The 288358-nt window shown below is 39.2% G+C and overlaps 1 protein-coding gene, 1 long non-coding RNA gene and 3 pseudogenes across 3 annotated transcripts; 2 read left to right on the top strand and 3 right to left on the bottom strand.

The window, feature by feature from the left end:
- The first annotated feature begins 44257 nt into the window (after positions 1-44257).
- Positions 44258-133496, top strand: LOC125405986 (uncharacterized). The gene is made up of 5 exons (XR_007233756.3): positions 44258-44353; positions 62840-62910; positions 116504-116595; positions 116870-116912; positions 133290-133496. It is a non-coding gene; the product is annotated as an uncharacterized LOC125405986 (long non-coding RNA).
- A 36090-nt stretch (positions 133497-169586) lies between these two features.
- Positions 169587-170509, bottom strand: LOC125405994 (olfactory receptor 4X1-like; annotated as a pseudogene).
- A 9208-nt stretch (positions 170510-179717) lies between these two features.
- On the bottom strand, positions 179718-180646 carry LOC125406008 (olfactory receptor 4X2-like; annotated as a pseudogene).
- A 14324-nt stretch (positions 180647-194970) lies between these two features.
- On the top strand, positions 194971-246274 carry LOC146895028 (uncharacterized). 2 transcript variants are annotated; one of them, XM_087900695.1, is made up of 8 exons: positions 194971-195065; positions 202441-202668; positions 221584-221648; positions 231034-231128; positions 234301-240224; positions 241756-241842; positions 243291-243482; positions 244561-246274. In XM_087900695.1, the coding sequence occupies exons 5-7, from the start codon at positions 240046-240048 to the stop codon at positions 243412-243414; spliced, it is 390 nt and encodes a 129-aa protein (XP_087756821.1). In that variant the 5' UTR covers positions 194971-195065; positions 202441-202668; positions 221584-221648; positions 231034-231128; positions 234301-240045; the 3' UTR covers positions 243415-243482; positions 244561-246274. The 2 variants fall into 2 exon arrangements, 1 of the variants encoding a protein (XP_087756821.1); XR_015736059.1 differs by lacking the exon at positions 202441-202668 and having other exon boundaries at positions 194973-195065.
- Positions 246275-257273: 10999 nt separating this feature from the next.
- Positions 257274-261663, bottom strand: LOC125405980 (uncharacterized; annotated as a pseudogene).
- Between the last annotated feature and the right edge of the window lie 26695 nt (positions 261664-288358).

The following is a 288358-nucleotide window of genomic DNA, read 5'->3' as shown; positions in this document are numbered from 1 at the left end:
ATAAATTCAACAGTGAAATATAAATTCATAGTGAAGGCAAATGTATGCTTCAGACTATATGAGATGCAGATGAGAATTAGAGAAAGGAAAAGTGGTGGGCAAATCAGAAGGATATGTGGGAGACAAAAAAGACCTGATGGACTGACTATAGCAACTACAAAAAGAAGGTGTTCCATCATCTTGGTTTGTGCTTTACATGACTGGTTAGGCAATATTGATATTGCCAGTCAGAGTGGAAGAGCTCTTTGATTTTCTGAATTGTTCACACTTGGGGAATATGCTTCTCATGTCCTTCTGTTTTATCTCAGACAGTTAGAAAAACTACATTTCCCTTCACATTATAATTCGGCAGCTGTTGGCAGACTGACCATCCCAGCTACCACTTAAGTTTAGAACCAGGGCTATGAGGTAGCCCACCTCAACATCCACCTCATCTATGAACTGTTGGATCATGTGAAGTGGATGAACTTACAAATCCAAAACTGCAGGCTCTCCACGACACAGGAAACAACAGGATATCCAGGAGGAGGCACACTGAGAACATATTATCCCATTATTGACAATGTAGCAGAAATCAAAGGCCTCCAACCAGATCACTGATCCATAGCAATGAGCACTTACAAGTAAAGGTGAACGGACTGAAGGGAAAACTGTGTGACTCAACGGGCTGCATTGCAAGTTCCACAACAAGATTCTTCCCCTTAGTTTTCTTTATTGTCTTGTTTTGGTTTTTCTTTTAAATTTTCTTTTGCTTGGGGAAGAAGACAGACTAAAACAATGGAGAGATAAGTGGGATTGGGATGCATGATGTGAAATACAGGAACAATCAATAAAAGTTAAAAGAATTTTAGAAAAATTGAATACCTGCTCTTCTTGGAAGCAAATTGTGAACAGATGAGAATGAATGCCATTTCTTTTTCCATAGCTTCAGGCTGTGGAGCAAAGGGGGCCATTTGCAAAAAAAAAAGAAAAAAAACCCACCAAATTCTGAAGACACTACCTGTCTTCGTTAAGGTTTCTATGGCTGTGAAGAAACACACAAAACCTCTTATAGTGTAAAATATTAATTGGGTATGCTTTACAATTCAGAATTTGTGGTTATCATGCCAGTGCTTTGGCAGACATGGTGCTGGAGAGGTAACTGAGATTTCTATATCTGGATCTAAACACAGCAGAAGTAGAGAGTCAGCCACTGGGCCTGGCTTGAGATTCTAAAACTTCAAAGATCCCCAGTCATATACTTTGTCCAACAAGGTCTTATATACTCCTAAAAGGCCACATATTCTAATCCTTTCAAAAAGGCCAATTTCTATAGGCCTATGGCAGCCATTTTCATTCAAATCACCAACTACTACTTAATTCTTACCAAGTTTCACTGAAGTACTTAAAGATATTTATATTATTAAGTGGTAGTAGCTGAATGAAGATACTTGTCATCACCTCATGAACATGGATGATCTCTAAGAGTTTCATTTCTTTTATGCACAGAATGTGCCTCTAAACAGGACAGCCAAATTGAACAAACTGAAATATTTTGAAAGTGTCAATATTCTGACATTAATTAAAAAATATGAATGCTTTGTAGACAGAAATATGATGTGTATTTAACACTGGATGCTGTGTTGAGTACTCTTTTTCTTGTTTTGTTTTGCATTTTGGAAGCATATGTTTATTTTTTTAATATTTTACTGTTTTGACATTCTATTTACTCCCTTTCATCCCAAACCTTTTAAATAAACAAGCCCCATTCCCAATGTTCATTTTCAAATTTGTAGCCTCATTTTTCTTTATTTGTTGTTAAATATATAAAATGTATGTACATGAAACCTGTTTAATCTATAATGTTATTTGTATATATATATTCAGGGCTGATCATTAGGTATTGGTTAACCAACTTGTGTTCTTCCCTGTGGAAGACTATGCTTCTGCTCTCAGTATTCACTAGTTGCCCTCAGTTCTCTATGTAGGCTTGAGGCCCCCTGAACTCTGTTCACACTAGCATGTCTGGTTATATTGTCCTTGCTCTGGTTAAATATGGGCTGCCATTTGGTGTGACTTCATGAATGTAGTAGCTTCTGACATTCATAAAAAACACAATCTCATAGCAAACTTTCTGTGGCTCATGTGGCATAACTGGGCCCTTTTCTATAATAATCCCTGGGCCTTAGGTACAGAGATTGTGTTGTAGATATATTAGTTAGGACTGAACTCCACAGCTCTGAAAACTGATTGGTTATGACTTTATGAAATGTTCTCTGTTGTAGCCAGAAGTTTTCTTGATGAGAGGTGAAATTTGTGTTATTTATTTTTAAAAGACAATTGCTAGAAATGTCTCATTTGTGTTCAAGTACCCAAATCTTTCTGCGTTTTTGAGACAGATTCTCTCTATTATGTAGCTCTGTCTCTTCTAGCACTGTCTGCATAGTCCAGACTGGCCTTGAACTCAAAGAGATTCACCTGCCTTTGGGATTAAAGGTGTGCATCACCACACCTAGCCTGAATTCCATTTTTTATGGTCTCTTTCCCAAAATTCCCAGATACAAATGCAATGTTTGAAGCCAAAGTAATAATAATGCCAATGACCACTTCTATACATTCCATATTACAGCAAAACAGGCTAACTCCAATTTCTATTTGATGACTTAGTATTCAAATGAAATGTATTTTAAGTCAATCTATACTTTTGTGATACTTGTATATCACCTGTAATTTGAAGTTTCTCTTCTCCCCATCAATTCATAAATAACCACCATGAAACTTAATATTAATTATAAGCTGTTTAACTTCTTAGCTCAGGCTAACATTTTTTTGCTTTTACAATTTAAATTTGAAAGACCCCTGCCTGGCTGCTTAGCTGTTGTAATGCCATTTTATAAACAAGGCTTGAACCAAGGACTGGGGGCTCAATACAAGGTTTTGGGGCTCATAACAAGGGCGCAGATATTATTGTCAGTCTGCATAACAGGATGCCTGCAGTTAGACACCAAGAGTCATGCCAACCGCGTGAGCAAAAATTAAGGGGGAGGAATGGAAAAATCTCCAAACTGTTGGAAAGTCCCCAAATGGTCATGCACCCTGCAGAAGGCTGACACCTATCTCAGACATGATCTCATGGCCTCATTAAAGTTGACCAATGGAACCCCTTTAACCATGCATCTGTTTCTGTATGCCTGTTTCTGCCTACCCCCACCCTATATAATCTGCCCCAAAACCCAGCCTGGGGTGCTCAGTCCTCCACATGACTGCAGCACCCACAGGCCCTGTGTGAACAATAAAAATTTCCTCTTGCTCTTGCATCCAGTGGCTCGGACTTGGTTCTTGGGCGAGGGTCTCCAAGTGTTTAAGACACCCTCTGGGGGGTTTTTCATTTGGGGGCTCATCCGGGATTTGGAGACCCCTTCCCAACCCACCCGACAACCCACCGAGAGGTAAGCTGGCCAGCCATTGCTTGTCCCTGCCTGTCTGCTGTTTTGTCCTTTGCGCCGAAAACATGCAGCGCATCTGTTAGCCGGCTGTCTGATATTTTTGTCTGTGTTATTTTTTGTATTGTCCTTTACCGTGAAATAACCATGGATCAGTCCATGACTACCCCCCTAAGTTTGACTCTAGATCACTGGGTTGAAGTCTGTGACCGTGCCTCCAACCAGTCGGTTGAAGTGAAAAAGAAGAAATGGCAGATGATATGCACCTCTGAATGGCCCTCCTTTGGCATAGGATGGCCAAGGGATGGGACTTTTAACATTACTACTATTTTACAGATCAAGGAAAGAGTCTATGCCAAGAAACCTCATGGGCACCCGGACCAGGTTGCCTACATCATTACTTGGGAAAGCTTAGCTTGCAAACCTCCTCCCTGGGTGGCCCCCTTCGTCCTACCCAAACAACCGTCTTTGACCTCTTCCACTGCTCCCCCACCCCCTGCTCCCCCTTCTCACCCAAAACCCTCTCTCTCCTCTCTCTACCCTACCCTAATTAAGAAGGATCCCCTCAAACCTGTTTTGCCACCTGACTCAGACCCCCCCCCCCTTTTAGACCTCCTGTCCAAGAACCCCCCTCCTTACCACCCACCACCACAGGTGCCTCCGCCTGCCGCTCAGCTGGCAGGATTGAGGACTGACCCAAGTCGGTCTCCACAGCCTCAGGAGAAACCTGACACCACCACAGCGGAGGCTCCCTCGCCTCCCAATTCCCCCGTTGCTGGGCAACTGCAGAGGTATAGGGAACCGACCTCTTCAGAAGGCACCTCACACTCACAAGTTTTCCCCTCGTAATCATAAGTTAACTCTTTCTCAAGTTAGCGGAAAGGGACTATGCCTAGGGATGGTCCCCCATCCAAGCAGATATTATGTAAGAAGACAATCTCTGTCCTTATAGGGAGCTATTACCTGGCTGCCCCTACTGGAACTTATTGGGCTTGTAACACAGGACTGACGCCATGTGTACATGCAATGATTCTCAACATGACTGCTGATTACTGTGTCCTAGTCCAGCTCTGGCCCCGCATCACATACCATAACTCAGAAACGGTCCTAGAATTTTATGAGGGACATCACAGATTCAAAAGAGAACCCATTTCTATGACCATAGCCATTCTGCTGGATGTTGGGGGGGGTCGCCGCTGGTATAGGAACAGGGACTACAGCCCTACTCCAAAATGAGCAGTACATGCAATTGCAAGCCGCTATGAATGCTGACCTGCAAGCTCTAGAACAATCGGTTAGAGCACTTAAAGACTCTTTGACTTCCCTGTCCGAGGTAGTCCTACAAAATAGAAGGGGGCTTGACTTACTTTTCCTTCAAGAAGGAGGACTATGAGCCGCACTTAAGGAAGAATGCTGCTTTTATGCTGATCAGACAGGAGTAGTAACTGAAACCCTGGATAAGCTCAAAGATAGGTTAGCTTAAACGTCAGAGGGAATTTGAATCACAGCAAACGTGGTTTGAAAGCTGGTTAAATCGATCACCCTGGTCCACAACCCTGATTTCCTCAATTATGGGTCCTATAATTCTTCTAATGCTCATCCTAACCATTGGACCCTGCATTATAAATCGTTTAATGCAGTTCATAAGGGATTGGGTATCGGTTATACAGACGATGATCATGACCCATCAATACCAGGCCTTGAGACAACTGGAGACGGAGTTCCCTCCAGAAGCTCCATACCAAGCCTTGAGACAACTGGAGACAGAGTCCCCTCCAGAGTCTCCATACCAGGCCTGGAGACAGCAGGAGATAGAATTCTCCTGAACCCACAAATAAAAGATTTTATTTCACCATAAAGAGAAATGGGGGAAATGAAAGACCCCCGCCTGGCTGCTTAGCTGTTGTAATGTCATTTTATAAGCAAGGTTTGAATCAAGAACTGGGGGCTCATAACAAGGTTTTGGGGCTCATAACAAGGGCACAGATATTATTGTCAGTCTGCATAACAAGATGCCTGCGGTTAGACACCAAGAGTCATGCCAACCGCGTGAGCAAAAATTAAGGGGGAGGAATGGAAAAATCTCCAAACTGTTGGAAAGTCCCCAAATGGTCATGCACCCTGCAGAAGGCTGACACCTATCTCAGACATGATCTCATGGCCTCATTAAAGTTGACCAATGAGACCCCTGTAACCATGCATCTGCTTCTGTATGCCTGCTTCTGCCTACCCTATATAATCTGCCCCAAAACCCAGCCTGGGGTGCTCAGTCCTCCACATGACTGCAGCACCCACAGGCCCTGTGTAAACAATAAAAATTTCCTCTTGCTCTTGCATCCAGTGGCTCGGACTTAGTTCTTGGGCGAGGGTCTCCAAGTGTTTAAGACACCCTCTGGGGGTCTTTCAAATTAATTCTTTTTTATTAGTTATATTTTACCATGAGGCTTGTGGATTGTTGCCTCACACCTTGCTTTTCCAGTTACTGCTGGCATCTCCCAAACTCCACCTTCTTTTTCTCTTTATCTTTGCTTGGATTTCCTGTCTGACTCTATTCTGCCTGGCTGTTGGCCAAATCAGCTTCTTTACTAACCCATGATAATAAAACATATTCATAGCATCGAGAAGGATATCCCAAATCTTCTCCCTTTTTCTGTCTAATTAGAAAAAAAGCTTTTAACTTTAACACTGTAAAATTACATAAAACAAAACAGGTATCAAGCATGAATTACAGCTATAATATTTAGTTTATTTGTATTTGTCAAAATTTAAGAAAATAATCATCTATACTATCTTTAAGAGTCTAAATGCCTTAACTAATTTATCTTTTTATCATAACTCAAGAAAATTATAACTATAACTATATAGTATCCAACTCCATCAAAGACCCAAGAAGAATATAATATTGATTAAGTAAGCAGGAAGTACATTGTAAGCAACTTCCAAAATTCTAGAAATGACAGAGATATCTGGCTGCTTGGAGAGTAACCCAAAGTTCTTCTGTAATGTTGGAGCATCCATCTTCAGCCTATAGTCCTAGAGTATCTGGCAGACTTCTGAGGGAAACAGGACATTTGAAACTGCCCCACTTATATTGGAAGTTTGTCAGTCATTTTCCTCTGTGTCCTACAGAATGTCTGACAGACTCTTCCATAAAGCAACAACCCTGAAGAACTGTCCTATCTTGTTTGGGCAAGTACAGCACTCATTTTTGTGGGTTCTGATCATCTGCAAATAGTGTGTTTGTGTATCACACCTATTTATTTGCCTTCACATTGACAGGCACAAACCTTGTCTATGGGGCCTTCACAGGGATATAGGCACCTTTGGGAACCTGAGCTAAAGCTGAAGCCTGGGCATGACCTGGAATTGAGATATTTCCCGTGTTTCAGTGGCGTACAGTGAGAAAAAGAAGAAAAAGAAGAAAAAAAAACCCTTGGGTTTTGGTTGGTAGAATCTTTGATCCTTGGCCATGTAGCTTCTAATCTCCTTCCCAAGCTTGGGGTGAGAAATGAAGGCAAGATGGCTGAGTTTGCAGCTGGAGCCCTTTGACATCTTGGACATAATTATCTTGGGCTTCACAAGGACCTTGAGGGCCTCTGCACATATACTCATTGCCTTAACATTATTTGTCTGCATCTTCTTCAGGCCTTTCTTGTTGTGTTTCTTGGCAAAGTGTGAAAGGGGAAGTGTAGGGACTGATCTCTCTGTCCATGATGTTTGGCTATTTAGTAGATAAAGGTGGTGTATCTAGTCTGCCTCCTTGACCTTTTATATAAGGAATGAGGAAGTGTGATTATACTCTCTTGGGTGGTGAAGACTGAGTCAGGCAGTGCGAAGCAGTGTGTGATTTGTCCCCAGGTTTTCAATGACTCTGCAACTGGATTTACCACATGCTATATCTGTAAGTATATTTAACCTCTTTTATATCTTAATAAATTCTTGATACCTCTGAAACAGTCATACGTGGATTTCTCTTAACAGCCTGGAGATATTTTCTTCACTTCCTTTGTAAGGTGACTAAAACAAGGAAGTATTTACATTGATATGGAGGGTTTCCTCTTCATTTTTCTCATGTCTTCTCACAATCACCCATGTTTACTTCTCTTGCAATGATTGCACAGGTAATCCAGTTTTCTATACCTTTCTCAACAGTGATGCCCTTATGAACAGAATTCCTTTCTGTCTTTCATGATGTCTAATATTACTAGGCTCATAATGGATACTCATGAGTTAGGGAAAGATGATTCTAGTACAGTGAATGATTTTGATTGATTTCATGTTAGGGGTATGGCCAGGGCATGAAAGGCAAGTTCAGAGAAAAGCACAGACTATGGAGAGCAACTGTGATGTGGGTCAGTTGGTAGACTATTTCCTATGCAAAGCCCTGGGCTGATCATCAGCATTATGTAATGTGCATGAGCATGTGATGGTATAAGTCTGCAATTCTAGCATTTGAGAGGTAAAGAAAGAATGATCAGAAATTTAAAACAGTACTTAGCTGCATAGAGAGTTAGAACAAGCCTGGGTTATATGAGATTATCTAAAAAGAAAAACAGTGTTGATGGGTGTTTATATCATAGTGGATGGAAGAAGAATTAAATCATGGCAGACAAATATTTAAATGCCAATTTTATCATTTTCTGGATCAGGAGTCTTTGGTTACTCTCCTAAAGAATGTATTAGAAGGGGATGGCACATGTCTTTTCAGTTCATTTACATTGTCATTGCCAAACATGGTAAGAGGTAGCATGTGAAAATTAAATATGCAAAGCAAACTATTTCACCTCAATGATTGATTTCTAATGAATATTGGCCATTTGGATAATTGAATTAGCTACAAAATACATGCTAAATTAATTCAATTTTAAAAAGAGCAATAGAGGTTTGATAAATAGGAACCCCTAAAGGTGTTAAAGATCTTATTCATAATGTCATTGTCTTCATCACTCCATCTAATAAAATAATAGTGATATGAAGTGGTAATGACCTATGATGAATATAGAAGATGGAAGTGAGGACTCAGAATAATGTTTTGAGGACAGGAAATTTTAGTCCTGAACTTAAACAAACAGAAGTTCTAATACACATCATAGAATCTCTCCATTTTGTCTTTAGACACATCAGGCAAGTGAATTATGAACCATCTTTCACAGATGCACAGATCCTAGATTAGTGTTTGCTTAGGGCTGAGATTGCTTCACGTACAAAGTAATGGGCTCAATTCTGAGAATCACAGAAACTGTGTATGGTAATACAAGCTTATGATCCTATCACTCAGGACATGGGGGCAGGGACATCAAAACTTCAAAGTGTGATAGAGAAGATGTCTTGGTCAGTAAAGTACTCAGCACACAAGCACAAGGTTCTCAGTTAAGATCCCAAGCCCCACACAAAAATCCAGTAATATTGATACTTACCTATAATCTAAACACTATAAAGGTAGGGATAGGATGATTCTTGGCCATGGTGGCTAGCTAACTTCACTAAATCAGTGAGCTCTTAGTTCAATCTTCTAAGTTTAGTTCAATCACTAAACATGGTGGCATCTACATACCCACATATATACACATGAATCAATATCCATATATTACACACACACATATACATACACATATATATATGTATATATATATATATATATATATATATATATATATATATATATATATATATATATATATACATGGCTTCTACAAACACAAGCAACCGAAAAGTTCAAGGTCATCAGTAGCTATATATCAAATTCAAGGCCATTGTTGGCTACATAAGACCCTGCTTTAAAAGTCAAAACAAACAAGCAAAATTCAGTTTGAACAGTGTGGTCACATTTTAGATGTCAAAATGGTACATAAATTCATAGAATTGGGCTCAGATCCATGCTAGACACAGGCTGTTCTTCCAGCAGACTGCTGTTTAGTGACAGCATATCAGAAACAATTTGGAATCATAGTTAACACAATATCCCTTACATTTAATTCTTTTAATGGTTAGTATGTTAGTTGTATGCATGTGTGTATGTTCATGCATATGTAGATAGTCTTGGAGATCAAACGTTGAAAATATTACATGTCTTCCTCCAAATCCTCTTATATCTGTCTACCATCTCTGAGATTACAAATCCGTGCTTCCAGGTTCAACTGGAGCTCTAATGGCAGGTGCTCTTGCTTGTGTAACAACCACATTAAAGAATGAGCTATCTCCTAGCCTCCAGTTGTTCTTTTAATAAAATTTTATATGCATCTGAGAAATCAAAATTACCTACCATGAAATGAAGTGCATTGCAAATGTACCCACACAGCACATAGCTTTGTAATATGTATGTGTATTCATGCAGTATACACACTGGGGTAGTACAGAGGACGATCAGAACAGGTGTGGTGCACTCTCAGTCCTCCACGTCCAGCACTTTACTTGTTTCATGCTGTTAGAAGTTAGAGAAGTGAGGATTAAAAAGGAAACTTTATTTTTAAATTTTTCTCAAAGCCACACACACATAATTACTAAGTAATTGAATTTATAAAAATATATAATCTGCCTCATTCAACACAATTTTGCCTTTCCTTTATGTTTGATCACCTTGGTCCTTGTTTTCAGTTCAAGATGTGTATCTTCCAATTCCTCCTGCAGCTGCAGCTTGTTGCCATGCCTCTGCTTTATCATCATACACTCTGACCCTCTGGAACAGTAAGCACAGATACACTCCTGCTGCCATCAGTCACTTTGGTCATGGTGTTTCCATACAATATAAAATAAGTAACACAATGTTCAGCTGTAATTTCTGAGTTTTGGATGAGCAGGAAAAGTAGTGAAGATGATGTGGGATCAAATTCTGAGGCCTACATCATCTGCTAGGACCTTTGGTTTCATCTAACAATTGGTGATAAGTAATAAAATCAATAGATTGTAGTGGGTACTTTAAGATGCCTACCAGTGAAGCTTGAAAATATGAGGGCCTGAGTTCAGTCCTCAAAAAGCATGTGAAATTCATGCATAATCCCAGCACTCTCAAGACAGAGTCAAAAGAAATTTGGGGCTTGTTATCCAGAATACCTAACGTGCCTATCCTACTTTATCAGTTTTTCAGGCCAGTGACAGACCCTGTCTCAGAAACAGCAGGGTACATAGTACCTGAAGAATTATATGCAAACTTGTCATCTGGCCTTGACAAACAAGTACATATATATGCAAACTCTTCACATGCATACACACACACACACACACACACACACACACACACAGAAACCTCTCACATGCATTTGTGCACACACACATTCAAAACCCTCACATGCATCTGTGTACACACACACACACACACACACACACACACACATCACACATGCATATACCCCAAAGACCAAGGGTCTCATTTAAAGGCCAGGAAGAAAATCATCTTAAATTTATTAAACAGTAATCTATTTTGCTTTTAATAATGTGTATATATGTGTGTCTGTGCGATTATTTGGCAGATGTAGTGGTATGCACACCAAGGCTATATGGGTCAGATCTCTTGGAACTTAAGTTACAGGCTTGTGTGAGATGCCTGAGTGAGTGCTGGGAATAGAACTTGACTCCTCTGAAAGTATAATGCAACATCTTAAGCACTGTGCCATCTCTCCAGTTTCCTCTTTTGAACCATCTTTTAGTGTTATAAATGAACAGTGTCTGGTGCTTGAAATGCCACCCAAGTGCAGAAATAATGTAATTTAGTTTGCAACTAGATTAGAAAGCATTTAATTCTGCATTTGATTACAAAACTACAGTTACCATTCCCAAGACAAATACAACCTGCAGTTTTTAAATTGTCTCTGATAAACCTGGGTATACAGTGAGCAGAGGGCATGAAACCAATTGAGCTGAATGCATTGTTTATTGTCTACATGCTATCCTAAGAGAAATTCCGGAAATTCACTTTTCATTAGCATTCATGAAAGTACTCCCCCTTAGCAAGGTGCTCTCAGTACATAATATAAAATCAGATGATTTCCTCCATTTTAAGTGCCTTCCAGCTGTCCATCTGAAGAGTTACTATGGAGCTACAGTTAAAGCTAAATCCCAACAGATTCTCTGGTGACTGTCATCTTGCCAGGTAAGAGAGAGTTAATAGAAAATTAAATTCACCAACACCCAGAGAATATAAAAAATGTTTTCTGGTTCAGTACACAGCACTATTATTTTACTCTGATTAACAGTAAAGGTACAGGAAAATACACTGGCGTTCATTTTGGATCAGGAAAGGCATGCATCATCATAATACAGAAAGGAGGGATAAATGAAACACAAATGCTTTTTATTAAATTTTTGTGCTATTCTCTGAATAAGATATGACATTTTCTGAATATTAATACAGAATTCAGTTAAATGCATATCTATTGACACTGCCATACACCGGGCAGAGGGGCAACCTTGCCTTGAAGGACAGAATTCAGTTAAATGCATATCTATTGACACTGCCATACACCAGGCAGAGGGGCAACCTTGCCTTGCAGGTAGCTAAAGAACTAATGAGTACAATGAAGTATTTCAGCAAGGTAACAACACCAAGAAGAAATGCTGCTGCTGAATGGGTGAAAGACACAGATTGGATTGTATTTTTTTGTGCAGGTGTGTGTGTGTGTGTGTGTGTGTGTGTGCTTGTGTGTGTGTGTGTGTGTGTCCATGTATGAACAGGTATACATGTGGGGCAGACAGCATGCACCTAAGTGTATGTGGAAGTCAGAAGACAACCTTGGGTGTCAATCCTTGGGCATTGTTCACCTTGCTTTTTGACACAGGGTATCTCACTGAAGCTGGAGATTGCCACATGGGCTGGACTGGCTGGTAGAGCAAGAATGCCAGGACATCCTATGGTCTCCATCTCACCAGCACTGGATTATGGGCACTTTGCCATGCCTGGATTGCTTATGCTGGTTCTGTGCTTCAGACACAGGTCCATGTGCTTGTGTGGTAAACACTTTGCCAGTTGAGTTCTCTCCTCCACCAAAGATATATATATATACATATATATATATATATATATATATATATATATATATATATATATATATATACTTCAATATTTTGGTCTAGTCAGCTAATACAGGATATCACAACTCCTCAAAGTACAGACAATAAAATGTCATGACTAATCAGCCACTTCCACCAATATTCAGGGACAGTTATATAGGGAGAGGGGAGTAGAAACGCTGTAGGATCAAGAGAGTGGGGAGGACCATAAAGAAAGAGTGTCATCTCTACAAGTTGAGATTTTTGCTCCCATAAATGAACAGCAGCTGTGGTTGCCTGTGCAGGCCTGTATGGATCGCATCAGTCAACACTTTCACAAGGACTGGGGAGGCGCTCATGTGCACTCACCCCTAACTGAGAAGCTACTGATAGTTAATGACTGCTAACAAGGGGAAAATCAGTTTTCCTTAGGGCTGTGGTTCCTGGTATGTTGTCTAAGGTCCAGTGAATGTTTCTACACCTGTGAGTAAATAAACAGCACAAACTGGACCCAGAGGGTGATAAACAAATAAAAAATGAAGACATAACATTGTGAAAAGAGCCATAGACAAATGAGGCTGGACTTGGAAGGAGTTAGGGGGAAGAATGAGAGGTAAATATGATCAATGTGTATGGTGTGTATGTATGTATACTTGTTTGAAATTCTCAGTACCAATCACAATGGCACCCCTTTCTCAGTACCAATCACAGTGACACCCCTTCTCAGTATCAATCACAGTGACACACCCTTCTCAGTACCAATCACAATGACACCCCTTCTCAGTACCAATCACAGCGACACCCCCTTCTCAGTACCAATCACATCCCATTTCTCAGTACCAATCATCAGAGTGACACCCCACGATTCAGTACCAATCACAATTATACCCCTATACTCAGTACCAATCATGACAACATCCCACGGCTCAGTACTAATCACAGAGCTGGTAGCAGTCTGTGTTCATTACTTTTCTCATTGCTGTGACAAAGTACGTTGGTGTGGAAGGTCCTTCTATCTATATGTTGCTTTTATTGGTTAAAGAGTAAAGAAACTGGTTTGGCCTTAACTGAATGCTGGGAGAAAGCGAGCAGAGTTATAAGAGAAGCCATGTAGCCTCGCTGGAGTCAGATGCTGGATAGGTAAGTCACAGTCATGTGGTGATACACAGATTAATGGAGAAAGCTGTTAAAGGAATTCCAGACACTGAAAAACAAAGTTTAAATGTATTTTTTTTCAGCTGGCAGCTTGCCACAGCTCTCTTAAGAGAGGTCTTCCTGATTCGGCAGTAGCAGAAAAAAAGTTGTGTGGTTTTGAAGCAGTGGCTTTCTGGGTTGTGCTGCCAGTGTGAACTCTGGCTCTTTCAGGAGGCAAAGCATTTAAATGGGGTTTATGGGCAGCATGCTGCAAATTACTTGGTGGCAGCATTGGTCAACTGGTTATCAGAGTTGAGGTGGTGAGGACAGCTCCTACCCAGCAGTCCTGGAGACTATGAACAGAATTCTGCCATATTGGACTCGGTAGAGCAAGCAGGGAAGGCCATATTTGCCCTAGTAATGTCACCACTTAGGTTTTTAAGAAGGACTTAGCATTTTAAGAAGTGATCATGTTCAGAAAAAGATTACAGATACACAATAAAGACAAATTCATACAAAAAAAGACCTCTAAATAGGTCATAGTATTGGATGAATGTATGCAGGGTGGGAAGGAAGACAAAGAGTGTAGAAAGTTATAAAAACTTAAATTGTTAAAAAATAAGTCATTAGGGACAGAGTACAGAAAGTCATAGTTTAAAAGGAGAAAAGGAAAATAAGCCACTTAAAGATGGAAATACACAGAGAGCCTGGATTATGTATATTATTCTGTTTTCTTTGAATTTTTTGACTGCAGAGAGGCATTTGCTTCCAGGGGATCCTAAGATAAATTCACATATATGTTTTAATAGTTTCTTGACTTCAAAGTTTGAGTCTAAGGATATGTTGCTTTGGAAAAGAGGTTTTCTTTTGTCTCCACAGAGGATGAGAACCTATGGAATCTTTCCAGGTTAATGTGGTTTGATGGACCAAGACACCCCAAAAGGTCATCATGAATACCCCCCTCCCAAATTACTTCTCCCAGTAAACAGCAGGAAGTAGTTAGGAGAGAATTATGCCTATATTCCCAAATATTGTTTGTAAATGTTTCTTTACATTTAAAGAAAGATATGCTATAGAGATTTGAATTGATATGAATCTTTGTTTATTGATACCAATTTAAGGCCAATTTTGTTATATATGTATATTTCTGCTCTTGATTAAGATATTGTGTTTGTGCAGCTCACTTAAAAATGCAATGTGTAATTAAGATATAAGTAGCCATGTAAGTTAGGTTTTCTAGTTATACAGAGATGTATTTCAGATGGTTAGGCATTCTTTAAACCTTTCATAGACTACATGCATTTAAAATGTTTAAGAACTTAGGACTTTTCATGACAGCGAGACACATCTGCTCCTGTCAGCACCAGTTACTTCAAGAGAATGATGGGCATCAAAGAGGCTCCTTATGGAGTTTGTTAGCCATTTGGGCAAGAAACTGTTCTTGTCTAGACTGCTTGACACTATTCTGCAAGAACTAGACATGTAGGACCCACAGAGAAATGACTACTAAACTTGCTGAAAGGTGAAATGATCCTTTAAGTTTCCTGCTTCATGAAAGAGTCTGTCACACTTTCTGCAGGACACAGAAAAATGTGAAACGACAAACTGCCAATATAGGCAGAACTTTCTTTGAAATTTCTTGCTTCATGGAAAAGTCTACTTGATACTATGGGTTTATTGGCTGAAGATGGATGCTCCAAGGGCACAGAATAAATTTGGGTGAACTGTCTAGGCAGTGAGATATCTCTGTCAATTCTAGAATTTTGAGAGATGCTTACAATGCACTCCCTGTTAACTTAAATAATATTAATATCATATATTTCTGGAGTCTTTAATGGAGTTGAAGAATAGATGGTTATAGTTATAGTTTTTCTTTGTTATGATAAAAGCTAAAGTAGATATAAGTATTATAACAGTAATTCTTACTTGGCACGTGTTTGTTATATGCAATTTTACTATGTTAAAGTTCAAACCTTTCTTTTTTATTTAAACAGAAAAGGGAAAATGGTGTGAGAGGTCCTTCTGTTTATGTGTTGCTTTTATTGGTTAATGAATAAAGAAGCTATCTTGGCTTAATAGGCAGCATCGAGCTAGGTGGGGAAAACAAATCTGAATGTTGGGAGAAAGAAGGTAGATTCAGAAGGGAAGCCATGTAGCCCCTCTGGAGACAGACACTGAGTAGGAAAGTCCCAGTCTCATGGCAATACACAAACTAATGGAGATGGGTTAATTCTTGATATGAGTTAGCCAGAAATATGCTTATGCTCTTGGTCAGACAGTATTGCAAATAATATGGTTTCTGTGTAATTATTTCAGAGCTGAGTATTCAGGAAATGAACAAGTGGTCTCATGCAACAATACTTGGCTGAAGGAAAGAAGATTTATGGTGCTCAGAGTTGGAACTTATTGTCTATAATAATGTTGATGTCACAGCATCAGGGGCATTGCATTCATAGAGAAGAAGTATAGAGATGAGAACTGATGCTCATCTTTCTTTCCCTTTTTTATTTACCCCAGGTCCCTGGTCCATTTGATGAATTGGGTGCATTTCAGGTGGGTTTTCCAATCTCAGCTAAGTGAATCTAACCCTGCCCCCTTATAGACATATTCAGAGATTTGTCAACAAAGTGATTCTAGATCCTGTCAAACTGACAATGCTGTATATCACATAAAAGTTTTCGCGGGGCAGTGGTGGCACAGGCCTTTAATCCCAGCACTCAGGAGTCAGAGGCAGGTGGATCTCTGTGAGTTCAAGACCAGCCTGGTCTACTCGAACTAGTTTGAAGATAGACTCCAAAGCTACAAAGAAACCCTGTCTCAAATAAACAAACAAACAAACAAATAAATAAATAAATAAATAGAAGTTCTCTTTTAAACTTAATGGGGGACTCTGGAAATACCTCCTAATTTTATTACTGTTAGTTTTAGTGTTGAGAAAACTAATTCTGTACTAAATGTCTCTATGTTGAGACAGGAGATCTAACTGTATGCATTTTCACAATTTTTAGGTTTTGTCAGTTTGGGGGCAGTATGGAATACATAACTGTTTATAGTATCATTTGTTTAGCCTTTAGCATTTGGGTCCGTCTGAGAACCCCAGTTTCTGTCTGGGTTCATATTTACCTTATCAGTGACATGTACTTGCTCCTTGTGTTGCCCATGTTTATGTCAAGTTGACACAAGCCAGAGACATTGTATAAGATAAAACCTCCACTGAGAAAATGCCCCCATCAGATTAGCCTGTGGGCAATCCTATGGCGTATTTCCTTGATTTATGGTGGATGTGAGAGGGCCCCACTCATTAATGGTATTGTCACTCTCGGGTAATAGTTCTGGGTACTATGAGAAAGCTGCAGAACAAGACATGATGAACAAGCCAATACAAAGCTTTCCTCCATGACCTCTGCATCATCTTCTGCCTCCAGGTTCCTGTCCTTAGGTTCTTTCCCTGACTTTTCTTGATGATGGACTATGATGTTTAGGTGTAAAGGAAATAGACCCTTTCATCTCCAAGTTAATTTTGGTCATCATATTTTTTTCTGCATAGTAATAGAAAAGCTAACCCACTTTGTTAAATGTTGGAATTTGAAAATATGAAGTTGCTTGGTTGAGAAATGACTTCCTCTCAAGTCTCCAACCTATTGCTTTTCTCAGTTCTTACTAACTGGAGGACAGCAAGGCAGAGCTCCAGATTCTCTGGGCACAAGAGGAAATTCCACTTGTGGCAGCTTTGTTCCATGCTCTTGGGCTTTCAAGGTTCCTTTCATATTACACTGGACATGCCTGTCTCCTATCTCTCTGTCTTTATCTTTCTGCATCTCATTTTGCTCCCATCTCTCTTCTGTTGTATTTCTGTTGGTCTGTCTGTTTTTCTGGCTGTCTTTCATGTTTGTGTGTGGGTGTAGTATATTGTGTGTATTTTATGCTCTGTGTGTATGTGCAGTGCATGTGTGGTGTATGTGTTGTGCCTGTATATTTTGTGTGTGTGAATGTGTATGTGTAGTATGGGTGTGGTACGTGTGTGGTATGTGTATTTTGTGTATGTGTAGTTTGTGTGTGTTTGTATGTGTTTTTGTGTGTGTGGTATGTGTGCATGGTTTGTGTTTGTTGTGTGTGTTGTTTGTATGTGTATGTGTGGTATGTGTGAGTGTGTGGTATGTGTATTTCTGGTGTGTGTGCTGTTTTTGTGCGTGTTCCAGTAGACACTGAGTGTCTTCCTCAGTCATAATCCACCTTCCTTTCTGAGCAAAGGCCTTCCATTAAATTTAAATTTCTGATTCAGCTGGACAGCTTGGTAAGAGAGCTCCAAGCATCTCTCTTCCTGTCTCTCAGCCCTAGGGTTCTGTGAACATACTGACATGCCTGGAGTTTTACTTAGGTTTTGGAGAACAGAACTCACTCTCTTATATCCACATACTTTGAAACAAGTACTTTACTAAGTTAGCTCTCTCTGAAGCCCCGATGACTGACTCTTATTTTGTTCTTAAAGGCAAGACTAAGCCCACAATTTCTGCTTCTGTTTTATCTTATCTATAAATCCATTCACTTGGTGAATGGGTAAATGACCTACTCTGAATATGTTTTTCAGTAGCTCTTTCCTAGAAAGTGAAAGGAACAACAAAATAAATTTTCTTATTACTTCATAGACAACTCTTTCTAAACAGAGAACGATAGAATTAGAAAGGTGCAGAAATGATTTTATTTATTATTTATAAATATGTACTATTTGCTCCAAAACACAAATATCACTGTACATACTTAAGTAGAATAAGAAATCTAGAAACAAGGTTCCATAATATTTAATCAGTGTTAATTGCTATTTTGAGCATTGTAGCAATTTACTGGATTGGTTATTCATTCAACAACTTTCTGTGACTCTCAGATTAACATTTTGTTAGACCGTGCTCCTGAGAACTGTGCAGTATAAAATAAAAGAATCAATTATGTTTTTTAAATAAGATTTGTTTGTGTGAGTGTATGTATGTGTGTGTGTGTGTGTGTGTGTGTGTGCGAGCCCGCACGCGTGTGTGAGTGTTTAACTGACAGAATGTGTATGTGACTCAGTGTGGTTGTGCACATGAGTGTGGGTGCCCACATAAATTAGAAGGCAGTCCTAGACCTTTAGAGCTTAAGTCACAGGTACTGTGACAAGCCCAGTATGGATTCTGGGACCAGGAATCAGGTGATTATGTAAAAGCTGTCAGGAGGATACAACAGCTAATCCACTTTAAGAAGCACTTTTTAATTTTCAATAGTACTAGAATTTTGATTTTATTTTTTTTAATGTGTGTGTTCATGTGTACATGGCAAGCATAAAATGAGAGTCTAACTGAAGTCTCTCTGTGTTGGTAATGTATTCAGCAAATAATAAAGAATGGAGGTGTGCCTTGCAGAGGGAGTGCCGGGAAATCTACACAGAAGAGCTTTTCATCATCTGGCTTTAATAATGAACAGGACTGTGGTTGGACAACTGTTCAGGCAGAGGAAATAGCAGAAGGAAACTCGCAGAGGTGGTGTGAGGTCCACGCCAGGAAACAAGAAGGGTCATGGGAGCTTGAGAGGTGGATGAGAACCTGAGAAGTCAAAGATTCTATAAGGCATATTTTATTCATTCCAGCCACCAGCAGATACACAGACACTGGCACAGGATGGCACATGTGGGCCAAACAGGTAGGTAGCACACTGACCAAATGATTGTAGTCACCTAGGCCTACAGACATACACAGAGAGGCTGGTGGAAGGAAAGATTCAGACCACTGACCTCCAAACCCCATTTCCACAAAAATCACACCAACTTGCCTCTCTTCTAAAGATATTAATCTAACAGTTTCAATCAATGTTTACTTTCAGGTTCCTGGAGAGCCAGTGGCAGTCATCTCAAATGATTCATACCCAATATCCACATCCATGCCATGCTAACTAAACGTGAGTTGATGGTTCTGGTCAATGATTTTGGTGATGATTTTATAGGTAAATAACAGAGTAATCTCCTTTCTTTAAAATATAACAGTCTTTTAAAGAGTTTATTGACCCCTTCTATGGTTAATGCCATGTAGCACAATATTCCTTAAGCCACAGTACTTGTATGTTATTGGCAAGTTTAATACTTTGTTAAATATACTTATCAGTGTTTAATGCTGTTTATGAACACTCATCTTCCAGACCAATATATGTAAATATAATAACTAGACTATAAAATTTTTGTTAGGAGGGCCAGTCTCCTTCTTTCAAGGCCAGCCTTGAATGTAATATGCATCCAAAGATGACTTTGAAGTTCTGATCTTCGTGTTTTCATGACTCAGTTTCTAAAAGTGTGGGCATGTGCCACTATGCATGACTTATGTGTTGCCGGGCTTCATGTATGCTAAGAAGCATTTTACTGCCCATGCTCCATCTCTGTTTGCAGTCAAGAACATTTATATCTACATTTACTCTTCCCACTTGAAGGGAAGAGACAAGTGTCTAAAGAATTGATAACATAATATGACTAACTACTATGAGCTGAAAGCATATAATGATGATTGGTCTATAAACAAAATAGGCATGTTTTCAAGAAAAGGGTGTTGGAAATATAACTCAAAAATGATAAATAATTTGGAATACATAATACAGTTTAAAGTGCTATTGACTTAGAATAATAAAATAGTGACCTCATTTCAATGATAAAGAGCTATTGATTTGAGAGAAATAAACATACTAGGTCCTTGCTCATGTGCTGCACTTATAAAAAACAGATTGATAAACTGTTCTAGGAAGACAATTTATGGGGCTACTAAGATGACTTCAGCAATAAAAGGCACAGCCACAAGGCTGTCAATCTGAGATGGGTCTCCCAGACCCACGTGGTGTAAGAAGAAATCTGGCTCTAAGGAATTGTCCTATGACCATTACACGTGCCCCAATCCACCCCGCCTCCTTCTCTCTCTCTCTCTCTCTCTCTCATACACACACACACACACACACACACACACACACACACACATACACATCACATCAAATACACACACATACAAACACACACACACACACACACACGCATGCATGCGCGCGCGCACACACACACACACACACCAGTTAATTAGATCATAATTGCTAGCTCTGTATTCTAACCTTTGGGAAATTATCATAATGAAAAATACAAGTCAAGTGAAAGTTAATGTCTATATGGTATTAGAAGTGGAGACATTTTGACTCTAAGGATAATATGTACTTAAATATCTTTCCTCGTAGGATGGAATAAATTAAAGCAGAAGCATTATGTTACATTTTCTATGATTAATAGAATATAGTAGGGATTATGATGAATATTCTAGGTATTTTTATCACTTGTTTGTTTCACTAATTCTGTGAAATTTGTTATTCAGGCTATTGTTGTCAAATAAGAAATCTTAAATTTCATCTAATTTCAGTTAGTCTAAGATCAGGCACACAGTGCATGTAAAAGACTCAGACTCCAATGTTCTGTTCCAAAAATGTCTGATGTGAAGTGGTCCCTGAGAGCACACAGAAAGTGCTTTGACTTCCTAAGACCTGCTTATGAACTTGGGCATGCAGGATGATGGAAAATCTGCCAAGAAGTCCACAGACACACTGAATGGGAAGGGTGCTGAATGCTTGCATACTGGCTTGGGGTGGGGATTTTGGGTAACTATACCATTTTCTACCTTTTAATTTCTTAACAATAAGGTCTACTTTTAAAGCAGTTTGAATGTGTTTGTGTTAAACTTCAAATTTTGTTATCTCTTTACTCAGTTCAGCCAAATACTCTGCTTCATGCTAAGCCATTAGAACTGAAGACACTCTTTCCTCTTGCCCTTTCTGAGATTTTGGATGACTTTCTGTGCAGTTAGCCACAGATTCTTTCTTTTCTTATTACCCTTCCCCACCATAACAGCCTAGACTCTGCTCATATCAGAAAAAAATGAAAAAATAAAAACCCATCACCCCCAACAACAAAAACAAATCCAAGCCTCATTTCTGAGTGTTTCCTGCAGAAAAGGTGTTTTTTGTTTCTTTTGAGTATAAAAGATTGATTCATTTTCAGAACTTTTAGCTCAAAATAGGAGAAGCTTTAGATTCTCCAGATCCCAGGCCCCAAGTCCCGCCTCCTCTTTCTCTATTATGGCTGAAGCCCTTCAAGGTCATGGGATTAAATACGACTGGAGAAAAGTTGACAGTGCCAGAGGATGGGAAATGTATTATGTTTTTAATTATGTGTGGAACAGAAAAGGATTGCCCTTTACAAGTTCTGTGTATATTTGTATTTTCCCCCTCTACAAACAAGGTCATCTCTGGAAAGTAGTGAAAGTAAATGGAATGAATTTTCCTGGGGAAGAGTGTAGTAGAAATAAACAAATTTTTGACCATAGAAAGGATTATTTGCCTTCAGAATCTGAAATGTTCTGAGAAGATAAAAGAGAACAAGGGTTTTGTGTATGTTAGGGGGTGCTATAGACTTACTCACAATAGTTTTGTGTCTGCTAGGGTAGTGTATACATAGACAAAAGCACAATGCTTTGTGTGTGTTAGGGTAATGTACACATAGACACAAACACAATGGTTTTGTGTGTATTAGGGGAATGCAAACATAGACGCAAGCACAATGGTTTTTTTGTGTTAGGAGAGTACACACATAAACATAAACACAATGGTTTTTTATGTGTTAGGGGAGTGCACACAGACAGAAGCACAAGGCTCTGTCTTAGTTACTTCTCTCATTGAAGTGACAAAAACCTCAGCAAAAGCAAATTAATGAAGGAAGGATTTGTTTTAGTTCGTAGTAAGGAAGGCATGTTAGTTTCTGTTAGTGTGAGGTAACTGGTCACATGGTATCCACAGTCAGGAAGCAGAGAGAGGAGAATGCTGGTTTAGGCCTTTTTCTCCTTGTTATTTACTCTTAGAACCCTAGTCCACAGAATAGTATTGTTCATCTTTACAGTGTGTCTTCATGCCTTGGTTAATTTAGCTAAGAAACTGCCAAAGAGACTGCCTAGAGATTTATGTCTAAGACGATCCTAGGTACTGTCAGGTTGATAATCAATGTAAATCACTGTAAATGGGCTTTAAAATCATTTTAAAACTGAGTAAATATTATGTGATTCTGAAAGTCTCTAAAATTTAGAGACTTGAAGCTGTACTAGAAAGCAGACTGCCATGAATCTGAAAGAAAACCTGTGGTAGTTTGAATGTAATTGCCCATACCCCAAACTCATAGCAAGTGTCCTACTAAGAAGAATGGCAATATTGGAATACTGTGGCTTTGTTAGAGGAAGTGTGCCATTGAAGGAGTGGACTTTGAAGTCTCATACATGCTCAAACCATGCCCAGTGTCTCATTTCACTTTCTGTTACCTTCATAAGATGTAGACCTCTCAGCTATCTCTTAAGCCCCATTTCTGCTGCATGCTACCATGCCCCGTCATCAAAATAAGGGACAGATCCTCTAAAACTGTAAGCCACCACTTTAATTAAATTTCTTCTTTTTATAAGAGTTGACATGGTCATGGGTTCTCTCTACAGCTCTATAGCTAAACCCTAAAACAGAAATTGGTACCAGGGACTGGAGTATTGCTGTTAAAGGCATGCAGAAGAATGAAAATGGATCCATATCTATTACTATACACAAAACTCAAGTCCAAATGGATCAAAGACTTCAACATCAAGCCAACCACACGGAGCCTCATGGAAGGGAAATAGGGAATTACACTTGAACGCACTGGCACAGGAAACCATTTTCTAAATATAACCGCAGTACATACAAACTGAGAGAAACAATTAATAAATGTGACCTCCTGAAACTGTGATGCTTCTGTAAAGCAAAGAGCACAATCAAAAAGACAAAATGGCAGCCTATAGAATGGAAAAAGATCTTTATCAACCCCAAAACAAAATATACAAAGATCTCAAGAAATTAGTCATCAAAAGGAAAAATAACCCAATTTAAACAAATGGGGTACAGACCTAAACAGAAAACTCTCAAGAGAGGAATTTAAAATAGCGGAAAGATACTTAAGGAAATGGTCAACATCCTTAGCCATCAGAGAAATGCAAATAAAAATAACAGTGAAATTCCTTCTTACACCTCTAAAAATGGTCAATAACAAAAACACTGATAACAACTTATGTTGGAGAGGATGTGGGGTAAATGGAACACTTCTGAATTGCTGGTAGGAGTGTAAGCTGGTACAACCCCCTTTGAATATCAGTATGGCTATTTCTCAGAAAATTAGAAAACAACTTTCCTCAAGATCCACCAATAATACTTTTGGGTATATATCCAAAGAATGTTCAATCATACCACAAAAACATGTGCTCATCTATGTTCATAGCAGCATTATTTGTCATAGACAGAACCTGGAAACAACCTAAATGTCCTTTTACCAAAGAATGGTTAAGAAAAATGTGATACATTTATACAATAGAGTACTACACACTGGAAAGATCAATAATATCTTGAAATTTGTGGGCAAATAAATGCATCTAGAAATCATCATATTGAGAGAGGTAACTCAGATCCAGAAAGATGAATATCATATGTACTCAGTCATAATTGGCCTTTAGACAGAAAGCAAAAAGCAGCCTATAATTCACAATCCTAGAGCAACATACATGTATCTAATGTATGTGGGAAGTAGAAAAAGACAAGCTCTTCTGAATAAATTGAGAGCATGGGTGCCATGGAGAGGGTTGACAGGAAGGGGAGAGGAAGGAAGGGGAGTGAACAAAAGCATGTAGTTCAATAAAAACAATTGAAAAAAGAAAAGAAAAACAGTTAAATGCTTTAAGTCCTGCCTAATGGGCCAAACTAGTAGAAGAATGGAACACAGTAGGTTGAGTGTGATACAAACTGTGAGTAGCTGAATCAAGAGTTAGTATGTGGCTTTACAGATTGATCTTGTGATATTTTGGTGAAGAATATGAGTGCTTTTTGTTCTTGTTTGACAAGTCGGTCTGATGCTGAAGTGAAGAGTTTTGTATTATTCCAATGGCAGAGAAAATCTCAAAACAGCCTAGTATAGACTGTCATGTAGTTGTTACTGGAACTCTAATAAATAAAAAGGGCAAGTTAAAATACAAAATGTAAAATATGTGGAGAAATGGAGCACCAGGAAGTAGAATGGTGCTAAGTCTTGTGTTCACAGAGATAAACAAATTAAGAAATGGAAAAAAGGGAGTGGTGACCTCAGGGCAATACCCCACCCAGCTAAGTTTCTAACTCATGAAGAAGAATTAAAAAAAACCTTAGAAAAAGAAAATTAAAGAAAAGTCAGTTGTGGTAGTGCATGCCTGAAACCCAGCACTTAGAAGACAGAGGCTGACAGATCTTTGACTTTGATGCAAGCCTTATATACAGGACAGGACAGTTTCAGGACAGCTAAGATTAAGCAGTGAAGGAAACCATGGGAAACAGAAAGATGGTGAAGGTATAACTGAATGAGAAGGTCATGGTCCAGTTGCAGCATGCAACACAACTTGCCAATTCTGACCACGTCTCTGCGGTTTTAGAATCAAGAATAGAAGAAAGGTATTATGGAACCTTTCTCTATGACTAAGAAAAGCTGCTGAGACCAGGCATGTGTCATGAATGTCCTTGAATTCAGGTCTAGAGAGACCATTGTGTGAAGATTTTAAGAAGAAGTTTGGATGCCTTGGAAACCGTAAAGTGTTAGAGATGCAAGGACCATGGGATACCTGCCGAGGAGAGCTGCTTCCAGGGCACTGAAGTGTGTTGCAGTCAACATACTGAAAGGAGTTAGAGATCTGAAGAGCATTTTGACATTGGACTTGAAGATGAAGGCTTTGACTTTGCCCAGCTGGTTTTCAGTCTTGATTTGATCCAGCATTTTCCCACTATGCTTGCTTCCTAATGTTTTGGAATAGTAATGTATATCCTGTGCCACTATATATTGAAGTATGTAATCTATGTTTTTGATTTTGGTTTTATTGTTATGAGATTTTATGCATTTCAGAAAAGACTTCAGACTTTGGACTTTAAAATATTGTTGAGACTGTGAAAGACTGTGAGAACTTTGAAGTTGTACTAAACTAAGGTCTCATTATGATATGGTTAAAAACTTATAGAAGTCAAGGAATGGGATGTGGTAGTTTGAATGCAGTTAGTCCCCATAAGCTTATAGGGAGTTGTAGTATTAGTAGATTTGGCCTTGTTGAAATATGAAGTACACGTGGCTTTGTTTAAGGAAGTGTGTCACTGGAGGTGTGGGCTTTGAGTGGTCTTCTATGCTTAAGATACTTCCCAGTGTCTCGGTGCACTTACTTTTGCATGTGAATCAGGATGTTAGAACTCTTAACTAACTCTCCAGCACCAAGTCTGCCTGCACACTCCCATGTCTCACCCTCATGATAATGGACTGAAACTCTGAACTGTAAGTCACCCAATTAAGTGATTTTTTTAAAGCAATCGTCTGTGGTTGTGGCATCTCTTCACAACAACAGAAACCATAACTAAGACAGAACCATAAACTGAAATGTTTCTATCTTGTTATACCTTTAACCTGGTGTGCTACAGTTTCAGAAATGTTGGTGGCTAGGTGATTACTAAGAGTGTCCTTAAAGAAACCCTGGGCCACCCCACCCTAGTGACTGTATCATTTGTAAATTTTAAGGAATCATTTGACTGAGTAGAATGAGTATGCTAAAGATAGGTAATTGAGCAAAGCCTGACCCCTAAAGCTGTGAGCAGTCCAAGACCAGGGTGGTTTCCATGAGTCTGAGAATCACATCTGTAAGTATGGAACCCTACATTCAGTATAAACACAATGGCTTTCAAACTACAAGTCCCAGAATCCCAGAGCTTCTATCAGCTAATCAGAAACTGAATTAATTGTTCAGGAATTTGAAGAGCAATGATATGTGGATATCTTTGTTAAAGGATCTTCTGTCTTCCATATACCTATAAAAAAGAATCTAATAAATTTTCATAGTCTTACCTGCTATCTAAATATCCTTCTTAGCAGTATTCATGTAATTTAAATGCTATTATTATTATTATTATTATATTAATATTATTATTATTTGGAAGCTCTGTCTGTCTTGGAAATCACTCTTTAGACCAGAATGGCCTTAAACTTTCCATGGCTATAAACTGTCTCCTAAGTGCTTGGATTGTAGGTGCAGATCACCATGCTTGGCTTCTAATTAATTTCTTAAATATTGATTTTGAGAATCCTTTATAAGTTTCAGAAAGTTTTTTGTCTGAAGGTGATTGAAAAATGATAGTATAGTGCAGGAGTCATTTTCTCATTCTCTCTTTGTGTGTGTGTATGTGTGTGTGTGTGTGTGTGTGTGTGTGTGTGTGTGTGTGTGTGCATGTTCATATTTGCACAGGTCTTCATGCGTCTGCATATTTGTGCAAGACAGAAGTCAAGCTTGGTTGTCATTCCTTATGTGCCAATCACTTTGAATTTTTTGAGACAGCATCTCTCACTGGCCTGGTATTTATATAATAGGCTAGGCCAGGTAATTATCAAGCCTCAGAGTTGTCCAAATTCTGCCTCACTAGCACTGGGATTAGAAGCTTCTTTGTGTGTGTGTGTATGTGTGTGTGTGTGTGTGTGTGTGTGTTTTATTAATTTATAAAAGTTTCCACTTCCACCCCTCCTCCCACTACCCTCCTACTCCCCCACACTCCCTCTCCTCCTCTGTCTCCAGTCCTAAGAGCAGTCAGGGTTTCTTGCCCTGTGGGAAGTTCAAGTTCCTTCCCCCTCCCTCCAGGTCTAGGAAGGTGAGCATCCAAACAGACTAGGATCCCAAAAAGCTAGTACATGCAGAGGAAACAAGACCCAGTGCCATTGTCAATGGCTTCTCAGACAGTCCCCCGTGTCAGCTTTACTTGGATACTGGACATTGAAGTCAGACCTTCATGATTCCTAAGAGACTGATCTTGAACTCATAGAGATCCACCTACTTCTGTGTGTATGTGTGTGGGGTGTGTGTGTGGGGGGTGGGTGTGTGTGTGTGTGTGTGTGTGTGTGTGTATCTTTTTCTTCCTTCTTTATTTTTTATTGGTCACATTTTTGGTTTCCAGTTAACTAACAATCTACCTAGCCCCAGGTGCTGAGACATCTTATCTATGTCTTTTATACCCATAGTATACTTCTAGATTTGGAATTCATTTGACCACAATTTTATCCATTTTAACTTAAACTGAATTTAATTGTTGCTGCTAACATTCAATTCCTGTGCTATAATTTGTTAATAATGTTGGTTGTCTGCCAGTGGATTTTTCTGTACTTCTATCAATAATCAGTTGTGTGTATTTGTTTTTGTCCTTTCTTGATCCCTGTTCTTCTAACGATCTATATGTCAATTGATAAAATAATGCCACATTATCATTGGTATAATAGTTACACAAGTTTTGAAACTGAATATATGAGAAATTCTTTCCTGATACTAATTCTTTCTTTACTGATTTTGCCTTGCGTGTGATGTGTCTGTGTAGGGATGAATCGTGTGTGAAAACACAAATGTCTGCTTTGAGGTCACAGAGTGATCTCAGATTTAAGCAATAAAGCCCAGACCAGGCCAAGGTGGATAGTCTCACCAACCTCATTGGCCATCTTACTCTGAAGATCCTCTAAGACTGGCAATACAGTTTGCTTATCCTGGCCTCTAGAACGCATTTACATGGGCTCCTGGGGATCTCAACTCCTATCCTTAAATTTGCAAGACAAATACTTTGACTTCTTATCCAGTTCCCAAATATCACTATGCTTTTTAAAAGTTCTTTTAAATATTGTCACCCCTCTATATTTCCATATAAAATTTCCCAAAATTTTGACTAGAACTTAAAAATTCTTTCTGGCATTTTAGTTACAATTGTATTGATATTTAGGTGAAAAAAAGAGAAAACTGACACTGTTCATATGTTGAATTTCCAAAGCATAGTACCATATATGGTCCCATTTTCTTATATTTTTTATCTTTTAATAGCATTATGCTGTTTTCATCACAAGAATCTTATACACACACACACACACACTTTTTTCAGTAATTATAATTGGTTCCATTTATTCTTGCTATATTTGTTTTGTGTTTTGAGATGGCCTAATGTCCTGGCTGTCATTAAACTCACTATATAGCTAAAGATGACACTGTATTCTTGATCCTCTGCCCCAGTTTCTCCAGTATTGAGGTTATACCATACCTACCAAATAACTTGAATTGTAAAAATTGGTTCCTAAGACTGTCCATCCTCATGGACCAATGCACAGAACTGATTACTGGAGACAGCACTACTCTAGATAAGTTTTCCAAATTAAGGTTGAAAAATTATTCAGAAATTGGGAAAGCACTGTGTTGCTTCCTTTGGTCACCTTGGCTTCTGATGCACACCCTAGTACCACATAACCAAGTATCCCAAACTTAAGTTTCTATGTGGAATTATGTGTACATAGGATGATTCCAGAGGACATACTCAGGCCAGTCTCTAGGGTGTCTACTTCTATGTGTGTAGTGTGGACATGTAGATGACAGAGGACAATCCCAAATATAGGTTCTTGTTTGTCTTTCTTGTCATTTAAAGTTTTAAAAATGTTTTCTATGTATGTATATGATTTTGAGTGTGTTCACGGCACACATGCAGATTGCCTTTGGAGGTCAGAAGAAGGGTGTTGGGCTCTATGGAGTTGTAGGTACAAACAATACTTGAAATAGATACTGGGAGTCAAATTCATGTCATGTCTTCACTGGTGGACAAGACACCTAAGAGTAACAAGTACTCTTAATCAGTGATTCATCTGTCTATCTCCCACCATGCTTATTGAGACTGGTTGTGATAGCTTTAATTATGTTTCAAAGGTGAGTGATTTCTCAATGAAGTACTTATATACATAACACATAGTCTTACAGCTTTCATCAGAAAACTGTTGCATTTTTATTTTACACTTTAAATTGACCCTATTCTTTTTAGTTCTAAATAAGATATTTTCACAGCCTCTATGATGTCCTTCAAGTGCAGAGGTGCATTTCTGACTTTATAGAGACCTCCATGTGCTGATATGCTGTTTTGGCCTCTAAGATGATCTCCGTGAGCAGAAATGAGTCCAATTTCTACAGTGGTCTCCTTGGACAACAATAAAATCTCATGCCCATCATGTTCTTTGTGAACAGGGTGGAATATTAGTGCCCTGATGGCCTCCACAGGCATTGCTGGAATTCTGACTTGGTGATATTTCAGGGAATCATTGTACTGTGTGTCTTCTGCATCTTGAAACATTAGGAAAGACCTCTTACTGTTGCTCAGAAAGTCTCTTCAGACTTTTCAGTAGATCTGCACTGCTACAGGGGAAAAGGGGTCTTCGTCCATCCTGATGAGTCCTGACAATTCAGACTGTTAGGAAATAGGAATGCATTGAAAGCAGTTCTGCAGACATTTGATTGACTGCTTCTTAAAATTTCCATCTTTTGAAAGCCCATCTTCTGTTAGTGGCTAAAGAATACAACTTTAAAAAGAATATTCATCCTTTGGACCTTGGGGGGCTCAGTCCGGTGCTCCAATGTGGGTCTCCGTCTGCATCGCCATCCATCGCCGGATGAAGGTTCCCTCTGATCTTGCCCTCCTTGCTCACGTTCTTCTTCCTGCTGCTTCTCGGTTGGACCTAGGGAGTTAAGTCCAGTGTTCCAACGTGGGACCCCATTTCTATCTCCATCTATTGCCAGATGAAGGATCTATGGTGATAAGCAAAGTATTCATCAGTATGGTTATGGGCCAAGGCCAGTTCAGGCACCCTCTCCTCTGTCCAGAGAACAATCTGGGGATCTCTCCTTGGACCTGTGATCCCATTTACAGTCAAGTCTCTAGAGCAGAAGGAGGAAGAACATGAAAAAGCAAATCAGAACCGCAAGGGGAGCGATCACCCACTGATACAAGGCGACTGATCTAATGAGAGTTCACCAAGGCCAGTTGACTGGGACTGAAGAAGCGCTTGATCCAACCAGATTCTCTGGAGGAGGCTGGATTCTCTGAATGTGGCTGGCCCGAAGTCTTTCTGAAAAGCTATTGACAATGACTCTGGGACTTGTTTCCTCTGCATATTCTGGATCTTTGGGGATCCAGTCTGATTAGATACTTACCTTCCTGGTCCTGGAGGGAGCGGGGAGGAACTTGAACTACCCACAGGGCAGGAAACCCTGACTGCTCTTAGGGATGGAGAAGGAAGAGGAGAGGGAGTGGGGGGAGTGGGAGGGTGTTTGGAGGAGGGGCGAAAATGGAAACTTTTATATTTTAATAAACTTAGAAGAAAAAAAAGAATATTCATGCGCTAATGACAACATTATCATTTCCGCAAACTGATTCAGTAAACTGAATCAGCTTTAAACTGTGTTTTTCTTTGGACTCTAATTCCTTTTGCTATCTTGAAGTCCTACTCTTCCGGCATCTACCTTCTGAATGCAAGGATTGCATGCATGCACCACACATCGAGAATGTGAAATGATGGCCTTTTTACCATCACTGAACCCCAGGGCTTTGTGTATGCCAGGTAAACACCCTACCATCTAGGCCACACTGGCTATAGTTCTGTTTCTTTATTCTTCAACCACGTGGCTGAAAGGCTATCATACGATTAGTTTCTCATAAAAAAAAAGATGAAAGGAAAGAAAAAGAAAGGAAAGGAAAGGAAAAGAAAGGAAAGGAAAGGAAAAGAAAGAAAAAGGAAAGGAAAGGAAAGGAAAGGAAAGGAAAGGAAAGGAAAGGAAAGGAAAGGAAAGGAAAGGAAAGGAAAGGAAAGGAAAGAGGCTCTACTGTTCATTCTCACAGGTTTGGCTTTTCTGTTTTAACAAGTTCTCAAATCATTGTAATGTGCTACTCTTGTTCATCTTCACACTTGCAATTTTATTGCCTCAGCAGCATCTCAGGCCCATATATCTCCATGTCACCCTTTCCTAAAATAGGGTCCAGTGAGGCTTCTGAGCTCTCATGGTATCATTTCCATGCTTTTCTGGAATTACTTTTCTTCATTCCAGGCTTTTCTCTTAGTTCTTTTCTTACATCCAGATTGTAATAACTAATGCTTAAAACCCTTAGTCCTCCTTGCTCTTCAACTATTTATTCTTTATCAAAGACAGGGTCCAATAAATAACTTCTCTTCAATGGTTGTTGGCTTATATCATCAGAAGGATGTTGAAAAAGAAAGGGAGGACAGGGTTTTGGTAATAGCTCAGTTGGTAAAGAGTTTGCCTTACAAACATGAAAGTCTCAATTTAAACATCAGAATTTACATAAAAGCTAAGCGTGGTGACATGCACTTGTAATCCCTGCACTGGAAAGGCAAGAGCATCTAGATTTTTGAAAGTTTAATGCTATCTTTGTTTCTTAGAATTGTAGGACAGCCAAAGTTACAAAGTGAGAATCTGTGTCCAAAAAAAAAAATCCAATAAAAACATAAAAATACCAACAAAACTAAACAAAACTAAAAAATATCAAAAGATGGTTCTCTGTTCGTTCCCTCAACACTGAAATTAAATTATTCATGATAAGATGATTGAGTGTTGAAATAAGCAAGCTGATCACATGCTCTTTGGTGATGGCAGGGACCTTGAAACTCCAGCTGTTGCCTCTACCTTGAGGTTCGACTCTCATAAAGCTAAGGACTTGGCTGGATCCAGCCATCAATAACACAGCTTTAGTCCTAGCCACATCACTTAACAAATTAAAGACTCATGTCATCAGAAAAAAAAGAGTTATATAGCAAAGATAGATTCAAAGATAAATAAAAACCTCTAAATGGTTTACACTGTTTAAAAATATATACAGCCTGAGGAAAGAAAAAAACAAATAAAGTCCTTAAAATAATTTTAAAAAGAGAGGGTAGTTGGGTATGGTGGCATACACGTTTAATCCCATCACTTGGGATGTAGAGGCAGACAGATGTCTATGAGTTCAAGGTGTAGTAACACACACCTTTAACCCCAGATTTTAGGAGGTAGAGGCAGGCAGATCTCTGTGAATCCAAGGACAGCCTGGTTTACAGAGTGATTTCCAGGATGAAGATACACAGAGAAACCCTCAAAAAGTCAAAAATTAGAAATAAAAATAAAATAGTGATTAAAATAAAGTCACATAAAGATGGAAAACACACAGAGAATCTGGATACTGTACCTTATTATGTTCTTTTTGAGTTGCTTAAATGCTGAGAAAGAAGCTACAGCTTCTAAAAGATATTTGTTCATAAATGATGTTGAATTAATCCAAGATGGGTATTTTGAAAATATTTTGACTTTAAAATTGAAGTCAAAAGGTATATTGCCTTTGAGAAGAGGTTTTTCTTTTGTTTCCACAGAAAATGAGAGGCTGTGGATTCATGCTCGGTTAAGAAAAATCAGGTTTGATCAAGAAAGACCCCTAAGAAATACCCTATAGGAGCAGATAGCCCAGATATCTGAATTCTACATCCAGAACAGATTCAATACTGCTGCCTGAGATGATCAAGCCCCACAGGACACTCTAGTCAGGACTTGATCATAATTCTAATTTTTTTGGTTCCCATAAGATTATCAGAACCCCCAGTCAATAAGTAGCTTGGAAAACTATACCCACATTCCACCAAAATGGACTATAGATATTTTCCTTTGTTTAAAATATTGATTACAAGTTGTTATGGATAATGGTCAGGAGAAAAGCTAAACAAAGGATATTGAATACAGAGTTCTTGTTTTTCTTTCTTTTATTTTTTTATTTATTTTTATTTATAAAAGTTTATTAATTTATAAAAGTTTCCATTTCCACCCCTCCTCCCAACACCCTCCCAATCCCCCCACTCCCTCTCCTCCTCCCTCTCCATCCCCAATAGCAGTCAGGGTTTCCTGCCCTGTGGGAAGTTCAAGTTCCTCCCCCCTCCCTCCAGGTCCAGGAAGATGAGCATCCAAACAGACTGGATCCCAAAAATCCAGTATATGCAGAGGAAACAAGTCCCAATGTCATTGTCAATGGCTTTTCAGAAAGGCTCCATGCCAGCCACCTTCAGAGAATCCGGCCACATTCAGAGAATCTGGTTGGATCACGTGCTCGTTCAGTCCCAGTCCAACTGGCCTTGGTGAACTCTCATTAGATCAGTCCCCTTGTATCAGTGGGTGAACGCACTCCTCACGGTCCTGCCTTTCTTGTTCATGTTCTCCCTCCTTCTGCTCCTCATTTAGACCTTGGGGGCTCAGTCCAGTGCTCCAATGTGGGTCTCTGTCTCAATCTCCATCCATCAACGGGTGAAGGTTCCCTCTGATCTTGCCTTCTTTGCTCACGTTCTCTTTCCTTCTGCTTCTCGTTTGGACCTAGGGAGTTGAGCCCAGTGTTCCAATGTGGGTCTCTGTCTCAATCTCCATCCATCGCCAAATGAAGGTTCTATGGTGATATGCAAAATATTCATCAGTATGGTTATGGGTCAAGACCGGTTCAGGCACCCTCTCCTCTATCCAGAGAACAATCTGAGTATCTCTCCTTGGACCTGGGATCCCCTTTATAATCAAGTCTCTTGTAAACCCTAAAATGACTCCCTTAGTTGAGATATATACTTCCCTGATCCCATATCCATCCTTCCTCCCTTCCCCCCATCCCAATCCCCCGAGCTTTCCCCATTCCTCCCCTACTCCCTTCTCTCTAACCCTCTCCCCTTCCAACAACCCCCCCACCCCCCCATGCACCCGAGGTTGCCTGGCACTCTTGTCTACTTCCAATCTTAGGAGGATAACTACATGATTTTCTTCAAATTTCTAAAAAAAAAGAGGGGGGGAGTCCTGTGGGACAATGGTCTTTTATCCTGTCACTTGTATAATTTTTAATAAAGTGCTGATTGGCCAGTAGCCAGGCAGGAACCTGTGTTTACTTGGGACTAAATCGTTGTGGGTGGTGTGGCTAACATAGAGAGACTGGGTAAGGCAGAAACCTCAGTCACCAAATGAGAAGCACATAAAGCAAGCATCGGAGGCTATTTGTGGAGCCTGGAGCAGATAGTAATGGCTGACGACATAGGCACCTGCCCTGTCGCCTGGCACGAGCAGTTACATTTTCTCTTCTGTGGTCTTGAGTTCTGTGTAAGTTGTGGCTTAATGTGGGAACATTATTCATTAAACAGGTTATTAAATTGTTATTGCTCAACAATTTAGTACTACTTAAAGTCATTTGTCTTTCTCAGACATCAGGCAATACATTAATATAGTTCAAGAACAGGAGTGAAGGTCTTCAGAGTCCCCCAAAGCCTTTAATTATAAAAATGTTGTCCGACTTAATTTTCAGTTCACTTGGAAAATTTGAGACATTTCCCCCATTTGTATGCATTAAGCTAAATCTCATGAAATACTTCATTGATTTTATAATCCCTGCCATTAGTATTTAAGTGTTTATATGATTCCATTCCTTAATAGTTAGAAAAACTTGTTAGAACATTGTTGTCTGTGGTTTTTCTCTTCTCCAGAATTTACTGTCTCTCAACAACTGCTTGTTTTGGAGTATGTATGCATTGTGTAAACAGTTTTCTCTTTAGAATCTCTCTCTCTCTCTCTCTCTCTCTCTCTCTCTCTCTCTCTCTCGTGTGTTTGTGTGTGTGTGTGTGTGTGTATGTGTGTGTGTATACAGTACACATGTGGATAGGGTTTTAACCAGCAAAAATCTGCATGTGTGTAGTCATTCCGGTGAGCTTAGATACAGTTGTGATGATGCAGAACTGTTTTAGAATGTAGATGAGTAGGGTTTAAAATCCAAAATTAATACCTCATTAGAAGAGGTGTGACATAAAAAAAGGGGCTTCAACTCTCTGATTCTTTTTTTTTTTAATTTATAAAAGTTTCCACTTCTGCCCCTTCTCCCAATACCCTCCCACTCCCCCCACTCCCTCTCCTCCTCCCTCTCCAGCCCTAAGAGCAGTCAGGGTTTCCTGCCTGAGGGAAGATCAAGTTCATCCCCCCTCATTCCAGGTCTAGGAAGGTGAGCATCCAAACAGACTAGGATCCCAAAAAGTCAGAACATGCAGAGGAAACAAATCCCAGTGCCATTATCAATGGCTTCTCAGACAGTCCCCGTGACAGCCACATTCAGAGAATCCGGTTGGATCACGTGCTCGTTCAGCCCCAGTCCAGCTGGCCTTGGTGAACTCTCATTAGATCAGTCCCCTTGTTTCAGTGGGTGAACGCACTCCTCACGGTTCTGTCTTCCTTGCTCACGTTCTCCCTCCTTCTGCTCCTCATTTGGACCTTGGGGGCTCAGTCCAGTGCTCCAATGTGGGTCTCTGTCTCAATCTCCATCCATTGTCAGGTGAAGGTTCCCTCTGATCCTGCCTTCCTTGCTCATGTTCTCTTTCCTTCTGCTTCTCATTTGGACCTAGGGAGTTGAGTCCAGTGTTCCAATGTGGGTCTCTGTTTCTATCTCCATCCATCGTCAGATGAAGGTTCTAAGGTGATATGCAAAATATTCATCAGTATGGTTATGGGCCAAGGTGGTTCAGGCACCCTCTCCTCTGCTGTCCAGGGAGCAATCTGGGGATCTCTCCTTGGACCTGGGAACCCTTTGGAATCAAGTCTCTTATAGACCCTAAAATGGCTCCCTTAGTTGAGATATATACTTCCCTGCTCCCATATCCATCCTTCCTCCCTCCCCCCATCCCATGCCCCCAAGCTTTCCCCAATACTCCCCTACTCCCTTCTCTCTAACTCTCTCCCCTTCCGTTCACCCCACCCCCACCCCCATGCACCCAAGATTGCCTGGCACTCTTGTCTACTTCCAATGTCCAGGAGGATTACTACATAATTTTCTTCAGGTTCACCTTCTTATTTAGCTTCTCTAGGATCACGAATAATAGGCTCAAAGACCTTTAATTATGACTAGAATCCACTTATGAGTGAGTACATACCATATTCCTCTTGGCATCTCTTGGGTATATTCCCAAGAGTGGAATTGCTGGGTCCTGAGGGAGGGTGACTCTCAGTTTCCTGAGAAACCGCCACACTCATTTCCACAGTGGCAGAACAAGTTTGCATTCCCACCAACAATGGATGAGTGTTCCCCTCACTCCACATCCTCTCCAGTATAGGCTATCATTGGTGTTTTTAAGTTTAGCTAATCTGACCAGTGTATAATGGTATCTCATAGTTGTTTTGATTTGCATCTCCCTGATCGCTAAGGATGTTGAGCATGACCTTAAATGTCTTTTGGCCATTCGAAGTTCTTCTGTTGAGAGTTCTCTTAAAGTTTTTTGTTAGAATGTCTGACTTCTGAGAGTGTTTCGAAAACCAAACAGAAAGTACATCTAGTGAATCTGACTTTTTAAGGATTCATATTTTCTCTCTCTCTTGGGTCTGGCTTACCTCACTCAGTAAAGCATTTTCTATTTCCATCCATTTGCATGCAAAATTCAAGATGTCATTGTTTTTTACCGCTGAGTAAAACTCTAATGTATATATGTTCCACACCTTCTTTAACCATTCTTCTATTGAGGGGCACCTAGGTTGTTTCAAGGTTCTGGCTATTACAAATAGTGCTGCTATGAACATAGTTGAACAGATGCTTTTGTGGTATGATAGGGCATCTCTTGGGTATATTCCCAAGAGTGGAATTGCTGGGTCCTGAGGGAGGGTGACTCTCAGTTTCCTGAGAAACCGCCACACTCATTTCCACAGTGGCAGAACAAGTTTGCATTCCCACCAACAATGGATGAGTGTTCCCCTCACTCCACATCCTCTCCAGTATAGGCTATCATTGGTGTTTTTGAGTTTAGCTAATCTGACCAGTGTATAATGGTATCTCATAGTTGTTTTGATTTGCATCTCCCTGATCGCTAAGGATGTTGAGCATGACCTTAAATGTCTTTTGGCCATTCGAAGTTCTTCTGTTGAGAGTTCTCTTAAAGTTTTTTGTTAGAATGTCTGACTTCTGAGAGTGTTTTGAAAACCAAACAGAAAGTACATCTAGTGAATTTTACTTTTTAAGGATTCATATTTTCTCTCTCTCTTGGGTGGGGGAGTGGAAGGAAGATGTGAGTGTACTGTTATTTTAAAGTATGTATGTGTCTGGAGTATACATGTTGTGATATGAAAGTAAAATATCTCCTATAAGTCCATGTATTTGAATACTTGGCCACCAGCTATTTGTAATGTTTGAGAAGGTTTTGAAACTTTCAGGAATTGGAGTCACACTGGAGAAAGAGGGCTACTGGAGAAAGGCCATGAATCTTCCTGGTAGGGCCCCACATCATATCTGTTGTTTGCTTCCTGATTCATAATGCACTTCTGCGAGTCACCTCCCTTTTCTGCCACCATGATTTCCACTGTCATGATAGACTTTATTTATCTTCTTGGTTGTATTTCAGAGGAGTTTTAGTTGGTGTGATGAAATAGTATATCCAAAAGCTGCTTGAGGAAGAAAGGGTTTGTTTTGCTTATACTTCCATACCTTCCACAGTTCATCAGGAGCATAGTCAGAGCAGGAACTCATGCAGGACCAAACTCTGGAGGCAGGAGCTGATGAAGAAGCCATGGAGAGGTGTTGCATACTGTTTTCCCCCATAACATGCTCAAATTGCTTTCTTATAGTGCTGAGATCCACCCCCAATACCCTTCCCATCAACCAATAATTAAAAAAATACCTTACAGCTGAATCTTGTTTATTTGTTTGTTTTTGAGACAGATTCGGAGCCTGTCCTGGATCTAGCTCTTGTAGACCAGGCTGTTTTTGCCTGAACAAAACAGATATCAAGCAAGAATTATAGTTATAATATTTATATCTAATTTATCTTTTATCATAACTAAGGAAAACTATAACTATCAATACTTGAACTCCATCAAGGACTCCAGAAGTATATGATATTATCTAAATAAACAGAAAGTCCATTGTAAGCATATTCCAAAAATATAGAATTGAGAGACATCTCATTGCCTGGACAGTCATCCAAAGTTCTTTGTACCATTGGGGCATCCATTTTCAGACTACAGGCCCATAATATATGCAGACTTTTCTATAAAGCAGGAAATTTCAAAGACAGTTCCACATATATTGGCAGTTTGTCTGTCACATTTTTCTGTGTTCTGAAGAATATATGGCAGCAAGTAATCCAGGCAAGAGTAGTTTCTTGTCCAAATGGCTAACCAACACCTCTTTGATGCCCATCATCCTTGTTAAGTAGATTGGTGCTGCCAGGAGCAAATGTGTCTCACTGTCATGAAAAGTCCTAACTTTTTAAAACATTTTAAATGCCATATTCTGAAGGTGTTTGAAAGATTTGAGGACTACCTAACTATCTGAAATACAACTCTTTATATCTAGAAAATCTAACTAACATGACTACAGGTTTGATTATTATAGATGAATATCTATTAACCACTAGTTCTTAATTATATATTACAATTTTAAATGAACTGGACAAACATAATACATTAATCAAGAGCAGAAATATACATATAACAAAATTGGCCTTAAATTTGTATCAATAAGCCTAGATCCATATCAATGAAAATCTCTGTAGCATTTCCCCTTTAAATGTAAACAAACATTTATAAACAATATTTTTGGAATGTGGGTATAGTTCTCTCAATACTGATTATGGCTTTTGTTGGGTGAAGGAGTTTCTTTTGGGGAGGTGTTCACAGCAACCTTTCAAGGGGCCTTGGTCCATTAAGCCACATTAGTCTGAAATGATTCCACAGGTTCTCATCCTTTGTGGAAACAAAATAACCTCTTTCCCAAAGCAACACATCCTCAGACCCTAATTTTGAAATCAAGATATCTTTAAAGTATATGTTTTAAATACTTACCTCCTTCAAGGTCGAAAAATTTCAAGAAAGCAAATAATATACATAATCCAGACTCTCTGTGAATTTTCCTTCTTTATGTGTCTTATTTTTCTTTACTTCTTTTAATCTATGACTGTCTGTACTCTGTCTATTTAAAGACTTTGCTTTTATTTAAACCATTTTTTACTTCTTTTTATATTTTTATATTTTTTTACTTTTTATAACTGTCTATATTCTCTTTCCCAAGCCTACATACATTTATTCAACACTGTGATCCATTTAGAGGTCTTTTCCATCTGAATTTGTATTTATAATTATTTTCTGATCAGGATTGCTTCTTTAAATGCTAAGCACTTCTTAAAAACTTTAGTTGCAGCATTGTTACAGCAAATACAGCCCAGCTTGCTTGTTCTTCCCAGTCCAGAAAGGTAGAGATGTTCTCTGCCTCTCAGAGTCATGTACATTTCCCCATTTTTAGGCACACAGAGGTTGCCTTTAAGCAAGTTGTAGCACTCTACTCACAAAACCCATTTAAATGCTTTATAGCTGGGTCTTGTCAGAGTGCATACTGGAAGCACATCCCAGAGAGCTGCATTTCAAATCTATGTGGCATTTTTTTCTGCTATTGCTGAATCAGTAAGACCTCTTTTAAAAGAGCCACAGCATGCCACAGTGAGCAATGCCCATTCAGGAAAGAAATGCAGCTAAACTTTGTTTTTTAGTGTCTAGAATTCCTTTCCAACCCCCCTCAGGTTTTCCGTGGATATAGTTTACCATGTAGGTGCTCCAATTTGTTGTAGGGTGGACCATTAGTTTCTTTTTCTGCCGCCCGGCAGCTCAGACCTGAAATAATTATACTGAAACCATATTATTTAAACCACTACTTGGCCTATTTGCTCTAGCTTCTTATTGGCTAACTCTTTCATATTAATTTAACTCATCTCCATTAATCTGTGCATTACCATGCAGTCATGATCTACCAGCAAAGTTTCAGCTCATCTGTCTCTGGTAGTGGCTCCATGGCTTTTCCCTTATTCTGCCTTCTTTCTCTCAGCATTCAGTCTCACTTTCCCTGCCTAACTAAGTTCTACCTTGCTGTAAGCCAAGCCAGTTTCTTTATTCATTAATCAATGAAAGCAACACATAGATAGAAGGGCCTCCCATACCACCTTAGAGCTGGGGAGAAGAAGAAACATGGGTCCCTGGGACATGCTGAGCAGCCAACCAGTAGCTGGTAATGACAAGATCCATGTTAAGGAGAGATGTTGTCTCACAAAAACAAGAAAACAAAAATGGAGGTTGTTCTCTGACCTCATATGTATATCCGTGCACACACGTGTACATGTATACATACATACTTACATACTCATACTCAATTTCATAACAATTTCTGGAATCTAAAAATGATTTAATTCACAAGTCACCACCAACAATCCTTTTAGGTAGGCCTTATTAAGACTTAATTTATATATGAAAATGTTGGTCTATGAATTGCAAAATATGATTGCAGTATTACAGTAAACAATGACAAAACATAGATTTTATTTGAAATTAGTATATTTCTTGTTCTAACTAACAATGCATTGAAGTTATTCATTCATACCTCCTTATACTTTTTGCTGTGAGTTTTCAGAGTAAAATAGCAGAACAAACAAAATAAGATTTTGGTTGCAAAGATATCTGTGATGGAATAGAGAACTGTTAGACTGATGAAAGATTGTCCTCATTTCTCAGGGCCACAGCATCTTCAGTTTATAGCAGAGAATGTAAAGAAATACATACAGCACTATAGAGCCCCTGCAAAGCAGGTCTGTAGGTGGTGGTTTGAGTTTTTAATCAGAGGATATATTGATTTAAGTTCTACACACTTCATCACTAGGAACTGGAGTCTCAGAACCAATGTCTACAGAAACAAAGGAGGAACCCACAGCACATGGTATACAAAAGGAAAGCAATTATTTTTTTCTACTCCAGAGATGCAGGGAAGAAATATCTTGAGAAGGGAAACATAAGAGAGAATACATAGTATTACAATAATGAGATTCACCCATGTGTTACAAAATGGGAAGGAAAGTCATAGTCCTTCCTTGGGGACCCATGCTACCCAATAAAGATGCTCAATAAACATTAAGTATTTCAGGCACCAGGGCTACAAAGGTATGCTGTGCCCAGTCATCAGCAAATGGGTAATGCGGGAGTAGATGCAGATGTGGTTAATCATGAAAAGCCTGATGAAAACTGTTTATGCTTACATGACTGCTATATTAGTCATGGTTCACTAGAGGAACAGAATTAATAGAAAGAGTATGCATGTATATATGTATGTATGCATGCACATATGTATTTTGACATCCTGTCTAACTTGGCACACACACACACACACACACACACACACACACACACACACACACCCCAAACACATGGATTCTATTAAAATGCCATAGAGGTTGTGGTCTGACCATACCAATAATGACTTTTCCTATGGAAAGGCTAAGAATGGAAGCTACTCATTTCATAACCAGGAAATTGCTTGTTCAGTTTCTGTTAAAATATTGAAGAAGCACGTTCTAATACCAGCAAAGGAATGTTTCTGCCAGAGAAAGAGAGAGCAAGCAGGCAGAAAGCCAAAATTTCTTTCTTTCATGCTTTTCTTTATGGGTTGCAATGAGACAGTGCAATTTAAATTTATGGTGGGTATTCCCACTTCAAATGATCTAGTCAAAATAATGGATCATATGTGTGCCCAGATACTTGGATTTTAGTTGGTTACAAATTTAGTCAAGTTGGCAAACAAGATTAATCATCACAAGGCAACTCTCTGTCAACTTGACACACAATTATATCTCCTCTATAGAGTTCAATTTCTAAAATGAAAGGAATAACTAACAGGGTTAAAATCAACCTGACATAATATAACGGTTATAACTACAAATGTATTTTTTATTTTTAAAAAGATATTCTTTGAGATACACTTAACTATTTATTGTCTCATAACTTAAATGTGTTAAACACTGATATTATCTCAATTTATGTCACATTACATAACAAAGAGATAGAAGATAACAAATATTACTTAACATATGTGTATAGATGCAGAAACACATTTTTAGTTAAATAGGACAAAAATATTCATGCTGACTACCATCCTTATTTCTACAACTGGTCGCATGGTATTAGCTTGCATTTATAACTACCTTTTCCTACTATCCTGTGTTTCCTCTAATCTCAGCAAGCAATTTAGCTGGTTTTCGTTCTATTCTTGGAGGAGTGGCCCATTCTTTATTTCTGAATTATCTGGACCTTTGTCACTCTGCTGGGTTTAGTTGTGTTGGGGATTCCCACTGACTTTAATCCTAGGACATGGTAATGCCATGAGACTTCTAAAAGACTGTACTGCACACCAGTCATAATCGTTGTTATCTACATTGAAAAGAAGCATTTTGATTTCTCTTGGTGGTCAGAATTTATCATCCTGTCTAACAGTTTTTTTTAAAGTTTATTAAAATATAAAAGTTTCCATTTTCGCCCCTCCTCCCAACACCCTCCCACTCCCCCCACTCCCTCTCCTCTTCCCTCTCCATCCCTAAGAGCAGTCCGGGTTTCCTGCCCTGTGGGTGGTTCAAGTTCCTCCCCGCTCCCTCCAGGTCCAGGAAGGTGAGTATCCAAACAGACTGGATCCCCAAAAATCCAGAATGTGCAGAGGAAACAAGTCCCAGAGTCATTGTCAATGGCTTTTTAGAAAGACTTCGGGTCAGCCACATTCAGGGAATCCAGCCTCCTCCAGAGAATCTGGTTGGATCAAGGGCTCCTTCAGTCTCAGTCAATTGGCCTTGGTGAACTTTCATTAGATCAGTCCCATTGTATCAGTGGGTGATCGCTCCTCTTGCGGTTCTAATTTCCTTTTTCATGTTCTTCCTCCTTCTGCTCCTCCTTTGGACCTTGGAGGGGCTCAGTCCGGTGCTCCAATGTGGGTCTCCGTCTGCATCGCCATCCATCGTCGGTTGAAGGTTCACTCTGATCTTGCCCTCCCTGCTCACGTTCTTCTTCCTTCTGCTTCTCGCTTGGACCTAGGGAGTTAAGTCCAGTGTTCCAACGTGGGTCCCCGTCTCTATCTCCATCCATTGCCAGATGAAGGATCTGGAACTCTTGTCTATTTCCAATCTCCAGGAGGAAAACTACCTGCATTTTCTTCAGGTTCACCTTCTTATTTAGCTTCTCTAGGATCACGAATAATAGGCCCAAAGACCTTTAATTATGGCTAGAATCCACTTATGAGTGAATACATACCTTATTCCTCTTTTTGGGTCTGGCTTACTGCCTAACAGTTTTATTTTTTTCTTAGACTATTGGTTTCCATGGAGAACCATGACCCTGCTCACCAGTCTATTGCATCATAATTGGTTCTACAAATGTGTCTTCAATAGGCCATTTCATCTTTCTACCAATCCAGCTGCTCCAGGATGATGGGAACAAGGTAAGAACAGTCAGTGAACGACATGAGTGTGGGTCTACTCTCATACTTCTCTGGCTATAGAGTTAGTTTCTTAATCAGAAGTAGTACTGTGTATAATACCATCATGGTGGATAAGGGCAGTCTGTAATTTTGGTAGAAACATTACATCAGACGAAGCAAATTTATAACCAGAAAGTATCTACTGCAGTAAGGACAAAGTGCTGTCCTTTTCATGAATGAAATGTTCCTATGTAGCTAAATGGCCATAAGGTCACTGGTTGGTTACCCTATAGAATGGTGACATATTTGCGGTTAAGTGTTGGTCTCTGTTGTTAGTAGATCTGGCATTCAACAGGGTCATCCTTGGTGAGTGGAAGTCCATGTTGTTGAGCTCATGAATAATCGCCATCTCTGTCATCATGGTTGCTATGATGACATTCTTGGGTCCATTGGACATTGAGAGAAATGGCTGGGGAAAGAGGTTGACTGTACACAGAACAGATCATTCTGTCAACTTGATTATTGAACTTCTCCTCAGATGAAGTTACCTTTTGATGAACATTTACATGGAATACAGGTATCTTCAGATCCTGTGCCCTCTTGGGGAGATTGATCCACAGACTCTTCTCCAGGTATTTTTTGAGCATTTTTTCATTCATGTTCTTTCCAAGACCTTGACCATGTAGCAAACCAATTGACTACAGCCCTCGTTGGTGAACAATTGAATATCTGGCTATTTCTCCTTCCAAGCAAAATATGTGACCATGTGTAATGTCCAAGTTTCTGCCAACTGCGAAGACTTCCCTTTGACAGTATCTTTCAGGGAAGTCCCAGAAAGGGGTTATTATGCTGAAGCTTTCCACTCCCATATGGTTTCTACATAGCATGAAAAACCATAAATTAACTAGAACCTAGTCTTCTTTTCTGCAGTCAACCTATCATAGAGGACACCCTATGAGAATATGGATGTATTCTTGGGAGCAGATAACATTGAAGAGGGTGTAAAATTCATAGGTATTTGGGCAACAACTTCATGTAACATGCTCATGGACCTAGGACCTGCTCAGGCTTAATTATATATATATATATACATATAATATATATACATACATGCCACTTGCATTTTATATTGAGTTGCTGCTATGTATGCCCTATTTTATGGATTGATGGGTCAGTTAATACCAGCTCATAGTGGTCACCTCAGATCACATGTTACTTTGTTGGCCCACTGTCAAATATTGGATTTCCTTTAAGTGCCAATAGCAGGTCACGAGCTGTCTATCAAAGAAAAAATAGTTAATAGATGCTGGTAGAGCCTTGCTCCAAAATGTCAAAGAACTCCTCGGTGATTCACCTATAGAGCCCTGCCCAAGGTTCTAAACAGCATTTCTATGTGCCACTGACACCTCAGATACCCTCAGGTCTACTCCATATTATGGACTAAGTGGTAGAGCAACCTGCACAGCAGCTTGATCCTGTTGAAGAGCCTCCTTTTGTTCCAGGCTCCACTCAAAGATAGCAGCATTCTGATTCAGTAGGTATATGGACTGGAGTAACACACCCAAGTTAGAAATATGTTGTCTGGAGAATCCAAAAAGGCACACTAAATATTGTGCTTCTTTCGTTGTGGTAAGAAAGGCCAGATTCAATAACTTATGTTTCAACTCAGGAGTATCTCGGCATGCCCCACATCACTAGATTTCAGAAATTTCAAAGGTTGGGTGCCCATGAAATTTAGTGAGTTTTATTTCCTGTTATCTGATGCATATATACATTACCAACAAGTTCAAAGTGGTTACTACCTACTGTTCCTTGGTACAATCTTCATAATATCATCAATGTACTGGACTAGTGTAGGATTTTGTGGAAGAGGCAGGAAATCAAAATCTCTTCTAACTAAGTTATGACACAGGCCTGGGAGAATTAATATAATCTTGAGGTAAAAACTATTAAAGTATACTGCTGACCTTGCCAACTGAAAACAAATTGCTTTTTATTCTTATGAACAGGTATCTAGAAAAAGGGCATTTGCTAGGTCAAGAGCTGTACACAATGTAGCAAATGATGTGTTAATCTGCCCAAGTAAGAATACCACATCTGATAGAGTAGCTGCAACTGGAATCACTATTTGATTAATTTTTCAGTTGTCAATTTTCATTATATATATATATCCATCTTCTGCAATGGCCAGATAAGAGAGAGAGAAATCTTGTAGGAACAACCACCTCTGAATCTTTCAAATCTGAATTATGACTTTAATTTCTGCAATTTTTCCCGGAATATAATATTGTAGCTTTTTCTCCCAATATTCCCTCCTATACCCAAGTCCAAAGGCTTCCATTTTGCCTTTCCAACTATATTAGTTCTCAATTCATAGGCCAGGTAACCACGGTTATAATTCTGACAGTATCTAATATATCTAGATTATATATTATTATAATCTATATTGTATATTATTGAAATGGGGAAGTATTGGGATGAGTTCTCAGATTCAATGAACTCATTGTCAGACTTTAGCTAAAACCTCATTATTTACCTTACCTCCATAAGCCTCTACTTAACTAAAGGACCACAATGCTTCTTGGGGTCTCCTGGAATCAGTGTCACATCTGAACCACTATCTAATATACCCTGAGATGTATGATTATTTCCTATTTTCCAGTGTGCAGTTGCCCTTATCAAAGGCCATATGTCCTTTATGGGGAGGGTAGGAGAAATACTGAGAGTAAAACTCGATTTTTGTCACAAGCCCATAAGAGTGCACAGCTGTCAGACCAATAGGCAGATCCACGGGAAGTGCATACCTACACGTCCATAAGGATTAATCCATTTTGCAAAGCTGTGGGACATTCGTCTTTTGGAAAAGATGCTATCATATCTGTAAAAACCTTGTGAAGCCATGATTCTTCCCTTCAAAATGGGATTCATTCCAGAAAATCTTCAGTCGTGTAACTTCTCCTGCAAAGGCTACAGAATGACCTTGCTCCATTACTCCCACACCATGAGGCCTCAGAGTGACAACATTTAGTCTTTTTTCTAACAGTCAAGTTTATGTAGAGTCAATCCCACAAAATTACCTGCTAATAGATCACAGAGAAATTTCTATAGAAGACAGGCACTGAGCAGGGAGGCACCATGACCCACTGTTTTTAGACAAACAAATGTGGGTGTCCCCAAAGCTGGTCATCGCAAAAGAAAGTAGATGAAAATAGAGAGTGAATTCAGGATTTAGCGACATTTAATAACTTTATCTCATGGTCCGGAATGTCAGGGATTTCCCCTTGAATGGTGACTCTTTCCTTGGTCAGGCCACCTCTTCTGGAGTACTGCTTTGTCAGGTTCTACCTGTTCTTCTTGTAGTTTTGATATGCATATTTTCATTGTCCTTGACAATGGAATTTTTCAACTATGTCTGTAAAAACTAGAAACTTCATAGATATCATCCATTCTTCTTCATCTTCTCCATGCCCCTTCATGTAATTTTTTCTCTTGACCCCCAAAATAAAGAATATACAGAGGTAATATTTTTGAGCTATTCTTTTTTAACCCTCAGATCCTTGCTTGCCATAGACATTCAATTCTTAGCCCTGAGAGGATACTGAGGCTGGTACTCAAGGTTCTCAACATATTTCAGCATAGTCCTTTCTCAGGGACATCTGTCTCCCTTTCACTCATGGGGTTCTGAGTCTGCAAACTGGCTCAAATCTAGAAATTAGTTCAAGGGTCAAGATTCCCTCTTGCTAAGATCCAATATAGGCTTTTACAGACTTGTTTAAGATTTTTTTATATTTATACAGATGGAACAAACACCTATTATAGTTTTTATCTATTTTGTCTCTAGAAATACCAGGATTGGTTAGCCATTACTAAGTATCCATGTGAGTCATGCCACCCTAAAAATTATCTTGCCTATCCTACCCATTGTGTATCAGGCCTTAAGAGACATTGTTATGCCTCTGATGTTCATTTTAAAAACTAGGCTCACCTTGCCTTCATTGGCTCAATGCTTCCACTTGGTCCTTGCTACTTCAGGACCCAATTAAACGCATACATTTAATTATCCAATTGAACAATAGCATCTCCAACCCTAGGGTCTGGCACAAGGAAAGATCAATAATAAAACTCTTCAGTATACAGCTGTCCCTCTTCCCTGTTGTGTGTCCTTACAGGAGTAGTGAGGGCATGCCTTCTGGTCCTTCCCACTGTGGAGGTATAGGTTTGACACACGTACATACTCTAGCATGGCAAGTTCCCTGAACATTCATCAACACTAAGCCAAGGATTAGCACACGTCCCCAGCTCCCTTTCATTAGACCATATTTTGACAAATGCTTCAGCCTATCAAACAAAATTTTGATACTTCTTTTAATGGTGTATCTTCTTTATTAAGTCTAGAATGACTTCTTTGTGACACTAAATGAATAAACTCAGTCTGATCTAGTTTTCTTCCTTCCCTTTTCTCTATAAAATATATCCCCTAAAAAATTCTTAAAATCTATCCCCACATGGATCCCCTGGACTTCTGCAGGAATGAACTAAACTCCCAAGTGTTTACTTTCTCATGGACTAAATTTCTTTCTGCCCTCTAGGAACTTGCTTAGCCTTGAGTCTAGTTACTGTTCTAGAGACCTCTATTGCTGGGCCCAGAGAGATATCAGTATTATCTTACCTGGCATTGTGTTCACAGTAAGTTATGACAAGTTATGAAAAGATCAAGAATTATTTCCCTCAGGCAAAGAGAGGGCAATATTGCAGGATATTGGGTGGGAGTGCATCTTTTGCTTAGGGTGGAAAGATTACCTCCTTTGCTAAGAAAAACCCTTTGTAACATAAGGGGTTCAGTGTCATAAGCCTCAGTAGGGTCTCCTTGCAAATCTCTAACTCAAATCACTAGATTCTATTTCTTAATGGTCAATGCCATTGTTTTAGCTGTCAGCATCCTCTGAAGCTGGAACTTGATTTTTCATTGCATTCTAGCCAATTTTTTAATTATTATTAATTTTTTTTAATTAAAAATTTCCACTTCTCATTTTCCTCCCCTCCTCCCTTCTCCTCCATTCCCTTCCCTTCTCTCTCCAGTCCAAAGAGCAGTCAGGGTTCCCTGCCCTGTGGGAAGTCCAAGGTCCTCTCCCCTCCATCCAGGTCTATAAAGGTGAGCATTCAAACAGACTAGGCTCCCACAAAGTCAGTACATGCAGTAGTATCAAAACCTAGTACCATTGTCCTTGGCTCCTCAATCAGCCCCCATTGTCAGCCACATTCAGAGAGTCTGGTTTGATTATATGCTCCATCAGTCCCAGTACAGCTGGCCTTCGTGAGCTCCCATTAGACCAGCCCTGCCATCTCAGTGAGTGGGCACACCCCTTGCAGTCCTGACTTCCTTGCTAATGTTCTACCTCCTTCTGCTCCTCATTTGGACCTTGGGAACTCAGTCCAGCGCTCCAATGTGGGTCTCTGTCTCTATCTCCATCCATTGCCAGACTAAGGTTCTATAGTGATATGCAAGATATTCATCAGTGTGGCTAAATGAGAGAGCCAGTTCAGGTGCGCTCTCCTCAGCTGTCCTACCATCTTACACCTGTCAGAATGGCTAAAATCAAAAACACCAATGATAGCCTTTGCTGGAGAGGATGTAGAGTAAAGGGAATACTCATCCATGGCTGATGGGAATGCAAATTTGTGCAACCACTTTGGAAGTCAGTGTGGTGATTTCTCAGGAAATTTGGGATCAACCTACCCCGGGATCCAGCAATACCACTCTTGGGAATATACCCAAGAGATGCCCTATCATACTACAAAAGCATTTGTTCAACTATGTTCATAGCAGCATTATTTGTAATAGCCAGAACCTGGAAACAACATAGATGCCCCTCAATAGAAGAATGGATAAAGAAAGTGTGGAATATATATGCATTAGAGTACTATTCAACTGTAAAAAAAAATGACATCTTGAATTTTGCATGGAAATGGATGGAAATAGAAAGCACTATCCTGAGTGAGGTAACCCAGACCCAAAAAGATGAATATGCTATATACACACTCATAAGTAGATTCTAGCCATAATTAAAGGACATTGAGCCTATAATTTGTGATCCCAGAGAAGCTAAATAAGAAGGTGAACTCAAAGAAAAACATATAGTTATCCTCCTGGATATTGAAAGTAGATAAGATTGCCATGCAAAAATTGGGATATTGGGGGTGGGGGTGGGGTGGAGGTAAGGGAAGATGGGGAGAGAGACAGGAAAAGGGGAGGATGGGGAGAGCTTGGGGGAATGGGATGTTTGGGATGGAGGAAGGGTAGATATTGGAGCAGGGAAGTATATATCTTAATTAAGGGAGCCATTTTAGGGTTGGCAAGAGACTTGACTCTAGAGGGGTTCCCAGGTGTCCAAGGGGATAATCCAGCCAATTTTATAATGAGTGCTTATGTTTGATTTTTCCATAATTTGAGCTTTATGTTTGTTGGAGAGAAGCTTCTCTTACAGGGCTCACTTAGGAACTTTGAGGTTATTTGTACTAAACTGGAGCTGGTCATTCATTCTTTCCTTTGTCACCAGATCTTGAAGTTGCTTAATATTACCGTGAAGCTTATTATTTTTCCTTTGTCACTTTATCCAGAGATTTTTTCAGATAATCAAGTCTTGAGTAAAAAAAAGTCTAGTTTCTTTTTCCTCACAATAAATAAATCAGAATAATAAAATATATTCTATCACTACATAAAATTACCTGGTGCGGCATGAGTGAGAAAGAAACATGTAACATGCAACAAACCCACTTAGAAATTTTTAGAGGGGGCGTGGACAGTCCTTGGAAAGTCATTTTGCAGAGAGACAGAAAAATGGTGCGTCCTTCTTTTAAATGCTGCCTAGCACATGTGCACAGGGATTGACATGGCTACATCATATGCAGATGACAGGGCTCACGCATGAGCGCAAAGACTTAGCTGAGTCATACCTTTTGTTTATTATAAAAATTTGGAGAGTTTGGGGTCTTTAATGGGTGGGAATGGGGCATCGTAAGGTCTCTTGCGACTGCTTCCTGCTGATTTTGTGGGTTTCAGAGAGTTGAGATGCTTGACCACGTCCTGGGGTGGCTGATTACTTTTGTGTTTTTTCTGAGCTCTGTAGAGCAGGCTGGCTGGCAACTTCAACTCGCAAGATGCTGGAAATGCAGAAAATTATGTCTGAAAAAAAATTTTGATCCCAGTGATCAAGGTAGAAGAGTCCCAAGATAGAAGATAGAGGGTTATTTTTGGGGGGGTTGTGGAGGAGGAAATTTCCCAGGGGTTCCTGAGACCAGGAATGATAAGTGAAAATTAAATGATGCTTATTCTGGGCAAGTCTGATTCATTTAAATTGGCTTCCTAGAGCTTATGAAAAAAAATGATTGAAAAGAAATAAATTTTAGACATATTTTAGCTTATGACTATGATGATATAGTGTTGGAAATGGAAGACAGTGGAGAGGAGGAAAGAAAAGAAGGGGAAATCTTTAGAAAGGGGAATTATTAGACCCCTTAATGTTTTACCTGAAATAAATCTTAAGGCACTTGTTCTCTTTAGCATCATGGCATTACCTTAAAATCTAGGAGACACTGCTGCAGTCAGGGAAAAAGCTCTTATGTTAAAGTCTGTTTTGTGAGTGTTTGGAGACTGGGGCTGTGAATGTCCCCAAACTCATTATTGTTTCTTTCCACCTGGGCTTTTGGCAATCATTGTACCTCCAGCTCTGTTTAATGATGGTCCTTGTAATAATAGTTGATTGGTTGACTGGAAATTTAAGCATGACATTGGAGATATAGAGAACTTGGTAAAACAGATAGGAGAAAGAGGAAGAGGGAGAGTATATGAAGTTTTTTGCACAAGAGAGTTGAGTAGAGTGATGAGACTTTTATTTTTTTGGAACTTGAGAAAGTAGCTGGTCTTGGTGCCCTCTGAAACTTAAGAGAGCAGGGCTCTGTTTGAGTTACTGTACATGAGGGAGTTATTGAGCTGGAAGAGTAAAAGGTTTAAGGTGGGACCGGTGGATCCAATGAGGAAATCCCTCAAGCTTGGGAGCTGTGGCAGTTACAAGAATTACTTTATAGGGGCCCTGCCATTTAGGGGAAAGGGTGAGGAGCATTGGTCGTGAGGAGAGAATTGTAATTTCACTAAGTTTTCTAGATAGTTCTCACCATGGATTTTAGTACATTCTTCGCTTCTATGACAGGCTTCAGTAGCTACACTTGTTAGTGAAGTGGAAATTCTATTTCACATACTTAAATAATTTGTAATTATATCACTGTTTTTCTAGAATCTTGTCTGGTATCTGTATTAGTCAGAGTTCTCTGGAGGAGCAAAACTAATATGTTGGATATATCATGGAATTTATTAGGGTGACTAATCCAACAGTGACTACCGTACAATGTCCAGGCCAAGAAACCAGTAGTTATTCAGTCTCTCTGGTTGTCTTATCTGATGTTTAGATGACCTTGTAATCCCAAAGAAGTAGGTTGCAATACCAGTGAAATAATATCTCTGCAGCTACAGAGATAAACTTCTCAGTGAGAGGGATAACACCAGATAAAGAACACAATGTTTTCTTTTTCTATGTTATTTTATACAGGCTGTCATCCCAGAGGTATGGCCTGGTTTTTGAGTGAGTCTTTCCATTCAAATGTTCCAATTGAGAAAAATCTCCCACAGCTGTAGCCAGCTGAATAGGTGTTAATTGATTTCAACTGTAGCAAACTTGACAACCAATATTAGCCATCATACCTATATTTCAGAAATAGATAAGCAATATTGAGCAGTATATGAGAATTTGTAAACTTATCATCTTCTCAAATAAAAGTACAATCTCTAAACCAAAAAAGGGTCTAGGGAAGAAGATGGCTGTGATGGTTAATTTTAACTGTCCATTGGATAAAATCTAGAATCACCTAGAAAGAGTCTCAATAAGAAATTTTCTATACTACTTTGACTTGTAGGCATGCCTTTGTCAAGTTTTTAAAGTAAGGCCAATTGAAGTGTGCAGACCCATCTTGGGTGTTGACAGCACAATTTCAATGGCTGGACCCTGGAATGAGTGAGAAGTCATTAAAAGCTAAACCATAGCACACACCAATTTATTGCTCTTTGTTCTTGATTGTGGGCACAATGTGAGTAAGCACTTAAAGTTCCTTCTGCTTTGACTCCACTGAAAAGACCCTGACTGTAAACTGAGAGCCAGACAAATCCTTTCTCCCTTAAGTTGCCATTTTTCCAGAAAACTCTGTCATAGAAACAGGAAGGAAACTAAAACAGGTGCTAAAATGTCAACAGTAGGAAATTGATTGAGGTGAAGTCACAGTGAGGTCATTTTCTCCTTTTATAAAGGCCTGAGCATTTGTTTAAAGCCATAATTGTCTCTGCCAACATCAGAAATTAAAGTCATATTTTTGAAATTTTATATAAAAACTTACATAAAAACAAAGTAACATATCCTCTCATCTTTTAAATTTTTACTTAAGATTTAATTACATTTTGAGACAGCTCAGGTTGCTCTCCAACTCACTTTGTAACTGAGGATAAAAGCATACCTCTTATCCTGCTTCTACCTCACAGATGCAAGGATTACAGGGTGCGCCAGCATGCCTGCTTTATGCAACACTGGGGATCAAGGCATGGCCATATGCATGTTAGGCAAACATCCTAACACTGAACTGCATTCCCAGCTCCTGTTTTTATATTTTCAAATTAGTAAAACACTTCATTAAATAGCTGTAGACCAGAAGATAAGCAACAGCAGCAGTTTTCCAGAGCTTAGATAGTCGTTGACTACCAGGACTGCAAATGTGCTCTAATCATGATCTCAATTGTTGCAGAGAGTGAAGGAAATACAAGAGCTCATAAAGAGCCACCTATGAGTAAATTATATGTGTGTATGCTTTTCTTTACCTTCTTGACAGGACGATATTATAAATGTTATATACTCTATTTGATTCTGACAGTTTTAAAAAAACTAGGTAGTCTCATGAATAATAAAGAAAACCAAGTCTAGAGCTGGGAGGCCAAATTTCAATCCTGGTACACAAAATACTGTGTAAGTATTTATGGTAAAAGAGCCTCATTAATAATGTTGATTATAAACCCTAATATAATGGAGTTATTCAAAGAATCAAGTTATATTCAAATACAGCTGCACAATAATAAAGACAATAATAATAATGATAATAACAGCACCTGACATTAGATTTAATTATATTTGCAATAAGTTCTCAATGAACATGTGCACAGATTTGTCATGATACAATATCCCATTTAGGAAATGATAGAAATGAAACCATTTCAATAAATCATTGCACCAATGGGAGACAAAATCAGCAACTCTTCAAAACAGCTGAATAATAAACATGGCAATTTGAATTTGTATTCAAAATTGGAATAACAGGTATCATTTTCTTTTGGATATGAAAGGAATGTGGTGAATATCAACTACCTTATTAGCATACTTTTAGAGGTAATTACTCATATCTTCAATATATAACTGATATAATTATTTTATTATAACTGACAATGCAAAGACAGATAACCAACAAGACTAAGTTGGACATAATATAAGTTTCATTCATATTTAAACATTTAGTCCTGGGTATAAATGTCATTGATGTAAAGGTAGAAAAGTGTATTGATCAGTACATTTCATGATATTGTGTGTGTGTATATATATATGTATATGTGGTGTATGTGTGTGTATGCCTACGTACTTGCCTGTGCATAAATATATGGAGTTCGGAGGCTACTGCCAATGTTTTCCTCTGACAAATTCCAAATAAATATTTTTAAGTGTTATCATTTAAAATGAATACTTCAAAATGTGATATAAACCCATTGAGACTTTTATATATTATATTTTGATCATATTAATGTTTCTCTTCCAATTCCTGTCAGAGCCACCCCCTTCCATACCCACACAATTTGTGTTAATTTTTCAAAATTAGTCCAATTGTTCTTGTTCATAAATTCTTGGGTGTGTGGCCATCTCCTGGACAATGCTGACCTTCTAGAACCACACCCTAAAAAAAAACTAACTTCCATCTCGCTTAGCAGTAATCAGTTACAAAAGGTTCCTCCAGTGAGGATAAGACTTCATGACCATCTTTCTCATTCATGCTTTGATTTTATCTTCTTTGAGATAACACAGGTCTTGTGTATGTTGCCACACTGGATATTGAGTTCATATGTACATCTGCCTTATTGTGTTTCAAAAACATTGTCTCATTGTGATTATATACTATCTTGGACTCTTATCATATTTCCAACTTTATCTTATTGGGAAATGGGGATTATGAAGGTGCCCCATTAATGTATGAACACTCCATACTCTTTGTGCTTTGTAGAAGGAGGGCCCACTTCTTCATCCTGGCTGCACAGCAAGCTTAGCCCCAAAGTAACCATACAGAAACTGTATTAATTAAATCACTGCTTGTCCCATTAGTTCTAGTTTCTTATTGGCTAGCTCTTACATCTTAATTCAATCCATTTTTATTAATCTGTGTATCACCATGTGGCAGTGGCTCACCAAGTAAAATTCCCAGCATTTGTCTCTGGTGGCTCCATGGTGATTCTCACTGACTTTGCCTTCTTTATCCCAGCATGCCATTTAGGATTCCCTACCTACCTAACTTCTGCCCTATCAAGAGGCCCAAAGCACTTTCTTTATTAACCAATTAAAGCAACACAAAGGCAGAAGAACCTCCTACACCATTTCCTCTTTTCTTTTTAAACAAAAAGAAAGGCTTTAAATTTAACATAATACAATTACATATAACAAAATAGGTACCAAGCAAGAATTGCAGTTACAATATTTATATCTACCTATCTTTTATCATAACTAAGGAAAACTATAACTATCAATTCTTCAACTCTATCAAAGACTCAAGAAGGATATAATATTACCTATGTAAACTGGAAGTGCATTGTAAGCAATTTCCAAAATTCTAAAAATTTCCAAGACATCACACTGCTTAGACAGTCACCCAAAGTTCTTCTGTATCATTGCGGTATTCATTTTCAGCCTACAGGGCCATAGTATTCAGCAGGCTTTTTTATGAAGCAGGAAATTTAAAAGACTGTTCTGCCTATATTGGAAGTTTTCAGTCACTTTTTTCTGTGTTCTGCAGAATATCTTGCAGACTCTTTCATGAAGCAGAAACCCTGAAGGATCATCTTACCTTAGGGAAGTTCAGCAGTCATTGCTCAGTGGGTCCTGAATGTCTAGTTTATGCAACAGCCCAGGAAAGAGCAGTTCCTTGCCCAAAAGGCTAACCAACCATAAGGAGCCTCGTCAATGCCAATCAACCCCTTTAAGTAGCTTGGTGCTGCCAGGATCAAATATGTCTCACTGTCATGAAAAGCCTTAGGTTCTTAAACATTTTAAATGACATGACATATTCTGAAGGTCTCTGAAAGATTTGAAGAATCCCTGTCCATCTGAAATACTTCTCTGTGCATCTTGAAAATATAACATGACTATAAACTTGACTATTATAAATTATTATCTATTAACCTATATTTCTTATTTATATATTAAAATTTGAATGAACTACACAATCACAATACCTTAGTCAAGATCAGAAATACATATACATATAACAAAATTGACCTCAAATTTGTATCAATAAACCAAGATCCATATCAATGCAAATTATTCATATCTATATCATATCCCCCTTTAAATGTAAAAGAATATTTATAAATTATATTTGTGAATATGGGCATAGTTTTGTCCATACTTTTTCCTGCTGTTTGGAGGCACTGTTAATCAAGTCTTTCATGGTGTATCCTGTGTGCTAGATTCATCTCAGTCAGCAGTTGTGCAAAATAGTTTTTCGAGGGTGTTCACAGCAACCTTTCACGGGGATATGGTTCATCATACCATATTGATATCGAAGCAATCCACAGGCTCTCATCTGTGAAAACAAAAGAAAAACCTCTTTTCCAAAGTAACATATTCTTAGACCGAAATTTGGAAGTCATGATATCTTCATAGTATACATGCTGATTTAGCTTAGTAGCCCCTACAATGAAATGTCTCTCTGTACTTATCTCATTCACAGTCAAAAAATTCCAAGAAAACACAATAATATACATAATTCAGACTCTCTGTGAATTTTCCATCTTTATATAGCTTATTTTTTTTTTTACTTCTTTTAATCTATGACTGTCTGTACTCTGTTCATTTAAAGATTTCTTTTTAAAACAATTTACTTCCTTTTTTTGGTTTTTCAAGAAATGCTTTCTCTGTAGCTTTGAAAACTGTCCTGGAACTAGCTCTTGTAAATCAGGCTGGCCTCGAACTCACAGAGATCCACCTGCCTCTGCCTCCCAAGTGCTGGGATTAAAGGCATGTGCTTAACTGACTGTACTTTTTTCTCTCTCAAAGCCTACATACATTTATCCAACGCTGTGACCCATTTAGAGTTCTTTTCAATCTGAATTTGTCCTTATTGTACATCTGTAATTATTTTTTAATCAGAAATGTTTCTTTAAATGTTAAGCAGTTTTGTCTTAGTTGTTCTGGGTGTTGGCTCCACCTCTCACAGATCCCAGGCTGTAAATATGATGGAGATATTTCACCTCAGTTCTAGGACTGCCAGGTGGAAGCCATTCTCACCCCTAAACACTTAGTAGCACCATGCAACATATAAACCCTTTCTTTCTGACTAAAAGTTAAGTCCACCATGCAGCACACAGTGTGGCCTGGAAATATCTCTGTGTATGGTGGCAGGAATCCATCATGCTCTCCTGATTGTGAACACCTAGCAGTCCTGATCCTGCTGCCTGCCCAAGCAGGGAACACTGAACAATGGACATAGACACAGCGACTTTCCTCCTGACCTTGTGTTGGCACTCAAACACCCAGGCCCACAAATGCCATTGAAATGCTCCATAACTGATGTTCACACTGACAGAATGATCCAGGAAGCCGCATTTTAAAACCACATGCCTTTTTTCCAGCTATGGCTGAATCAGGAAATTCTCTCTTAAAGAAGCCATAACTCTGCTTGCTTCTAGCAAACAGAGCTCATCCAAGAAAATGCAGCTAACAGACTATGCTTAACTCTGTTCTTTTGTGTGTAGAATTAATTTTTAAGCTTTATCAGGTTTTTATGAATTTTAGCTGGCCACATTGGCGCTAATCTGTAGGAAGAGGGCCCACTTGTTTATCCTGGCTGCCTGCCTAGTTTAGCCCCAAAATAATCACACAGAAACTGTATTAATTAAATCACTGTTTGGCCCATTAGTTCTAGTTTCTTATTGGCGAATTCTTACATCTTAATTTAACCCAATTCTATTAATCTATGTATCACCATGTGGTAGTGGCTTATTGGGTTAAATTCTCAGTATCTGTCTTTGGTGGCTTCATGGTGTCTCTCTTTGACTTTGCCTCCTTTCTTCCAGCATGGCATTTAATTTTCCCTGCCTACCTAAGTTCTGTCCTGTCAAGAGGTCCAAAGCAGTTTCTTTATTAACAAATGAAAGCAACATAAATTCAGAAGGACCTCCTACACCAGTGTTTCAACCACTTCTGAGTCTCTGTCTCAATTGCTACCTACTGCAATGGTATATACCCAAAGGATATCCAATCGTATCACAAGGACATATGCTCAACTATATTCATAGAAGCATTGTTTGTCACAGACAGAACCTGGAAACAACCTAAATGCCCCTCAGCCAAAAAAAATAGATTAGAAAAATGTGATACATTTACACAATAGAGTACTACACAGCAATAACAAATAATGACACAAGGCAAGTTGGTGAATCTAGAAAATATCATATTGAGTGAGAAAACTGAGACCCAGAAAGACAAATATCATATGTACTCACTAATAAGTGACTTTTAGACACAAAACAAAGAAAACCAGCCTACAATTATTCACAATCCCGGAGAACCTAGACAGCAATGAGGACCCTAAGAGAGACATACATGGGCCTAATGTATATGAGAAGTAGAAAAAGACAAGATCTCCTGAATAAATTGAGAGCATGGGGACCATGAGAGAAGGTAGAAGGGGAGGGTAGAGGAAGGAATGGAAGCACAGAAAAGTGTATAGCTCAAAAAATTACTAAAAAAGAGTTCTCTGTTGCGGCTGTAGGTATACTAATCTACAGATAAAGATAAGACATTAAGAGTCTGCTGAATACCATGTCCATTTATCAGAATAGTAGTAGAAAATTCTCTCCTAGGGCCCAATCATCTTGAATGGGGTATCACAGACAAAAAGACTAACATCTCATCTGTGAATATTAGCTTTGAATAATGGAATATGTGTGTTTCATATTCATAGAGATCAGGAACTCTTGTGGGATAATAGTCAGTACCTTATCACTTGTGTTTTAACAAAATGCTGATTGGCCAGTAGCCAGTCAGGAAGCATAGGTAGGGTGACCAGGCAGGAAGTAGAGGTGGGCTGATAAGAACAGGAGAATTCTAGAAAGAGGAAAGGTACAGTCTGTGGCTGTCACACAGACACAGAGGAAGCAAGATGAGAATGCCTCACTGATAAAGGTACCAAGACATGTGGCTAAAACAGAGAATTATGGATTAAGATGTATAAATTAGTTAATTAGAAGACTGAGATATTAGATCAACCAGTTTATAGTTATTGTACACCCCTGTGTGTTTCTTTGGGACTATAAGGCTGCAAGAGTCGGTGAGACAAAAACTTCAGTCAACAAATGGTGCCAATATGGACAGCTGCATCCACATAAAACCTAAGAGAGTTTAGGAAGTAATTCTAAACATGAAATAACAGAGTAAAGCATGGTTCCTTTTTAACATCATTTTCTCAGGTGGACTTTGTTCACTAGAGGCAAGTCTGTCTCATTTAATAGAGGCTTCCTGCCTCAGCTTTAGCTACAATAGCCTTGCAGTTCTTTAAAGAGGCTGTGTCATGAAACACTTAATTGGTGTTAATAAATAGCCACTTGTATGCTTTTTGGTGGTGGCAGGGACCTTGAAACTCCATAGAATTCTGCCAATAAACATGGCTCTGGCTGGTACCTCTGCCATCAGGCTAGGCTCTCAGAAAGCTAAGAAATGGGCTGGATTCAGCTGGAAAAGCCATGGCTTTAATCCTAACCATATCACTTAGCAAATTAAAGACCCATTTGTTGAGAAAAAGAGATATACATGAAAGATAGATTAAGATGAATAAAACCTCTAAATGGTTTATATTGTTCTTTAAAAATATTATGATGGGATGCTGGGAGCAGCTTCTAGTCCGACAAGGATGGCTGTGGGTCCCTGTAAGATCTCCAGGATGGCAGCGCCATGCGGCCGAGGGAGTCAGGCGGGCGGTTATGGCAGATAAAAGGCTCACAGTACATAGTATTATTTAAAGAAGAGGGAGACATTTATTGCTTAAAGAAGAGAAAAACAGAGAGACATAAGAGAAACATAGAGAGAACAAAGACACACGTACATATGACACGAGACAAACACACAAGAGAGAGAGAAGATGGCGGCGGGGGAAGGTCAGAAGTGGCTGGGGTGGGCGTGGTTAATTCTTAAAGTGACAGCAAAAGAATAACAGTCTACAATGTGCTTAAAAATATATGTAGGCTTAGGAGAGAAAAACAAGGATAAAATCCTTAAAATGAAAAAGAAAGAAAAAGAGTAGTTGGGTATGGTGGTACACATAGGGATTAAAAGTACACACTCCTAATCTACTTGGAAGGTAGAGGCATGTGGATCTCTGTGAGTTCAAGGTGTGGTGGTACACACCTTTAATCCCAGTACTTGGTAGGCACATGCAGGCAGATCTCTATGAGTTCAAGGATAGCCTGGTCTAGAGAGTAAGTCCCAAGAAATACAAAGATACACAGAGAAACCCTGTCTCAAAAAGCAAACATATAAATAAAAATAAAAGAAATAAAGTTTAAAATAAAACAACATAAAGATGAAAAATACAGAGTGTCTGGCTACTATATGTTATTGAATTGCCTTTAAATTGTTAAATGGCTGAGAAAAGAGAAATAATTGATAAAGGATCTTTGATTATAAAAGCTGCTGGACTAATCCTACATATATATTTTGAAAATTCCTTGACTTCAAAATATAAGTCAAAAGATATGTTACATTAGAGAAGAGGGTTTTTTATTTCCATAGGAAGTCAGAGACTATGGATTTATTTTGAGCTAAGAAAAATCAGGTTTGATCAAGGAAGATCCCCTGAAGAATCTCCAATAGGAACAGATGGTCCAGATGATCGAACATTTCAGAGGACCTCTCTTGGAGTTTCCTCTGAGTTCTGCATCCAGAACAGTTTCACGGCTGCTGGCTGAGATGATGAAGCCACACAGAATATTCCATTCAGGACTTGACCATAATTCAAAATTTTCTTTAGGTGCCCATAAGATTATCAGTGCCCCAATCAGCAGAACGTTGCCTGGAAAACTATGCCCATATTCCCAAAAAATGAATTATGGATGTTTGCCTTCTATTAGAATGTCATTTATAAGTTGTTATGGATAATGGTCAGGAGAAAAGCTAAACAAAGGAGATTCAATTCAGAGTATTAGTTTTGAAAATCAAAGGAGGGAAGTATTGTGGGACAATGGTCTGTACCCTGTCACTTTTATTTTAATAAAATACTGATTGGCCAGTAGCCAGGCAGGAATTATAGATGGAGCAACCAGGCAGTAAGTAGATCTGCAGCATAAAGAACAGAAGAATTCTGGATAGAGGAAAGGCAGAGTATGTAGTTTTCACCAAGATGCAGAGGAAGTAAGATGTTAATGCCTCACTGATAAAGTTATCAAGCCACATGGCTAACTCAGACAATAATATGGGTTAAGATATAGAAATTAGTTAATAAGAAGGCTGAGCTAATAGGCTTACCAGTTTATAATTAATATAGACCTCTGTGTGTTTCTTTGAGACTGTATGACTGTGGGACTGAGAAGGACAGAAACCTCAGTCAACAAGGAACTTGGTAAAGGGACATGGCCTAAGGCTGACAAGAAAGATCAAAGTAAACACAGTGACTGAAAGAAGGGAAGAAGAGCAACAGAATAGAAACAAAAAGGGAGATTGGAGTGAAGGATGTATTGTTTTGTGTTTTAAAACAAATTTTTATCCTAAACATGGAATTAGCCATTTTGTATAGGCATGCTGGTCAAGGAGAACCCAGAAGCCAGCCTACCCAAGTTTTTCAGCCTGGAGTTACAGCAGATACAAGTTTTATGTGGGCACTTGTTATCGGAACTCAGGTTCTCATACTTGTGTAGCCTGTACTTTATCCACTAGACCATCTTAGGAATACACCCATCTCATAATGGTTTTAAGATATAGCATTCATGTCTTGAAATAAATATTTAAAGTTCAGTACATCACCCACATGCACATAGGAAGAAACATAGGAAAATTAATAGAATGGGGTCAATCAGATAGCTGGAGCTCAAGGTGTAGATCAGAGAATTAGATGATACTGGTAGGCAAGCCAGGGAGAAAGATAACAGAGGAAGTGTCTTTTGCCCTGTGCTGAGGATTTTATCTCACTCCTAGGCTTGTAATTTCTGTTACCAGTGTCCCAAAAATGCCAAATTTTTCTTAGTACTGTATTCCAAGAATTGAAGACCAGACTCATGAAAGGAGAAGAAAAACTGGGTAATGAGTGAGAAGCAAGTGTACAAACAACTTTGTTTTGGGGACTGTCCTCTGCTATTTATTTCTATGGGTTTGTTAATCCATTTATCTTACCTGGTTATTTGCTTCATCAGTTCTGAAATAACAAGGCCAGAAAGATGTGTATGTTAGCAAATGAGCACAGAGAGTAAGAACTATGTTGTGTAGTGCATGGAACACCAGGACTCTTCCTATGGAGTGGTGATGATGAGTGTGATCAGTTCCACACAATGTAGAATCAACTGAGAAAACAGTCTCTGCACCGGTCTATAGGGATTAAGTTCATTACCATAACTGATGCAAGAAGGTCCAGATTAGTCATGTTCAGAACCATTGTTCAGGGGATCTTCTACTATAAAACATAGAGAGAGAGAGAGAGAGAGAGAGAGAGAGAGAGAGAGAGAGAGAGAGAGACCTGAATACCAGCATGCATGCATCAGTTTACTACTGTGTTCTTGATTGTAGATGCAAGGATTAGCTGCTTCAAGAGTCTGTAGCCTTGACTTCCCCTCAAGAACAGCATGAAATCTGGAATTGTAAGTCAATTAAACCCTTTCTCTCCAAAGCTGATTTTGTCAGAGCATTTGATCATAACACCAGGAAGCGAGACCAAGAAAACACATGTGGACCAAATTTCAGTGTGTGTGTGTGTGTGTGTGTGTGTGTGTGTGTGTGTGTGTGTGTGGTGAGTATTTGTATGTGTAAGATAAGGTTTTTCACCAAGGCTGGTATAGTGGCTGATTTTCTGTGTCAAATTGACATCAATATGGTTCATCAGTGGAAGGAGCATCAGTCAGAGAAATTCCTCTATGAGATTCAGCTGTAAGGCATTTTCTTATTTAGTGACAAATATGGAGGGCCCCATCCATGGTGGGTGGTGCCTTCTCTGGACTGCTGGTCTTGTAGAAGGTGGGTTGAGCAAGTCATAGGGAACAAGCCAGTAAGCAGTTCCCCTACATGGCCTCTATATCAGCTTCTGTCTCTGAATTCTTGCGCTGTATGAGTTTCTGTCCTGGATTCCTTTAGTGATGAAGACCAATGCTGATGTGTGAGCAAAATAAACCCCTTTATTCCCAAATTACTTTTTGGTCATGGTGATTCATAACAGCAATAGAAACACTGCCTAAGACATCTGGCCTGGAACATACCACAAAGCTAAATATTACATTGATTTTCTCATCCTCCACCTCTTGAATGCTGGGATTACAGGCTTGGACCACCATATGTTTATCTGTACTGGGAAACAAATTGAGGTTTTTGTATATACAAGGCAAGAATTCTATCAACTAGCTGTATTTGTAGCCCCATGGTTTCAGGTTTTTTTTTTGATTAATAACTGCAACAAGGATTAGAATGTAGGAGGGAAATATAAACAAACTCTGATTTTAGGACAGAAAATAAAAAGAAAGGAAAAAATGTATTTGCATGGTTATCTGTATTATTGCCAGACAACTGATCAGAGATTCTTCACTCAGAATCTCATTTCATCCTTGAAGTTATAATTATCTATGAACATTTAATCCCATTTTGACAATGAGAACATGTAAATATGTAAAGTGTCTTGTTTCACAATTAAGAAATACTAAGGTTAGAGAGATGGCATTTGCTCCTTTCCCAGATGTCTTCAGTCAAGTTTCCAGCACTCATGGCTGTTGATTCACAACTGCAGTGAAATATTCCTTTTTGTACATTGTGAGTGTTTGTTATTCTAATTGGCTTAAACAGAGCTGACAGTCCCATAACCAGGCAGGAAGAAGTTATATGGAAAAAGCAGACTAAAAGAATGCTGGAAAGAACAAGGTCAGACTTAGAGCAGTCAACAAAAAACACAGAGAGAAATAAGATGTACATGTTGTGCTGAAAAAAAAGATACTGCCATTTGGCAGAGAATAGATAAGAAATATGTGTTAGTTTAAGTTATAGAAGCTAGTTAATGACAAGTCTAAGCTCTGGCTAAGGTTTTATAATTAATAAGAAGTCTCTGTGTGGTTATGTGGGATATGACTGGTGATAGGAAAAACTTTGCCTACACATGGGATCAACTATCAGGCAATATAAATGCATATAAAACCTGAAAAAGCTTAAGAAAAGGTTCAAAACACACAACAAAAATGCAGTCAAACTGGACTTCCAAGTCTCACAGTCTATATCAGCCATGGTGCAGAGACACATCTCTTGGTAACTGCCTGCAGGCTGGAGCCAGCCACCAACCACCACATATAAACACTATGTACTTAGCTCAGCAATTCCAGCAGCTGAAATAGCAATTTAAGATTCTTCTCATCCAATCAAAAAACAATTAATATGCTCAGCAAAGACAGATCTAGAAGAAAAACCTTCTAAATGTGTTATGGTGTGTTTAAAAATATGCATAGAACTGAAAGACAAGAGAGAAAGGATATATACAGTCATAGATTAAAACATTTAAAAATAATAAAGTTCTTCAAAGAAGGAATGAAATAATAAAAATCATATAATCCTTGTATAGAAGGAAAATACATGGGTGTCTGGATTCTATACATTATTGTGTTCTCTTTGAACTTTTGACTACTCATGAATGAGTACTAGCTGCAAGGAGACATTGGATTATGGAACCTGCTAAATTAAACCAATGTATATATTTTAAAAGTGTCTTGATTTCAAAATGGAAGTCAAAAAACGTATTGGCTTTGGGGAAAAGGCTATGCTTTTATTTCCATAGGAAACAAGAGGCTTTGGATTCATTACAAGTTTTTTAAAAAATCAGGTTTGTTTGAGGAAGAATCCCTAAAAATCCGGGCTACATGCATAACGAAATAAATCTAGAAAAACTACAAAACACAATATATAGTTTATTTGCTTAAACATATAAAACCACTAAATTTGGCTAACTTGTATACAACAAACAGTCTAAACATTTACTAATACAGATACATATGTTAACTTTAATAATGTATGTATTTTCAGAACAACAACATCAGACAATAAAAACAGATGCCCATATGATCCAACATCTCAATGCACCTCTGTTCAGTTTCCTCAGATTTCTGCATCAAAAACAGCTTCAAGATTGCTGATAGAGATGATCCAGCCTCACAGACTACTCCAGACATGACTTGACAATTATTCTGATTTTCTCAAGGTTCCCTCAAAGATGCAAGAGCTCCAAGACAACAAGAAGCAATCTAGAAAAAGCAATGACTACATTTCCAAGAGATGGATTATGGAGGCTTGTTATCACTTAAGTTGGGTTGATTACAAATTGTTATTGGTCACAGTCAGTAAAAAGAGTTAAAGAAAAGAGTTAAATTCAAGAATCTCTTTCTAAAAGAAGAAAGTAAATATAATATGTAAATTATGATATAAAATGGTGGATTATTGAATCTAAGTTAATCCAAAACACAATTATTAATTTCAAAATATTTTACATTGATAAGCGTTTTGTCTTATTGATACAAATTTAAAATTAATTTTGTTATACTATATGTTCATTTCTACTCTTATTTGGGCTGTCATACTTATTCAGCTCATTTAAAATATAATGAAAAATTAAGAAATACAGGCCAAACAAACATCTATCATAATCAAACTTGTAGTCATATTAGGTATGTATTTAAGGTTATACATATATTTAGATAGATGTTCTTCAAACATTTTAAAGACCTACAGAATATGTAATTTCAGATACTTAATAACCTAAAACTTTTCTTGAAAGTGAGACATATCTAATTCTGATTAGACCAATCTACTACCGATGAGATGATGGCCATCAAAGAACTTCCATATGGAGTTTGCTTTCTTTATGGCAAAAGATATCCATTTTGGGGCAAAACTACCTTTGTCACAATTGTTGACACTGTACTGTCCAAACTGGATCAGTAGGATGCAAAAGAAAGCAACTACCAAACTTTGCCAAGACAAGGTAGAACAGTCCTGCAACATTCCCTAATTCTCCAAAATGTCTGTCAGATATACTAGGCCTATTGGCCAAACAAAGATGCCCTAATGTTGCTGAAGAAATTTGAGTGATTCTCCAGCTAGCCAGATATCCCTGCTTTTACACCTTTCTGGGGTCCTTTATTGAATTAAAGACTCAATACTTAAACTTAAATACTTTCTTAGTTATGATAAAAGGTTAATTAGGGATAACCCATTATGATCAGAAAGATCAGATAGGTAATAGAATACTATCTCTAAATTTGCTAAATACAAATGGACCAGATTTTATAACTTTAATTCTTACTTGATATCTGTTTTTGTTGTATATGGTTTTACTATGTTAAAGTTGAAAACTTCCTTTTTAATTAGACAACAAAGGGGAAAGGGCTGTGAATATATGTTACTATTGATTTAATAACAAGTTGGACAGTTCTGGGATTCCAGAAGTATGCCACCAAATCTAGCTTTTTATGTGTATTTGGGACATCGAACCTGGGTTTTCAGGCTTTCGTAGTTAGAACTTCTATCTGCTGAGCCATCTCCTCAACCCTTCCTTCATTGTATAGTGCATCTACTCATTTTTTGAAATGAAAAATTTCAAGAGAAGTACTCAACAAAAATCAGATCATACTTTGAAGATTTCATGTATCTTGCTGTCCTATTTGATTTTAGTTCTTTTGATAAACACCATAACCAAAATCAATTAAAGGAGGAAAGGACTTATTTTAGCTTTCAGCTAATAATCAGTATTCCAGAGAAATCAGTACAAGAAGTCTAGATAGGAACCTGAAGGTAGTACTTGAAGCAGAAATGGAGAAAGAGTTATTTTGCTTTCTGTGAATAACTCAATGCTTTCTTATATAACCCAAGACCAACTTCTCAGGGGTGGCTCTCCTCACAGTGACCCGGGCCTTCCCACATGAATTACTCATTAAGAAAATGTCCCAGAAGTATGCCCACAGCCAGTCTGATGAAGGAAAATCTTCTATTGAACTTTTGTCTTTACAGATGATTCTAGTTTGTGTCAAGTTGACAAAAATGAATTATCACACTCTCTAAGTATAAAATAACTGATTGTTGTCACCCATTAATAAACAGTATTTAACTCATCTATGAAGGTACTAAAGAGAATTTGTTTTTCAGACAGGTTGCTTTGTTACTTAGCTATAAGGTAGAATTTTGTACTTTGTGCAGAAGAAAATGGGAAATCATTTGAAATAAGGAAATTTGAAGCTTTTGGAGTAGCAGATGTGATAGGTTGCTAAGAATGGCTGCCGTGGCTCATGTATTTGAATGTTTGATCACTCAGGTGTATTTTACAGGCAGCAGGAAGTATGGCCTTGATGGAGAAACTGTGTTGCCAGAGGTGAACTTTGTCAAGCTATGCCAGCAGTCTACTGTCTCTTCTTGCTGTCTCTGGATACCACTGTAGAACTCTCAGCTCCTTCTTCACTATCATGTCTGCCTATGTACTGCTAGGCTCCCTGCTACGATAATGAAGGAAATGTCTAAGTCTGTAAGCAATACCAAATTAAATCCTTTCTTTCTTAAGGGTTTCCATGGCCATTGTGTCTTTTCACAACATTTTTTTAGCGAAAACAGTTTACTGCTTTTTGTGAGTCAGGAATGAAGAACTTTCATTGCCCCAATCCTGTTAGCACACTAGGAATTCTGTGCTTCCTAAGACTTGCTTCACAAGATGATCCAAACTTTCTGCTAAAAGCTATTGCAAAGCAATACTAAAACCTGGAAAGTGAAAAAATAAAAGAATTGTAAGGAAAAAACTCAGAAGGAAATAAAAGGAAACTTGAAAAGAGAGATAAACTATCATACCAAATCTCTTTAAGCAGCATCAAAGAAGGTGCTGAGTTTGGTTTGGAATTACATGCAGAGATTTTTGTTTTGTTTTGTTTTTGAGACAGGTACACACAGAGATTTTAAGGCGGTCTTTTTTCTTTTTTCTTTTCTTTTTTTCTTTTTTTGAGACAGGGTTTCTCTGTAGCTTTGGAGAGCCTTTCCTGGAACTAGCTCTTGTATACCAAGCTGGTTTTGAATTCACAAATATCTGCCTGCCTCTGCCTCCCAAGTGCTGGGATTAAAGGTGTGTGCCCCACTGCCCGGCTTTTTAAGGCAGTCTTAAAACAAGTAGAAAAGTTGGAAGGCTTGGGAAGAAAACTGAGTTAGGAAAATTGTCGTGCAAGAAGGAAGAACTGAATTTGATCACCAGAATCCAGCTAGGTGTGGTGCAAGCAACACTAGTAGCTTCTCTGGGGAGGCAGAAGCAAGAAGCCCCTTGGGGCTCAAGGGGACAGCCAGTCTAGTCTAACTGCTTAAACTCCAGAATGCAATGAAAGACACTGCTTGAAAAAACTAAAGCTGAGAGTTACTGAGGAAAATGTCTAATGCCACAAACAAGAAAAACACCGAGGAGCTATCATTACTGGAAGACAGCTTAAGATAGAGTTTGTAGGCTAGCTAACTTGGACTCCATTTATAAATTATGAGGAGAAACATAACTTTTTAAAACATTTAAAAAGCCTAATTTATTCAACTTAATGAATGAAAATTAGAGTTATGATTTTCATATATAATGTGAAAGCATGTCTCTATACTCCAAGCTGAAGTAATAGTGGTACACCACCATGTATCTGAAATAATCATATCTAACATGATTTTACCCATCAAAAATCAATAAATAAAGGAAACAAGAATAGGTGACTAAAAAATAACAGAATACAAAGCAAAAATCTCACACAGACTATCCAATGGACATGTTTATTGGAACATTTGAAATGACTGGGCTTGGCAATTTAGATTCATTCTCTTGCTTTGATAAAACATGACAAAAAGCAAAATCAACTAGAAATTTAAGGTTTTATTTGATTTAAACTTCTAGATCACTAACATCTTTGAGGAAAGTCAGGGTAGAAACTGAAGACAGTAGCCTGCAGGGAGAAACCATAGAGGAGCAATATTTTCTGACTCACTATGAGGGTCATTCACAGGATCATGCCTTTGCAGCTTTCATGTACATCTCAGCTTCATCTACCTAGGGAGAGCATCATCCACAGTGGGCAGAGCCTGGGGACATCACTTAATAATGAAGCTTCCTCCATAGATACACCACAGGCTTTTCTGATCAAGACAATTCCTCTGTTGAGGCTCTCCTCTCAGATGACTCTAGGCTCTTACAACTAATGCTAATTAAGACAATGTGCTAGGGAAATTAAAGACTGAGAATTTCAATAGAGCACTTCAAACAATCCATCCCATTTTCTAAAACACAATAAAGTAAAATTAATAGCTCAGACCATCTATATACATGGCAAATATAGTTGTGTAGGTGTGTGCAGAATCCAGTAAGCTAGAGAGGACATGTGAAAGCATGTGAGAAGGAAACATAAGATTCCCTGTGGAAGGAAGAGCTAGGAATGTGGCAAGAAATTGGAAGGAAGGACACAGAGGAAGGAAAGGTTTAAGTGGCAGCAAGTTCAGAGAATTAAAAGAAGGCAGTGATATCGATCAAACAAATTTTAAAATGTATGGAAAATGTCTTTAAAAAGTTTATATTCGGTAGACTAAGAAACCAAAAGTAAACAATTATATTCAGCTGCATGCATGATGAAGGTGACGTGACATCGTAAATAGGATAAACCGTAAAGAATGAAAAGTATAGAAGATATCATGAGGAAGCAGAGAGACAGTTTGAAAATGAGAGTCAAGAAATTGAAGTGGAAAGAGCAATAAAGAAACTCCCTGTATTTGAAGAAACAGTGGATGGGAACTTTTCAAACTTAATGAAGGGCACCAAATCCCCAGTAAACATTTTCAAACTCTGCTTGGATATTCAAATGCTAAGGATAAAAATGATATCATTCTTCCACATGCAAACATTCAACTTTTCCCAGCATTGCTGGTCATACTATGTTTCCTTCAATGTGTGATTTTGGTATCTCTGTCAAATATGAGGGGGTTGTGACCATGTGTACTCATGTCTGAATCTTCTACTCTGTCTGGTTTTGTGTCAGAACCATTCTGTTTTTATTACTGTATCTCTGTATTATACCATGAAGTTTGGGCTGTAAATCCCTCCAGGGCTGTCCATCACATGATTGTTTCAGTTTTCTAGGATCGTCTGTGCTTCAGCATAAATTTCAAGATTTTTTTCTATTTCTGTGAAGAATGTCATCTAACTTTTATTAAGATTTCATGGAATCTTTTGGTAGCATTCAGTAGGATGTCTGTTTTCACAACATTAATCCTACCAATGCATCAGCATAGGAGACTTTTCCATCTCATAAATGTCTTTCTCGACTAGAGATTCCACTACAAAGTTCTTTCACTTCCTTTGTTAGGTTTATATTCAGGGTATTGTGGATTGGAGTGTTTGCATAATCTTATTCTCAGCATAAGACCCATATCTATCACCCTACGCAAAAATCAGTTCCAAATTGGTCAAATACCTCAGTGTGAAACCCAAAACCCTGAAACTGATGGAAGAAAACCTAAGCAGTAACCTACAATACCAAGTCGTGGGGAAAGAGTTTTTGAGTAGGACTGCATTTACTCAGAAATTCAGACTAACAGTAGACAATTCGGACTCCATTAAACTAAATTAGTCTTATGAGCCAAAGAAACAATCAGTTTAGTTTATGGGAAGTCCACAGAGTGGGAGAGGAAACTTGCCAGCTAAACATTTGACAAAGGATTGATATCCAAAAATACTAAGGACAATAACAGCAAAAATAAATAAATAAAAATCAAGAAAACAAATGAACCAATTAAAAATACACTATATATCTAATCAGAAACTTTTTAAATAAAGAAATAAAAATAGCAGAGGGAGATCTAGAATACTGTTTGACATCATTAACTGTCAGAGAAATGCAAATAAGATAACTCTTGAGATAACATCTTACTTCAGGTAGAATGGCCAGGATGGAAAAAAAGACCTGACAACAAATGCTGGTAAGGGTACAGGGAAAGAGCCCTCATTCACAATGGGAATGATTACAGACTGGGTTCAGCTGCTGTGGAAATCAATGTGAATTCTCTAAACCTAAAAATAGATTTTCTCCATGACCCAGCTCTATTGCTTCTTGTCCTATGCACCAAGCTTGATATCGAGCTTCAGAGATACGTGCTCCACAATGCTCATCTTCATTATATTCATAGAAGATAGAAAATGGAAAAAACTTAGATGTCCTTGAACCAATAAAGAGATATTGAAATGTAGTATATATACACAATGGAATTCAATTTATCTATAAAGAAAAATAAAATCATGAGAATTTGCATATAACCAGGTAGAATTGGAAATATTAAGCTGAATGAGGCAACACAGGAAGAGAAAGGCAAACAATTTTTACCCTCTCTTATCTAGGGATTCAAGCTCTGAATTTTCATATATATGCACATAATCTGAACAAACTGTAAAACCAAAGAACTAGAAAGAGACTATATGGGAGAGGTGCAGGTGGGAGGAGAAAGAAATCACACTACCAGATGTTGGAGAAAGCCAAAGGGAAACATTATTTCATAAACTTGCCTATAAATATATATTTTTAAGTATATGAATGCAAATATATGTATCTTAAATATAAGTATATGGCTTAAATATATTTTGTACAACTAAATGATTGCATTATTATATCTGACATATATAGCAGGTATAATATATGGTATATATGTAATATATTTATTTATTTATTTGTTTGTTTGTTTATTTAGAGTTATGCCACTTTGAATGGTATTGTTTTCCCCAAGAGCCATAGCCTAACTAAAACCTCAGTGGGAAACATTCCTTCCTGTTGGTTGGGAGTCCAAAGGAGAACAATGTAATTGATTGCCACAGTCTTTGTTTGCATGCCAGAATTGGGAGGCAAGCCCTACTGCTCAAAGCATCTCAGACTGGGGCTGGAGATGTGTCTCAGTGGTTAAAGGCACTTATTTCTCTTGCAGAAAAAGCATGAGTTAGGTTTCTGACACCCATATCTGGTAACTTACAATAACATCACTTCTGAAGTGTATAAACACCGGTGCATCCATACCCCAACAATAAACATATCACGATATTTAAAATTAAAAAACACTGTTTACAGGATTTAGAGAAACTACGATGGAACTTAGCATGCACCCTCCTCATTGGAAACTGATAAGGATCAGAAGCAGCTATGAAAGCTACCAACAAAGCAAAACACAGCAGTAGTTCTACCCAGCTATGAAGCAGATGAACAATAGTGCCAACCCCAGCAAGATAACCAATGATGTAATAGTGACACTTGTATCTTGGGGTAGCTCTTAGCTTTCTAGTTGGACAAAAGGCCTGCTCAAAGGAAGGGAGCATGCTTGGCACTGTAAACCTAGAAAACTACCCTTGGCTAGAGAGATCATATTGGCAACTTTCTAAACAAACATAATTTATAGCTACATTCTAAATATTTATCGCTATTCCTACATAAAAAGCCAGTGCTCATACCTCATCAAAAAATTTTCTGAAGCAAAGGTCACTACAGACACCTATAATTAGTCAAAATGTAGAGAATAGGTGACTACGGGTACACAGCGTCAGCTGGTTCCTCTGTAATGTAATTATACCCAAGCATCAAGGAATTGTATGAGGGAAGGGATGGTGCAGGAAACAGAAGACCTGAACGTACACCTGATAAAAGATAGCATCTTGTATATAGGTCAGAAAGGCTATGCTCATGTAATATTAACAAGATCTGTATAATGACTCTCTGGTTTGCCAGCAGACCCAATCCCTCCAGCTTGTGTCTGGCCATGCAATAAAATAACAGCTGCAGCTTCCCCCTCCATGTCTCCTGTGGATCCCACAGATCATTCTCTCCTGGTTTTATTTTCCTCACTTGTCACTGTGTTCCAGCTCCCAACTGAGGTGGACACCCTTTGATCAAACACAAGACTCACCTGCCAGAAGACCTGCTAGTCTGACTTTGTACCTTTTCCACATTCATTGTTCACCAAGCAGACCCCATGTATCTCAGACTTATCCCTGCCACTGCAATAGGCTTTCACCCTCACCCTCACCCACATATCCTGTGGTTCCCAGGGATCACCCTTATTGACCTCTTTTCCCACTCATAGCTGCATCCCTACCTCCCATACCAACGAGCACTTCTGTGAACCTAAGAACCAAGCAGGCCAGTAAAACAGTGAAAACAAAGCGATCACACTCCCTGAAAATCCAAAGAAACAGAAGCCAAGTAAAAAAACATACACCCAACAAGGACAAAGCCAGAAATCTGAACCTATAGTCAGAATGCCTAGACTAGAATGCCTAAATCCAAATGCCTAGAGGCCAGCTTAAGAGCATGATAAGTAACAGCCAGGACAATTATGTCTCGGCAAGAACCCAGCTACCAAACTGCAGTAGGCCCTGAGTATTCTAGCATAGCCAAAGCAAAGCAAAAGACTTTACAACAAATTACATAAAAGATGGCAAACATTCTTTAAAGAAATCCAGTACATCATAAATAGGCAATTGGAGGAAATGAAGAAATACTTTTTAAAAAGTCAGGAAAATATAATCTCTTAATTATAAGAAATAAATAAAATATTTATTTTATTTAAAATAAAATATAAGAAATTTTTAAAAGCCAAGAAAGTTGAAGCAAATAAACAGAGCAGCTCAATCTTAAAAATGAAAATAGAAGCAATAAAGAAAATGTAAAACAAGGGAATTCTGAAAATGAAAAAGTTAGAAATTCAAACTACAGAAGCAAGTTTCACTGATGTGGGAGGTAAAGTATGCTGTGAATAGGTTTTATTGCCATTGGTTAATAAAGAAGCTTCTTTAAGCCAATAGCTTAACAGTAAAACCATGATAGAAGAGATATATAGAGAGAGTAGGCTGAATCAATGAGAAGCCATGTAGCTGACCCTAGAGACAAGACGCCTCTGCTGGAGCCTGCTGAAACTTTGCCAGTAGGCCACAACCTTGTGGTGATGCACAGATTAGTGGAAATGGGTTAGGTTAGGATTTAAGAGGTAGCTAGCAATACACTTAAACTATTGGCCAAACAGTGTTGCAAATAATATAGTTTCTGAGTGATTATTTCCAGTGACAATGGTTGGGAAATGAGCTAATGGCCTCCCCCAGCAAGTCCTACTACAGATCGGCACCCAACAAATGGGTACCAACATGGCCAACTAATTCCACTTAAAATCTGAGAGAGTTTGGAAAGAAATTCTAGACACACACACACAAAAATGTTTAACATAGCTTCTTGCTCTGTTTGCTGGCACTGTGCTGCAGTTTCCTTAAGAGAGGTCTTCCTGATTCAGTGGTAGCAAAAAAATTATGCTGTTTCAAAACAGCAGCTTCCTGGACTGTGCTTCCAGCATGAACTCTGGGTCTTTTTGGAGGTCAAACATTTAAATGGAGTTTGTGATCAAAAACACTAATGATAGCTTATGCTGGAGAGGTTGGGGAGCAAAGAGAACACTCATCCATTGCTGGTGGGAATGCAAACTTGTACAACCACTTTGGAACTCAGTGTATTGGTTTTTTAGAAAATTGGGAATCAACCTACTTCAGGATTCAGCAATTCCTCTCCTGGAAATATATCCAAAAGATGCTCAATCATACTACAAGAGCATTTGTTCACCTATGTACATAGCAGCATTATTTGTAAATAGCCAGAACCTGAAAACAACCTAGATGCCCCTTAACTGAAGAATGGATGAAGAAAGTGTGACACATCCACATATTAGAGTACTACTCAGCAGTAAAAAAAAAATGACAACTTGAAATTTGCATGCAAATGGATGGAATTAGAAAACATTATTCTGAGTGACATAACCCAGACCCCCAAAAACGAATATGGTATGTACTCACTCATAAGTGGATACTAGTCATAAACAAAGGACAACAAGCCTATACCTCAGAATCCTAGAGAAACTAAGTAATGAGGTGAACCCAAAAAAAAAACATAGATAGACCAACCTGAAAATTGGGATCAGACAACAATTTGGGAGCAGGGGAGTTGGAGGGTAGAAAGATGGGGAGAAGAGGGTGTTGAGGTGAACTTGAGGGAATGGATAGTCGAGATGGAAGAAGGACAGAGATGAGAGCAAGGAAAGAGATATCTTGATTGAGGGAGCCATGATTGAGTTAGGAAGAAACCTGGCTCTAGAAAAATGCCCAATAACCCACAGGGATGGCCCCAGTTAAGACCCTTAACAATAGAGAAGAGGGTGTCTGAACTGACCTTACCTTGTAGTCAGACTAATGATTATCTTAAATATCACCATAGAACCTTTATCCAACAACAGATGGGAACAGAGGCAATGACCCACATCAGAGCACTGGACTGGGTTCCAAGATCCAGTTGAAGAGTGGAATGACTGAGAGTATGAGCAAGAAATTCAAGACCATGAGGTGGTCATCCACTGAAACAGTTTGCTTGAGCTAATGGGAGCTCACCAACTCCAACTGGATTGGTAGTGAATGAGCATGGGAGCAACCAAACCCCTATGAGAGGGGTTGATAACTGGGACAGACTGAGTTGTCACTGATAGTGACACGGCTGTGTCTCTACTTGCATATACTGGCTTCATGGGATCCTATTCTCTTTGGATGTAAACCTTGCTCCCTCCTGTAGTAGGGAGGTCCTTGTACTTTCCACAGGGCAGGGTACATGGCACTCCCTTAGGGTTGGAGAGGGTGGGGGGAGGGTCTGTGGAGGGAGAGGGAGGGGACTGAAAGGAGGGGACGGAGTGGGTGTTTGGATTGGTATTTTTTAAGTAATAAATAACCTACCAATACAACCCCTAAAACGACAAAAAATAAATAAATAAAATAATATAAACCACGGGGTTTGTGAGCAGAGTGCTACAGCTTTCTTAATGCCAACATAGACCTACTGTGTGCCTGAAAATGGGGCATTGTGCATAGCTTTCAGAGGCATTGAATAAGCCTCTGCCATGTTGGACTGGGCAGAGAAAGCAGGCAGGACCACAGAATTGGTTCTTGTCATGCCTGTTTGGAATTTAAAAAAAATAAAAAGAGTCTCCCTGAACAAAATCTTCTATACTCCACCAATAAAATTCAAAAGATGGAAGAGAGAATCTCAAAAATTGAAGATTCAATAAAAGAAATGGATGCATTAGTCAAAGAAAATGTTAAACCTAAAATATCCCTTATATAAAACATTCACTAAATATGGGGACACTATAAAGACCTAATTTAAGAATAATAAAAAAGAAAAAAGGGAAAAATCCTTGCTCAAAGATCCAGAAAATATTCTTAAGTAAATAATTTCCTTACCTAAAAAAGGAGATACCTATAACAGTACAAGAAACACAAAATAGCAAATAGATTTTACCAGAAAAGAAAGCCCCCTCAATACATAATAATGAAAACACTAAACATACAGAACAACAAAAATAGTAAAAGTTTCAGGGTAAAAAGACCAAGTAATGTATAAGTCCTATCCTATTTGATATATATCTAACTTCTCAGTGGATACTCTACAATCCAGAAGGGCATAAATAGATTTGTTGCAGATTCTAAGAGATCACAGATGTCAGTCCAGATTACTAAACCCGGAAAACTTTCTGTACCATAGATAGATAAAGTAAGATATTTTAAAAATATCTTTATCAAGATAAAATCAATCTTAAGTAGTATCTATCTAGAACTCCAGTCCTACAGAAGTTTCTAGAAGGATTACTGCTCCCATGAAGATATAGCAGATAAACAGTCTCACATGAACAAAACCAAAGAAGAGAACACACACACACACACACACACACACACACACACACACACACACACCATCACTACAACCATCAAAACCACCACCAGCAAAATAACAGCAATCAACAGTCATTTGTTCTTTATATTTCTTAGTATCAATTATCTCAATTTCCCCAAAAGAGATACAAACAAAATGAATGAAAAAGTAGTATTCATTTTTCTGATGCATTCAAAATACACCTCAACATTAAAAGTAGACTTTAGCCTAGGCTAGATGTGGGAAAATAAAAATACAAGCAAATGAACCTAAGAAGTAAGTTAGTGTAGAGATTTTAATATTTAACAAGGTAGACTTCAAACCAAAATTAAACAAAAGTGAAAGGAAAAGGCACTTGATACTTATCAATGGAAAAATTCACCAACACATATTTCAATTCTTAACATCTATGTGCCAAGCACAAAGGCACTCCCTTTTAAAGAAATACCACTACAGCTCAAATTTGCATATTGATCCCCACACACTGATAGTGGGAAATTTCAATATGCCACTCTTAATAATGGAAAGATCATCCAGACAAAAACTAAGCAGAGAAATACGTGTATGAAGTTATGCCATCACAGTTCTACATGTCGGCTTTTGTTTTAATACCAAGCTCTTTTACGATTATAGCTCTGTGTAACAATTTGAGATCAGAGATGGTAATAGCTCCATCAGTTCTTTTTCTATTATAGATTGTTTTAGCTATCCTAGCCACTTTTTGTGTGTGTTTCTATATGGAACTGTAAATTGTACCTTCAAGCTCTGTGAAGAATTGTGTTGGAATTTCAATGGGGACTGTACTACATCTGCGGATTGCTTTTGATGAGATGGCCATTTTCACTATATTAATCCATGAGCATGAAGGATTTTTTCATCTTATTTCTTCTTCAATTTCTTCTTTAAATGATTTGAAGTTTTTGTCATACAATTTTTTACCTTACCTGACTAGAGTGGACCTAAAATATTTTATATTTTTTAAGGCTCCAGTGAAAGTTGCTATTTGCCTGATTTTTTTTCTCAGTGTGCTTGCTGTGTGTATGTAGGAGAGTCACTGATTTTATTATTTACTTTTGTATCCAGATACTTTGCAGAAAGTGTTTATATAATAGTTGGGAGTTTTTCGTGAATTTTTTTTCTCCTTGAAATGGATGGGTTGGCTGGTGTGGTAGCCTGACAGAGAAATGTCACTGATAGAATCCACCACTTAAACACTTTGTCCCTGTCTCTATCTCCCTCTATAGCCAGATGAAAGTTCTATGGTGATATTCAAGATATTCATCAGTGTGGCTATGGGGTAAGGCCAGTTCAGACACCCTTTCCTCTGCTGCCCAAGGACCTAGCTGGGGACATCTCCTTGCACACCTGGGATCCCCTCTACAGCCAAGTCTCTTGTCAACCCTAAAATGGCTCCCTTAATTAAGACATCTTCTTCCCTGCTCCCATATCTACCCTTCCTCCATCTCAACTATCCCATTCCCCCAATCCTCCCCTTCTCTCTTCTCTCCCACCTCCACCACCTCTCACCCCACCCCCATGCTCCCAACTTTTACCCGGCTATCTTGTCTACTTCCAGTATCCAGGAAGATCCATATATGATTTTCTCTGGGTTCACCTTCTTCTTTAACTTCTCTAGGATCATGTCCTTTGTTTATGGCTAGAATCCACTTATGAGTGAGTACATACCATAGTCATCTGGAGCACTGGACTGAGCTCCCAAGGTCCAGATGAAGAGCAGAAGGAGGGAGATCATGAATAAGGAAGTCAGGACTGCGAGGGATGCGACCAACCACTGAGACAGTGGAACTGATCTAATGGGAGCTCACCAAGGCCAGCTGGACTGGAACTGATGGAACTTGTGATTAGACTGGACTCTGAATGTGGCTGACAATGAGAACTGCCTGGGAAGCCAGGAACAATGGCACTGGGTTTTGATTCTACTGCATGGACTGGCTTTTTGGGAGCCTAGTCTGTTTGAATGCACACCTTACTAGACCTGGATGGAGCAGGGAGGACCTTGGACTTCCCACAGGGTAGGGCACCCTGACTTCTCTTATGACTGGAGAGGGAGGGAGAGGGGGAGTGAGGAGAATGGGAGGGAAATGGGTGGAGGGGAGAAGGGGGAAATTTTTCATGAATAGATTAAAACAAAAACAAAAACACTGTGTCTCCAGTTGGTAGTGCATTGCCTGGGGTGGTTAAGGGGAGGTGTAACTTTGCTGGAGGAAGTGTGTCCCTGGCAGTGAGCCATGAGAGTTTATCATACCGAAGCAGGAAGAAAGCTCCATGAAGTTTTAAGAATCTTCTCTTCCTCTTGCAAAGAATTTGAAGTATGGTAAGTACAACAACTGCAGGGGTCCATAATAATCTCAGTTTTCATCTCTTTCAGAGCACCTTGGGGGCATGACTTTAACTATACAATTCCTAGGAGTCAAACAGAAATGACCTGAGTGCTTGATCTTTTTCCTGTAGGTGAACAGGGAGACTGGCAGCAGGCATTTCTGAATGATGTGCTAAAGCTTCCAGTGCAGACCAGGGTAGCAATGGACCTCGAATCCTAGGACAGTTTGAATGGTTCAGGAATTCTGGCCATAAGGATTTTGAACAGCCTTTTTCAATGATGGCTCTATGGGTGTCTAGACAGTTTCTATGCTTGAAGAATGGTGTTTCTAAGGAAAGCCTCATGTGAGTCCCTGCAGGCAGAGTTCGAACTTAGGGGACTCACTAGGTGGATGTTTTATGGTCACTTATACACACTATCAAATCATCTGCAAATAAAGATTCTTTAACTTCTTCCTTTTCTATTTCCATCCCCTGGATCTCCTTCAGTTGTCATATTACTCTATGACATTAAGTACTATATTGAATATTTATGGAGAGAGTGGACAGCTTTTTTTCTTAAATGTAGTGGAAATTTTTTGACATTTTCTCCACTTAAATTTATGTTGGCTATGGGCTTACTATAAACTGACTTTATTTATGTGGAAGTATCTGTAATCTCTCCAGGACTTTTGTCACTAAGGTGTGTTGGATTTTGTCAAAGGCCTTTACTTCATTTAAAGACATAAGCATTTGTTCTTTTGATGAACAATGTCTTGAATTCTTTGCATATTTTAGAGATTAACCCTCTATCTGATGTGCAGTTGGTAAAGGTCTTTCCCATGTAGACTACCATTTTGCTTTGTTGACCATGTCTTTTGCTTTAGAGTAACTTTTCAGTTTCAGGAGGTCCCATTTATTAATGACTTCCTTCTGTGTCTTGTTGACTGAGGCTTCTATCCTTCCCAGTCCTGCAGTTTTTCAGTCCCAAAGAAACACACAGAGGTCTACATTAATCAAAAACTGGTTGATCTTTAGCTTTGGCTTCTTATTAACTCTTATATCCCACATTAACTCACAATAATTGTTTGTGTTAGCCACATGGCTTGGTAACTTTTATCAGCAAGGCATTCTCATCCTGCTTCCTCTGTACCTGACTCCCTCTGTGACAACTTGCAGACTCAACCTTTCCTCTTCCCAGAATTGTCCTGTTCTGGTTGCCCCACCTATGCTTCCTGCCTGGCTACTGACCAATCAACATTTTATTAAACCAATATAAGACCATTGTCCCACAGCAAACATCTGTGCTACTGGGGTTATATTGAGAAAGTGATCTCCTGTGCCAATGCATTCAAATTTACGTCTTATTTTCTCTTCAGTGAAGTTCAGTGTAGATGGTTTTATGTTGCGGTCTTTGATACATTTGGACTTAAGTTTTGTGCATGGTGACAGATATGGATCAATTTTCAACTTCTACATGTTGAGATTCAGTTATGCCAACAACATTTGTTGAATATGCTGTCTTTTTGCCATCTTATATTTTTTGCTTCTCTGTCTAAAATCAGGTTATTGTAGGTGTATGGATTGATATCCAGGTCTTCAATTAAGTTGGTTATTCTTACTGCTTTTATGCCAATACCATTAAAAAAGTAGGGTACTGACAGAGAATTCTCAACAGAGGAATCTAAAATGGCTGAAAGACACTTAAGAAAATGCTTGACAGCCTTAGCCATCAGAGAAATGTAAAAAAAAAAAACCTCTTGAGATTCCATTTTAAACCTGTAAAAATGGCAAAAATCAAAAATACTTATGACAGCTTATTCTGGACAGGATGTGGGGTAAAGGAAACACCCCTCCATTACTGGTAGGACTGTAAACTGGTACATCTGCTTTAGATACTAGTATGGTGATTTCATTGAAAATTAGGAAACAATCTACCTCAAGACCCACTTTTAGATATATACCCGAAAGATGCTCAATCATACTATAAAGACATGTCCTCAACTATGTTCATAATACCATTATTTGTCATGTCCAGAACCTGGAAACAACCTAAATGCCCCTCAGCTGAAGAATGGATATGGAAAATGTGGTACATTTATACCATGGAATACTACACAGTAGAAAAAAATATGTAGGCAAATGGATGGATCAAGAAAATATTATATTAAGTGAGGTAACCCAGAAAGACAAATATAATTTATACTCACTCATATGTGACTTTAAGACATAAAGCAAAGAAAGACTAGCCTACAATTCACAATCCCAGTGAACCTAGACAACAAAGAAGAGCCTAAGAGAGACATACATGGATCTATTCTACATGGGAAGTAGAAAAAGACAAGATCTCCTGAGTAAATTTGGAGCATGGGGACCATGGGAGGGGGTAGAAGAGGAGGGGAGAGGAAGGGAGGGGAGCAGAGGAAATTATGTACCTCAATATAAACAATTAAAAAATAAAGCCATAGGCATGTGGATTTTGTCTTTAAGTTTGCTTATATGGTGGGTTACATTAGAGTACCTTTCTCTATCCTTTTACTTCGAGGTCTATTCTTGATATTAAGGTGTATTTTTTCAGTTTGTCAGAATGATAAATCCTGTTTTCATGTCCATTCTGTTAGTTTATTTTTATTTAGGAACTGATAATATTAATATTGAGTCATCAATGAGCAGTGTTTGTTTATTCCTGTAAAACAACAGGAATTATTTTGTGTGGTGTGTGTGTGTGTGTGTGTGTGTGTGTGTGTGTATGTGAGAGAGAGGGAGACAGAGAGAGAGAGAGAGAGAGAGAGAGAGAGAGAGAGAGAGAGAGGGTATGAGGGTATGTGTTATTGTGTATGTGTTTCTTTTCTTTTGATTTGCTGGTCCGGGAGTATTTTATACTTGTGTTTTCTTGGGTGTGGTTAACTTTTTTTAGGTGGAAGTTTTTCTTCTAGTGAACTCTATATTTGTAGATAGATATTGCTTAAATTTTGTTTTATCCTGGGATGTCGTATTTTCTCCATCTATTGTGATTTAATCTGTAGCTGGGTATTGGTGTTTAAATTCACATCTCTGATCTCTTAGAGTTTGTAGGAAATACATACAAGCTTTCAGGCTTTTAGAATCTCAGTTGAAAAGTCCAGTGTAATTGTCATAGGAGGTCTGTCTTTATATGCTTCTTGGTCTTTCATCTTGCAGCTTTTAATATACTTTCTTTATACTCTATATTTAGTGTTTTGATTATTATTGTGCAAGGGAATTTTATTCCTGATATAATGTGCTTGGTGTTTTCTATGCTTTTTGTAACTTGATAGGCCTCTTTAAGTGAAGAAAATGTTCTTCTTTGATTTTATTGACAATATTTTCTTTGTTTTTTACTTAGGTTTCTTCTCCTTCCTCTGTTCCTCTAATCTTAGATTTGGTCTTGTTGTTGTGTCCCACATTTCTTGAAAGGATTGAGTCTAGATTATTTTACAATTACAATTTCCTTTGATTGGAGTATCTATTTCCCCTAAATTGCCCTCAATGCCTCAGATTGATTCTCTCTTCTATTTTTTGTATTTTGTTGGTAAGGCTTGTCTCTGAGATTCCTTTTTTGACTTCCTAAAAGTTTCATTTGTAATTTTCCCTTAGTTTGGGTATTCTTTATTGGTTATATTTCTGCTTTTAGGCCTTGAACATTTTTATTTATTTTCTTTCACTCTTTGTGTTTTCATTGATTTCTTACAGAGTTTTACTGATTTCCTTTTTAAGAATCTGTATCATTTTCATCGAGGCTATCACGAGGTATTTCTATTGTGATTCAGCTATGTTGCATTACTCAGAGCTTAGTTTGGAAAGGGTTCCTATACTGTAGTAGAGAAATGTGTCCTTACTGTTGCTGTTTTTTTTTCCCCTTAGCATCTAGGCATCTGAAATTGGGATGTTTCTAATTCTATAGGCTGATATCTGATCTTATCTTTTTAGGCAGGTGTTTTGTTCCATAATTCCTGTTGCCTTTTCTGGTTCTTAGGACTATGTGGTGGATAGTTCTTGACTGGTAGGGAATTCATAGTTCTTTCTGCCAGATGTGGCCATTTGGGCTTCCTGGTAGAATGTGTTCTTGAGAATTGAAAACTGAGACTTAGGAATAAGCATGGGCTTGAGAAGCTAATGGAGTACAAAGAATAGAAGAAAGCATAGTGTTCTACCAGGATCTGATTAGTCCTCAGGGAATGAAGGCAGAGAGTGAGAAGGGACTTCAACAGGTATTCCTCTACAGAGCAGTGGGTGAGACTGAGGAATTAAATTTGGAAGAAAGGAAGGAAATGAGAAGACATGTAGTCAGTCAATCTTCTTTCTTCGAGGCTCAAATTCTAATCATAATTCCTTTGGATATTATAAGTGCCTGCACTTACTTACTGGGCTAATATCACCTGATATAATCAAAAGAAATTGAATCAGGTTAATTGGAGGAGACAGAGCAAAATTGAGACTATGAAAATTTACTGAGATCAATTAGACTTTGCATATGCTTATCAGAACAGAATAAATTAGAAATTGCCAGGATCAATACAGTTGTAGTTGCCATGATACAATGAAATTTACAAGCCATACATGGTACACAAGATTAATGTCTAAGACCAATTGTCTTCACAGGCTTCCATGCTTCCTTAACTAATAGCTGAACATATAAAGAAACATACAGTGGCCTGAACATTTCATTGACTAATAGACTGCATTGGTTTCTTAAGAATTGGAAGGCACATTGTGCCCCAGGAGTCATGGACCCTTACCTGAAAAAACCTATAAAACATATGAAACATGCCTCTCAAGACAGCTAGGCTAGGAGAACATATTTGTTACCTTTGTTATCTATAGGGTGTGTGTGTGTGTGTGTGTGTGTGTGTGTGTGTGTGTGTGTGTCAGGAGGATGAAGCTTATACTTTAAATCAATCATTCCAACATCAGAGACTTCACATACAGATTATGTGTCTTAAGTATGTGACTATAAAATGTGTTAAATTAATTTTACAATGCAACACTCCTAGAAATCACAAGTTTGCTGGAAGAATCTGTCACTACTTGTTAAATAAAGCATTGGTATATATCTTTTCCCACAAAATAAATAAACAGCATTATGGGAAACAAGAAAGAGAGCTTTAAAAATAAATTAACATTAACATATGCAAATATGTAAGTATGGAGCACTGGAGAGATAGATCAGCAGCCAGCTTCTTCTTATGAAAGCATAAGGATCCGACTTCAGACTCCCAGAAGCTGTGTGAATGCCAGGTGAGTGAGGCAGCAAGTCATGCAATTTCCACCACGGAAAGCAGAGACAGAATCCAAGAACAAGCTAGTAGTCAGACTAGTCTTGTCTGTGAAGTTCAGGTTTGGCTAGAAACACCACCTCAATGAATAAGGTAGGACAGATTTCAGGCCTCCATAAGCACATTGTTCCTAGCATACAAACATGCATACACACACAGAAGCACAACACACACACACACACACACACACCCGTGCACATGAAAATGATAAAAAGGAAATATTCACGTGTAGACACAGCAAAACACATAGAGATAGTTCATCTTCTTTGAGTAATTAATAATCAGAAACAAATTCAATCACAAAATTTCTTACTTCTACAAATGTGCAAAGTCAGATATTTGAAAGATTTAGCACAAAGAGGAATTTTAAAATATAGATTTATATTTTACACAGTTTGCCTCACAATTTTCATATATGCCTATGCCCACTAGCATTTAGTGAGTTTTTTATGGATAAGCAAAACTGACTCCTTCCCAGAGGTTTATGACATTTTCCCTCCATACATACCCAATTTATTCCAATCCCACCTTGCATATTAATAAGCTATATTATTCTCTATGATCCTTTTATACATTTATTGATATCTGCAAGAAAACACATTTAAAGGTTACCGCAATTTGGATTCAGGTTTGTTTAGTAAAATAAAATTTTATTATAATTTTTTCTGTCTAAATATTATACTTATCATACTTATCATAACTTTAATTTAAAGTTAAATTGGGTTTGTTGGTATAGACAACCACTGTGGAGTTTACAGTCTGAATTTGATTTTGCTTTTCTAATAAGACAGTATCAGAAAGAATGCTTCAGTAAATGCAGCTGTCTACATCAATACATCACAGTATAATGATGCTTATTTACATGACAAAATACTGAGTGTTCCTTTCTCAATAACTCCCCATGTAAGTTTTACAAGTATTATGTGTATGTGTAGATCACAGTTTCCAAAATGGTCTACACAAGCAGACACACACACACACACACACACACACACACACACACACCAGATTTTCTTATCCAATCATGTCTTGAAAGCAGCTTGGAGGCAGGACCATGTCATCCAGGCAGCTAGGATAATCTACGCCTCTTCTACATCCCCCAGCTTGTCTGTGTCTCCTCAGCAGTTCTTACTGCTTATTAAGCCTTCTACTCTGACCAGCTTTAGGAATTTCCTGAGACTTCTCAGGCATTCACTTCTGAATCTTAATGAGCTTCCCTACAAGATTTCCTAAGTCTTGAGGAGCAAGCCAGCCTTCAGCATTATCAGAGTCTTAAGAAGTTTCTTTTTTAACTTCTTGTGTCTTAACTAGCTTTGGAGGAAACTGCTAGACAGCAATTCGTTTCTGAAATAGTCTGAGGACATATAGATCTTTCAGAAGTAAAAATCTCATCCATGAGAAGAGACTTGGATTGACAGCACCCTCTGGTGTGGTTTGACTTTCTCTATCTTGTACTGAACCTGGGCCTCTGACTTCATATCAGTGCACTTGATTCTACTCTCCACTATTCACTTTTTGCACTTTATTAATTTTCTATTGGGTTGATTTTTTTATCACTTGTGTATATGTTTGTATATTTGAGAGGTCAACCCTCCGGTTCTTTCTTTGTCAAATACCTCTTCATTCAGCCTGGAACTTTGCAAGGAGTTGAGACTTGCTGGCCAGGAAGCCACATGGGTCTGTTTGTCATTGTCTTCCTGAACTGTGATTAGAAACATGTACCACCATCCATAGCTTGTTCATGCATTTATTTATGTTCAGTGTGTGCTCTGGTAGCCAAACCTAGGCACTAGTAATTCATGCTAAACTTTTTACCATCTGTGTCATCTGTTATTTATCACTCTCCAAACATTTGCTGAACTTACTCATGACTAATATTTTGAGAAGTTTGTAATAAACATTGTACAGCAGTGTCTTTTCCTAGGTAACATATTACCCACAACCAAACTAGCTCCTGGTTCTGAAATTTGGGTTTGTAGGAAGAACCCCCCAAAATCACTCCAGTGCGTCTTCTCAACAAGAGACCTGTGACCTACTTGGGTAATTTATCTTATTCTCACATATACAATAATAAGGTAGTTATGATGTGCCCAAGCATGCTACCATATTGTTGCTTTATAGTCCTTGGAGATTGGATACAAAGAATGTGCCCAAAAGCTGAATTCATCCTCAAATGTGACTTCTTAGTCCATCATTATCTGCATATCTTAAGTCCATCTTCTGATAAGTAGTTCTTCTTAAATATGAAATAGACCCACTTGCAGCTGTGAAAAGGCTTCCTCTTTAGAAAAATCAGGGGCCAAAGCATTTTTACCTACTCCAGTCTCTGCTACTTTTACTTCAACCTTCAAAAACCGTGTCAGAAACCTGGAGGACTGCAATCCTGATGCCCCGCTCATGAGACAAAAATCCAGACTTTTGGTTTATGTCCAAAATACTCATTGTGCTCTAGGCATTTCAGGATGTTAGGACAGTACCAGCATTAAAATAAAGGAAAAAGACAGGACTGTACTAGGGAGTGCTCAGAGCTCCAGAACCCTCAAAAAAGGCAAGCACAGCAGACTGCAGCTAATTCTAGTCCTGAGGAGGCATACACCAAAGGCTGCCTCGAGCCTGAGACTAGGCGGTGTAGGCCTATAGGCCCATTTCTGTTCAATCAGAGACCCAATCTCAAACAAGCAAACAAGCAAACAAACAAAGAAAAGTCCACAGAAAAGGTTTGAGAGGAAGACACCCGTGGCGAATTCTGGCCTCTACATGCATACACAAACATATGCATCCACGTACATGAGCAGATGGATCTATTCCCCTCCCACACACACTTAGAGATGCATTCATACAGAGGAAACCATGAGTCAGAAAGAACTTCTTGTGACATGTCTACACCTACCACATTTTCCTGAGAGAGTTTCATTTCTGATTTTGGTTTTACCTTGAGGTTGTTTTTTTATGGAGAGTATCTTTTGTTAGGAGGATTTAATGAAAATAATGATTTTATATTTTCAACTAAGAAACATTTGATAATTTTTATTCTAATTGTAAATACTTAACAGCTATGATATGATCATTTCATGTCAGTATACAATGTGTAATGACCAAATCCCTAAACTTTTAAAATTTCAGTGAATGTGTATATAATTAGGAGAGGCACTATGGTATTTATACTCATATATTTAATGCTGAAACCACTGGGGGAAGATTGGCATTCTTCTCTTTCGGTAGCACTTTGCTTGGGTCTTTTGAGGGTCTCTCCTAGTTGTTCTCTGTGATCAGTACTAGGACTCAATCCTGCTCTCTGACGTAGCTTTGTACTTATTTCTTACTTAGTTGCTTTCTATACATGTCCCGTACTTCTAAGACTAACAATCACTATTTCAGTACAGATCTGTGGTTTAATGTCCTAGGTGAGAGGGAATAGTGTTGTTAAAGTCTGCCTAGAAACAAGCAATGATTCCTTAACTCATCTTTCTTTAACGATCTTACCATAACCAACAGAAACCATTGCAAGTGTTCCACTCTGAAAGTGAATAGTTCAGCAACTGTACCAGGACATCATGAAGATGCATTGTTTTCTAAGTACCAAGTAATGTTTCTAAACAGTTTTGCCACTCTGAAGCATTAGTAACCCATTCTTGACTGGTGGCCCACCCGCCCATATCAGGAAAGTCAACATTTTCCAACAGACTGTTCTTAACACTGATTCTATTTGCTATAGGCTTTTGCTCAAAACATACCTGTCTATGCATTTCCACAGCAGTTACTACATTGCTTCATGTCTGTCATGTCAGCTTAGGTCAGCAATTTAGATGGGAATCAAGTGATATCTCTATATCTGCTGGCTTATCTGGAGTTAATCCGTGCCTGCCTTCTTCTAAGGATGCTGTTGGCCTCATCGCTGATTTTCACCAGCATATCTAAATTCCTGTCTTGGAAGAACCATCAAGTAGTTTAGAGTCCACCAGGTGGTTTTATTTTAATTTAGCTTGATAAAGGCCCTACCACCAAATAGTTTAATTCTGAAGTTCTGGATCATGGAGCTTCAGGAGGAAAGAATGGAGTATTAATGTTAAAATTAGTTCAATAATATCTTTATGAATTTTAATATAAATATCATTTTACTTGTTGTTTCACTTACTGACATTATGTACAAGTAACCCATAGTAGATTTTCAGATTTTCTTTTCTTTACAATCAACCGCATGAAATCCTGTACCGCAAGAAATTCTCTCCTCTTCTCCACCCTCCTCTACCACTTTTTCTCTTTTGTTTTTTATTTCTTTTATGTAGTATAAGAGATTGAACACAAGGTTTCACACATGCTAGGCAAGCTCTCTAACTCTGAACTATACTAATATGGGATTCTCCTCTGTCGTCTGTGAATATGTTTTATTCCCATTGTTTAATAAAGAAGCTGTTTTGGCCTATGACAGAGCAGAATATAACAAGGCAGGAATCCCAAGAAAGAAGATGGACTCAGGCAGATGCTATGTAGCTGCCCAAGAAGGAAGAGGTAACAAACTATGAACATCGTGGTAGAATATGAAATAATAAAAATAGTTTAAGATGCAAGAGAAGTTGATAAGAAGCCTGAACTAATAGGGCAAAGAGTATGTAATTAATATTAAGCCTCAGAATGGTTATTTCATATGTGGGTTTGGGAACAGGTAGAAAACAATCAACGGAACCAGTGGGACCTAGAAAACTTCCAGCCACACTAAATACTCAGACTTGGATTTCTCTCTATGGACTTTATCTTTATTTTAATTTACTTTATTTATTTATTAAGAATTTCCACCTCCTCACTACCTCCCTTTTCCCTCCCTCTCCCTACCTCCCCCTTCCTCGTTTGTCCTAAGAGCAGTCAGGGTTCCCTGCCCCGTGGGAAGTCCAAGGTCCTCCTGCTTCCATCCAGGTCTGTAAAGGTGAGCATCCAAACAAATCAGGCTCCCACAAAGTCAGTCCATGCAGTAGAATCAAAACCCAGTGCCATTGTCCTTGGCATCTCAGTCAGCCTTCATTACCAGCCAAATTCAGAGGGTCCAGTTTGATCACATGCTTCATCACTCCCAGTCCAGCTGGCCTTGGTGAGCTCCCATTAGATTAGTCCCACCGTCTCAGTGGGTGGACGTACCCCTCATGGTCCTGACTTCCTTGCTCATGTTCTCCCTCCTTCTGCTCCTCATTTGGACCTTGGGAGCTCAGTCCAGTGCTCCAGTGTTGGTCTCTGTCTTTATCTCCATCTATCGCCAGATGAAGGTTCTATGGTGATATGCAAGATATTCATCAGTGTGGCTATGGGACAAGGCCAGTTCAGGCATCCTCTCCTCTGCTGCCCAAGGAACAATCTAGGTCTCTATGGACTTTAAAACACTTTCATTCAATTAATCACTACTAAACTGTACAATTACAAATTGTAATTGAATTGTTTTTAATACACATGCACACACACACACACACACACACACACACACAACCCCTCCACATGACAGGTTCATGTTTCTTATCTAATAACATAACCATTATTTAGTTAAATTTGTTTATTCTCTTCAATATTGTTTCATATAATGAGTGTTAGATTTGTTAGACAAATATGTGGACAGTAATAACATATTATAAAGTAAGTCTTAGAAATTGATCACTCCTCGATAAATGAAAAATAAAAAACAACAGTAGAGAACAAACATTGTTCTTATCTGAGGAATGGTTTGATTTCTCCCAAAAAATAGGAACAAGTAGATGTTTCATCTTGCTATTTCAAATTTACACTGAGTGGAAACCTCTGTCAGTGCAATTTGACAAGAAAAACAAAGGCAGATGTACTAGAAGGGAATTACAGAACTATCCCCATTCACAGAGAATATGACTACATAAACATTCCATAAACTACTACATTTCTTGTGATGCTTCATCAAAAGAAACTTCCTGAAATAAATGAATTTCAGTGAGTTTAGCAAGGCTTCATGATGTCACTGGTGCTGTGATTCACAGAACCACAAATGGTATATTACACAATAAACCAATGCAATAAAAAATCACAACATAAAGCAATGTCATTAAAAACACTTAAAAATTAAATAGTTTTCCTTAAATACAGAAGCCTGATTTTTCCACATATTGTGAGTTGAGTATATTCATCCCTTGTCTCATATAACTACTGCTCACTTCCTCCCCTGTTGTCTACCTAGACAATTTTCTTCTAGTTTCATAACACATGTGTGTATGTATATATGTGTGTATTTTGTATCTATATAGAACTACAAATATAATGTTATTATCTTAAAAGATTTATTTAAAGATATAGAAAGCACAAATGAGAGAAATAGTATGTTCATCTTTCTGCAATTGTCTTAATTTGCTTAATATGATTGTTTCCAATTATATCAATTTTCTTATAAAAAGTATAATTGTATTTCATTGTGTGTATAAGCCTCTTTCCCCCATTCCTCTTTGATGAACATGACATTTCTTTCTATAGTTCAGCTGCTGTGGTCAGTGCTTCAGACAATTAGGATCAGGGTCCTCTGTGAAGTGTCAGCTGTTTATGACGAACCTGTCACTACGTCCATGTAGCTTTGATGCCTTTTCCTTGGTTTTAAGGGTTTTTCCATAAAATTTCTATTTCATGCCATTCATTAATCTATAGTTTTGATCCTCCATTACCACCACATAGTGTGTATACTGTTGTTTTAAATCCAACCCTAAAATGGAAACATCTGGATCTAATTCCATCATTCTTGTTCGAAATCATTGTAGCTACTCTAGTTACTTTGGTTTCACTCACGGATGTTAGAATCCATTTGCATCTGTATACACTTTCCCATGTTTGTGCCATATTTCTGTGAATCCCTTACTTGGATTTTGACAGAAATTCTATTAAGTCTATAAATCAATTTAGAAAATTTCCTATCTTTACTATATTGGATTTTAAATCAGGGAGCCACTTGTGTCCTCATTAATTTATGCTTTCCTTGGCTCCTTTTATTAATGTATTATATAAAAGCAAGGCAGTTATTCTTTGTGCCTACAACATTTTGAGCTATCATGAATAATGCATGGAAGAAGAACATCCAGCATCATTATTATTTAATAGATACAATCATTCTTCTATCTAGTTTAGTCTAATAAGAGTTTAACATTATTCTATGACTTTGACAGTTTTTTAAAAGCAAATAAACATTTATAATGTGATCCATAAATGCAAACATTTATGATAAGGCCAGATGTATACTTCCAGAGGGTGGAGGGCACAGCATGTCTTGGAGAGTCAATCAACTCTTTATCTGTGTATGTACTACTACAGCGATCATGGCTGTGTTCTAATACGCCATATTTTCCTTGATTTGGAGAAATGAAAATATAAACTAGTTTATGAAAACTATACACTAGTTTGCACAAATGTTGAAATTACTAAAAACAGAGATCAAACCAATTATATTTTGTCACCTGAAGAATTGAAGTAATAAAACTATATCTATATATTGTAATACTAGTAAACAAGAAAAAATACTCCACATAGCAAAATTTAATAATGAGTCAAAGGAAGCTGGTCTCACAGACTACATACTGTGTAAGTCATATGACATTGAGAATACAAGCTCTACTAACAGAGACCACTATATTGCAGGTATTAGGGGTGGGCAGGGAACAGAAAGATCTTTAATGATGAATATGACTTTTTTCATTAATAATTCTGTATGACTAAAGATACAGAGAGTTGAATATAAAAGCAATTTAAATTAACTTAAGATCAAAGAAATATTGTCATGACATTAAGCTCAAATTCAACTGACAATGGATAGACCCTCCTTTAAGAAAAACCAGTAATAAGAAACTTGCATGGATTTTCAATCTAAATATAATCATGCAATATACCTGTAAACACACATCTTCTTTGCCTCCTGGGACAAGACTCAAGTTTTTTTTTATATATAGTTTGTGATCTTTTGTTTCTATTTCAAAACATGACAACCTAATTTGAATCAATGAAAAAGAACACTGAGTGGATGTTGTAGGGCAAGAAGTTCTCTATTTTCCTATCTTCACCTTGAGTCAATAGTAAAGACTTTCATTATAGAACTGGCAAATTAGTTTGTGTATCAAACTAGGCATCAAGAATGGGCATCTTGAAATAAATCAAAAACATAACCAAGAAAGATGGTTATGAAAATGAATGATTTGGCAATAATCATATAGTCAGAAAATATAATGCCTTTGTTTTGAAACATACCTTTGAGAGTAAATTATAATTGCATAGCATTGAAAGTGTAATAGCTTTAGAAAGAGATTTAATTTTAGTTTGTGAAAATTACTGCAATAGAGTACCTGTACAGGATGAAGTAGTAACATGAATTAAGCACCATAACTTTTAATACAGGCTGACAAAGGCAGCAGAATGAACTAACAACCTGTGTCTATAGGAACACTGAAGCTAAGAAGATAGCTTATCCATAAATTTCTTGTCATACAAGTACAAGAACCTCATTTCAGTCCTGAGCACCCATGTATGAAGCTAGAAATGGTAGTGCATGTTTGTAAACCTAGGGCTTGGGATTCATAGACAGGAAGTTCACTGGAGGTCTCCAGTCAGGCAGGCTCACCAAATCACCTAATCTGTAAGCCCCAAATAGATAGTTTCTGAAGAACAACACTTGAGGTTGGCCTCTGAATACATATATGCATGTGTACATGCATACATGCACTGGCACATATACAAACATCCACATCTACATACATATGCACACACACTCCACACTTACATAATACAAAAGTAATTTGATAAAGAGCTAACATATCCTTAACGTGGCTTCCAACTCACATGTGCATGAATCATAGTCTTGGCATTATGACATATTATTAAATGTTTGGATGGATAAAGTAAAATCTGAAATTTGTGTATGGTGACAAACAGGTGTGATCCCATCACTTGCGAGCCTGAACAGAAGAACTTCACTCCAAATTACATGCCAGCCTAGGCTATGTCACAAGGACTAATGACATAACAAACAAAACAACAGAAACTGACTGAAGAAACTTAGTTTAACTTTCAGATATTTAATACTCAGTGCCCCGATGTATTCTGTTTGGACTAGGCAAGTTGTGTAAAGATAGTGATAAGAGCAGCTAAACTTTCATGCAGTTAAGCTCTTCTGCCGAGCTGGATGATGAAATTTACAGTGGAAGCAAAGAAATCATGGTTGTTTGAATGATCAGACAATGAGTGCCTCACTTTCAACTTAGTGATTGCCTTCTCCATTCACTCAGTTACTGATGTCAGATAATTTCTTGAATGTACATTTTAATGGGGAGATGAATGATGAGAAAGGTGCTATTTCAAGTAAAGAGAGCCATGAGGGAAAATGGCACAGAAGCCCGGATACTGACTGGCCTTGGACAGAACATCTATTCAGACCACCTTTCCTACATATCTTACTGACCACTAATCTTACCCTCTGGTAGTGACTGACAGGAGTGACATGTGACTGAACAGCTAAGTATAGATGTGAAATTGTATGTCCACTGTGCTCACAATGGTGCATCACAGCACCACTTAATTGCCAGGAGAAATTCAAGCAAGTCATGGAAACATGCAGGACTTAGGGTAGATTCTGCCCCAGATTTCTCCTCTAAGGAGAGGAATCTGCCTGGACATGCAGATGCTGTGTGTTTGGAAACTTGGATCATGTTTGTGTGGTCTTAGAAGTTTGCTTTAATTATATCTTCATAAAACTTATAATTGTTATAATAAAAGTTTATTTGCAGAAATACTCTATAGTTATTAAAGCTTGTGTTTTAACTTTTGAGTTGATTTTCTAATATAACAGCATGTGAACTTTTCCCAGCAGATAAGTAGAGTATGGAGTCTACAGGGGAATCAACAGGCCGCTCTTTCTGGGACTTAATCACGCCTTCTGACTGAAAGCCTCAATAAACAGGTTGCCCATAGTAATTGCTTTGGGCACACTAGATCTTAAATACCCTTTTTAGAAGATCTCTCTCCTATAACAAAATTACTCTGACCACAATTCCCCCCAATAATGACAAAGAGGTTTACTATTAATTATGAATGCTTGACCTTAACTTAGTCTTGTTTTTATCTAGCATTTTCCTTTTTACTTAAATTGATCCATCTCTATTCATATATGTGTTAATCCATTCTCTTTCTCCTCATGTACATAGTTTGTCATGCTTTTTTGCTTTCTCCATATATGGCTGACAGGTCTCCTGCTGGCTTACTCCCTTTTTCTCTCTACTCCCAAGTCGTGCCTGCCACTCTGTCCTCAGACTAGATATTGGCCATTCACATTTTTGGACCAATCAGATGAATTAGGCAGGCAAGTTAAACAGCAACATAGATTTACACAGTTAAACACAGAATAAACAAATTTATCACATCTTTATATTGTTAAACAAATACTCTATTTCACAACTCTTTATTGAGTGCAGGTGTGTATGTGTGTGTGTGTGTGTGTGTGTGTGTGTGTGTGTGTGTGTGTGTAAGGGGACCAAACTCCAGTCCTCTACAAGAGTAGCAACTTCACGTTTTTTTTAAGTAATTTTATTAAATTATAACAGTTTCCATTTATGCCCTTCTTCCCAACACCCTCCCACTCCCCTCCCTCTCCTCCTCCCTCTTTGTCCCTAAGGGCAGTCAGGGTTTCCTGCACCTTCCAGGTCCAGGAAGGTGAGTATCCAAGCAGACTGGATCCCCAAAATCCAGTATATGCAGAGGAAACTAGTCCCAGTGTCATTGTCAATGGCTTTTCAGAAAGACTCCGGGCCAGCCACATTCAGAGAATCCGGCCACACTCAGAGAATCTGGTTGGATCACATCCTCGTTCAGTCCCAGTCCAACTGGCCTTGGGAAACTCTCATTAGATCCGTTCCCTTGTATCAGTGGGTGATAGCATCCCACGCAGTCCTCATTTCCTTCTTCACTTTCTTCGTCCTTCTGCTCCTCATTTGGACCTTGGGGGGCTCAGTCCGGTGCTCCAATGTGGGTCTCCGTCCATATCACCATCCATCGCCAGATGAAGGATCTATGGTGATAAGTAAAATATCCATTAGTATGGTTATGGGCCAAGGCCGGTTCAGGCACCCTCTCCTCTGTCCAGAGAACAATCTGGGGATCTCTCCTTGGACCTGGGATCCCATATATAATCAAGTCTCCTGTAAACCCTAAAATGACTCCCTTAGTTGAAATATATTCTTCCCTGATCCCACATTCATCCTTCCTCCCTCCCCCCCATCCCGGTCAACCGAGCTTTCTACATTCCTCTCCTACTCCCTTCTCTCTAACCCTCTCCCCTTCCAATAACCCTCCCACCCCCCCCATGCACCCGAGGTTACCTGGGACTCTTGACTATTTCCTACCTCCTGGCGGATAGCTAAATATTCTTCATCAGGTTCGTCTTCTTATTTAGCTTCTCTAGGATCACGAATAATAGGCTCAAAAACCTTTAATTATGGTTAGAATCCACTTATGAGTGAATACATACCGTGTTCCTCTTTTTGGGTCTAGCTTACCTCACTCAGTAAAGCGTTTTCTATGTCCATCCATTTGCATGCAAAATTCAAGATGTCATTGTTTTTTACCGCTGAGTAAAATTCTAATGTGTATATCTTCCACACCTTTTTTAACCATTCTTCTATTGAGGGGCACCTAGGCTGTTTCCAGGTTCTGGCTATTACAAATAGTGCTGCTATGAACATAGTAGAACAAATGCTTTTGTAGTATGTTAGGGAATCTCTAGGGTATATTCCCAAGAGTGGAATTGCTGGGTCCTGAGGGAGATTGACTCCCAGTTTCCTGAGAAATCGCCACACTGATTTTCACAGTGGCTGCACAAGTTTGCATTCCCACCAACAATGGATGAGTGTTCCCCTCACCCCACATCCTCTCCAGCATAGGCTATCATTGGTGTTTTTGACTTTAGCTATTCTGACAGGTGTAAGATGGTATCTCAAAGTGGTTTTGATCTGCATTTCCCTGATCGCTAAAAAGGTTGAGCATGACGTTAAGTGTCTTCTGGCCATTCGAAGTTCATCTGTTGTGAATTCTCTGTTAAGTTCAGTACCCCATTTTTTAATTGGGTTAATTAGGGTTTTAGTGTCTAGTTTCTTGAGTTCTTTGTATATTTTGGAGATCAGACCTTTGTCTGATGAGGGGTTGGTGAAGATCTTCTCCCAGTCAGAAGGCAGCCTTTTTGTCCTACTGACAGTGTCCTTTGCTTTACAGAAGCTTCTCAGTTTCAGTAGATCCCATTTATTCATTGTTTCTCTTATTGTCTGTGCTACTGGGGTCCTACTTAGGAAGAAGCCTCCTGTGCCTATATCTTGTAGACTACTTCCCACTTTCTCTTCTATCAGGTTCAAAGTGGACGGATTAATGTTGATGTCTTTAATCCATTTGGACTTGATTTTTGTGCATGGTGATAGATATGGATCTACTTTCATTTTTTTACAGGTGGACATCCAGTTATGCCAGCACCATTTGTTAAAGATGCTTTCCTTCTTCCATTGTATACCTTTAGCTTCCTTGTCGAAAATTAGGTGTTCATAAGTTTGTGGGTTAATATCTGGGTCTTCTATTCGATTCCATAGGTCGACTTCTCTGTTCTTATGCCAATACCAAGTTGTTTTCAATACTGTAGCTCTATAATAGAGTTTGAAGTCAGGGATTGTAATGCCTCCAGAAATTCTTTTATTGTATAAGATTTTTTGGCTATCCTGGGTTTTTTGTTTTGCCATATAAACTTGATTATTGTTCTCTCAAGGTCTGTAAAGAAGTTTGATGGGATTTTGATGGGGATTGCATTGAATCTATAGATTGCTTTTGGTAGAATTGCCATTTTTACTATGTTGATTCTCCCAATCCAAGAGCAGGGGAGGTCTTTCCATTTTCTGGTATCCTCCTCAATTTCTTTCTTCAAAGACTTAAAGTTTTTGTCAAATAGGTCTTTCACTTCCTTGGTTAGAGTAACCCCAAGATATTTTATGCTATCTGTGGATATCATGAAAGGTGATGTTTCTCTGATTTCCCTCTCTGCTTCTTTATCCTTTGTGTATAGGAGGGCCACTGATTTTTTGGAATTGATCTTGTATCCTGCCACGTTACTAAAGGTGTTTATCAGCTGTAGGAGTTCTTTGGTAGAGTTTTTGGGGTCACTTATGTAAACTATCATATCATCAGCAAATAACGAAAGTTTAACTTCATCCTTTCCAATTCGAATCCCCTTGATCTCCTTATGTTGTCTTATTGCTATTGCTAGAACTTCAAGCACTATATTGAAGAGGTATGGAGAGAGTGGACAGCCTTGTAGCGTTCCTGATTTTGGTTGGAAAGGCTTTGAGTTTCTCTCCATTCAGTCTGATGTTAGCTGTTGGCTTGCTGTATATTGCTTTTATTATATTTAGGTATGATCCTTGTATCCTCAGTCTCTCCAACACCTTTATCATAAATGGGTGTTGAATTTTGTCAAATGCTTTTTCAGCATCTAGTAAGATAATCATATTTTTTTTTTCTTTCAGTTTATTTATATGATGGATTACATTGATAGATTTGCATATGTTGAACCAGCCCTGCATCTCTGGAATGAAGCCGACTTGATCATAATGCATAATTTTTCTAATGTGTTCTTGGATTCGATTTGCCAGTATTTTATTGAGAATTTTCGCGTCGATGTTCATGAGTGAGATTGGCCTGTAATTCTCTTTCTTGGTTGTGTCTTTATGTGGTTTTGGTATTAGGGTAACTGTAGCTTCATAAAAGGAGTTAGGCAATGACTCTTCTGTTTCTATATTGTGGAATACGTTAGGAGCATAGGTATTAGCTCTTCCTGGAAGTTCTGGTAGAATTCTGCATTGAAACCATCTGGTCCTGGGCTTTTTTTGGTAGGGAGATTTTTTATAACAGCTTCTAATTCTTCACGACTAACAGGTCTATTTAGATTGTTCACCTGTTCTTGGTTCAACTTTGGTATATGGTACTTATCTAAAAAATGTCCATTTCTTTTACATTTTCCAACTTTGTTGCATATAAACTTTTATAGTAAGATCTAATGATTCTCTGAATTTCCTCTGTGTCTGTGGTTATGTCCCCCTTTTCATTTCTGATCTTATTAATTTGCATGTTCTCTCTCTGCCGTTTGATTAATTTGGATAGGGGCTTGTCAATCTTGTTGATTTTCTCCAAGAACCAACTTTTTGATTCATTGATTCTTTGGATTGTTTTCTCTGTTTCTATTTTGTTGATTTCAGCCCTCAGTTTGATTATTTCCAGTCTTCTAGACCACCTGGGTGAATCAGCTTCTTTTTTTTCTAGATCTTTCAATTGTGCTGTTAAGTCTCCAATGTGTGCTTTCTCTGCTTTCTTTAATTGGGCACTTAGTGCTATGAACTTTCCTCTTAGCACTGCTTTCATAGTGTCCCATAGGTTTGAGTATGTTGTGTCTTTGTTTTCATTAAATTCAAGGAAGAGTTTAATTTCTTTCTTTATTTCTTCCTTGACCCAGGGGTGATTTAGTAGTTGACTGTTCAGCTTCCATGAGTTTGTTGGCTTCCTGGGGGAAGCATTGTTGTTGAAGTCTAATTTTAGTCCATGGTGATCTGACAAGACACAGGTAGTTACTAATATTTTTTTGTATCTGTGGACGTTTGCTTTGTTACCGAGTATGTGGTCAATTTTCGAGAAGATTCCATGAGCTGAAGAGAAAAAGGTATATTCTTTCCTATTTGGGTGGAGTGTTCTATAGATGTCTGTTAAGTCCATTTGATTCAATACCTCCAAAAAATCTCTCAATTCTCTGTTTGGTTTCTGTCTGATTGACCTGTCCATTGGTGAGAGAGGAGTGTTGAAGTCTCCTACTACTAGTGTGTGTGGTTTGATGACTGCCTTGAGTTCTAGGAGAGTTTCTTTTACATATGTGTGTGCCTTTATATTAGGAGCATAGATATTCAGGATTGAGACTTCCTCCTGATGAATTGTTCCTGTTATGAGTATGAAATGTCCATCTCTATTTCTTCTGATTGATTTTAGTTTGAAGTGGATTTTGTTAGATATTAGAATGGCCATACCCGCTTGTTTCTTAGGTCCATTTGCTTGGAAAACCTTTTCCCAACCCTTTACTCTGAGTAAGTGTCTGTCTTTGTGGTTGAGGTGTGTTTCTTGTAAACAGCAGAATGTTGGATCCTGTTTTTGTATCCAATCTCTAAGTCTGTGCCTCTTTATAGGTGAATTGAGTCCATTGATATTAAGTGATATTAATGACCAGTGGTTGTTGACTCCGGTCATTTTTTTTTTAAGTAGTAGAGTGTGTGTGTTTTTCTTCTTTGATTTGTGCTTGTGAATGGTCGCTAGATGTTCGAGTTATTGTAGGCCGTGTTGGGAATGTTGGATTCCTTCGGTAGTGATTTTCCTTCTAAAATTCTCTGTAAGGCTGGATTAGTAGCTACGTATTGTTTAAATTTGTTTTTATCCTGGAATATTTTGTTTTCTCCGTTGATAGTGAACAATAGCTTGGCTGGGTATAGTATTCTGGGTTTGCATCCATGGTCTCTTAGTTTCTGCAGTACCTCTATCCAGGATCTTCTGGCTTTCATGGTTTCCATAGAGAAATTCGGTGTAAGCCTGATAGGTTTACCTTTATAAGTTACTTGACATTTTTCCTTTGCAGCTCTTAAAATTTTTTCTTTAATCTGTATGTTTTGTGTTTTGATTATTATATAGCGAGGGGATTTTTTTTCTGATCCAGTCTATTCGGTGTTCTGTATGCTTCTTGAACCTTCCTAGGAATACCGTTCTTTAGGTTGGAAAAGTTTTCTTCTATTATTTTGTTGAATATATTTTCTGGGCCTTTGATCTGCCATTCTTCTCCTTCTTCAATCCCTATTATTCTTAGATTTGGTTTTTTTTATTGTGTCCCAGATTTCCTGAATGTTTTGTGAAGAGAATTTGTTGGATTTGCCGTTTTCTTTGACCAGAGCATTTATTTTCTCTATGGTATCTTCTGAATCTGAGATTCGTTCTTCTATCTCTTGTATTCTATTGGTTATGCTTGATTCTGTAGTCTCCGTTCGTTTACCTAGGTTTTCCATATCCAGCCGGTTCTCGGTTTGTGTTTTCTTCATTGCCTCCATTTCAGTTTTCAATTCTTGGACTGTTTCCTTTACTTGTTTGATTGTTTTTTCTTGGTTTCTCAGGGTCTCATTCACGGATTTACTTATTTCTTCAAACTTTGTGTTATATTTCTCATCTAATTCTATACTCATTTCTTCAAAATTTTTGTTATATTTCTCATCCAATTCTTTAAGGGAGTTATTCATATCCTGTTTAAGGGACTCTATTGCTTTCATAATGGCACTTTTTCCCACTTATTCTGGGATAAGGTGTTCAAGTCCTTCTATTGTAGGGTCCTTGGGATCTGGTGTTTTCATGTTGTTTTTCAGATTGTTGGATGAGGTCCTGCTTTGGCATCTGCCCATCTCTTACTTCAAATGTTCTCTATTGGAACGTCTGTTACCGGGTCAGGTTCCCTTCTTGGGCAGGGACTTCACTGACAGAATGCCCACCTTTCCTCAGGCAGGCTATTGAAGCATAGGCACTCCCTCTTTCTGGGATGTGCTTACAATGCAGGCCCAGCGTGCAAGGCAGCTGAGCTGGGGAAATTTTATGGCCCCAGGGAGAAGGGAGAAATATAGGAATTCATACCTGGATGGGAGCTAGGATGGCAGGTGGGAGGGGTTATCCAGCACTGCAGGGCTACCTGGGCGTCTATGGGGTCAGGGAACGCCCAAGCTCCTCCTCACCGGGACCCTGCCCCGGTCCGAAGGAAACTCACCCCTCCGATGGCCCTCTGCTAGAAGTCAGGGCCCCTGCTGGTCAGGAATGTGGCTGAGCTGGCCCCTGGTCCACCTGTCCTCAGGGAGGCCTTTAAGACACAGCAACTGCCTCCAGCCGAGATGCACCTACAGCCCAGGCCCAGCTCACAAGGCAGCTGAGCTGGGGAAATTTTATGGCCCCAGGGGGAAGGGAAAAATATAGGAATTCGTACCTGGATGGGTGCTGGGATGGCAGGCGGGAGGGGGTAGCCAGCACTGCAGGGCGACCTGGGCATCTATGGGATCGGGAAATGCCCAAGCTCCTCCTCACTGGGGCCCTGCCCCGGCCTGAAGGAAACTCACCCCTCCGATGGCCCTCTGCTAGACCTGTGCCTATATCTTGTAGACTACTTCCCACTTTCTCTTCTATCAGGTTCAAAGTGGACGGATTAATGTTGATGTCTTTAATCCATTTAGACCTGAGTTTTGTGCATGGTGATAGGTATGGATCTACTTTCATCCTTCTACAGGTTGACATCAAGTTATGCCAGCACCATTTGTTAAAGATGCTTTCCTTCTTCCATTGTATACCTTTAGCTCCCTTGTCAAAAATTAGGTGCTCATAGGTTTGTGGGTTAATATCCGGGTCTTCTATTCGATTCCATAGGTCGACTTCTCTGTTCTTATGCCAATACCAAGTTGTTTTCAATACTGTAGCTCTGTAATAGAGTTTGAAGTCAGGGATGGTAATGCCTCCTGAAGTTCCTTTATTGTATAAGATTGTTTTGGCTATCCTGGGTTTTTTGTTTTGCCATATACACTTGATTATTGTTCTCTCAAGGTCTGTGAAGACGTTTGATGGGATTTTGATGGGGATTGCATTGAATCTATAGATTGCTTTTGGTAGAATTGTCATTTTTACTATGTTGATTCGCCCAATCCAAGAGCAGGGGAGGTCTTTCCATTTTCTGGTATCCTCCTCAGTTTCTTTCTTCAAAGACTTAACGTTCTTGTCAAATATTTCTTTCACATCCTTGGATAGTGTATCCCCAAGATATTTTATGCTATCTGTGGCTATCATGAAAGGTGATGTTTCTCTGATTTCCCTCTCTGCTTCTTTATCCTTTGTGTATAGGAGGGCCACTGATTTTTTGGAGTTGATCTTGTATCCTGCCACGTTACTAAAGGAGTTTATCAGCTGTAGGAGTTCTTTGGTAGAGTTTTTGGGGTCACTTATGTAAACTATCATATCGTCAGCAAATAACGAAAGTTTAACTTCATCCTTTCCAATTCGAATCCCCTTGATCTCCTTATGTTGTCTTATTGCTATTGCTAGAACTTCAAGCACTATATTGAAGAGGTATGGAGAGAGTGGACAGCCTTGTAGCGTTCCTGATTTTGGTTGGAAAGGGTTTGATTTCTCTCCATTCTATTTGATGTTAGCTGTCGGCTTGCTGTATATTGCTTTTATTATATTTAGGTATGATCCTTGTATCCCCAGTCTCTCCAACACCTTTATCATAAATGGGTGTTGAATTTTGTCAAATGCTTTTTCAACATCTAGTGAGATGATCATATGGTTTTTTTCAGTTTATTTATATGATGGATTACATTGATAGATTTGCATATGTTGAACCAGCCCTGCATCTCTGGGATGAAGCCTACTTGATCATAATGGATAATTTTTCTAATGTGTTCCTGGATTCCGTTTGCCAGTATTTTATTGAGAATTTTCGCGTCGATGTTCATGAGTGAGATTGGCCTGTAATTCTCTTTCTTGGTTGTGTCTTTATGTGGTTTTGGTATTAGGGTAACTATAGCTTCATAAAAGGAGTTTGGCAATGACTCTTCTGTTTCTATATTATGGAATACATTAAGGAGTATAGGTATTAGCTCTTCCTGGAAGTTCTGGTAGAATTCTGCATTGAAACCATCTGGTCCTGGGCTTTTTTTGGTAGGGAGATTTCTGATAACAGCTTCTAATTCTTCACGACTAACAGGTCTATTTAGATTGTTCACCTGTTCTTGGTTCAACTTTGGTATATGGTACTTATCTAAAAAAATGTCCATTTCTTTTACATTTTCCAACTTTGTGGCACATAAACTTTCGTAGTAAGATCTAATGATTCTCTGAATTTCCTCTGTGTCTGTGGTTACGTCCCCCTTTTCATTTCTGATCTTATTAATTTGCATGTTCTCTCTCTGCCGTTTGATTAATTTGGATAGGGGTTTGTCAATCTTGTTGATTTTCTCCAAGAACCAACTTTTTGATTCATTGATTCTTTGGATTGTTTTCTCTGTTTCTATTTTGTTGATTTCAGCCCTCAGTTTGATTATTTCCAGTCTTCTAGACCTCCTGGGTGAATCAGCTTCTTTTTTTTCTAGATCTTTCAATTGTACTGTTAAGTCTCCAATGTGTGCTTTCTCTGTTTTCTTTATTTGGGCACCTATTGCTATGAACTTTCCTCTTAACACTGCTTTCATAGTGTCCCATAGGTTTGAGTATGTTGTGTCTTTGTTTTCATTAAATTCAAGGAAGAGATTAATTTCTTTCTTAATTTCTTCCTTAACCCAGGGGTGATTTAGTAGTTGACTGTTCAACTTCCATGAGTTTGTTGACTTCCTGGGGGTAGCATTGTTGTTGAATTCTAATTTTAGTCCATGGTGATCTGACAAGACACAGGTGGTTACTAATATTTTTTTTATCTGTGGAAGTTTGCTTTGTTACCGAGTATGTGGTCAATCTTCGAGAAGGTTCCATCAACTGCAGAGAAGAAGGTATATTCTTTCCTATTTTGGTGGAGTGTTCTATAGATGTCTGTTAAGTCCATTTGATTCAATACCTCCAATAAATCTCTTAATTCTCTGTTTGGTTTCTGTCTGATTGACCTGTCCATTGGTGAACGAGGAGTGTTGAAGTCTCCTACTATTAGCGTGTGTGGTTTGATGACTGCCTTGAGTTCTAGAAGAGTTTCTTTTACATATGTATGTGCCTTTATATTAGGAGCATAGATATTCAGGGTTGAGAGTTCTTCCTGATGAGTTGTTCCTGTTATGAGTATGAAATGTCCATCTCCATCTCTTCTGATTGATTTTAGTTTGAAGTCGATTTTGTTAGATATTAGAATGGCCATGCCCGCTTGTTTCTTAGGTCCATTTGCTTGGAAAACCTTTTCCCAACCCTTTACTCTGAGTAGGTGTCTGTCTTTGTGGTTGAGGTGTGTTTCTTGTAAACAGCAGAATGTTGGATCCTGTTTTTGTATCCAATCTTTAAGTCTATGCCTCTTTATAGGTGAATTGAGTCCATTGATATTAAGTGATATTAATGGCCAGTGGTTGTTGACTCTGGTCATTTTTTGGGGGGGGAAGTAGAGTGTATGTGTTTTCCTTCTTTGAGTTGTGCTAGTGAAGGGTCGCTAGATGTCTGAGTTATTGTAGGCAGTGTTGGCAATGTTGGATTCCTTGGGATGTAATTTTCCTTCTAATATTCTCTGTAAGGCTGGATTAGTAGTTATGTATTGTTTAAATTTGTTTTTATCCTGGAATATTTTGTTTTCTCCGTTGATAGTGAAGGAAAGCTTAGCTGGGTATAGTAGTCTGGGCTTGCATCCATGGTCCCTTAGTTTCTGCAGTACCTCTATCCAGGACCTTCTGGCTTTCATGGTTTCCATAGAGAAGTCTGGTGTAAGTCTGATAGGTTTACCTTTATAGGTTACTTGTCCTTTTTCCTTTGCAGCTCTTAATATCCTTTCTTTAATGTGAATGCTTTGTGTTTTGATTATTATATGGCGAGGGGATGTTTTTTCTGATCCAGTCTATTCGGTGTTCTGTATGCTTCTTGAACCTTCATAGGAATATCACTCTTTAGGATGGGAAAGTTTTCTTCTATAATTTTGTTGAATATATCTTCTGGACCTTTGATCTGCAATTCTTCTCCTTCTTCTACTCCTATTATTCTTAGATTTGTTTTTTTTTTTTATTATGTCCCATATTTCCTTAATGTTTTGTGATGAGAATTTGTTGGATTTGCTGTTTTCTTTGGTCAGGGCGTTTATTTTCTCTATGGTGTCTTCATAATCTGAGATTCGTTCTTCTATCTCTTGTAGTCTATTGGTTATGCTTGTTCCTGAAGTCTCTGTTTGTTTAACTAGATTTTCCATATCCAGCCATCCCTTGGTTTGCGTTTTCTTCACTGCCTCCATTTCAGTTTTCAATTCTTGAACTGATTCAATTAATTGTTTGATTGTTTTTTCTTGGTTTCCCAGGGTATCATTTACGAATTTACTCGTTTCTTCGAACTTTTTGTTTTATTTGTCTTCCATTTCTTTACTCATTTCTTCCATCTTTTTGTTCTATTTCTCTTCTATTTCTTTAAGTGAGTTATTCATACCCTGTTTAAGAGACTCTATTGCTTTCATAATGACAGTGTTTTCCACTTCTTCCGGAATAGGGTGTTCAAGTCCTTCTGTCTTAAGATCGCTGGGATCTGGTGTTTTCATGTTTTTCAGATTGTTGGAGGAATTCTTGCCTTGGCGCCTGCCCATTTCTTCCTTCAGATGCTCTCCAATGGCTCTTCCCTCCGCTGGGTCTTCTTCTACTGGATTAGTGCCCCTTGATATCCAGGAATCACTTTGCCTGCAGCAAGCTAAGGCACCCTGCCCACCCTGGCTGAGATGGAGGAATTTAAGCCCCAAAAAAGGGAGAGGGGAAGGGTAGAGGTTCCAGGCAGAAAGCTGGGATGGTGTAGCAGGAGAGAGGGTTTAGCTGGGGGAAGCTGCCCCTTTGGAGTAGCCAGGGAGATAAGGATGGCGGGAATATTGTGTGTTCTCTAACCGGACTTGTGTGGTGGTCAGGAACAACACACTTACCCCTCCACAGGATCAGAGCCACTCGCTGGTCAGAAGTCTCCCTGACTGCAGTCTTAGCTTGCTGCAGGCTGGCTATCAGAACAAAGGGACTCCTGTCCCTTTGCACTCACCGCCTGTCCTGGCCCGCGGCACCCACCCTGGCTGAGATGGAGGAATTTAAGCCCCGAAAAAGGGAGAGGGGAAGGGTAGAGGTTCCAGGCAGAAAGCTGGGATGGCGTAGCAGGAGAGAGGGTTTAGCTGGGGGAAGCTGCCCCTTTGGAGTAGCCAGGGAGATAAGGGTGGCAGGAATATTGTGTGTTCCCTAACCGGACTTGTGTGGCGGTCAGGAACAACACACTTATCCCTCCATTGTCATAGCAACTTCTCTTAAAGTAAGAGCCATCTATCCAGTTCCATAATAGGCTCTATGACAGTGCTTCTTAACTGGTGGGTTGTTACCTCTTTGTGGACCAAATGACCCTTTGACAGAGGTCACATATGAGATATTTACATTGTGATTCATAACATTAACGAAAGTACAGTTATGAAATATCAATAAGTATAACTTTATGGTTGGAGTTCACTGCAGCATGAGGAACTGTATAAAAGGGATACAGCATTAGCATGGTTGAGAACCACTGCTCTAATTAGTTCTTTGTTCCAGAAGAAGACTAGAAGGAGATGGAAGGAATGTTCTTTCAATGATAAAGAGAAGAAGCACTTTCCTAGAATGTTTTGATTTACCTACTTTCTAGAATATAAAAGAACATCACTACATATCTGTGCTTGTGGCATGGCAAGAATGTGCAGCGCACATGCAGCATGCCTGCTCAGGCTCACTGAAACTGGATTTCTGTAGCTGTTCATTTTTTTTGTGCAGACATATCAGTTCTCATGATAGGTACAGATATTTTGTGCTTGGAAAATTACTAAAAATGCATTTATGGGAATGAACAGAAATGAATGTGCTCAGAGGCCCATAGGCACACAAGGACACCCCAGGCTACATGAGGTCATAACACAGTCATTAAGAACTGACAAAGGAGAAGGAAGGTGAAGTGGGAATTAGGAAATTGTCATATATATATAAAAATCAGGAAAGAGCAAGAACCCAAGCCTGGGGCCCCAAATAAATTAGAGTGGGCTTCATGAAAGGCAGGCAGTTGAACACAAGGGAAATTGAATCTCGCTTCCCTGGCTGCTCCTGCTTGTGAGCTTCTCTGGTAATTGACCATTTAGGAGCTGATTTGAGTTTAACAGCAGTGATAATGGCCAAGTGTAAGGCAATCCATCACCCTTTTTCCTTCCAACTTGGTCAGAGTCACTTTGGATGTTTGGAACTTGGCCCGTTCTGAACCTCCTATATAGTTCTTCCTGATGGCATTGCTTTCTTTGCAAGGTGCTCTTTCTTATCAAGAACACTAGTGTCAGAAAAGCAGAGGCAAAGGAGTCCAGAAAAGTTTGGGAACAGCTGCGTGGGTCTGGGAGATGAATCAGTAGTTAGTCTCTAGAAGACAAGAGTCCAGTTCCAAATACCCATGTGATGTATTCAAATCCCCTTGTAATTCCAGTTCCAGAATACCTGGTGACTTCTCTTACCCTCTGTGGAAACCATTACTCATTGGCACATACCTCGGTTTACACACAATAATGATTCAGTAAGATACAGTTCATTCTTGCTACTGGAGGTTTCACTTTGTATCATATGATGTCCAGTTGAAGTATTTTCTCTCCCATTATAGGAAAACTGAATTTTAATTCCTTACTTATGTTTTGGAAAGCTGCTAGAGCAGTAGCATTTCACAAGGATTTTCAATTGGACTTTCATATTTTCTTTTAAATTCTGCCTCCTAATCACCTTGTTCATATTCTATTCTATTTTCCTATTTCCTATTCTATTTCCCTTTTATTTCTTGATATAATTAAATTATATTTACCTTTCTTTTAATGACCTGCTCATGGTCCCTTATGAGCTATCAAAACTTTGTAGATATTTTAAATTTAACACAAATAACTAAAATTCAAAAGCTACTGCCCAGAAATAAGAGAAAATACACAATGCTTATATTTTGACATTCTTTATCAAGGAGAATAAGTTTTTGTTATAAATGGCTATACTTATGTCAAACAATTCTTTCTCCATGTATTGACTTGATTGTATTACTTCTTTCCTGAGTTCATCAACTCCTTTATTTTCTATTGTTTAAAAATCATTGTTTAGTAAGGGTAAATCTTTCAGTGTCATGGTATATAATTCTTTGATATACCAAGCATTTAGTTTGTGGATATTTTGTTGAGCATTTCTGCACCTGTTTTCATGAACATTATTGGTCTGCTATTTCATTGCATGCTTTCATCATATTTTGTATAAGGGTAATGTCCATTTCAGAGGATGAGTTAGAAAGTATTGTCTGTGTTTTTCCAGACATCCTAGAGAATAGTTAACATCATTTTCTTTTAGTGTTTATCAACATACACCATCAAGCTGATCATGTTGAAATTATCCAATTTAAAATGTTTATTACAGGTTCAACTTCTTTTGTAAATATACTATTCATTTCTTTGTTTGTATGAATTTTCACTGATTGTCTTTTAAGGAGTTGACTTGTTTCAGAATACTTACCAAAAGTGTGATGATACTATTTCCATGGTTCTACTGTTATCCTCTCAATGTATATAGAATGTGTGATGACATTGTATCTTTTATTTCCTGATATTTCTTATTGTTTTGGCTTCTGACCCATCTTTTGAAGTTGGCCTATAGAAGGAATCCATTATAGTGATCTTTATTATCCTCAACTATTGGTTTTACTGGTGAATTTAATGATTGGTTTCCTCTTTATGATTTTATTTTCTTATGTTATATGTTTTAGTTTATTGTATTTGATTTAAAATGGATATAGTCTCTTTTTTAGATTCATAAAGAGAAAGCCTTTGTTCTAAAGTTTTGAATGCTGTCATATGGATTCAGTGTTGTAACTTAGCAAATTAGTCCTGGTTTCCTGAATGAACTGTACAAGTTTTGATAATTTATCTCATCATTTTTTTTAGTCTCAAATACATTTTTCACTTAGTTTGAGAGGATTTTTGGTTCAATGTTTTTAACAGTGATAATTCAGGGCATTTAAGGGATATTTAAGTATTTGAGAATTTTTTTATTAGATTACTGTTGGAGGTTACTTATATTAGCACCTTCATTGATTATGAACATTAAATGTTCTATTTTTTGAAATTTCCAAGACGCATTTTATTGGATACCCTACCAAAGCAAAGAACTACTCTCTACCATGGACCCCACAATCATCTTACTGGACTAGGACCCAAAATGGGGCAAGAAGAAGCAAAGAATGCAGCACTCACCTATCAAAAGTAAGACCAGTTCCTACAAAAAGAAGCATCTCAATCATAACAACTAGAAGTGCTCAAATCCCAACACAAAGGTACAAATATGAATAATCAAGGCAATGTACCTCCTCTAGAACCCAGAATATTACAGAAATAGGCCATGAGAAAAACAATTTAGCTGGAGCATAAGAAAAGGATGTCAAAATAGCAATTATGAATGTGTTCCTGGACACAAAAATGTCATAATGAAGACAATAAAAACACAGTTGAATGAAATAGTAAAGAAGTTACGAAATAAAACTAGTGAAGAATTTACAAACAAATGCCATAATAAAGATAATAAAAACACAAACAGTTAAATGAAATAGTAAAAATAATATAAAACACAAAAGTGGAATTTAAAAAGGAAATAGTATCGCTGAAGTAAAAAATAATACAAATAAAAGTAAAAGAGAAAAACTCAGAGTATGAAACAAAAATGTTAGAGGTACAAGTTAAAAGACATGGAAGAGAAAGTGGTAGGACTTGTAGATGAGATAGAGGAAATTGACACTAAAGTAGAAAAAATAAAAGTCAAATCTGAAAAAATAAAGACACAAAATATCCCTAAATCTAAGACACTAATAAGAAAAGCAAATATAGGAATAATAGGAATATTAGGAGAAGAAACACAGATAAAAGACAGAGAAGTATTTCTAACAAAATTACTGAAGGAAACTTTCCAAATCTTAATAAGGAGGTGCCTATCAAGATGAAAAAGTGTACAGAATACCAAAGGCTGGAACAGAAAAGAATTTCCCCACAGCACATAATAACCAAAATGCTAAATATACAGAACAAAGAAAATACTAGACGATTTAATGGAAAAAGAGTGGAACACATTCAAATAATGATTGATTTTTCACTGGATATTTTGAAAAACAGAATGGGCTATACAAATATTTTATAAGCTCTGACAACTACATATGTCAACTTAGACTACTATACCCAGCAAAACTATTATAATCAACAGAGAAGAAATACATTTCACAATTAAAACAAATTTTAGCAATTTTGGTCCACTATTTTAACTCTTTAGAAGGTACTAAAAGGATTTTTTTCTGAGAAGGTTAACACAAGTTGTTTCCTAGCTGCCCAGACTCCCAAAATAACCATATAGAAAGTGTATGAATTAAATCACTGTTTTGTCTATTAGCTATAGTTTCTTGTAGGCTAGTTCCTACATCTTAATTTAACCCATGTCTATCAATCTGTGTATTGCCACGTGACTGTGACATACTAGGTAAATTTTTGCCTGGCATCTGTCTCTGGCGGGGCTACATGGCTTCTCCCCATCTCCACTTTCTTTCTACCAGCATTCAGTTTAGTTCCTTACCTCCCTGTCTCACTCTACTCTGTGCTATCATAAACCAATGCAGTTTCTTTATTCATTAACAAATAAAAGCAACACATATACAGAAAAACTTCCCAATTCATATCCCCATTTCTGTTTAAATAAAAGGAAGGCTTTAACTTTAACATATAACAAAACAAATATCAAGCAAAATTACAATTACAATATTTATATCTACTTTATCTTGTATCATAACTAAGGAAAATTACAACTATTCTTCAACTCCATCAAAGACAAAAGAACGATAAAATATTACCTTAAAAAAACCCAAAAAAACAAAAACAGGAATTACATTATAAGCAACTTCCAAAACTCTAGAATTGACAGATACATCTCGCTGCCTGGACAGTCAGCCAAAGTTCTTCTGTACCATTGGGGCATTCATCTTCAGCCTACAGGCCCATACTATCCAGCAGACTTTTAAGACATATTCTGCCTTGTAATGACAAATTCTTTTAGTTGCTTTCTTACATGTCCTGTGAAATGACTGGCAGACTCTTCCATGAAGCAGGAACCCTGAAGGACTGTCTCACATTCTTTAGGCAATTTCAGCAGTCATTTCTCTGTGGATACTACATGTCCAGCTCATACAGCATAACATCAAGCCATTCAAGCAAGAACAGTTTCTTGTACAAATCTCTAATAAACTCCATAAGGAGATTCTTCAATGCCCATTTTCCTCTTGAAGTAATTGGTTCTGCCAGGAGCAGACATGTCTCATGTGATGAAAAATCCTAAGTTATTAAAACATTTCAAATGTCATATTCTCAAGGTCTCTGAAAGATTTGAAGAATATCTATCTAGCTGAAATGCATCTCTATATAGCTAGAAAACCTAACTAATATGAGTAGAAATTTGACTATTATAGATGATTATCTATTGACCTATATTTCTTAATTATACATTACATTTTAAATGTGCTGCACAAACGCAATACCTTAATCAAAAGAACAGAAATATACATATAATAAAATTGACCTAAAATTTCTTTCAATAAACCTAGATCTGTACTAATGCAAATCTCTATAGAATATCTCTTTTTAAATGTAAACAAACATTTATAAACAATATTTGGGAATTGGGGCATAGTTCTCTCTTTTGGTGGGTGAAGTAATTTTCTGGGTTTGTTCATGACAACCATAGACAAAAATTCTGAAACCAAGATATCTTTAAAATATATATTCTGGTTTAGCTTAGCAGCCAATATAATGAATGTCTCTCTGTACATAGCTCATTCACAGTCCAAAAATTCAAAGAAAACATAACAATATACAAAATCCAGATTCTGTGTGTATATTCCATCTTTATCTGGATTTTCTTTACTCCTTGAAAGCTATGTCTGCCAGTACTCTGTCCCTTTAAAGACTTGGCTTTATTTTTTAAATGCATTTACTTCTTTTGGTAACTATTTATACACTTTTTCTTCTCTAGTCCATGCCTATGTTTATTTTTTAAATACAATGTATCTTGTTTAAAGGTCTTTTATGTCTGAATCTGTCCTATTGTGTATCTGAAATCCTTTTCTGTACAGAAGTGCTTCTTGAAATATTAAGTGACATTACCAGGGCTAAAGTTGCTTTGCCTTTGGCTCCACCCAGTCCAACATCGCAAAGGTTCATTTATTGCCTGTGAGAGACATTCTCTCTGCCCCAGATTCAGGGTCGGGTTGCAGAAGGTCTGTGTTTCTATTAAGCAAGTTGTAGCATTCTGTTCACAAACCCCGTTTAAATGCTCCATAGCTGTACCTCCTGAAAGATCCAGAGTTCATGCTAGCAGCATGGTCCAGGGAGCTACCTTTTCAAAACTGTGCATTTTTCTCCCTGCTACCAATAAAATCAGGAAAACCTCTCTTAAAGGAACCATGGTGTTAAGACATGCTTAACTCTGTTCTTTTTTGTCTAAAACTCCTTTCCAAGCTTTCTCAGGTTTTATGCGGATTTAGCTGGCACATGTTGGCATGCCTATCTGTATTAGGAGGCCACTGGTTACTCTCCTGACCACATAGACTCCCAAAATTACCACATGTAAACCATATTAATTAAATCACTGCTTGGAATATCAACTTTAGTTTCTTATTGGCTAGCTCTTACATCTTAATTTAACCCATTTTTATTAATCTATCCACTGTCATGTGACTCTAATTTACTGGGTAAAGTTCTGTCTGGTCTTTGTCTCTGGTGGGGCTACATGACTTCTCTTTGACTTTGTCCTCTTTCTCCCAACATTCAGTCTAGCTTTCCCTGCCTAGCTCTACTCTGCCCTATCACAGGCCAAGGCAGTTTATTTATTTATTAACCAATGACAGCAACACATATACAGAAGGATTCCCCCACATCATACAATCACTATGACAAAAGAAATACATGATTCCAGAAGAGTTCATCAAAATAAGAGAAGGAGCACTACATAACAATACATTGTGCTCAATAATAGTGCTCAATATTAATGAACTTAATTCTGAAATAGAAGTACATAAAGTAACAGAATGGATAAGAAAGTATAATCTTTATGTTGCATTCAAGAAACACATCTCTTTATCAAAGGTATGTGTTGTCTTTAAGTAAAAATGGAAAAGGGTATTCAGAGTAACTGAAACAATAAAGCAAGCAGACATGACTATTTTAATATATGAACAAAACAGACTCAAAATAAAAACTAAATGAATAAATTACAGAGTAGGTTTACCCTTGAGAGCTAGAAAAAGAGACAAAATTCACTTCAAATTAAACATAATAAAGTAAAATTTAGAACAAAAATAAATGAAATTCTATGCAGGGAAGCAATAAATAAATCAGTAAAACTGAAAGGGTATTTTCCAAGTAAAAGTATGGAAAATATCCCCAAAAATTGCCACAAGAAGCAAACAGTCATGACTATTTTCATATCTGACTTAATACATTTCAAACAAAAACTAATGAGAAGAGACATGTAAGGATACCACATACTTATTAAAGAAACACAGCAATCAAGACTGTTATTACCTTAACATTCAAACATCAAATAAAAGGGTACCTAATTTCATAAAGAAAACACCACTATGGCTGATATATCATATTGACTTTAATGCAGAGAAAGTGAATGACTTCAATACCACACTCTAATCAATAGACAGATCATCCAGACAAAACCAAAACACAGAAATACTGGAGCTAAATATTATCATAAACAAAATGAACTTAACAGACATATTTAGAACATTCTGCACAAATGCTAAAAACTATAAAGACTATACTTCTTTTTTATCAGCCATCGAATTTCTATTCAACATTTTCCACATATTAAGATCAGAATAAGTCTCAACAGTCAGAATAAATCTTTATATCCTTTCTGACTACCAAGTATTAAAGCTGGATATCAGCAATCATAGAAACATCAGAAAGTGTACAAGCTCATGGAAACTCAGCAACTCAATGCTGAACATAAATTGAGTCGATTGTAGCTAGAGACTGCTCATTTCCTGGCTGCCCAGACCTGAAATAATCACACAGAAACTATATTATTAGAGCACTGCTTGACTAATATCTTAGGCTTCTTATTAAGTAACTCTTACATTTTAAATTAACACATTTCTATAAATCTGTGTATTGCCATGTAGCTGTGGTCTACCAGTAAGGTTTCATCCAGCATCTGTCTCCTTTGGAGACTACATGGTACTGTGAAAAAAGGTCTTCTATTCTGTAGAGATTTGTCACTTGTAACTGCCTTAGTAAAATGCTGATTGGCCAGTAGCCAGGCAGGAAGGTGTAACACCCAGAACAGGAGAATTCTGAGAAAAAGAAAGGGTCAGTCTGCAATCATCATTCAGACACAGAGAAGGCAAGATCAGAATGTCTCACAGATAAAAGATACCAAGACACGTGGCTAACACAGACAAGAATAATGGATTAATGTAGCATGCAAGAATTAATATGAAGCCTGAGATAATAGGTCAAAGAGTTTATAATTAATTTAATCTTCTGTGTGCAGGATCTGGCAGGACATAAACTTGTGTCAACAAATGGCACCAACATGGACAACTTAATCCACTTAAAAACTGAGAGAGTTTGGGAAGGAATTCTAGACACAAAAAGAACAGTGTTAAACATGGCTTCTTGGTAGCAACATTTTCTCAGGTGGGTTCTGTTTTCAAGAGGCAAGTATGTCTCATTTAAGAGAGGCTTCCTGACTCAGTTTTAGCTGTAATAACCTTGCAGTTCTTTATAAGAGGTGCCATCACAAAGCAGTTAAATGATGTTTATGAATGACAGCATGCTTCTTGGTCGTGGCAGGGACCTTGAAACTCCATAGAGTTGTGGAAATAAACATGCTTCCTGTCAGTACCTCATCAATGAATTTAGACTCTCTGAAAGCTAAGGAATGTGGTGGATCCAGCCATCAAAGTTATTGCTTTAATTTTAGCCATATTGCTTAGTAAATAAAAAGCTCATGTGGTCAGAGAAATAAAGATATACAGTAAGGATAGATTCAGATGGGCATAAAAACCTCTAAACAGTTTACATTGAATTTAAAAATAAATGTAGGCTTGGGAAAGAAAAGAAAAAAAAGGATAAAGTCCATAAAGAGAGAGAGAGAGAGAGAGTAATTGGATGTGGTGATACACACCTTTAATCCCAGCACTTGAGAGGCAGAGGCAAACAGATCTGTCTCAGCTCACAGACTGCCTGGTCTACACAGTGAATTCCATGACAGCCAAAGATACACAGAAAAAAATCTATCCCAAGCAATCAAAAATTAAAAATAAAAGAAATATAGTTTAAAATAAAGCCAAATAAAGATGGAAATATACATAGTGTTGTGTCTCCTATGAGCACTTCTGTGTTTTGACACATATTACTAGTTTATTATATTTGACTTAAAATTGCCAGCAATTTTTTTCATACAATGTGACTATAACATTCTTGTTATGTAAACATGCTATAGCCTGATTGGAATTAAACTCTTAACAACATGAAGCTGAGTCTCTGTCACCCATAGCAGCTGAGCCTGCAGCCAATCAGGGTGGAAACTGCCAAAATCTCATTCACTGTATTAAAAAAACTAACTTCAGGTCATTTCTGTGTTTCAGTTACTGCCTTTGATTTTCAATACAAGAAACACATTTGATGAGGTTTAACATTTTGAACCATTTTTAGTCTGGAGGTAATAATTAGTAGATAAAATAGAACTGCCAGTAACCTCAACAAAACCAAGTAACCAAATGGAATTCTTACAGTAGAGTGGACAGAGTAATGTTCTGGATATTTTTTTTATGTTTAATTTACCGTTATCAATATCTCTTTCTCTGGTGTGTGTGTGTGTGTGTGTGTGTGTGTGTGTGTGTGTGTGTGTGCGTGTGTGTGTGTGTGTGATATGTTTGTGCAGGGGCAAACACATGCCATGGCATTCATAGGTAGTCAGTGAATAACTGTGTAATCTGTTCTTCCCTTCTATATTTAAAAGAGTCATGAAGATTGAACTAAGGTCACCAAGCTTGCATGGAAATCACCTTGGCCAACTGAGCCATCTATCCTTTTCATCAGGCAGTGAGGCTTGTGAGTATCCCTTGTTCTGTCTCTGCTCTTCCTCCATTGAGTTTTCAGTCCTTAGGAGGATCAATTACTTACATTTTCTCATTACTGTGACAAAGTCCCTGAAAATAGAAACTTAAGGAAAGAAGATTAAACTTTGTCTCACAGTTTGATGGTAAAGTCCACGGTGTCAAAAGGGTGATGGTGACAAGAGCGAGAGACATCTGATCATATTAAATCTATCGTTAGAAAGCAGAAAGACATGCTGGTTCTCACCTCATTTTCTATTTTTATTCAGGTCCATGACCCTAGCCCATGGCATTGTGTGACTCACATTTTAGGTATGTTTTCATTCCTCAGTTTATCTGATCTAGAAACTCCCTCAGAATTGTGCACTGGGTTCTGTCTCCTAGGCAATTCTTGATCCTACTACATTTCAGAGTATTAGCCTTTATAGGAGGCATTTGAATCTTGAGTTTCTGCTTCATAAGTATGCATAAAATTGACCCCTAAAGCTAATCCATGGTGTGAGAGACCATAAAACCTTTGGAAGTCTTGTAAACACCAAGACTGGGTCCTGGATGGAAGCTTCAGTAACCAGAGATACACAAAAATGGTTTCCATTCAAAATACAAGTTACTAAGCTAGAAATCAGAGAGTCGTGGGACCAAGTGGGGCCTAGAATTTCTGTGCTAGTCAGAATCAGACAAACTGTTTCAAATTTCCTTAGATTATCAATTTATATAGAGATTATTTTGCTAAAAATTTATAATTTTTGTATCTTTCTTCTGTGCTCTGTGGGCTCCATAGCTTTAGGCCTGTGACAAAGCTGGAACATGCTGATTTGAGTGTGATGTGGGATTTCCCTCTGTATGCTTTGATTACCATGAATAAAGAATTTTTTTGAACCTATAGAAGAGCAGGGTGGGACAGAGCAGTTGAAGAGGGGAAGACTAGACTGAATGATGAGAGAAAAAAGGACAGTGTCAGAGAGCAGCCATGGAACTACTAAAGATAAATGCTGGAAATTTTACTCAGTAAGCAACAGCCACATGGCAATGCACAGATTAATAAAATTGGGATAAATTAATATAAGATTTAGCCAATAAGATTCTAAAACTAATGGCCCAAGCAGTGATTTAGTTAATATGGTTTCTTTGTGATTATTTTGGGACTAAGTGGCTGGGAACAAACAATCACCCTCCCCTCCTGCAACAAATTGGCTTCCATGTGACCAACTAAATTCATTTAAAACCTGAGAAGGCTTAAAAGGGAATCCTAGACACAAAAGAACAGAGTTAAGCATGATTTGGTAGAAGCATTTTCTTGGGTGGACTCTGTTAGAAGCAAGCAGAGGGACAGCTCATTTAAGAGAGGTTTTCCTGACGCGGTTGTAGCAGAAAAAAAGTCAAGCCATCTTAAAATGCTGGCTTTCTGAGTCATGCTGCCATCATGACCTCTGGCTCTTTAGGGAGACAGAGCATTTGAATGGGGTTTGTGAGCAACATGCTAAGGCTTGTTTGGTGGTAATATGGACTAGCTGTGTACCTAGAAATGGGTCACTGTGAATTGTTCTCAGAGGCAGCAAGCACTCCACCATGCTGGACTAGGCAAGACAAGCAGAAAGTACCATATATAGCCTAGAAATGATGCAGCTTAAGATTTTAGAAAGTAATTAGCATTTTAAGAAGTGCTCCTGATCAATAAAGAATTACAGATATGCAATAAAGAGAAATTAAGATGGAAAAGATCTCTAAATGGGTCACAGTTTTGGGCAAATATATGTAGGCTTGGGAGAGATAAGAAAAAGAATATAGACAGCTATAAAAGGAAGTAAATGGTTTAAAAATGGTAAAATGTTTAAAGAGACAGAGTACAGTCATAGATTAAAAGGAGTAAGAAAAATAAGACGCTTAAAATGGAAAATTCACAAAGAACCTAGATTATGTATATTATTGTGATTACTTTGAATTTTTTGACTGTGAAGGAACTAAATACAGGGAGACATTTCATTGAATGGAATGCTAAGCTAAACCAGCATGTATATTATAAAGGTATCTGTACTTTAGAATTTGGGTCTAAGAATAAGGTGCTTTGGAAAAGAGGTTCTTCTTTTGTTTTCACAGCGATGAGAACCTATGGATTGCTTCCAGACTATTATTGTTTGATAGACAAAGACTCCCAAAAAGGTCACATTGAATAGCCCTCAACAATTACTTTGCCCAATAAACAGCAAGAAGCAATATGGAAAAAATGATGCCCATATTCTCAAATATTGTCTATAAATAGTTTGTTTGCATTTGAAGGGAATATGATATAGATATGAATAATTTGCATTGGTATGGATCTTGGTTTATTGATATGTATATTTCTGTACTTGATTGAGGTATTGTGTTTGTGTAGCTCATTTAAAATGTAATGAAGAATAGTCAAGCTTATGCTCATGCTAGGTTTTCTAGATAAATAGAGATATATTTCAGGTAGATAGATAATCCTCAAATCTTTCACTAACCCTCAGAATATGGCATTTAAAATGTTTTAAAAGTTAGGACTAGTCATGACAATAAAACACATCTGCTCCTGGCAGCACCAACTACTTCAAGAGAAAGATGGGTATCGAAGAGGCTCTTTATGAAGTTTGTTATCCATTTGGGTAAGAAATTGCTCTTACCTGAACTGCTTTACTGGACTTGCAGGACCCATAGAAAAATGATTGCTGAAGTTGCCTAAAGGTGAAATGGTCTTTCGAAGTTCCTACTTTATGAAAGAGTCTGCCAAATATTCTGCAGGACACAGAAGAAATTAACTGACAAACTGCCAATATAAGCAGAACTGTCTTTTAAATTATCTGCTCCATCAAAAAGTCTGCTGGATACTATGGGCCTATGGGCTGAAGATTGGATGCCCCAATGATACAGAGGAACTATGGGTGACTGTTCAGGCAGTGAGATGCTCTGTTATTTCTAGAGTTTTGGAAATTGCAAACAATGCACCTCCTGTTTACTTAGGGAATATTATATCCTTCTGGAGTCTTTGATGAAGTTGAAGAGTAGATAGTAACAATATAGTTTTACTTAGTTATGACAAGAATTAAAGTAGATTGAACCTGATAGGAGAGAAAGTGGGAAGTAGTCTACAAGACATGGGCACAGGAGACCACTTCCTAGGTAGAACCCCAGTAACACAGATAATAAGAGCAACAATCAATAAATGGGACCTTCTGAAACTGAGAAGCTTCTGTAAAGCAAAGGACACTGTCATTAAAACAAAAAGGCAACATATTGATTGGGAGAAGATCTTCACCAACCCCTCATCAGACAAAGGTCTTATCTCCAAAGTATACAAAGAACTCAAGAAACTAGAAACTAAGACTCTAATTAACCAAATTAAAAGATGTGGTAGTGAACTGAACAGAGAATTCTCAACAGAAGAAGTTCAAATGGCCAAAAGACACTTAAGGTCATGCTCAACCTCCTTAGTGATCAGGGAAATGCAAATCAAAACAACTTTGAGATACCATCTTACACCTGTCAGAATAGCTAAAATCAAAAACACCAATAATAGCCTATACTAGAAAGGATGTGGAGTAAGAGGAACACTCATCCATTGTTGGTGGAATGCAAACTTGTGCAGCCACTATAGAAATCAATGTGACGGTTTCTCAGGAAACTGGGAGTCAACCTCCCTCAGGACCCAGCAATTCCATTCTTGGAAATATACCCAAGAGATGCCCTATCATACTACAAAAGCATTTGTTCAACTATGTTCATAGCAGCACTATTTGTAATAGCCAGAACCTGGAAACAACCTAGGTGACCCTCAATAGAAGAATGGTTAAAGAAGGTGTGGAACATATACACATTGGAGTTTTACTCAGCAGTAAAAAACATCATCTTGAATTTTGCATGCAAATGGTTGGAAATAGAAAATGTTTTACTGAGGGAGCTAACCCAGACCCAAAAAGAGGAATATGGTATGTAGTCACTCATAAGTGGATTCTAGTCATAATTAAAGGACATTGAGCCTATAATTAGTAATCCTAGAGAAGTTAAATAAGAAGGTGAACCCAAAGAAAATCATATAGTTATCCTCCTGGATATTGGAAGTAGACAAGATTGCCAGGTAAAACTTTGGTGCCCGGGGGTGTGGGAAGTGGATGTAAGGGAAGATGGGTAGAGAGAAGGGAGAAGGGGAGGATTCAGGAGAGCTTGGGGTATGGGATGGTTGGGATGGAGGAAGGGTGGATATGGGAGCAGGGAAGTAAATATCTTAATTAAGGAAGCCATTTTAGGGTTTGCAAGAGACTTGACTCTAGAGGGGTTCCCAGGTCCAAGGAGAGGTCCCCAGATTGTTCCTTGGGCAGCAGAGGAGAGGGTGCCTGAACCAGCCTTGTCCCATAGCCACACTGATGAATATCTTGCATATCACCATAAAACCTTCATCAGGCGATAGATGGAGATAGAGACAGAGACCCACATTGGAGCACTGGACTGAACTCCCAAGGTCCAAATGAGGAGCAGAAGGAGGGAGAACATGAGCAAGAAAGTCAGGACCATGAAGGGTGCGTCCACCCACTGAGATGGTGGGACTGATCTAATGGGAACTTACCAAGGCCAGCTGGACTGGGAGTGATGGAGCATGTGATCAAACTGGACCCTCTGAATGTGGCTGGCAATGAAAGCTGACAGAGAAGCCAAGGACAATGGGACTGAGTTTTGATTCTACTGCATTGATTGTCTTTGTGGGAGCCTAGTTTGTTTGGATGCTCACCTTTATAGACCTGGATGGAGGGGGAGGACCTTGAACTTCCCACAGGGCAGGGAACCCTGACTGCTCTTAGGACAAGAGAGGGAGTGGGAGGGGGGAGGGGGAGGGAAAAGAGAGGCAGGGAGGAGGTAGAAATTTTTAATAAATAAATAAATAAATAAAGGGAAGTAAGTGATGCCTTCCTGAGACATCACTGCATCAAGCTGTGTTCCTTGCATCCCTTTCTCTTCCCCTTAAAAAGCTAAAGCTGTAAACACTACATAGAAACCCCCAAGCTATGATCTGTAGTTGAAATCTGATCCATGGTTCTATGCTTGAAAATAAAGTTTTATCGGAACACCCACAAAAAAGTAGATATAAATATTGTAACTGTACTTCTTGCTTGATATATGTTTTGTTATATATAATTTTTCCAAGTTAAAGTTCAAAACTTTCTTTTCCTTTAAACAGAAAAGATAAGTGATGTGGGATTTCCTTCTGTATGCCATGATTACCATGAATAAAGAATTGCTTTGCACCTATAGCAGAGCAGGGTGGGGCAGAGCAGAGCTAGATGGGGAGGACTGGGCTGAATGATGGGAGAAAGAAGGGCAGAGTCAGAGAAGCTATGGAGCTCGGAACTTTAACTGGTAAGCCACAACCACATGGTGATACACCAGATTAATAGAAATGGGTTAAAGCCAATAAGAAGCGAGAGCTAATGAGCCAAGCAATGATTTAGTTAGTTTGGTTTCTGTGTGATTATTTCAGGTTTAAGTGGCTTGGAACAAACAAGTGGCCTCCTCACTACATGAGTATATAGCAGAGACCATAAATGAAAGAAAAGGTGTTTGCTTCCTTATGATTACATCAAAAAGAAATGAACAAAATATCTTTTAAGAACAATAAGATGCAAAGCCTACACTAGCTGTTTAGTCAATACAAACACGCTGTGAAGGTACAAGAACCTGAATTAAATCCCAAGTGCCCATAAACATACTTCAGAGTGGAGGTGTGTGAATGTAACATCAATTGAGGAAAATAAAGACAAGGGGGTTGTAACTGGCTACGAGGCTAAGTAAATCAGTGAATCCTGGGTTTAGAGAGAGACTACATTTCAACAAGACAGAAGGTCCTGAGGACACGAACATGCATTTGTGCATGTGCCTATATGGATAAACATGGAGAAAAACATATACATGACACACACACACACACACACAGAGAGAGAGAGAGAGAGAGAGAGAGAGAGGGAGATCACAGAATGCATTTTATTTAACATGTGAAGATATTTAAAAGATTAAATGGTTCCAAAATATGCCTTCTTATAAAAAGTAAATAAGTCCATTTCTTTAGGGCTATAACTTCCGGGATGAAGCGGTAAACGATGTATACATATGTACTGAAAATGTGGGATCACAGACCACAGAGAAACACTTGCTTACCAGTGATTTAATGAGTCCACTCCTCTGGCCTGGAACAAAGTGTCTTTGTTCTCAGGGTAATAGTCATTAAATTAATTCTCCCTAGTTGTCTGTCACTGTTTCATCAGCCTGTCAGTGGACTGAAACACCAAGCTTGTTGGGCTTGTCAGTTTACCTGTTAACTTGATACAATCTAGAATTACCTGGGAAGATAACATCGACTGAGGAATTTACGTAAGTCAGGTTGACTTATGGCACATCTGGGAAGGATTATGTCATAATTAAATATTGAAAAAATGGACAACCATCATGGGCGACATCATTCCCTAGGAAGGAGTCCTAAACAATTTAAGACTGGAGAAAAGTAGATGGGAGCAAGCATCAAGCAGCATGCTTTTGACTCCGGATATGATGTGAAGAGCAGCTTGAGTCTTGCCTTGATGCGTCCTTAAGGCTGGACTGTCACCTGGACTTGTAAGATTAAAAACACTTTCTCCACAAGCTGCTTTGGTCCATATTTAATCATGGCAACAGAACAACAACTCTTCCCTAACCTTCACTGCTACCTCGTTCTGCTTTTGAGTTTTGCTTTATCACAAAACATTTTCATCATCAAAATTGGATTTTTAGCACTGTTAGAGTTATGGAATAAAATCCAGAGGGCACACGTTGAAATCTTCATGTTCTCATGGCTCAGAGCAAAGCACTGAATAATGGACAGATGGACAGTAATAAAGACAATCTATCATGAGACAAAGGAACTTCTGAGAATGGCAGTGGATCAATCAGCTGGGAAGAGCAGAGTCTCTTATGTTTTCCAAGCTACGAACATTTTGGGTCATTTGCGTCATAGCCTTCAACCTCTCTATCATTTGGAGATCTCCTGGCATTTTTCTCATGCTTGCTGGTTTTGGACATACATTTCCACTCTTCCCCTGACTTTCCTTTCTTTCATGGATTTATTTTGATATCTCTGGGCTATTTTATCTATGTCTTGTTTTTCTACTGTATCTCACATCTCTGTTTGCAGTTACTTTGAATCTTCTTTGAAATCTTTACAAATACAAATAAAAAAATCTTATCAGTCAATGGTATAATGAAAGAAGACTGTACTTTGATTGAATTATTCTCGATTGCTGTTTCTTTACCTCAATTCCAGGGTCTGCTAAACTTTCTCTTCTATCAGCTTCTTGCCAAAAGGATGATTGCTGAAAACCTCTGAAATGAATACCAAAGTCTTCCTCTGAAGAAAATTGACTGGCCCACTATTTGATCTTGTAGGCAAAGGCATAAGGCAGTTTCTAGTTAAAGAACTCATTTTGAAATAAAAATAATTCAGGTTCAAAACATAAGAAAATGAATTTATACAAGTTCTGCTGTGATATCATCATACTCTTTACCAATGAGCTTCATATTAAACTTGACAGTCTAACTAAGAAACAGGAAATAGAGTAAGATATTAAGGATGCACTCATTTAAGACTTCTATAATATGGCACTAAGCAAGTTCTTAGCTAAGAAACAATAAAAAAAAATCTAATGCATATTAGACTTGTGATCAGAGCTGACTGCTAAGACAGACACGAACTGCTTAAAAGCACGAGCAGCAGCAAGCACTAGCAGGGCTCCACTGGGATTTCTTTACAGGCTTCCCATGCTGTGAAAATTACATCAAAGTCCATGTCTTTCAGGAATGACAAGAACAGCCTAAGAAGCTTCCTGTTGTTGTTGTTTCTTTTTGAGTCCCAAATTCCTCCCAGAGGAGACTTGAATATTATGACTCGTTACACAAGTGTAACAACGGACACCATTGTGTTGTCTCATAAGACTTTTCATGCCATGTTGTGTTGACACTTTCTGCCAGCATTTCTTTGCTTGAAGGCACAGAAAGAAACTTAGGAAAGCCAGTTCGACTCCATCCACTGTGATAACTAACTCTATCTAAACAACATTACCAGCCATCATCTCCGGTCTGTTTATGACAAGCCCTTTTTCTGGGTGTCGGCAGAAGCTGGCATGTGAGTTTGAAGTCTGAGATGTGTCCCTCCTTCATTAGTACTTCATAACTATCCATTTTAATACAGATTTAGAGGAATTAACAAATCAGAAAATGAAAGGAAAAGCGGACATGAAATTTGAACCAAGTCTCAAAACTCTTTTCTGTACATACAAACAAGATTTATAGTTTTAAAATGTAATCTTGCTCCATGGTTCTGAAAACAATTTTAGGGCCAATATGTTTTTAAAATAATAAGAAGAAAAACAATAGAAAGTTTGTGAGAAGGGCTACAGTTTTAAAGTGGCAAATGTGTGAGATCAAACTATGTATTCACACGTCTGTTTAAATTATACATGTGCATGAAACTTTGCTATACACATAATGTTTTCACAGTAGGTTGCCTGAAAAGGTAGATTTATTTAGACTTCAAAAAAATATGTGACCTCCTATGATGGCTAATATTGTTTGTCAAATTCACAGATCCTAGAGTCCCCTGGAAAACTGTTATCCGGACATGTCTGTGAGAGAACATCTAGACTCAACTGAAGTGGTCAGACCCAGCCTAAACCTTGCTTGCTCCATTTCATGGGTTGGAGTCTGACTGAATAAAAATCTAAAGGCAGCCAAGCACTAGAATTTATGGCTCTTAGTATTATGACTGTGGATACAGTGGGATCAACTGCCTCATGTCCCTGCTGACACAGCCTAGACCCTCAAACTCCAAGCCAAAAGAAACCCCCACTTCATTGAGTTGCTTTTATCAGGCATTTGTGAAAGCAACAGGTGCTATCTTAGAAGGTTCAGAACTAACTGGAAGTTAGTTCAGTTCATGCCAATTAGTTAAGTTCTGGTTAAATGATGGTTTTGGCTTTGTTGACGTGAGCATGCCTTCTGAGTTTGGGGCATTATACATTATAGTGCATGTGTACAATCTTTCTTGCCTAGATTTATTCACAACATAAATTAATTTCATTTCCATATTATATAAAGATAAGAAGAATGTTTCAGATGAAAACTTGCTGTATAGTGTCTCATTTTATCAGCAATTCAGGTATAATTACAAAGTGAGGAAAATAGACGAAAATAGAAAACTTTCTATGGAAAATATGCCATTTCTATACCCGTGGATTGACATATCGTTACCGGAGATATAAAATTAAACACAAGAGAAATCTGTACTTTACTTGTTAGGCCAAATAAAAATTTAAGAGACAAAAATATCTTATTTTTTTCTTTTGTACAGTATCTGACATTAGACAGATTTAAAATATTTGTGATGATTAATAAACATGTTTTATAGCACACTAACAAGCAATACTACAAGAAACTGTATACTTCTTCTAGAAATTGCCATTCATATACCTGGCATTCATAATTGTTGGCTGTTTAAAATTCACTGATAAAGAATTAATGTGAATAAAGAAATATATTTAATAAATGTAACTAAATTTACTAGGCATTGTACGCACAAGTATGCAAATAACATGCATCATTGGTATGAAAAAGCTAAAAATCTATCTGGAAAGTTGTTCGTTACTCCTACAACACCCATGGTGTTATTCTTACAATGACATATTTAGTCAGTATGGTCATTGCTGTAATTTGGAAGTTCACTTTTACATAAGACCAACTGTGGTGTCTCTCCTCCAACAGACAACAAAGTAGTTTTTGGTACCCAGAAAGTCATAAGTCATGGAAAAAGCTTCAGGATCAATTTCTGGTTAATTTCTCCACAAACTTTATGGAGGTTAGGGTGTAAGTTTGAAGGGAGATAGAACATAGGGTATGTGTTTAAATACATTGCATTGATGTATAAAATTACAAAAGAATAAAAATACAAAAAAGAAAAGTTGCTATAAGTACAAAGGTATTTGTTTTGTTCATGAAAATAAAGTCAAATACTATATTAATGTCGAATTTATAGAAAAATTCTATAGAAAATGAGAATAATAAGACAAAACTGAAAGGTTAGAAAAGGTTATAGAGAGTTCTAAAATGTTTGTGAAATAATTTTCCAGATGCGTATTTGTGAAGACTGCAAGAAAGGTTCTATGTGCTTATGAGAACCTGGACATTAGTATCAAAAGCACATTTACTTAAAAAGTATAAGAAGTGCATGGGCTGGTGAAATTGCTCAGCAGGTAAAAGCACTTAGTGTACATGCTGACAACCTGAGGATGATCTCCGGAATGCATGGTTGGAGGAGAGAACCAACTCTGAAAAGTTATTCTAACTCCAGCACACACTGTGGCATATACATGCCTGCATACACACACATACACTTACACAACACACACACACACACACACACACAAACACACATAAATATCATCATAATAATTAACAATAATAATAAATAAATAAATAATAAAACTTTGGTGCTCATTAAAACATCTCTTCCAGCATTGCTATACTATGCACATGAAAGTGAAGTAGTGTGTGTAGTATATGGGGTATAGATGTGGTGTGTGTTCCTGTGAATGCACAGATTACTTCTAGTGTCTGTTCTCGCATTTCACCTTAAAATAGGGTCTCTAAATTTTCATCTCTGGCTCTGTAAGGAAAGGTGGACTTGTCAGGAACCCCCATCTCTGTCTCCCATCTTCCTATAGAAGTGAGGAACACTGTGCCAGTGTCTGCTTTTCAGGATCCAGAAATAGGCAACAGGCTTGTACAGTAAGCCTTCTACTCACTGAGCCATCTATAAGCTCAGGGATTTGAAAATCTTAACCTTTTGTAAAATTAACCAAAAATTAAAGATTTGTGGGATTTTGTTTAGAATAATTTCCTGTGATTCATATTATTTTATAAAAGTTTGAACACTTATATGACTTAATCTTTATTTAAAATTAAGTTATTTTGCAGCTATCTACTGTCCTGTATGTGCTTGCTTTTGAAGTCTGCAGATGGTAACTCTGGCTAAGTTAGCCGGTATGCACACTGCAAATGTTCATAATTGGAAGGCAATCCAGCAGATTGGTTCATATAAACTTTTCTATGATTATCTATTTAGCAAACTTCTATAATTTTATTAGAAAAAGAGAATGAAAATTTGAAAGCAAGCAGAAATAATTTTATGAATAGATTTACAGAATGTCCAACTGGTTGTTTGAAATCTTCTGTAATCTTTGTAGCTTCCACTATTCAAAGAGTTCCATCCATGACGCATGAGAGAAACAGGAAACACACTCATATTAGTGAACTTATTTTTAATTTTTTAGAGTTATCATCAGGCCATGTTTCCCAAATGGGTTATAGAGAATATAAGAATTGTTTCGGAAAATGTAGTTTAGTGACCTGACAAACCCCTTAAACATTCAGAGACAGAGCTCACTCTGCTGCTGTCCTCAGAGGAGTATCAGTCTGAATGTTCTGATGGTTTAAAGCTTGGAGAAGAATGCTTATGTAACATGTATGATTCCCTGAGTTTGGTACCCAGCAGCACATTAACCATATGTGATGATATACGCCTGTAAATCCAGTACTGAGGTAGTGGAGATAGGAGAATTGAAAGCTCATTATTGCTTTCAGCTTCATCGTGTCCAAGACTGGCCTGGGTTATGTGAGACATTATCTCATGAATAGCAAAGAAAAGAATAAAAGGGATTCCAAACCAGAAATTAGGATGAAACTAGTTTCTTTTGTAGTATCACAGAATCAGAAGACTTTTCCGGGACAAAGTTTCGAAGCTTTAGGTCTGACACTGTGACTACCATGGTGTGGCCATTTTGTTCATCATTTTGTCTCCTTTCAGATTGTTAGGCACAATGCTGCCAACACCATGGCCATTGTAGTCCTGTCTTCTAAGAAAGAAAAAAGGTCATGGGGTACTTTAAAACTTAAATATAAAAAGAGGTTGCTTTGGCCAAATGCATTTACATTTGTTGGTATGACAGTAAGGTCCTTTGTACTGGAATAAGATTATTATGTAATAGTTATTGGGACATTTAACACTGTAATAATAGAGCTTCATGTGTCTTGGATGTTCCTGAAGCATTTCAAGAATCTAAAGCATTATACTAGGATATATTTCCATGAAATTGGTGGTGAATTCCAAAGACAATCAAGGCAGTTGGAGTTGTCCCTCAGGCCAAGACACTTGTTGGAGGCCATGAGAGTTAACAACAGTTGGAAACTAATGTTCAAATGCCACCCTGCCAAAGGAACAATTTCTGAGTGGAAGGCAATTCTGTTCAGGCAAGGTCTGTAGAACCATTGACACTGGAAACTGTTGTTCACATTTGCTAGGCATCTTGGGGTATCCCCAACACCTGCATTGTAGTGCATAATCTCATTTGATGTTTTCATATAATCTCATGATTGCTTCTTAATCTTATGGGCACATATATCTGTGGATGATCAGGAAGATGACTTTTCATTTATCTGCATAATTTTGATATATAAAAAACTATACTAGGACTAGGTTATTCAATTCTGAATAACCTAATTAAAAATGGGGTACTGAACTGAACAGAGAATTTTCAACAGAAGTTCAAATGGCCAAAAGATATTTAAGGTCATGTTCAACTTCCTTAGCCATCAGGGAAATGCAAATAATAGGCTTTTTTAAAAAAAACATTTGTGTGTGTGTGTGTGTGTATGCATTCCTAAATACATAAATACAACCATTTTAGTCTATATGTTACATTAATGTTTATGTTATCCAGGCTGTCCATTTGGTATCAGATATCCAATTGGGGAAGACTATATCTCTAGTCCTCAGCAATCCTTAGTTGATTGCAGTTCATTGTCTAATGTTGAGACGTCTTGAGTTTTTCTGCTTCAATGTTAGCTTGTCTATTCAACATTGCTCAGGTCATATAAAGTCAATAATGTTGGTGAGATTTTATGGGTGTACCTTCTGACATTGCTAGCAGACATAATCTCATGGTAAACTCCTTGATACCCTGACTCTTACAATCTTTCTGCCCACTATTCAGCAATGTTCCCTGAGTCTTACATGATAGAGTAATGCTGTAGATGTATCCTTTAGAAATACTCCCCTAAGATTTGGAATTTTATTTTTTTGAAATTAATTTAATTATCTCTGTTACAAAGATAAGTTTCCTTGATGAGGTGTGAGGACTACACTTAACCATGGACATAAAAACAAATATTAAAAGTGAAGTTATTAGAGATTATGCTAGCATTGTAAAGTGATGATTGTACGTTATCCTCCAAGATAAATGAGTTCTCTAGCACTGGGTTTTTATCTAGGTTTCCAGTACTGGACATGTTTTCCCTATGGTTGAGCAGGTCTCAAGTCCAGTTAGGGAGGTGTTGGCTACCACCAAGGTATTTGTCATTACTACACTGTTTAGGTTTTTATGCTATGCTTGTTAACGTGATTCATAGATGAAATAGCTGGACAGAACAACTGGCTGCTTTCCTCCTTTGAAAATTTGTTTAGTTCCTTTAGGTACCATAAAGGCCAGGTTTCAGGGAGGAGGTTTTCAGGAAAGCTCCAGCTCAGGTCCTCAGGCTCTGAAGTGTTTGTAATCTTCAAGAATGGAGGAGAAGGACGGGCAACCAAAAGAAATGGCAACATAAAAGCCTCACCTTGTAAAGGGTTCCACAATCTTCCAACAAAATGTCACCACTGTCAAGGGAACAAGTGCACCCTGACAGAGTCTGAGGAGACACTTTTCATATTCCAACCATAGCAAGAGCCTAATCAGTGAAGGCTCAAAAATCAATGCCTCAAACTTACAAAATTATTCTGCAAATACTTGTAATCCCAATGATATCCAAGCACAAAGAGGAGAATGGAAAGTGTATCTTGAAGTGTTAAACTACTAACTACTGCTTCTCTGAAATTAGTAGGATATTCTGACCTTTCAGGTGGCTAGCTTTATGTTACAAGATAAGAAAAAAAACTATCTGTGTAATGACTGCAGAAGTATGTTGTCCTTCCAGCTAAAACATATTTGGGACTAAAAAACTGCAAAACTCTCTGTAAGCTACTGAATTAGGGTCTCTAGCTGTGGTTGTGACATTTTTCAACATGCATTAAAGGGACCATGACCCATGAAAAGTAAAATCTATATGCAACTTTGTCAAAAGCTATGATTGAAGGCCCACAGCTTCTACTGATATTTAATAAACACTGATACATGGTGGTTTTTCCAGCTCTCCAATACCTGTACTCATTATCAGTGAAAAGAATCCTACATGTTTGTTCCTTTGTTTTGTTTTAGGTATTATTCTTTAATCTGTTTTTCCATTTCAAAAATATCTTTTCCTGAGATTTCTTGTTTGTCTTATAATCAGCAACCATAGTTGTCAAAACTGAAAGTACTACCCACCGGTAAGTGGATGAGAGTGGGTTTATATTCACCAAGAAAATTTTCAATAGAACACATGGGCAGATTCTTGGCAGTAGTGGCATACAAACCATATGGGATTTAAAACTCTTTTGAAACTGTGGAAAGTTCTGCACTGTAATAAGTCAGATCTCACATAGTTAAAATAATAAAGAAATCAGCATCCAGTAAATGGATGGTGAAACTTACATTCGACAAAACACATGACTCAGGGGAGATGGTTTCATTGATGAAAAACCAAACCAAACCAAAGCAAGCAAAGAAAAACTTGCTTTGTAATTAAAAGGATTTGAATTCAAACACTAGTACACACACACACACACACACACACACACACACTGTCTGTGGTCGCACCAGGGAGGTGGGGATGCAGATGCCTGAGCCTCAGCCTAACTCAATCAGTTTTCTCAGAACAGGAAAAGTCCACATTTCAAAAATTAGATGGGAAAACATTGAGGAAGACACCTGAGGCCTGTTTTTAACCTTCACAGACAGATGTGGAACATACATCTGCATACAATTACATTCATATTTGAACATATGCCCACACATTTGAAGGAATATAGTGCAAATTTTGATCTCTTTAGTCTAAGCTGGGAGCTATGGACTTTACTAGTGGCTCTCCTGATTCTAGTATTACAAAGAGCGCAATAAGAAACGTGGCAGCTCACACTGGTTCTCCAGACTCAGTCAGAGGATAATCTAGATAATAAGAGTCTCAGGGGAGAGCGTAGAGTGGCTCGTGGAAACTGCTACCAGCTGGCTTGAGCATTGTGAATGGTGTCAAGGTCAGAGCTAGATTGTTGGAGACATGTTCATTTCTATGTTTCTGTGAAGAGATCTAAAGATCACCATTGTTACCTGAATTATGTTAGGTACACAGTTAGATGTTGCTTCAAAGCTGGCCACTTTGCAACAAGTTATTTTATTCATCCGCATCTTGTCTTAAACTAGGGGTCTTAATACACTTTCAGTTTCATTCACTGAAATTCCTTTACTATGGGACCATTCTTTATCCCAGATAATTTTATTTGACCTGATACTTGGTCTGTGATAAAGCCACCATTACTGCTTCATTTTAATTAGTGAACAATGGCACATTTTACTTCTTCATTTCTTTACTCATAGAGACACACATAAAGAGACACATACAGACACACACATATAACTTTTCTATTTGAAAAAAGGTCTGTATGTATGTATATAGCCTGACAGGCTCAGGCCCCTATTCCTGCCTTAGCCTCTCCAGTGCTAGGATAGCAAGCCTCTGATATGGTGCCTCACCTGCTGTTATATCCAACATGGCTTTGCTGAGACTATATAGGCAGTGTGTAATGATTAGCTCTCCATTTTTAATGAGCTTTTCCCTGTACTGTTGTAATGGTAATTTAGCTATAAATTAAACAGGGTCTAAAATCACCTATAAGTCAAACCTCTAGGCATGCCTCTGTCCATTATGCCTCACTTCGGTTTAACAAGGATGATTTCCCTGAATAATGGACTAGAAGCTGTAAGGTGAAATAAACGCTTTTCTCCACAAGTTATTGTTGGTCATGGTGTCTTATCACAGCCATAGAATCCTTAAGTAAAAACAAAGGACCAAGAAATGATACTGCATATTTTGATGTAATTCTTTGTATTCATATTTGAGTTAGACATTTACCATGGTTTTGAGTTCCTAGTCTAGGGGTTTTGAGGTACTTCACTACTTTACTTATAAGTTGCACTATCTCCAGCCTTAAGATAGTTTTCAGTTCTAGTTTTCACATCTTATGGTGTGGTTTGAATTTTAAATGTCCCCCATAGACTTATGTGTTTGTACACTTAGTCCTAGCTCTTACTGTTCTAAAAGGTTTTGACATTTTCTGTAGATAGAGCGTGTATGGAGAAGGTATGTTATTAGGGGGTAGATTTAGGGTTTTGTAGTCTATACTCTAATTCCAGACAGTAGATTCAATGTGACCCGCTTCCTCATGCCCATACCCTCTCACTGTAAGGGTATATTCTTTCCCATGCAGTAGGCAAGACAAACCTTTTCTTGTTTATTTGATTTCCGTCATGGATAGGATCCTATACAGTATAACTTAGTAAAAGGTTTTCATTTTATTTTTTGAGTCCCCAAATAAATAAAGGAGCAAATTTTCTTCCAACACTGTAAGTTTATTTTTTTTAAAAAAAAAGCAATACTTGCATTTTAAGTAAAATTAAAACTCTGTTGTTCTGACAGATACAGGTAGGAGAGCCAGAGGTTGGCCCTGATTTGGTGTCTCTTACATTGACTGGTCCTGATGACCAACAGTCGAATCAGATGAAACAGTCAACTGGAAGACAAAACTTTGGGAAGTAGAAAGTGTGTCCGTCCCAAGGAAGGAACAAGTGATGGGGATCCCTCTGCGTACGGATGTACAAAGGCAAAGGTTGGGAACGGAATCCAGCCAGATAAGGCTCAGACAAAGGGAAGAAGACAACACCAAGGGTTTGCAGGACTGCTCCCCAGATGAACACAGAGATTTGGTGTGAGAGGGAGCCTTGTCCAGGGAGAGCATGCCATAAACATAGACACCACCTGCTGCCTTACCCACATCCTCAGGCTTCCACATTTCAGGCTTGACTTTGTTCCTTCAGCTCTAGCATTCATCACTCTGGAAACTTCAATAACCAACACACATTGAAGCTCTACACTAAAAAAAGAAAAACAACATTTTAGTCAAAATATAAGTGGAAGAAGCACCGTGAATGTGCAAGATTCAAACCAGGTATTTTCTGAGTCAGTCAGACCAGACAGACTGTACTCCTGGGGCTGGACAGAATTCTGCTTCACTAAACATCAGAACAAATGGCTGGATTTAGCAGGGCACACACTAGCATTTTGTCTCATACTGATTTGTTGCTTTTATTCCTGGCTCTTATTTGCACTAAGAAATTTTAAACAAAGTTCTTCTGAGACATATATTAAAATATGTACAAAACTTACTCTTAGGCTGTTAATAACTCAGATACTCAAAATTGAAAATCAAACAGCCCAGGACTGAGGAACTTGTCCAGTTCGAGTGTCTGCTGCATGAGTGTAAGGACCCAAATTCTGATTTCCAACACCCATATAGCTGAGCATGGCTATATGTGCCTGCTGGGAGAACAAGGGCAGCAAAACCCCAGAGCTTGACTTCCAGTCTTGCTCCGGGTTCAGTGAGACAGCCTGTCTCAAGGGAGTAGATGAGGGATAGAGCAAGACACCTTAAGACTTTCTATATACAAATCACACACAGAGAGAGGGACACCACACACACACACAGAGACACAAACACACACACAGCCCTTATTTAGAGCACTACTTGGGCCCTCTGCCTTATTTAATTATGTGAATATACATGCGGTTTTAGGGTGTTACTAAGATAATTTCTCAATTTCTGATAAATGTTGAAATTCAAGCTATTATCATAGAAAGAGAAAAGTACAAAGAAAATGAGAAATGTTCCAAGGGAGAAGATGTTTCATGTTTTGTATGTGTGCATGTGTGTTGTGTGTGTGTGTGTATGTCGTGTGTGTGTGTGTGTGTGTGTGTGTGTGTGTGTGTGGTATGTGTGTGGTGTACGGCATGTGTGTTTGTGTGTGTGTGTGTGTGTGTGTGTGTGTATGATTTTACAGCACAAGACATGCGGACTATGCTGATTTCCAGCAGGGGCTTTCAAGGCAGCAGAACTACATCCTCAGCCAGGAATTTTTGTTGAAATTAGGTATAATAGGTGACCATAATAGCTATTACAAAGACAAAGACCCTCAGAAGTTTCCATGGTGACATCACTGAAAGTTACAGCTTAGTAAAACGGAAAGGAAGACCTCTGAAGCTGGCTCAGCCAGGAAAATCTTGCTGCACAAGCATATGGACCAGAGTTTAGACCCTCAGCATCCACTAAAAGCTAGGTGAGTGAGCATAGCAATCCCAGCAAGGTGGAGGAGGACATGAGAAATACCTGAAGTAATATAGCTTGCCAGACTAGCTCTGGGTATATTGAGAGTGCCTGATTCCATATATATAGCGGAAATAAATTAATAAAATTCTGGATTTCAACTTCAGGATCAATATACATGTGAGAACATGAAGACCTGTACTCATCCACACTGCACAAGTCCATATACAAAACTGTAAATAAATATACGGGAAAGAAAATGTGTGCAGTATGGGTATGGGTGTGCAATGTGGTCTAATGTATGGAAACTTGAAGGTAACTCACAAAAACTAAAATAACCCAGCAGTCTGAGGAGAGCTGGAAAGTGGATGAATTGAATGTCCCCCCAGTGCAGGCTGGAGTGAGTTGCAGAGTGCTAACAAATGTGAGTTCTGATGATGTTTGCCTCAGCTTCTCGCTTTGTCTATGTTCAGCACAAGGTTGGAAGTATCTACCAGGTATGGGCTGTGGATGCTCATTACCTGTTGCTCAACCATGCTTGAAGCTTCCATACTTTAAGGCCAACTAATTACCATGATCATTGATTTCCCATTTGAAGATTAAAAGCAATGTTTTTGTTACCAAAGCATCCTGGTTCAGAGCCAGGTGGTAGTAGCCATGCAGACAGCTTGGAACTTGGCTCATGATGGTGGTAACTGGCAGTGAGTGGAAATCTTTGGTTCTTCTCTGAGGATTTGATAACATAGTGTTTACTAAGGATTCTGGAGCAGTCATTCTTCTGTGAGAGAATCACCTTCCTCTGGAAATGAAAAGAGCATTGACTTCTTTCCCCCAAAGGTTAGAATGACAAATTAAAGTGTAATTCTACCAATGTTTGTTTTGGGGGAACCAATGACTATTGGGCTTATGTATAGAACATGGGTGAGGGATTATTTGCAAGAACATGGATGACTCCAAAGCAGCTACACTGGAAAGTCTTTTCCAGCCATGGAAGCTGTCTTCTTCATAACCACCTAGATGGAATCCTTCTCATTTATCCTCCCCTAGCACACATCACTGTAGCACCCCTTGAAGTCACTGAAAATTATGGCAGAACAGTGCACAAATATCTTGGAGGTGCTTCTGAAACCTCAGATGAAAGGCCAATGACCCTCTTTCTCTATTTGGGTATGACAGTGGTCTTGGTGTCCTCTTGAAAGCTGATACACTGCTCTGTTGAAGTGGGTGTGGTTTTGCTCAGAGGACTGCTTCTTATACCTTCAACTGTGCCATTTAGAGGAAGCCATTTATTCATCTGATCCCTAGATTTCTCATCCATACAGTATTATTAGTACTTTCTCTGTCTAAATCTTCTCCAGAAAATATTTCTCAAAGAATGTATATATAACAAAGTGTCACTGTACTTAGAAACTATCAGTTGAATTAACTCAAAGTGCTTTTCTAATAACTAACATAGAACATTAGTATCAAGAGGTGGAATCATTTTGGAAGTGATTTTTGGGAGGAATATGGAAGATTTGGGGGAAATAGTGTAGAGAAGCACTATAATTCTGTAAGCAAAATTCACTGGGCCTTTCTGATGGGAGTGAATCAAACCAGAAATCTCAGAGTAATGTGGACAGGAAATCCTGGGCTCATGAGGTGTCAGATGTAGATAAATACTCTATAAGGAATTAGACAATCAGCCCAAAAACTAAATGAAGTCAAGACTCCTCTTGAACTGGTAGAGACAATGAGTGGAAACAAGTCAGTCAGTGTTCTTTTTTTAAGATGCCATAGAGTGAGTTGCTGAGATGTCTTGGCAGATAAAATTGTGTACTATTCTTCCAGAAGACTGGAGTTTAGTTCTCAGCACCAACATCAGGTGACTTACAACCACCTGTAACTCCAGTTCCAGGAAATCAGATGCCTTTTTTTGGCATTCATTGCTGAAAGCACACACATGCTCACAGACATGCACATAAACATTTTGCAGGGAGGTCGCTTGCTGTTTCCCGGCCACCCAGCTAGCTTAGACCCAAAATAATCACACAGAAACTATATTAATTAAAACACTGTTTAATCTATTAGCTCTAGCTTCTTACTGACTAACTCTTACATCTGAATTTAACCCATCAGCATTGATCTGTATGTCACTACGAGATCGTGGCCTACCAGCAAAGTTTCAGCACATCTGTCTCCTGTGGCTCCATGGTGTCCTGCTCTGACTCTGCCCTTCTTCCTCCCATCATTCAGACGATCTTTCCCTGTCTACCTATGTTCTGCCCTATCAAGAGGCCAGGGCAGTTTCTTTATGCATTAATGATAATCACAGTACACAGAGAAGACTTCCACATCATATACACATTTACTCACACACAAAAATAAAAAATATACAAATTTTAAGTTGTAGAGGAAATAAATCACAGAGCTCTAAAAAGTAAACAGATATTCTTTCTCAAATTTAACTTTTAAAAAGTATTTATAACCAGATATCAAGCTTGTTTTAAAGGTAGATTTATATAATAACCAAATATCTGAGTTTTAAAAAAAATCTCGTTTTGTAGTAAGAATGACAGAGTGATATGAATTCATCCTCTGGTGTGTTATTGCCGAGACTCTGTCTCAGAACAAACACATCTCACATGGATGGTGGCAGATGTGAAAGAGCCTCATTCTCTACTACTCATGAAATACTCAGTGTGACTCCTCTGTGGAAAGCAAACCATAACATAAAAACCCTAAAATTATATTTCAATTCGGAACATTACTGAAATATTAATATTGGACTTTTCATCCTGCTGAGCCAAATGAAAATGCTGGTAAGTAAGACAAAACAGCCCATGCTTCCTAGTCGGCAGCATCTTCTTATACACTGTGTATTGGAGGCAATAAGTCACATCTATCTATTTGTCTCATAACTTTTAAGACACTCTGCTTTTTGTTAAGTAATTTAAGCAGGGCTCAATTATAACATGATCATTTCTTGAACTACAGTCTCAATCTGAAAATCTAGAAGAATGCTGTGCCAGCACCTACACTGAGTTTAGAGCAGATTGAAACAATTGGTTACTTACCAGGAGCCAAGGTGGACCATTGATCCCAGAAAAGAAAGGACTTTGCCGTGGGAGTGCAGAAACATGGGAGCATCACTGGAGGAGCTTCTGTGGGATTATGAGCTGGTGGCCATTGTACCTGTCTTAAAATCCTACTGTTTCTTCATCTGATGCCTGTGTTGACAAACAGTTACACTACTGTAAAATGACTCCACAGCAGACACACAAACCACATTCATTTATACAGGTAGTGACGTTAGAAGATTCTCTGCTGCATCATAAACACTTGATAGAAATTTTTAAGTTAATATTGCCTCCTGCTGCTGTCATCATGACAATCAATACTAATACGTAACAAATCTTGTAACTGAAAATTTTATATATTATGCCAGGTTCATTAGTTCCTAAATATGAAATATATACATTTTAATACTGGAGATATATTTGCTGCATATGTGTGTGTGTGTCTGTCTGTCTGTCTGTTTGACTGTTTTAAAGAGAAGTTCTTTATTTGTTTCTTTATGCAACCACGTCTGTTCAAGTGTATCCTTCATTTTCTGCTATTGGCATGTCCACTTGCTCTTTTAACAAGTGGTGATAGGGTGACTGGCTGCTGGTAATGGGCTGTCTGAATAGGCATGAGGATCCGAGTTCAAGCTGCATGCATGAACAGATTTGGCACCCCAATGCAGGAAAGGGGGTCGAGACAGGAGGAGACAAGCACTTGCTGTCCTCAACTTAGTGAACTGACAAACTCCCATTTCAGTGAAAGACCTGTAACAGAAAACAAGGTGAAGAGCTGACGAGGAGGCAATTGCTGACCTCTGGCCTTTACATGTACACACAAATGTCTGTTTGTCAGGATACTCATATACACACCCAAAAGTGGAAAAGTAAACAACCAAAGGTGAAAAGACAGGGTCCTCTGACAGGAGAAGGGAGGTGGCAGGTCAGAATCCTTCAGGACCAGCATTGTGGATCACTGAAGAAAGTATAGTGTGAAGACTTACCAGAGCCCCTCTTCCCAGCATCCTTCAAATGTCTTCACACCATGGTAGGAGAAATTCTAATAATTTCTCTTAAGTATATTGTACACTTAAAAGTCTGATATTGCATAGTGTTGGCATGTGGAAGATGCTGAGCTGTTTGTTCTATTGTATTAAGAAAGGCTTTCAATCACCAAAGTTCTCTAGGTTTTTATAACTTGCCATGAGGACTAAAGAGGACCAGCTGGGAGTGAGCAGGACTTTTTTTTATAAGAGGAATACTTGTCTCCGGAGCATGGCTTGTGGGACCATACACCGGGTAGCAAGCATGCTACAGACTCATCACAGTCACCCTGAGCCTCTCACTGTATTCAGTCCAAGTCTGAAAATAACCTTTAGGAAGTGAGAAAGATGACTTCACTGGAATTCTGACCGTACACACGTGTGGACCTGATTGCTGATCCCTACAACACACATGAGGAGCTTACTGTGGCATCACAAGTCTGCAGTTCCAGTGGTTGTGACACTGGAGGCAGAAAGAACTGGGTCCCAGGAGCTGACAAAATAAAATTCCAGGCCATCAGGTGACCCTGTCTCAAGCACAAGTTGTGCTATGCCTGAGGAATGACAGCAGTGGCTGTGCTCTGACCTCCACATGTATGTAGGCACTTGTGAATCTACAATCATGTCCACACACATGAATCAAATACTAGCTTCTAAGCATGTGGACTCCATATACAACTTCTCATAGGGTTTGGAGATGGAGTGCCAACGCTTCAGATGTAAGAGATGAATGGGTGGACCCGGATTTCATGGCAAACATCTTTTTCTCTTATGATTTGGGATAACACAGAAGAGCTTTACTAAGTCTATTTTAACCAAGAACACTAAGATTAAGATTATAAACAAACAACCAAAACTGGGAGGACCAGATGCTGAGGAGTCAGCTCAGTTGGTTTGGTTCTTGCTGGGAGACTTGAATTTGAGCCTCAGAATCCACTTTGAAAAAGGCCAGAGTGGTGTTGCGTACTTGTTATATCAGAACCGGGAATGCAGGGGCAAGAGGGGCACTGGGGTCTATTCCAGGCGTGAAACAGTCCGTGAGACTGACAGTAGGGCTTGATCTCCAAGAGTTGTAAAGTCTGAGGACCAGCACTAGATTTGCTTTCTCTCTGGGAGCTGCTGTGTCACTAGCCTTGACTGAGCACCTGAACAAGCACAGTGTGAGGGCCTTCTTTACTGAAGACGGAGCTCTATAACACTTGCCTGCTCACTTCCCTGGTGGGCAGTGGGTACCTTAATGGTATCCCACATCATCTAAACCTCCCAGGTACCTTTGGCTCTGGGAGAGTCCTAAGATTGGCATTTGGATTCCCTCTAGTTCTACTTAGACTCTTATAACAATTCAAATCTCCCTGGAATTATCTACAGAACAGTCTTGTCTAGGGCTCAGTGGCTGGCACTCCAGCTTTTGAGGTGAATGAAGCCCAGCTGCCAGCAGAGGGATTGTTTTTGTCTTGTCTTCCATCCCTTAGGTGTAAGGGGAGGAATAGGGAACTGTCTACTCAGGAGTGGATGAGATCTGTCGATTTACTGACTAATCTACTGCTGTACTAGATGGTAGTCAGTTAGCCACTCACAGCAGATGGGTTAGAGTTATTTGGAGTACCTTGCTGTGGCAGTTTGCACTGCGGGATAACACAAGGTCCAGTTCCTGACTCTCCTGCCCACTACGTCTTAAATTCTCTTTCCGAGTTCCATCCTGGACCCTAGCCATCCTGATGAGATGACATATGCAGTCAGCTTTGGCACTATCCACCACTGCGCTGGAAAAGTTCAGGCTGCACATTACACTACTACATCAGTGGTTACAGCCACTGTGTTTCCTAGGCCAGATCTATTTACATTGTTTGTAGAACACAGAAACCAGAGTCACCACTGTAGAAGCATTTAAGAATCTTCAGTCTCAATTCTTATTCTACATCATTCTTAATTCCTCAATATATAGAAGAAAAAGATTAAAGCTGCCCCTTTTTTCTTGTGTGCGTGTTAACACAAAAGCACCAGTGTATTTGCAGAGGTCATAGGTCAGCTGTATGTGCTATTTCTTTTGAACATCACTCACCTTTACTAAGAAAGTGCTTCTTCTTGTGTTGAAACTCTAAGCAGTCTGCAGTATAAGGACAGTGAGCCCCAAGGATCTACCCATCTCCACCTTTTTTTAATTTTGTTTCTAAATAATCTTTATTCTTTTTTATTTTCCCATTCAAAAATTTACACTTCCTCCCCTCCTCCCATTCCCCTCCTGTTCCCCCACTCACCCTCTTCCCTCCTCCTCCCTCCTTAAGAGAGGGTGGGAAGTCCAAGGCCTTCACCCCTACATCCAGACCTAGGAAGCTTTGCATCCAAATAGAGAAATAGACTAGGGTCGCAAAAAGCCAGTTCATGCAGTAGAAACAAGTCCCAGTACCTTTATCAGTGGCTTCTCTGTAAGCCACAATCAGAGAGTCCCGTTTGATCACAAGCTCATTCAGTCCTGGTCCAGCTGGATTTGGTGAGCTCCCATTAAAACAGGCACACTGTCTCAGTGGGTGGACCAATCCCTCGTGGTCCAGACTTCCTTGCTCATCTTCTCCCTCCTTCTGCTCTTCAACTGGACCTTGGGAGCTCAGTCCGTTGCTCTGATGAGGGATTTTATCTCTATCTCCAAGGTGAACCCAAAGAAAAACATACATAGATCCTCTCAGAAATTGGAAGCAAACAAGATTGCTGGGTAAAAGTTGGGAGCATGGGGTGGGGTAGGAGTATGGAGGGGAGACAGGGAGAGAGAAGGGAGAAGGGAAAGACTGGAGAGAATTGAGAGAATGGGAGGGTGGATCTGGAGGAAGGGTGGATATAGGAGCAGGGAAAACGATATCTACATTAAGGAAGCCATTTTAGGGTTGGCAAGAGACTTGGCTGTAGAGGGGGTCACAGGTGTTCACGGAGATGTCCCCAGCTAGGTCCTTGGGCAGCAAAGGAGAGGGTGCCTGAACTGACCTTGCCCCACTTTCACACTGATGATTATCTCGAATATCACCATAGAACCTTTGTCCATCTCCACCTCTGTACATCTGGAATTAGAAGCCTGTAGCAACACACCTGGCTTTTTACATAACCTGGGTATTAAAATCAAGTTCTCAGCTTCCAAGGCTAGTACTGAGCTCTCCACCATGCTGAAAGACATCTATTGTGAGCACGGAAGACATCCATGCTTTCTCCCTTCTCTTCCATGAGTCTAAAGCAAACTGTATGCTCTAGAATGCTCAATGCCTCTCATCTTCTCATCTAATACTGTGGTACTATGAAAGAGAAATGGCCCTCACAGGCTCATGTATTTGAACACATAGCGATAAGAAATGTCCTTCACAGATTTTTATATTTGAACACTTTGTCCTGAATTGATGGTCTGTCTGGGGGTGTTGTAGAACTTTCCAGTGGAGGATTCTTGCTAGAGGAAATACCTCACAGAGCCAATGCCTCCCGTGTTCACAAGAAAGTCTCACATGCTGAAATCACCAAGGAAAATTATTTTTCTGTTGATATGTTACTTGGAGCCTTATTCACCCATGTCATGGCTGATAGCTCAGTCTTTTGCCAGACATCGATGTGCCTTAGGAATTTACTAAGTCCTCTTTATGAGGAAATGATGAACCATCTAGAAAAATGTGTCTGACATATTGTACCTCATTCTTATTCTTGGAAAATGCATCTCGGCACACCCTTTTACACATGTCTGAATCTTACATTTCTATGGAAGGGCTACCAGGCTGCAATCAGCAGAGCTGAAAGCATGAAGAGGGCACTATATAATTGGAGAGACAGACTATTCTTATGTTCTGAGAACACAAGAAAGCTAGGCTCATTACCCATATCAGATACTTAGGCTGGAATTTGATTTCCAGTGGTACAAAATCATACCTAACTTGACAGAGAGAGAAAGAGAGAGAGAGAGAGAGAGAGAGAGAGAGAGAGAGAGAGAGAGAAGGAGGAGGAGGAGGAGGAGGAGGAGGAGGAGGAGGAGGAGGAGGAGGAGCTGAATGACAAAAAACTGGCATCTCCACAGTCCTTTAGAGACTCAAAACAGTAAGTAAAGACAGGCGGTTGTGACATTACTTGCTTTGTTAAGTGGAGACAATCATCAGACACTGTTGGACATGGTATGTCATGCCATTAGTCCTGGCATTCAGGAGACAGAATCAAGTGATATTCTGTGAGTTCCAGTCTGATCCATATAGAATGTTGCAGGACAGTCCAAAGTCTCAGGCCAGTCAGAGCTATAAAATGAGATTCTCTAGGGGTAGGTGACAAAAAATAAGAAAAAGGAATAATTGGACACAAATTTCATAATTGTTTTTTCTTTAAGAATAAAGCAGATTCATACCCTTAGTAATTCACACCACCATGGCATTGACAGTGCTGCACCTGAGCTGGCTAATCCCAAGGGTTTGGGGTTGTGTGTAGCATGGAAGTAGAGAGACATTTCAACAGTCAAGAGAGCTTGGTGCTTTTGCAGAGGAGTGAAGTTCAGTTCCCAGGTCTCATGTTGGATGACTTACGACCTCCTATAGCATCAATTCAAGAAGATCCACCACCTCCTCTTTCACAAGCATTCACACTTACATCTAGACACACACACACACCTTTTGCAACTTTTAAATGTTTAAAAGTTTTTAAAAGGACTGAAGCGATGGCTCAGTGTTTAAGAGTACGTTGTGCTCTTGCAGAGGGTGTGACTCAGTTCCTAGATCCTACATGATGGTTCAAAATCATCTATAAGTTCAGATCCAGGGAACCCAGTTTCCTCTTCTGGTCTTGCTAGGAACCAGGCAGACATACACGTGATCCATATGTGGTCAAAAACTCATATACATCAAAAACAAATAAATATTTATGAATTAAAATAAAATAATAATTAACTGAATGAATTAACAGAGGCTGAAAGGTCAATATTATTAGTTGAAAAATAATGTAGCTTTTAGGCAGAGTAAAGTCAGGAATTAAGAAAGACAACAGAAACATCTGTCTACATATTTATTGTCTATTTATTTGCAAGGCACATAACTACTCTATCTCCCCTGGCTCAGGAGTTTCAGTTAAAGAAGAGGAGAGAGGTAAGCACTCACCGAGGCATTGAGTAGAAGGCAGGGATAATGACAGGGTAAAATTTCTCTCCTTGTAAACTGCCTTTACGGTGCCTTCAGTAGGTAGCACTGAGCAGACAGCTCATAGAAGCAAACCAGAGCAATTCCCAGGTCCAAGATGACCCTGCTCCTAGAGTCAGTGAGGAACAAAATGAGAATGCAATGGATGGGTGTGTGCTGTTGTTTGGAGGACAAGCAACAGAAGATAAGACAAATCTGTAATTACTGCTTGACCCATTCTGCTACTTTTCCATTTTCATGATATGCCACAATTTATTATTTGCATTGGTATGTACAGAAGGATGGTAACGCCTTGTTGGTATTCATTTATTCAGTCCTCTGTAATCAATATTTAATGGAGCACCAGACTGTGGCATAATAAACTGTTTAGAAAGAGTGTGGCTGCATACACAGGGATTATGGCTTGCATAACCCGTACTTATTTTTCATTTCAAACCTAAAAGAGCCAAGCATAATTCAAATAAGCAAATGAAGTTAGCATTTAACAGCTTGAAAAAATGATAGTGTGAGTTTGTGCTGTGCTAGGTTCTGAGTGTAAAGCAAAAAAAAAAAAAAGGAGTCCACCGAACACTTCTCAAATTGCTCAATAAAGTTCTTTTAAGTGTACTGTGAAATATGGATGATAAAGCAATATATGATCTGCTTTGTTGAGCACTAACTAGTCCTTTAATTACATTGACTTACCTTGAGACGAACTGCTGCCCTAAGTCAGCCTCTGTGCTCAGAAGTCTAGAAAGATCTCTCCAGTGCAGGAAAGCTGCTGAATGTGTATCAGTGTGCTGTGAATAAGAAGGTAGGCACCCTACAGCATCATGTTACATATGGTCCTACATTAGGCCCCTGAACAGCAATACAGTGCTTCCAAGACTTATGCTTATACAGGGAAATCCAAGATGAGGACAGCACCGGGAGGTTTTCAAATAAATATCTATACCTTTATTGAATTAAAAACACTCTCCCTTTTTCTTAAACTATTTTACTAAATTCATTGTGTCTTCCATTTACTCTTAGAGACTGGTGATATTACCTGATAGACTTGGAGCTGGGGAAATGGCTAGGCAGAGAGGAGCACTTGGTGCATAAGAATAAGGACTTTAGTTTTGATCTTTAGAATCAAACAAAAGTCATGTTGCAGTAGCACACCATACCTGTAATCTCAGCCGTTTGGAAACAAGATTACTATGTCAAAGTAAAAAGGCAGATGTGGATACAGCAGGATGTTGAATACCCTTCTCCATGGAGCCTCTGTCTCCATGCACAGGTACATGCACACACTTCACACCCACATGTACATAGTCTCTATCACCCCCAACACAACTCAAATAGAAGTGACAGAAAATAGATTATAGAGCTGAGGTTTTTTCTGTTTTACAGAACTGACGCAGTGCTGTGTTAATCTCAGTACTCCAGTGGCAGAAGCAGGATCAGGAGTTCTAGGTCACACCTGGCTACAAAGTGAGGTAGCAGCCACTCTGAAACCTGTCTCAGAAAAGTAACCACAAGAAAGTGCTTATTATTTATTCAAAAATTAATATTCATGTCAATTGTCAAGGAATTCAAAATTCTTTGAAAAGCTTGTCTTGGAATTTCTTATTCCCAAATGATTTGAAATAAAATCTTCCAACAAAAGTTATTTAGTGTTGTAGCATTAATGACATTTGTACTTTTTGTCCAAGTTTGTCTATAAGATTCTTATCATTTTTAAGTCACCACTACCATTGATCAGTTCTACTTTTGCAATAATTTAGTAGGTAGTGGAACATTTTCCTGGCCTCCGATTTCCTTTATGCTACACTTGTGTTTTTTGACATGACATGTCAATATTACCCATTATTATATAATATACCATAGCCTTTATTTATGTAAGAAGAATACCAGCAGAAATCATTGATTTGATTTTTATGATAGTGATGTTTTGTATATTATAATCTGAAGACTAAGATGCAAAAGTTTAATTAGCCAAGCTATTAGCAGATTCTAGGAATTTGCACTTAGATATTGACAATGAATGAGCTCTCCACAGTTATATATGACTGAAGACTATTCAGAAAAACCAAAATGAAGTCTACAGATGCCTCTAATTAATTCAGTGATAATTTTCAATCAATATTATTAATTCCTTTCAAATGTAACTTACATATAACTTAGTTTTATTACATATTATTTGTAAAATATCATTTATTTCTATATTACATTCATAGTCAAACTTGTACAATATTTAACAATATTATAAGCATAAAAATATATATTTATATTGCTTAATATTTGCATATTACTTTTGCATATAATTTCAATATGCTATACACTCTTTGAAAATAGGAAAGTAATACTTTAGAGTGACCCCAAAGCTAAGTCACAGAGATAAGATAGGCAAAGACTAACTTTTCAATAGCAGATGTCAAATATTTCAGTATGAAGGCACTTATCTGCAGAAAGAATCATGACAATATCTAGTTGGGACCAGACTGGGCCAAAGAATGAACAAATGCCCACTAGTTAAACACAGGGTATGAAAGGACAAGTGGTTATGCAGTCAAAACAGGTATGTGTGTACGTTACCAGGACATTTGAGGTTCTCCTTTGTCTGTACTTAGTTTCAACAAAGGAAACTAAAAATGGATGCTGAAGGAAGCTCAGGAACCAACTTATTGGAGTTTGGGTGACAAGCAACAAAGCAGGAAAGCTGTAATCTTGACAGTTGCTAGGAAGAGAAAGGTAGACAAGGCAAGAAAATTATGCATTCTGTTAGGATTCTAGAACAGGTGGGTTTAGCAGTGGTGGTTAAAAAGCAGCCACAAGGCAGGGGGAGATTAAAAAAGATTAAAATCGACTAGGAAGTCAGGGAAATGGAGTTTATTAAGACAGGGAAAAGCCCCCCTCAATGATCAGAGAGATCCAGTGAGCTGAGGGGAAAAACTCAGAAAGCACTGGACCTTGAAAGGAGTGATCAATTACAAGTCATTTAAATAGACACATTATCCACCTCCCTTGTTGCTGTTTCTTAGGTGAAGCCAAAGTGAGGAGGAGCTGGCCATCTTTCTCTGCAAACTGCCTTCTCTTGTGGTAATCTTGTTGTACTTTCTTCTTCACAAGAGTGTCTCAGTCAGTATCAATGATAGATAATAACATAAGAGCCTATATTGATCCTAAAATAAAGATCTTAGAAAGAAATTTTTTTATCTTCTGTCTCCTTCTGCTTCTTTCTCTCCTCCTCTTCTTCCACTTTCCTCCTTGGTGTGGAAGAATTGTCGATATTCTGTCAATCATGTTTCAAATAAAGGCTGATTGGCCAGGAGCCAGGCAGGAAGTATAGATGGGACAACCAGACAGGAAGTAGAGGCGGGACAATGAGAACAGAAGTATTCTTGAAAGAAGGAAGCTCTTCCTGAAGTCCTGTCCAGACACCAAAGCAGGATGTGACCTGCCCCGTCAAAAAGGATACTGAGCCATGTGGCTAACATAGGTAAGCATAATGTGTTAATATAAGTTACAAGAGCTAATACAAAGCCTGAGCTAATGGGTTAATTTGTTTATAACTTATGGAGACCTCTGGGTGGTTTTCTTGGAGGCATACTGACTGTGGAGACTGGGCAGGACAGAAACCCCAACAAGCAGGCCCTCATGTTACACCTTCTCCTTTCATCATTCGTGTTAAAGAAATGAGTGTAGTGTGCATGTGTGGTGAACAGGACAGAAGGTGACATTAAGATGTCTTCCTCATTGGTTCTCTATCTCCCTACTGCTAGACTGGTTTTCTTGTTTAGCCCAGAACTCATCATTTTCTTGGAACTGACTGTCCAGTGATCGCTTGAGATCCACCTCTCTCCATCCCTCATTCAAGATTTATGTGGGTTCTCGGGATCTGAACTCTGGTCCGTAAGTTTGAACAGCAAAAACTTTATTCATTGAGCCATTTTCATTCTCCAGTGAAATGTTTATTTGTATTGCAAACAGAGAAGTGGCTGTCCATTTAATCCTTGTGAAAACTGCGTGAACCATTTTCTGTTATTTTATTCCTATTTTGCAGAGAATAAGGCCAAGATAGTGGGAGACTATGTGACTTGCACAAGTCATAGAGTTTGCATTGTGATCCAGATGTACTTGACATTTGAAGGCAAGCATATTACTATCTAATCTACTCCTGTGTGTACTGAAATTCTCTGGATTTTGGAGAAATGGCCTTGGTGTGGGTAGTCCTTCTGTATATGTGTTGCTTTATTGGTTAATGAAGCTGCCTTGGCCTGTGTAACGAGAATAGATTTAGGGAGAAAAACTGAACTGAATGTTGGGAGGAAGTAAGTGGAATCAGTTAGATGCCATGTAGCCGCCAGAGGAGAAAGACACAAGCCGGAAACTTGAAGGTGGCCACATGCCTCATAGTAAAATATAAAATAATAGAAATGGGTTAATTTAAGATATAAGAGCTACCTATCAATAAGCTTAAGTGATTGGTCAAGCACAGTTTTAATTAATATAGTTTCTGATTGGTTATTTCAGGTTTGAGGAGCTGGAACAAATGAGCAATCTCTGTCTACAGAATGGCATGCCAATGTGGTCTAAAAAGTTTGGGATTGATGCCCACCACCCACTTCAGGTCCAGATGCTTTTGTGCTTACTTGGGGTTTGGAGGAAAGTAGCTGAGACAATGCCCACCATTCATTGTTCCCCACTAAGGCTGGTCACAGTACCAGGTCTGCTAGGAGTGCACAAGCAGGAGAGCATGGCAGATTCCCACTACTGTACACAGAGATATTTCCAGTCCAGAGTATACTGCATGGAAGATTTAACTTTTACTCAGATAAAGAGGGTTTATTGCTATATGTTCCTTCTCAGAGTTAAAGTGGTGAGTGTAGCTCTTACCTGGCAGTCACAGAGCTGGCAGTAATGTAACCTCCACCATACTGAAAGACAGAGAGAAATGGAGCCAACATCCAGGGTTGCTGCAACCACACTCCTTATCACTTTAAAGTGCCACTGGTCAGAAAATAATTATAGATATGCATAAAGACAGATTCAGACAAAAAAAGACATCTGAATGGGTCACACTGTTGGATAAATGTATGTAGGCTTGAGAGATAGAAGAAAATGAATATAGACAGTTATAAAATAAAAGAGTACAGGCAATCATAGATTAAAGGAGCAAGATGATAAAATAAATACTAAACTTGTAGAAAAATAATAGAGTAAAGAAAATAGGCCACGTAAAGATGGAAAATACACAGAGAGTCTAGATTATGTATATTACTGTGTTTTCTTTGAACTTTTTGACTGCAGAGAGATATTGATTCTGACAACTGCTAAGCTAAACCTATTTATGTATTTTAAAGGTAGCTTGTCTTCAAAATTTGAGACTAAGGATATGTTGCTTTGGAAAAGCTAAACACATGGTAATATCCGAGACATCTGACCCTCTGTCTTTGGGGCCACCAGCAAAGGAAAATGTATTTTCCACTTGTGGTCTTTAGCATAATGTTCTACAGAAGGAAGATTGGTTTTGGTTGTCTCTGATATCAAGTAAATCAAGCCACTGACACATCATACAAGGTAGAAAGAGAATCAAAAATAACCTTCCTCAAAGACTTAATTAATGTTTTACTACAAACATGCCAGGCAAAAATGGGCCTCTAACACACTAGTGTCATGACTGTTCTATGGGTAACCGACTATTTTCTAATTGTCTTGGAGGTTCCCTGTTTCACAGAAAAAGAATTCTCATCTGGTAAGTAAGCCTGGTCAAAGGACTATGTCTACATGGGGAAGGGTAGTTAATCAACACAAAACAGAAAATGATATTGTGAGTTAGACTTTTCCACAGCAAGCCAGCAGAAACCATCTACCTGCCTGAGTTCCCAGGATGATCCTTAATGGTATTACAAATTTATCTTCCATTATCTCTAAACACAGACAGTTAACAATCTTTTCCTGGTATCATTAACACTGTAACAATTTCTTGTTAGGAAGATGAAGAGGGCAGAATGTATAGCACATTCTCCACCTAGACTGTTAGCAAATCGTTGGTCAAATGTCAGACACAAACTGGACAGCTAATGATTTTCTTTGTGTTGAAACAGAATCTAATACTTGAAAAATAGAAACAATATTCTCTTTTCTATTCCCTGTCTGGGAAAGAGTACATACAGGGTTGACTGAGGACACTGTTTAAAATTCAACAACACAATTATCACAAATGCTGGGCAAAGCAAATCTTCAAAACCAGAAAATGAGAAATCCAGAGAGTAATGGCTAAATCAATAGTACCTATAACCTGGGATGGGGTAACGCCTTACTCATAGTGTTGATATCTCATTGTGACACACAGGATCTTACTCAATGCTTAGGCACAGACAGACACACACATATGTTAGCCAGCTAAATTGGTTTAGAAATACAAAGTAACAGAAGAGAAAGCATGCTTAATCCAGTAGTTGGGTGAAAGCAGGTAATAAGCCCTGTGGTTGTAGGCATTTTTTATTTGACTAGGCTATACAGACAAGAGTTGTACAGTCATAGCTGACTTTCATTGAGAACACTGGGTGTGGGAGAATTGTCTGTATTCTGTCAATCATGTTTTAAATAAACTCTGATTGGCCAGGCAGGAGGTTTAGGCGGGAAAACCAGACAGGAAGTGGAAATGATGCAAGGAGAGCAGGAAAATTCATGGGAGGAGGAAGTTGATTCCTCCCACTCCTGTCCAGATCACCGAAGCAGCAGGATGTGAGCTGCCCCACTGAAAAAGGTACTGAGCCACATGGCTAACATAGATCAGAAAAATGGGTTAATCAAGATATGAGAGTTAGCCAGTAAGAAGCCTGACCTAATGGGCCAATCAGCATTATAACTTATAGAGATCTGTGTGGTTGATTTTCTCTGGGGCCTGCCGGTTGTGGGGTACCAGGCGGGGACAGAAAACACAAACTTGCAAGGCCCCTCATTGTTACAAACACTGGACTGATGCTGGTGAGAACATGTTACTCTTCATTAGCCCAGGGACCAGATAGGCTGAGTGAGGCTGCAGATGGAATTTTGCATTGCTGTAAGTGTGACAGGAAGATAAGAACTAGATGGTAGCTGAAAAATATACTTTAGGTAGTAGTTCAGTCAGTAATTAAAGTATTTGATGCAAGTATGAGGACCTGAGTTTGATTCTGACGGCTAATGTAAAGTTCCAGAGTGACTCATGCTAAATAATTCCAGTGCTGGAGAGTTCTAGGCTGGTGAGATAGAGTATCCGCAAAACAAGGTAGACAACACCCTGAGAGAAGAAACATCAAATTATCATCTGGCCTCTACACGTATGCACGTGCATGTGACTTGCATACATAGGAAAATATACACACAATACTGTATGCTGAATATAGGTATGGTAACTTAAAAGCTCTCTACATGGTAACAAGACAAAAAATGGGATCCTTTGCCAAACTGCTGACACTTAATTTTGTTTTGTTAACATATATTAAATTGTAATATGATGCCTTATTACAAAAAATTGTTAAGACTTGCTTTTCTTAATTTATGGGGAGGAGGAAGTTATAGAAGTATGCATGTGGGGATGTATATAGAGACCAGAAAAGGTCCAGGTTCCTAGGCTGGAGTTCTACATGGTGTGGACTGAACTTCTATCTTCTGCAGTAGCAGTGAATGATTTTAACTGCTGAGCTATCTCTCCAGTCCTTTTCCTAATATTTTGTAGGAAAAAAGAGAAAAAACCAATCATATTGTATAAATAAATTATACACTATGTTTTATTACTAAAATGTGAAAATCATCTGTATCAAACTTGATGAACCTAGACAGGTATAGAGTTTTTTTATCCTGCCCACTTGGTCTGGCATTTTAGTTTACTGAGGCAGAGGGCACCTGGGTGAAGGAAACAGAAGCAAATACAGGAAGGGATAAAACTCTCTCAGCTCCAGGCTCTACTGCAAGGTGTTTTGACAAGTTCGCAGAACTCTGTGACATCTTTCTGGGAAACATGTTGTCCCTCTGGTTGGCTCCAAGCCACCAGCCTTTTCATCATCTCTGCCTGAAACTCCTAGGACAATTCCATTTCTTGAGCTCCAGTCTTCAATAGAATGATTGAGTAAACACTCTTGATCGTTTGGACCAGGGCGTTCTCCTGGCCAAGGAGTCAACCTTAAGAAGGCTGGATATGGGTGGAATAATCAGTTGTTTGATGGTTGTTGATGAGTACTTTGATTATTATGCTTTTTTGCCTCCTGAATTCTGATTTTAATGTGAAGTTTAGTACCACAATGAGGTAGTTTGTAAATCTGCCTACTTCTCTGAATCATTGAGAACATTTCAATTCCCCTTTTCTTCTGCCTTTCCTAAAGATGCCTTCCTTAAAATTGGGTTGTCCTGATTTTCAAACTTCCTTACTCTCTCTCTAAGTCCTCCCTTTCCACCATATGGATACTTGTCCAACACATGTCTGACCTACATGGCAGTTTAAGCGACATGTACATTTCTCCTTTTCTCCCCTACTCTGTCCCATCTTTTCAACAGTTGATGAGATTTATGGCTTTCGTTACCTGGATTTTTTCTTTTCTAAACTCTAATAGAATTGTCCTTGAACTTTGTCTTGAATTCATTTTTAATTTATTACAGTGACTAAGAAACCTGAGAAGGGACCCCAGTTAATCCTGTATCATGATTACCAAAAGAGGACACAAATATCTCTTTAAAATATCCCCATTTCTTTCAAGATTGTTATAAAATTGATTGTAGAGGAATGCAGTGAGCTGGGGGTGAGTAGCTACTGTATGGGTTATGTTCTTGGTCAAATAAATGTCCTTTGTTCTATCATGTATGTGTTTTGCAGCAGTAGGCTCTATCTAGGACACCCATGTGCCTGGATAAGCAACTATATTTTCTTTTAAAAAAAAGCTCTTAATACCAAAAAGAGCTATTTCTCAGGTTTAGAGAGGGTGTTTGCCTGGTAACAAATCCATCTGCAAAGCTGTGGGTTCTGCCTGCAAAGCCTTCTGGGAAATGACACTCATCCCTCAATTTCATCTCTTATCACAAAAAAGGATGGTTTAGCTGTGTCTGAAACATTAACAGGCATATCTACATCATTCACAATGTCAAGATTTATTGAATATCAATACATTCATAAGCTAAGTTAATATTTTGGTTTTGATGCACCCATACCTCCTGATTACAGATTCTTAGCCAATGGAGGGCACACGTTATTCTATTTCAACCTTAATCACTAATATGGATTCTCAGAAGTTTCTGATACAGGGTGAAAACAGGACACTGACATGAACTGTTGGGAATAAGGAGCTAATTTAGAAGAGTGGTTAATGTGGTGTGCATGCAGATAGACAGCATGTTAAGCCCTTGGAGGAGAATCAGCCCTCACAGATTTCATTCTGGAGGCTCTGAAAAAAAGCAGCAGAGTCAGGATCCCTTCTTTTAGCTTTCTGAAGAAGGGGTAACATTTTAACAGAAGCCTGAAGCCAAGCTGTCAGATTCCCCAACAGTCAGCAGGAAAGGGGACCGATGGCCACCAGTAGTCAAGGGTGACCCTATGGTCCATCTGGGTTGTTAACTCACTTCCCCAAGTGAGAAATTGAGGCACCTGGAAGTTTGTTAGCTAGATATTCTCTGAAAGTACTCTCCATAGGTTACTAATCAGATTGTTGTGTGGCATATAACAGCTGTCAGCCCAGTTATTGAGCTTTAGGCAGTGAGGTAGGTAAGCTACAAATAGTTAGCCAAGTGTTTAAGGTGCCAAACCGAGGGCCAGAGCAGAGAGATAATCGAGTTGCAAGAGAGTTTCTGAAGATGGCTAAGTAAGGCATTAGCATGAGCAACCATTCAAAGCACTGACAAAAAATTTGGAAATATTTATTTCATGGTTGCTAAATAATAGAGGTTAAACTGGTTCCCCTTTTGGCATTCTGAGACTCTTGACAAAAGAATTTCAGAATGGATTCAAATAGCAGTTCAAGGACATTATTACTAGTTTAAAAGAAATTTCCAAGGTAGGCAAACTGTAAATTTTAGCAACTTCATGGAGTATAATGGAGTAGTGAAGGGGGAAGAAAGTCACATCATTTAATGTAAGAAGGCATGGGGGTCAGCAACTTGGTGCCACATAGCCACATGGTAGGTTGAAGACCTTTGACACAGGGTAAAGTATTAGGAAAAGCAGACATAGGACAGAGATGGAAAGAAGAAAAGGGAAAGATATGCTCAATAATTCACATGAAGAAGATGTACAGAGCTGCATTATTGTGTCCCTGTAACTGATTCTAGGTAGCAGAAACTATGGGAAGAAAATTGCATTATTTTTCTTTAAAGGGATAATTAGTCTATTCACCTCTTTGGCATGTCTTGAGACGAGCTCACTATTGTAGGAGTGGCCCTTGTCTAGATGATTGATTAGACAGCTAGCATGTTAAGTTTCTAACTAGTTCAGAGAAAACATCCCATTGACTAGAAGGGAATCAGGGAATCATTTACACTAATAATCTCTAATGCTGCTGCTGATCAGAATTCTCTAGGTTCATGGCTGCCAATGCAATGGCTGGTGAAAGATGCAGAGTTGGTTCAGGTTAACTGTACCAACTCAAACAAGAATGGTGTTTAGATAAATTCTGGGGGTACAGGAATATGTCACTTTTCTCTTGTTTGACTTTCTAGAATTTTTTTGTCAACTTGGCAGAAACTCAAGTCATTTGGGAAGATGAAACCTTAATTGAGAAGATGCTTCTTCCATCAAAGTGACCTGTAGTCAACTCCATAGGGCATTTTCTTGATTAATGGTTGGCTTGGATGAGTCCAACCCTCTGTTGGCAGCACTAGGCATGAGGTCCTAAGTTTTATAAAAAGTAAGTACAGTGGGCATCATTCCTCTAGGGTCTCTGTTTTAGTTCCTGCCTCCAGGTTTTTATCCTGACATACCTCAGTGATAGACTGTGACTAGGATGTATGTGCCAAATAAACTTTTTTATAAGTTTCTTACAGGTGTTTATCACAGCGACAGAAATGAAACTAGGACATCTATTAATGCTATGACACATGAATAGGGGATGTGATGATGGCTGGTAGATACCACTGTTTACCAGTGTGAAGAGTTCTTGCCTTTCTTATTTTACATTTCTGAGATTTTTGAGACATGGTCTCACCTAGCTTAGAGTGTTCTGCATCTCCCTATGAGACAAAGAATTACTGGAAACTTCTGATTGTTCAGCATTTACTTTAAGTGCTGAAATTGGATACTTCTGTGGTATTTGAGTTCAAACCCATGACCTATTACACACTAGGCAGACAAACCACCAACTGAGTTCCATTCTCAGGCTTGAATAGGTGTGCCTCTTTTCACTATTTGCTGTTCTGATGTATTTGATGAACTCATAGGCCTTGTTTTGGTGCACCTATGTGTCCACCTGTTCCTGACTTAGTCTGATGAGTCCACAGGTGATAATGAGCAAGCCATGGATTAGCCTGTCCCTCAGGGTTAATGCTAGACAGAGAATAGTTGTTTACTTGCTCAGATACATTATGACTTAGCATTTGCAATGAAAAGAATAGCAGCCTTATCAAATAGCGTTAAGTAGGCAAGGCCCACCATTAAAGTTGCTGTTCTGTACAACGGGAGGTAACTAGGAGCATGGTTCAGACTGGTTCCTACAGAGTGCATAGTTGCTACCTCATCCCCATGCTTCCCTTTCTGTAGTACTTGATTCTTCCATCGTACCAGCATAGGAAGCTCACAGTCAGTTGTGTCAGTAATTAAACCAGGGATTAACATTTCAAACAGAGCCATATTATGAATGAGTGCTAAAACTGAGGATGAAAATGAACCATAATTTCACATTTGCAAGAATTGGAAATTGGATCTGGCTTTATCCCTTTTGACTCTGTGATGTGGGACTGGTCACTAGACATTGAGGGCTCCCTGGATTTCCCCATCATCTGTATGATAGTAGCCACATTTTCTCCTAAGTGACTAAAATGTCTCTCAGCTGGAAGGTACCTGTACTATCTGCTTCTGATTTTGCTTTCTCTAGCCAAGTGATATAGAATGCACCATTCAAGTGCTGTGGAGATTGTTGGTCAGTCAATTGCTTGTCTTGGGATCACAAGGACTTGGGTCTCCAGAACTCATGTGAAAACAAGCAAGTCTGGTGGTATGTACTGGCAAGCTTAGGACTGAGGGCATAAAGGTAGGTGCAGCACTTATGTCCCTTCCCAGCCAGTCTAACATACATGGTAAGTTCCAGTTCTATAGGCCCTTGCAAATATCACCTGAGTAAGGGCAGTGGATATTGGCTTCTAGGCTTGACCTGCACATCCATTCAGATGCAAGAACATGTACACACAGATATGTATGCACAAGTATACATGTTCATTAATTTTAAAAATGTGCTACTCAAACCTTCACGTCAGTAACTTCATAGCCATAGTCATAAATGGAGCCATCACTGGAAATCAGGAAAGATGGACACCTTGTTAAAGAAGACCGCATCACTCTCCTGATTGAGTCATCTGTATTAGAATCTCAATGCATCTCAGATCTTCAAGTCTCTTTGCAAGTCCTGTTCCTACTGTGCACTTAAAGCCCTACACAAACTGCCACCTGCCTGCAGGACCCATTCCCTCCTTCTCTGCACAGATGTCATGACAATATTCATATTCCTGTTTGAGCATGACAAATTTCCTCTAAGAAGCCTACCTTGGACTTGGCTCAGTTGTCAAAGCAGTTTCCTCGCATGAAATGACTCAGTTGGTAAAGTATTGTCATGCAAGCAGGTCGGCACCCACAGATGTGGATTCATTCCACATTGACCAAAGGTCAGAGAGTTCAGGCCTATTCCTGCTCCTTCAAAGTTATTGACAGGAAGTTTGACTGAAGGTGTGGCTACTAACAGAATGTTTTGACCTAGGATGTGTTTACTTGATCTTTGGGTATTTGAGAAGATGAGCACTTAGTATCTTCCTTGCATTTTGGTAAAAAGATCTTTTGTCATTCCCCTCTCTTTGGATTTGGGTATATAAATCCTGTGAAAATAAGCATGAGCAGATTCGATATTCACTGGATTGCCCTCTTGATTCTATCCTGTGTCTGTCTCTATCTCTTTTGTATATCTGGTTTTTTTTTTTCTGTCTAACATTTGTAATCCATACACCCCTACACTGGAATGTATGAACCTGTTGAGGCTGGACCCTGACACAAGCATGAATACCTGGGTTTAATCCCCTAGGGCCTACATTCAAAACAAAACCAAGGTTCAGTGACATACATTTAAAATATCAACCCTGCTCTCTAACCCTCTCTCCTTCCAACAACCCTCCTACCCCCCCCCCCCCATGCACCCGAGGTTACCTGGGACTCTTGTCTATTTCCAATCTCCAGGAGAAAAACTACGTGAATTTTCTTCAGGTTCACCCTCCTATCCAGCAGGGGAGGAAGAGGGAATGCTCGGGGGACTGGGAGGGGGGAGGGAGGAAGGATAGATATGGGATCAGGGAAGAATATATCTCAACTAAGGGAGTCAGTTTAGGGTTTACTAGAGACTTGATTATAAATGGGATCCCAGGTCCAAGGAGAGATCCCCAGATTGTTCTCTGGACAGAGGAGAGGGTACCTGAACTGGCCTTGGCCCATTACCATACTGATGAATATTTTGCTTATCACCATAGATCCTTCATCTGGCAATGGATGGAGATGGAGACGGAGACCCACATTGGAACACTGGACTTAACTCCCTAGGTCCAAACGAGAAGCAGAAGGAAAGAGAACATGAGCAAGGAAGGCAAGATCAGAGGGAACCTTCATCCGACGATGGATGGCGATACAGACGGAGACCCACATTGGAGCACCGGCTGGAGTCCCCCAAGGTCCAAAGGAGGAGCAGAAGGAGGAAGAACATGAAAAAGGAAATCAGGACCGCGAGGGGTGCGATCACCCACTGATACAAGGGGACTGATCTGAGAGTTCACCAAGGCCAGCTGACTGGGACTGAGCGAGCACGTGATCCAGCCAGATTCTCTGAATGAGGTCGGATTCTCTGAATGTGGCTGGCCCGGAGTCTTTCTGAAAAACCATTGACAATGACACTGGGACTTGTTTCCTCTGCATATACTAGATTTCTGGGATCCAGTCTGTTTGGATGCTCACCTTCCTGGACCTGGAGGGAGGGGGGAGGAGCTTGAACTACCCACAGGGTGGGAGACCCTGACTGCTCTTGGCGATGGAGAGGGAGGAGGGGAGGGAGTTGGGGGAGTGGGAGGGAGTTGGGAGGAGGGGCGGAAATGGAGACTTTTGTATTTTAATAATCTTTGAGAAAAAATAAATAAATAAATAAATAAATAAATGAAAAAAAAATTATCAACCCTGGAGACATAGACAGGCAGATCTCTGAGACTCATTAGGCAGCTAGTCCAGCCTGCAGAGTGAGTTACAAGCCAATGAAAGAACTTGTCCCATAAAGCAAGATAGACAGCACCCAAAGAAGGAGAGCTGAAGTTGTCTTCTGACCTTCTCATGAATCTCACACACTTATATGCATATGAACATGCAAATCCTGCTCTCATGTAACATCATGTTACCCTAGTACCAAGCTGTATTCCTAACTAGTCCTTCCCTTATTGCCTCTTCTCTTGTCTACAAAATAAACCCTAAGGTGCCTTCTTTTGTCCTCAGAATTTGAGTTAATATTGGCATAGACAATGCGTTTTACCCAAGATTGGAAAAAGAATAATTTAAACCATGAGCAATGACACAATCTGTATAATGAACAATTATTATAAGATGTTATAACCTTCCTCTAGAAACAATTATTTCTCTCTATTCATGTGGATGGATGGAGGAATGGATGGATGAATGGATGGATGGATGGATGTAAATGGATAGATAGATAGATGTAGAGAAATTGATATATGAGAGATAAAAAGATAGACAGATGATAGATATATTGGAGAGAGATAAAGTCTTTTCAAAGGAGACCTACATTTAATATCAGCATGTTACTTTTTGATAGTGATTATCTGATTAATAAAGCATAGAAGTAGAAAAATTGAATCTTCTAAGTTCATTAGAAAATTAGAAAGTTGCCGGGGAGACAGTTTAGATAGCAAAGTACTAGTTTCACCATCATTAGGACCTGAGATCAATTGTTCAGAATCCACAAAAACATCTGGATACTGTTGCACATTCTTATAATTTTCCCATTTTGGAGGCAACATCAGTGGGATCCCTGTAGCATGCTGTCCAGCTGAGTCTGATCAGTGAGCTCCAGGACTGTGAGAATCCTGTGTCAAACAGTGAAGCAGATGGAATCTCAGTAATAACCGCTGAGCTTGTCCTATGACCTCTGTATGCACTTGTACATGCCTACATGTACACCAACATGTATACACCATATATGTACACTACCACAAAAACACATAGACATGCATAAAAAACTGTAGGCACATAAACACACACACACACATGAACCACCACAAGAAGACCCAGGCACGGATATACACCTATATTCACAGCAGCACACACACACGCCCACAAGAACAGACACGAAAGCTAGAAAGTAACAGTATTATTTATAAAAGCCGTCACCTGATCTCTGGTGGGACAGCCTGTGGGTCCTCTAAGATGAGTGACAAGATACATAGAACTATATTTTTCATGTCACTACACCTAGAGTCAGCATCATTTTCTTTCCAAAACTCATAGGCAGCATAGCCCAAAGACATTGAGTAAGGCTGAGTGGGAAAAGCAGAAGTGAATTACACAAGTTTGACACTGCAGTTCTGCTGTGACCGCAAGATCAAAATATAGTCTTCAGGCCTCCTTTTCATGAGAGTGGAACTGCCTGGTTTTAAAATAGTTTATCCATTGAATTAATCTCCTGCCTGTCTTTCACACAGAGTAGACATGGCTCTCTGCATCCAGCTTCTCATTCTGAAGCAATCTGATTTTTATTTGTATGCATTCTGAGTAATGAATAATGATCTTCTCTGCTTCCATCATGCTATTCTCCCAAGCAGCTCCTAGCATTTTGTAAATGTTAACTCATTAGACCGTACAGCATCCAGGGTCATCTATCACCCTGAGTTAGGTCAAAAGCATCATATTTCACATTTCACACATGGAGAAATTTTAGGGACTTCAACCCAAGGTCACTCACAGTCAGCATCCAAACAAGAGAAGACAAGGAGTAGAAATATTAGCCCAGAGGCAGGCAACCCTGACTCTGCCCTCTGACTGCACTGTGCTGGGCCTGGGGACAAGGGAAGCAGTGATGCCCACGAAAGGCTCTCCATTAAGATCCAACCGGAGCTGGAGAATTCGAGGGAAGTCAATTGTTTTCTCCCAGAAAATGTGGTTAAAACGAATGAAACAGAATTTCTTAGTTCCATTCATTTATCAAAAGCAGCTCAACAATTCAGCTCCATTTAACCTGAAGCTCTAGGCACGTTGTGAGGCTCCCGCTGACCAGGACATCCACGTTTCTCATGTTTTCCTCACCTGGGCTTGCCTCAGATGCAGGTGACCTGATCTATCCACCCAGAAAGCAGACTTCTCATTGTGAACCCTAGTTCTCTTATGACTTTCTAATGACATCAGGGGAGCATGATGCATTTGTTATCTCTCCAGTTTTCCTGTCCCCATGACCCCTCTTGATATACTGTTCTGGTTGGAATATTAAATTCCCCTTAGGCTTATGTGCCTGAACATGTGGGCCCCAGGTAATGGTAATGTAAGGAAGGCTATGGAACTTTTAGGAGGAAGTGTCTTAGTGGAGGAGGTACTTCACTGGAGACTGGCTTCTGTTTTTATGACCTGGTCCCTTCACTCTCAGCCTCCAAACTGCAGATGCAATGGGATGAGCTGCATCATGCTCCTGCTGTCATGCCCTTCCCACCATAATAGAGAGTATCAATTTTGAACCACGAACCAAACATATTCCTTGCCCCTTAAGTTCCTTTGCTAAAGATGCCATTTCCCAGCAAAAGTTCCACAATCCCAGTAGTGTACCTTGCGAAGTCCACACATTAACCTCTCCTTTCAGAGGACCCAAATGAACTGATGAAAATATCTAAGACCTAGGAAAGGCATTTCAGTACCTTCTCCTAGCCAAATATCTTCTGTTGGGTGTCCAGATGTATGCAGCAGGACTTAGAATTCAAATCTGATGATGTGCATGTTCCATAATGTCATAGTATTTGCATATAACCAGGAACTTCCCTCTGTATACTCTAAGTCATTAGACTGATTAAAATACTAATTGATGTGGGATTTCCCTCTGTATGCTGTGAATATCCTTGATTAATAAAGGAACTGCTTTGGGTCTATAGCAAAGCTGTAGGAGAACAGAGCTAGTTGGGGAAAACTAAATGGAATGCTGAAAGAAATGAGGCAGAATAAGAGAGAAGCCATGTAGCTCCGTCAGATGGAACTTTAGCCTGTAAGCCACAGCCATGTGGTGATACACAAATTAATAGAAATGGGTTAAATTAAGATGTAAAAGTTAGCCAAAAAGAAACTAGAGCTAATGGGCCAAGGAGTGGTTTAAATAATACAGTTTCTGTGTGATTATTTCTGGTGTCTGGGTGGCCAGGAAACAAACAAGTGGCTTCTCCTCCAACAACTAATACATGCAAATATTAAGCAAACAGCTGTTATATCCCAGTGTGTAGGGTATGATGGAAAGAAAATGTGTGTACCTGTTCAGCACAGACTTTTTGAAATATTTTCCTTTAATAGTTGAATACATAGATAAGGATTCTGTGATTATGGGGAACTGAGTGCTGGTTTTCCAGAGGATCCAACTTTACTTTCCAGCTTCTAGGCAGGAACCTCACAACTGCCTGTAACTCTAGTTCTAGATTGATACCCAGTCTGACGCCGGTAACTCCTGCATACATGGAATGGCACACACACACACACACACACACACACACACACAAAGACCCACTATAAGTACAACAAAACTAATCTTTCTAAAGGCAATGGAAGAACAGGGATCTACCAGATGAGTTTAAAGAGTACATTATGAAGAGTGTTAGTTGACACCCAATATACAAAACTTTGTGGTAATGGCTAAGGAGCAAAGTGATCAATGTGAGCTGTTAATTATACTGGGCCCTTACTCCATGCTACTACATTTACATGTATGTGTTTCTCATCCAACATTTATTTCATTAATCATATTTAAAAGTAAAAGTTATAATTAGGATGAAATTCAGTGATGCACAAGAAATCATAAATGTGAATGCTTGGAATTCATACTCTCTTGTTGCAGGCAATAAGTGAATGATGGCCTTTTCCTATTCCATATTGTCTTTCACAGAGCCTTTGGATTGAGGGGATTTACATACCATTTGTGTAAGTAAGGCTTACAGACAAAAAAAAACAGCACCTAATAAAATAAGTAAACCAATCAAATTTAAGAATGCAGACCATCTGTTTTATGGTCTTCAAGGTACATGGAGGTGACAGGATTGAAATGGAAAGTCCAGGTGGAAGGTAGCCTTTGTTTACAGATCCCAGCTCTCCTTGTGCAATGTAAACATTCTCTCTTCCATGTCTTTGGAGGGGGAAGGTATTAGCCAATTTTTAAGACTCTTGAGTACATTTACAAAAACGAGAATCTACCAAGCACTATACCTTAACACCTATAACACCAGCCTACCAAGGGTCTCTTTGCTCAGACTTGATGCGGGGGTGGGGCGGGTCAGTCCCGCCTCAACGGAATATGCCAGGTCTTGTTTACTCCCCACTGGAGAGGCCATACCTTTCCTGAGGAGTGGATGATAGTGAGTGGGTTGGGGGTAGTTGGGAGAAGTGGGAGGAGAGAAGGAAGAGGGAACTGTAACTGGTAAGTAAAAGGCATAAAAATAAATAAATAAACCAAAAAATCCATACAAACAAAAAAACATAAAGAAAAACAGGCTTTGAGGAAAGTTATGGGACAGATGAAAAAAATGCCCTGAGTTCATGGTGATCTTGGAGACACACTGAAGAGATTTTGGTTCTCAAACGATGATTTGAGAAAGATAACTTATGGCTTAACTAAGCTTATCTCTGAAGATTTCCATCCTTCTTTTTCCTGAAAGGCTTAGTTGAGGTATAATTTTAATATTGTGTAATTTTTTTCTTTTAATGTCAACAATTAAGTACTTTCAGGAATTTCACAAAGTTCTACAACTATCACCTTCCCCACCGCCTTGTTGCAGGTGAAAAATACAATGAGAAAGGACTTGAATAAGATCTTAGAATGCATGCCAACCATCCGCTAGATTAGTTAAACTGTGATTAAGTGGTCTTTGAGGATAGTCTGCCCCAAACTATATAAACAGAGACATAGTAAAATACCAGAAGATATAGGTTCACCTAATTCATGTTGCTTTTAAATCCTTATCACTTCTTACATTATTGTTGAGAAACAATGGTGCCTTTTGTATTATTTAGACACAATAAGTAATTTTTAGGTAAATAAATGAATAGTTCATTTTCACCTATCCAAAAAAAAACCATCAATCACTAGTATAGACTTGTTATTGTTTATTTGGGGGGGTAATATGCCTTTTTATGCTTGTCGTGATCTGAAAACAACATCTGATCTTCAGGATTCAGGGCATGAACTCAGGTCATAAACCTTGCACAGAAGCATGTTTGGGGCCTGAAGAGATGACTTAGTGTTTCACATCACTGATTGCTCTTTCAGAGGATTTAGGAACAATTCCCAGTACCCTTTTGGTGGCTTTCAACTGTCTGTAACTCATGTATGTGGTACACAGATGTATATGCAGTCAAAAATAACAAGGAAGGGAAGCAGCTTTACCCACTGACCTTTCTCCCTGTCTCTGTACATTCATGAGAGATTTCAATATAGATTAGTTAGAAACATATGGGAACTGTCATCTCTTCCCATGTTCCAGGAATCTTGAGCTGTTATTTATTTATTTAATTTATAAATTGACTCTTCACCTTACGCTCATATTCATTTTGTGAAAATCTTTCACATTTTAATTATTTAATACATCCTACACTTAATATTTCTTCTGAGATTGTTTAAAGATATTGTGATATTTCTTCAACATTTTTAGATGTAACATTTCTTTACCATCAGACCTAAGCCTTCAAATATGGACATCATACATGATAGGGCAAAGTTTAAAGTTTGTTTTCAATGTCCCCTTACTCTTTTAATTTGTTAAGATTTAATGTATAATTTTTCATTATTTTTGTGACTATATGGAGTTTGTACATGTGAATGCAGTGTGCATGAAGGCCAGAAAAAGGTGTCATATCCCTGGACCTAGCATTAAAAGTGGTCACCCACATGACATGCATGCTGGGAACACAATTCATGTTCTTTGAAAGAGGAGATTAACTGTGGAGCGTTATCTCAAACAGTGAATTTCTCTAGCATTCAGTTAATATGGCTGTATTCACAGACACAGAATTTCTTTAGCATGTTCATGTGTTTGATTGGCTGTTTTTTAATATATTTTGTTTTTGCTTAGTTGTTCACAGACATGGGAATTAGCTTTTGACTTTAAATATAGAAAGAAAAAATTCTTACCCCTACTCCTGCCAGTTCTTGTTCTAGTGCAGAGGGAAGTAAGGCTTGCCATTGACTGAGGGATTGAGTTTTTTATCTTCTCTCCTATGGAAAAGTGATGTGTGGCTCTCCTGCTGCCAAAGGTAGGTGTGTGGTCCCTCGGGAGAATACGGGCTTCAGGTTGAAAATTATTTCAGTCACAGCCATGGAAAGCATCTCCTGGGTTGTCTGATGTTTGAAAATGTCTGACTCTGTCTGAACCTGTTCTAACCCTCTAATCTTTTATTTCACATAGCAAACCAGTGCTTACTAAGTCAGAAAGGAAAGAAATGCTTGAACAGCAAGGCCAGAGGGCACAGGGACTAGAAAGATCTCACCAAAGTAGAAGCTATTGATTAATAAAATGAAGTATTGCATTATAACACAGCATACAACATAAAATGTATGCATCTATATAGGTATACACAAATAAATACAGTGGATGAGATGATGTTCTAAATATTTAAACCAAATGAAGCAAAATAATGTATTCATACACTGTTCTTCTCAATGATGTCAGAACTGACCTCTACCCCAAGGTGCAGGCTTTACCATGTAACTTTCCTTTTAAACAATAGGACATCCTTCACTGTGGGAAGCATAGCAAACAGATATTAGTTTCAGTAGTGCTCTCAATATTAGTACTTGCTGTGGATAGTAGGGACTGGATAGTAGGGACCTCTCAGAGGATGTGATTGGAGTATCAGATAAGAGTAATTTGTCTCAGTGACTTTCATTCTTTATTATATTAAAGTTCTTATTATACAAGTCTTTTACTTGCTTAGTTAGAATTATCTGGAGGTATTTTATTTTTTTGAGGTTACTATAAAAGATATTTCCCTGATTAGTTTTTTAGTATGTTCTTTGTATATAAGGAGGGCAGTGAATTCTGTGTAATAATTTTGTATCTTGCTAACACTATAACACTTTAAAAGGTATATGAATCCTACTTCTGTACATATATGAAAGAAACTTAAATGGTACTATTATAAAATGGGAGCTAAATGTTCCAACTAGACATCTTATGACACCAAGTTGTTACATGGTGGGGGCCTGCTAGTTGGGGTTTCTGTCCCACCTGGTCCCCCAGCCATTTAGTCCCAATAAAAAACACAAAGGAATCTCTATAAGTTATAAAGCTGATTGGCCCATTAGGTCAGGCTACTTAGTAGTTCTTATGACTTATCTTAACCCATTATTCTTATCTATGTTAGCCATATGGCTTGGCACCTTATTTTGATGTCAGCTCACATGATGCTTCTTCGGTGGCCTGGGCAGAAATGGTGGAGGGAACTTCCTGCTTCCCAGAATTCTCCTGTTCTCATTGCATCACCTCTACTTCCTGTCTGGTTTTCCCGCATATACTTCCAGCCTGACCAATCAGCATTTATTTAAAATATGATTGACAGATTACAGTCAATTCTCCCGCACCATTTCCCCCTCTTCAGTTTATAATCTTATGGAGTCCTGTGTGTAATTTTCTTTGGGACTTGCCGGTTGTGGGGTACTGGGTGGGACAGATACCCCAACAAACTGGCCCTGCATGTAACAGATGGTGTTCATGTGGATAACTGTATCCACATAAAGCCTGAGACAGCTTGGGAAGTAATTCTAGACAAAAAAAAAAGAATAGAATAAAGCATGGCTTCTTGGTATCAGCAATTTCTCAGGTCTGCTCTGCTTCCTAGGGGCAAGCAAGTACACTCATCTAAGAGAGGCTTCCTGACTCAACTTTATCTGCAAAACCCTTCAGCTCATTAAAAGGTCCTGCCATGAAACACTTTAATGGGGTTCATGAAAAGCTGACCACATGCTTTTCAGTTTTCAACCGTAGCAGGAAAAAAGTTGCACTGTTTTAAAATGCTGGCTTTCTAGGCTGTCCTGCCAGGACAGAGTTTGACTCTTGCAGGCATGCAGTCCAACTGAGTGTGGTCTGTGAGCAGAATGCTACAGTTTGCTTGTTGGCAGGGACCTTGAAACACTGTAGAGTTGTGATGATAAAAATGGCTCCAGAGGTACTGAAGTCAAAAGGTATGTTACTTTGGAGAAGAGATTTTGTTTTCACAGAAAATGAGAGGCTGTGGATTCATTCTGAGTTAAGAAAAATCCAGTTTGATCAAGGAAGACCACCTGAGAAATCTCGGTAGGAACAGATGGCCCAGATGTCTGAGTTCTTCATCCAGAACAGGTTCAAGACTGCTGCCTGAAATTATCAATTCTCACAGGATACTCCAGTCAGGACTTGATTATAACTCTAAATTTTCTTTAGGTCCCCATAAGATTATGAGCATCCCCAACCAGCCAGAAGTAACCTGTAATACTACGCCCACATTCCCAAAAATGGACTATAGATATTTTCCTTTGTTTTCTTTTTTTTTTTAAAAAAAAAGAGGGGGAAGTAGTGTGGGAGAATTATCTGTATTCTGTCAATCACGTATTTTAATAAAACGCTGATTGGCCAGGAAGGAAGTATAGGCAGGTCAACCAGACAGGAAGTAGAGGCAGGACAGTGAGAACAGGAGAAGGCTAGGGAGGAGGAAGCTCACTCCGCCATTCCTGCCCAGATCACCGAAGAAGCACCATGTGAGCTGACAGCTGGGAAATGTACTGAGCCACATGGCTAACACAGACAAGAATTATGGGTTACCATAAGATGTAAGAATTAGTTAATAAGAAGACTGAGCTAATGGGCCAATCAGTTTATAATCTTATGGAGTCCTGTATGTGATTTTCTTTGGGGCTTGCCGGCTGTGGGGTATTGGGTGGGACAGATACCCCAACAAGCCGGCCCCTCATGTTACATCAAGTTAAGCATTCAATGCCAGGAATGGGTTACAAGTTGTTGAGTCATTGTTCAAAGTGTACCATAGACCTACCGCACCGTATCATTGCAGTCCATTAGCAAGAATTTTGGCTCGTCTCCAACATCTGATGCTAAGATCCTATTGATAATGACAGAACTTACTTTTCTCATTGAACATTGGAAACAATGCAGTACCCAACTAGAAATTTTGCCCTTACTGACTAGCATTCATGATGCAGGAAGGTACTCTGAATCCTACTGGAGGAAAAAAATGTCATAATTAATAACACCCAAGTACTAACTCTGTGACCTACAACAGTGGTCTGCCTTTTAAATAGAATTGTATAATTGGGCCACAAATGTTATGGATACAAATAACCACATTTTATTATATTTAAGTAGTATCCCCTGAGTTGGAACCCACCCTTGGCACTGCTATAGTGGTCAAGAACTGGAGACCAGATAGGTCATGGGCTCTAGGGAAAACCTGCTAAAGGTTTTCTCTAAAGGAAAACAGTGACAAATAACTTACAATGGCATACTGAATAACCATAGATCAGGCATCACTCAACTCTCATCTGAGATGTAGTAAATGGTAATTAAAAGAGAAACCCACAACTGGACAAAGTACAGTGAGTGATATCAATGGAACTGATCAATTTTTTTCTATCAAAGCTCAGAGGAAACAGAAAAGACTGTAAGAGCTAAAGACAGTGGATTACTTTTAGGAAACTCTGTCTTCTGGGAAAGGGAAAGCTCACTAGGCTGCAACCCTAGACAAAGAACTGCAGACAACTAAGGAATGCTGAGAGTGGGAGAAATAGTCTTTGCTCGGGAAGAGCACACCAACTGGTTATCCAAAATCAAATGGTCAGCCCTGAAAACATAAATACAACTAACATTTATACAGGCTGAATGGGCTATATTTATTTATTTTAAAATACACACACACATACATATATATTAAAGAAAAAGAGGGCATAAATTTTACAGTCAGTGGGGTAGGATGCTACATGGGATGGTTGGAAGGGAGGAGATGAAAGGGGAAATTATTTTCAAAAGCATTACTTAGGTACTGTTAATGTAGGATTTCAGTTGCTTTTTCTCAACTTTCTACCAATCTGCCCTTGACATTGGACCTACAATAATTCTGCTACTCCAGGTACTGGTGTACTTTTAAAAAAAATTCTGATTTTCAGTTATTGATTCATACACCTGGAAGAAACTCAGCCTTTGGGTCAAGGATTCATGTTCTCTGTCTCTGTCTCTCTCTCAGTCTCTCTTTATCTCTGTCTCTGTCTCTCTTTCTCTCTCTCTCACACACACACAGATACACATATACATACATTTTACCACTACAATATTTAAGGTGCAGGGAAGAATTTGATATGATTCTGAATAGTTTTGGTGAATTTAATATAATTTAATTATATTTGTTTATTTACAGTTACTTTCAATCTATGACTTTTGTTTGGTCTTTCATATATTCATTCATTTACAATAGCTTTGTTATTTTCTCAGAGTTTTGAATTCTGTTTGTATTGTGTTACTACACAACTTCTAAGTTCCAAGATAAAAAAATATATTTCTGTAACATCTTTTAGTTGCTTTCATTGTTTTCATTTTCCATAACTAGTATGGAAATTAATTATTCATTCACTCATTTGATCAGTTAATATTAATGGAATACCAACAAAGTGCCAAGAAATGTTCTAGATACTTGAGATACATCATGAACACTGGCTATTTATTTTCCTCTTTCTTTGTCTCCTTCCTCAATCTTCCCAGACTGGCTTGGGGTGCTGAAGAAGTTCACTTTTCCAGACTTGCCAATCTACCTCAATGCCATTCTGGCACTAGAATATCCCTCTTACTCCAGTCTAGATATCTTCACTGTTTTCTATTGACATAAATATGAGGGAATGTAAATTTCAATAAGACCATTGTCAAACAAGGCAGAGATCTAGGGAGACCTGAGCTACCCCCCAACTTCCCATCTACTGTCCCTGTTTTGCCCAAATTTTCTACTTTTCTTCCCAAGTCGTCTTCTTCCATGCAAGTCTCTTCATGGCATTTTTTACCTCAGAGTTCCTGTAAGAGTAAATAATGGGGTTCAAGACAGGTGTGACAACTGTATAAAACACAACCACGGTCTTGTCCACAGGGAAGGTGATGCAGGTTCTCATATAGACAAAAGAACAGGGTATGAAGAACAGACCCACCACAGCAAGGTGAGAGGCACAGGTAGAGAGTGCTCTACGCCATCCTTCTGCCGTGTGGCTCCTCAGGGAATGCAGGATGACCACATAAGAAGCCAGAAGCACTTTAAAGCTGATCACTGAGATGGAGCCACCATTGATGATGATTAGCAGGCTAATGAGGAAGGTGTCTGAGCAAGCCAACTTCAACATTGGGTGGACGTCACAGAAGTAGTGGTCAATGATGTTGGGACCACAAAAGGGCAGTTGGAAAATGAGGAATGCTTGTCCAGCAGAATGCAACAAGCCCCCACTCCATGCTGCCCCTTCCAGGAGGTCACATACTCTTCGATTCATGATGGTGACATAGTGCAAAGACTTGCAGATGGCCACGTAGTGGTCATAGGCCATCACGGCCAAAAGAAAGATTTCAGTGCCACCAAAGAAATGGAGGCAAAATATCTGTGTGATGCAACCCTGAAGGGAAATGACTTTCCTCTTGAGCAAAGAGTCAAGAATGAGTTTGGGGACTGTGACAGAACAGTAACAGAGCTCTACCAATGACAAATAGCTGAGGAAGAAATACATATGGGAAGAGAGTCCTTTGCTGATCATAACAGTCACCACAATGAGGCCATTGCCTCATTACATATACATCAGGAGAAACATCACAAAATAACCTTCTGTACATGCTGACTCTGAGGAAATCCCCCAAAAATTATTTCTGTTATATTGCTTGTAACTGCCATGTTTTAAAGCACGGTTTCTGATAACCTAGAATCACAGAAATCAGCATCAGAATCCATCAGAAATGAGAGGCATTCTCTTGGTTTTATGGTCTGGTCTTCTCTCTCTTTCTCCCTCCCTTCTTTCTTACCTCCCTCCCTCTCTCTCTCCCTCTTTCCCTCCAACTGTCTCTTCTTCCCTCCCTTGTTTCTTTTCTCTGTCTCTTCCTCCTTCCCTGTTTCATTTGGGTTTCTCCAAAGCAAAGATTCCATGACACAGTGATTAAATAGCAATTACCTGCTGCTGAATATTAGTCTCAGGCTGAAATTTGACTTTGTAATACTCTACATGCATAGGAATTATCTGACTATCCTCAAAAATGGAGGGAATGCATGATACAGCTCAAATCTTCAATCTCTGACTCATAGTGACTTAACTGATGACTTAGTCCTGCTCTACAACAGAACAGAATCAACATTTTACAAGGAGTGATTTCTCAACTCTAATTTTTCTGCCATTGGTAAAACTTGCCAAGCTCCAGAGTTTATACTTGATAAAATCAAATTATATTGTATCAGAGCATAATTGAGTATACTTCAATCTACATTATCTTAAAGTACTCTTGCAGTGTAGGCATGCATAACATACATTTAGAAATGTTCAGGGTTCCAGGATTCTGATACAAGAATCTTCCACCCAACACATGCACAGAAATGACGTGTATAGAGGACAGAGGTAACTCTCAGGTAAAATTCCTCAGAAGTGCCATTCACATTATTTTTTGAGACAGTGTTTCTCACTGGATCATGGGGCTTGTGCATTCTGCTAGATTAGCTGGCCAGTAAACCTGAAATATCCACCTGTCTCTGCCTCCTCAGCACCGAGATTATAAATAAGTACCATCACATCTCATTTTTCACCTGGTTGTTGGGGATCAAATTCAGGTCCTCATTCTTTCATGGAGAGCACTTTTCCAATTGACCTATCTCCCATCCCTGGTTTGATTTGGGTTGGGCTGGACTGGGCTGGTTTGGCTTAGTTTGGGTTTAATTTAAGATTATTGATATGTAATATATCTTTATAATACAAAGATCTTAAAAAGCTATAAATTAAATGTATTTGGGTGAAACAACAATAAAGGAGCCAACACCTAAGAGGAAATAAAAGTGTTTGAGGGAATTTTATAAAGGGTCATCAGACAAGGTAAACATGGACAAAAATGATGACATTTCACCTGTGAGGTATAAATAACTTTAATTATAATTTCTTATTTATTGGAGACAAAGTAAAAGACTGAAAGATAAGTGAACATTCTTATCATGCAGAAAGCTAACTGAATATTTCAAGGATTTGTAGTTAATGAAACTTTAAACAGAATTGAACATAGAAGGTTAAATTAAATTCACTCAATAAACAATTTCCTTGAGAACCTTTTAGATCATTCTAATGAATCCAACACCTACTTTGTGACTTCCTGTCTGACACTTCTTATCTTAGAATCTCATGTTCTGTGCTGTTCTGAAAGATGAAATTGACCCAGCTGCCCTTGTCCAGTATTCCCTCTCTCCAACTTTTTCTCCAAAGACATATCAATGGGTGTAGATAAATAAAACACAGGGACCTCTTCCTCCATTTTATTTTGCTCAATAATCATAAGCTGTGCTATATGAACACTCAATCGCTGAATCCCATCTCCAGACCCAAAATTCAGGTTTCTGCACAGACTGAGCTCCATTCAGGTTCAGATGATGTTAATACCTTTGTGTCCCAGAAAATGTCAGTCTTAGCCAAGGCGCTTAAATTTCTCAAAAGAATATTTTTTAAAAAAATGTAGCAGCAATTATTTATAAAACTATCATTGCAAATTATTCAGCCAGAAGCTTGTTAAAAAAAAAACTAACTCTATCATCTGCTCTAAATCAAGCTGCAAGCTTTTTAGTCAGACGACAAGACTCTGACAAAATGATACATAAGGCGATCTCAGCTGCTAATAGAGAGCAATTCTGAGACAGGCTTTCCGTTTATGAAAGCTTGTGAAGCAGGGATATCAACAATGAAATAAGCCAATGAAGGGATTAGGTGTGCTGTGCAGCTGGTAGAGTGCTTGCCTAGCATGTAGAAAGCTCCAGCATCACATAAAACTGGATGTGATGGTTCATTCCCATAATCCCAGCACTTGGAGGTGAAGTCAAGATCAGAAGTTCAAGATGATCCTCAGCTACCTAGAAAGGACAAGGCCAACCTAGGATATGTGAGACCTTGTTAAAGAATGAAGGAGATAGGGAAATAAGAAGGAAAGGGTAGAAGAAATGTGCCAGTGTTTGAAAGGCCCCACCCTAGTGTCTATTCATCCATGGAAGAGTTCATTGAATGCAAGACTTGGAATCTGCTCCACCCAAAGGGACTCACCAGTTGTCATTCATGCTGATACCCCTATGTGTCAACTCTAGCACTTAATGACCTCATTTGGAAAGTGACAGGGAAATATAGAGGGATAATTCTACCCTAAAGCCTGTGAAAAGGAAGTTAGAAATGTTTGCTGGACCAAAAGTCCTGAACCATTTAAGGTGTGAGGGATGAAGAATTTAAATCAGAGAGCTGAATTCTCTGAGCATAGCATGCCCAGGGAGTTCTTAACAACAGCGAAAGTCAAACTCACATTTACTTCATTCAGAGTTAAAAGAGCTCTCTCTAATTAATCCAATTAGAAAGCCAAGATTTCTACTTGCCCCTCATGATTGGCCCTGACTGATCTGGCCCCAAAGGTCCTCCATTCTCTATTCTGAGGTGAGTGACAGAGAAGGATCCACCATCTCAGCCCACTAGGACATCCTTACGGGGGCTCCAGGTGGCCTCTGCTACTCTCTCACACCTCATTGTACCCATGATGTCAACAATTGTCAGGAAAACTTCAGTCAAGGAAATCCAGGTTACCTCACACACATACTTTAAACACCACTGAGACATAGAATGATCTCTGAGATCATCTACTCAATCATTGTAAAGATGAGAGAGTAACCAATGTAGAAATAGTAGCACAGCTACCCCAACTGTCTCTTAATAACTGTTGTAAGAGTCTTCCAATGATACATTCTTACAATTATAAGCATTTTCCAACAAATTCCCAGAACATGGTGAAGGGGCATCAGAAAGAGTAGAGTTCCTTTACTACAAGGTGTAATTTCCAAAGCAACAGCACACTGAATTTGCATTTCTGTATCTTTCTACTTTTCTAATGTCTCATATAGGGAAAGTGACAACAGCTGGCATTCCCAATTGATAGATTGAGCAAAGAGAGCTCAGAAAGGTAAGGAAAATTGTTCAAACCTATAAAACTCATAAATTATTCTATTGAATCAGAAGGAGGAGGAGGGGGAGGAGGAGGACAAGAAGGAGGATGAGGAGGAGGAGGAGGACAAGGAGGAGGAGGACAAGAAGGAGGATGAGGAGGAGGAGGAGGACAAGGAGGAGGAGGAGGAGAAGGAGAAGAAGAAGAAGAAGAAGAAGAAGAAGAAGAAGAAGAAGAAGAAGAAGAAGAAGAAGAAGAAGAAGAAGAAGAAGAAAGGAGTGTAGAAATGTAGAATAATTAGAACAAGAATGAACTGGAACAGAAACTGGTAACAGAGAATTGGAATTGAGACAATTAGAACAAGAAAATGATAATTAAAACAAAACAGTGAACAAACATGACAAACATGACTGGAAGTACAAGCATGTGAGTCCATTCCATTTCCTCTTCGGCTAGAAATTTTCTAAGTTCCTTTCCCTACACTGAGGCAACCTAACCAATTCCCGGGAGAAAGTCAGCAGAGCTGGACTCTGTTGGCTTTTGATAAATAAAAATATTCACAGCAACGAAAAAATAAAGGTTAGAGATAACCTTAATTTTCTTCATTGTACTAAAACTTTCATTGGGTATAAATACATTAAAAGAGCGTGTTGTATACCTTAAGCAAATATAATTGAAGTGATGCTTCATTGTTATTTAATAGTTATTTATATTTTCTGGGAATTTTATAAATGAGCACATTGCATCTTTATCACCCCTTCTCCTTCTTTTAGACCAAGTCCTCCACACCCCTTCCCAAATCACAATCTCTTTTTAAATTGTTTCAGTTATATACATATGCATAAGTGTACACACACACACACACACACACACACACATATATGCACACCTGTATATATAACCTACTGAGTTCATTTAGCTTTGCTCATATGTTATGTGCCCAACCATGACCACATTAAATTGGACAACCTATGTGGAAATTTGTGCCTGAAGACAATTGACCCTTAGCAAATAATAACTTCATGTAGCTCTTCATCTAAGAGTGGAACCATGTGGAATTTTCCCCATCTTCATTGGCACATCGACAAAAAAATAATTCAAAATAAATAAAATCTGTCCCTACTATATACAAGGCTCTGAGTTAAAATTCAGGATCCTATCTCTAACTCACCAATAATAAAATAATAAAGCACATGACATACATAAACCTATAGTTATACCCAAAATACCTTGAATATTTTATATGTTCAATTAGAGAGTTCCATATTTTGGACTTTATAGTCTACATATGGTTTTAAAGAGTTTAGTAATTGTGCTTGCAAAAGGGCAAGTGTGATAAACAGAAGCACCACAAAAGTATTTATTATTCAATATTGAAAGTAGATTACTTAAAATACTGATAGTATAGGTTTCAGATATTGATTTTCAAATCTTCAAGCAAATACAACAAACGTATACAATCAGAAGAGTTCATCTGTTTTAATTTTGCTTAATCATCCAGTTATGCTTACTCACAAGATTATAATTTGTGTTCAGTTCTAAAGATTTAATGGTTTTGTCATGAATAAGATTTCACATATACAACATGCATATTATATTATTAAAGTATTTAATATCATTGTCAATTATGCCCAATATAAAGAAAAGTAGTTCATTAAATCATGCTATTATTTAATGTATATCTTATAGTTTCATAGCTCTTAAAATAAAGAATCCAATTGTCACAGCACATCTCCAAACATTTTATTGGATTTACTTTATTTTTTTCTGTTTTTTTTTAATTAAAAATTTCCACCTCCTCCCCTCCTCCCAATTCCCCCTCCCTCTCCTTCTCCCCCTCCCCCTTTCTCTCCAGACCAAAAAGCAGTCAGAGTTCCCTGCCCTGTGGGAAGTCCAAGGTCCTCCCCTCTCCAGCCAGGTCTAGGAAGGCAAGCATCCAGACAGACTAGGCTCCCACAAAGTCAGTCCATGCAGTAGAATCAGAACCCAGTGCCATTGTCCTTGGCTTCTCAGTCAGCCTACATTGTCAGCCATATTCAGAGTGTCCAGTTTGATCACATGCCAGATCACTCCCAGTCCAGCTGGCCTTGGTGAGCTCCCATTAGATCAGCCCCATCGTCTCAGTGGGTGAATGAACCCCTCGTGATCCTGACTTCCTTGCTCATGTTCTCCCTCCTTCTGCTCTTCATTTGGACCTTGGGAGCTCAGTCCAGTGCTCCAATGTGGGTCTCTGTCTCTATCTCCATCCATCGCCAGATGAAGTTTCTATGGTGATATGCAAGATATTTATCAGTGTGGCTATGGGACAAGGCCAGTTCAGGTACCTTCTCCTCTGCTGCCCAAGAAACAAGCTGGGGACCTCTCCTTGGACACCTGGGAACCCCTCTAGAGTCAAGTCTCTCCAAATATTTTATTGGATTTATTTTAAATCTAATTTTTACATTTCAATATTTCTGTAATGGTTTATTGTTATCAATATATACTACATAAACCACAACTTTAATTTTTATTAATATCCATCCAGATAGTTATGCAAACCAATCACAGTTACTCTCCCTGCCTGCTCAACTTTATGTGACAAATGTATATATTTTAAAATCTTTGAAAACTTCCACACATTGTCTTTCTATCCCTAGCACTTCAGTGAGCAATTCCTAATCCAAAGATGCTCTATAAGATAGATGGTGTCATTTTCAAAGTTAGCAAACTAATATTTACACAATCCCACTGCTTTGTCTAGAAAGATCTAATCCAGAGCATGTATCACATTCAGTTGTCATCAGTTCATAAAGGGAAAAAAGCTCTTTTGTGTGATAGCACGCCATTTCTTAACCACTTGTTTTTCTTTTTTTCTTTTTTCTCTTTAATTAAAAATAGATGGGAGAGACTCACAAGGTTCAACCCAGGAATCATCATTAGGAATTCTTTTTTTTTTTTTTTTTTTTAGTAAATTTTATTAAATTATAAAAGTTTCCAATTCCGCCCCCCCTCCCAACACCCTCCCACTCCCCCCACTGCCCCCCTCCTTCCCCTCCATCCCCCAGGGCAGTCAGGGTTTCCTGCCCTGTGGGAAGCTCCAGCTCCCTCCCCCTCCCTCCAGGTCCAGGAAGGCGAGCGTCCAAACAGACTGGATCCCCAAAATCCAACATATGCAAAGGAAACAGGTCCCAGTGTCATAGTCAATGGCTTTTCAGAAAGACCCCGGGCCAGCCACAGTCAGAGAATCCGGCCAAATTCCGAGAATCTGGCTAGATCACGTCCTCGTTCAGTCCCAGTCCGACTGGCCCTGGTAAATTCTCATCAGATCCGTTCCCTTTTATCAGTGGGTGATAGCATCCCTCGCAGTACTGATTTCGTCTTTCATGTTCCTCCTCCTTCCGCTCCCCCTCCGGACCTCGGGGGGCTCAATCCGTTGCTCCAATGTGGGCCTCCGACTGCATAGCCGTCCTTCGCCAGACAAAGGATCTATGGTGATAAGCAAAATATACATCAGTATGGTCATGGGCCACGGCCGATTCAGGCACCCTCTCCTCTGTCCAGAGAGCAATCTGGGGGATTTCTCCTTGGACCTGGGATCCCATATATAATCAAGTCTCCTGTAAACCCTAAAATGGCTCCCTTAGTTGAAATATATTGTTGCCTGATCCCATATTCATCCTACCTCCCTCCCCCCCCCATCCCCGGCCACCAAGCTTTCCCCGTTCCTCCCCTACTCCCTTCTCTCTAGCCCTCTCCCCCTCCATCGACCCTCCCACCCCCCCATGCACCCGAGGTTACCTGGGACTCTTGTCTATTTCCTACCTCCTGGTGGATAGCTAAATAATCTTCATCAGGTTCATCTTCTTATTTAGCTTCTCTAGGATCACGAATAATAGGCTCAAAGACCTTTAATTATGGTTAGAATCCACTTATGAGTGAATACATACCGTGTTCCTCTTTTTGGGTCTGGCTTACCTCACTCAGTAAAGCGTTTTCTATTTCCATCCATTTGCATGCAAAATTCAAGATGTCATTGTTTTTAACCGCCGAGTAAAACTCTAATGTATATATGTTCCACACCTTTTTTAACCATTCTTCTATTGAGGGGCACCTAGGTTGTTTCCATGTTCTGGCTATTACAAATAATGCAGCTATGAACATAGTTGAACAAACGCTTTTGTAGTATGTTAGGGAATCTTTAGGGTATATTCCCAAGAGTGGTATTGCTGGGTCCTGAGGGAGGTTGACTCCCAGTTTCCTGAGAAACCGCCACACTGATTTCCACAGTGGCTGCACGAGTTTGCATTCCCACCAACAATGGATGAGTGTTCCCCTCTCCCCACATCCTCTCCAGCATAGGCTATCATTGGTGTTTTTGACTTTAGCTATTCTGACAGGTGTAAGATGGTATCTCAAAGTGGTTTTGATTTGCATTTCCCTGATCGCTAAGGAGGTTGAGCATGACCTTAAGTGTCTTCTGGCCATTCGAAGTTCATCTGTTGTGAATTCTCTGTTAAGTTCAGTACCCCATTTTTTAATTGGGTTCATTAGAGTTTTAGTGCCTAGTTTCTTGAGTTCTTTGTATATTTTGGAGATCAGACCTTTGTCTGATGAGGGGTTGGTGAAGATCTTCTCCCAGTCAGAAGGCAGCCTTTTTGTCCTACTGACAGTGTCCTTTGCTTTACAGAAGCTTCCCAGTTTCAGTAGATCCCATTTATTCATTGTTTCTCTTATTGTCTGTGCTGCTGGGGTCCTACTTAGGAAGAGGCCTCCTGTGCCTAAATCTTGTAGACTACTTCCCACTTTCTCTTCTATCAGGTTCAAAGTGGACGGATTAATGTTGATGTCTTTAATCCATTTGGACTTGATTTTTGTGCATGGTGATAGATATGGATCTACTTTCATTTTTTTACAGGTTGTATATATATTAAAAAGTGTGTGTGTGTGTGTGTGTGTGTGTGTGTGTGTGTGTGTGTGTGTAGACAGGGCTTTTCTATGTAATAGTCCTGGCTGTTCTAAAACTCACTTTGTAGACCAGGCTAGCCTCAAACTCACTGAAATCTACCTGCCTGTCTCCCAAGTACTGGGATTAAAGGCTTGAGCCACCATCACCCAGAGATAAAATTTTTAAAAAGAAAAAAGAAAGCTCTGGCTTTCTTATGAGACAAGAAACATCCAAAGATCTCACTGAGTTTGCTTTCTGCTGGCCATTTATTTCTGGGCACACAGCCTACCCTTAATAGTAGTTTGAAGGGGAAACAATTTTTCAATCTTTTTTTCTCTCCATTTTTTGAAAAGTAAATGCCCCCATGCTGCAAAACACCATTGAGTTTGATTTTCTCTTAACCTATTACAAAATTATACTTAGGTTGCATATTTTGGAAATAATAGCGCAGGAATAATGTTGTGTGTCTCTAGAGCACACCATATAATGAGCTGTGCTCCATCAGTTTATCTTGTTACTGGAGTGATGTTCACTTTGGGAAATTGTGTAAGAGATAGTTAAGAAGTTACATGCTTCCTTTTGCAATTAACAAGCATCTGTCAGGATACAGGGAGGTAGCTCATCCATCCATTCATTTCTTACTCAAAAAAGATACTATTCTATTAAGCGAAGTGGTTTTTTTTTCTATCACGCTTGCATTCGTAAGACAATTTGCTCAAAGTAACCGACCTTGTGAAGCAGATATTTCTGTCCTGTGTCACAGTAAAATTACCATAGGAAGTGAATCTAAACTAAAATAAGCAAAATCTAGTATTCTGCTGCAAATATTTGCTACAGTATTATGGAGAGTGGTAGGAATGTAACAATCTAAAATAGTTATGTAAAGGTCCATAAAAGGAACTGATGTACAAGTATTTTATAAGATGCTCTTCAGTTACAATAATGCTATTCCTTCCACTCACAGGGCCCCATCAATTTGGACTCAGCACCATTCCAATACTGATAGCCAATATCCAGACTACTTCTCATCTACTTTGATTGTCCTGATCTATAGAGTCTTCATGGCTTTCTTCACTTCCGCATTTCTCAGGGAGTAGATGACAGGGTTGAGGAGGGGAGTTATCACTGTGTAGAACACAGCTACCATCTTGTCTATTGGCAGTGTAGCAGAAGGTCTCATGTAGATGAAAACACAGGGACCAAAGAATAATATAACTACAGTGACATGGGACCCACAGGTGGAAAGGGCTTTGCACCAACCCTCAGAGCTTTGAGTCCTCAGATGAAACAAGATAACCACATAAGATGCTAAAAGGACCACAAAACTGATCACAGACAGTGTTTCCCCCATTGGCAACAATTAGCAAACCAGTGAGTAAAGTGTCTGAGCAGGCAAGTTTGAGCAGAGGAAGCAAGTCACAGAAATAATGGTCAATGACATTGGGGCCACAGAAAGGTAAGTGGAAGATAAGAAGGATCTGGGCAAAGCAATGCACAAAGCCTCCCATCTATACAGTTCCCACAAGGACAGCAAAACCTGTCTGTTCATGATGCTGGTGTAGTGCAGGGCCTTGCAGATGGCCACATAGTGGTCATAGGCCATCACCGTGAGCAGGAAAATCTCAGCGCCACCAAAAAATGCATGAAGAAAAGCTGTGTCATGCAGCCCCATACAGATATGGATTTCTTCTGAGCTAGGAGATCACAGATGAGTTTGGGCACTGTTGTAGAGGAGTAGCAGATCTCCACAAAGGAGAGGCAGCCAAGGAAGAAGTACATGAGGGATTCAAGACTTCTGCTGGCTGCAACAGTGACCACCATGAGGAGATTCCCAAGAACAATGGCTGTGTACAAGAGCAGAAATATCACAAAGCAAACTCTCTGCACCTCTTGATTGGAAGAGAGTCCCAGAAAAATGAACTCAGTTACATTGTGTATGTTAGCCATGAGGGAGCAATAAAAGAATTAGGAGTTAGTAATGTGGGGAAGGAAGAACATGCCATGAGGACTGAGAGAAATAAAAATGTGTTGTGTATATCAGGAATAGTGGGGGAAATAGCAATGCATGATGGTATAGGAGAGATGCCATCAGTATACAAAGGACTGCTAGGGACTTTGGACTTTACCCTGAAGCCAAGGGCCATCAGCAAGAATGTCTTATCCAATGAGTAGTAAGTCACTTTGTATGCAGACTGTAGAGTTGTGGAAACACCAAAAAGAAAAGGCATTAAAAAGTTGTACTTCCTCACCAAGAAGAGGCCACCTGGACACTGTTTTCATCTGTGTTGCATGTCTTTCTACTGCTGTTAAATGGTTTTTAGTATTTTTTCTCCTGAAGTCTTCCTTTGTTACTTCTTTTCCTGATTTGCAGAATCAAGTTCTCAACCATTTACTGTTTCACTTGCCTCAGCCATTTGGAGTTCCAGTGGTGCTATCTGAAGTGGACATTAATTCTATCATTAATACAGAAGGTAATGTCACTTGATAACTGCTAACAAAGGAAAAAACAATGTCCTCTAATGCAGTCTCACTGGGTATATAAAGAGCACTTAAATCGGTCCCTACATAGCAGAAGATGGCCCAAAGAAAGCCAATTCACTGCTATTTTGGGTTTTGTCTTAAAATGTTTGGCTGTGTGTTTTTCTTAACTTTCATATATTTTTTAATATTCATCATGATTTACAGTTTTGTGTTTTTATGATTTTTGTGTGAGAGAACTTGTGTGTCTCTGTATCTATGTGAGTTTCTACTGATTTTTCCTCGCCTACTTTCCCCATTTGTTTCTTATTCTATTTGTAGGCTTTTATATCTTATTTTCTTTTACTATTATTATTATTATCATCATCATTATTATTTAATTTTTGGATGCCTGTTTGCTTTCTAATAATAGAAATAAAGTCAGAATTTGGATTTCTGTTGTTGAAGAAATTGGCAGGCTTTCAGAGTATGTGGGTGGGGGAACTCTAATCAGAATATATTGTATGAATATATATTATGTTGGGTGAATATATACATATACATATACATATATATATATATATGATATACATGTGAGTGATGGACTTGGTGTCCATGATCCAGGTAATCTGGGATAGTGCATTTGATGAAAAGGAAATTGTAAAAAGAGTATTGAGAGAATCCTCTGCAAAAATTGAATACCTGAGTCAATGGTAGGATGACAACTCATGTTCTACCTACATGGCTGTTTCAGAGAAATTTAATTAGATTTCAGAATTTATCATTTTAAATCATATATATTTTCCACCAATGTTAGAAATTTAATAGTCCCCATTCAGGGATATGGGGTAGACAGTGTTAGTTATTTGGGGAAAATCTGGTTTAAATCTATTTTGTGGCAATGGCCATAGTGATGGACATTTTGCTGTAAATAGAGGACATGACCTGAGGTTTGCCATGATCTAGGAACTAAGCATCAGTAACTATCCGTAAGCAATTATGTTTAATGGTATACAAAAGTAATGTTTAGTATTAAATTTTTGTATTTGTGGGTAAACACCTCAGGTGAAACACAAAAGGTTTGTTGACCCAATGGTATGTTTTAAATATTAGGAGTTAGTCTGAGGTAACTTCATCAATAAGTACCCAGACATTGTAGAAATATTTTTGAGTGTTACCTCAATTAATTTACTTCTCCCTTACCTTTAGCTGCATTCTTATTTTCCACATGGGGAAGCACCATGTTTTGGAAATCTTCTAGAAGAAGCAATCCAGCTGAAGTAACTAAAGGGAGAGATTATGGTTGAAGCCATCTGCTTGTTGCTGATCCTGAATTGTATGAGAAACCTGACCGAGCAAAGCCATAGGAACAAGCAGGAAAACTTCTGCAAGAGGTCCGGCTGTCAGTGTGCTGTCTGGATTGACTCTTTGCCTTGACTTTCCACAAGTGCTGTCATGACTGTTACGTAAACCAAATAAACCCTTCCCCGAGCTGCATTTGGTCATGGTGTTTAATCACAGTAACAGTAACCACAATTAACACAAGATCCATCTTTATAGGTAGATATTAGTACAAGTATCTGGTTACTCATTGAAATGTAACATGAATGGGATACAGCATTAATTAGCTCAAAACTGATCATCAATGAATGTACCTGTTTGTGTTTGTCCATGTGCGTATGTGTGTGTTTGTGCGTGTGCGCACGTGTGTGCATGTGTGTGTGTTATCTTTAGTTCAGGAAGAACAATGCTATCTTTATTACTCATCTTTGGTTATAAAATTTATATCAACACTTAATGTAATTAATAAAATTGAATTCCTCACTATTGGTTGTGATTTTAATTGATTGTCATTGCTGCGGTTATTGAAGGACAGTGAATTTTTGAGTTTTATGTTTAGAAAGGAAAGAACTGGTGAAAATGATAAAGACGTACTATATACATGTGTGAAAGTTCTGATTATATATGTATATATTTACATATACATATAAATGTATGTGTATATGTATATTTACATATATATGTATATGTTTACATTTATCTATAAAGATATTTCCATTATTTAAATGTGTCTATTAATAGATAGAAATTAATACATAGGTGAGACAATGTACTTTATAGGTCTATTGTACAGGGTTACAGGTTAATATAAAAAGTATAGATCAAAATTGCCAAAGAAATCCTCACTAGCCAGAAAGAGTGACCCATCAGCAGTGGAATGGCACACCTCCCGGGATTCTATCCCTTTCCTCGGGCCTACACTACCCAGGCCATATCAGGCCCCGTTTCTGGGTCCTGCCTCCAACCCAGGTGGACTTCCTCCACTGAGGTTTAGGTCACATCATTCAGGATGGGTGACTTATGTGCTTGCCAGTGGAATTGCACCCAGAAGACTTCCAACAAGCAGGCAGTCCACACAAGCCAGAGTTGGTGAGTGATCCACCTGCTAGTAGAACTGTAGCCTCCCTGTTTTCTGTCCCCTGTGACGCACAACCAGATTCAAAGCCCCCTAGCTAGTGCCTAGACAACTTGTGTCCTGCCCCAACCACAGAAGACTTCCATCACTAAGGCCCAGGCAACACCAGATAGAACTGATGAGTGACCCTTCTGTCCTGTGACCTGCCCTCTATTGTCTCAGCAACAGCAGGACTGGTGGGCCCTTCTCTTAACTCTGGTGGAATCCCACTGCTCTGCAGCAGTCCTCACCATTTGACAAATAAGTAACATGCTCTGACTGGCATCCTTTTTTCCCCTTGGTTTTTCGAGATGGGTTTCTCGGTGTAAGAACAGTCCTAGCTGTAGCTGTCCTGGAATTAGCTCTTGTAGAACAGGCTGACCTCTAACTCATAAAGACCTACCTGCCTCTGCCTCCCAATTGCTGGAATTAAAGGCTACGGCACCATCACCTGGCTGATTGTGTTCAGTTTGGTTTTGAGTTTGACTTAGAAAATCCACAGGTTACCTGCATTGCAACAAGAACAGACAAGCTCCAGCATCTCTGTACTGCTTTAGTGGTACAACATCAGCACCTGCTGGCCCACATTGTTATTACAACTTAAAATTCTCACCTGAACTATGATTTTAACAGAAGTAAGCTGATAATGGCAAAAAAGTATCACCATCTGGGAATTTAAAAACCTTTTCATTTCTGCTAAAGAAGGAATTTTAGGAGAGGTATATGACCTACCTGGGACATATACATTCTTATTTATAGTTGGTATTAGCTTGATAGTTCATATAATTTATTTAAGAAATGATTTGATAACAGAATCAAGAATGAGAAACTTTTATAAATAATACAGGTTTTACAGACTAGTAATGAGTAGTTGGTTGAAAGGATTCACACCATTGAAAATAACCATAATTTGACAGGCAAAATTCACTCTATGTCAATGGGTTATAAAACTTTGCAGAACAGTACTGATAGATTTTCTGAAAAGATTCAAACTCTTGAAATTGACTATCAAAATCTGTTAAAACGTTTTGAAAAGCTAGCAGATAGAACATCCTTCCTGGAAGACAATCTACATGCCACCCAAACAATCACTAAGGATGAGAATTTATCATTAATGGAAAAAATTAAAGACTTGGAATCATATGTACAAGATGAGAACTAGAGATTAATTGATTTGATGAAATCGTTAGAAATACAGACAAATAAATAAATTCAGATTTTACAAAGAAGGAATATAACTGAGAGTCCTGTACAGCACTGATGCCTATTAACCACACAAACAACTAACATTATACAATATCCCTAAAAGTGTAATAGTGTAACACACATGACGACATTAATCAACAGCTGTTGGAACACATTTCTGTCTGATTAGATGTCACAATCTACCATGGTCTGGGACCTTTTCTCAACAGCGCTCAGCAAGATGGAGCCCTCCCCCTCCAGCAAACCTTCCTGCTTTCTATCTGCACTTATCTTCAGAATGTCTCTAGGCCTGGGGGGTTGACATTATCTAAAAGCTATTTTGAAATCAGATGCATGTCTTTAAATTAGATGCCTGATTCATGTTTAGCTCTGTCCTTGGCACAGATCCCTGCTAAGACTTGTGCTAGGAGCTCTGCTATTGGACCCTACTGCCATACACTAAGCCTTTTGGTAGGAGGATGCCCCTTAATGCAAATTAGGGTGTGTCCCCAGGCTTCTCAATCCTATATAGTCCTTATACTATGGGGTAAACTTGAGCTGATGCACCCAAGACTGTCTCCCAGAAGCCTCCCTCTATGGGCCATTTACAGAGCTTTCTGTTGCTCCATCTGCCTCTTTCCCTTCTTGGCCTAGTAGTCAACAGGCTGAGAAGGAAGAGGACTCCCACTCTATCAACTATAAAATGAGACAGAAGGCCTCCTCCACAAGAGAGAACTTGTACCTGGTACTGAAAACATAACCAACTATCAAAACCTGGTAATGTCTTGGATAAAGTTACTTACTAAACCATATTATCCCTAATTGAATTCTAAGTATTTGCTTTATACCCAAGCATAAAGGTAGTCCTCACCTTACATTAAGGAAACTTGTCTTCATTATAGACAGAGACCATTACTAAAAACCACAGCCAACAAACATATAGACTCTTGGATCACACTCCCAAAGATTACATCTACTATATGACTCCAGCAAATAAGAAGTCATTGACGAAAAGAAGGCATTAAGATTACAAGGGACAGGGAGGTTTGCTGTGATGTCTTCCAGGAATATCAGAACCTACATCCATGAAGTCCATTAATGCATAAGCATGAAATAAACAAGGAAGACACAATGTAAATAAGCATAAACTCACAATGACTCAAAATATTTTATATTATGATTATTTAATTATATTGGGGGAGTGTACAGTTCATATTTAGGAATATATGTAATTTTGTATCCATAAATACATTCAATAGCAGTGGAAAGAAAGGCCATTAATAGGAAAGAGAGTGAGGAATGCTTCATGAAAAATTTTGGAGAGAGGAAAAGCAAGTGAGAAATCTAATTATATTATAGTCTCAAAATTAAAGGTTCAAAAAGGGAAATATGCAATATAATATCATTTTATATTCTAACTAATAAAAGTGAAATTATTTAAATATACTATAATAATCTCTGGAGGAAATAAGCACCTACATGCTAATCAACTTTACAAATAAACACTGAATGTTTGAGATAGTGAAACAAAGCATCAGGATGTAAGATAATGGCAGTATGATAAATTCTTTCATACTTTTAAAAAAGGAATAATTGCACAAATATTGGTCACAGAGGTCTTTTAGTTGGTGCTGCTTAGTCTTGTTTGGTTGACAATGGTCACACTCAAAATCATATTTATGTTAGACTCTTGATCTGCCTCCGTAGTACTTAATTTAGGAAGTTGGTAAAAAAAGTTAAATTATTAATATTATTCAATATTATCAATAAATTTATTAAATATTCGATTATTTAATATTATTATAGAAATTATTAATCTTATTAATATCGTTAATATTAATTATTAATATGTTTAATAAATCAAATTATTGATATGTATAAATTATTAATATGTTAGCGAACCTACACAATAGAATTGTTGGAAAAAAGAATTTCTCAATTGTTTTCACTGAATTGAAAGTTAGATGGACAGTCTGGAGGACAGATATATGTAGAAGTAGATAGAGGCAAACTTAAAACAATATTTTCTATCAAAATACATACAAAAAATAAAAATTGTAGTGATTTCCACCTTTCCATTAATTCACAAAGTGATAGGGGAGTTCAGCCAATCACATTCTATTTTGGGGGCATGTCACCCTTAGGCTAACGCTTGCCTATAAATCTGGCAAGCACGCTCCCGCTAGCTCTCTATCGCCTGGCTCCTGCGTCCAGACGGATCGTTTGGATTCTGGTGTAAGCTGGTGTAAGTCTTACTTCTGTTTATTAAAGTTGTATATTTTGTATTAAGATAGTCTGGGGACTTTTCATTACCGATCACCCTGTGGCTTCAACAAAGTGTAACTAATATATACATAAAGATAGAAGATTAAAAATTTAATATTTACAGCTTGAATTGTTTACCTTTCAACTTGCATCTAAACAAACGAAGATTTGTAACATCATTTGACCATGGCATGTAGAATCAAAATGAAAAAGAAATATTCATTATATGCATCATTTAGAAAGGAAATTAGTCTAAAAAACAAACAAAAACTACTGTCCAAAGAAGAAATTTAAAAAATATTTAATATTTATCTAATATTTACCTTTATCCTATTTCAAAAGGTACCACCTATATCCACTCCCCTATCCAAATCCACAGCCTTTCTTTCTCTCCATTTAGAAAACAGAGCTCAAAAAATAATAAAATAAGTTAAAGAAACAAAAAGTGGAATAGGAGAGAAATAGTATTTTGTATAAATAGAAACTATTATTTTATAATGTTTTCAATGTCTACAATCTCTCTTAAATCTGTTACAACATGAAATATGTAAAAATGTGTCATCTAAAGCATTTCAATATTTCAAGAGTTCTATCCAATGAAGTCATATGTACCATTATCAGTGTCAAGGAAAGGAGTCTAGTTGTCTCTAAGATAGAGTAGCACGGATTTATCAAGTCATGAACTATTTTATTCAAATTATTTGCATGATGGTAAGTTCATTTCAAATTTAGATCATTTATTTTACTGTTGTATAAATAATGTGAGTATCTGATTTCAGTTTCAATTATTTGAGCAAGAGTAAAGTTTCTCATAAGCAGATGATCATGGTTGATTTGAATGAGAATTTCTTTAGAGTTGTGTCAGATAATTGAAGAGCAAGTGCCTATAATAATTGTATTTGTTTTAGAATAAGGATTGTTGAGATACAAAAGCACTCTGTCCTATCAGAAAGGAGGCTGATTTCCTATATTGGAAAGTATATGCAGAAACAGAAATTTCAACATCTTTCACTAACATTACATGAAAATGGATCATCACCTAAAGCTGACATTGAAAATTGAAGTAGAGGCAATAAGGAAAACACAGAGGAAATTCTGGAAATTTGCTGGTGTGAGATTACCTAGTACCTGTGATTTTGTTGGCTTTAATGTTTTTCTGAGTGAAAAATCTATTTCCTCTATTGTATCTTCAATGCCTGAAATTCTCTCTTCCATCTCTTGCCTTCTGCTGTTTGTGCTTGCATCTGTTGTACCTGTTTTTTTTCCCCAGATTTTTCATTTCCAAAATTTCCTCTGTGTTTTCCTTATTGCCTCTACTTCAATTTTCAAGTCTTGAACTGTTTCCTTCACCTGTTTTATTGCTTTTTATTGGATTACTTTAAGAGATTTATTGATTTCTTTCAATTATTTGTTTGTCTTTTCCTCCATTTCTTTAAGGAAATTTTTTATTTTCTCTTTAAGGTTTTATATCATTGTCATAAAGTTATTTTTAAGGTCATTTTCTTCTGTTTCTTCAGGGTTGGGATACTCAGGTCTTCCTGGTGTAGGACCACTAGACTCTAGTGGTGGCATGATGCTCTTTAAATGTATTCCTTTAAGTGTAATGCTGTTAAATTTTAAATGTAAAGTTGAATGTATTCTTGCATTGATGTCTACCCATCTCTTCCTCCAATTGGTACAGGCAGTGTTGTTGCCTCTTGGTGTGATCATTGCAGTGGGTATCTGTGCCTCAGGGAGCCTCTCTTGGACCAGTCAGTGAAGTTGTCTCATCTCAGGGAAGCCACTCTTGGTCCACTCTGTGCGGTTGCTGTCTGTGTTTCAGGGAGGTCCTGAGGTCTCAGGGGATGGGTGGGTTTGGGGCAGAGACTTGTAGATTACAGAGTCAGATGAAGAGTGGTGAAGCAATCTGCCTGAAGAAGATTTGCCTGCTGGATAGTGTGGCTAGGATGGGTGGAAGAGGGGCCCAGGGTTTTGCCCTGGGCCTAGAGACTGGGTTGTCCGGATGGGAGGCTGGTCATTCACCTCTTGGTCCATTCTGTGAAATGGTTGTCTGTTGTACATCTTTTTCTTAAAGTTTGCTGCATGCTATTGCATTGGTTACTTCTTATAAGATTTATAATTATTTTATATTGCATGTGAACACATATTAATTGAAAGGAAAATTTGACTCATGTCATAAATTGTAAGATGCATCCTAATTGTAGGTATGTTATAGTTTTGGAAAGCACTCATATAGGATGCAGAATATAATACAGAATGCACCAAGCATCATCTTTCCTGCTAAGATGAAACTCTGCCATGCTGACAGGAAATAAGATATCATATAGTTAAAATATATCTCTTTGACAGACAATTCTGATATATTTAGATTCTGAAATGTATTCTGAATGACTTTAGGTTTGTGAGGGGAACAATATTTTTGAACATTTGGACATTTTCTTGTGTGTGGCTGACATCTTGTGGACAACAAGCATAGGAGCTGTTTATTTTGGATCAGATAACAAGTATAGAGACCAATGTATGCAGACTTATATGTCCACGTGGGGTTTAGGATGGAAGGCAGAGGACATGTGGACAAGATAGCCTCATTGCAGGGTCCTCATGCCAAAGTACCTGGAGGAATCATCTGTAAATGGAAAGTAGGGCAGAGTTCAATGCAACAGCAAGCACATCTGGAGTTCAGACTCCTACGGACCTGGTTCTGCCAGGCACTTCATATTCAAGAGTCACAATTCTGGAGAGAGTTGTATGATTATCCTAGTGTCCTTTCTGTGACTATGGTAAAATACCTTAACAAAAAGCAACTTGGGGAGAGAAAGGGTTTATTTTATCTCACAACTCTAGGTTATAGTCATAGCAGCAAGAGCTCGAGACAGCTGTCGTGTCTCATCCACAATCGAGAGCAGGGGAAGGAATAAGTGTGTGCTCCCTCGCTTGTCTGTTTGCTCGTGCTCAGCTCAAACTCTCCACTCATGGTTCAGCGTGCCTTGTCTAGAGTGGTGCTACCCTCAGTGTGATGGATCTTCCTACATCAATTAATTTACTCAAAACAATCCCCCACAGACACGCTCACAGGCAAAGGCGACGTAGTCAATCCCTCATTGAGACTGTCTGCTCAGGTGATCCTAGGTTGTGTCAAGTTGACAAAGCTAATTACACACCCTACTGACTTTATTTCACAGGTGAAGAACTGAAAGCCTGGAGAAATGATAACGGCTGTCCCAGGACCACACAGTGAGACTTGACACTATGGATCAGGACTCTTTCAACATTGCTTACATAATATTGGTTGTGGTGGTTTGAATGAGAATGGCTCCTATAGGTTCATACGTTTGAATACTTGGCTCCCTAATGGTGGAACTATTTGGGAAAGATTAGAAGGTGCAGCCTTGTTTGAGGCAATATGTTCCTGTGGGTGAGATTTTAGGTTTCAAAAGTCCACACCACTCACAGTTAGCTGGTATGGGAAGTCCTTCTGTCTAAGTGTTGCTTTTATTTGTTAATGAGTAAAGAAACTGCCTTGGCCTGTTGATAGGGCAGAATTTAGGTAAGTGGAGTCAGGGGGAACTGGACTGAGTGGTGGGAGAAGGAAGACAGAGTTAGGAAGAAGCCATGGAGCTGCAGGAGACAGATGCTGGGAATTTTACCCAGTAAGCCACTGCCACATGGTGATACACAGATTAATGGAGATGGGCTAAATTAATATAAGTGTTAGCCAACAAGAAGCTAGAGCTAATAGGCCAAACAGTGATTTAATTAATATAGTTTCTGGGTGATTATTTCAGGTCTAAGCTAGTTGGGTAGCTGGGACAAACAAGCGACCCTTGCCTTAACAGTTATGTCTCTTTACTTACCACTTTGCATACCATCTAAGGACTCAGCTCCCACCCCTGCCTGCCTTCCTGCTGCCATGCTCCCCAACATGATGGCCTATGGAATTGTAACCCCCAATAAACTCTTTCTCTATAAGTTGCCTTGGTTATGGTGTCTTTTCACAGCAACAAAAAAGTGACTGATACAATGTGTACCCGCTGATATACTGCCCCCCTCTTCTAGCTGATTGGCTTGGATGGAAGCTGTCAAATCCATCTTGCTTTTTAACCTGATAGGTTTTTGGAATGTGCAGCCAAGCATGGAAATGAATAATTGTAAAGGTATTTCCATCCCCTGTCCCACAGGACTGGGCCACTTTCTGCCTCACTGGAGCTGCTTCTGAGGGAGACTTGAAGGCAAATTTATTGGACGTTGAGAGTGACATGATCAGCTGAAACTTCTGTACATCCTTAATGACAGAGGAACACCCACTGGCATCTGCCTCCTTTGAGGGAAATGGCAAGAACTGGGAAACTTATTTTACTGGTTGCCATGGCAATTCTTTGCAATGTCAGCAGAAATACTCCACAATACACAAAAGTTAGCAGAAAGCCTCCCAAAGTCTTCAGCTCAGAATCTGCCTCATCCCTAGACTCGGGCATCACTGAGACTTGACTCTGAAATTCAAGAAAAGAAACATTCACTCCATGCAATTCTTTTCTTTCTCCTCCTCTTACCAGGGCTCAGAGGTGAAAATGAAGTCCAACCACCTCTCCAGGTAAAGATGCGTGGGAGTAGATGGGATTGAAAAGTTCTTGCACCACTGATCCTCTTTGAATAGACTCCAGAGCCCCTTAGATTCTAACTCTAAAACAACATTTACCACTCCGGATCCTGACCATGATTGTTCCCAAACTCACTGTTTTCCAAGCCTAGCAATTTGTCTCTTTTTAATCATATGTGGCTGTGTGGGGCCACACACTTCCATGTGTGTATTGTGGGGTACATCTGGAGTTTAGTGGATAACCTGGTCCATCTTTGCTTCCACCTTGTTTGAACATGGTCCCTTTGTTGTTTGCTGGTGCTTACCTCAGGCTAGCTTCTGGGAATCCTGTTTTTACCCCTCACCTTCCCTTAGCAGCACTGGGATTACAGGTGTCCTGCCAAACCTGACGTTTTATATGAGTTCTGAGGATGCAAATTTGGGTACTCATGCTGACACAGCAAATGCTCTACCCACTGAGTAATCTCCCCATCCCATAATTCATCTTTAATCATTTGTATCTTAAGCATCATTTCAAGTGGTTAGAAAATTGAATTAGGAAATATTGAAAAATAAAACTTACACCTTAAAAATATGTCCATGCATAGACAACAGAACAATTCTACCCTTGCTGACAAGCAGAGCCAAGCTACAGCTCAGTAAATCCAGAACTGTTCTGAGTAAGGACCCAGAATCCAACCACAACTCTGTCAATTACAATCTGTGCATATGAAATGTGAAATACTTGCAAGCTATAAACTTTACAAGAGGGAGTTTATTTCTAGGATAGCTTGGTATTATAAGAATTTGCTCACTTCTTTTTTAGACCTGCTAAGAATAGTGTATCTGGGATCTTTGCAAATGTAAATATCATTTTCAAATGCTTGTACTATCACCACCATGTGGGGTGTGATTTCTTGTGGAGTAATGACGGAATGTGTACACCTGTCACTATGTAGACATTTGCTTGTATGCAGATGCCTATGCTAAACTGTTCCTTTGCTGTTGTGTGAGGCAATTTCTCCTTCCTGAATCCATCAGGGTCTTGGTTTAAAGCAACAGAAATGACTGGGTAGCAGAGATGGAGAGTTACAAAGGAAAAATGGTAAGGTGAGATACAGGGGTAGCCACATGGATGAAACTTGAGAAATAGGCAGAAATCCAGGGAGCACTGAGGCTGCTCACTATGACTCATAGCAATATGGTCCAGTTTCTTTAGGATGTTGTTGAAGTCACCATCACCCTGAGCAGTGTCCTGTCCAGTCTCAGGCCTTTATGCCACTTTTTCTGGGGAGACAAAGTGTCTGGGATGAGCTTCTGATAGGTTGAACTAACATTCTGCTCCAAGGACTTGGGGTGAACTGTAGGTGAAACAATCTGAGAAGGGTTCTGGCCTGAGGAATTGCTAACTTTCACAGAGTGAAAATTAATCCTCCCCTCAAGATGTGGGGGTAGAGGGGCTGGAGATATGGCTCAGTGGTTAAGAGCAGATTCTGCTCTTGCAGAGGACCTGAGTTCAGCACCCAAGTGAGGTGACTTACTCCAGCCTGTAACTCCAGCTCCAGGGAACTCCCTGCCTCTGGCTTCTCTCTGCAGGCACATATACTCATGTGCAGAAACCCACACACAGATACACATATTTGAAAATAAGAAAATAATTTTTAAATATGTGGAAGTAAAAATAACAGGCATTTTTCTAGAAAGCAATCTTTTAATTACTGTTCATTTTGCTGCTGACAAAGGTTTGGAAGTATTATTTAACGACTTAGCATCTTCTACCTTTCCAGTCCTTGTACACCCTCCAGTGACTTACTAGATCATATGCTGTTTCTTCAAATTTAAACACCATCTCAGGTGAGGGATTGCCCCTTCTGAGGGAGTCTACCATTTCCAGGCCTTTTTCATTATTCGAGTTCAGTATATAAAAATAAATAATTCTAGGTGTCACTGACTTCCAATGCATGATGGGAGAACATCATTAATATAAAATCCTTGTTGATATATACCAAATACCGGCTACCATTCATTGAATTTTTAGTGAAAATCATCATGTTCTCCTGCATCTAATTTTTACCTTTTTATTTATATTGCAATAAAATGTGAATATTTGTAATCTAATTTTGTAAGCTAGGCTAGTAATCTGCCTAGCTTCTCATCTAAACCTCTACCCTATTCCTTGTTTCCTTAGAAATGTAATGTTCTTTAAATTTACCTATCCAGACAAGAATTCTCCTTATAATTTTCCCAAGCATTTTTCCGATGCATTTTGAGCACCAGTAATCTTTTAAAAAATAACTAAGTTATAAATCTAGAAATTACAGTTAGAGCTGGGTGTGAAGACACACACCGTTAAACTGCACTCAAGAGACAGAGGCAGGTAGATCTCTGTGAGTTGGAGGCCAGCCTGGTCTACACATAAAGTTCCAGGCCTGCCAGAGCCATGTTGTGAGACCCTGTCACTAAAAGGAAACAAAATATTGCAGGTGAGTCTTGGGGGTGTTCTGCTTTGGCCTTATAAAGGAAACTGAGGCATAGAAACGATACAGGAGATTTTTTAGTGAAAACCATCATGTTCTCCTGCATGATTTGCATGATTTGGCCTTACAAAGGAAACTGAGGCATGATTTAGCCTTATAAAGGAAACTGAGGCATAGAAATGATACAGGAGACATGAACCTGCCAAATGACCTCCTAGTCTGTGCCAAATTGGAGGATTGAGATTCCCTGGTTGCCTTCTTTTTCTATCTGGGATTACTTTTAACCCTATAGTCTTAATTCACACCTATGCCTCCATAGACCATCCTGGCATACAGTGGCATCCCTTTTGTGTTATGACTATACACCCCTCTCAGCTTACAGCAAGCTGACATTGTCTTTTGTTTGTGTACTTGTATATGACCAACTCCCCGTTCCAGATCCACGCCAGAGTAAGAGCCTAGCACCCTGCTGCTTCTTGTACTTGTGATTCCGTAACATTTGCTGACAAATGGCTACTTGGCCTCTCAGCAGCTCCTCCTAAGGCCCAGGGAGGCCAGGTGACTTTCTCAAAGCTGGCTCCCTAGGTTACTGAACTGCACTCTTCGCACTCCCTGAGGGGCATCTCTCTGCTCCTGGGATGAAGAAAGATCACTTCATTGCGCCACTTGAGGCTAGCGAGAGTACGGCTTGCTTGTGGCAGCAACTTTCCGTACCTGGCTGTGGAGCGAAAGCCTGTGGGGATGGGAAGGAGTAGCGGGAGGGGCGGGACTGGGTGCGGAGTCTTGCTGCCCCAGCCAATGGGCTCCGCGACGCGGGGAAGCCAGGCCGCCCCAGGAGGCGCTCGCGCACTGTGAGGAGCTGAGGTGGAGCGTCCCAGCCGCAGCGCGTCCGCGGATCCTGTAACGGGAGGCACGGGTCCGAGGTACCCACGGGCCACCATAGCTGGCAAGGTAAGTAACGGCAAAGTCGACTTTGTAAGATAGGGAGCACCCACCCCAAGTCCGAACTGGTGGCGCGTCCTCCTCGCGCGGTGCTGGGTCCCCATGAGCTCCCTCCTCGTGCTGGTGGGTTGTGGGTGAGCCGTGGGCCCGGAGCGCCACCCTGTCTTCCCAGGCTGCTGCTGCCGGGTCCTGGCTCCAGTACCCGCCTTCTCCACCCCCAACCTTCGCCGGGAGCTCGTAAGGCTTTGACTTCTGAGGTTTCCACCCAACATCCAAACGTCTCCCCGGAAGAGCTCGCACCGGGAAGCTGAGAACCGCTACAGGTTGCCTTGGGTCTGGGGCTCAGCTCTGTCCCGCAATCTCCTGTTTCCATCTATCTTGGGGCACAGCAAGAAAGCTAGGAGGGTTTCCCTTGGCCAGGCTAGGAACAGAGACGAAAACTGATAGAGCGTCCCGGTTATTTAGTCACGACTTACTTGGCTGAGTGCCAAACATTGTGCTCAGCTGTAGCTGCCTGAAAGGGAGTCTCCGGGGTTCATGGGGGGGGGGCTTACAGGGACGAGAGGAGGGAAGTTCGTGGGGGGGGGGCTTACAGGGACAAGAGGAGGGGTTACAATGTAATGTCGTGCAAGATGCACGAGATGGGTGGATTGTGATGCGCCCAAGAAGGTTGGGAGGTTGCTATTCAGTGCAGACTTGCAGCGATTGGAATTTGCCAGCCTGAAAATTGTATAAGCGGAGGGGGGGGGGCAGGGACCGCACAAATTTCAGGTGGATTTTCTTATGTGCAGATGAAAGAAGCGAAGGAGCCAGAGCATAAGTTTATCAAACAGCAGATTACTCAATAGGACCAGGACTTGTGGGTGGAATAAGTTCGTCCCCTGATGAAGGAGGCTGGGTGGGCAGTGGTGGAGGCTAGGGTTCACAAGCTGGTAAGTTGTAAAGCTGGTTTTTGGGCAACTTGGCTACAAAGACTCTAGCCCCTTAAGGCTGACTGACCAAGAGCCCTGCACCCCTGGCTTCTGGGCATGGATTCAGGCAGGGAGATGCTGCCATGTGATGCTTGCTTCTGAACTCGCTTGTCATTGTAGATCATTTTAGGAGGCTAAGACCTATGTCTTGTCATTAGAGATTGCCCTTGGGGGCTTACATAAAGTACCTGTGCCCTCTGATCTCTGGGTCATATGTGCAGACTTCTGCCTCACTTGAGTTTGTCTTTTTATCTCCCAAGTCCCAGAAGTTGCTGTGGAGGCAAAGCCATATAGAGACTGATATAGCAGCAACAACAAAGGCTCATGGGATGTGAGACCAGAAGGCCACTTCATCTATTTGCCTTGAAGACATTATCGGCCTTGTGCTCTCTCTCTCTCTCTCTCTCTCTCTCTCTCTCTCTCTCTCTGTATGTGTGTTTGTGTGTGTGTGTGTGTGTGTGTGTGTGTCCCTCCGTCCCTCTCTCTCTCTCCTGTCTTCTCTCTCTCTCTCTCTCTTTCTCCACGCACACACAAAATATAGTCTTTCCAAGGAGAGAGAGAACATCATTGTGCCTAGTTGTCGCAGGCCAGATTCCTTGGTTGAAAACTCAAAGGTGCCATGCTACTTTTAATTGTTAATTTGTCGCAGCCTAGGATTACCTGGAAGGAAAGTCTCAGTGAGGGATTGTCTGAATCTGATTGGCCTGTGAGCATGTCTGTTGGTTGATGGGAAGACTGAGTCCAGGGTGGGCATTGCTCTTCCCTGGGATCCAGTCCTGGACTGTGTACGTGTGGAGGAAGTGAGCTGAACAGTAGACATGCATTTATTCTTTCTCTGACTTGCCTGTGGCTTGATTAGCTCCCTCGAGCTCCTGCCGCCTTGATGTACCCCCCAAATGGGCTGGAGCCTGGACTCATGAACTAAAACAAACTCTTTCTTCCCTAACTTGCTTTGTGATTTTGTCACAGAAACAGGACTGGACATGGAACAGATATTAAGATTTCTGTGTAGCAGGGTCCTTGGGTCCTTGAGAAGTTGCTGGGGTGATAGGGCCAGGCACTGGAGGAAGGAGAAAAGGGGGCTCAAGCCATCCATCAACTGAGGCTTTTGACTAGCCAGCCAGTGCGTGCAGAATGCTCCAGAGAAGGGGCACAACTAAAGTTGTTCCTTTAGCCAAACAGTTTCTAAATAGGGGCTTAAATGTGATCTATGAGCAATTAACACCCATGCCTTCTGGAAATTAGGTGGTCTTGGGACAGCCTGAGACTTTCCCTGCAACATTGGTTCTATGTGTCACCAGGTGGATTTGGAGGAAAGATGAGGATGGTTTGGACCAGCCTTACACATAGAGGTCACTTAGTGCTTGTTTGTATGACCTTTAATTCTTTACAGCTTCTGAAAATAAATGTTGGGCTTGAGTTTTTATTACCATGAGACACCTTCACTAGTGTCTCCAGTGACTGTAGGCTCCTGCTGAGTGCTTGCTATGTGTGTAAACTCTCCTAGCTGCCCCGCAATACACACAGTTATGCACTTTTCTTCTCAATTTACAGTCATCTTGGTGTTTCTCAAGCCTATTAGAGTCCCCATTAAGATAACAGTGACAGCATCCGTCACAGCATGTCACTTGTTAAACTTCGGGAAATGCTCTCATTGATGAGTCACTCATTGATTCAACCACTTACTAATCCAATCAGCCAGTTTGGAGAGCCTTCCACACTGTAGGGGCGGTCTGTTAAGGGAGAGAGGACCATGGGCATTGCATACTAATTCAAAACAAAATGTTGAAAGCTGGACCATTGCTTTGTAGAGTCAGGATATGAGAGAGGAAAAACGGATGCTTTGCCTGAGTGATTCTTTGTGCCTTGCAGTTCAGTGTAGCCTCCTTGAAAAGACTATGCTATGTGAAGCAGATACCTGCCCTTTCCTCTCCCTTAATAGGACCTTTTAATTTCATTCTCTTCCCTATGTCGGTCTTCCTCACTACACCACAGCTCCATGGAATAGAAAGATATTTTATCCCAGGGCTCAGCAGTGTTAAGCAAAGATTGGTGCGAAAGAATTGTCTGTATTCTGTCAATCATATTTTAATAAAACGCTGATTGGCCAGGTAGGCAGTATAGGCGGGAAAGCCAGACAGGAAGTAGAGGTGATGCAACGAGAACAGGAGAATTCTGGGAAGCAGGAAGGTTCCTCTGCCACTCCTGCGCAGACCACCAGAGAAGCAACATGTAACCTGCCCAGCTGAAAAAGGTACCAAGCCATATGGCTAACATAGATAATGATAATGGATTACTATAAGTTACAAGGACTAACAAGAAACCTGAGCTAATGGGCCAATCAGCTTTATAATCTTATGGAGTCCTGTGTGTGATTTTCCTTGGGAGTTGCCGGTTGTGGGGTACCGGGAGGGACAGAAACCCCAACAGGCTGGCCCTCATGTTACATATGGCACCCAATGTGGATAACTGAATCCACAGGAAGCTTGAGAAAGCTTGGGAAAGAATAAGACATGTTTTCTTGGTAGCAGCAATTTCTCAGGTCTGCTCTGCTTGCTAGATGCTCTTAGATGCTCTTAGATGCTTCCTTACTCAACTTTAGCTGCAAAACCTTGCAGCTCTTTTAAGAGGTCCTGCCGTGAAACACTTAAACGGTGTTGATGAAAAGCTGAACTCATGCTTTTTGATTTTCAGCCGGAGCAGGAAAAAAGCTGTGCTGTTTTAAAATGCCAGCTTTCTGGGCTGTCCTGCCAGGGCGATCTCTGACTCTTTCAGGCAGGCAGTCCGACTGAGTGTGGTCTGTGAGCAGAATGCTGCAGCTTGCTTGCTAGCAAGGACCTTGAAACGCCATAGAGTTGTAGCAGTGAACACAGCTCTGGCTGGTATCTCAGCCATGAGCCTGGAAAGCTAAGGAATGGGCTGGGTCTAACTGTCAAAGCCATGGCTTTAGTCCTACCCATTAAAGACTCATATGGTCAGAAAAAGTGAGATATACAGTAAAGAGAGATTCAAAGACAAACAAAAAACCTCTAAATATTGCAGGCTAAAAGTTAAAGTTCTTAAAGTAAAAAAGGAAGAAAGAAAGTAGTTGAGTGTGGTGGTACACACCTTTAATCCCAACACTTGGGAGGTGGAGGTATATTGACCTCTGTGACTTCAGGGTGTGGTAACACACACCTTTAATCCCAATGCCTGGGAAGCAGAGACAGACAGATCTCTGTGAGTTCAAGGTGTGGTAGCAAACACATTTAATCCCAGCACTGGGGAGGCAGAGACAGAGGGATCTCTGGGAGTTCAAGGACAGCCTGGTCTACAGTGTTATTCCAGGACAAAGATATACAGAGAACCTGTCTCAAAAAGTAAAAGTAAAAATAAAAGAAATAGAGGTTAAAGTAGAGCCACACAAAGATGGAAAATACACAGAGAATCTTGATACTGTATGCTATTATGCTCTCTTTGAATTGTTTGATTGTTGAGGAAGGAGCAACAGCTGCTAAAAGACTCTTGTTTATAAATGCTGCTGAACTAACCCAAGATCGGTATTTTGAAAATACTTTGGCTTCAAAACTGAAGTCAAAAGGTATGTTACTTTGGAGAAGAGATTTTGCTTTTGTTTCCACAGAAAATGAGAGGCTCTGGATTTATTCAGATTTAAGAAAAATCATCTTTGGCCAAGGGAGACCACCTGAGCAATCTCTGGTAGGAACAGATGGCCCAAATGTCTGAGTTCTACATCCAGAATGGATTCAAGACGCTGCCTGAGATGATCAAGACTCACAGGATACTCCAGTCAGGACTTGATTATAACTCTAAATTTTCTTTGGGTCTCCATAAGATCATCAGCACCCCCAACCAGCAGGAAGTAGCCTGAAATACTACACCCACATTCCCAACAAATGGATTATGGGTATTTTCCTTTGTTTAAAAAAAAAAAAGAGGGAAATAGTGCGGGAGAATTGTCTGTATTCTGTCAATCATATTTTAATAAAATGCTGATTGGCCAGGCAGGCAGTATAGGGGGGAAAGCCAGATAGGAAGTAGGGGTGGAGCAAAGAGACTGGGAGTATTCTGGGAAGCAGGAAACTCCCTCCACATTCCTGCGCAGACCACTGAAGAGGCAGCATGTAACTTGCCCAGCTGAGAAAGGTACGGAGCCATGTGGTTAATGTAGATAAGGATACTGGGGTAACATAAGTTATAAGAACTAATAAGAAGCCTGACCTAATGGGCCAATCAGTTTATAATCTTATGGAGTCCTGTGTGTGATTTTTGTTGGGAGTTGCTGGCTTTGGGGTACCAGGTGGGATAGATACCCCAACAAGCCGGCCCTCATGTTACAAAAGATGTCTTCATTATATGTATGTGTGGATAGTTGGGGTATGGAGACTAAACCCAGGGATTTATCCATGCTAGCCCCTCCCCCACCACTGAGCTATGCCCACAATCCCAGCTCATATTTCCTGAAGAATAAAATGAATGATGGATTTGCTTAACAGAATCATTAAGGAAGGTCTCTCTCTCTCTCTCTCTCTCTCTCTCTCTCTCTCTCTCTCTGTGTGTGTGTGTGTGTGTGTGTGTGTGTGTGTGTGATGTTTATGGTGATACCTGGTACTCAGAAGTGCTAAGATCAGGAAGCAAAAGGAATAGCTTGCCTATGGACCATGAAGTGGAGGAATGCAGCACACTGTATCAGAAGCTTAAACTCAAGGGTTACTTCAAGCCACTTGGAATGCATTTGAAGTCGCTAAGCCTTAGAGGCAGGCTGAGCTCAGAGTTTACCCGACGTGCAGTGAAGTCAGTGAGTGATTTTAACCTAAGGAATGGCCCGAAATAATTCTATGTGTTTGTTTTTGTTTGGGGGTTTGGTTTTGATGATGTTGTTGTTGTTTGAGGTTTTTTGTTTTGTTTTGTTTTTGTTTTTTGCCTTGCCTGCAGGAGGCAAACTAATTAAATCATACTAATTAAATCACACTAATTAAATCTGAGGTGGAAAGGAAGCCATTATGATTGATGCTAATAAAATTCAGACAATTATTAGAACCTACCTTGAAATTTTATATTCTATTGAATTGCAGAATATAAAATACAGGAATGAAGTTTAGATGCATATCACTTAACAAAATTAAATTAATAAGATCATTAAAACAGTTCCATCTATAACAAGCAAGGAGAATGCGGCAGTAGTAGGAAATCTCCACAATAAAATATACTATAAGTGCAGCTGGATTCACTCCTGAATTCTTTCAAATTTCAAGGCAGAAGAAACACAAATTCTTATTAACACAAAGAGCATGGGACTGATACATGTGACCAGAGAATTCTAAAAAGAAATGACATTAAAATGACATTTTTGACGTTAGTATAAAAACAGATCCAAGTTTAAACTTTGATAATGCCAGTGAAATCCAGGTTCTTAGAGCTCATGCTCTAATAGTAAAGGATCTCAAAGGAAAACTTTCTACTGTTTTCCAGTAACTTTCTGAATGTGAATGACATCTACCCAAATTGAATTTTAAATAACAGTACATACAGACATGCACATACAGACATTTTCTTGGGCTGCCGGATATGCCTCCTTTTCTCTCTAGTTTCAGGATTTGAGGTCAGACCAAGGACAAGTCGCCTCTGTCCATTACTCTCCCATCCATCTTTATTGGGTGTCAAAATACAGTTTTCCACATACAGATACTTCTTAATTAAGTGGGGTTCCCACAACTTAGAGAGACTCTGGAAAACAAGACAAACAATCCATTAAGGACTAATTCTTTCTAAAGAAGCCTGATTAAAAATTAGACAAGAATAAACATTTGACAGGACTTCTACACCTGCCCCTTCATTTTTGTATTGTTCACAATATGCATGGAAAATTGATAATTTTAATATATAAAAAATTCCAATTTTAAGTAACTTAGAACATTTTTTTGAAGATTTGTTTGTATATATAGTTAAGTCCTGTTTGCTGAAAAAGATTGCCTAGCTGTCCATGGTAGGTTCAGGTGGTGTTAAATTCAGAACACTATAGACCATAGCTGCTAGCTAGTTATATTTCACTGTTTTTTGTAAAAACTTTCAAAATTTGTAGATTATGGACTACGTTGAGAAATCTAGATTTGAAATATTTGAAATACCATAAAAATAATACGTGTTATGATTTTTAATTAAAGTTCCCAGAATTCTTCAAATATTTTGCATATTTATTGATCTTTCTGTTGTTCAGAACGCACTGCATTGAGATTTTTACAAGTTACCCTCTATATAAATCCTTTGCCTCTTTCCACTGTCTCTGAACTCCTTCTGGCAGAGTTTTAGGAACTGGAAGCTTTTGTTATTAGACAAACCCTTAGAAACTGGAAAGAAGAATCCTCCATTATTTCAGTCCTTCCCACTCTAGCTTTATGTTTCTTCCTCTGCAGAAATCCACGATCCAGAAACCTCCAAGTTTGCGGTGTCCCTGGTACTCTGTAATCATTCGCTGTCCCAGATGCTGTTCTGATACTTTCCTGCAGATGGTGCTCACTTGTGCCCTCAGACATTGTTGTGCCATATACGCTGTTCTGATACTTTCCTGCAGATGGTGCTCACTTGGGCCCTCAGACATTGTTGTGCCGTATTAGCTTCCTGTTTGGACTGAAGATGATAAGGTCATGATTCTATCTTCAATTTTTTATTTACTAACAAGATAATGCAAACCGTGATTTGTGCTATTTTTTCCATGCATAGTAAGAACTTGATCAACAGGGATCTTTTTGTTGTATTTTACTGATTTTTCAAGTTAGTTGCTGTGCTAAAGCTATGGGATGCTCCCCTGAGCCTGCTCTAGGTTCTTCTCCTGTTTTCATTATTTGTTTTCTGTGTGCACATCAACTCCTGTGTGCACATCGGTTTTCTCACTCTAGTTTTGCCTGCTATATGGCTAGCATAATTCACAATTATATATAAAATGAGTCACTCAGGAGGTTTAGGAAATAGTTTTATTTTTTCTTCCAAGACAGGTTTCTCTGTGTAACAGCCATAGCTGTCCTGGAACTCACTCTGTAGACCAGGCTGGCCTCAGACTCATGGAGATCTGCTTGCCTCTGCCTCCAACGTGCTGGACTAAAGGTGTGTGCTATCTCCATCTGGCAGGTCATAGTTTCTGAAAAGCTACAGAAACTATGTAGCTTGTCACCTTAGCTGTTAGGCTGTTCCTGACCTTCTGTATGTGAAAACAGGACATGTGCTTCATGGTGCATGGTGCCTGAACATAGTGTCATCTTCTTCCCTAACAGGTTCTTCTCTCTGCTTCATGTGTTCGTTCTAATCCTACCAAGTCCAACCAAAGATATTTTTCTCATTAAACTTGTAATTATTTTAACTTTAAGACTGTTTATTTTTTAAAAAGAACTTAGAGGAATTTAAACAGCATAACAGCAAAGCATCTAATGGAAAGTTATACTAACAATGATGTTTTCTTTTTACATACTTGTTTTCTAATGGAGAGTTGCTTGAGGCTAGGTGCACTCTCAGAAAATACCTTTTGTAGTTAGACATCCTATTTCACAAATTAAAACATTTTTGATTGCTGGTCTTAGAATACCTTATCACTCTCCCTACAAATTAATGACCACCCATATTTCCTGTTGATTCCCGTTAGTGCCACTGTTTTCTTTTGCTGACAAGGAATTAATTAAAACATTATTTATCTAGATCACTGAATCAACATCCTAAAATTCCTTTGAGATAGGATTTGCTGTTCTCTCTGAAAGCTGGTCAGTGCATTTGTCTGGGCCGTCCACTAGATTTGAGGCTTCTCTAGGAAGTAGGACTTACCTGTTTCATTTTTGCCTTGGCACATTATTTAGTAGTATTGTTTTAGATATTATAAAAACCACCAGATGTCTTTAGTTCTTGAAAACCACAGATCCTGGTATGTATACTTCATGTACATAGGGTTTCAAAAAAGAACTATCTCTTGTTCTAAGATGCATTAGAATGAATAGAAAGTACTGTTTACTTTTAGTTGATATGTTCTAATATTTTATGCCATGTCCACATGGATACTTGTATATAAAATTCTATGAATGGTTATTGGGCTGCTGGTTTAAAATTTAAATTGACTCTAAAATCTTACTCTGACATATAACTAGATTTGAATTGGACATAGGGCATTTTGGTTAGACGGGGTAGTTTTTACACTTTTACTCGTTGCCATTGTGTGTATATAATGATGTGTGGGTATGTGCTCACCATGGAGCATATGTGGAAGATAGGATGATATCTTTATGGATCTGGTTCTTCTCTTATACTTTTATTTGAGATCCAAGGATGAAGCTCAGTTCATCAGGTTTATGCCTTTTCCTGCTGATCCATCTCACAGACCACAATTATACAAAATAATTTAATTCATAATTAAATTAATAACAATATGATTTATATTTTGTTTATACTGTATGGCATATCATGTCAATAAGATGTTTCTTTAAATAGAATATGAACTTATAATTTCTGGGACTTTTAAGACTATTTATAATGTTATATAACTTAATCTGCAAGACAACATTTTGTTGCTAATATTGAATAAAAGCAGACTTATTGCTCACCTTTAGTGTTTTTGCTTTAATGTTACATTTACCAAAGAAGCTCAGTCTGGGTAAAGCCTGAGAACCCACTGCTCTGAGCACCCAGTTTATGAAAGTCTAGTTTATTTTCTCAGATTGCGTCCACAATTCAAGTCTGTACTAGTTGGATAAAGCGAAGAGACTCTTGAAAGTAAACAAGTTCACTTGACTAGCCTCTTCTACTTGAGCCGCCTTACATTGAAAGCATTTTCCTTTTATGCTTTCATCACAATGATTAGCGAGTAGTTTCCTTTTAGTAATTCTTAGCCTTTTATCTTTAACTTTATGAAAGTTTTATGAAGAAAAGAAAGTGATACCCGACATTCACTTTCATCATGGTTTATTAATGTATTTGAAAAAAACATATTTGTTATATAAACATAAAGACCCTAAGGGTTCATAATGACTGTTAGAGAAACTTTGAACTATTTATATTTCAGAAATTAAATATATTTTAGCTTTAAAACTAGTGAGATTGACCTGTACTTCTGCCCCACACCTTCCAAACGGGGACTCACCATGTAACCTTGGCTGACCTGGAACTTGATAGAAATCACAGAGAACTTCCTGCCTCTGCCTCACATGTATGACTCCAATGAAGGCTATGTTTTAGTTAACAAGGCACATGTCGTTATACAATGGGAATGTCATTAATAGACTTTGGAACCTTTTCCCTCACTTAATAGCATTCTCATAGCTTTTCATCTTAACTCCCCAAACCATTTGTAATATCCCAAACCATTTGTAATTTGTAATAACCTAGATTCCCAGTTCTGCTTTCCAGCATCCTCATCCATCTCCAAGATGGAAACCTCTATTGAGATATTTTCCTTGTTCCTTGATCATGCTCTCCTTGTTGCATAATATATTGCTTCCCATCTGCACATCAGACCAAAACAGCTTACCTTCACCATGGAAGCTGACCAAGTCACTCTACTCACACAACCACCAGGGCTTTCATCGTGTTATATTGCCATCATATCGATGCTTGATTGTTATGTAGAAAACATATAGTGATTATTCTAATTAAGTCCTGTAATTTCAGACCCCAGTTCTACCACTTCCTAGGTGAAACACATTGGTATCATCAACAAATATTTTCATTTTATTAGTCTATCAAACACTATAATGATAACTGGTTCAAAAAGTTAATAGTATAAGGTATTTGAATTACAGCCTGGAATGCATGCTGAGCTGTCATTAGTAAAATCTTACTTATCGCTGTCAAGTGCTCACTCTGTACTCTTAGAGATGGTATCAAATGCATTGGCTCAGTTACAGATTTCTTGTCAGATACAGATAGGATGGATTCAGTGCACAAAGGCCTGTATGAGTACACCCTCTGCTGTTGTCTAAACAGTTAACAGTAGTTTACAGCATCACCAGGTAAATTTTACTTACTTGAGCTTATGATTAAATTTCCACAGACTGAATTTTATTGCTTCTTAAATTTGCAAATATGGTGATGTTTATAAGAATAAAATATTATTTTATTCTATGCATGCATCTCATTATCACAGGCATCACACTGCATGTCTCATTCGTACTCCTTCTAACCCTTAGAAGTAACTCACAGCAAGCTATAATTCTAATTAGTTTCCTGGATTTCCATAGCATATGCTCTCATCATCAGTGTCAGGTTTCTTTTTACTTCCTGGCTTATCTTTTGAGAAAAGGTTGTTCTGACCAGAACTTACTAGACAACACACACTGGTAAAGAGTGAGGTTCTCTGAACCTGAGTTCATCATTTTATACAGACATGAGAAGGGATGTGTTTGGAAGCACCATCTTGCTATCCTGTCTATTTGTTCATATTCCTTTCGGAAAAAAATACATTAATGATGTAAGCTTTTATTTTCTTATGATGCATCGATAATGTTTCTAGGAGTTATGAATGTGACTATTATATAAGAGTTTGTTTTAAATTAGTAATAATTCCATTGTTTCTAAGTGTTTACTTAGTGTTGTGTATTCAAAATTAATACAGAATAAAGATGGACAATTCTTATAGCAGAGTAGTATTGTCTGTGTTAATATGCCCACAACTTAATTATGATCCTATCTATGACCATTTCCATAAGGTTTTCTTTGTCAGAATCCAAATGCTGTTCAGCCAACAAATAGCAAATGTTTTATTAATCTTTCTGACTCTAGTTCCTGAGTGTGAGAATTTCTGACCAGTCACACCACACTTCTCTTCAACAGACTTTTCATGGCAGTCTCTCATCTCATTAGCTGTCTGCTCAGGATCTGATGGTACGGAGTACCAGTGACTTCTTTGCAGCTTGCTTTGTCTGTCTGTATGACATGGATAGTCTTTAGCAAAACAGCCACCAAAGGATGTTTATCCACCCCCTGCAATAAGTGGACATGCTCGTGTCTACAAGGCACTTGAGACTGCTGGCTGAAAACAAGAAAATAAAACCGTTGCTTCAGCTTTGCATTTGTTAACATTTTAACGGAAGACCAAAGTATCTTTTTCTGTAAGATTATTTACTGGACCAACGGGTGAGCTCAGGAGGTAAGGACCTCTGCCCCACAGGCCTGGAGACCTGAGTTCCAACCTCAAAATCCACACAGCTGTCCTTTTGACTCCCATACATGTGATGTCCAAGCACCACCCCCCACACACACATCACTTACATATTAATAGTAATTTTTTTAAAAGATCCTTTTTTGATTGCATTTGTAATTAACAAAAAATTTTCAAAATTTCTTCATTAAACTTTTTCTGTAGAAAAAAAATAGGCCCATGACTTGGACATTTATTTTAAAGTAGCAGTCATTGTACCAAATATGCTCATCAGAGATTATTATTTTAATAAGGTAGCAACCACTATAATTTATATGCTCATACAGAGATTATTGTTAAATCAAATTTACATATCCATATTATTGTACTTTTTAGAAATTAGCAATTATGATCTACTTTCTTATTACATATAACATTTTACAAATCATCTTTTATTTAGGAGAGTTGAATAATTAATAACCCAGCTGTTTGCAGAATGTTTTTACGTGTACACTAGGGATGGCATTAGAGTATAATGTGACTTGCATGATTTGGTGATGTAAGGTACTTAACACAGGCACCATCAGACACTGAGTCAGTGATCCTTGGAATCACATACTCATTGCGTTCATTTTTTCATTCTTTGTGGTATTTGTTCTATGAGTTTGGATCATTTAATAAGTTTTGGTGAATGAGCTACGTGTGCCTTGTTTAATTTTGGTCTTCCAAGTAGAAAATGCCAGCTGCTCTTCCATCTTTGCTCTCTGCTCTAGGAAACAGTGGCAATGCCTTTGGGTGAAGCAACTCTAACCTTAACCTAAGCTCTTACCTTCACCTAAACATTTTAAACTATCATGACCGTAAAGAACTGAAACATGCAGTCAATATTTTGTCAACTTTTATATCATTTGGAACATTTGAATATTTTAAATTAATGTAGAAGAGTATATTGATGAATATTTTCATTCACTTTAATTTCTGAAGTCTTGTTTCAGACAAGTTTTTAATACTTTAAAATCAGGTAGTTGTGTGCCTGTCATGTGGTTTGACCTTTGCTGACCTCTCCCTATGCAGGCCTTGTGTGTGTGAAGTCCACACGTCTGTGGTGGAGCTGGTCATGCTGCTTTGCTCTCAAGTAAGAGTTTTAGTCACTGGGTAAAATTAACCTGCACGAGAATTTCTTATGCATGTATAGTATTAATCATATTTTAAATTTTATCTCTCGCTGCAGAGAATGCAGAAGATAGCTTGCCTTGAGGTGCTTTAGAGCCTAGTGATCATCCTATGTGAGAACTTCTCTACTCTCACCTCTTTCTCCGTTCTCTCCTCCCTTACCTCCCGTTGTTCTCTTCTGTCTGTGCCTGGCTTTGTTCTATGTTCTTAATGTCTTTTGCTATTGTATGCACCATGTTTTAAAAATACTGCAGCCCATATTGCAATTTGAAAACATAACTGGTAGTTACTATTTTTTTCTCCTCTGTCAGATTAGAAGTGGTAGAAACTCAAGAAACTCAAGGTCCTTTTTTATCAGTACTAAACTCATACAGTGCATTGTTGAGTCATCTTTGGCAGGCTGCTTTTTCAATTTTGTGTAGAATTGGTATGTATTGTTAAATCTGAAAGTTTACTGAATGGTGATTGTCTTTATTAACAAGAATTAAAGGTAAATGATTGGATATTGTTTATTTTTAAAACTATACAAAAACAAACAAGAAAGCTTGATCTATCTATATCTTGAGATAAACCATATATTAGTCTTTTGGATAACTAAAACAGAAATTTATTGGCATTTCATTTCCCTGTCACTTGAAGCCTCGCTGTTACCATATAAATATGAAATGTTCTATAATATTAGAATGAAAAGGAAGTAGATACATGTTTGTAATACATAGCTGTTATATTTCTCCCTGGTCTTCTCAGTAGAAGGGTGAACACACCTCACCATAACCGACCTGAGGTCTGCCTACACCACTACCAAGCCAGATAAGCCGAGTGTGACTTCAGTGGTCTTTATATATCCCAGAGCAAACAGCAAAAGCTTACCTACAGTTTCCAGGTTCACATTTACTTTCTTCAGGAGTGTGTTCATGGGAAGCCAGGAATACAGTTGAGAGGAAACCATAGAGCCAACCCTGGGAGGAGCTCATCTGCAGAGTGTGTGAAAAGTGTACTCTGTGTCGAGGTCCTGAGTTCAGGGGAAATGGAAGCTCCGTGGACATTTTAGGTTGATAAGAATCCAAACATTTAGCAGCTTTTGTGGCAAGGCATAGTTTAGAATGCCTTCTCTCTTAGCTCTGGCTATCACTGCAGTTCAGAGAAATAAAGAGGAATGTTGCATTAGGAACTGGTGTCTTTAATGGCCTCATCATCTAATCATGGGTCTCACATCACCATTTGCTGGCTGCAGGAATTCCTGCCATTAGGGGTCCTAGAGATGAAACTTTGCCTCACATATCGATTGGAAGGAAGAGTGGGAAATGTAAGCTCTGTCTGAGGTGCACTTTCCTTCGTGTGTCAGCAGGACAGCATGATAAACAGGCCTCTTAGTTGGATTTTCAAATTGAATTTTAAAAATAATTCAGTGTTTGAGCACTGAAAAATTTAAGTGTTTCAGGTGGTCCATTTGTTTGTTAAATATCCCTCACCTAAGTAACTTGAAAGGTGCACACATTAAAAATAACTCGCATTGTTTTGTTGTTTTGTGTTAATCTGTAATGCTACTTTCTACAATGCATTTTTAAGAAAGCAAATGAGTGATGCTCATACCGTCAAATGCAGTTGTGTAAGTTAACAATTTTAGTGTGAAATTAATTTATTATTAATAAATTATTAATTTATCCATCCATCATTGAAGATGATTAGTTGGTCCACAGATGTTTTCAAACTTTGGTTTTGAGGGTACTGAGGAAGGTAGACACATTTCAAAGGGTTCTTAAAATAATATATTTTTCTCCAATACTAAAATTCATCATTTTTACCAATTAGCAGATGACTGCAGCAGTGGCAGACCTGGGATGGAGAAAGTTAACCATGCTGCAGAGATATCTTGGCCCTGCTCTCTGCAAACTGTGATCTTTCTGCAGATCTTAATGCATTTTTTCCATTGGAGCTGATCCCTGTAGAATTAGCACCAGTCTGTGGGCTGTCTTCCTGCCAAGGCAGGCAGTCATGATGAGTCTTTAAAACCTCAGACCTCAGAGCTCCTTTTGCTTTGTTTGACTGTCAGTCACCACAGGATGAGCATCAGGAGTGAGAGAGACTAAAAGAAAGAAGTAGTTCAAAGTATGGGTCCTTACTGTCTGGATACATTATATGCCCCCCTGCCAGGGAGAAATACCTTAAAATATGAGCCATGCTGTCATTTAATTCTTTTTTTTTGAAAGTAATTTTATTAAATTATAAAAGTTTCCATTTATGCCCCTCTTCCCAACACCTTCCCACTCCCCCCCTCCCTCTCCTCCTCCCTCTTTGTCCCTAAGGGCAGTAAGGGTTTCCTGCCCTGTGGGAAGTTCAAGTTCCTCCCTCCTCCCTCCAGGTCCAGGAAGGTGAGTATCCAAACAGACTGGATCCCAAAAATCCAGTATATGCAGAGGAAACTAGTCCCAGTGTCATTGTCAATGGCTTCTCAGAAAGACTCCAGGCCAGCCACATTCAGAGAATCCGGCCACATTCAGAGAATCTGGTTGGATCACGTGCTCGTTCAGTCGCAGTCCAACTGGCCTTGGTAAACTCTCATTAGATCCGACCCCTGTCATTTAATTCTTGACAAAATAAGTTTTAAATGCAAATAACATTTTGTAGTTTGTTTGCATAAAATTTATCCTAAAATTTACTCAAGTCATGGGAAACTCAAATTGTGTTAGAGAGAGTAAGCAGTGGGCATTGAAAAGAAAAGAAAGGGAGCTTTTCTTTGGCTGCCCTTAACATCTCTTCGCTACAGCTCATTGGATGCTTTTGCTGCTTTTACCTTTCTTTCCATGTTGCAAATTTTTGTTAAATACTACATACTATTAAGGATATTTGATTTTCTTTCTTTTTTGAGTGTCTAAAAAAATTACTCTTGCCAATAGTTTGTGTCCAAAATGTGGTCTAAATTCACATGAGATCACATTACAAATGTCTGAAGGTACTTGTCAAGGATAATTCAGTTCATATGGCACCCTCTAACTCCAAGGGGCATGACATTCAGTTTACCCCTAGTGGAATTTTGCATTTCTTCAAAAACATGGTTTAAGTTTCAAGGAGATATTATCATTCTCCATTATAATTTGGTTATTGGTCCAAAAGACACAGAACAATTTTTACAATTTTTAGATACTTTTTCCCATGTACATCTTAAATTTTAAGAATTAATTATTTACTCTTCACTTATGGTTTGTGAAAATAGTTACTATCATCTTCTTAAAAAATGTTTTTTTTGGGGGGGGGCTGGAGAGATGGCTCAGTGGTTAAGAGCACTGCCTGCTCTTCCAAAGGTCTTGAGTTCAATTCCCAGCCACCATATGGTGGCTCACAACCATCTGTAATGAGATCTGGTGCCCTCTCTGGCCTGCAGGCACACATGTAGGCAGATATTGTATGCATAATAAATGAATAAATATTTTTTAAAAATTTTTTTTTTCATTTCGGAGTATAAGGAACTGTATCAGGTGGTTGGTTAGTCTGTGTTCTACTTGGTAAAAGAGCCCAGGGTCAGTGTACAGGCTCTTCAGTTGTTGTAGGTAGCATGGCATCAGACTGTCTACTTCTGCACACTGTGGCTGAGGTGCTCCCACCCCTCACACAGCACTTACTTCCTCCTTAAGTTCTCCTTGGTTACTACATTCTTAGATGAATAGCAGGTCGAGTTTCTCAAGTAAACCTTTTTAGGTACTATAATAGTTTCGAATTATTTCCAGATTTTCTTTTTCAGGAAGTCTCCATGAGAAGAATTCTAAAAAAAATTGAATGTTGTTACCCACAGGATTTCTTTAAGTTTCCATCAGTAAAGCTTAGCAGATGCCACTTGCATTTCTCTTTGCCTTATGTGTCAAGATAGAAATTGAGAGACCTCATATTAAAAAGAAATCATACTGTCAGTATTTAAGTGCTTTCTGACTTAAAGCAAATGTCTGCTTAATAAATCATTCCTATTCTCATTAAAAACTTTAAAATACATAAGTTAAAATAAACACTCAATGTATGACATGCCCAGCATGAATTATTTTGTGGTTTATGTGACTTTGTTCTTGTCTAAATACTTCATATACTTAACTGAAAGGATTTGGTGCCTTCACTGGTGTGGTTAGGGTGTGACCCAGGACTTTACAGACTGCATTCACAAAGGAGCCACAACTGAGGAAACCCTTCTCCTTTCAAGTGATTTGGCCTTTGAACATTTAATGTTTTAAAACCTTTTCTCCAATTTGGTACAGTTTAGTCAGATGGTACAAAAGAAAATGATTTTTTTTTCTGGATTTAATAAAGCCAAGATGAGGTTCTAAGGCAAGGCTGAGGCTAATGCAGAGGCCTGATAAATGCCTTCTTTCGTATGTACTCAGTACTGTAAGGACTTGAGGTTGTGTAATAAGATGATAAATTTGAGAAAACCAGAGATGGCACCTTTTTTTTTTTCTCCAGGTCTTTGGAAATATTATTAAATCCAAATTTTCATGGTGGAATTCTGTCACATGTGAATCAGTGCTTACACACTCTGTGACCAGCTTTTGTTAGTATTTTGGTGGTTACTAAAACCCTAGTAACACACTTCCATTCCTCAGGGAGGCTAGGCTTATCTATGGCATTGCAAATTACATATATGAATGAGGCAGAACTTAATAAACAAAATAAAAAACCAACAACAAGAACACATGACTGAGATTTTTAATTGATATAATCAAGCAGCATGCATGTGTGACTCTGAAGACTATGGAAGTGGACCCTGAAGCGGGGAAGCTTTCCCTGCTATGTTATCAGGGAAGGAGACACAGCTCTTGAAGACAGTTCAAGCAGGTCTGCAGATCTGTTTGTCTGTCCTCGGGCCTGGCACCCACCTTGTTTATTACACATTACAAATTAAATAATTAGGATTAGCAAGATAATTCCACAAGGAAAAGTGCTTGTCCCACAAGCTGGATGACCAGAGATAGATCCGCATAACCCATGATGAAACCAAATCCCGAAAACTGTCACTCACATCTAAATTAAAACAAGAAATAAAAAGGGAAGATATGACTGCTCCTAGGTATGTTGGAAGAGAACATTTATTGTAGATAAAAGGAAGAGCGTGGTAAATTTGAGGGAGAACATAGCCAGAAGCATCTGGAAGGGTCCAGAGTGAATATACCTGCAAAGTGAGTCTGACCGTGTGAGGAGAGGGAGAGAGGGCAACCAGGAGCAGTGGCCAAGAGGATAAGAGGCCCAAAAGGCCAAAAAAGGACCAGCATCGTCAAAATGGCTGGATTATATAGGAAGGAGAAGCTGGGGGAAGGGCAGCCCCAACCCCTGGGCTGGCGAGTTCAGGGTAGGGGCTGGTTATGCCAGCCAGGATGACCCTATAAAGGTTGGCACTGAGGGATACTGGGAGAACGTGGCAGCCACCACCTGCTTTGATGTGTTAATAGGCACCAAAGTTAGTCATTTGTGGGGGTTTGAGACCTAACAAGTTCCACATGCACTCCATGGCACAAGCATACCGATGCCCTCCCCAGTATCATACACGCATTAATAATAATAGTTATAACTTACTAATAAAATGAATCAGTTTATTTGCTGGATTATGTAGAGTATTTCACATCTTCCTGAGTGTCTTTTAACAATTCATCCTTTTGTTTGATGCTTTCTGTTAGCTTTCTCCCTTCATGTTCACATGAATTGGTTCATCTAAAAAGATGTAGATGCTCACCCTAAAAGAAAAGTAAGCTTCAATGGGATAGTCAAGGAAAGAAGGTCTCTGAAATTTCTGTCCCATCTCATGTAACTTCTTGTGTAAAAGGCCATTATGTTCTCATGCTAAATCAGAAATTAGGAGAGATATGTTTTACATGTAGTTTTTGAATATTGTTTTAGAAATTCTTATTGTATCAAACTTTAATTTCAAGACTTGAAGGATTTCAAAACCATGTCTATAAATAAATCTTAGTTATATATTTGAATGTGGCAAACACTAATTTTTTTAAATGTTACATATTTTCTCTTAGAATTGCTTTGTGTCCATAGATTTTGATGTGTTGTTTTCATTTTTATTCAGTTTTTAAAAGGTTTTATGTTCCTTTTTGATTTCTGTCTTGGCCTAATTTTCATGTGATAGTATGTTTGTTGTTCAGAGTCAGTTTTGCGTGCCTCTTTTTGCAGAAAATTCCATGGGTTTCTGAAAAAAAAATAAAAACATAGCAGAGAAAGCATTCTTTAACATTTGCGTGGAATGTGCTGTAGTTGTCTCTTAGATCAATTTGATGTATGGTATTTGTTTAGATGTTCTGTCTTTTGGTGAGAGTGGAGTATTGAAGTCACCTATTATTTGTTAGGGTATTTTTAGGGTATTTGTTAGGGTATTTTATTTGTTAGTGATTTTTAGAGAGAGTGTTTCTTTTATAAAATCGGGTGTCCTTTTGTGGGTAACGGCCTAGAACTGTAATATTCTCTTGATAGATTTTTCCTTTAATAAGTATGTGCAGCTATGTTGAACATGTTCAAACCTTGTGCTGCCATTCTTTAAGAAATATAGTAGGAATAGTTTTCTATGTAACATTTATGTCACCATAAGTACTAAGTACTACAAACCTAATTATTATTTATATTGTACCAGGGTTGTGCTTATATTATATAGAAATATTATACCATTTTATATGAGGAATTTGAGTACCCCTGAATATTGATATCCTTATGTTGCCTACTTGTTTTTACATGATTATCCTTTATATTAGTAATCTCTCTAAATTAACCAGTTAATCATTAATATTTTTATTATTTATTAAATTATTTTATTATAAGCTTTGAGTACAATATTAAAAAATGTAAGCAATGAAAGGCCAAAAGTAAAGAATACTTAAAATGTTTTACATATACACTCAGATATGAATTAGCTTATCTTTCTACCCTAGGTATCTGTCTTCCTTCTTTCCTCCCTCCCTCCTTCCCTCCCTCCCTCCCTCCCTTCCTTCCTTTCTCTTTCTTTTTCATTCTGTTTCTTTTTGCTATAATAAACACCATGACCAAAAGCAGGTTGAAGGTGGAAAGGATTTATTTCAACTTACTCTTCCATGTAATAGCCCATCATGAAGGAAGTCAGGACAGGAACTCAAGGCAGGAAAGGTGAAGGCATGAACCATGGAAGAACACTGTTTATTGGCTTGTCTCAGGGTCACTTGCCTAGTGTAGTATTTCCCACAGCAGGCTGGGTTCTTCTGCATCTACCAGCATTCAAGACAGTACACAGAGACATGCCCATAGGCCAGTCTGACCTGACAGTTTCTCAATTTAGGTTCCCCCTTCACTGGATACTTTCATTTGTCTCGAGCTGGCAATAAGAAACCAATCAGCAGTTTCCCTTTCATAGGAAATGTATGGGACACTACTTCCTTATTTTATACACAGTCTTCACTCAAGTTTTTGTTCTTATTAGTTTTACTAGTTTATTCCTTGGATTTTTCAACATGTCATCACCTTATCAGTTACAGCAAACATTTACTTTGAAGATTTTAAGGACTACCACCACTTTTTGGTGATAGTTAATATTACGTAGACTTTGAGATACCATCTTACACATGTCAGAATGGCTAAAATCAAAAACACCAATGATAGCCTATGCTGGAGAGGATGTGGAGCAATGGGAACACTCATCCTTTGCTGGTGGGAATGCAATCTTGTGCAACCACTTTGGAAATCATTGTGGCCATTTCTCAGGAAATTGGGAATCAATCTACCTTAGGATTCAGCAATACCACTCTTGGGAATATACCCAAGAGATGCCCAATCATACTACAAAAGCATTTGTTCAACTATGTTCATAGCAGCATTATTTGTAATTGCCAGATCCTGGAAACAACCTATATACCCCTCAATGGAAGAATGGGTACAGAAAGTGTGGAACATATACACATTAGAATACTACTCAGCAGTAAAAAATAATGACATTTTGAATTTTGCATGCAAATGGATGAAAATGGAAAACACTATCCTGAGTGAGATAACCCAGACCCAAAAAGACAAATATGGAATGTACTCACTCATTAGTGGACTCTAGCCATAAACAAAGGACATTAAGGCTATAGTTGATAAGCCTAAGGAAGCCAAATAACATGGTCAACCCAAAGAAATACATATATAGATCCTCTTGGAAATTGGAAGCAAACAAGATTTCCAGGCAAAAGTTGGGGATGGGGGTGAGGTTAGGGGAAGGGGAGTGGGGAGAGAGAAGGGAAAATGGAAAGACTGGCAAGAGCTTAGGGGAGTGGGAGGGTGGAGATGGAGGAAGGAGAGGTATAGGAGCAGGGAAGAAGATATCTACATTAAGGGAGCCATTTTAGGGTTGGCAAGAGACTTGGCTCTAGAGGGGATTCCAGGAGTTCACGGAGATGTCCCCAGCTAGGTCCTTGGGCAGCAGAGCAGAGGGTGCCTGAACTGACCTTGCCCCACTATCACACTGATGATTATCTCGAATATCACCATAGAGTCTTCGTCCGGTGATGGATGGAGATAGAGACAAAGTCCCTCATCAGAGCAACGGACTGAGCCCCAAGGTCCAGGTGAAGAGCAGAAGGAGGGAGAAGATGAGCAAGGAAGTCTGGATTGCGAGGGGTTGGTTCCTCCCACTGAAACAGTGTGCCTGTTCTAATGGGAGCTCACCAAATCCAGCGGGACCGGGACTGAATGAGCATGCGATCAAACCGGACTCTCTGAATGTGACTGAAAATGGGGGCTGACTGAGAAGCCATTGATAAATGTACTGGGACTTGTTTCTACTGCATATACTGGCCTTTTGGGACCCTAGTCTATCTGTCAATTTGGATGCAAAGCTTCCTAGGACTGGATGGGGGGCAGCTTGAACTTCCCACAGGACAGGGTTCCCTGCCCTCTCTTAAGGGGGGAGGAGGTGGGAGGATGTGGAGTTGGGGAACAGGAGGGGAATGGGAAGAGGGGAAAAAGTGTAAATTTTTTTAATGGAAAAATTAAAAAAAGAACACAGGAAATTGAAAATCAATTTTCAATTTACAGAAGACTTTAAATCCATTCTTACCCTCTTGTTTTCCTTCTAATATTTACCATATTTTCAAAATGTTTACGATAGATTAACTATCTAAGGATATTAAGTTGCCATGTTTAATCTTATACAAAGAAGGAGGAATGAATAATGTGCACTGTACTGGCATAGATGAGGAGAAACTGATGGAAAGAGTGATGTTTGGGGCCTGAGCTGTCTACTGGTCATCATACTGACATAAGAGAACATAGGGATTTCATTGTCACCCTTCTGGAACTTATTTGTCTTCAAAGTGTTCCATTTCAAAGGGTCTTCACACAAGATCCAGTTCCCTGAGAAAGCCCCTCATCTTAAGGAAGTTTTTTGCATCCTCAAAGAAGAGTTTAAAATGGTGGCCAAGCTGGTTTACAGACTTGGTGGTCCTCTGCAAGCATTTCAAATTGAAATTAAATGTTTCCCACAAGATAAAAATGTGATGTGGAGTGTTTATATGCCCAGCAGGATGCATTCATGCTGCTCCTTTACTCATAATGAGTTTATGCTGTGCAGGGCTCTCTTGGGGCAAGATATAGCCCGAGAAAGCATATATTTCACAAAAATTCAAAAAAAAACTAGTACACTGGTCTAAGATACAAATTTCTTAAATGAAGTCTCATGCCTCTATTATCCATTGGCTTGTTTATATTTAAACACCAACATCTTTACCTTAGGTCTCACTTTTTACTACTCTTTCTTTATCAAAGGTTATATCAAAATTGTCATCTGACCTAAAGGCAGACTACCGATACTTTTAGTTTGATCTAAATAGTTTTCAAAACATTTTCTCAGCTCATCTTGTACATTGGAGACTTGGATGTGTTCTAGAAAATTTCTGTGGTTCTTTCTATGTTTCAGGAGTTTACCGTTACTTGTCTCCAAGACTCTTCATAGTGGACTGAGTTGTTATCAAAGTAAATGTCAAGTAGTTCTGAAAAGCTAATACCTTTTGTGGAATCTTGATTTGCAATAAACTTAGTATTTAAGATCAATGTCTTAAAGGATGGTAGTGTGATACCTATTTAAAATGTAAGAAAAGAAGACCTTTGTGATTTTCAATAAAGATGAAATTTAAAGAAGTGTTGAGAAATGGAGTGGCCTTCCCAAGGTGCTTAGTGGCCGCATCCCAGTGACTTTGTTTTGTCTCCAAATCTTTTCCCAGTTACTGATTCTCTTTGTGCATAAAATATAGATTCATGTTTTTCCTTGAAATATTTATCTATCAGTTTGGGTAGGAGGAGCAGGCGGCAAATTCTTCCCAGCCACCCAGCTAGCTTACACCCAAAATAATTACTCAGAAACTGTATTAATTAAATCAATGCTTGGCCCATTAGCTCTAGCTTCTTATTGGCTAATCTCTTACCTGTTAATTTAGCCCATTTCTATTACTCTGTATATCTCCACGAAGGTCATGGCCTACCACCAAAATTTCAGCATGTCTATGTCTGGCGGTGGCTCCATAGTGTTCCTGACTCTGCCCTTGTTTCTTCCAGCATTCAGTTTAGTCCTCCCCACCTACCTAAGTTCTGCCCTATCAACAGGCCAAGGCAGTTTCTTTATTCATTAATGGTAATCACAGTACACAGAGGAGACTCCCACATCACCTTCCCTTTTCTGTTTAGATTAAAAAGGTTTTAAATTTAACATAGTAAAACAGTTATCAATCAAGAATTAGTTACAAATTTATATCAACTTTATCATTTATCATAACTAAGGAAAACTATAACCATAAATTCTTCAACTCCATCAAAGACTCCAGAAGGATATAATACGACCTAAGAAAACAGGACATACATTGTAAGCAACTTCCAAAACTCTAGAATTGACAGAGACCTCTCGCTGCCTGGACAGTCACACAAAGTTCTTCTGTACCATTGCAGCATCCAATCTTCAGCCTACAGGCCCATAGTATCCAGCAGACTTTTCCATGAAGCATGAAATTTCAAAGACAGGTCTGCCTGTACTGGCAGTTTGCCAGTCACTTTCTTCTGTATCCTGCAGAATGTCTTGCAGACTCTTCCATGAAGCAGGAACCCCGAAGGACCCCCTCATCCCCAGGCAAGTTCAGCAGTCACCTCTCTGTGGATCCCGCATGTCCAGTTTATCTAACAAACTCCATAAGGAGCCTCTTTGATGCCCATTCTCCTCTTGAAGTAGACTGGTGCTGCCAGGAGCAGATGTGTCTTACTGTCATGAAAAGTCCTAAATTTTTAAAATATTTAAATGCCATATTCTGAAGGTTATGAAAGATTTGAAGAATACCTAATAACTAAAATACGTCTCTGTATATCTAGAAAAGCTAACTAATATGACTACTTGTCATTTTATATACTGAGTTAATTATATACCGGTATCAATTTGAGTCAAACTTGGATTTGAGATGCTAAGAAATGTCATTTTGTTATAATAAATATTCATTCCACCATATCAGTTAAGCTGTCAAAATTTTATAAAAAATTGTGATTTTCCATGTGCAAAAAAAAAGAAACATAAGTCATGAAATGAAATTTGCAGATGAGTGGCATGGGTGATTAGTAGAAATTGTATATGTGTGTATACTAATGGAGCTAGAAAAATGCTCATAGAACTACTGAAAGGAATAGAATTGTCAGTATAAAACCTGCATGCCCAGCATTTATTTTTAAGAAAGCTGAAGTAACTTGAATTAACCACAGGCTGAAGTAACTTGAATTAACCCAGCACCAAAATGGATATTTAAATTATATTCCAAATTTTCCATGGAAAGTGTACAAAATAAGCAGCATTCTTTCCTAAAAAAAAAAGCACTGTATCATAGTTGTTGATGTTCATAGTTGTAGCCCTTTCTCTGTGGGGCCACCAGATTCAAGCATTCTGAAAATTTGGCTAATGTCCAGTTAGCAAAGAGATAATACTTTAGAGTAATATTTTTACCATTAAGTACTGTATTACACATTTGAGCATAATAAAATTATAGCTTTGTGCTGTTTCACGCTTTTTAAATGTGAGTCTGACTAGAGAAATTTATTCCCAAGGCAGTATAAAGATATGAATATGTAAAGGTACAAATGCATAATGTATAGCAGCATAAAGGTATAGATACATAAAGGCATAGATTGCATAAAGTAACATACATAAAGGCATAGGTGCATAAAGACAAAGATGTTTACAGCTACAAATGCATAAAGACATATAAATGTATAATGACACAGAAGCATGGAGGTATATTGTATAAATGTATATACACATAAAGACATAAATGCATATATGTATAACTGTATGGCTATGGATGCAGAAATATATAGGTGCAGAAAGGCACAGGTGCATAAAGGTATATGTGCATCAAGGTGTGTGTGTGTATATATATATATATGCACAGATAAATAAGCATATAGATGCATAAATACACAGATGCATAAAAGTATAAATGCATAAAGGTGTATTGCATAAATATATAGCATGATTAATAAAAACCCAGAGACAGATATTGAGGTTCAATCTGAGGTCAGAAAAGCAAAACAGCCAGCCACTTGTTCTTACCTCTACTTCATTCCAAAATGGCGATCTTGCCTCAGGGAACCTCAGAATGAGACTGTGTCTGAGAGCTGTTTCTTCCCATCTTATATTCCATTCTAGTGCTGGCTTTAAAGGCATACACCTCTACCACACTCGTTTCTGTGGCAAACTAGTGTGGCTACTGGGATTAATGATGTGTGTCACCACTGCCTGGTCTGTAAGGCTGACCAGTGAGGCTATTTTACTCTCTGATCTTCAGGCAAACATTATTAAAATGCAAATGAAGTATCACTACAAAAATGTATAGATGCATACATGCATATATAAAGGTTTTCTTGCATAAACATAGATACATAAAGCCATTTCTAATTTTCTTCCAGTTATAATGAAGACTATGTATTAATGACTAAAGTTTTCAGTCATATAAAATATCTCTTCCTTGTGTATAGCTTTAGGCCTGTATAGCTTTGGCCATTTGTTCTTTCCTGGAAGGAAGCTTGGTGCTGAACTAAACTACTATCTTAATTTCCAGCAAACTTCAGTTTTTGGGGAACCAAAAGCCACCTTCTAAACTGTGTGAATCAGGGTCATTAAAATTTCTTTCTTCTGAAATGACACGTGTTATAAAACCTTGCAAAGTATTATGGAGGTTACAGTGTCAGCATGGGCCTTAGTTAGTTATTGTTTCATTTGCATGTTCATCTTTCTTACATTTGCTTTGGTTTATCCCTTTAGGAATGGCAGAATTCTATCCAGAAGAATGCAGACCTTGCATTAATTGAACTCATCAATGAAGGAAGGTAAATAATTTTGCTCTTTTTGGACATCTAGACCGTGTGCATTTGATTTCACTGGGAAACTGCATTTTCACACCATCTGTTCTAAAGATTGTTAGAAAAATAGCTTTGAATTAAATAATTTAATATGTAGGCACTTAAATTTTAAAATAATAAATTTTAGGTATTAAGTATTTAGTTTTTGGAGACAAGGTATATATAAATGATAATATTAGATTTATGATGTTTTGTGAGATTTGAGTCACATCTTACTGAATAGTAAAGTTGTTTCAGACAGATCATGTGAACCCAGTCTGCAGTCCCATCTGCTACCCCATCTGTTTTCAGGCTAAGCTCAGTGTTCATGCTTGAGCCCTCATCAATTCACATGAACCAGTGTCCTCTGATCCTGTCATGCAGCTGGTACCTGACTGGAAGTATAAGGAATGTTCAATACAGAAGGTGTAACAGCCTTTGTTCGGGGTGTCTGTTACCATTGTTAATGATGCCATAGGTGATATTTTGTTTGAAACCATTGCTGTATTTATCACTGTCGTGTGTGGTTGTTTACTATGAGATTTTTCAGTGCTTTATTAGTGATAGACACATCAAGGTTGCTAGATCTGTCAACCCATGACAGGTGCAATTTCTATCAACCCAAGGCATGCAACCATTACAAGTTGAATTTCCTGTATGTTATAATGCATTCTAAGGAAAAGTAGTTTATATGTGGAATGGCTTTGCTTTCTTCTATCACTGCACTGTATCCTGGGAAACTACCTCTGTTTGTATAGTATCTTATTGCACATTTCTTTTGTTATCAATGAACAATGTTTTCATCATAATATACTTCTGAAACTTAAAATAAGTTTTATGCTTACTGCAGTGTAAAAAATGAAGGAAATTATGAAAACTGGTAATAGGGAAAGAGAAATGGCTTAGGGCTTAAAAGGACTGACTGGCTGATCTTCCAGAGAACCCAGGTTAAATTCCCAGCACCCATATGATGGTTCACAATCATCTGTAACTCCAGTTATAGGAATGATGTCCTGTTCTCGACTCTGTGGGCATCAGAAATGAGAAAAAATGATTTTACTGTCAATAATACTTGTAAGAGCTAAGGAGGCTGAATTTCTAATGCTCTAATTAAATTGTAATTATTGTCAAAAAAGAATGGCACTAGAACATTTGCTAATAACAAAGATATAAAGCTTCTATGAGTTTCCTTTTCCAGTAGTAGTTTAGAGTTTGCTGTATATTGAGAGTAAATGAAAATAAAATATTGATCACTTTTTTAAACAATTAAATCTGAAACTCTCATCAAGAACTCATTGGTCCATACAAGCTTTACTACAAAGAGGAAGCAATATTATGATCCTAGTTGAAGGTGATGTTAGTATTGGCAACTATAAAGATAGTTTTCAGGATGAAAGTTTTGATAATTTAAAAGCATAGAACATGAATGAGGAGAATAACTGCTATTGTACAGTAAGTTACAGTGCTTCAAGATGGCCTTTATTTTAAAATGACTTTTATCTTGACAACATGTTTAAGGCTGGAGGAATCATGCCAGTGAGAAGAGAATGCCATCGTAAATTTGACCAGAGACACAATTAAAAGACATCCAGACTAGGGGAGAATAAAGATCTAGAGATCAGGACTAGAGATGGAGGTCAGTAGATACTTCTTGCCTAGTATTCCAGAAACCTAATGTTTTAACCCTAATAGCACATAAACTGGGTATGGTGAAACATGCTTGTGATACCACATCTTGAGAGGTACACAGAGGACAATTAGAAACTCAAAGTGATGCTCAGCTATTCAGTGAGGCTAGTATAGAAGACACAAGACTATGTCTTTATAATCAAACAATAACTTGTAGACAGTTATATAGTGCAAAGGCTTGGAGGCTTGCGGTAACAAGGTATGCTGCAGAGGAGGTATTTCCAGTCATCCCACAGCTACTGGCTCTAGTAGCACAAACTCCAACAACACAGGATCCTGTCATGAGAGAACTTGTGGTGCTCTGGGTGCTGGGAAGTCATTGCTGAGGATTAGGCATTGTGTGCAGTGTGATACACAGATTCAAGGGCTCAGCATGGAACCAGACTGCCCTGTGAGGTTTCAGGCCTCTTTTTAGGGGTGATTTAGCTGTGAGGATGGAAGACATGAGCATATTAGAAAGTATCATTTAGAAATTAGGTGAAAAAGGCAATGAGAGAAGACAAAGAGAAAAAACAAGGACAGCCTGGTTTATGGCTTTTAGAAATGGATGTCATGTAATAGAGGTTCAGCTCACACAAGGGGAGCAGAACAGGAGGAGCATAGTTTGATGAGAAGAGCTTTTGCTTTGGGTTACACTGAACTTGTGAAATGCCCAAGGCATCAAAGTACTTGGATTCTGGACTCTTTAGTGTCATAAACCACACCTTGCGGTGGCTTCTTTCACGCGCTTGCCATGATGGGTTTGTACATTCCAGGGTAGGAACACATGGATTAGAAATGTTAGTAAGAACAGAGATATGAAAGAAATAAAGAGACATAGGATAGTACTGGGAGGGCAACTCAGTGAATACTGAATTCATCCACATTTATTTTTCATTTAGTTTTATAACCCAATACAAAATGGGGGGGGGGAAGAAGACACAAGACTGCTTTAACATGACATAAAGGACAACCAGAACAGTTACTTGTTTCAATTCTTGATACATTAAGCCATGATTTCTTGAGTAAAGCATTTTGAATGCTTTGGGCAGGATATGCAGCAAATATACCTTAGACCAAGTATCCTATTGGCAGCCACTCCCAATGTCAAATCTCCTATTTTTAAGTGAAGGAGCAGGAATAACCTTGAGTTCCCTGACCTTTGGTCAGGGTGTTGTGGATCTACCTCTGTGGGCCATATTAATGTCAAAGACACCAAGTAAACACAGCCTAGGTTAGCATTTCTTGTTTGTAGCCGCACCTGTTGTCAACAACTTTTAAAGAGTTAAAAATAAGCTCAAACTTTTTGAACTTTAGTCAAGGTGAAAAACGCTCACATCTGTGGGCCCCTGCACTTCAGAAAGCAATCTGGAAGGGTTTTAGGTAAGTGGAAACCTTCCAGTACATGGTGTCCATCTTTTGCCCCACATCTCCATGTGTTTGCCTCTCTCTCTGTCTTCTGGAGTTAGATTAGATACTATGCTATCCCAGACATTTCCATAAGCAGCCAGCCACCTTCATGATGCCATCTCCAGTTACCTTCTTTGTCACCAGTTTATCGATCTCCACCCTAAAATTCTTTCCTTAAAAATTAGACTTTATTTGCTGCTTTAGATATGTGTAGGCCACCACATCTGTGCATCCTGAAATAGTGCCTTAGTGTGAATTAGAAATTAGAAATATTTATGAGAGTAGTGAGAATATTGTTAAAATGACCAGTGTTGAAAAAACTGGACAGAAGTGACCGAGGAGACCTCAGAGCTTGTGGGATGACATGGAAAAGCCTATAGTGGGGTCTGTATTTACAATCTAGTGTTTTCCCCTACAGTCCAAGGTAGGTGGCTAGAAGGCTTTGCACACTCCCTTCTCTCTTCACTGAGCCTGTAAATTAAACTCTTATCCCCTGTTTCTCAGTCCTTCCCCTTCCCCTTGGGCCTTACTCACCTTGGCTTCATGCTAGAAATTGCTGACTGGTCATGTGTTTCTTATGGGTGCTTTCACAGTGCCTAGTCAGACATGGCACACACATGTTATGTGTGTTATGCCAAGTTCACATATTAGCCCTTCCACTGGAAAGTGCTTTTACTCTAAGTATTTAACATAATTGTACCCTGGCATTATTGTAGAGAATGGTCTGAAATGTAGTAGCACCTATTTCTCTGAAAATAATGTATGTGACATTTATAAGAGCTGCTAGTAACAGAGACACTTAGGATGAAAGGTTCCATTCGCGTTGTTAAACGTTATACATACTAAGAATTCTCTGGTTTCTATCCTATCTATAGTTTAGATCACTTTTCAATTTAAATATTTTTCTTGTGCAAATTCAAAATGTTAATTTTAACTGGAGCCTTTTTTTCCACCACCACCCCCCGTTCCCAAATAACCACTCTGAGGCTTAATATTAATCACAAACTGTTTGGCCTATTAGCTCAGGCTTATTATAAACTAGTTCTTACAACTTAAACTAACCCATTTTGATTATTTTATATTTTACTTTGAGACTCGTGGCTCTTTCTTCTCTGGTGACTACTAGCAATGTTCTGATTCTACTCTTTCTCCTTGTATCTCTGCTTGGATCTCCTGCCTGACTCTAATCTGCCTAGCTATTGACCAAATCAGCTCCTTTATTAATCAATGGTAATAAAACACATTCACAACATACAAAAGGGCATCTTTCATCAGTTAATACTGGTTTCCAAAAGCCAGCATGAACATGACCATTTGATTCTTAGGGTAAAAGCACATCCCTCTGTTTGTCTGCTGTTGTGAAACTTACTCACTGTCTGTGTGCTACATACAAACTCAGTACTTCACATGTGATTCCTCATTTGTCTGAACACGGAACATTGCTCCTAACTCTTAGCTTGATTGCTGGGCTTTCCATTTATTTGACTAGTAGGAATAGAAATAAAAACCTCCGAGTGGAAATTGTTATAAATGTTTATCCTTCTTAACAGCTACACCCATGAATACAGTCCATGAATCAGAGTCTGAGAAAGCATGTTTGAGTCATCTATAATTAACAGGAGAAACTAGCTGATGAATGTGCAGCTGAGCTAAAGCACACCCAGGGCAACCAGGAATTATACTCTGGGTCATCTAAAAGAATCTAGCCAAGAATCTTTATTATTAAAACAAAGCAAGGTTAATGTAATGTAAAATTGCCTGTAATATCTTGGCAATAATAATTAGAATTTAAATTATTAAACTATGAATTGAAAGGGAGGTATATAAGAAAGACATTTTTAAAATATGTGAGAAATCCTTTGAAATGAATTAATCTTTTCCCTAAATAAAGTTCCATCACTCTTTTGAATGGGATATCAGATATAATTAATGAATGTCATATACAATTAATGAATTTGCTGTAAAATGTAGAATGTTTATGTCCCATGCTGATATAACCTGGGCTCACAATATTCCAGTTTTCATTTTATCTTCATAAAAGTTAAAGATAGTGTAACTCTTTAGGATCTGAAGAAGAGGAACTTGATCCAAGTGTAATTCATAATTATGTGGCTACTATTTTTAAGCCATTTAACATTAAAACTGCCAAAGTTTTGTTTGAATTTATTTCTCCAACAAACACATTAGTCACTCATACTCAGTCACACACACACACACACACACACACACACACACACACACACACACATACACAAACACCAGCAATTTCCAAAGCTATAATCTCTGAACCATTTCCTTGGAACTAATGTTTTAGTTTTTAACCATGAATGTCTGGAAATTTGAAAATAGAAGTTTTTCTCTGTATTGTTTCATCTGGAGACTAAATCAGACATTTTTCTTCTTATTCTTTGTGTGTGTGTATGCGTGTAATATTAAGTGCTGAGTTTTATAAATAAATAAGTAAAAACAGTCTTCTGCTTTATAAAATTAGTGTGTAGTTCTGTTTTTGACTTGAACATTTTAGAGAATGTTTACAAAGTATGTTTATTCAAAGCTAAATTAAGTCCCATTTAATAAAGATTAGATTTCACATATTATGGAAATGCAATTCACATTTCCTTGTGCTAATTTGCTTTATGTTATAACAGAACACTGGAAGCTGGCTTGTTTATAAGCAAAAAATGTATTGTTCCATGGTTCATAATGCTGGGAAATCCAAGATCAAGGCTCCAGCATCTGGCTAGGGTCTTTTCACCACATGCTCCCAACAATAAAACATAAAGACAGGATGAGAGAAAGCAAAGGAAGGGATGTTCTTTGTTTTGTAACAGACTTACTCTTCCAATAACATTAATCCATCCTGATGCCACAGTCCTGAAAACCTATAAACCTCTTAAAGCCCCCACTTTTAACACTGTTACACTGGGGTTAAGATTCAAGCTCATGAACTTCAGGAAACATATTCAAGTCACAGTGAGCGTCAATCTTATTTGAATTATATTTTAACAATATTTAAAATATTTCTCCAGATATACTTGTATTTAGATATTTTTAACTTTCGAGAGAAAAAATTTTAAATGTAATTCTGTCTTAACTATCCTCATTGTATGCCAGGATTCTGAGCTTTCCTCCATGTACCAGGGAAATAGAATAACCACGTTGTAAATTGAGCAGTTCATGTGTTGATACGCAGAGAGCACAAAGGTGATTTTCCTCAATTGTACACGCTATTTAAAAGCCATCATTAACTCTTTATAACAATCCTTTACCCCATCTGGAAAAAGACTAAGAAAAAGGTCTTATTGTTTACGAACTATTAATATAATGTAACATACACATGGGCAGTCCTGAAAGTCTCAGCACCTGTTACGCACACAGCATTAAAGACACAGCCTCAATGAAAATTTAGAAAGCAAATCTTACTTGTTTATTTTTGGCGTGGAAAGAAATGCTTTTGCATGTATTTCTTCTGTTCAACTAACTTAGAATTGAGAAATTTGGATTTAATCTGAAGAAAAATTAACTCATTCAAGGATATCCTACTCAGGATATTGCTAAGTGCAAAGTCATCATGTTATAACTCCAGTGCTGTCATGAGTTGTGACTGCAGACCACTTCCTTTAGGAAAGGACTCAGAACCATACAGACACAGGTGACGATTACAGAAAGATAAGTGGCTCTGATGTTTACTTCCTCTTCATAAGTGGTAAGTGCAGACAAGATCAAGACTGGATCGTTATCTCTGTGGTTTATATTAGTTATCCATGCCTGTTTTCATGAGTTGAGTGCTGACTAGTAATTTACTTACTGCTAGTGATAATAGGGGTTTATTAAATTTATCTATGTTTTTTAAGCATGTGTAACTTTTACAATTTTTTCTTTCTTAAAAGCATTATTTATAAAGAAGACATCAATACAATAAATTATACCATTATCTATACTTCTCTATTTGTAGCAAAATGAAAGCAAAGCAGTGAACTTCTCTTACTAAAGAGCAAAATGGATGTTAATAAAGTATCTAAATATTTAATGAATAAAAATAACATTTTTATGCTTCAAACATTCCAGAAATACAAAATGCTTCCCAGCTCATTTTATGAATCGCCTATTCTTTACACCAGCATCAAAATGCATTTCAAAAAATGAAACTTCCTGTCAGTGCCAATCATAAACATGTGTATCATCGATACATGGACTTGTATAGCATATCCAGAAACCTGTGAAAATAATCCTACAAGAAAGTTTTTAGTCAAAAATGTAGAGTTGGTGTGACATTCAAAACCTTTATGTGAGGCTCCACGTGCACAGACTAAAAGATAACACCTGTGTGTGAGAATGCTCACAGATGCAGTTCAGTTTGGAGTCGTGATGCTCATTCTTGAATTAGGACTGCAACTGAACTTCCTGAATGTAGTGATGGATACAGAAGCACAGCCAACATCTTGACTAGTGGAGACAGACTACATATTTCTCCTGCAGAGCCCAAACAAGGCAAAGATTTTTTTCTCTCTTCAGCACTTACATTGGGCATTTAACCAGAGGTCTTAGCTAGTTCATTTAAAGGTACTCAAACAACTAAATGAATCAGGAAAATAGATAGGGTACAGATCAGCACTCAAATACTATTATGATAGCATGCTTATAAAAGGATTAAATTAAAAGTAAAGTGAAGTGCTTAGAAATATCCTCTTAATGTACACAAAAAATACACAATAAAAAACTACAATATATTTTATAAAAATTAAAAATTCAATAAATGCACAACTCTGCTCTGCCCACAGATTTTTCTAAACTGATAACTCAGGCCTAAAGTCCTTGGAAGCTATTTTGTATTGTTGATAATGATGTTGCTTTATATTGTTTTTTGTAGATATTGACAAGATGACTTAAAAATTTTCTTGGAAGAGCAAAAGAACTATGATAGACTATAACTAGGTTGAATGTTTTACCCTACTTGATTTTAAGAATTCTGGCAGGCAAAGCCTGGAAAGACTGCTACAACTGCACCCCAAGACATAATCATAAATGTGCTTTAAATATTCTAAGTTGTTCCCTAATTCAATTGAGAGGTTCCTGAGTGAAGTTTGTAGATGGCAGTGTTATATTGCAATGGTAAAGGCCACATGCCAGATTTCTGTAGTATGATGTAAAGTACTAGGAAGATCAGTGAGAGAGTGGGAGACTTTGTATCTTACAAGGCAGTGAGGCAGTCAGGCTCCGGGTCTGCAGCTGCACCACTGTCCTCTGCAGGTCACTGATGGGTATGCTCATCTTCAGTCTGCTCAGGCATTTCTTTGATGTGAGTCACAGCATTTTACTAGCAGAGGTGTCAGATGGGCACAAGGCTTGTAGGGACAATGTAGAACTAGTAAAGTATACCACACCTCATTTTGCATAGGCCATTGGGCTGCTCACATTCATTTCTATAGTTAATTCTCACACAGAGAATTTTCCACATTTTACAGATGACTACATAAGCTGAAAGGGCAATAATTTGTTGAATAGTGCCTTTTATGAAGAAAGTTGGGATGTATGGTCCTTCATGAAAAGGGGAGACAAGGAAGATGATGTGGGTATGTGTATATGTATGTATGTGCATACATAAATATAAATGTGTGTGAAATAAAATAGTGACAGAATAAAAAAGAAATGGTCATAAGATGCCACAGTTTATAAAATTTGGAATTTTGCTATATACAAATTAATGAGCATTATAAAGTTGATAATTCATTAACTCAAATATGATTTTAAGTTATATAGAAAAATAATACTGTGTATACATCTTTGAGTTTATTGTTCATAATGTATTTGGTTGATTTTGCTCTTTTGGCTCTTTTGAGTGGCCCACCACTCACCTCCCATATAAATCACACACAGAGGGTTATTCTTAGCTACAAATGCCCAGCTTTTACTTGGCTTGTTTCTTTTCAGCTTTTCTTAAATTATCCTTACTACCTTTTGCCTCTGGGCTCTCATGTTTTTCTATTTCTGTATATATTTCTGTAGTGAGCTGCTTTGTGCTGCACCTTAAAGATGGTGCTGACCTCTGCTCTCCACCCCCCGGGTGGAATGTACTTTCAATTGTAAATAACTCCATACATGGCTAAAGCTAAGGATCTGGCTTGTTTCTGTGTACCTGGGCCTATCTGTATTTCCCACGTGGCTTGCTGGAGTTGGCTACCCAGAGGCTATTTTAGGTGTGGGCTGGCTTTCCCCAGGGTCAGAAGATTATTCAAGGTTTCCTGATTAAACTGCATTGAGAAGAATCCGGTGTTGTGTTTTCTTTGCTGGCCAGAGCGACGCAACAGGTAGTGCTGAAACCCGGGATCTCTGCTTGTTAAGGACCCAGAACTCATTGCAGTCAGGGCAGTGCACTGGAATAGTTCCCAGGTAAGTGGGAATCCTGCGACCAAAGCAGGGGTATAGTTCCCAGGTAAGCGGGAATCCTGCGACCAAAGCAGGGATATAGGTCCCAGGTAAATGGGAATCCTGCAACCAAAGCAGGGATAATTATTAGCTTTCTCTGTAAATAAAGAGAAAGCAACTGCAACCAAAGCAGGCTCAATTAAGTGCTCTTCTCGGTAAATAAAGAGAAAGCAACTGTGAAAGAGTGGGGGTTAATTGCTTTTCCCTGGAAATAAAGGGGGAACAACCGCAGATCAAAGCAGGGAATAATCGCTACTCCGTAGATGAGTCAGCGAAGAGCAGTTTCGCAAGTTGGCGAAACAAAAGTAAAAGAAATATAAATCAAATATGGGCACTAATCAATTGTGCCCAATTTTTTTGCCTCTAAATGAGCTGCTCTGTTCAAAGAATCTAAAGATAAAACAAAATTCTTTGGAAAGGTTTCTGAACGAGCATGATGCCATTGCACCCTGGCGTCTCTCGATATAATTGTGGGAAAAGCTAGGGAGAGACCTAGATTTTGCATTTGAGCAAGGGATCCTTAAGGGAGGGGTCAAACCAGTTTGGAAGTTAATTAGAGACTGTCTTGAGAACCTGCATTACAGTAAAGTGGTAGAAAATGAACAGGCAGTGCTGGAGATGTTACAAGAGCAAAGATCTGAAAAGGCAAGCAGTAAAAGGAACCATCAGGAATGGGGAGAGTTATACCTGAACCTTTCTCAGTTAGAAGAGTCAAATAAACAACTACAGGCAATCGCAAGAAAATTGCAAAAGGCAAGACTGAGAAAGAGGGTGAGAAAAAAGGAGAAAGGAGGTTCAAAAGGACTGACACTTTGCCCCACAACACCCTCTACCCCTCCACCTTATGTGGGAGGGTGTCAGGGTGGCTCCGGACTCACATTTTGTCCAGGAGTCTGGAATGCTGTTAGAACTTAACTGCGATTAGCATATCCAGTGTTTCAAAGTCAGCAAGGAAATAAGCACAAAGGGCCTCTGGATTTTAAGGTGATTGAGTTTTTGGTTGAATCTATGAAAATTTATGGGATTACAGTCTCTTTTACTGTGGCACAGGTAGAAGCCCTGAATAGATACTGTATGACACCTAGCAACTGGAGTGGGCTCACTCAAGCATGCCTGAGCCCTGGACAGTACTTAGACTGGAGAGCCTTTTTGATTGAGATTGCTAGCGAGCAGGCTACAGCTGATCAAGCAGCTCGAAATCCAGCGTGGGACAGAGATCTGCTGCTCAGACTTGAAACAGGCCTATGTGGAGTTAATTAAATTGCTTGAAAAGAGAGATTATTTATATCCCCTGATAAGGTACAAATGGATAAAATTGTCAATTATTTAGGAGCACGAATTGGTGAGAAGCAAATTATTCCACAAAAGATAGAATTGAGAAAAGATAATTTAAAGACCCTGAATGATTTTTAAAAGTTGTTAGGCGATATAAATTGGCTTAGATGTTATTTGAAGTTGCCAAATTATGAGTTAAAACCCTTATATAATATTTTAAATGGAGATTCTGCTTTGAATTCTCCAAGGCAACTGACTAATGAAGCACGAGAGGCATTGAATAAGATGGAAAGTAGATTACAAGATGCCTTTCTGCAGAGGATTCAAGAGGGCCAAGACATTGTTTTGTTCATTCTGCCTTCATATCACCAGCCTACAGAGTTGTTATGGCAAAACGGTCCACAGCTTTGGATTTATCCCAAAATATCTCCAGCCAAAGCTCCTGAGCATTATCCTACTGCTGTGTAAACTTTAGCCCTGAAAGGGATTCAGCAGTGTTTACAATATTTTGGGACTGCCCCCATCACCATTATAGTGCCTTATTCCAGCCATCAAGTTAAGATCCTGTCTGCTATGATAGATGATTGGGCTATTTTGCAGTGTGATTTTGATGGCAACATAGATAATCATTATCCCAAACATCCACTGTTAGGATTTTTTAAGGAGCATCCTGTAATATTTCCTAAAATAACATCATCGCAGCCTATTTCCATGGCCCCAAATGTCTTTACAGACAGATCTAAGACAGGCTGTGGGGTGTATTTGATAGATAAACAAGATCCTGTGATGCATCAGTTTCAACCTGGCTCTCCTCAGACTGTAGAATTACAAATTGTAGTTGAAGTTTTTAAAGTTTGCCCTTTTGCATTTAATCTAATATCGGATTCTGCATATGATGTTAATGCCCTTAGAATTTTAGAAGTAGCTGGACCTATTAAAAGTTCCAGTCTAGTGTGCCTTTTATTCCAGCAATTGCAACATTTAATCTGGCAGAGAAGAAATTGCTTTTACATCCAGCATGTTAGAGCACATACAGGTCTTCCAGAACCCTTGAATGAAGGAAATGATATAGTTGATCAGTGGACTAGAATAGAATGTATATTCATAAGTTCTACCTTGGAAAAGGCGAGAGCTTTTCATAAGACTTTTCATGTTAATGCTAAAGCATTACAACAAAAATTTCATGTCTCGAGCAGATGCTCGACAGGTAATTTTCGATTGTTCTCAATGTGTGACTCATCAACATCCACCCAGTATTGGAGTAAATCCACAGGGTCTATTCCCCCTAAAAATCTGGCAAATGGATGTGACACGTATATCTGAGTTTGGAAATATAAAGTATGTATATGTGTCTGTGGACACCTGTTCAGGTGTAATACATGCCACACCTCTGACTGGAGAAAAGACACACAATGTCATTCCCCATTGCCTGGAAGCTTGGGCTGCTTGGGGCAGGCCTCAACAATTAAAGATTGACAATGGACCAGCTTATGCAGATCAAATGTTTGCCTCCTTTTGTCTACAAATGGAGGTGCAGATTTTTCATGGATTGCCATACAATTCTGAAGGACAAGGCATTGTGGAGTATGCTCACCACACACTAAAGAATGTCTACAAAAACAAAAAGGGGGAATAGACCACGGCTGGACCCCAAGGGGGAAAAAAAGACTTTTCCTTGCCCTCTTTTCCATAATTTTTTAAAAATTTGGACGCTCAAGGTAACTATGCAGCTGATAGACATCAGGACCCCCATGGCCCTGCTAAAGGGATGGTCAAGTGGAATGATATTTTGACAGGGCTATGGTACGGGCCTGATCTCATGCTAACATGGGCACGAGGCTCTGTTTGTGTTTTTCCACAGGACCAACAAGATCCGGTGTGGGTGCCAGAGCATTTGACTAGAAGAGTTCAACATAAGAAGCATCATGCCTGTGCCTGTGGATGTTTCCCATGCCGTGACTAGTATACAATATGAGAACTTTATCCGTGCTTCAAATTTGTCTAAACAGTTGTCTAGTTATATTTTAGGTAACAAGACTGGAGAATTTGGTGCCATGATGGAGCAGCTGAGGGTGGCCATTGTTACCATGAATTCTACCTAAGTGGATGCTGGCATGGCTGAAGGACTCTTGTCCTGGATCTCCGCAGCCATGAATCATCTGAAGGAGTGGGTGGGCTTGGGAGCGTTAGCTGGCCTTCTGGTGTTGGTCTCTCTAGCCTGCCTGTGGTTTATCTGTCAGATTAGGGCCTCTCAGTGTCACAGTACAGCCATGATTATACAAGCCTTTATGACTATAGAGGCTGGCCAATCCCCCCAAACATGGTTAGCCACCATGAAAGGATAATTTGACGCATTCAGGGTGCGAGGCAAGGCATTGCACTCAAGGACGGCTTTTGCTAACCTTGAGAAGAGCATGCCTAGCTGCATGTGGGTTGATGCCCAAGATCCCACCTCTGGAAAATGGCATCGAGCCAGTCTGGCACTCGTTGAGTGGAAGACACCTAAGGAGGATCAGTACAAGGCTCTTGTTTTCACAAGAGCCTCTACACTTACCTGTAGCATCTAAAACAAAAAGGGGGAAATGTAGTGAGCTGCTTTGGGTCTCACCTTAAAGATGGCGCTGACCTCTGCTCTCCACCCTCTGGGTGGGATGTACTTTCAATTGTAAATAACTCCATACATGGCTAAAGCTAAGGATCTGGCTTGTTTCTGTGTACCTGGGCCTATCCGTATTTCCCACGTGGCTTGCTGGAGTTGGCTACCCAGAGGCTATTTTAGGTGTGGGCTGGCTTCCCCTGGGGTCAGAAGATTATTCAAGGTTTCCTGATTAAACTGCATTGAGAAAAGTCCGGTGTTGCATTTGCTTTGCTGGCCAAAGCAACGCAACACCTTTCATTACTTTTTTTTTTTTTTTCCTGTGGCTTGCTGTATAGCTTGGTATCTGGCCCCTGATGTCCTCCTCTTCTCTTTCTGTCATTCCTCTCCCCCCCCCTCATTTATTTTTCTGTTTATTCTCTGCCTGCCAGCCTCACCTGCCTTGCTATTTATTAGACCATCAGGTATTGTAGACAGGCAAAAAATCACAGTGTTCACAGAGTTAAACAAATGCAGCATAAACAAAAGTTGCATTCCTTAAAATAATATTCCCCAACAAAATGATGCCAGAAATAGGAAAGAAACAAGAATTTCAGACTTAGTGGATATAAATAACAGAACTCTTTGGGCTGCAGGATACTGGACTTCCTTTGTGTATTATAAAGTATGCAGTCAGACCCTCATTAGAGTAATCATTAAAAGATGATAAATAAAAAAGAATTTGGATTGAGCAAAAAGTTCAAACACCATTGAAATTGGTATATAAATGCTCAACCACCATTTGAAAAGATGTGCAAAATCTTTTTCATTAGAGAAATTCAGTTTTGAACCACATTGAAAAAGTGCAATAGAGTTATATACCATCTGTAGGCACACCGAATGTCCCTCCACCTGGAAAACTGCTTATTCAGTTAGAATCTTAGCAGATCAAACATACACTTCCTTTATCAGTTATCCTAAGCCTAGGTCCAACAAAATGAAAAGTTCCTGTTAAAATATGTGGGTGAATGTTCACAGAAGTTTTACTCATTTCAACAAACATTGAAAATAATCAGATATCAATGAAAAAGTGAGTCATAACCAAGTAATACTGCAGCAACAAAATGGAGTCCACAATCAGCAAGTGAAAATATTTCCCACTTATGTTACAAGCAATGAAAGACAAAATTATAGAAATAGAAACTGGGCAACTGGTGCTACATGTGGCAGTTTATATGAAAAGGTTTATTTGACTATTTATCAAATGGTACATTTAAAATAAGTTATTTTTCCTATATACAAGTTATATCTCTATGAAAGAAGTTAGGGGAAGGTAGCTTAGTAGGTTAAAGCACTGGCTGTGTAAGCCTGCTGACTTGAGTCCAGCTCTCAGAATACACTGTGGAAGGAGACAATTAGCTCCCTAGACTTATCCCCTAACATCCAAATGCAAACACCAGCAAACAGCTCAAGAGTGAATGTGTGTGTGTGTATATGCGTGTACGCATGTGTGCATGTACATACACACTAAATAAATAAAATAATACACCAATTTTAATCTATACTTAATTACTTATAACATGAAAACTATGTAACTAAAGCCTTTACTTATATGGCCTTCCCACCTACTTGACACTGAATTAGGCACATACTGTACCCCAGTGTCCTGCCTATAGTGTATTTACCAACACAAAACTAACTCGTAGTAAGTTTAAATGAAAGTTTGATTCTGCTTTTCTTATCTTTCTTCATTCTGAAAGCTGTTCAATGCTAACCTGGAATGATGATCTCCTAAAAAGTCAAATAAACACTTGTTTCTTATGGAAATAAAAAGCTGTTTGTGTCCCTCTAATAAGACAACAAATGAGGTGTAGGGATCAAATTATTTATGAAAGGCAGTCGGTGTGGTCTGTAATCAGTTCTCCATGTTCCTGACAAATATAAGAACTCAGGAAATTTCACTTGCTTTTTGCCTTAGAGTTTCTATTACTGCAATGAAACACCATGACCAAAGAGCAAGTTGGAGAGGAAAGAGTTTATTTGGCTTACATTTCAACACTGTTTATCACTGAAAAAAGTCAGGACAGGAACTCAAATAGAGCAGGATCCCGGAGGCAGTAACAGATACAGAGGCCATAGAGGGGACCTGCTTACTGGTTTGCTTCCCATGGCTTGCTCAGCCCACCTTTTTATGGAAGTCAGGACCAATAGCCCAGGAATAACTCTTCCCACCATGGGCTGGGGCCTCTTCCATTGTCACTTAATGAGAAAATGCCTTCCAGCTGGCTCTCAAGGAGACATCTGCTCAGCTGAGGCTCCTTCTTCTAATGACTCCAGCCTGTGTCAAGTTGACACACAAACCAACCAGTACAGTTTTATTATCAGTATGTGTGTGAGTGATATCCAGATGGGGTTTGAAAGAAGTGGAGTAAAACTGAGTACCTCACACACAGCTCACCCAAGAGCAGATATCTTCTGTGTTACCAATATGGTGGAGTCAGTATTGCCTCATTGTCTGTGGCATATTTTATGCCAAACACCTACACATGTATACGTATGTGCTTTGTAGGCTGTTGTCCTACTTTGTCATCAGTGGAAAGGTAAAAGCAATGACACTGCCATCTTTTGCAAAAAAAAAAAGCATTTTCAGTAGGATTAAATCATCATGTAGCTAGGATTTGTCTAGTTCTTAAAACTTGTACTGGTAGACTGAAAAATAAGAAATTAGTTTATTGGGACTTTAATTGCATTTTGACTATGGAAGTAAATAATATTTAGAACTTTAACTGGATTGTCTGCAGAATTAATTTTGAGACAATCATAGTTATACTAAAAAAAGTAGGTTGTTTTGTGGGGATATAACAGCCCAATATTTGTCATATGAAACATTTCAAATATATTTTCAGGCATGCAGATACTAGCTATGACCTTTAGCACATATTTAATCAAAAGGACATAAGATAAGGACAGTGTTTCTTTCTCATCTGTTTATACTGTCCCACATAAGGAATATTTAGACATTGTTTTGTAGTCGCTCTTCTGACCACAATGATTATTCAACAATCCCAACATACTGTTTATGTGTTTTATGTGCATCTGTGGCTTTCCTAGTAGGGAAGTAAGATTTTCTCAGACTCACTCCAGTGTTGCTTTTTTTTTGAGGTAGTGGTGAGCTTAGTCTTTCTGTGGTTGTATGGGAGAAGTAGTGAAAGCTTCTGAAGATAGTGGACATGAAGGCTGGATGCTTTTAGGACTCATATCCACAGTGTATACTGCCAATATAGTCTAACTTTTAGGACTCATATCCACAGTGTATACTGCCAATAGAAGTTTAACTTTGAGAAAATAGTCACTGTTACTTAACAGATACCCACTGGTTTTTCAGGTCAAATGCTTACATTTGTTTACGTCATGTTAGAATGTGTATGTGTCTGTGTTTGTGTATCTGTGTGTATGTACATCTATGTGCTTGTGAGTGTATGTGTCTGTATTTGTGTCTGTATGTGTGTATATATATATATATGTGTGTGTGTGTGTGTGTGTGTGTGTGTGTGCTTGTATGTGTCTGTGTGTCTGTCTGTATGGGCATTTGTGTTTATGTGTGTAGAGGGTGTGTGTGTGTGTATATACACTAAATATATCAGTTTTAAATTTAAAAAATGCAGATGGTATGATATTTAACTAGGCTTGACAATTCTCTGTAGCCTCATAGAGCTCTGCAGTTAAGGAGAAACGTATTTAATTTGAGCTAGGTGCTTCACAGTTAAGACTTTTTTCTTAGTTAATACTGTAATTGTTAAGGAAGAAAAATAAAAATTTAATTTCACCCTCCAGTGTGCAAATGAAATATTAACTACATTATTGCAGCAGATCTTTGTACTAATTGGTGATTCCCTGTACAAAAAGATAAACTGAATAATGAATTAATTCTTCTTACATTGTTATGGGTTCTTTCTGCAGATGAGAAAGCTTGCCCAGAGTATGTGTCAGCAGACAGGACTGTGTCCCCATGCCTCCTACGCAACAGGTCTTTGCACAGTGGTCATAACTGGAGCTGGTCACATGTATTTTCTTAGATGTTTGAAATGTAACTCTAAAATCACAGACTGAGTCAGTCTACACAGTAGCTAATCTAAAACTCAAGTGTCTTTTCAGTTTTGCATCAGAGGTTTGCATAAAAAGGTAGCATCATAAAACAGAAATAAGATGCAGATATGACAACTGAAGGCTATGGACCTGGGAAGATGAGACTAAGAATGATTCTTGTAAGACCTTTTGAAGCATTAAATATTAGAGTTAGAATGGAACCTGGAAAAACCTTGTCTTAGCTCCTCATTTTACAGATTGGGAATTAGGGGCAAAAAGCAAACATAGTCTGCTTAAAATACAAAACAAAATCCATCTGCTAAATATCTAACTAATTTTTTTCTATGCTACATTGTCTTTTAGGAAGCAAAAAATTATATGGCAAGTGACAAGGTTTTTGTTCTCAAAGTAATTATTAGAATTATATATCTTTGTTTTAAGTGAGGCATGTTAAATTGGTTTTAAAAAGTAGACTTAAGTTTAGTGAACTTTTTAATTATTTCTTCTTAATGATTAATTTTGACACTGATATCAGACTTAACAATGAGAACCCTAAGAGATACATACATAGATCTAATCTACATGGATAGTAGAAAAATACAAGATCTCCTGAGTAAATTGGGAGCATGGGGACATTGGGAGAGGGTTGAAGTGGAGGGGGGGAAGCAGGGAAGGGAGCAGAGAAAAATGTAGAGCTCAATAAAAATCAATTAAAAAAAAGAAGTGACCCAAAGTAGAAAAGCATTAATTATGGAACTTTTCTCAAAATATTTTATGTATACTTTTCAAAAGAACACATTGTTTTCTAATTTGAAAGGTGGTTCTGCCTTTCTTAGAACAGTCTTAGAGTATGTTAAATAGTGGTTTTAAATTCAGTTCTTCTTCCCTTTAGCTTAAAGGTAGGCAGCATTTTTACACTCTACATAGTGTGTTCTTACTTGTTGCATGCCTTCACAGTCACAGTGTGCACAGTATTCTGCTGACAGGAGAGAGGAGGAGGAGATGTGTGACCACCTCATCAGTGCTGTCGAGCACCGTGACTGTGAGACAGCGAACCAGCAAAAGCAGAAGATTCTCAACATCCTCAGGAATAAGCATGGTGCCTGGGGGGCTGTTTCACACAGGTGCGTGAGGAGGATGGGTGTGGAGGAAGAGAGTAACAACATATAAAAGAAAAATAAACCCATTTCCACCATGGCCACACATTTATTACTTAAATATAACTCAAAAATATGAAACTGGGCTTTATTATTTCAAATCTTTATTTTAATAATTTAGATGAAACCCTAAATGGTTTTTTTTGGTTAGTTTTTGATTTTTTTAAAACAGAATTTCCCTATGTAGCCCTGACTGTCCTGGAACTCACTGACCAGGCTGGACTCAAACTCAGAAATTCACTTGCCACTGCTTCCTGAGTGCTAGGATTAAAGGTGTGCACCACCACTGCCTGGCTAAAAAGTAAATGTTTTGAATTTTCTCTTATGCTACTAATTTCTATTTTAGAGTAATAGGTAGTGACATAACATTTACTTATGCAGGAATGTGAGGTGTGTGATGTTCCTCTCTTTTTAAAGGACTTTTAAAAAAGTTTGTCATTTTTAACCTTTGATTTTATATGGTGATGAAATATAATCACTTACTATAGAGAAGTGATACATTACTTTAGAATGATTTCACTCTCAATTCAAATTTAAGGATTTTTTAATCTCAAATTGTACTTATGCTGCCATAGCACAATTAAACCAAAATTGATCATTTATGAAACATAAATTTTCTTTTTTCTGAAGTTTATGGGCATATAAGGTAGGTTTTTTTTTTTTTGGTCTCTATACACTTTTCTTTTAAAAAATTAATGAAAAAAACCCACTGTGTTTAATTTACTGGTGTCATCTTGCTTGTATCTCTTTTATTAAGGCCCATCACATGTTTTTACTAAACTTCCAGCAGTGTGGTAATTTTCAGAATATAGACCAGATACTACTGTGGACCATTCTGGGAGAAGCAATTCTGTTAGAGGAGACTTGACAGTCTATCCTGGTCTTACAAGAAAGATTTGAGAAAATATTAGTGGTTTTGTATTTAAGGTAATACTATATAGCCTAACGCCTTAGAAAAGGAACACCAAGTACTTGACATTTATAATAACCTCATAGCAGCCATGCATGTTACTATCAGGGACTGCACTGTCTCTGCAGGCTCTGCATTGGCAAGGCCGACTCCATTAAACACGAGTCCTCTTACATTGGTCTTACCCCAAGGATACTCCACTCTCAGGTGGCTCAGACTTGACTGCATAACTCATCACCTTCCAAGGGGAAAATATGCAGTGCCGCTATGTCAGGGAGGTGCCCAACCTTATACCACACAGGAAGTGTCCCTCATGCCACCCTCAGAGAGATCAATCACAGTTACATGTCTCATCCCCCATCTTGGGCCAACTCATCTTTGATTCCTACACAGGCACCATTTGTGCCCCGTTTTCAGAAGAGACATGAACACATGTCTGTTAACTGCAAAGAGGGCACCAACAGTAGACAGAAGAAATAATTATACCCAAATCTAGCTTAGTGACTGTCTCTGTGTTAGTTGGGGGTGTCTAACAGGTGCGTAAGTGCAATGCAATGGCAATGACTCATGCAAGCTGTTTTCTTGCAGCTCCCTACACAACTTGAAAGAAAGTCCAGATCTGAGACCTCGTCTTCCCAGTAACTGTCAATGCCCAGAGAACTGTGAGAGGGGCTTGTAAGTCTTTTACATTTCAGGGGCTTCTTGAGCCTAGTATGTTTGTTTTACATCTTAAGTTCCATAAGCCTGTCTCCAGAAAGGCTTCAGTTCAGAGGAATGTCCATCCAACGAACACCAAAGTCTTTGTGCCTGCATGATAGTACAGTCAACAATGTTTTTATTAAATAATTGTGTGCAGCCCCCACATTCCAATGGAAATCGTGAATTTCTCAATATGTCGCAAAATATTGTACTTTAACCAGTGCTTTTGAATGCTTTCCTGTGATGTTACAAATGTAGCTTCTGGGGCCAATGAGAAGACTCAGTTAGGGAAAGCTCCCAATTCTGAACACTTGGATTTGACCCCCGGACCTAGACGGTACAAAAAGAGAACTGACTCACACAAGCTGTCCTCTGACCTCTGCGTGATTGTCACAGTGTGCACACATACAAATAAACAAACAAGCAAATAATAAATAAATACTTCAGGAAGATTTGGTTTTCATATAATTGTCAGTTTTTGCATGTTGTACATTAGATACAAATATTGTACATATTGCAAATTAGAATCACTTTATAAATATAAGTAAAATGCAAGGTCAAGTGCTTTTACTTGCACACATAACATAATGGCCACACAGCTCAAATGAATGGGGATTAATATGAAAATGCACATTACCAGAGATGTTTATGTTTACTACCAGGGATGTCTGAGCAATTCCATGCTTTCAAAGTCAATATAATTGTTGTAAAAAAAAATCAACTGCAGCTCTGAATATCCATTCCCAGTTGCCCTCAGCAGTATGTCAGACGTTGGAGACTGACAGTCTGTGACAGGCAGAAGAACATGGTCTTCAGTTCCCAGCGGAAGCACTAAGGGGAGAGTCACCTCTGAAGGCTTCACATCTAGAGTTTCTGACAAAGGACTTCTTTGTGTGTGACCCTGTTCACTTAAAGCATGGTCCTCTACACTGCCATCTGGAGTTTTATCTCTACCTGAAATGGAAGTCAGAAAGTATCCTGTTTTTAACACTACAAAACTAAAGAAATGTCTGAGGTAGTCTAATCTACTTACAAATCCTAGAAATTACACTTAGTCTCCAAACTCGTGGGACCTGTTTCTCTCTCAACAATGTGGCTGATTTAAGCTCAAGATTGAGACAAGATTAGGAGGAGAGATGTGTTCCTGTTTCTCCAGCTGTTGAAGAGGCCACCACCTCGGAGGTGCCTGGAGAAGCAGGCTTCACTCTTGGCGTCAGCAACTCTGGCCATTCGGCCATTTGTGACAGGGCAGCCAGAGCCAGGGCAATGTAGGCCAGGTAACCACTCTGAAATCTCAGCTTTCCCAAATTTCACACTTGGTGTTTGGCAGAGTGACAGGGTCAGGAAAACGTGGAATGATAATAATCAATCATGACATTGCAGTCCTGTGCCAGTTTGAACCACCCACCCTGATCTCTCCTCAGGAAACAGAGGACCATAAAATCTGCAGCCCTGGGGTCCAGAACGGCCCACGATGCAGGGACCAGACTGAGACCCAGGACTCCACGGGGAGGAAGGAGTCCATCCCCGGGGACCAAAGGACACTGACTGGGGAGGCGCAGCCGAATGACCCCTTCTCCGGGGACCCGGGAAAGCAAACTCAGTATGTGATGGAGGTGAGTCTGTCAAATCTCAGACTGTGAACACCAAACACTGGCATTCCCTTTCCATCCACAATCATCCATCTCTCCTGCTCATCAGCTCTTGACATGCAGCACTTCATCCGCCTCTTGACAAGGCTGTATCACTAACCTTCCTGAAGGTTATCTTTTATTAATTAAGTTATTTTTAATTATTTCATTATATTATTATTATTATTTCTAAGAGACAGTGCTAAGTTACCAACAGTCCTCTAAATTTACTTTGAACCCATTGAAACACCCATTGAGCAGATATTCAGTACCCACGAAGTACTTTCACCTGTAATTAAATGTGCAATTAAACATATTGATTCCTTGGTCACACTAACTTAGAAAATAAGTGACCCCTGTTTTGAAGATGTGTGGGGGAGTTGTTTTGGTTTCATTTTGTGGAGACAGGGTTCCTCTGTTTGCCCCGGTTGTCCTCAAATGCAACATATAACCTGTACAGCTTCAAACTCCTGCCTCAGGATTCCAAGTTGCTGGGATATGGGGAATGTGCCAGCACACTGGACTTGAGAATGTTTTTTAAGTGAGCAACATTATCTCCTCAAATGATACCCTGCCAGCTTTATAGATCACAGTACATTATCTCTGTCATTCGGGTGTCAAGCCATTTTCTGTGAGGTCCTTCCCTCCAGCAGAGCTCTGGAAAGGGAACTCTCACTGCTGGCTCTGTTAATGGAGCACTGCTAACACACAGTTCTAGTTCTGCCTGCAGAACTGGAGGGTTTTCTGGCTTTTGTTGCTGGTGATGGTGGTGGTGGTGGTGGTGGTTTGTCTTCATCTTTTTGATGCTGATTTTCCTGCCCACAGCAGCCCTGTGTGGAATTTACCAGGTTTGCTACAGTTTTTTGAGCTTAGTGTTACAGTTCCCAATTCATTACTTAAATGAGTCTTTAAGAAAATCATACCACTCCTTGTAACAAATCTCTCTCTCTCTCTCTCTCTCTCTCTCTCTCTCTCTCTCTCTCTGTCTGTCTGTCTCTGTCTGTCTGTCTCTCTGTTTATGTGTGTGTGTTCATGTGTGTTTGTGTATACGTATGTGGGCTAGAGCGCCTGCATATTTGCGCACACATATTTGGAAGCCAAAAGACTCAATCCCTTTCATCTCACAGTTGAGTCTGTCTCACTCTTGACCCTGGTTGTGGCGCATGCTTTCATTCCCAGTACTCAGGAAGTAGAAACAGGTGGATATCTGGGAGTTTCAGGCCAGCCTGGTTTACAAAGTGAGTTCCAGGACAGCCATGGCTGTACAAAGAAACCCTGTCTCAAACAAAACAATAAAAAACAAAACAAAATGTTTATTTTAAAAAAAATTGCTAAAAAAAGTCCCACTCTAGTTCCTCATGAAAACCCAAACACACAGATGATGTGTGCTCATAGTTCCCAGAGAACACACACAAAGCACCCAAGAAGCAAGGCAACATGGCAAGAGTTTAAGGTGTGCTGGGGCAATTAGGGTTGGGTTTAGAGTTCCTGATGCAGGTCAACAATAGGAGCTCAGATTGGAAAGCCATGTGCTGCCTGTACCCAGACATCCCTAGGAGCAGTGGAGTGGGAAGCATCTTCGTATCTGTGTCAAGTAGTTCAAGTGGGAGGAGGAAGGGGACCTAAGAGACTTTTGGGAAAGCCCTGTGTGAGGAGAAGACTAAGGCATGGGGACCCCAGGAGTGACCTCACTTCCTTAACAGTGACATCACAATGCAGAATCCTGCAACCATTTAGCCAACTGCTTAGAGACAGCCCAGAAGGCTCATTTGTCTTGAGACAAGATTAGGAGGAGAGATGTGTTCCTGATTCTCCTGCTGTTGGAGAGGCCACCACCTCGGAGGTGCCTGGAGAAGCAGGCTTCACTCTTGGCACCAGCACCTCTGGCCATTCAGCCAGTTGAGATGGGGCAGCCAGAGCCAGGCCGATATAGGCCAGGTAACCACTCTGAAATCTCGGCTTTCCCAAATATCACTCTTTGTATTTGGCAGAGTGAAAGGGTCAGGAAAACGTGGAATGATAATAATCAATCATGACATTGCAGTCCTGTGCCAGTTTGAACCACCTACCCTGATCTCTCCTCATAAAACACAACACCAGAACATCTGCGGCCCTGGGGACCAGAAGAATCCCGTTCCCAGGAACCTTACTGAGACCGCTAACTCCAGGGAAAAGAAGGAGTCCATCCCCAGGGTAGCAATGTTTGCCTCCAAGGAGTCCCACCAGTGGGTAATATGCCCGCCCACCACCACCACAGCCGCCTCTGCTGCTGCAGCCTCTGAGGCACCCCAGCAGGAGATGGACTTGCTCAGTTTTTGTGACAACCACTTGTGTGGAGGGCCGGACCATATTCTCCATTGCTTCTAGGAACAAAGGTAGAGATTGACCTCTGTGACCCCAAGGTGTGGCGGCACACGCCTTTAGTCCTAATGCCTGGGCGGCAGAGGCAGATTGACCTCTGTAACCTCAAGGCGTGGTAGTATACGCCTTTGGTCCCAATGCCTGGGAGGCAGAGACAAGCAGATCTCTGTGAGTTCAAGGTGATGTAGCACACGCCTTTAATCCCAGCACACGTGCTTTGTAACTCTCTACCGCTGCGTCCCTGCCTACTCCCGAGGCATCATCTGGGATAATGGGCAGTGGACCGATCCAAGAGTGACACGTCAGAAGCGAGGACTGTTTCCTTTATAAGGGCTGGGTTCCCCTCATTCGGGGTCTCCGCCTTGGAAGCTGATGCTCTCCCTCTCAAGAGGCATTAAAGCTTTACTGCAGAAATATCCTAAGTGCCCCGCGTCGTTCTTGCTGGCGAGACGGTAGCGCGGGACACACTTGTATTCTAGGAAGCACAAAATGGGCTTGCTCCACTTCGCTGTGAGGTGAGAGCTGGGAGAACTCTGCACAGTGAGGTCTCTTCGGAGAGCAGAATGCTCCACCCCTGACCCTACCTAGCCCTACAAAACCGCCCTCCTCTTCCAGTTTGTTACTCATGTATGGGAAGCTCTCTGCCATTTTTGTTATGGACATTTTGTTATGGACAATGGGTTATAGGACATTTTCCCTAGTTGACAAGCAACAAGCCTGGCTGGGACTGGCCTACACACCACAGACTAGAGAGTTAACCTGTCTGATGGCAATTCATTGTGTCTATGAGACAAATATGCTGTTGAGCTGCTGTGTTGGTTTTGCTCTCTCATTCACTTGGCTGGACATGCTGACATCTGTCCATGTCAGTGGACAGCCATTTTTGCCAAATTTTCACTCCCAGACCAATAATTTATCATGTGATTGTATAATCAATAGCTTGGTTCCCTGCTGTCTTTTTTTGTATGTTTAAAAAGTAATATTGCCTTAGACATTCATGACCGCTGTCCATTTCTCTTGACCTGTTTGCTTTTTCCCAGAAGCTGAATTTCTTGGTCAGACAGGGCAGTCTAAGGGGATTCTGAGTGTCTATGACAGACCTCCACTTTCTTGCCTGGGTGTCCATTGCAGAAAGTAACTGAGTATGACCTTCTTCTGGTCTCCGTGGGCTCCAGCAAAGTGCATGGTACATATAGAAACATGCAGGCACAACACTCATACACATAAAATAAAGATAAACACATCCTTTTAAATTACACATTTATTTAGTTCTGTAAGTCAGAATACAACTTGTGAGAGTCAGTTCTTACCTTTCACCCTTCAGGTCTCAAGAATTGAACTCAAATCCTTAGGTTTGTCAGCAGCTGTCTCTACTCACTGGGCCATCTAGTTGGCACCTTTTTCAAGGACACAGCTTATGAAGATCTTCTTCTATTACCTTTACAAACTTTCCCATTTATAAAGTGAAAAGCAGTTTAGTGAATTTTTGTGTAATTCATAAAGTTTATGGCTATGTTCGTTTTTCCATTTGGATTCTACACAGCTCACTTTTTATATTTATTCTGTCACCATTTGTGGGTCACTTTCCTCTCCACTGAATTGAATTTGTCCCTTTTACAAATTCTCTGGGTATGTGGGTTGGTGCCTTCCAATGATTGAAGAACTGATGGCATTTCACTTACTGTGATGATCTGTGTGATGTTATCCCTACAGCCAGTTCATGAGCTGGCTGAGGTTGTTGCTTCTCTTGGTTCTGATCTTTTTGTTCCTAAGTTTTTGGTACAGCTGTAGGCAGGCTCTATACTGGTGTGTCTTATACACAGACCCCTTTAGATGTCTTACACGATTTACCCTTCTCCCAGGCAACAAATGAGTCTTGCTTCAGCCTATGGTTTAGATTTGATTTCCATACCACAGGATACTACATTTTTTTACTTTATTTATTTAATAAGCTTTGTAATTGAATAAATTATTGTTTATTAGCTTTAATAACTTTTAATTAACTTTTAAGTTATTTAAAGCATTTCTATTTCTTAAGGCAGGCATTTATTTTTATTAATCTCCTTCAGTGTGGGTTTTTTACTATATACCACAGATTTTGGTATGTTGTGCTTATAGTTTTTTGTTTAAAGAAAAATTTCAACATCTCTTTTTGAATTTCTGAATAATCCATTTGTTTTTTTAAAAAGTTACCTAATCTCAATATATTTACACAATCTCTAAAATTTCTGTCTCAGTGAATGTTTTCTTTACTGTGATAGAACATCACAACCAAAAGCAACTTGGTGAGAAAAGGTTTTGTTTCATCTTATAACTCAGGTCACACTCTTATCACTGAAGGAAGTAGGGCAGCGAGTGGCACCACCCAAAATGAACTGAGCCCTCCCATATTAATCATTAATCAAGAAAATTCCCTATAGGCTTCCCCACAGGCTAATCTATGGTGACATTTTCTCAATTGACATTCCCTTTTCTGAAATGACTCCAGCTTGTGTCAAATTGGCAGAACAACTAACCCCTTGTCAACTTGACCCACAAATATATCACTGATTAATCGTCACCTTTCCTTATTGCTTGTCCCCAGTACCTCATAATCAAAAACATTCCAAATTTGTCTGTCTGTCTTTGAAAACACCTCACAGCTTTAAAAGCTCATTCTCTTTAAAATACCTGTAGTCTCTCTCAAACTTCTAGGCCTCTCTAAAATAGCCGTTCTCTCCAAAAGTTCAAGTCTTTCTAAAATATCAGAGTTCCTCTTAATTTCGAAAGTTTCTATGAGATACTTAAGATCTCATAGCTGTCACTTCCTGTAAAGTTAAAAAAAAATGGGTTAAAAGCTTTCTTACTCCAAAAGGGAAGAACTGGGACACAATAACAATCAGATCAAAGGAAACCAAGTCCAACAGCTCAGTTCTTGGTGTCTGGAACCCATTCACAATCCCCTGGGAGAGATCCTTGGCCCTCTTCTCTGGCTCCACCATTGGCAATACACACAGCTTGTCTCTCTGGTTCAGAGTGTCCTTGGCAGTCATCCCATAGAATGGACATCTCCAAAATATTAGGAGTTTTTGATTACAACTAAGCTGAACCTTCACCGATAGCTTTTCCTGGCCTTCCTCCAAGAACTCTAAGCCTACTGTACGGTGCCAAGACTCAGCTTCTCTCCATGCCCACTTCACGCTTTCAAAAATAATACCATCTGGGTGACTCTTAAACATTACCAAGTTCAGCTAACAGCGTGAGGAGCAGCCTTGGTCCCCGATGGCCCACAGCTTGTGTGTGCTGACCCTGAGGAAATACTCCCAGGTTTATGATCCTCAGTGATCCTGGTCTCTTTTTTCTTTAATTCTTTTCTCACATATTACATTTTGACTGCAGTTTTCTCTGCTCTCCTCCCTCCCAGATAGTCTTTGCTTCCATCTAAAACTTCACAAGCCAGGAAGCCTCCATCATCTTCACTGACAGCCTTGTCTTTTAAACTCCCACAGAACAACCCACTGAGCTCTGAGCATTCAAAGGCTTTTCCAGGCCAAAGTTCAAACACTATTATAATCCTCCCAGAGACACGTGGTTAGGTCTGTAACAACAATACCCCACAACCTGGTACCAGCTTCTATGTTAGTTAGGATCTTTGTAGCTGTGATACACACCATGAACAAAAGCAACTTGTTTCAGGGGTGGTATTTGGCTGACACATTGACATTCAAATCCAACATGGAAACAAGACAGGGACAGAAATTTGTCAGGCAGCTGGTTACTGGCTCATTCCTACTGGCTTGCTCAGCCTGCAAAACTGAGCTCTCTCTAAGAGAGAGAGCACCCTAGGCCAACCTGAGCATCATGCACAGTGGGCTGGGCCCTTCCACATCAATTGTCAATCAAGAAAATGCCCCAGAACTCTGTACACATGTCAATATGGAAGAGGTATTTTCTCAGCTGAAGTTCCCTCTTTCAGATGGCTCTAGCCTGGGTCAAATTAAAAAAATTCTCGTCAGTAAAGTTTCTGTTGCTAATTTATACTTTTATTCAATTGTGACCAGAAGATTAAGATTCCAGATTTATTTTTAAGTTCTTCTTACACCTGATGTATTGTCTAAGAAATTGTCTGCTGCTGGGGTTTGGAAACTTCTACTACTAAATTTGGGCCTTGCTGCAGCCTGCACAGCATGGATAGCCACAACTGGTGGGGGTGCCAGGATTGAGACATGGAGGCTTCTTTTCAGGTGGAAGAACAGCAACCTTTATTTTGCCCAGCAACGTTTTATACCTCTACTCCTTCTGTGGAGACACACAGGCCAGAAAGAACACAAACATCCTTGTCAATTACAGACCACAAGGAAGTTCTGCTGTTAGTCAGGGGGAGTGAGGGCAGCTGGATCACAACAACTCCCCCCCATTTTATTTTATAATACCTTCCCTGTCATGGGAAATAGCCCTGTAATATTCCCTGTCTTAGGTAGCATCCTGCCCCAAAAGTATTGCCCGTCCGTGGCTACCTAGACACATATCCCTAAACCAAGTATCCCCAGGACTGAGAGCACCAATGAGCCAGACCAGTGCTGCAACCATCTAGTATGCACTAACTGGGTGATAAACTTAACAAAAGCAGTATTCCAAAGCTCTCTCCTATGACCGTTGAGTTCTATAACGGTAGCAGAAGCATGCAATACAGAGCCATGAGTAACACACATAACATGATTAACTGTTGAAAAGTCCAAAGATAGTCCACTTGCTCCTGAACCAGAGATACTTGTTGGTTCAAGGTCAATATGCCCAATTGAATATGTCCAAAGCATTGTGGACTCTTTTTAGCAAGCTGATTGACAGTCTCAGCCATCTGCACAGTCTGTGAGAGAGCAAGTCTGGCAGCAGTAGCTGTGGTGGCAAAGCTCTGCTCCAGCTGCCTTCTGGCCCCAGTCGCACTCACTCTGAATCCAAACTGCTGCATGGAGTGGAGCAGAACTCAGAGAAGCAGGCTCATTGCTCCTGCTCCAGAACCATTAAAGGGACCCCACTTGAACAATCTTTTAGAGAGTTTGGGCATTGTCAACCTGTCTGGCTACTTCCTGCTGAGTGAGGGTGCTGCATTCCTGGGAGTATTTTCAATATTTCAGGAGGTCTTCGTGATTCAAACCACATAAATTTGCAATGAATCCACAGGTTCTCATTCTCGGTGGAGACAAAAGCAAAGCCTCTTTTCCAAAGCTTCAAATCCTTAGGCCTGCATTTTAAAGCCAAAATACCTTTCTTAGCAGTTCCCAGAATAAAATGTCTTTCTCCAATCCAGAACACAAAAGACAATACAATCAACACAATAACATATCTCTACACATTCTAGCTTTTGAGGCCCTCAATTCACCTTCCTGCCTCCTTTCTATTTCTTCCCTACTGGCCAATCTTACAGAGGGCATCCCTCAGAGCATCTCTGGGGATGAAAACACACATACTCATTTTAATCTGACTTGGCTTGTTCCCAGTCTGGAACATTTAAAGCCCCTCCTGGACAAAATCTTCGATTGTCTTCCTTGTTACTTCTGTGCCATATTGCTTTAAGAGTTTCAGGTACTTTTTGAAGGCTTTCAATTCACCCTCCCGGCTCTTTATACTTGCTTATCTTTTGGAGGATGTCCCTCAGAGTTATCTCTGGAGATGAAAAATAAAAACACTTTACCTTCCCCCATACACTCCTCGATTTAGCCAGTGGCTGGAGCTACCCTGTTTACATATCCCCACTTTCCAGATCTTGGTGGGACCTCCACTTGCTGCAGCCAGCACAGCCTGGATAGCCAAGACTGGTGGGAGGGTGTGCCAGGATAGAGACACGGAGGCTTCTTCTCACATGTAAGAACAGCAACCTTTATTTTGCCCAGCAACCTTTTATACCTCTACTACTTCTGTGGAGACCCACCGGCCAGAAAAAACACAACCATCCTTGTCAATTACAGACCTCAAGGAAGTTCTGCTGTTAGTCAGGGGAGTGAGAGCAGCTGGATCACAACAGGGCCTATCTTTTGAGTCAATGTATTTTATGAGGTTAGGTGCTTCACTATTACATGCATGGAGATACTGGCTTCGTACAGAATGTAACTCGAACTGGCCACAAATTCTTGGTTCTTCTTCAGTTTCCCAAATGCTGGAAATGTGCTGCTCTGCTGGGCTGCAAATGCATGTAGATTTATAATCACCATATATTTTTGATTGATTCCCTAGATCATAATATGGTGACTTTATTTAAGAAATCTCATTTTGAGGCACTGAAACATTTTGCAGATTTGTAGTTTAATATGTGAATTTAAATAAAAAATTCTCAACAGAATTATTTTGTAACATCTTAAACAACAGGGACACCTGTCATTGCCAACTATGGGCTCATTTAAGAAAGTGGAGGCAAGGGAGAAATTAGCATAAGGTACTTTGATACAAATTTCACTGTTTGTGGAGACCTGAAGTAATAACTAGCCTCAATCTGTTCAAGATGTTGTTGGGCAAGTATTCTCTTTAAGACAGCAGTTCTCAACCTGGGGGTCAGGACCCCTTTGATAACCTTCTACTTTCAAAAATATTTACATTGTGAATCATAACAGTATCAAAATTCATTATGAAGAAGCAACAAAAATAAGGTTATGGCTTGGGGTCACCACAATGAGGAACTCTATATTAAAGGGTCACAGCATTAGGAAGGTTGAGAACCACTGCTCTAAGGGTCTAGCCTGAGCTGTAGACTTAAATTCCAAAGATAATCTTTGCCAGGAAACCTGTACATCCCTTGGGGATGTGTAAAGCCTGGACTACATGAATAAACTCTTGAGTCTTTAGAACGTCTTTGAGATAGACCATACCTCAGGGAGATAAACATGGGACTTCCCCTTCCTAACTCCCCAACCCTAATTTTCTTATGGATCTGACAAGCACATCTTGTTATCTTCAATTGCCAAAGATGATAGATAATTCAGACAGTTATTGACTCCAGCTGCACAGACTTGCTAGTTCTGTGCTGCAGAGATAGCAGGGGGTTCCTTGCACACACTTGTTTGTTTAGTACCCTTTACCAAGGTTATTGAAAACAATGGAAAATCTTCACTTAGTCACAGTGGGTTTTGTTCTTGCTGCTGTTTTTTGTTGCTGTTTTTTAGATAAGGCAAAATTTACTAACAGTTTAATTAGTTTAACACTCAGTGTACAACGAAGATATTGTTTTTTCTTGAACCTAATTTTTCTGGGGAAGGATTTAGCAAAATTAAAAAGTGAGCAGCAGTAATCCCTTAGACAATGGGTCTTGAGCTATTTCTCTGCCCTGGGAGGTCCTGGAAGCAGGAGGTTGAGAAAGCTGGGACCTAGTCCTCCTTAGACTCAGCGCTCTACAAATGGGAGCAGCTGTCTGAGCTGAGATCCAGTGGGCCCATCCTCTGCCCTCTTCTCACCCTGTGTACCCACAGCAGAGCATGCTGTTGCTGTTGCCATGGTCACTCGGCTGCCTACAAGATGGGGTCAGTAGGGCAATGTTCAGCAGTAATTACTGCTCTTAGACATTGCCTGCTCTTGAGGAATAAGGTCTGGCCCATGAGCAGTACTTGGGAAGCCTCAGGATGGCTCTCTCTGATCTGGCAGAAGTTTCTAGCTGTGCCTGACACCAAATTTAGCAGGCTAAGAGTTTTCCAAGATGTCGTCTTGCTGTCAGATCTTATTTGTCCTGGTCAGTCACCAACTAGACTTCTCTGAAGATGTAGTGTGTCAATCCACCGAGCCAGTGCATAGCTTCTGACCCCCCCCCTTCATGTGCAAGAAGGTTGCAATATTAGGAAGGTTGAGAACCACTGCTCTAAGGGTCTAACCTGAGCTGTAGTCTTAACAAATCCCAAAGATAAACTCTGTCGGAAAATCTGCACATCCCTTGGAAATGTGTAAAGCCTGGGCTACATGCAGATCTTCAGGTTCGAGATCAGGCTCCACTTGGAAGCTCCTCAGTCTAAGCTACTACCATCCAGTTGGGCAGCAATCAGACTAAATCTAGAAATTACAGACTCTTCAACCGGAATGGAAATACAATATTACCAGTGTGTACCCCAGAGGATGGTGAGGAGAGGGGGAGCTGCCACTTAGCAGGGCTACACCGAGATGTAAGTTTTGAAACCTAAAACTCGGCAGCTTGGCAGCTTGCAAAGTCTGAAACAGTTCTGCGATCCCTGCAGCGCGCTGATGCTGCACTGTCTCCTCCCCTTCCTAGCATAGTCATTGGTCATCTAACAAGGAGCCAGCAGCCACCTCAGGAAAATAATTGTTACTTAAAATTCTTCCTACATTCTATATGGCAAGAGTACCACTCTTAGTTACTTCCTATTTAAAGCAGTGTTCCAAGGTCCAAAGGGAGTGAAGCCTCTGTGTGCGCATGTGCACATCTCTGTGTGGCTGAGATGGAAAGTACTGGCAGGGCTAGGTGATCATTTGGCATCCTGTCTTCGTACTTTGCATGCTCAGAGTCACATGGACAGTGACTCTGGTGTCTGTTGACACCCACTCACAGGACCAGGAGACAGGGGTCTTGCATAAATATGCCGGGTTACAGTTTTCCATCACACACCGGCACACACAGAGCCCTGAAGTGGACACTTTCTCTCAGCTCCTGCTGGCTGGCAGGACTCCGCCCACCTGGAGAACAAGGAAAACAACTTACTGCTCCACTTCCCACATCGGCTGCCTAGGGAAGAGCCATCTCCATGACTTCCGGGAGGGAGAGATCTGGCTTTTCTCTCCATTTTGATTGCGTGCTGCTCCTTCCCTCACCTTTTCTCAAATCTAATCTGGAACTTTTCTTTCTATTTTCCTTTTCCCTTTCAACATTCACTTTCAAACTATTAGTTTTCCATTTCTTTAACCTAAGAAAGGATCCAACAGAAAGAACTAAAATAACGGATTTGTATAAAATACACTATATTTAAAACATCCAAAAGACTCAGAAGCTTCTTACATCTGGTAGTTTTAGATAAGAAGCAAGACTCAAAATCAGTTTCTGTATACACCAGCCAGTTTCATGAACTAGAAACCAGAAAAACTCCACCCGTGATATCTTCAGAAATGTACCTAGGTATGGAGGAGATAGTACAGTTGACAAAATTCTGGGCATGAATTCTGGGCATTAAGATCTGGATTCAATCTCCAGAACTCATGTGAGAAGGTACACACGTGGTAGTATGTGCCCACATTTCAGCACTAGGAAGAAGACTGCACTTCTCTGGGGTTGCTGAAAACCTGCCTCATCCTGCTGAATCCACACCAGGGAGACAAGGCAGACAGCACCTGACAACACTTGAAGTTTACATCCAGCCTCCACATGCTCACATGTATATAGACGCAAACACAAAGCTTAACCAAACATGTTAAACACCTCTACAGCAAAAGTGCACAAGACACTAAAGACAGGAAAGACCTCCCATGCTCACGGCTGGGCTGAATCCATAGCACCAAGAGTGATAGGCAGACTCATGGCAATTTTTATCAAAAATTTTATGGCATTTTTTACAGAAATATTTTTAAATCTTAAAACTTATAAGAGCAAAAAATGTCCCTAAATAGCTAAGACAATCTTGAGTAGGAAAGGTAATGCTGACAATAGCATTTCAGACTTCAAACTATACTATATACTCCTAAAGGCAATGGTGTGCAGTTAGGGAAGAAGTAGGAGTAAGAGCATGACCATCTAGAAAACACCACATTGAGTGAGGTAACCCAGACCCAGAAAGACAAATAAAATATAGACTCACTCATAAGTGGCTTTTAGACGTAGAACACAGGAAGGAGAAAAAGACAAGCTCTCCAGAGTAAATTGGAAGCATGGAGATCATGAGGGTAAAAGGGGAGAAGAGAGCAAGGGAGCAGAGAAAACTGTATAGTGCAATAAAAAGAATTTAAAAAGAAAAAAATGTGATCAAAACATAGTTATAAAATTCTCAAGTTTAAAAACCAGCATGGCACTGGCACCAGAGCAAACACGCACACTACCTTGTGGACTTATGCGAGTGACCTTGCATTTGGAGGAAAATTCATGTGGTATCACAGGACCCCAATCTAAGGCACTGTAATTCTGTGAATTTGAGGAAACTGAGGGGACACTCATGAACTGGCATCATAATCAGGGTCCTTGTTGGTGTTCACAGCCACCATGTGCAGTGCTACAGTAGAGAAAAAACACAACACAAGGCTCGTGCAAATTATCTGTTCTCAGAACACATCCTCTTAGTTCTCAGTGAATACTGCAAATCTTAAATCACTCTTTGCTTAAAATTTGCAGTAGGCAGGAATTCATAAGTTACCACTTGGAACACAAGATGCAGACAGTCATGTACAAAATGTCTATTTAAGCCAGCACTATGTGCTCACAGCATGTTGTGAGACTGTGAGCTGTAAATTTCATATTGTTTGCAATACTTAACACAAGACCTAGAATTTGGGTACTGTTTCATCATGCATGGTGAGACATACAGATATCAGAACCAACAGTTTGTTTCCATATCACTCATTTATTGTTAATGCAGAGAATTAAGGACTTAACACCATAACTGAGACAAAGAAAAATTTCTAAAGATGTTCAAAGGAAATCTTTCTGCGTTTGTGCTTGTTATTTTGCATTTGGAGCAGTTACTAGACCTTCAGGAATCAAAACGCAGGGTATCTGAGAGAGCATTTCTGGACACAAGTTTAAGGAGAAATCAAGGTGCCATCCCACCAAACAGACTTATCTTCTTTGGGGTCTGGGGAAGTCTGAGGCCAGTGTATCCACCAAATGTACTGACCTATTGTTTCTTCTTTTGAGGGGAGACTGCTGGTTGGTCTCATCTTGAGTTGGCCTCTTCTGAGCTTCTCTGTGAAACCCTAAGCAGGATGCGGGCTCCTGGTTACTGTATTGCTACCATAGCTACTCTCTTATCCTCCCTATTCACTACCTTACACTGCACCATCCTTGTTTGTTTTTATTCTCAACTTGACACACCAAGTGTCATGTGGAAAGTGGGAGTCTCAGCTGAGGAGCTAACACAGAGAATGAAACGACCCCAATAAAAACCTTCGACAGTGTGACAGGACTAGTCCTCCATCGGCCGAGGCAAACAACACTCTCAGTCTATAGTTTAGTTAGTTGTTTACAGCTCTGCGCTAGGTGGTGTCTAAGTTTCACTCTTCTCAGCTCTTCTCCCTCCTGATAATGTATCAGATCTAACTGTGCTGCCACTGTTTCCTTGCCCTTACATATTCCACACTCATCTTCAGGACACTGACACACAGCCTTCTAGCAGCGACACGTAACTAGACATGATATGGAGAACACAAAAGACTACCCCAAAAGGCTTTTAGCTCTATAGGTTGGTGCCCAGCAAAAACTACTCTAGTGTGAAGTCTGGTATATCGTTTTATGTATACATTGGACAACATTTTTTTTGTTTTTTTCCAGACAGGTTTTCTCTGTGTAACAGCATATATGTTTTATGTTTACATTATGGGAAATACATTTGAGAATGTAATTAACACAGAACCAGTTGACAAAATGACAAGAAAGAAAACTATTACTCAATTAAACCAGAATGTGATTCTGGAAATCTAGTAAGGTATTGCAACAAAAGAACAAAGTATCTTTTATATAAAACATATCACATTTTTAACAATGAATCCAACGGTCTGCGAGCTGGCTGTAACAGAACAGTAAACTCACATATATTGGAGGAACATTGTGTCTTGGAAGCAGCTGCCTAAGGAAGTGCACTGGTGCTCAGCCAGGTGGGAGCTGCAGCTGAAGATGCTCTCACACCCTTTACACTTGTACAGTTTCTCTCCACTATGAACTTTCTGGTGTAGGCTAAGGCTTTACCTTTGATGGAAAGCATTGCCACAGTCTTTACAATGGTAGGGCCTCTCTCCAGTATGAATCCTCTGGTATTAAGTAACATTTGATCTCTGATTAAATGCTTTGACACAAAATTTACAACAGTAGGGCTTCTTCCCAGCATGTATGCTCTGGTGTTACGTAAGGAGTGACTTATGGTAGAAGGTTTTGCCACATTCTTTACATTTGTGATGTTTGACACCAGAATGAATTCTATGATGCTGTCTAAGGCTGGAAGAATAGGTAAAGGCTTTGCCGCATTCTTTACATTTGTAGGGTTTTTCTCTAGTATGATTTCTAGGAAGGCTGGAACTTTTATTGAAAGCTGTGTTACAATCCATCCCCTTGGAAATCTGATCTTGAATATGGATATATTGGTGGATGATAAGTTCTGAGTATTGATGAAAGACCGTGTCGCACTTGTAGCATTTGTAAAAGTCCTTTGGGAAATGAGCAGACTGCTAATCTGGAGGATTTGTCTCATGGGTTAAGTCACTGTCATTTTCATTGCACTGATATACTGTCTCTCCAATAAAAATGCCCTGGTGATTATTTAAGGAAGATTCCTCAGTAAAGGCCTTCCTATTTTCTTTACATATATACTGGATTTCTATAATATCTGTACTTGAATTTTGATTAGGTGATACTGGGTGTGTAAAGAACCTGCCATATTTGTGGAAATTCTGTTTTGACACATGAAAGACCTATTTGTTGATTATATACTAAGGAAATTTTCATAATGGAGTTCTCAAATTGATTACATTTAGAAATTTTTCTTCATTTTTAAGTTCCCCATCTACAAAAAGGTTTGAATGAAAACTTAACCCAAAGCTGCATTTGAAATTGCTGAAGTCAGTAACTGAAGAATGGGCTAGACCTCTCTCTGCATTTCCCAAACTATCTTTGAAAGAAAAGGTGCATTTCAAAAACTGACTCTGATCTTCACTGACAGAAACACATGACTGTTCATAACACAAGTAACAGGCAGAGCCTGAGGGTTTTCTTGAGCCATTTCAGGTTCTTGCTGTCTATTGGGTGTAAAACTTCTCCTACTCTCAGTATGACAAATGGGTTATACCCATTATAATACATCTTTGGAACATCACGTCCCTCTATATGGTCCCTTTCTTCTCTGGAGCACAAATTGTCAAGGTCACAATTTCTATGGCTTCCATCGATTAGTTCCTGGAGTGAATATTTTATGTTCTGCTCTGGTGAAAAGTGTTGGTTATAATGAGGAAACACAGCTGAAAGAAATCAAGACAAAAAAATTATTTCACTCATTACACTCTGATAAATTCAATTTACACATCTAATATCTAAAATCATGCTAAATTTAGCACAACAGCAAACAGCAGAATGTAAAAATCTATGGCCTTAATTGCTTTACTAATACTGAACACAATGACTCTGGAAGAAAATAAACACTCCTTTTTATTCAGAAATACTGAATTTTTCTTTTTTAAAATGAAAAGTTCATAGAGATGTGTTACATAACAATTTGGATTTAACAGTATAAAATAGAATAATAAAATCTTTCAGACAATAAATTTAATTTTATGTGGTTTTGATCATGGTAAAAAGCTAAGAAAGAAGTGAAAGTGAAACTTCTCAAAAGCTACCTTAATCTGTCTCTCTTAGATATGGAAGCAGATTTATCAAGACACAAATGATAAAGTAAGGTAACTGTCAAAAATATTCACTGAGTCAGGATGAAATGAACAAGGAGGACAACCCAGTCAGAAAATATCCCCGCCATAAGCAAAACAGGGGCACTGTTTAGCCAGGCAAATAAAAACCCACACAATTTTATTGGTAATAGACACATAACTCAGTCTTATTCTAATTTCACCTTACACTGTCCTGCAATATACAGTAATTATAATAGACATTTAGTAATAAAATACAGGTAAAGCTACTAATGTTAAGGAATATAAAGGAACCTACTGTAAAAACAGAAAATACAGAAAAAGAGAAGGAAAAAGAAACCATTGTACCATAAAATCCTAAACCATCAGGTGATAATTAAAAATGTCTTAATAGAAAACGAGTTCTCAGTTTTGTCTCTATATACCTGTAAATCATTAGCAGTCAGTGTTTGGTAGAAAAATTTACAGAAAATTCATTAAAATGTTTATAAAAATCTCTGAGACAATTGAAAAAAACAAATATATAAATAATGTTAATAGAAAACTTCCTTAGCATATTAATTTAATATACTATATTGACCAAGAGGTCTTGAAAAGGTCGACAGATTTTCTGAGGCTACCAAACATTATGAAATAACTGTTACATTATACAACTGCCCACGGGAGAGGGGAGGATTGCAGCCAGCACTGTGAATGTGGAGAGCACTGCAGGAGGACCAGACTGGAGGACCACTGTGAATGGAGATCACTGCAGGAGGACCAGACTGGAGGACCACTGTGAATGTGGAGATCTCTGCAGCAGGACCAGGCTGGAGCACCACTGTGAATGTGGAGATCAATGCAGGAGGACCAGGCTGGAGCACCACTGTGAATGTGGAGATCTCTGCAGCAGGACCAGACTGGAGGACCACTGTGAATGGAGACCACTGCGGGAGGACTATGCTGGAGGACCACTGTGAATGTGGAAGAGAACACTGGAGGAGGACTAGGGTGGAGGGCCACTGTGAATGGAGATCACTGCAGGAGGACCAGGCTGGAGCACCACTGTGAATGTGGAGACCACTGCAGAAGGACCAGACTGGAGGACCACTGTGAATGTGGAGGAGATCTCTGCAGGAGGACTAAGCTGAAGGACTACTGTAAATGTGGAGGAGATCTCTGCAGGAGGACCAGACTGGAGGACCACTGTGAAAGTGGAGGAGATCTCTGCAGGAGGACTAGGCTGGAGGAGCACTGTGAATGTTGAGGAGATCTCTGCAGGAGTACTAGGCTGGAGGAGCACTGTGAATGTGGAGGAGATCACTGCAGGAGGACTAGGCTGGAGGAGCACTGTGAATGTGGAGGAGATCTCTGCAGGTGGACTAGGCTGGAGGACCACTGTAAATGTGGAGGAGATCACTGCAGGAGGACTAGGCTGGAGGAGCACTGTGAATGTGGAGGAGATCATTGCAGGATTAAGGTTGGAGGATATAAAGGATGGTGAACACATCAGGAAGTGCCTTCAGTGGCAATGGGAGGACAAACAGAGCTGCACTTTGGAAAGCCAATGCCAATGGAACAGACTTCACAATACATCTTTTAGGCCTGCTTCATCAAATCCTGTATCCCTCATTTTTGGGCTCTGTTTCAGTCACTCCTACTCATCTGGGAACAAGATCAAGGTTTTTTGCCTCTTTACATTCCAGGGCTCTTTCCTTTGCTCCAGACAGGTAACTAGGTATGGCTTAGACACAGCAAGACCTGGTTATTGGAAGACAGAACATGATACCTATTTGATTTTCCTCATAAGGACTAACATATCTGGCCTAGAATCAGGTTCAGTATGAAAAAGATAAATAAGAGATACATAATAATACTTTAGAACATCACTTTTCCAAATGTTATTTCCCTACAGATGTACAGTAATATATTTACAATTTACAGATCTTAGCTACATTTTTGTCTACTGCCCAATCACAGGTAAAGGGAGAATAATTGTACTTTAAGATGTAAATTATTATATTTTATGCCACTTGGCTGATATAATTACCAATAATTTTAATTTGGGATATATATTACCTGAAGAGAGATGGAAAGGATAAAGATTTAAAAGTAGAAATATTTATTATCGAATTCAATACTACTTCATGCACACACACCCACTTCTCTCCTGAACTCACAGGCTCCCAAGATACACTCAGCAATGCAAGGAAAGTAAATGCAATGCTGAATTAGTAATTCTGCAGAAGTGAGCTTTACCCAAGAAGACCAGGTTCCTATAGTTTTCCAGCATCACATCCTTATACAGATTCTGTTGTTCAGAGTCCAGGCATTCCCATTCCTCTCCAGAAAAATCGATGGCCACATCCTTGAAGGTCAATAGTTCCTGAAATAAAAATAGGCAGCACAATGACCATGTGGCCATGGACTCAGTTCTTGAATCTGACCCAGAATAAAGGAGTTAGGGAGAACTACTCTTCATGCATGGGAGTGGTCTTAACGGAGACATTTCAACCTAGTGGCATTTCTACTGTAGCACCTAACTCTCGAGTAAAGATGTTAAGTCCACAGAAGCAGGGTAGGTACTATGCTTTTATGAAAAATTAAATGTAATGGCATCAACATATGTATTTACATTCTAAAGTTCTATTTAATATAAGATCATGTATGACTAGTTTCAGGTGAAAAGGACATGCTTATGACTTTTTGAAACATTGCTACCTTTTTTTGGGGGGGTGGGGGTGGTAGCTCAGACCTAGGACTTTACACAAGCTAGGAAACTGGAAACTATAAGTAAACTACATCCCAGCCCCAAAATTGGAGGTTCTAATTCAGCAGTTCTGAGTAGATGTCTGACAACGCAGCAAACTTACTAGTAATGCCAATATTAGTGGGCCAAAACCATCTCACTGAACAGCAATAAAGACGATACCAAGAGAATTTATAAATGAATTTGAATTGAGAGGTTTAAGGAATTTACATTTTATCGTAATAGCAGCAAGGTAACTATCCTTTCTGGTGATTTAAAATAAACTAAGTATCACCGAATTTTTCATATGCTAATGCATAACCACCCCAACTAATCTATTGAGACCAGGGACATTTTTCCTTAATTATGACATTTTGTCAAATATCCATAAATGTTTTACATCCATAACGTAACCTCACCCTCACCAACTGTAGTTCAGTAATCTATGCAGGTGCATGTGTCTGAGATCTTTGTTCCAGGCCTGGGATGATGGAGCAGCATGCAACCATGGCAACGGACACACGAGAGAATATCAAACTCATACAAAAAGAAATAAGGTCACCAGGACCAGCATCTTTTAAGAAAAGGTGCTGAGTTAGAAAAGCTATGTAATGATTAGGCACTGCCTCTTCCTATTCTACTTGCTACAATACCTAACAAACCCTTCTAACAGGCATTATATTTATAATTATTATATATAATTACATATAAAATTATATATAATTTAATATAATATAAAAATATTAAATTATATATATGTAATTTAATGTATACATTATAATTAAAATGGAAACAAGGAAAAACTAAAGACAATTCAAAGGTAAGATGATTGATAATAATAATGTGTGGTTTCCAGAAAGTTGCTTTTGTAATTTAGCCCATGATAAGAAATATATTTTTAGGCCAGGTAGCAGTGGTGGTGCACGCCTTTAATCCCAGTACTCGAGAGGTAGAGGTAGGTGGATCTCTGTGAGTGTGAGGCCAACCTGGTCTACAGAGTGAATTCCAGGACAATCAAGGCTACAGAGAGAAACCCTGACTCAAAAAAAATAAAAAAAACAACAACAACAAGAAAAAAAGTGTTGTATTATAGCATGCCAAGTATACATTTACACATCCTTGAAAAACTGAAACAAAAATTAAACATTACCTTTGCAAAGTATGATACTATGTTATAATATTTTAGTCAAATTCTATAAGTAAATTAATCAGATTGATTTTGCCTCCAATTTTAAATATATTGATGACCAGCAAAATGGCTCAAGCAGGTCAAGATGCCTGCTAGCAATCCTAGCAATCTGAGTGCAATACCAGGCACACACATGATAGAAAGGACTGGCTCCTACAAGATATCCTCTGACCATCACATATGTGTTGTGGTATGTACATACTCCACATCCATACACAGGTAATTACATGTAATACAAACCTTTGAGAAAAGGTGCTGAGTTAGAAAAGCGATGTAATGGTTAGGCGCTGCCTCTTCCACTTCTACTTGCTACAATACCTAACAAACTCACTAAATGGCCTGTGTTCTCTCAAGCACTCCAAAATGGGCAATGTGACAATTCCCTGAAACATGTTCCCATTTGGATAGCTCATGATCAAATCTCCCCACAGATCCCTGGAGTCTAAGACTGAGTCTAACCCTGCAGGCCTGGGGATTGTTTCTATTCCTTACCAGAAACCTGCCTTTCATCTGTTTGAAAACTGCACTCTGAAACCAGTGGTTCTGTAAGATACATTCTTGTGGCTCGTTTTTTTATGTTAATAGTATATTACTATGTGTTGAAGACGTCTCTTCTCAGCACTGAGTTGGTGTCTTTATTCCACCTTTTGGGTAATATAACTCATGAAAAGGTGACCATCACAACTGAGGGAAGATTCCCAATGGTGTAAATTTAGCTCAATATTTGTGATCAAGTCTAGAGCATTTTTTAAAATCAGTAATTATTAATGTTCTGCAGCAAACTTGGGTATTGGAATATCCTTATTTCTAAACTTAAAATAAATACATGATCTACAACATTGTAAAGATAGAGCAAAATGTGTATATACTGTCAGGTCCAAAGCTTTCCTTCCCCAAAATGACAGTGCTTGTGAGACATCCTAAACAGAGCTTTGGCCAGGTAAACAGAAGGACTGTTAGTGGTAGACAGACAGAAGGACTGTTAGTGGTAGACAGACAGAAGGACTGTTAGTGGTAGACAGACAGAAGGACTGTTAGTGGTAGACAGACAGAAGGACTGTTAGTGGTAGACAGACAGAAGGACTGTTAGTGGTAGACAGACAGAAGGACTGTTAGTGGTAGACAGACAGAAGGACTGTTAGTGGTAGACAGAAGGACTGTTAGTGGTAGACAGACAGAAGGACTGTTAGTGGTGGACAGACAGAAGGACTGTTAGTGGTGGACAGATGGACTGTTGGTGGACAGAAGGACTGTTAGTGGTGGACAAGCCTAAAGGGTGTTGTTCGCTAGAAAAGCAGATCTCTTAGAGGTTTTTGTCTACCAGGAGCTACCACAAAAGTGCACCGGTTTGTCCAGAAGTCTCCTTGTGCCCTTTTGGGTGGGGACCATCATGAGGAGGAAGGACACTCCTCCACTGATCTGTGGACATCTGACATGTCTTTAGATCCACTTGGGGACATCCCAAATTAAAATTCTTGTCACCTGGACACTTCCTTCCTTCTTCTGGTTTTGGCCACCTCCCCACCTGGTGTCTCAGCTCCTCTTGGAGCTTGTTCTCTAGCCATGGCTGACCACCCATCTCTCCTCTCTTCCCCTCCTCCAGGAGCTGCCTGCTCTGTCTGTGTCCCTCTCACTGGATCCTTCTGATTCGCTCAGCTCCTGAAGCCCACTCTACAGAAGTCCAGCAGGTACTCAGGGCAGCTTCTCTAAGCCCTCCTGGAACTCTAAGATATTGGAACCTCCCTCTGATGGAATTCCTATTCTCAACACTTTTCCCTCAGCCTCTCCCACCTCCTCTTCACTCACCTTTTGAAAGACATCTTCCGTCCTGCTTGCCCTGTCTCTCAGCACCCATAGCCAACTGTGACTTTTCCGTTCACACAGACCCCTCACCTGCCTCCTCTAGTCTCTTTCCTCCTTAGACTCGGGGACCCCATTAAAGCCCTTCTGTCCTACTGCAAATAGTTTGATCTCCATACAGACTAGACATCACTCTCCAAGGTCAGAAATTGGCCAAATTCTTGGCCTGTGACAACTTCTGCCACCACACAAACACATGATCTGAAAGTCCCCCTTTCTCTAAGCTTTCTCTGCTCTTCCCAAAATCTCATCCCCTGGGCCTTCTTTGCTCTAAGCTGCTCTGGCCCCCTCCCTCTGACCATGGGATTCGTTCTTAAAGATTCAAATCTCTTTGGTGTATAGGTAATACTAAAAATAGTTTTCAGTACTGTTCTACTAAATAGGGGGCTCTGGAGTTGAGTTATGGCGTCTCTCCAGACCCAAGCATGCTCATTTAGAAGCTTCCTACTAAGTCTCTGTGTCCGGGGTCAGGCTGGCCACCTGACTCTGTGACAGAAAAGGAAAGCAAAGGGAAATAGCCAGGGAAAAGGAGAAAGACACATGTGCCTTAGAACACTAGAGCAAACTACGTCCACTAAGGGTTATCGCTGCTCACCGCACCCCCTGTTCTTGGTTTTACTGAACTTTCTGAACACCTTCTCTTCTATCTCTAAGACTTTCTCTGAAGTACAAACTTTATCTCAAGATTCGTAAGACCATTGTGCAAACTTCCTGTCTTTCAGGATTTTTAAGCTTGCTTGGTGTATTTTTTTAAGATCTGTAATAAAATGTTAGCTTAAAACTTGTAACAAAAAGGGTTGATAGGGAAAAAAATCTATATATAGGTAATCTTAACTTGCTAAAACACACTTGTATGTAACTTGGATTCAACTCTTGTTTAGAAAAATAGATGTTTATAAAAAGAAAAAAAAGTGTGTGCCTGATGGCTCGCTTTAGAATAAATAGTCACCAAGTGGCTGGCAGGCATGGGATCCTGGTTAAGGTGACCATGTGGTACAAACCAACTGAGGCAGCACCCACAAAACTTCTCGTGCTACTGAGCTTTAGCTTGTCACTGTATTCCTAGCTGAGATTAAACATGCCAGCCAGGCCTCTGAGATATTTAGGATTAGGATGGATTTTGCATGAAGATCGTTTTGTTCTGAGAGTAAAATGTAACAGATGAGAACAAGAGCAGGAATGAGGCTCCTGGAACAGGACTTAAAACTTGTTTGATGATTGAGAGTTCTGAATCCCTAAGATTGCAAGGTCTACTCAGGTTAATAGAAACCGACTTAAAGCTGTATGTCTAACTACTTATTTCTTTGCTAGCTGTGTTTGACTCAAGGCTTCTATAAACTTTTTTTTAGATAAGGAACATGTTTGATGAAAAAGGTTTATTAATTCTTAAGGTTCATTCAGGCTGAAGATGTATGTCAGCCTCTTTGTCTTTGCTAATTTTTTAAAGCTTTAGCTGTTTGGATAAATTGACTCACAAGAAATTGTTACATTCTCAAAGGTACACTAAGAAAGGACCATGAAAGTACGGTTCCCAGTCTCTGTGTGAATTATACTTATGGTTTAAAGTTTTATCTTGATGCTAAAGCATCTTCAATTAAATCTCCAATTGCAATTTTTCAGGCTCAAACTTAACAGGAGTAAAACTGTAAAATTCTAATCTTATAAAAGCCAAGAATTTATAAACTGCTCACCATGTTCTTACATGCAACAAGATTTCCTATCTTTGTAATAGAATCTGTTTTGAAGAGAGGGGAAATGCATCTCTCTTTGATAAGCAAAAATGAAAACATAATTCTCTTTGAAATACTGGATGAAAACACAAGAAACAAATATTACAAAATGTGTTAAGTCCAAATGTAATGACAGCAAAGAAAATTACTCCTTACCTTTTCAAAAGTAACAAAATAAAAAGTTTATACAAGAAAAGTATATCAAATATTAATTCTTCTTGGGATTTCACAGAAAATAATCTTAACCTACCAACAACATATTATGCATTTAAAGTAACTGCTGAATCAGCATTGTTAAGTTCAAAGTGAAAACTCAGCAGTTAGTTTTCCCAGATGCATTTTTGAAGAAAAGTAGAGGGGAAAAGGTTTTCTGTTAGTGAGCGTGGTGAGTTACTGCTTGAAAGACTGTGTGCTAAGAAACATGCAGTTGTTTGCCTGCTTGACCCTGCAGCCCCTTCCGTGTGTTCCTGTGTCTCCTTCCTCAGTTCCTTGCCGGCCTGCCAGCTGGTATCTAGTCTGGCTCTTCTGTCCTTGGCTGTCACTGGCTCCCTGCTCTTAGGTGAGTTTCTACCCTGAGACAGCCTGGCAACTTGTTAACTGGGCTGGGTTCCATCTCGTCAAATGGCCGAGCCCCGATTACACCATCTGACAATTTCCTTGAAGAGCTGGAAAGTTTAGGAAGAGAAAAAACTGAAACCATTTTCTGAGCCAGCGCTCCAGAAAGTAGCCCTTCATAAATTCTCCAAATGTGAAACCGGTGAAGATGAGGCTAGAGGTGTGTCTCGGCACTGGAAAGTCCCAGAAGGAAGATGTGGACAGGGAGATGGTGGTGCGGGGATCTGCAGGCTGTAGCTGGATTTAGGAATCGGTCTCTGTAAAGGTCCTTCCTGCCTCTTTCTTACCTAAAGAAACTCTGGTGTGAGATGGGGTTGTAGGACCGTGGTCAGGAGCAATTTTCTTGTTCTATTATTGTTTCTGGGTATAACAGGCTAAAGGCTGCTCTAATCTAAAGAGTAAAAAGTGAGCAGAGCCACACCTTTAATCTCACAAGTCAGCAGTGGGTAGAAGGGAATGTCTAGTTGTGACTATCTAGACAGCCCTCCCGGAGAATGGGATGGTGTTCTTCCTCCAGAAAGGCTCTGTAAGGCCAATTTAGAGAGAGCTCCCTGGGTAAATGCTTCTTGGGCCGTAAGGGAACCCTAGAGTATTTTTGAAGGACACTAACCAGGCAGGGGTGGGGTGTGGGCACATACCTTTAATCCCAGCTCTGGGAACGCAGAGGCATAAAGAGATCAACACCCACACAGATAGATAGTCTTCTGTTTTTCTCTACTTTGATACAGACACCTAAAGAAACAAACACAAGCTGATTTGATGTATTTTAGAATGCTGTTTTCCTTTTCCTTTCAGGTTTATAAAAGTCTTAACTTCAGAATCACTCAATACAGTTTCCTCTCCCTTTCCCTGGCTTTCTTGTCTTCTCTTGGTAGTTAATTCCCTAGTGCTAATGCTCACTATGCAGAACCTGTCTTTAAGAGTAAATTCCTCTGCGAATTCCTTTTTCTCCTGTGTCTCCCCTCCTTTATAGCCTGATCCTGTGTAATCATTGATGGGAAGGTTTCGAGTTCACGGAAAAGAACTCATTGAGTCTCTTTTGTCTACAACAATAATTGTCTCATAGTAAACTAAGAAATTGTTCAAGAAATGAATTAATTCCTTACTGCTCATGTTTTCAAAGATGTGGCAGTGCAGGACAAGCATGAAGAAAGCCTGTCAGTGACACAAGGAACCACATTCAAGAAGAAGTCAGGTCACCTCTGGGGACATCTTTGCATGTGACCAACCCCACTTAGAGGTGTGAAGAAAGCCTTCTGTACCAACAGTTTTACAAGGAAATGGTAATCGGATCAGTCATGTAAAATGTCTTGACACTCTTGACTCCCTGGCTGAGGTGGTGGTTACTGATCTACGTGACACACAATGAAATAGGGCAGAGTTGCATGCTCAGATCTGCTTTGAGTTTGTATCTGATACTCACCTACTGCTTCCTGGATCCTGGGTCATATACCATTCTTATTTTTTTAATTTATTTTTATTTTACGTACATTGTTGTTTTGCTTGTATGTATATCTGTGTGAGGAATTTGGATCCCCTGGAACTAGAGTTACAGACAGGTGTGAGCTGCCATGTGGATGCTGGGAATTGAACCCAGGTCCTCTGGAAGAGTAGCTAATGCTCTTAACTGCTGAGCCATCTCTCCAGCCCCACCATTCTTATTTTTATATTAATTATTAACAGAAATGAAAACAGAAGAAAAGCTGAAAGTAAATATGTTTGACAGGCACAATAGTCTGTTTCTTCTCAGAAGTCCTCAAAAACAGAGCATCAGGAAACTCTCTTTGAGAAAGGCCACATTCAACTTGACGTAAGGGAAATGAGGAAATGAGGAAACATATCAGTTGGAGAAGCTAAATCTCAAAGATTATTTGCCAGCAAATTCCCCAGAGGCTCAAAACTCTTCTCCTTCAAAGCTAAAAGCCAAAAGAGAAAAATGACCTTAAAACTCACCCTCAGTCCAGCAGAAGACCCCAGAAGTTGACTCAGAATCAGGGCACAGAAGACATGCAGCAGCAAGCCCCAGAAGGTGTCCCAGCCACAGACCCCAGAAGGTGTCCCAGCCCCAGACCCCAGAAGGTGTCTAGCAGCAGGCCTCAGAAGGTGTCCAGCAGCGGGCCCCAGAAAGTGTCCAGCCCCAGGCCCCAGAGGGTTTCTAACAGCAGGACCCAGAAGTTGTTCAGCAGCATGGCCCAGAAGGTGTCCAACAGCAGGCCCCAGAAGTTGTCCAGCCTTAGGCCCCAGAAGTTGTCCAGCAGTAGGTGCCAGAAGGTGTCCAGCAGCAAGCCTCATAAGGTGACCAGCAGTAGGCCACAGAAGGTGTCCAGAGGCAAGCATTAGAAGGTGTCCAGCAGCAGGCCCCAGAAGGTGTCCAGCAGCAGGGCCCAGGATGTGTCCAGCAGCAGACCAGAAGGTGTCCAATTGCAGGCCCCAGAAGATGTCCAGCAGCAGACTGCAGAAGGTGCCCAGTAGCAGGCCTCAGAAGGTGTCCAGCAGCTGGCTCCAGAAGGTGGCCCAGCCCCAGGCCACAGAATATGTCCAGCAGCAGGCCAGAAGGTGTCAAGCCCCATACCACAGAAGGTGTCCAGCAGCAGACCACAGAAGGTTTCCAGCCCCAGGCCTTAGAAGGTGTCCAGCCCTAGGCACCAGAAGGTGCCCAGCAGGAGGCCCCAGAAGGTGCCTAGCAGGAGGCCCCAAAAGGTGTCCAGTGGCAAGCCCCTGAAGGTGTCCAGCTCCAGGCCCCAGAAGGTGTCCAGCCCCAAGCACCAGAAGGTCCCCAGCCCCAGGCCCCAGAAGGTGCCCAGCAGCGGGCTCCAGAACATGTCCAGCCCCTGTCCTCAGAAGGTATCTAGGTACAGACCCCAGAAATTGTCCAATTCCAGTCCCCAGAAGGTGTCCAGCTCCAGGCCCCAGAAGGTGTCCAGAAGCATGCCCCTGCAGGTGTCCAGCCTCAGGCCTCAGAAGGTGTTCAGCCTCAGGCCCCAGAAGATGTCCAGCCTCAGGCTTCCCTCTTGGACACTGGCAAACTCTTACTGTTGTTTTTTCATTACCTGTGTGTTTTAAGGCTTACCTTTTCATTTGTGCAGGTATGTTGCCGGCATGTGTGTGTGCACCATGAACAGCAGTGCTTTTAACCCCTGAGTCATCTCTACAGCTCCCAATCACTCTTTACTTTTTAGAATAATTTTTTTTTTGGTTCAGTGGCTTAAAATAACATTCGTGTTAGTCTCTCTGCTATGCACTTGCTACTTGACTTGAATACTTTAGTGTGTATTTTTACTTTTTTGTTTTAAAAGACAATATAATACCACAGAAGACTAACAAAGGCTCCTTAATAACTTTCATTAAGACACAAATGATATTTCCTTTTTTAAAAAGTGAATTTTCTTACTTGGAGATCTTAGGCAAGTATATAACGCATACTGAACCTCTGGAGTGCACTCTCGTTTGGCTCCCTCACATTCATATCATGAGCCTCCCTCCTTCAGTCCCGGTCACAGAGTCATGACTTTTGCTTTGCTTTTGTGGCATTTTTAGTTTGACCAGGGCCATCTGTGTGAATGCTGGGTCCGAAGTGTCCACCAGAGCCTGATGAGGTCACCAGTGCATACACAACTGAAAGCGTTAACTCCCCACTCCCTGAATCTACTAACAGCAAATAGTTCAGCAGTGAAAGTGTGTGGCCATCCTCGTACCTGCATCAGCAGTCGCTGTGAACTCCTGATTAATACTTGGAAGTTGTCTTACCTTTGCTGGGTGGCGGTGGTGCACACCTTTAATCCCAGCCCTCGGGAGGCAGAGAGGCAGGTGGATTTCTGTGAGTTCATAGGCCACCCTGGTCTACCAGAGCTAGTTCCAGGACAAGCACCAAAGCTACAGAGAAACCCTGTCTTGGGGGGGGGGAGTGGGGGGGCAAGATGTCTTCCCGAGCCCTCCCCCCCACCTTCTAACTCCTACATTCTTCTCACAGACTGACTCTTTTGAGATAGGGTCTTATATCGTCACCCAGACTCCTCAAACTCTTCTGTTTAAGTGATCTCCTTCCTCAGTTTTGGGAGTAGCTGGAGCTATGGGCAGACATCCCCATACCCTGACCTAATCATTTCTTCAGGATTCTTTTCATAGTTCTTTTTATTTTGTTTTGAATGAATATATGTATTCTCAGTGTCAGTCAGCAAATATTTATTACTAATTTTTTTTTAGATTGTTCATTTCTATGTGTATTTTACCTGCAGTTATGTATGTGCACTGTGGATGTGTTATCCACAAAACTTACAAAAAGGTGTCATAGCCCCTGTTTGTCTAAAATTTGAGTTGGCTGGGCATGGGATTTGTTTTTTTTTTCCTACATCTCTCATTTCTACCAGCCCTCTCCAAATCCCTCTGATGAGGTGTGATGAGGTGCTATGATGAGCCCTGATAGAACTTAATGGGCCTTAGAAAATGCAAAATCATGTGTGGTGTTGCCCCCTACTGGTAGTTTAAGGCAACATCATTCACTTTAATAGAAGTAATAGAAATGTCTTTCTTTTTCTTTCTTTGGTTTTTCCAGACAGGGTTTCTCTGTATAACTTTGGAGCCTGTCCTGGAACTCACTCTGTAGACAAGGCTGATCTCAAACTCACAGAGATATGACTGCCTCTGCTTTCCAAGGGCTGAGATTAAAGGTGTATGCCACAACTGCCCTGACCAGAAGTGTGTTTCTTTTCTTTCTTTCTTCCTTCCTTCCTTCCTTCCTTCCTTCCTTCCTTCCTTCCTTCCTTCCTTCCTTCCTTCCTTTCTTTCTTTCTTTCTTTCTTTCTTTCTTCTTGTTTTTGTTTTTCAAGACAGGGTTTCTCTGTAGCTTTGGAGCCTGTCCTGGAACTAGCTCTTGTAGACCAGGCTGGCCTCGAACTCACAGAGATCCACCTGCCTCTGCCTCCTGAGTGCTGGGATTAAGGATGTGCGCCACCACCGCATGACCAGAAGTGTATTTCTTAAGGCACAAAGCTAACTGTAATTTGGCTACCTCAACTCCTTTAGTCTACACTTATGGCTACTTTAGTTCCCACCAATACCAAACATATTCCTCCTTAGCTATGTGGCTTTACAACTTTTCTCGGTGTTTTAAGACATGGTCTTGCTATGTAGTACTGGTTGGCTCAGAACTCACTATAAGCACCAAACTGGCCCCAAAATCATAGCAATGCACCAGGTTCATCCTTCCAAGTGATGGAATTACAGACATGTGTCACCCTACCTGGCTGGTTTTCTATTTTTTTAGTTAGGGTGGGTAGAATTATGTGTACATTTAGGACTTACAATTGTATTAGATGTCAGTGTGTATCTCTTTAAAATTGTACATTTTCACCTAATAAAACCACATTAAGGCCACATTTAAGACATGCGTGTTCTCTTATCATGACAAAAGTATATTGTGTGCCTTAAGTGCAAGTACATGCAAGTACATGAAAAACTGAAATATATTCAGTATTTTGGTAAGGTCAGGCCACTGACTTTTGCTACTGTGTATATATACTCACATATATAAGCATATATACATATACACACATATTAGATATTTTAGTATGGCATTGTTACAGACGAACTTGGTAGGGTGATGCATAAATCTCCCCTAATAGTGAGGAGGACATGCAAGACTTTCTGAAGGTAACTCCTGGCAGGAGTAGAGAAACTGCTCCATCTCTCTCAATCACCGCTCACTCTGAATCCCGTGTTTACAGTTGAATGGCCTGTGTCTGGAAACTGACCTGCACATCTTTACCTCACTTCTAAGGGTCACCTGGAAGTCCTTGATAATGATATCTGTGCCTGCCACTCTTCACTGGTTGGATCCAGAAGTTATCTACATCACACCGACCAGAGGAATGGATGTTCTTCAAACACTACAACTCTAAAAAGCTAGCCCAAGTTGCTCAGTGAACATCTTAGTACTGAAGTTGAGAAGCTCAGGGCTGGACAAGAGAAGAGAAGCCCACTGACTGCCTCAGGCTCTCGGGTGGAGTGTCTGAATGCCTGGTAGCAGGAACAGAAGCCAATGATTGTCTCAGGTCAGCGTCTCCCACCTTGGGAGGTTTCATAAGGGGACTCATGGCTGGTAGCTTTTGCTTTCCACACCAGATCACAATTATCTGTAATTTTAACTGTTATTAAGAGCAAATTCTTCGGTTTTTACATAGCTGGGCCCCTTGGTTTAAAAATGGAACAGAAATCCATTATGAGAGAAAGCGACTGGTTCCTGAAGAAGCAGTGTGGAAGTGCCTTCAACATGTCCCAAGATCTGAACAGCTAGGGATTAATGGTAACAGACAGGAAGGGAACAGGTCTGTATCATGCTAACTTTGTGAAGAGAATGTAAGACCTTTAAAACAAAAAGAACAGCCAAAACATACACAGTGACCCTCATGGTCCTAGACATTCTCAGCAGCAGCCGGATGGTTTATTTAGACAGCAAACAAACAAACTCATACTAAGGGCTGGGATATAGCTTAGTTAAGAGAGAATTTATCGAACTTTCTCAAGGTCCTGGTTTCCGCCTTACCTCTGCAAGCGCCTGCAATTCCAGCTCTTGGAAGATGGCAGCAAAGGATCAGAAGATCAAGGTCATCATCTTTGGCTCCTCGGGGAGCTTCAAGCCAGCCTGGGATCCATATCTCAACATTGTCAAACAAAACAAGCCACCTGAAGTAGTCTACAAGACATGGGCACAGGAGACCGCTTACTAGGTAGAACCCTGGTAGAACAGACAATAAGAGCAACAATGAATAAATGGGACCTTCTGAAACTGAGAAGCTTCTGTAAAACAAAGGACACTGTCATTAAGACAAAAAGGCAACCTACTGATTAGGAGAAGATTTTCACCAACCCCTCATCAGACAAAGGTCTGATCTCCAAAATATACAAAGAACTTAAGAAACTAGACACTAAAACTCTAATTAACCCAATTAAAAAATGGGGGTACTATTCTGAACAGAGAATTCTCAACAGAAGAAGTTCAAATGGCCAAAAGACACTTAAGGTCATGCTCAACCTCCTTAGCCATCAGGGAAATACAAATCAAAACAACTCTGAGATACCATCTTACACCTGTCAGAATAGCTAAACTCAAAAACACAAATGATAGCCTATGCTGGAGAGGATGTGGAGTGAGGGTAACACTCATCCATTGTTGGTGGGAATGCAAACTTGTGCAGCTACTTTGGAAATCAGTGTGGCAGTTTCTCAGGAAACTGGGAGTCAATATCCCTCAGGACCCAGCAATTCCACTCTTGGGAATATACCCAAGAGATACCCAATCATACTACAAAAGCATTTTTTCACCTATGTTCATAGCAGCACTATTTGTAATATCCAGAACCTGGAAACAACCTAGGTGCCCCTCAATAGAAGAATGGTTAAAGAAGTGTAGAACATATACACATTGGTGTTTTACTCAGCGGTAAAAAACAATGGCATCTTGAATTTTGCATGCAAAAGGGTGGAAATAGAAAATGCTTTACTGAGTGAGGTAACCCAGACCCAAAAAGATGAATATGGTATATATTCACTCATTAGTGGATTCTAGTCATAAACAAAGGACATTGAGCCTATAGTTAATGATCATGGAGAAGCTAAATAAGAAGGTGAACCTGAAGAAAATCATAGAGTTATCCTCCTGGATATTAGAAGTAGACAAGATTGCCAGGCAAACTTGGGTGCACGGGGGTGGTGTGGGGGGGTGGAATTAAGGGGAGATAGTAGGAAGAGGTGAGGGGAGAGGATTGGGGATGGCTTGGGGGAATGGAAGGGGGAGGGAGGAAGGATGGTTATGGGAGCAGGGAACATTATATCTCAACTAAGGGAGCCATTTTAGGGTTCCCTTACAAACAAGAGAATTGTTTCTGGAGGGGTTCCCAGGCCCAAGGAGAGGTCCCCAAATTGTTCTCTGGGCAGCAGAGGAGAGGGTGCCTGAACTGGCCTTGGCCCATAACCGTACTGATAGATATTTTGCATGTCACCACAGAACCTGCATCTGGCGACAGATGGAGATAGAGACAGAGGCACATATTGGAACACTGGACTTAACTCCCTAGGTCCAAATGAGAAGCAGAGGGAGGGAGAGTGGGAGCAAGGAAGGCAGAACCAGAGAGAACCTTCATCCAACGATGGATGGAGATAGAGATGGAGACCCACATTGGAGCACTAGACTGAGCCCCCAAGGTCCAAATGAAGAGCAGAAGGAGGGAGAACATGAAAAAGGAAGTCAGGACCACGAAGGGTGCATTCATCGACTGATACAAGGGGACTGATCGAATGAGAACTCACCAAGGCCAGCTGGACTAGGACTGAAAGAGCATGTGATCAAACCAGATTCTCTGAATGTGGCTGACATGGGGGCTGACTGAGAAGCCATTGACAATGGCACTGGGTCTTGTTTCATCTGCATGTACTGGCTTTTTGGGATCCTGGTCTGTTTGGATGCTCACCTTCCTGGACCTGGAGGGAGGGGGGAGGAAATTGGACTTCCCACAGGTCAGGAAAACCTGACTGCTCTTGGGAATGGAGAGGGAGGAGGAGAGGGAGTGGGGGGAGCGGGAGGGTATTGGGAGGAGGTGAGGAAGTGAAAATTCTTATAAACAAATAAGGAAAAAAAATCAAAAAAATCTCAATCAACAATATTTTAAAATGAGTGTTATTTTAATAAATAATTAAATTAATTTAACATTGAACTATTAATTAATTTATAGTTAAAGTCATCTAGCTAACATGCTATCTAATTTTAATGTATTCCCATAAGCCCAATTTTTTTGGTTTTTTTATTGATAAAAAATTTCCACCTCCTCCCCACCTGCCTTTTCCCTCCTCTTCCCTCTCTAGTCTTAAGAGCAGTCAGGGTACCCTGCCCTGTGGGAAGTTTAAGGCCCTCTTCCCTCCATACATGTCTATAAAGATGAGCATCCAAATAAACCAGGATCCCAGAAAGTCAGTCCATGCAGTAGAATAAAAACCCAGTGCCATTGTCCTTGGCTTCTCAGTCAGCTCTCATTGCAAGCCATGTTCAGAGAGTCTGCTTTGTTCACATGCTCCATCACTTCCAGCCCAGCTGGTCTTGGTGAGCTCCCATTAGATCAGTCCCACTGTCTCAGTGGGTTGACACACACCTCATGATCCTGACTTCCTTGCTTATGTTCTCCCTCCTTCTGCTCCTCATTTGGACCTTGGAAGCTAAGTCCAGAGCTCCAATGTGGGTCTCTGTCTCTATCTCCATCCATCGCCAGATGAAGGTTCTATGGTAATATACAAGATATTCATCAGAGTGGCTATGGGACAAGGCCAGTTCGGGCACCCTCTCCTCTGCTGCCCAACGAACAATCTCGGGACCTCTCCTTGTTCCTGGGAACCCCTCTAGAGACAAGTCTCTTGCAAACCCTAAAATGGCTCCCTTAATTAAGCTCCCATATCCATACTCCCTCCATCCCACCCATGCCATTCCCCCAAGTTCTCCTGAATCTTCCCCTTCTCCCTTCTCTCTACCCATCTCCTCTTACATCCACTCACCCCTCACCCCCATGCAACCAAGTTTTGCCTGGCAATCTTGTCTACTTCCAGTCCAGTGGGTTAATTATATGATTTTCTCAATGCCTTTAATTATGGCTAGAATCCACTTATGAGTGAGTACATACCATATTCCTCTTTTTTGGGGTCTGGGTTACCTCACTCAGTAAAGCATTTTCTATTTCCATCCATTTACATGCAAAATGCAGGATGTCATTTTTTTTTACCACTGAGTAAAACTCCAATGTATATATGTTCCACAACTTCTTTAACCAATCTTCTATTGAGGTCTACACCTAGGTTGTGTCCAGGTTCTGGCTATTACAAAGTTCTGGCTATGAACATAGTTGAACAAATGCATTTGTAGTATGATAGGGCTTCTCTTGGGTATATTCCCAAGAGTGGAATTGCTGGGTCCTGAGGTAGGTTGACTCCCAGTTTCCTGAGAGAACGCCACACTGATTTCCACAGTGGCTGCACAAGTTTGCATTCCCACCAACAATAGATGAGTGTTCCCCTTACTCCACATCCCTTCTAGCATAGGCTATCATTTGTGTTTTTGAGTTTAGCTATCCTGACATGTGTAAGATGATATCTCAAAGTGGTTTTGATTTGCATTTCCCTGATCACTAAGGAGGTTGAGCATGACCTTAAGTGTCTTTTGGCCATTCGAAGTTCTTCTGTTGAAAATTCTCTGTTCAGTTCAGAACCACATTTTTTAATTGGGTTAATTAAAGTTTTAGTGTCTAGTTTCTTGAGTTCTTTGTATATTTTGGAGATCAGACCTCTCTCTGATAAGGAGTTGGTGAAGATCTTCTACCAATTAGGTTGCCTTTTTGTCTTAATGACAGTGTCCTTTGCTTTACAGAAGCTTCTCAGTTTCAGGAGGTCCCATTTATTCATTGTTTCTCTTATTGTCTGTGCTACTAGGTTTCTACATAGGAAGTGGTTTCCTGTCCCCATGTCTTGTAGATTTCTTCACACTTTCTCTTCTATCAGGTTCAAAGTGGTCAGAATAATGTTGATGTTTTTATTCCATTTCGACTTGAGTTTTTTGCATGAATCTTTTTTCATTCTTCTACAGGATGACATCCAGTTATGCCAGCACCATTTGTTAAAGATGCTTTCTTTCTTCCATTGTATAGTTTTAGTTCCTTTGTCGAAAATTAGGTGTTTATAGGTTTGTGAATTAAGATCTGAGTCTTCGATTCGATTCCATTGGTCAACATCTCTGTTTTTGTGCCAATACCAAGCAGTTTTCATTACTGTCGCTCTGTAATAGAGTTTGAAGTCAGGGATGGTAATGCCTCCGGAAGTACTTTTATCATATAGGATTGTTTTGACTATCCTTGTTTTTTTTTGCCTTTTATTGTACTTTTATTGTATAGGATTGTTTTGGCTATCCTGGGTTTTTTGATTTGCCATATAAACTTTATTATTTTTCTCTCAAGGTCTGTGAAGAATTTCGCTGGAATTTTGATGGGGATTTCACTGAATCTATAGATTGCTTTTGGTAGAATTGCCATTTTTACTATGTTGATCCTCCCAATCCAAGAGCATGGGAGATTCCTCCATTTTCTGGTATCCTCCTCAATTTCTTTCTTTAAAACCTTAAAGTTCATGTCAAATAGATCTTTCACTTCCTTGGTTAAAGTTACCCCAAGATACTTTATGCTATTTGTGACTATTGTGAAAGGTGATCTTTCTCTGATTTCACTCTCTGTATCTTTGTTCCTTGTGTATAGGAGGGCAACTGATTTTTTGGAGTTGATTTTCTATCCTGCCACAGTACTAAAGGTGTTGTTCAGCTGTAGGAGTTCTTTGGTAGAGTTTTGTGGGTTGCTTATGTACACTATTATATCACCTGCAAATAATAAAAGTTTGACATCTTACTTTCCAATTCAAATACCCTTTATCTCTTTATGCTGTCTTATTGCTATTACTAGAACTTCAAGCACTATATTGAAGAGGTATGGAGAGAGTGGACAGCCTTGTCTTGTTCTGGATTTTATTGGGATGGCTTTGAGTTTCTCTCCATTTAATTTAATGTTAGATGTCAGCTTGCTGTATATTGCCTTTATTATATTTAGGAATGAATCTTGTATCCCTAGTCTCTCCAATACCTTTATTATAAAGGGGTGTTGAATTTTGTCAAATGCTTTTTCAGCATCTAATGAAATGATCATATGGTTTTTTTCTTCAGTTTATTTATATGATGGATTTTCGTATGTGGAACCAGCCCTGCCTCTCTGGGATGAAGCCTACTTGATCATAATGTATAACTTTTTGGATGAGTTCTTGTGTTCTGTTTGTGAGTATTTTATTGAGAATTTTTGCATCAATGTTCATGAGTGATATTGGTCTGTAATTCTCTTTCTTGGTTAAGTCCTTGTGTCATTTGGGTATCAGGGTGACTGTAGGTTCATTAAAGGAGTTAGGCAATGACTCTTCTGTTTCTATTTTGGGAAACACAGTAAGGAGTATAGGTATTAACTCTACTTAGAAGATCTGATAGAATTCTGCATTGAAACCATCTGGGCCAGGGGTTTTTTGGTTGGGAGGTTTCTGATGACAGCTTCTATTTCCTCATGACTTACAGGTTTATTTAAACTGCTCACCTGGTCTTTACTTAATTTTGGTAAATTGTATGTATCTAAAAAAGTGTCCATTTCTTCCACATTTTCTAATTTTGTGGCATACAGGCTTTTGTAGTAAGATCTAATGATTCTCTGAACTTCCTGTGTCTGTGGTTATGTCCCCCTTTTTCATTTCTGATCTTGATAATTTGCATGTTCTCTCTCTTCCATTTGATTAGTTTGGATAGGGGTTTATCAATCTTGTTGATTTTCTCCAGGAACCAGCTTTTTGTTTCATTGATTCTTTGGATTGTTTTCTGTGTTTCAATTTTGTTAATTTCAGCCCTCAGTTTGATTATTTCCCGTCTTCTATTCCTCCTGGGTGAGTCTGCTTCTTTTTTTTCTAAAGCTTTCAAGTGTGCTGTTAAGTCTCTAATGTATGCTTTCTCAGTTTTCTTTATGTGGGCATTTAATACTATAAACTTTCCTCTTAGCACTGCCTTCATAGAGTCCCACAGGTTTCGGTATGTTGTGTCTTTATTTTCGTTGAATTCAAGGAAGACTTTATTTTCTTTCCTTATTTTTTCCTTGACCCAGGGATGGTTCAACAGTTGACTGTTCAGTTTCCATGAGTCTGTAGGCTTTCTGGGGTAAGAATTGTTGTGTAATTCTATCTTTATTCCATGGTGATCTGATAGTACACTGGTGATTACTACAATTTCTTTATATCTATGAATGTTTACTTTGTTACCAATTATGTTGTCAATTTTTGAGAAGTTTCCATGAGATGCAGAGAAAAAGGTATATTCTTTTCTGTTTGGGTGGAATGTTCTATAGATGTCTCTTAGGTTTATTTGGTTCATTACCTCTGTTAGTTCTCTTATTTCTCTTTTAAGTTTCTGTCTGATTGACCTGTCTATTGGTGAGAGAGGAGTGTAGAAATCACCAACTATTAAAGTGTGGGGTTTGATGTATGTTCTGAGTTCCAGTAATGTTTCTTTTACATATGTGGGTTCTTTTATATTAGGGGCATAGATATTAAGGATTGAGAATTCCTCCTGATGAATTGTTCCTGATATCAGTATAAAGTGTCTATATCCATCTCTTCTGATTGATTTTAGTTTGAAATCTATTTTGTTAGATATTAGCATAGCCACACCCACTTGTTTCTTTGGTCCATTTGATTGGAAAACAAAGATAGTGTCTGTCTTTGTGTTTGAGGTGTGTTTTTTGTAGGCAGCAGAATATTGGATCCTGATTTTGTATCCATTCTCTTAACCTGTGCTTTTTTATAGGTGAGTTGAGTCCATTGATATTAAGCAATATTAATGACCAATGGTTGTTAACTCCAGTTATTTTTCCTGGTGCTATTGTTTGTGTGTTTCCCTTCTTTGAGTTGTGCTGGTGGAGAGTTGCCAGATGCTTTTGTTATTGTGGGTGTTGTTGGCTTCCTTGGTTTGTGGTTTTCCTTCTAGTATTTTCTGTAGGGCTGGGTTTGTGGCTACATATTGTTTAAATCTGTTTTTGGCCTGGAATATCTTGTTTTCTCCATCAATGGTAAATGCAAGCTTTGCTGGGAATAATAGTCTGGGCTTACATCCTTGGTTTCTTAGTTTCTGCAGCACATCTATCCAAGACCTTCTGGCTTTCCTGGTTTCCATTGAGAAGTCAGGTGTAATTCTGATAGGTTTCCCTTTATATGTTACTTGACCTTTTTCCCTTGCAGCTCTTAATATTTGTTCTTTATTCTGTATGTTTTTTGTTTTGATTATTATATGGCGAGGGGATGGGTTTTTTTTTTATCCAGTCTATTTGGTGTTCTGTATGCTTCTTATATCTTCATAGGATTATACTTCTTTAGATTGGGAAAGTTTTCTTTAATAATTTTTTTGAATATATTTTCTGGGCCTTTGAACTGTAAATCTTCTCCTTCTTCTACACCTATTATTCTTAGGTTTGGCCTTTTCACGGTGTCCCAGATTTCTTGGATGTTTTGTGTTAAGAATTTGTTGGGTTTGTTTTGTTCTTTAATCAATGAGATTATTTCCTCTACAGTATCTTCAGTGTCTGAGATTCTTTCTTCTATCTCTTGTATTCTGTTGGTAATACTTGTCTCTGCAGTTCCTACTCATTTACCCAGATTTTGCATATACAGTCTTCCCTCGGTTTGTGTTTTCTTCATTACCTTCATTCCATTTTTCAAGTCTTGAACTGTTTCCCTTACCTGTTTGATTGCTTTTTCTTGGATTTCTTGTTTTTCTTGGGTATCTTTGAGAGATTTATTCATTTCATCTACTTTTTTTGTTTGTTATCTCCATTTCTTTATGGCAGTTTTTCACCTTCTGTTTAAATTCCTCTATTATTTTCATATATTTCTGCTTAGAGTCGATTTCTTCCATTTCTTCTGGAGTAGGGTGTTCAATTTTTATAGTTTCTTGATCCCTGGATTCTGGTGATGTCATGTTGCCTTTCAGGTTGTTGGAGGAATTCATGCATTGGCACCTGCCCATCTCTTCCTTCAAATGGAGCCAGGAGAGACTTGGTGTCTTGGTTCAGTCGTTGCTTTGACTGACTCTCTGGGTGGATCTCTTCAGTGCAGGAGCAGGAACTGTTCCTGTCCCTCTAGCTGGAACTCCTCAGCAACTTCTGGATAGAACTCCTCAGCACAGACAAAGGGTTAGCTGATAGTCCAAGGACCCAGGAGACAAAAGGGCATCCATGGGGCGCAGGGCATGTTTGAGTGGAACACAGAAGACCCTGAGCAGGAGCTGGGGAGAAGGCTGTACTCTCTTCTAGGACAGTCTGCCTGGGATAGCACACACTCACCCTTCTGGATGGAACTCCTCAGCACTGAAATAAGAATAGCTGGTATTCCAAGGACACAGGAGACAAAAGGGTGACCATGGGGGCAGTTCAGGGTCCGGTGAAACACAGAAGACCCTGCAGTAGGAGCTGTGGGAGGGCTGTGCTCTCTTCGGGGACAGTCTGCTCCAGATAGCACCCACTCACCCTCTGGATGGAACTCCTCAGCACAGACACAGGGATAGCTGATAGTAAAAGGACACAGGAGACAAAAAAAGACCTTGGGGGACAGGGCAGGTTCCAGTGGAACACAGAAGACCCTGAGCAGGAGCTGGGGGGAGGGCTGTCTCTCTTCTAGGACAGTCTGCCCAGGTTAGCACACACTCACCCCAGCCTAAATTTTTTTTATATTTCCATTTGTGTATTTTGAATTCCTAATTACGTTCAGGAACCATCCCATTTAATGACCCCTGATAATCAACATACGTGTTGAGTAACTACAGATTATTATGGTGTGAGAGCTATCATTAAGAAAATAAACTTTTTAGGTATGTTACAATATCTGATAACTTAGCTGATATATACCACAGATACAGTGAAAAATTGAGCAATGTAATTTACCTGGCTACTTTCATAGATTCAAATAGTTAATCTTCCCAAAGAATTCATTCTCTGATGGCTTTGTTCTGATTCCTCTTTTGATTCTAAAATGGACACATCTCGTGGTATAAATATTAAGCAAAATTGAAAGAGGACTAGTGAAATGGCTCCAAACATGGAAGTGTTTCCTCTACAACGTTGGTGACTTGGGTTAGATTCCTAGAAGCCAAGGAAAGATGAAGGAAGAACTGACCAAAGAGTTGTACAACGGTCTCCACATGTATCTCATGGCATGTGCACACATGAACACATGCACACATGCATGCGCATACACACAAATACATAAAATTTAGAAAATAATAAATATTGACATGGTCCTCATTGTTTCTCAGAAATAGCAGTCTGTGTTGACTGATGATTGTTTTTGAATTTTGGAATGTATATGTGGGTGATGTGCATGCATGTATGCAAAGTGTGTGCATGTGTGTGTATGTATGTGTGTGTGTATGTATGTGTGTGTATGTGTGTGTTCAGGCCTAATGCTGACACACAGTCTTCTTTAATTGCTCTCTATTTACTGGGGTTTTATCCACTAAGCCATCTCATCAGCCTCTGATTCAGGGTAATTACTCACATAAACAGAGTTTTAGAACCTTGTGCTAAAATATCTGTGAAGAGAAAAGTGCTTGCATATCTAGGCATTGCTGTGAAAAGAAGTCTTTGAAGTCATCTTGGATCCTGTTTGAAGTTCCTTGGAAAAGAAGCTCTAAGATTGGTCATGATGACTGTGTATAGCTCCACCATTATTCAGACACTACCAGACCAGGCACTGGCTGTGAGATTTGAAGCTGGACCCCTTAATTCTGGACTACAGTATTCTTATTTTCTCACTTACAGCATCATATTAAGGCGCTATATTGAGTAAGATTATTACTAGCTGGTTTTCAGGAGGCTAGAACATAGCCTGGAACTGAGAGTTATGATATATAAATGGGAAATACCACCATCAGAAGGAAAGAGCCGGCTGTTCCTGTGACTAGAGCCCAGGAATTAGGGTCTGTTGATCTCCAGCTATTCTCTTTCCTAGTTGGACTTTAAAATTTAACCATTCTAGCTGGTCGATGGTGTTGCACTGTAGGAAGCCACCTGGAGGCACAGGTGGTCCTGCAGTTTGGAGGTATACAAGTCCATACCTGGCTTAGCCACGTGGGGCTGAGCACCCTTGCCTGCACCCTTGCTTGCACATGCTCAGACCAGCAAATGGCATTAACCAATCAGGACAGCGTTCAAGCCTCTCCACCGTTTAAAAGCAGCTGCCTCTGGGCTCAACTTCCTCTCTCTAAGCTTTCTCTCGTCCCTGCTCTATCTTCCCTTCCCCCAATTTTCCTCAATCAAATGCTCCGAATAAAGACGTGACCAGGGAAGGAATTCTCGTTTTTAGTGGCGTTCATTCCTGCTGGTCAGGATGCGCGTCGCAGTGCACAACTTTAATTCCAGCACTCATTAGGCAGAGGCAGGCAGATCTCTGTGAGTTTGAGGCCAGCCTGGTCTACAGAAGCTACTTCCAGGACAGGCTCAAAATTTTTTTTAACTATTCTATTGCTTACCTTTTCTATTTTCATCCCAGTATCAGCATTCTAAGCCCAGAAGAGAAAGTTTAATTCCATCATGTAAAGGGCATAAATTTGTGGTTCTTAAGTGTTTTTTCCTCGTTAGAGCTGGGGCTATTTGAGAAGACTTGATTTTGGTTGAGTTCCCAGGTTCTTGGGAGGCAGACATACCTTTTTGCCTCTCTTTCATCTGGAACTGCTTTTGTAGTATAGTGTCAAAATGGGGGGACTGTAATCATGGTGAGAAGTGTTTAAGGTAATGCTTCTCCACCTTGGGTTGCAGAAAGAGGTATCAGGAGAACCTTGAGCCAGTTGTTCATCTCTTTAATGTGACTGTTCAGAGCACAGAATGAAAACATAGCAACCAGGATAAAAGTTAACAACTGAAGTATCACTTGCACCTGCTAGAAGAGGGAAAATTACTTTTATAACAACCACTCCATGTCAGGCCTCACTCAAATGCAGGAGTAGTTGGCCAACATATAATGAGCTTTACAGGTTGTGTGTGTGTGTGTGTGTGTCATTTTATTTGGTTACAGTTGGTGTTTTTATTTGTTTTTCTTTTTCTGTATTGTTTTATTTTGTTTTTATTCTGTGAGGATTATTGTTGAATTGGGTTTCTGTTTGTTAGTTGAGAAAGAGATTAATGTTGGGTGGTTAGAGAGGACCTGGGAGGACTTTTGGGAGCAGAAGAATGTGATCAAAATATATTTAAATTTAAAATTGTTTTAAATAATAAAAATCCACAAAAAGAAAACTATCCCTAAAAGTTGAAGCAAGGGCTTTTTATAGTTTTTGTTGGGTAACTATAGTGAGTAGAAAGAGATGTGATTTCATAGGAGAAGTAGTAGGAAATGACAAACTCAGGGAAGAGTAAAAGGGAGAGGTGGATAGAAATGTAAAGAAGTCTGGGGCTGAAGGGGAGGTAAAGAGGGGAAGGGAGAGCAAAGCAAGAATAGAGAAACTATTCAAACAGCAGAGATGAAAGAGCAGGTAATAAAAGGACAAGGAAGAGGTCACATCATGTGAGAAGTCAGGGGAAGGGCAATTTCAAGGCAACTAAAGAGGGAAGATGAAGGCTCCTTGGGCTCTGAGTTGACCACATGTTCTGGCTTGAGTCCTTTCCTTGTGTCTTTTGTCATCAGAACCATCCACCAGCTGCTCTCCAGCCCGTGAGGTAGATTCTATCCTCTGTCTGTAACTGGTGCTGCTTTCCTCCCCATTTGCATCCTCACTGATTATTTCTAGCAGCTTGGGTCTTCATGATTGGTCTTCACTCCTACAGAAGCTGCATTTTTGCCCTTCATCAGACTCTTGGGACCATTTCTTATCATTGAATTGTGTGTGTGTGTGTGTCCAAGCTCAACACATTTTTCATTTTAACAACTTTTCATAAGCAGTTCAGGTGAATAGTAACCAGGAATTGTTGCCCAGAGTCAGTTCATGTGTGAGAATAATTCTCCCAGAGTTTTATAGCCATGACAATCTGGGAAAAGGAAGAAGAAACAGCGCATTTCATTTGGAATAATTTTAATGAAGTCAGTCTTTGCTTATCTTCTCAATCCTATACTACTTAGGAATTTGGCACAGTTGGCACAGCGGTGGTCCTCTATGAAAGCGGGCTAAAATCTAGAAAGACTGGCACTGAGAAGGATGGAATCTGCACTAAGCATGGGAAATACACACCATGTGGACCCCCGTGAGAGGTGAGCAGGAGATGGGGATCAGAGAAGCAGAGTTTGTACAGAGCATGCCTGGGAGTGTCAGAAGGCACTGGCCGTGAACTGCCACGACTAAGGTGGAGTTCCAGCAAGGCAGAAAGGTTATCTAGATCAAAGGAATCCATGGTGTCCTAATTTTCCTACATTCCTCAGGAAGAAAATGTGTCAGTTAAGTCAAAGTGGACTGCATAGCAGTTTGGGAAAAGGGACGATGTCTTAGTTGGGGTGTCTATGGTTGTGATGAAATATCATGACCAAAAACAACTTGGAAGGTTAAAGGTTTATCTCACCTTAGAGCATGTAGTCCATTATTGAGATAAGTCAGGGCAGGAACTCAGGGAGATAACCAGGAGGTAGAAACTGAAGCAGAGACCATGGGGGAGCACTACTTACTGGCATGGTCCTTCATCATTTGCTCAATCTATTTTCTTATAGCATTCAGGACCACTTGGGGAGAAGTGGCACCACCCAAAGGGGACTGGGACCTCCCACATTTATCATTATAAAGAAAATACCCCACAGGCTAATCTAGTAGGAGCATTTTCTCAATTGAGGTTCCCACTTCTTCCCAAATGACCGCAGCTTGTGTCAAAGCAACATAAAAACTAGCTGTCACAGATGGTAAGTATTTGGGGTAAGTAATCCAGTATTCTAGACTGGTTCTAGCTTCAAATACCTCTAGGCAGAAGCTGGCAAATCCTCAAGTAATGAAGTAAGTCCATCTTCCTGAATTAATGATCCTCAAATACCTGAAGATGCTCTATATATTTTTGAAAATTACTTAATTTCAAAGAACTTCGTATTGTATATTGAGAATAATTATAATTTAAAGCAAAGTTTTACAGTGTTTTGTTTATTAGCATGTGGTCCATTTGCTCTGAGAATAATGGCACTCATGCACATATCTCTTACAGACTCTTGAGTCTACTGAGCACTAAACACAGTGGGTGGAAAGAGTAACCTCTCCATGTGCTAATTTCACAGATTCCCTCCCTACAACACAATTTCCCAATTATTCCCAGGAGTCCTTGAAATGCAATGTAGGAACTTAGAGACAAGAACTGAAGCAGACACCTAGTCCCTAGAAGAACATCACTTACTGACTTGCTCTTCAAGATTTGCTCAGCTTGCTTTGCTATACATCCCAGGACTGCTTGTTCCAAGGCAGCACCCACAGTGTGTTGAGTCCTCCCATATCAATCATTAATCATAAAAATGCCACACAAAAATGCTCACAGGGTTATTGGATGGAGGCAATTCCTTAGGTTCATTCCTCCCAGGTGACACCAGTTTGTATGAAAGGCTTATCTAACCAGCACAGTCTCATGTTCTTAGATGAACATTTAGCAGAGAAACCATTGGCTGACTTTACAATAAATGTGGTAGAATGGAACCCATTTTATAATGATAGAATCTTAGAGTTATAAAGTTTCATCAATGCAGTATACCTAAGTAGACAAGGTGAATTTGGTTATGAATAGACTATCTGAATCTATGTAATATTCTCCTGTCTATATCACAAAGCATGAATAAGCCAATGACTTCAATCCACAAGAAATCATTTCAAGAGAGTTTTAGACTACAGCTCACAGAAGACCATGGGAAGCCAGATTTTAAACACCCATTTGTTGTCTTGTCTAGCCTCACTCTAACCATTTATAAATTTCATATCTATCAAGCTTCTCCTGTTATTTTCTTTTCAGAAAAAGCAAAGCAGTATTAAGACGGACTATATTAAGAACCATTTCTTCAGCAACACCTGACATGTGACATTGTGGGCTCCACTTGGAGGTTATTGGAGATAAACTCACTCTTGTGGCTCTGGTTAAATAGTCAACCATCTTTAAAAGACTTTCTTTGTCAGTTTCTCTCCTGATCAGTCATTGTACGTTTCCCTCATTTTTTGGAGATTTTACTTGGAAAATTCTTTAAGCACCAATCTAAGTTAGTTCCTGATGCTATCAATCTTCTGGGTCACCAAGGCCGAGGTAAATATGAACTTGGATCAGCCAATCAC

The sequence above is a fragment of the Myodes glareolus genome, chromosome 22 (assembly GCF_982192425.1).
Source record: "Myodes glareolus chromosome 22, mMyoGla1.1, whole genome shotgun sequence".
NCBI lineage: Eukaryota > Metazoa > Chordata > Mammalia > Rodentia > Cricetidae > Myodes > Myodes glareolus.
The sequence above is the reverse complement of the archived record's forward strand: the minus strand, read 5'-3'. Positions and strand labels throughout refer to the sequence as shown.

Coding starts and splice junctions, on each gene's coding strand:
- LOC146895028 (XM_087900695.1), top strand. CDS start 240,046: ATGCCTTCACAGTCACAGTGTGCACAGTATTCTGCTGACAGGAGAGAG. Junction 240,225..241,755: donor TGGGGGGCTGTTTCACACAG/GTGCGTGAGGAG, acceptor GTTTTCTTGCAG/CTCCCTACACAACTTGAAAG. Junction 241,843..243,290: donor GAGAACTGTGAGAGGGGCTT/GTAAGTCTTTTA, acceptor ATCTCTCCTCAG/GAAACAGAGGACCATAAAAT.